A 261,400-nucleotide genomic window follows, 5' to 3' on the forward strand; every position below is an offset into this window, starting at 1 on the left:
CGGCAAAGAGAAGAGCTATAAAATGCAAGGTACCTTTGCCTGATTCTTCAGTGATGGCAGTGGGACCTGAAAACAAGAAATCTTATTTACTTTAATGTCAGATACAGAGTTTCTTTCTTTTATACACAGCTGTAAGTTTATAGTCAGATTCTGTATCAGATGTCTGCACAAGACAGAAAAAGTGTAATTGCTTGCAAGAAAACTATGATCTCACAATTTGCAACAAGAACAAACTTGTTTGTGCAAAAAGTAGCAGTTTTCTGTATGCACAGCTTACCACAACTTTTCCCAGTGGTCAAACCTTGAAAATATTTTCTGTGAAATCATTCTCCATACCTCTATTCCCTCCACTGGGCACCTTCAATGAACACAGCCCAAATCAGCCCTGCCACCCTACAATGTACATTATTTATATTATTTATATTATTTTATTCATATTATTTTATTTTGTGCCAATCCACAAACAGTAGCACATTTAAACACCAGCACCAATAAATAAAAACACAACTGCACAAGTATCCCCCAGTTAGACACTCTCCCTTCCAAGTTCTACAATGGCACAAATATACGCTCCTATAAGTCTCGCCCCTTCAAAAAGCCCCACCCCCAAAACTGTCAGATTTGATGTTGATATGTTATATGTCTCTGGACTACTAACAAAGATAAGGGGAGGTTGTTTCCAAGAGCTCAATGACTCACTCACACCGCTGGTTCTGGATTTTTTCAGGACTAGTGAGTCCACATGCTTCCAGTCAACCTGTCAAATTCAAGGTCCCCGAGAGTATGAAAAACATGCTCTGCAGCCAGTAAAATAGCCCTTATCAGCAATGTGTGGTATGGAAGCAATCAGAGGCTCAACCAGAGTGAAATGCCACTCCACTGGAAGACTCTCTCAGAATAACAGCTGATCTGTAGCATTTAGGGATCAGTTCTCCTGGAGAAAATGGCTACTTTGGATGATGGACTCTATAGCTAGCATCTCATCCTGCTGAGCTCCCACCCCTCCCCAAACCCTCCTAAAACTCCACTCCCAATTCTCCAGGAATGTTCCAAAGTTGGCAACCCTACTGGCTAGAGAGCTTCAGTAGCTAGCAGTCTATATCTGGGCCCAGGTGAAGGCAATTCGATATGATGAGCACCACAAGATGGAAGAGTCCACTGAAATAACTTCTTCTTGGCTGTTTCCACACCACTGCCAACTTTATTTTTTTCAAAGCCAAGCTCTGTTTTAAGAAGCTCATACAAATTGCATATGAATATCTTAGCACCTGTGAATTAGTCCAGACTTGACCACAATAACATTAAACAGCGCCATCTGTGTTGTCCTCCCTCTGAAGCAATCAGGCACCAAACTTAAAAAGAATAATGCCCAGATAAAGAGAGGGATGTTCTGAATGTGCCAAAAAAATATTAAATAAAACTTTTGTACCTAGTCTGCAGCATGTTTACACAGGAGTAGTCCCCACTGAATTTGGTGGACCTTAAGTGTGAGCAGGACTGTAGTCATAAAACCAGTATTTTACCCAGTCAGTGAATTTCTGTCACATGAGGGAAGTTTAGTTTAAAAATAGATTTATAATCCTCTACACAGCCATTTCTTCTTATCTCTAACTCATGCCAAGCTAATAAGAGGTGCTGGACAGTACAGATATTGTTATTAAAATGAATTTTAAATATTACATTTCTCTGAGAGTCAGCATGGTGAAGTGGTTGAGAGTGGCAGCCTCTAATCTGGGGATCTGGGTTTGATTCCCCACTACTCCACTGAGCAGCAGACTCTAATCTGGAGATCTGGGGTTCAATTCCCCAATCCTCATGAAGCCTGCTAGGTGACCTTGGGCTAGTCACAGTTCTATTTGAATTCTCTCAGCCCCACCTACCTTACAAGGTATCTGTTGTGGGGAGAAGAAGGAAAGGTAATTATAAACCACTTTTCTCTTTATAGGTAGAAAATTGTATAGTATAAACACAACTTTTCTTCTTTTTACCAGTTCTAGGTGGGTCTATGGACTTTGTCACAACAATTTTGTGAACGGTGCGAAATTGTTCCCACAGTGTCACAATTCTGTGCAAAGTAAAATCTATTTAAATTAATTGATTTAAATAGACTTAACTACATTAAAATCTGTGCTGGGTTATGGTCAGTGCTTAATGACATCCGTTTAGTTAATTAAAAACAATTTAATCATTGACCGATTGATCAATCATGTGTGAATTTGCATATTTCCAGTTTGAGAGGTAAACAAGTACCCAACTTGCTGTGGGTAAAGTGTGAACAACTGTGGAAGGCAATGACAAACCACTCTGCAAACATAGTCTGCCTAGTAAATGTCAGGTTGGGACTTCACCCCAGGGCCAGTAATGATCCGGTGCTTGCACAGCATCTTCACCGTAAATATATGCGCACATGCCTTTTTTAAATATCGAAGGAAGTATTCATTCATTCACTTGATTCATGGCCCCACCTTTTCATTAGTATGCACACAATGCTAACAAAACAAAGCAATAAATACTTTTAAAACTGCTAGATTAAGATAGTTCACAAAGTAAAATAATTATGTTATTGTCTCAGTGATATAATGTACTGTTGAAAATGACTGAGTGGGGAAGATGACTTCAAGGCTTATATACATTAGTTTGTTTGTTTACTGCACTTATCACCTGCCTCTCTAACTGAAGCCCAAGGCAAATTACAAAATATAAAAGACAAAATGAACAATGTGCTGGGATGAGGAATACTGAATGAAAGAAGAGTGCAAACAAAAAGACACAACATGCAAGAAGCAATGCAGAAAGTAGAATTACACAGGTATGGGACAAGATAATAGAATAAGATAATAGAATAATCAATGCTGTAGACTACAGTCCTATTCCAAAGGCATCCTCCAGAACTGTTCCGTTGTGCTATAGTTCAAATCCCCTGAGAAACATTATTGTTTGCACGTTCTGAGGCATGACAGAAGTGTGGGAGCCTTCCTGACCTCTTCAGACAGGCTGTTCCACAGGATGGGGACCACCACAGAGAAATGTGTGATAATAGGCAGTTACAGCTCAGTCCTAAACCCTGGACTCCAACATACTGTGGAGGCTGGAGCATAGGCAGTCAGTATCCTAAGCAGAGAAAAAATGGTGAAAAGAGATCCAATTTCAAAAAGCTGACAGAACAACACTTGTTGTACCGGAATCTACAGAGACACCCAAGTAGCCAACCTGCCACTAGATTCATGAGCTTCATTACCACTGCCATATGTTTTTGTTGCCAGCAACCCTTCATGTTGTCTTCTTATCATGCAGACTTTGTGGGTTTTTCACACATCAATAGTAATAAGATCTTGCCCCTTGCTGGAGCACAACTGTGCAGATGTTTCAGATTCCTCCCATAGTGAGTCTTACAGAGTAATACATAATCCCTGCAGGCAGATGTAAGACCCTAGATCTCTGCTGCTCACTGTTTTCTCAGTACTGCGCTGCTGCTAGTCCGATATAAGAAATTTTGCCTTTCCCTAACTCTCCTCCACCACCACTATCCAACTCACTACTATTATTGCTATAGACTTGCCAATTGTCACATAGGAGTTCTTATAGCCTCCAGATTTCCCGTTCTAAATTAATTTTCACATTGTAAGGAAGTGTAAATGAAAGTGTTACAACAGAAACAAGCTTTCTGTTATTCACTACTGTTTGGAATGTTTAAAAATCCCAATAAAGAACATGCTGAAGAAGTTTTTACATGTGATTATTCAAGTGTGCGCACCCCCTCCACACTTTCCTCTCCAATGGGGGCTCAAAGCAGTTGGACTTCCACATCCTAGTCTGACACACTAGCCATTACATCATGCTGGCTCTTAATACAAGACTGTCTCCTGCTGCAATATAAATTTTAAACATAATCCACAAGTAATCCCAAATATTTATTATACAATATGATTTGGTGGGGGGGAGGGCTTGGAGTACAACTGGGAAGTATTTAATTTGTGCAGAACTCTTCATGAATCAACCCAATGAAGAAGTCTGTGAAAATATTAACTTTGCACAGACCTTTTAACCAACCTAAATGGATTCAGTGGCAGATGTTATTTTGCAGATTTGTATATCCTATAATTTGGGACCATCAGTCAATAATTTTCAAGTAGGCAGTGGTAGATGCAGGGATTTACACTCCAAGTTAGCCGCTTCACAACCAAGAGCAGCCAGTATGAGGAGACTTTAATGTGGGCAATCAAGTTTCTCTGCCCCCTAGTCATATCGAACTTTTTGGACAGTGTGGGTTGGAGCCCTCCAAATATGTCCCAATTTCCCTCCTTTTTAGGACCACAATCTCATAAGGCACAGGTGTCAAACTCACAGCCCTCCAGATGTTATGGACTACAGTTCCCATCATCCCCTGCCAGCATCATGCTGGGAACTGTAGTCCATAACATTTGGAGGGCTGCGAGTTTGACACCTGTGCCATAAGGCATTTCTCTAGGTATATGCTCTGATACCCCAGCATAATCTTTTTGGTAACACCCTCCCCCCCCACACACTGGAAAAACTGATTGGATTCAACCATGTGCACTTGCAGCATCAGAAATTCAGTGTGATCCAGGGAAAGAACTGCCAGATTGCCTTTAATGGACATCTAACTTAGCTGATATTCAACAAAGAATAGGAATTTACTCCAGGAAAATAAACATGAAGCAATAGAAAATGGATATGATATTTATTAGCAAAATGTTTGTGGTTTAGAAGTATAGATTCTTTTGAGTAATACAGAATTTATGAATTAACTCTCCATTCTTTGCATTTTGACTTAATGTTTGCACAGAGATGGAAGTGAGAAAGCAGATGCCTCATTTCCAGTTTCCTCAAGTCACAGTATACTTTTCTATGCTTGCTGAAGTGTGCACAGGGACTATAAATAAGATAATATTGTTGGTACTGTCTATACCACCCAGGGAACAGGATTACAGCACATTAAATCCTCTCTCCTTGTTCAAGGTAGTTTCTCTTTGCTTCTCGCTGTGCACTAATGTGGTGTTTGAAATCACAGAAAATTTCTCTGAAGATGCAACTTAAACACGTCTGTCAGTATTCTTATGCTATGGTCATGCTGGCACAGAGACTTGTGTGTGCATATGTGTGCTTATATTTTGCAACGCCATCCATCCTGCTTCTTCCCAGCAACCTGGCATTTTTTTGGTATTGTCAAATGCTTCCTCAGCTGGAATCAATGATGGCAGCCAAAGATTCAGGCGAAACGTTAGGAGTGAAAACCATCAGACCACAGCCACACAGCCTGGACTACCCACAACAGCCTCTTGACTGTGGTAGAGCAGGATATAAGCCCAAATAAAGTAAAGTAAATCTCTGCTCTGGTAGTAATATGACCATTTTATAGCCCTCTTCCCTGGGAAATAGTGTTGTTCCTTGAGCTTTGGAGACCCTGAGCAAGCATCAGATCATTTTGCAGTCAAGAAATTGGTCTTCTCTAGTCAATTCTCGGTCTTTCAAATTTTGGTTCAGACCTTTGATGCCTGGGAGGTTGGGTGGGATGCCTGGGAGGTTGGGAGGGATCCCTGGGAGGATTGGCCTGACACCTGGGTAATTGGGTGGGATGCCTGGGAGGATTAGCCGGACACCTTTGGGCCTAGTCAAGTTATTGAAGACTCCTCTCAGGGAATTTACAGTCCAATTCAAAAGTGGAGGGGGTGGGCAGTAGAGTGGTGGCACAGGCACCAGGACAGGAGGAGAAAATCCCTTTCTCTGCAAGGGAAGCCCATTTTCAGGCATACCACTTTTCTGAGCATGCGCTACAAAGTATGCACCACAAAAAGGGAGCATTTGTGGGCCAAATCTACACTGAGAGTTAACTAAAATCATCTCTACTGCCTAGAATGCCCCCCCTCTACACCAGCACAGTCTCCAGTGGTACAGAAGCAACAGCGTGGGGGCAAACATCTGGATTCGGGCACCATAGAGCTGTGTGACGCCCTGCTGCAGGGGTAAGTGCCTTGGCACCAGCATCCATGCCTCTTTCCACAGGTTGCAATAGCAGCTACATAATGTGACTTTGCCCCCCTCCTCCCCCGGAGTACACAGAAAATGTCATGATGACTTGCAGTTTCCAGAGGGATAAGAGATTAAATGGATTCAGGCACGGGTGCAAATGAGATAATGGGCCTGGAAGATTCAAGGCCAGAGATATAGAGGGAGTTTTGCTCTTACATTCCATCTAATTAGTACAAGGAACCCTGAACGTGGGTAAGCTGCTTGATTGTGACAACATGCCAGCTGTAGAGGTCATGTGTCAGTGTAACCTCAGCTTGTGGGTTCTGTGGGGCAGTACTTGGAAGGAGTTGCAAAGAACCAAATTTAAACAAAACAGTTTACTTCTCTTTACAAATAACATTAAACATCAACATTTAACATTACAATTCAAGGTCCTGTTCAGGTTGCATTTTAAGTCCTTCTAGTTACAGTCTACTGATACTGCCAAGTCCAATTCTTCTTTGCAAGTGGGTTGGCTCCTGAAGACTCCAAGGGCTTGATGAACAGGATGCAACATGATGAAGGTTTCCAGGAGAACTCTCACCCATTACAACCACAAAAAGAAACCCTGAAACAATAAACTCCAACATTTACAACATAGCAAAAACAAACAACTACCTTCCCAGTAGTTCCCAGTAATATTGCAGTTTACCTTAAGAAGGTGTTAAGGGCTTATAGAAATCAAGGTCCGAGTCTGGTAGCCTTGTCTTCTCCAAAGAGCTCTGCAGCCTTTCTGCTGTTCTGAGTCTCCACCCCCTTACTGGTTCAACCCATTCTGGGCATGGTGTTACATCAGCAACACAGCTTACTGGCCAAACAGGATCAGGCCAGCTGCGAAAAGTCCGGCATGAAGCGAGACCATTCATTTTAGTTGAACCTTCCTTCTTGCCAGTCTTTTGACTGTAGGTTGGGTCTTGTGCAGCTGGAACACCAGCTTCTTGGAATTTGAACTTGGAATTCTGTCTGGACCCTGTACTTTCAGTCTTACCAAATAACATCTGCATAAGCCTGAATAAGTATTTTAGAATAGTTATTTCATTTTATTATTTTCTTCCCTAATTTGCACTGCTTCTATATTTGTATACCGTTGCACATTTCTTTTAATAAAAGTTATTAATCATATTTCTGTGGTGTTTGCATTTGGGGTTTAAACTAAACCCAGGATCTTGGTCCATTTTGGCTACAACTACCCCAGTAAATGTTTGTGGAACTCAACTTGAAAGTATCTTAACTCTCAGGGTTGCCTTCTTGATCAACACCCAGTAGCGCTAGAGACTTTCAGCTGAGGGTCATCTTAGAGGGGCTGGTGGCAGATCGCTACTTGGGGAAGTGAGGATTCACTCCCCAATATTGTACATTTTACTCTGGATCTTCACCCAAAGCCTTCCTGTGGGACAACGTGGCTTTGACACATCTTCCAGATATGACACATATAACAGATGTTACTTTTATATATTGATGTGACGTTATACATGAGCTCTCCCCAAGAAGTTGTAACAAAAAGTGCTTAGTGATATAAGTGCTTCGTGTACATTATCTCTGCAGTCCATATGTAAACTCTTTAAGATAAGCCAATATTATATAAACCATATTGCAAGTGTACTCAAGTGGAGACTAATCTAAGGTTACCTGTTGATTTCTTCTTTACTTTGATTCAGAACATCATGCATACTCTATAGTGTATACAATGGTCTCATGCTGGCAAGCTATTTCTTATACCTCAGTGGAGCCAGGAGAACTGTTTCATAGGCCCCTTCAGCACCTGCAGAATAATCCACTTTCAATCCACTTTCAATGCACTTTGAAGCTGGATTTTACTGTGCGGAATCGTAAAATCTACTTTGAAACAATTGTGAAAGTGGATTGAAAGGACATTATTCTGCATGTGCAAAAGGGGCCATACACACGCTTTTGATAATGTAAAACTGGGCTCTCCACAGGACAGAAGATATACTTGAGTCCTCACACTTGTAATGGGTCAAATCCCTGCAAAAGGCATGGCACAATCAAATGGATGGCTGCAGAGACTCAAATGCTATTGTCAGGTTGTCTGAAAATTGTTTTGTACAGAACCATGAACTTGTCATGCCCCTAAAAATATTGGATTTTCTTGGAAGCTTCTCAGGGGTCCTTTAATGAGAAGAGTGCTAGAAACATGCTGCTTGAAAGAGATCAAGTCCACCTTACCGGCGATCATAATATGCAGCTGAAGGTGAGCATAGGTGTCCTATGAGACGTGCTTTACTTTGAACTGGACATTACCTGCAACATGGGAGCAGTAGTATAACCCCTTTGCTGTGTTTTTGTCTCCTTTGTGCCGCAGGTGTAAGGGCTGGGTGTTGCCAGGAAGTTAACTTTGGGGCATGAACTAAATGGCAAGAGCTAAAGGATAATGCTTTGATTCAAAACATTGTGTATACTCCATAGTGTATACAATGTGCATCCTATGCCTATGCCTATTGCATCCCAATAAATATACATATATCAGGATGTGGATTGCCCCAGTGATGCTGGTCTCCTATTACACATGCATTGTACATGGGTAAAAATGTGAAAAGGCTAAAATGTGGAAAGATTTCCCTGAGGACAGGAATTCTGAAATCCAGAAACAGTCCAATACAGTTTTGTGCCTGAGACAGAAAATCTAAATGGTATCATTTTGATGATAAAAAATTGCAAAATATATTAAATAATGGGTAATTTACTCCTGAACGTTTCAGTGGCGTAGGAGGTTAAGAGCTTGTGTATCTAATCTGGAGGAACAGGGTTTGATTCCCAGCTCTGCCGCCTGAGCTGTGGAGGCTTATCTAGGGAATTCAGATTAGCCTCTGCACTCCCATACACGCCAGCTGGGTGACCTTGGGCTAGTCACAGCTTCTTGGAGCTCTCTCAGCCCCACCTACCTCACAGGGTGTTTGTTGTGAGGGGGGAAGGGCAAGGAGATTGTCCGCCTCTTTGAGTCTCCTGCAGGAGAGAAAGGGGGGATATAAATCCAAACTCCTCCTCCTCCTCCTCCTCCTCCTCCTTCTCCTCCTCCTCCTCCTCCTCTTCTTCTTCTTCTTCTTCTTCTTCTTCTTCTTCTTCTTCTTCTTCTTCTTCTTCTTCTTCTTCTTCTTCTTCTTCTTCTTCTTCTTCTTCCTAGGGCAGTCCATCTTCCCCTGCCTAACAGAAGAAACAGTTCTTTTAACACCTTCAACAAAGGGCATTATTGCTGTCCATTTTTGCTGTTTTACTTTCTCACAAAGAATTATAAAATCTGACTGGTCTCTCTGGAGTTGGTGCCAAAGAAGGGATTTTCCTCCCTCATCATTTTATCATGTGAAAAATGTAATCCTTTTTAAGCGGCAGATAAGCTGAAATGGCAAGATACCTGACCTTTTAAAAAAAAGATGAACCAAAATCAGTAGGCTTTTAAGTACAGTGAATTCATATAGGTATGCACTATTTTTTAAAAAAAATATGACACAAGATGCTTCATAATTGGGTACAAGAGATCCAGCTCCTTTCAAACTTCAGTATAAGGATTAATAGTAAGTAAATATATACAATAAATTACAGAGTGATAGCAATCCAGACTGCAGCAAACAGAGTGGGGTGTAGAGGAGAGAGGAGAGGATTATGCTCAGAGCTACACATTTCGCTTCATGTGACTTCCAATCACATTCTAAATACTGGGGTGGGGAGTGGGGGGTTAACACCCAAGTTGTCAGTCAATAGCAGTGCACTTGCATTTTCACAGCACTGAGTGTTGGGGAAATGGTGCTTAAAAGGCCCCTCCCCTCACACCACAAATGTAATCTGAATCAAACTCCCCCATATGCCTGGTGAGTTTAAAAAGAAAAGAAAAGAAAAGAAAAGAGACGAGTGCTTTGAATAGGGAACTCTCAGAATATTTAGTACGGGTGGCCTCTCTGTGTATGTGCTGGAACTAAAATGCAAAATTACACACGGAATAAGTGTTTCAGAATTGTGACTAGTATTTATAGATTTGGGTAACATACATATGAAAAAGTCAGGGATACTCCTCTTTCCAATCTTCCATTATAGTAGTTTGTTGACATTGCCTGAATACAGAACAAAAGTAGCGGGGGTGGTAGGCAACAGGCATCTATCTTCCATTAGAGGACCTTTTTGTTTCTACCCTTTGCCCTCTCTGTATCTGGGCTGATTTGGGAGGCTGCATGGTTTTCCTTTGCTGCCTCAATGTTTCTCTTAAAAAACAAACAAACCCATTTCACTTTCAAATTTCCTTTATGGAAATCAAACCCCTGAGGGTTTTTTAAAATTCATTTTCACACCACTTTCTGCTTCTTCATGCCAGTTTTGTGTATGTGTGAAATTTACATGGTTTGTAGTGTAATTTTTTACATCAATCACATATAAATAAGGTAAAAGGGACATCAGAGAAGCAAAAGAACTAGGAACATCAGCAAGTAAACTGGCAAAACAAAATGGCTCAGCATGACAACATATGAAAAAGAGAGCATTTATACACCCTGAATGTATACAGAGATTTAAAATCATCGATTCAGAGATAATACAGTTTTCTCTGCAGTAAAAGGCTATGGGTACACTTCCCAGAAGTTACAAAGAATTGCAGATATATCTAATCCGATGAATTAGAAATATCTGTAGAAATGAATAAACAAACTCACTTGCTAATCTGTAAGAGTAGTTAGAGTAAATCTACTTTCTGAGCTGTTACAAATTGCAGTTGAAGGACTACTATGTCCAAGGAGGAATCTGGCGCATAAGGGGGATATTATTATTTCCCATTCTCTTACTGGATCTCCCAGAAAAGCAACTGGTGATGGTGGTGGTGGTGGTGGTGGTGGTGTGTGTGTGTGTGTGTGTGTGTGTGTGTTAGCAAACACCTGACAAGGAAAGGTCAAATAGCACTTCTTTCTCTTGCCCCCACATTGATCTGAAGACACCTCATCATTACAATGAAGAAAGGGGGGAGGAATTGGGGCACCATGGTTGGGGCTGAGGATCCCAGTACTAATGGGACGGGGTAAGTATAGCGGTAGGCGGCGGCCATATGATAGACAGCGGACGAGAAGTAGATGTGCTCGTTTGCTTTCTGACCTCCGACCTATCCCTAGGAACGAGGATGGCTGGGTTCAGGGATACTCTGCTTCGTCTCTGGTGCTGATTAATGCCAGGTCCATAAACAATAAGACCGCAGTACTCCGGGATTTTCTCGGAGATCTGCAAATGGACCTGGCTTGTGTCACCAAAACCTGGGTACGTGAGGGCGAGACCTTAGCCTTAGGCGGGGTCGCGCCCCCAGGTTTCGCGTGCCTCCACCAGTCTCGAACCCAGGGCCGGGGTGGTGGTGTAGCAATGTTCATCCGCAATTCCATTCCCTTCAGGGCAGTCCCCGTCCCGGAGATCACCGGCATGGAGTGTAATAGGCCTGGAGTCGTTGGCCATTGAGAGGTTGGTGGGGCTTCTGGTGTACCGGTTGCCCTAGCCTTGCACCGGGGGGCGGCCTTCTACGGCTGCATAGAGGTGGTGTGTTAGGCCGAGGCTGGGCGTTGAGGTTTCCCAGGCTTATTGTCCTGGGTGAGCTTCAAAGAAATGTCATCCCGTAATAGTCGGCCACCTGCACCGCCTCATCTTGCTATAACTTCTCCGGACCTAGTGCTCCATCCACTTGGCGACTCTAGGCCTCTCCTTAATAAATTCTGGCCCCACCCATGAGAATGTCGGGCACAGCTGAGATTTAGGGTCTTTGGAGTGGGGGGGGTTAATCTGGTCATTATCCCTCTATTGATAGGAGTGCCATGGGTCCGAACCACACACACTATGCCCTGAAGCTAGCGGCTTGAGCATGCTGTGCAGCCCCTGTCTAGGCGACGGGCTGATTTATGCCCGCCCACAGAGACTTATGGATCCAATTGGTTTCCTGAATTATCTGCGGGACCCTGAACCCGCCGGCACACTCGATGAGCAAGTGGAGAGTTGGAATTCCCGCCTCTCTGATGCCATGAGACTGTTGCCCCCCAGCGTCCTCCCGTTCCAGGCAGGCTCCATGGTATACAGAGGAGCTTCGCCAGATGAAGCAGGTGCTCAGGCGTCTAGGCGAGTGTGGAGGAAAGCTCGTGGCGAAGCTGCGCGAACATCCTATAGGGCGTTTATGAAAGCCTATGAGATGGCGACGAAGGAAGCGAAGAGGGCTTTCTTCTCTTCCTCTCTACATCTGCTAGCTCTCGCCCAGCTCAATTGTTTGGGATAATTCGATCTTTGACCTCTTTATCAGAGGGTTCTACAAATGCGTGAATTGGCTATTAGCTGTGAGGCATTTATGAGCTTTGCAGACAAAGTCGCGTCGCTCCGCCAGGACCTTCCTGCCACCTTAACTACAATTAGTGAACTGGAGGCTCCCTTGCCGTCTTCTGGCCCTTGTTTGGCCCGGTTTTCCCTGCTCTCCGAAGCTGCTGTTGACAGGATCTTGGCTGCTGTTAGACCTACTACCTGTCCTCTGGATCGGTGCCCTTCCTGGCTAATTAAAGAGCTTGCGGGAGGAGTTCACGACCCCACCTGTTGAAAATCATCAATGACTCTCTTGAGCAAGGAGTCTTTCCAGATGGAGTTGAAGGAGGCAGTGGTCCGCCCACTCTTGAAAAGACCATCGTTAGATCCTGGAGATCTGGCCAATTACCGCCCCGTCTCGAATCTTTCGGTTCTGGGGAAGGTAATTGAGAGAATGGTGTTAGAACAGCTTCAGGGTTTCCTGGATGAAACATCAGCTTTCGACCCCTTCCAGTCCGGCTTCCGTGCTGGGCATGGGAAGACGGTTCTCGTCGCTGTCACAGATACGCTCCGTGTATGCAACTTGACCGAGGCGGATCGGCGCTGCTGGTGTTGTTAGATCTCACGCGGCGTTTGATATGGTCGACCACGACCTTTTGGCCCACCGCCTGGCCGCCTCGAGTCGGGGCACTGTCCTTCAATGGATTGTCTTGTTCCTCCGGGGGCGGAGTCAGCAAGTGTGGTGTGGGGACAAAGCTTCCCAGAGGTGCCTGATTCATTGCGGTGTACCTCAGGGGCCCCTGTTGTCCCCGCTGCTATTTAACATCTATATGTGACCCCTTGCTCAGTTGATGCAGAGTTTTGGGCTGATCTGTCATCAGTATGCTGATGACACTCAGCTCATTCTGTCGATGGAAGCGGGAGCCGTCACCGCCCCTGCAGCTCTACAGCATTGTTTGGGCGGTCGCTGGTTGGTTACAACAAGAGCAGGTTAAAACTTAATCCATCGAAGGCGGAGATCCTCTGAAAGCGGCGGAGATTGGGGAATTCCAGCCGCCCGGTGTGGGAGGGTCACGGTAAGCGACCTCCTCCGATCCGCAGCCTGGGGGGCCCACCTGGATTCGTCTCTTTCAATGGAGACCCAGGTGGCCCTTACAGCCAGGTTGCGTTTTCCATCTTCGACAGGCCCGACGGCTGGCTCCCTTCCTCTCCAAGCGCTGACCTAGCCACTGTAGTCCATGCAGCGGTCACCTCCAGGCTAGACTATTGTAACTTCGCTCTGGCGGGCCTTCCCTTCGTCTGATTCGGAAGCTAAAACTGGTCAAAATGCGGCTGCACGTCTGCTCACAGGCAGTGCCATCTGGGATCATATCCAGCCTGTGTTGCACCAGCTGCATTGGCTCCCAGTGGAGTTCCGAATCATCTTCAAGGTGTTGGTGTTGACCTTTAAGGCCTTACGCGGCCTGGGACCCTCGTACCTTCGGGACTGCATTACCCCATATGTCCCGAGTCGACCTCTGCGCTCAGCAGAGGCCAATTTACTGGAGATCCCTGGCCCCTCATTGATGCGGCTGGCCTCCACTCGGGCCAGGGCCTTTACGGCTCTGGCCCCTGCCTGGTGGAATACTCTACCACCAGCTGTCCGGGCCCTGCGGGACCTTGGAGAGTTCCGTAGGGCCTGCAAGACCGAATTGTTCCACCGGGCCTTCGGAGAGACCAGCCGCTGAGGGTGCCCTGCTTTCATCCTCCCCCTGCTGTATAGGGTCCCTAACATCATCGGGACCCATCATTCTTCTTGGGAGGGTTGCATATGGGTTTGTGGGATACTGTTTTAGAATGAAAATTTTAAACTTTTATATATTTATGTTTATATATGCTTTTATATTGTTCACCGCCCTGAGCCCTTTGGGGATAGGGCGGTATACGAAATCAAATAATAAAATAAAATAAAATAAAATAAAGCCCTCAAAGAAAAAAAATCATGGACCAACACTTAGGATATGGTTCTGTCATTAAGAGTTTTCTACAGGTGGAGGTAAATGTGCTTCACTGTACTAAAAAAATCTGTGTAATTTCAATTTCCCTAAAAATCATGATTGCAAATAGATAATTTCTGGGCATCATATACAAAGACAAATGTGGTGTAACAACCTATATATGGAGAGAGAGAATTTTGGAGTGCATTTTTATTTGTTGTTTAAGTAACTTCTACTGATCTCCAAGTATTAGAAAGGCACATATGCCAGAAGAGGAGAGAATTCTTACCATGTTTTAATGTCCTAAATGCACAGGGATGCCTTAGCAGTTGTATCACAGTTGACAGATGCTGCAACCGTCAAATGGCCAGAATATGACCTCATAGTCCTGATTTCCCTAACTCCCTTTCATGAAAGAGTACAGATCTAAGGACAGCTGAGTAGAAGGCACAAGCACAAGAAGTTTGCAAACAAGAGGAAGCACAAGGTTGGAAGGCTCAGGCCTGATTCGCAAACTACAGATAATGGGGACAACAGCATTTACTCATTGCTTTTATATATAATGGGGAGCAGAGAGTCTAATTCCTTCCCCCGCCCCCCCAACAGAACTAAAGCTTCCTTGCTCCCCCACCTTATGTTCCCTCCCTCATTCTTTTTTTGCCATGGAATTTCACCATTTCACACACACACACCCCAGCTTACTTCAGAGTATCAGAGTTGGACTAAGAAAAAAGTGTCCCAAGTAACAGGGGGCCGGGACATTTCTTCAAAACAGCAACATTAGATAGTGTTTTGCACGAGTAAATGCCATGAAATTGTTCTAATTCCAAATCACAGGAGCTTGTAACACGAATGAAAATGTTATTGCAGAGATGGCACAGGAAAATCTGCAAATGGAAGGTTCAGACACCTCATTCACACCCCAGCTAAATGACGATGAGCTTGTCAACAACAACACACAGGAGAGTTTCAACCTCCCTTTTTATGTCACTGAATCATGAAAAAGGTGCTAGTTATTCAGCAATGGTAGCACTAATGTAATGCTTGTTATCAGACAGTTTTGTTTCCTGATGCTTGTTAGATCATGCAAGTGCCTAAATGAAAGATGGTAGAGAGCTCTAAACGAGAAACAGGTGCCAGGGCACAAGCCCTCATGGAACTTACAAAGGACATAGCTGTAATGTCAGAGGGGTGCTGCTGACAGTGCAATCAGAGAGAGTCACACCTGTCTAAATCCATACTCTGATCACATCCAGGTTATCTTGATGAGCTTTATGTGGGGCTGCTTTTGAAAACTCCTCAGAAACTTCAGCTAATCCAAAATGCAGCGGTCAAGTAACCATTAGGAGCAGGGCACTGAGATAGTATCGTCCCTTTGCTGAAAAGCCTACACTGGCTGTCTATTTGTTTCCAAGCACAATTTAAAGTGTTGGTTATTACCTTTCTTTCAGGCCCTAAATGACCTGATGCCAGGGTACATAAAGGGCTTTCTCCTCCTGTGCTGACCAGCCTGTAGTTAAGATCTTCCTCCCAACCTCTGTTCGCTGTGCATCTGCCTGCAGAGGTGAGGCAGGTGGTCACTTGAGACAGGGCATTTTCAGTGGTGGCACCTTGCTTGCAAAACATTCTCTCTCTTGAGGCTCACCTGGTGTCGCATATAGTCTCCTTTAAGCAACAGGATACAACATTCCTTTTAACCGAACTTTTAACTAGAGGTTGATCTTTCAATATATTTTACAGACTGCTGTAATTTGTTTTGTGAACTTCCCCCTCTAAATGTTTATATAACAGCAAGCAATATTCTCAGCTCTTGGCCAGTGAAAAGACAACAGTGACAACATTTAGGTTAGAGGCACTTGCGATGCCAAATGCTAACATAACTGGTGAAAATGGACTGGTGAAAATACATCAATATAAAAGAGCTGTCTAGGCTCAAAGGGAATACAACATTAAATATAAGTAAATTTGATGCTGGGTTTCAGATACTTGAAACTATTCTGCATTGAAGAAGAAGAAGAGCTGGATTAATATCCCCCTTTCTCTACTATAAGAGACTCAAAGGGGCTTACAAACTCCTTTCCCTTCCCCCTCACAACAAACACCCTGTGAAGGGGCTGAGAGCTCAGAAGAACTGTGACTAGCCCAACGTCACTCAGCTGCCGTGTGTTGGAGTGTACAGGCTAATCTGAATTCTGCAGATAAGCCTCCACATCTTAGGTGGCAGAATGGGGAATCAAACCCGGTTCCTTCAGATTAGAGTACACCTGCTGTTAACCACTACGCCACTGCTGACATTGGTCAGACCTCACCTGAAATCCTGTGTCCAGTTCTGGACATCACAATTCAAGAATGATATTGACAAGCTGGAACTGGTCCAGAGCAGGGGGTCCAAAATGGTAAAAGGTATGGAATCCATACCCTATGAGGAGAGATTTAGGGAGCTGGGTAGATTTAGTCTGGAGAAGAGAAGCTTAATGGGTGACATGATAGCCATGTCGACATATTTGAAGGGATGTTGTGTGGAAGATGAAGCAAGTGTGTTTTCTGTTGCTCCAGAGATTAGGGTAAGGAGCAATGCATTCAAGGCACAGGATAAGAGGTTTCACCTGAACATTAGGAAGAACTTAGTAAGGGCTGTTTGATAGTGGAATACATTGCCTCGGAGTGTGGTGGTGTTTTTTTTATATTTAACTTTGGAGGTTTTAAAACTGAGGCTGGATGGCCATCTGTCAGGAGTGCTTTGATTGTGTGTTCCTACATCCAGGGGTTCGACTGGATGACTCTTGTGGTCTCTTCCAATTCTATGATGCTGATTCTATCCCTTGAACTATTTCTCTTCCTCTAGCAAATGACCAATCATATTTGAAAAAAAAAATCATAATACATCTCTTAACATGGTTTTCAGATGGGATGTTATATAGAGCCATGACAGGCATGCTATGATGCCATATCCTTGGTGCCTTGTGTCTTCTTAGCAGCTAGTGTTTTGCAAGTCAGGGGTTTAGAGAGATATAATGCTGCTTAGGACTGGAAGGACTCAGTTAGCTGTTTATTTTGTGAAACGTTTATATCCCACTTTTCAAAAAAGTATTATTTTCCAAAGCAAAATGCAATAATGAAATCAATACAAAAAGAAGTAAAAAAAAATGAGATGGCTGCAAATGATAAGGCAATAGCATAAAGAATTTAGAACAGGGCACAATCAAATCAAAGCTACTTTAACCAAGCATAGTGGGCAGGTTTAAAAGTTGCACTGATAACCCTAAAGCTGTTTTGAAACAATGTTTTCAGCTGGTACCTAAATATTCTTTCCCCAACCACACACCAGGCAAATCTCTTGTGAAAGGATCACCCAGAGTTGTTGTGTTTCCTTCCTGTGGTCGCTATCTACCACAATTCTGTTGCCAGGATCAGGGTGGATAACCTTAAGGATATTATCTGAGTTACTCTGAGCACTGCCTGTGCATTTTTGAAGTGGGAATCCATCCTTGATTCTCTCCCAGATGGAGCTATATGCTGTAATTTATCCATCAAGGATGTCATTTGCTGAAAGATTGCTGTATTTATTGTATGAATGGGAAGGTGGGATGAGGACATTAGACTTTCTATCTGTACGTTCCGACTTTCTTCAAGTAATGTATTTCATCCTAGATAAAATTATATCAGGGTTCATAGTGTACATTTCTTTCTGCATATGACATGTTTCCACATCTGGATAGATGCTATTCTGAGAAGGGATTAAACAGTGCTGTTGTTGGCAGTTTGTCAGGGGGGCTTTGCAGTCTTATAGTGTTCAGGCTTGGCCTAGGAATTAAATTAAACTGTTATGCTCCTTGAAATCAGCCTAATCAGAGCAGAATATCCCATTCCTAGCTGGTAGGAATATTCCTGTTAGATTTGACTTGTAAATTTGGTGGAAACTGTAACAGAAACTCTTACGTAACCTGATTATGGTACTTGCAAGATTAGCTGGATAAAGATATTCAGGTCATCCCTTTCCATATCACTAAATCAGGGTATTAAACTCATGATCAAAAAGGTCATGAGATTAAAATGAGTAAATAAATTAGTAACCAAAGAAGTGGGAGGCCATAATGGCTCACTATCGGGGGGAGGGGTATTTTCAGTGGTTTTCTTCTCCTATTGGTTATAAGCATTCTTGATCCTACAGTTTTCTCCGAAGTTTGTCAATACAATCGCTACCTCTTAAAACGCACTGCAAATCTTTTCCCCCCCATCTACTCAAAATGTTTGTGTTTGTCCTCACACCAAACAATTTGTTAGTTCTTGGGTAGAGACATCAATTGTGACAATGGTCTAATTTTTTTTGCATGCATAGAAATGTTGCTTCATTGAGTCACTGACATGAGGATGTTCTGTTGGACAGCACAATGTTGGTGCCTTTCCCCCACATATTTTGCTACCAGGTGCCATTTTCACAGTGGATCTCTGCATTGCTTTGAGCATAGTTGTTCCTTCAGTCTCCCATTGGTGGCCATCTTTCTAACCATACTTGATTAGCCTATCAGGGGTCACAAGTGGATTATTTGCACTTAATGAAAAAGAGGAAAAAGAAAATGATCCTCACCCCATTTTTTACTAGCTCACTGTTAGCATAAATAAATATCAAATACCCCCTCACTACTTTTGAAAGAATGGCATTAAAAATCATTTGTCTCCCCTCCACCATCAGAAATCAGTTCTCATGAAACGCTCAGTATACCAATGATCACTATCCCCTCCCCCCACTGGTGCTGCATTGAAGCTGCAGTTAATAAAACCAACAAATCATCAATCACACTACCAAACTGAACGGGCGGGGGGTGGGGGGGGAGAGAAAATGGTGAAAGAGTAAATGGAGCGTGGTTGGAGTGGGCGGAAATGGCAGACAGACAAGGAGTCATTGGCAGGGGTGAATCAGGGCAGGGTTTTTCGGTGGGAGAAATGAAACGTTTCCGTATGATCATACCAGAAAGGGAAACCATCTTGGAGATGTTTTTTAAAAATACACCACTGTAAAAGTGTCTTCAGAATCAATGGAGAAAAAGTTCTTTGGAAACATGTCCAAAACCGAAAGGGGCCAGCAGGAATAATATAGAACTCCACGGCAGAAACATTTTTTTCCTCAGGCTGGAAATGTTGTAAATGGTATGTGCGGAAAAGGGCTCAGGATTATGCAAAACTAATACTTTTTGTATGTAGAATGAAGTATAAAATGGATACTCGTAATGTAGAAGCTTAATTTAAGATACAGGGATTGTTTAATGGGTAAGGAGATTAGGAGCAAGATTTACAAACCAATAAAAGAGAATATTAAAGTCCTCCAGAGAGCCTATTATTAAAAAAGCTCACAGCTGCTGCACAGTTTGCAAAAATAAAAATAAAAATATTGGACGAAGGGTTTTCCCTTAGAGAATCCTCTCACTGAAGCCAAGTTCTTCTTCAGAACAGACTTGGTGAATATTTTGAGTCCTACTCAGTACCTCTAAAAGTGTTAAATAACCCTTTGAAACACACCTCTTAATATGTGTACAAGGCAGTCCCTAGTATCTTTTAAAAGCATCTAGTACTCTGTCAAGAGCCAATCCTGGCTCTCTTCCATGTCACCGGAGGCATTGCTTTCAGGCACATAGGGAATGCCCACTCCAAAACAGCAATCTCTATCACAAGAGAATGGTTGGTTCCCATCTTTTTGTGATTGCTTCCTGTGACAGCCATTCTATTCTATTTTATCTTATTTTTATCCCACCTGTGTCCCCAGTGGATGCCCAAAGTGGCTTACATAATTCTTTGCTCCTCCATTTTATCCTCACAACAACCCTGTGAGGTGGTTAGGCTGAAATATGTGACTGGCCCAAGATCACTCAGCAAGCTTTCATGGCAGATTTTATTATTGGTCCTGCCTCTCATAGCAGTTGTTTTGCGTACTCCCCACTTCCCCTTCTCACAATTTTAAAAGTACTCAGAGCCTCAACAGTGTTGGGTACTCCTGTTTTAACCTACTGTAAGTAGGGTTGCCAACTTCGGGCACTGAAATACCAGGAGGTAGTGGTGGTGGAGCCTGAGTTGGGTGGGGTTTGGGTAGGGGAGGGACTTCAATGTGCTATAATGCCATAGAATCAACCTTCCTAAGTGGTTATTTTCTCCAGGTGAACTGATTGTTACCTGAAGGTCAGTTATAATCCCAGATTCTCCATCTACTACCTGGAGGTTGGCAACCTTAATTATAAACCATTTAAGGGTCCAATGAATTGAAAACTTAAACATCTTAAAAACAAATAATAATAGAACCAACCACTTTTCATTGCCCAGCTATTAAGGCAGAACAATTCCACAAAATCAGAGCAAACAGTGTCAGCTAAATCAAAATTACAAACAGTGAATGTTCTGGTAAAACAAGAAACATGAGATCTACCTTGGCAGTCAAATTTTAGAAAAGTAATCTAAAATTACTGCAGTTCTGAGACAGCTCAACCTTTTATGTAATAAGTTGTTACTGAAGTATTTTACGTTGTTGTTTTTTTTAAAAAGCAGCTGCCATAAATAAGGAATGTAGCAGTGCTTCTAATTTTCCTATCCTGGAACTTAGAAAATGATCTCATGAATTTAATTGTGTCTCATGAGTATATGTTATAGGGAAAACATTCAACAATACTGCTTTAGCCTCTAAAGAAGCAAACAAAAAAGCAGAAAACTTAGTAAAACTAGATATTTTGAAATGGGTGTTTTTGGAGTAAATACTTTATTTTTAAACACAGAATAACTGCCCTGAGATCTTCAAGCATATTGTGGTTCAATTCCCTTTAGTAGAGGCTTAATGGCATTTTATTTACCAGGTGATGTTATTTACCTGCATGTCATGAAAAGCTTCAGCTGCCATTTCCACATATAAAGTCTCCATATAAATTATCCAGGCCTGTTGACAAGCTTCCAGCATGGAAGTTTGTGCCCATTCAGAGGTTCCATATATCCAGCTTCAAAGGAAGTCTTTCAGAAGGTTTCAGAGGAATGCATATGCCTTACCCAGATTTCTCCTTACTATACTCCATGAACAGTAGTCATACTGGAATGGGAAATGTTCTGGGTAAGAAATGTTTTCCCTGCATATAAAAGAGAAAGGGAAGCTCCTGTACACCACTACTGCTGGGTTACAGGGAACTGGAAAAAACCATGAAAGGGTCTTGAAAGCTATTCCTATAATTTAAAAAAAATATTTATTAAAAATATTTATATCTTTCTGCAATGTCCAAGGCAGCTTAAAAATATAAACCTACACGTGGGGGACATGCACGGACTTGCAAGAGAGCATCTCCTCCCCTCCACTATTTCCTCTCTCTTTGACTTAACCAGGGGTAGGGAACCTGCGGCTCGAGAGCCGCATGCGGCTCTTCTGCCCTTGCACTGTGGCTCCACGAGCCGAGCTGCCAGCCCCATCCTTGCCCGCCCTGCAGGCAGCAGGGCGGGCGCACCAACTGCCCACGGTTGGCTGGGCCACGCCGCAGGCTTCCCCTCTCGCCCACCCCGTTGGAGCAGGGCGGGCAATTTCCGGCGGCCGGCAAGGCTGAGCCGCTGGCTTCATCCTTGCCCGCCCTGCAGGCAGCAGGGCGGGCGCATCCATGAGCTTCTCAGAATGAGCGGAGTAAAAAGGTTAAAAAACCCCCTATATATATAGTGCTATCTTTATTTTAAATGTCAAAAATTATTTGCAGCTCCAAGTGTTTTCTTTTCCCATGGAAAACGGGTCCAAATGGCTCTTTGAGTGTTAAAGGTTCCCTACCCCTGGACTTAACAAAAGGTCAGGCAAGCTCGAGATCTTTGTTGCCTATGTATAACAAGATCAGCTTTTGCAAGAAATCTGCAGGAGAGCAAAATAAAGTTTAACAAATTTATTTAGGGTTTAGCAGCAAAGCCCATTGTGGGGAAGATGCAATGAGCCCTAGCAAGGGGAAGATTTGGCTTGGGGTGTGGGGAGGGTTGGACAGTGTTGCTTGGGGTGGGGGGGAATTGAAAGGTGAGTATTGGGGTGGGGGGAGGAAGAAAGGTGAGACATGGGTGAGGGGAAGGTGGGAGGGCTTCTGAGACCCATGGAACAGTTGCTCTGGGGAGAGGATAGAATGTTGCCCACCAATGGGGGGCAGGACTCACAAAGTGAGTTCCCCATTGGTGGATGGTTTGTCATCGCAACATTCCATTCCCTCAGCCTTTTATTGTTTAGGATAACGGGGTACACAAGTACACAATAATCAAACGAGCAGATCACCCATGCAGTCCTAGAATAGAATCAGTGTTGAGTTGAGATCAGTGGAGAAATTGAAGAAATTCTTAGGGGTAATACTATACCAGATGCTGGCTTTGGGTCTGTGAAGCAGAGTCCAGTGACCTGCACTAGGCTCCAAAGAAGCAGGGTAGAAAGTAAATGGCACACAGCACTACTGAACCCAGTGGCAGGCTCAGATATACTGTGCGGAACAGTGTGGCCAGACCAGCAGTCCAGACACACTAAACACTGAGTGTTGGGCAAGGGCCTATTTTATAGAAGCGATTGGGCCCTCTAGTCATGCTAAGAGAGCTTAATCTCCTAGGACAAAGGAGGTTTCCTGTTCTGCAGAGGGGAGAAAAGAAGGGTGCTAGGATTCAAGTACTGGGTACTTAGAGTTGGGTGTTGGGTGCTTGGTCTGCATAACTTGAGCACCGGAGATATTTGGGCCTAATTATATTTTATATTTTATTGTTTTTAACCTTTGTGAGCCACCTAGAGACTTTAGGATGAGGTGGGATATAAATATTCATAAATAAATAAGAACATAAGAACATAAGAACAAGCCAGCTGGATCAGACCAGAGTCCATCTAGTCCAGCTCTCTGCTACTCGCAGTGGCCCACCAGGTGCCTTTGGGAGCTCACGTCCAGAACGCAATGGCCTTCTGCGGCTGTTGCTCCCGATCACCTGGTCTGTTAAGGCATTTGCAATCTCAGATCAAAGAGGATCAAGATTGGTAGCCATATATCAACTTCTCCTCCATAACTCTGTCCAAGCCCCTTTTAAAGCTATCCAGGTTAGTGGCCATCACCACCTCCTGTGGCAGCATATTCCAAACACCAATCATACGTTGTATGAAGAAGTGTTTCCTTTTATTAGTCCTAATTCTTCCCCCCAGCATTTTCAATGAATGCCCCCTGGTTCTAGTATTGTGAGAAAGAGAGAAAAATTTCTCTCTGTCAACATTTTCTACCCCCTGCATAATTTTGTAGACTTCAATCATATCCCCCCTCAGCTGCCTCCTCTCCAAACTAAAGAGTCCCAAACGCTGCAGCCTCTCCTCATAGGGAAGGTGCTCCAGTCCCTCAATCATCCTTGTTGCCCTTCTCTGCACTTTTTCTATCTCCTCAATATCCTTTTTGAGATGCGGCGACCAGAACTGGACACAGTACTCCAAGTGCGGTCACACCACTGCTTTATATAAGGGCATGACAATCTTTGCAGTTTTATTATCAATTCCTTTTCTAATGATCCCCAGCATAGAGTTTGCCTTTTTCACAGCTGCCATGCATTGAGTTGACATTCCCATGGAACTATCAACTAAGACGCCTAAATCCCTTTCCTGGTCTGTGACTGATAGCACTGACCCCTGTAGCGTGTATGTGAAGTTTGGATTTTTTGCCCCTATGTGAATCACTTTACATTTTGCTACATTGAACTGCATTTGCCATTTCTGAGCCCACTCACCTAATTTATCAAGGTCCGCTTGGAGCTCTTCGCAATCCTTTGTGGTTCTCACCACCCTACATAATTTGGTATCATCTGCAAACTTGGCCACCACGCTACCCACCCCTACTTCCAGGTCATTTATGAATAGGTTAAAGAGCACTGGTCCCAAAACGGATCCTTGGGGGACACCACTCCCGACATCTCTCCATTGTGAGAACTTCCCATTTACACCCACCCTTTGCTTTCTGTTCCTCAACCAGTTTTTAATCCATAGGAGGACTTCCCCTCTTATTCCTTCATTGCTGAGTTTTCTCAACAGTCTCTGGTGAGGAACTTTGTCAAAAGCCTTTTGGAAATCCAAGTAGACAATGTCCACTGGTTCCCCCTTATCCACATGTCTGTTTACACCCTCAAAGAACTCTAGTAAGTTTGTAAGACAGGATTTGCCTCTGCAAAAGCCATGCTGACTCTTCCTCAGCAGGTCTTGCTTTTCTACATGTTTTATAATTTTATCTTTAATGATAGATTCTACTAATTTACCAGGAACAGATGTCAAACTGACTGGCCTGTAATTTCCCGGGTCCCCCCTAGATCCTTTCTTAAAGATTGGTGTGACATTGGCCATCTTCCAGTCTTCAGGGATGGAGCCTGATTTCAGGGATAAGTTGCATATTAAAGTGAGAAGATCAGCAATTTCATGCTGGAGCTCTTTAAGAACTCTTGGGTGAATGCAATCTGGGCCAGGGGATTTGGTAACATTTAGTTTACCAATGGCTGCCAGAACTTCTTCCTTGTCTACCACTATCTTCACTAGTTCCTCGGATTCACCTCCTAAGAAGCTTGGTTCAGGTGCAGGAATGTTCCTCACCTCCTCTTGGGTGAAGACAGATGCAAATAATTCATTCAGCTTCTCTGCAATAAATATATACCCAACTTTCTTCAAAATTGGGAGCATTGTCTTCTCTTCCACTGTATCCTCACAACAAACCTGTGAGATAGGTTAGGCTGAGAATATGTAACTGGCCCAAGGTCACCCAATGATCTTCCTGGACAGAATAAGTATTTGAACCCAGGCTTCCCAGATCCTAGTCAAAAATTCAGACCACTACACTACACTGGCTTTTGCAGAATGGCAGTAGCATGGTGTTGGTCTGAATATGTCATGTATGTCAGGTGGTAGCAAGTCGGTCAGTGATTGCTACTAGCTTGGCCTCATCAATCCTTCTTCAAAGGCCCAACAGCCCTAGAAAGGGTCTCCCCCTGCCTTTTACTGACAGAAACCAAAGCTCCAAGACTAGTCAATACAGTTGTGGCTGCCTAGCAATTCTTTTCTTAAAACCAAAAGTGAGGCCCCTGGTGAGTTTACTGGACACATCAGTTCATATGGGGAAGGTCCACTAGTATGTGGCCTCTGGGCTGTAAATTATTGTTTTATATTTGCAGACCAGACTTTATTGCTGTTTTTAAGACACTAGCTACATTAAGAACAAAAGTAATATTTCATTGCAAGGGAGAAGAAAATTTAAAGCCTGCTCTTGGATACTCAAAATAAAATTTCAAAAATTTTTTTAGAATGTGTGTAATGTTTACTTTAAAAAAATAATTTTTAATTAAGACTTTAAAGATTCATAGTCATTCAGAAAGAACAAAAAAAGAGAAGAAACAACCAAACACAAAGAAAAAAAGACATAAAAAGCACACAAAAAACCAAAAGAACATGAAAGGCAGTCAGGTTACTGAACATTATTTCTTTCTGGCCTTTATACCTTACCTGTTTTTAACATCAGACAAGGAAAACAAGGTACAGTCCCCATTGAATAATTTAAAATTCAACAGTTTTGTAAAACTGCATGCTAAACCCAGTGTTAGAACCCAGTAAATCTGAGATATTTCCAGTTAACTGCAACAGCTATAGGGAATACTGCTGTCAACCAATGTTTTTGAAAAATCCAATTCAGCTACTATTTATGAAACTGTTCAAATGCTAGAAATAAAAATGACCTTTAGTAAAGGAAATGCTATGTGTGGACTCCAGAGGGCGCCAGAACTGCCCTTCATGGATGGATGTTAATTCCATGGGCATGGAATGCTAAAACTTGTTTCCTCTCTGGAGTACAATAAAGAATGACATCACAGTGTATACACTGGTGTAATTTTGTTTTAGTGCTACTTTTGTTAATTATTTCATTGTTACTACTTTCTTTAAGAATAAATAGTTAACAAAAACATCCGGAAAAGTCTTGCTTTTCAGTCCTCCCCTGCAATTGAATTGGAGAGAATACAGAGTAGTAGGGCTTCCTCTGCTGCGGCACAAACCTACTTTATGGAATGCTCTCCCTTGGGAGACATCCCTCCTTTGAGGTACTACTTCTGCCGGCAACTGAAAATGATCTCACTTGCAAAGGGAGTTTTTTTTCCCTTTGGTAGTAAATGTATCTGAGCAAATTGGTTTGTTTCCTGCAACAGTATTTAGTTTCAGGAGTGTTACAGATTATATCTTGTTGTTTTAGGGGTTGTATGTCACCTTGAGTTCTAGATTGCAGCAGTGGCATAGTGGTTAAGAGCAGGTGCATTCTAATCTAGAGGAACTGGGTTTGATTCCCTGCTCTGCCGCTTGAGCTGTGGAGGCTAATCTGGGGAATTCAGATTAGCCTGTGCACTCCAACACATGCCAGCTGGGTGACCTTGGGCTAGTCACAGTTCTTCTGAGCTCTCTCAGCCCCACCCACCTCACAAGGTATTTGTTGTGCCGGGGGGGGGGGGGGGAAGGAAATGAAATTGTCAGCCCCTTTGAATCTCCTTACAGGAGAGAAAGGGGGAATATAAATCCAACTCTTCTTCTTAGATTGCTGGAAAACAGAACTGAGAAATTTTTATATTTGAGAAAGCCCTGCTTTTCCCCTAAAGTTAGTTTGGCAAGAGCTGAAGAGGGTGATGGGATGTCATCAGGCATTCTGTGGTGTCACTTCTGGAGAAAATCCAGACATAAAACCATTGTTTCTGGAGATTCCTAGAATGGACTACCATCGCTTCTGGTTGTTGTTGTATTTTTCTCCTACTGGCTACAGGAGCAGTGGCTGCAAACAGGAGCTGGGGGCAAAGTATGCTCCTTTCCTGGAATGAAAATGGCAGCCCTAGGTTAGTTACGTTCTTCTAGGCATTATGATCTTTATCTGCTTCATGTTCACATACCATCCCTGCTAAATAAGTCACCCTATACATAATGCATAAGTCTACTGTGCACTCTCTGTGTTTGTCATGGTAAATATTGTAAAGTGAGATGGGAAAATAAATGTCTAAAAGTACCCATTGGATATAGTGGCTCTGTTGTAAATATCCCCATCTATTTAGAAATATATATTTTATTCAGAATTCAAGTGTTTACAGAAGACTGCAAGACAGAGGTGAAGAGGGGCACAATGGTGCCCCATTCCCCCTCCCCCCTTACCTTAGTTCCTCTCTCCTGCAGACTGGTGGGAACTACGCTTCCCAGGAGACTTCCCAGGAGAGGCATTTCCTGGTGGGGAGAGAAACTAAGGGGCAGGAAAGATGAACTAAGGCAAATGGGGTGTATGGGGGGCGTGGAGGGGGTGGGGGTGGGGACATGGGGTGATTTTTTGCCCCCACCAGCATGCGCCCAGTGCAGGGTGCCCCCTTCCATCCCCTTCTAGCTCTGCCACTGCTGCAGGGAATACAGCTGATATGTAATGAGAAACTGGCCTTTATGTTTCTATGTTACACCTAGGAAAATGAAGCTTGGTATTGACTTTCTCAAGGTCTCCCAAAGAGTTGGTACTAATAACTCCTTGACCACACAGCTATTTGACCATCGGTATTATTTAAAAGGTGGCTATTTTTTGTGCCATGTATGCGTGTCAAATCAGGCATCTTTAACAAATGCTTTGTCGTTTTCCATATGGCTGCATAGCTGTGTGTATTAATAACCCATGCTGCTGTAGCTGCTAAGTGGGCAAATCCCTCCTCCCTCCTCTACCCTGACTGGTAATTGTATGATTACAAATGAAATTCTAGTCTCCAGGGATGGCCCAAGGGTTTCTGGCACACTAGGCAAATGCCTGGGCTGCCACCTCACACCATGGAGGAATCACTGTCCTCCTACCTCCATACCTGACACCACTGCCATCCTTTTCCTTGAACATGCTGGATAGCTGCCCAACTCAGGCTATCCTCACTGTGGCCAGGGCTGTGGCTTACCATGGTGGATGGAGGAACAAAATAGCCCTGAAAAAACCCTGCCCTTGGCTCCATCCCACAACCGAGGGAGGGAGAGAAGGAGCAGTTTTACTTCTGGTCAGCTGCAGGGATTGGGGGGGGGGCACCCAGTGCTGTTGCTTGCCACAGCAGACCCTGACATGGGTAGATGGGTAGGGCAGTGGCAGGAATGGTTTCGGCACCCCTCCACCATTGGTGCCCTAGACGATTGCCTAGGTGAGCCTAAAGGACAGGTTGGCCTTGCTAGTATTTTCTGCTTTTCACAATGCTAACGGTTGTTTACAAATGGCAAAACATAAATAGCAGTTTTTGTGAGGTATTCTTTAATTTTAATATACATATTGGTATCAGTTTTTCTTCCCTTTATCAATCAACCATATTGTGATGTTTCCTGATTCCTGTTTGTGTATTGTCTGATGAGGGGACTGAATGTGTGTGCCTGTGGGGAGGTGGGGAAGTAAAATACATTAAAGGTTGATTTTCATTTGTAAAGTTAACTGTTTGAGGGATGTTTTTCCCTCAGTATGTTTCCCTTTCACAAAATATATTTGCATGATAGAGGCACACTTATTTTTAAAACCAACATCCAACACCATTTTAAGAAGTTTGTGTAAAGATGCAGGTAGAGCTTATATGTGGAAAATTGAAACTTCATGCAGTATAATTTTAACCTCTCATTTAACTACCTGTTGATAAATAAAGAACCAAAACATAGTGACAGAACAGCATAAAGCCTTTACTTCATAGCAACAGAATGGGCCACCATTTAGGGTGGAATCAACAACAATCACAGAATATTACAAAAACAGTCAAAATCATCTGTACTGCAGCACTTCAGCACACACTTAAGTAAACTTGCCTATATTTGCAAGGGATAAACTGTCTGTCTGTATTCATCCTATATACAGGACTGAATCCAGTCAACAATTGATTAGTTCACCATATGGAAGTTCGTGCTTTCATTCACAGCACTGTCAGGGCTGAAATCTTTTCTGTGGTCTGAGTTATTAATGTATATAGTATATTAAGAGCATATTTATCATTTCATTTATATCCATCTCTTCTGCTCAGTGGAGCTCCAAAGTGGTTTACATCATTCTCCTCTTCTCCATTTTATCCTGACAATAACCCTGTGAAGTAGGTTAGGTTGAGAGCACATGACCTGTCCAAGGTCATCCAGCAAGTCTCCATGGCAGAGTGGGGATTTCCAAAGTACTTCTTATACAACAATGGATCTTTGTGCTTTCTATTTACACAAAATCTCTTTTTCATCATTTTGTCACGTCTGCCAGAGAAATGGTGCATTATCGAAGGTTCTGGTACAACAGTTGTTGAAGCAATAGCTGCTAGCATATGTCTCTCTCTTTTTGGTCCAGGAATGTGCTCTGAGGGAAAAACATCTTAATTCTGCAGGTCTTCAAGTATGGTGCAGTTTGTTTATTTATGGTTCAGATCCTGCAGTAGAGAAAAGCAAAAAGTGATGGTTGTCAATTGGTCAGCACTGGTGTTATCCTTAACATACCTTCCCTTCCCACCTCTGGAGTGGGATTGGTGTTTTTTTGTTTGTTTTATACTTAGATGAATTACCATACCCATACACATATGCTTCTTTAAACTTTTAAAAGGAAAAGCAGACAAGCCTGATGAATGTAGGTAAAGCAAGACTGAGGGATGGCACGGGAAGCAATTTGTCTAAATAATGTTCATACTTCCTCATACTCCTGTCTATAATACAAGCAGCAGAGAAGAAATTCCTGCTATTGCTCTAAATATGCAACATCCGTCTTTATCCAACTACAACCTGAATAGAGTTCCAGAATAAAAACGCACATTTCTCTCATTTCCATACAAAACAGACCAAGAGCTGAACACTGATTCAGCCACCAAGCATGGGTGATTCTTTCTCATTAATCTGTTTTACAATGACACATACAAGATTCCCCTGTGCCTTTCTCCACTGCTGTCTCAGCAGCCCAAGTACTGCAGCATCTCTCTGCGGCCCTACTTTTTTCTTCTTGTTTTGCATCACTGAAACCACAGTTTTTGCTAGTCGTAATTAGAAATTATTTCAGAATGCAAAGCCACGTGCAGGAACAATCGTGGCTGGGGGAAGCCAGCTCCCAAAGGGTTCTCTGTAGCAGCACCATTAAGCAGCATCCACTTATATAAATCAGTTTCCAACATAGCATTATAATGCACTTTGACCAAGAAACAGGACTAGGATAAGTCTATGGCCCATTATGCATACAGTACTTACTGTGCAGCTGTTTGATCCATTTTCCTGTGTTTTTCTGTTCAACACTGTTCTGTTTCATGGGGTTTTCCTGTGTTTCTCTGTTCAGTCTGTGAAGTGTAAGGACAGATGAACTGAGTGCAGTTGCCATTTTGCCTCCCCCCTTCCTTGTTGTTTCCACTTTCCACAAAATGCGGAGGTTGCATGCTGCCCCCTTTCTTAAGTGGGATTTTGTCTGTGGTCTATCCCTTCTCTGTTAGACCTACAGCATTAATTTTAAAAAGTCCCTTTGATGTTCCTGGCCCAAAGACTGGGCAGAACGGCTGATGAGTGAGCAGGGGAAGGTGGGGAGGAATAGGAAAACCCAAAGAAAACTGGATGCACATTGCTGTCCTTCATTCTCTCTGCAAAGGGAGGCAAAAAGTTGCACTGTAACTGGTTTCCGAAACCACGAGAAGAATCTGATGTAACAGTGCAGTGAGTTCTGAACGGGGGGGGGGGGGGGGTGTGTGTAACTGAGAATCAAACCCAAAAGGAATGTACGCTCCATGCAAAGGAGACCACAAGTGCATAAAATGGCCTATGTAGCTACAGTTCCAAACTTTTTTTTAACCAGGTTCTATAGTTGTCCCTGTAATAGCCACTTGATTCACAAGACCTGTGTTTGTTTTTTTGTGAAAGAACTACTGTGCTACAGATCTTTAATAAATACATAGGCAGAGGAAGACAGGAGTGTGATGAACTCCTGCATTTGCTTTTGAAGCTGTGCTGTCAAGAGACAGAGGCATCCTAGACAACCTTCCTGTGTTCCCCTTTACTTTCTCTTTGTGTCAGTTTCCCCGCATCATTTCCACACAGCTTAATTAGCAATCCCTTGCTGTCTCCCACTCTTTCAGAAACCTGTTTTCCCCCTCCCTTGATCTTTTTTTCCTTTTGTGGATTGATTCCATTTTTTTCAACTGTCTGAAATGCTTATGCTGTTTCCCAGTGCTCAGCTCTCCTCTATCTTTTTTGGATAGGGTGGGCAGTGGTTCCATTCTTTACAAAAAAAATGCATGCCAACATTACACCAATCAAGTATTAGATTGTACATGTGCTAAACCATCGTATCCAATCAGGAGGGTGAAACAAGCAGCCAATCACTGCCTTGCTGTCTCATTGTACATTCGCAGAGCACATTTGAGCACTATGCCCTGGTGTCATTTTTAAAAATTCTGTAGGCAATATGTGGTGAACCTAATGAAATAAATAACACAGTGTCTGAAAAGCAGGAGAGATGTTAAAGAGTTACAACGTTAAAGATGTTAAAGCATTACACAGCTACATCCAAGATTTAAAACCCCAATTGCTGATCCTATAATTATCAACAATGGGGGAAGGGGGGGGGTAGGCTGTTGCATTCTTAATAGATCCAAGGCAGACTTTCAGGAGATGAAGCTTTTGTTAGCATACAGATGGAATTATGCTCATTTCACAGATGTTATATACACAGAGGTCCTGCCAGGAAAAAAAAGTAGGTAACCTGAGGACATTTTACCTTGTTTGTACCACCACACAGATTGCTTTTGCAGCCTGACTCTGCACATGTTTACTCAGAAGTAAGTCTAACTTAATCGAAACGGCCATACAGGACAGCCATCCCACTTTGCATCTAGAAGTGAAGCTGTTGTTGAGGGGTGCACCCAAGGCTACCCAAAGGGCTTCAGAGCTGAGCTCTCAACAAAAGTCTCCCAGTTCCAGTAAAACACTTTATCCGAGCCATCAATCTTCAACATTCTTTCTAATAGATGAAATGGAGGACATAATACAGATTCAATGAGAAGCATGGAGATTTCTAATTTCCTCATAATATTCAGACTATCAGAGTATAAACCTTTTAAAAGTAATAATGGATTATGTATTGTTTTGTCTAAAGTTGGTTCAATTACCCCATTGAAATCACCTAAACAGATAACATTATCATAGTGATAGGAGAGAAGCACATCCATGAAGTCTCCATAAAATTCCTTTTTTTTCTTATAGGGTGCATATATTCCCACAACTAGAGTTGTAATACCCAACAATCACATATATTTTCTAATGTGAAGCTCTGCACTAGGCCTTGGCTTATTTATACCCTGCTTTTGTCATCAGTGAGGATCTAAAGTGGCTTACATCATTCTCCCCTCCAGCATCTTTCCCTGTGAGGTTGGTTAGGCTGAGAGGAACTGTCCCGAGCATCCATGACAAACTGGGAATTCAAACCAGGGTTTCCTTGTGTGCGTGTGTTTTGCCGCCAAGTCACAGCTGAGCTGACTTATGACAACCCAGAAGGGTTTTCAAGGCAAGATACGTTCAGAGGTTGTTGGCCATGGCCTGCCTCTGTGTGGGCTGAGAGTTTTGCGAGAACTGTGGTCAAAAATTACCTAGTAGGCTTCATATGGAAGAGCGGAGAATCAAACCCAGTTCTCCAGATTAGAGTCTGCTACCCTTAACCACTACACCCTCCCCTCAGAGCTCCAGGAATTTTCCATTCTAAAGTTACTAACCTTACTTAGTGGGGTCGTCAACTGGCCCAGAACTTAGCATAGCCAGGAAAGGACAAGGCATAAATAAAATAAAAAGAGAGTCCCCCCCGCTCCATTTCAATAGCAATTTAATGTGTGGCAGTGAATAGCTGATGCTTTTCATGGCATGCAAGTACATAACATCCCATTAAACCTCTATTAAAGGGTCTGAACTCCCCCCCCCCCCAGGTAATTGGCAACCCTAATTTTTCACCTAACCAGACCCAAAGATTTCAAAATCTGACTAGCAGAGAGAAATTAAAAATATGAGAGCTTCCCCTAATCACTAAGTACCTGTGTATCTGTGCACTCGAGAGAAAGCAATACCGCCTGGTTTTCCACCTGTCACACAAGAGGGGGTCTTTCCCCACTCCCTTCCATCCCCCCTATGCCGCGCGCTGCCCTCAGTGCGTGGCATCCCAGGCGCGCGCCCAGGCGTCCCCACGACCCCGCGCTCTGTGCGGGGTCGTCAAAAGGCACCGTTCGGAAGAGCGCCTGGGATGCTGCGCGCTAAGGGGGCGCAACAGCGGCAGCGTTGGGGCGGCTGCGCTGTGGCCGCCCCTGCCGTGGGGAGGGAGGAGGAACCCTGCGCTACTCTCCTCAAGTAGCGCGGGGCATACGGTAAGTGGGGAAAGGCCCAGGAACACAGTAAGAGTCAAACTTTGGCAGTGAAAAGAAAAAGCTGTTGGGATTTTGCAAGTGTCTGTCACAGCCCAGTCATAAAAGGGTTAACTGCTTGTATGAAAACAAGTTGTTGAAGTCTCTCTTTATGATCTGATCTATAGATTAGCTAGTGGTCAGTCACATAGCCATTGCTTACATGTTAGTGAACACGGACATCAGAACTTATAAAGTTAACTCTGTTTCTTTGCGAGAGCACAAGACAGACACAGGAGGACATGTAGGGCAGCACATAGTTAGCAAGATGTAACGAAAAGTACTATAATGTAGATATGTAACAGGAAAGAAAGGATTTCTCATTTTATCTCCAAATAACCCTTCTTTATAGTTAGTAAACTTATATATAAAAAGCGACTGAGAATCTGTCTCTTCAGTTTAAACTCTGCCAATGTATCCTAAAAAAGCGCCTTCAGGTTTCCTTCGCGTTTTTTCCTCTGTGCGGAAAACCCCAGGGCAGCGAGTCAGCTGTGTGTCCCTGGCGCCTGCGTGCGCTGAGACGGCAGTTTGGTGCCACAGGAGCGAAGTGCAGCAATCTCGCATTCACGCTTAGCAGCTCAAGGAGGAAGGAAATGCTTTCAGGCGATGAAAAACCAATGGAGCCGAGTCGGTGATGTGAAGAATGCGAAAAGAAAGCAGGTCGGGGTGGGAACCTACCACCTCGTGGTCTGAACCCATTAGGCCCGTGAAAAAATCGTCTGCAGCTGCTTTTGTTCACGTACGAGCCAGCCCCAGGAAGCGGAAAAGGGAGGAAGCACGTACAGGCGGGAGACGCCGGAGGAGAAGTTGCAGCGCGTGTCACGTCCGCACGGGGCCCCTGCAGACCTTGGCCAGATGTGGGGGAGGCCGGCTACACGCATAGCGCGAGGGACGCTGCTCGTTCGCCGCTGCTTGCTTTTTTCTTGGAACGCTTTGATAAAGGGGCAGGATATCAATGGGCATGCAGGTGCTGGACTTTCAAGGGGTGTAACGTTCAGAAATTCAACAGGTGAAATTCTCAGAGCTACCTTTTTGTGGAGAAAAAAGTGGTACCCGTTGCATTTCTGCCTGTCAAAATCCTGCAGCAAAAAAATAAAAATGGACCGCTTTAAACCAGTTTAAGAATAACTGCAGCTGTAGTTGTCAAATCCCAACACTGAGGCTTCCAATATTAAGTCGGCTTAAAGGAGAATTAAGTGGAGCTGACTTCCAGTGAACATGCACTTTTATACAATGCTGGATTGAGAACAGGCACAAAGATGTCCTATACCAGAGTTCTGCAACCTGTGGCTCTCCAGATGTTCATGGACTACAATTCCCCAATTGGCATGTCTAATTCAGTGTCGCATACTCATGCTGGCAGTGGTTTTCTAGAGTCTCTGACAAAAGTCTGCTAAATGTCTGCTTCCTGAGATACCGAGGAGCATCTGTGCTTATCACTGCAAAGTACCCCCCCCCCCCCTTTAAGTGTCGGTTGACTGATCTAGTTTTTCTCATCGCTGCAGAAAATTGACTGGGAAATGTCAAGTGGGGGGAGGGGGAAGAACCCCTTTGCTGCTTCTGTTACTTGATGAGTGTGGGTTATCTCCTGCAGCTCTTGGCCAGAAACTTCAAAGTGAATGGAACATTCCAGCAGACTAGTCCTCTGCATGTTGACATGCAGGTTTTACTACCAAAGAAGTCTTGGGCATCTTACTCATTGAACTCAATTGCTTACTTCTGAGTGAACAAGTATATTTTTAACATTTCCCTATTCAGAAAACTGTCACATATGCAACTGTGAGTATGATTTTTTAAAATGATATATCACTGATTTTGCACATTTGGGAAAGGAAAATGAATATTGACAAAAAAAATCTTGCACTATGCCCAAGACCTGCTTAATTAATGAAACCCACTCCTACATATTGTAATATCCAGTAGACGGCTTTAAAAATAGTTCCAGTAAATTCATGGACTGTAGTGCAATATTTGCTATTAGGAAGGATGGTTTCCATGTGCAGATGTGTGCCATACTTTGGAAACAAAATGGTGGACAAAATGGAATTTGATTTATCCAGCAAGTCTGTTGTGTGAGAAGAGCAAGAAGTAGACACAGAATATTGGTAAACCATCTGTAATGGACAGAAATTAAGGAAGAGCAAAAGCTAAGAGAAGAACATGACTCACTGAGGAAAGACTAATGAAGCAAAAAACTCTTTACTCACTGGTGGAAGACAGCAACAGATGGGGACAGACAAATCTCCATGGGGAAAGAGTTCCTGTTTTAGTGCCATGACCAAGAAGGCCCTCTCCTAGGTTTCCACCTGCCTAATCTCAGAAGCCAGAAGCACCCAAAACTGGGCCTCTGAATATGAGTGTAGTGGTTGGGTTGGTTTCCTCTTAGAACTCTACAGACAGGAAACCACATTTCCCACTCCCACGCTAATTCCTCTTTCCTTTTCCCGAAAGTCCCCTAGCCTCAGGCCTGGCTCCTTGAATCCTCCATCAAAGGCTAAAACAGCCCTTCTTCCTGCCTTTTTCTCACAGAAAAATTAAGAAATTAATGTTGTAGTTGCCCAATGGCCACTGAAGGAATCTGTTTCTTGAAGATACAGACTTGTTTTATCATTTTGGGGATTTGGACCCCCCCCCCCATATTATATTTTTTGTTTCACATTTTTTTCTGCAAATCTGGGGCATTTTCCAGGTCTGTAGAAAATCTGTCATGTCATTCAAAGCTTCAGTCACCAGATTTAAGTATCCTCAGATTTGATTGACATGGCTATTTGTATATAGATCACCTTATTACCACTGCAGTGCACTGCATATGTATTTATGGTGCCATAAACTTTCATATGAGAACATAGTGTTATGTTATTAAATGGAAGCATCTTTTAATGATTATATATGTAGGGCTTCTTCATACATATTTTTTCATGTGTATCTGCAGTTTTTGTGTATCTGAAAATGTAGTCTTCTATCCTATGGCATGATTCCAGCAATGGAAGAGGACATTTATATGTTCAGGGCAAAACAGGGAGGAGTTCTGCCAATTTCCCCCTTTGAAACAGACCCTGACTTTGTCTTCTATACTATTCATGGGGCTTCTCTGACCTCTGTGGGTTGCAGTGGCTAATCTGCTTTGCTAATGGGTCTCATGGAACACAAGCTCTAAAGAGTGTCTACTACCAAAAAGGATTCACACAAGTACCCATAGCATTCGAAAAGTAGAGTAGACTGTAAGTACTTTTTAAGGATATACTGAATATTAGCTATGTAATACCATATGTATTTGCATATAAATCGAATTTTTCAGCACATTTTTTTGTGCTGTAAAAGCCCCCTTCGACTTATACACGAGTCAGGTGTATTTAAAAATATTTTAGGGTTTTTACTGTGTCGGCCACCAGGGGGCGCAGTTTTTAAGCTAGCAGCACCATAATTTAAGGGATTTTTCAAGAGACTCTCCTGATGATACCACCCAAGTTTGGTAAAGTTTGGTTCAAAATTATGGACTCCCCAAAGGGGGTGCCCCATCCTCCATTGTTTCCAATGGGAGCTAATAGTAGATGTGGCTACATTTTGAGGGTCCATAACTTTGGATCCCTTGAACCAAACTTCACCAAACCTGGGTGGTATCATCAGGATAATCTCTTGCTGAAACCAGACAGATTTGGTGATGTTTGGTTTAGGGGGTCCAAATTTATGGATCCCCAAAGGGGGTGCCCCATCCCCCGTTGTTTCCAATGGGAGCTAATAGTAGATGGTGCTACATTTTGAGGATCCATAATTTTGGATCCCCTGAACCAAACTTCACCAAACCTGGGTGGTATCATCAGGAGGGGCTCCTAAAGATAGTCTGAAATGTTGGTACTGCTAACATGAACATTCCTCCCCTGACCAAAAATCCAGTTTTGAAGGATTTTCACGCTTGTGTTTTAGCTTGGTTGCTGGTTGAGCTAAAGTTTTTGTACTTTTAAAGTTATTGTTGAGACTATATTGTTTCTGTTGACCCTCTTTTCCACTCACAGAGCTAGTTTACTGTTTTTCTTTGAAATAAATATTCAAAATCATTTAACCTATTGATGCCTCAATTAATGTAATTTTATTGGTATCTATTTTTATTTTTGAAATTTACCAGTAGCTGCTGTATTTCCCATTCTCGACTTATACGCAAGTCAATAAGTTTTCCCAGTTTTTTGTGGTAAAATTAGGTGCCTCAACTTATATGCAGGTTGACTTCTTCTTCTTCTTCTTCTTCTTCTTCTTCTTCTTCTTCTTCTTCTTCTTCTTCTTCTTCTTCTTCTTCTTCTTCTTCTTCTTCTTCTTCTTCTTCTTCTTCTTCTTCTTCTTATTCTTATTCTTATTCTTATTCTTATTCTTATTCTTATTCTTATTATTCTGTTAACCTTGTATACTGCCTTCCCCCGAGTATATACAGGTCTGTATGTAAAATGGTATAGAAAATAAGGTCTGAAGGGCAAGAAGGAAACTGTTTTTTCCATTTCAGTACTGCTGGAACGTGAAAGAAGCAGCATGAGCCAGCAGTAAAAAATGCATTGGCTTCATAATGGATTTTTTGGCACCTGAACTATAAATTGGATGCTTTGGCTGCATATCAGGGGAAAACAATAATAACACAGTTATTGCATGTTGAGCATTTTTCTCTCTTTGGCTGTGATTCAGTATGGAAGTCAAAAGTGTGTTGCCCAGTTTTTCCTCACTGCATTCATTGCAATTAGTATCTCCCACATTGGCGGCTTTCATTGGTCCTTTGTGGATTCTCTGTGTAAGTTACTAGTCTTTTTTGTGCTCACGTTCTCTAGCCTGCCCATCTGTACTGCTGGCTCATCCATGACAAAGGGGTAGGGTATCTAGTTTTCAGTCACAATAAATGAGAAGAAATCTTTTCCTCAGAGACTTGGTGAGAAGGGACCTCTCCATATTTCCCTTTGCTTATTTGCTTGAGGAACCTAATGTACATTAAAATCATACTCCTGGGTATTTGACATGTGTAAAGGACAAAATCCAGCTGCATTTACTAAAGCTGCATCTAACCAGATTTTCTCATACTACTAATAACATTGTCTCTTGGGCAGAGCTCACTACAAACATATATTAGTGTTCTACAATTGAAACGGTTATGGTTTCCCCCTGCAGAATAACTTGTTGAGATGCTAAAAATTATTTGCTCGAGATTCATGTAACTTGTCTCCTTCCCATACCCACTACAATTCCCAAGGTTTTCTGGGAAGAGATGAGTATCACACCAGTTTAAGTCTCTTCTGTGTATATGTCTTTTAGTGTGACACCTTCCAATTCTAAGGTAGAACAAAATGTCATCTGCTAGAAGCTATTTTAGAGCTTACTGCATGGCAGAAATCTTCCTTTCCCACCACAGTTGTGTGTGCTCAGTGCTCTCCAATAACGGTGTTCCAAGTAGTGTGGGATCTGTTACACGCTAGAGATCTTGGAGAGCGCGTGCACAATGAATCATATCTGATCCAGTGTTCACGCCACATTAATTTCAGTGAGTAAAATTTTGGAACTCTCCCCAGAAATATGAATCTGTCTTCCTCTGCTGGTGTCTTCAACCAGCGAGTGAAGACTTCTTTATTTTATTTGGCATACTCCCAATATCAGTTGTTGGCCTTCCTCTCTGGTCCTGGTGTTGTTTGTTTAGGTGTTTTTATTAAATTATAATTTTATACATTTTTAATTGGTGAAATAATTTTTTAGGTGAGTTACCTTGGGGAGCCATCTGATTAAATGTTCCTAAGCCTTCCTTTTTTGCTTGTTGCAAGTGACTACTGATTTATGAGGGTTTGGGGTTTTTTGGTGCTCCTTTCATTGATGTTTTGATTTTTTAAATTGACTTTGAATTTTATTTAGTAAGCTGTCTCGATCAGAATGGCCCAGGCTAGCCTGATCTCATCTGGTATCAGATAATAACAGTTGGCTTTTCCAAGGAACAGTTCAAGCAGGGTCTCTTTTGGGCTCCACCACACCCCCCCCCCCCCAACTTCAGCTCACCCTGATAAACTTTATTTCAATCACATCTTTATTTTAAAACAAGTCCCACTTCTCTCTTCTCCTGCGGCAGCAACAATGGTTGGAAGTGTGTGCGCGTGTGTATGTGTACTTCTGCATGCGTGGAAGGGAAGATCGGGAGGGGAGAGGAGAGGAGAGAATATCAGGTCTAGGACATGGTCCCCTTGTTCAGCAGCATGTGGTCCAGGGAGTTGTTTCACCTTTTTTATTTGGAGGGGATTATTTTTGAGAAGGGCTACAATATCCATATAACAGCAATAACAAAAATATATCGATATAACAGTGAAACACTTCCTGTCACTTTATCTCTAAGCTAGGAAAAAAAGTTTCCTCTGCTGTTAACAGATGCCGGGGCAAGGCCAGGCTTAAAGAACAGGTGTTGATCCTATGTGGGTTATGGTATAGCTTCATGGGGTATATGGGGGCACTGTCCCCTAGAAATAGGGTAGGGATACCCTCAACAAGAATTTCAGTGGCTCAGTTGAGAAGATGAATTATATGTATTTAATTCATCAACAAGGCTACAAATACCATTTCTTTCAACTTCTAGGGACAAGCCAGCTCTAACTAGCTGGGTCACTGGTAGTCAGGGGCCTTTGAGATGCTTGGTGTTTCTACTTCACTGAGCCTGTAAGGGGAATGAACACTTCAGGATTGACATGGAAAATGTGGCACACTATTGTTTTGTAAAACCAGTGTTATGATTCTGTTTTCCCCACTTCATCCTCACAACAAACTTCTGATGTAAGTCAGAGTTCTTACTTTTTCATGGGGGGGGGGGAAGAAGAAGAAGAAGAAGAAGAAGAAGAAGAAGAAGAAGAAGAAGAAGAAGAAGAAGAAGAAGAAGAAGAAGAAGAAGAAGAAGAAGAAGAAGAAGAAGAAGAAGAAGAAGAAGAAGAAGAAGAGGAGGAGGAGGAGGAGGAGGAGGAGGAGGAGGAGTTGGATTGATATCCCCCTTTCTCCCCTATAGGAGACTCAAAGGGGCTTACAAATTCCTTTCCCTTCCCCCCTCACAACAAACACCCATTGAGGTAGGTGGGGCTGAGAGAGCTCAGAAGAATTGTGACTAGGCCAAGGTCAACCAACTGGTGTGCGTTGGAGTGTACAGGCTAATCTGAATTCCCCAGATAAGCCTCTACAGCTCAGGTGGCAGAGCCGGGAATCAAACTCGGTTCCTCCAGATCAGAGTACACCTGCTCTTAACCACTACGCCACAGCTGCTCCTAGAAGAGCAAAGGAAGAGATTGGTAAAGCCCATGATGTACTTAGATACCAGTTTCTGATGCTGGCTTTAACTATTGTATGGCCCTGTTAAAAGGAAGTCTCACATACCAAAGCCCTTACTTCCAGAACATTTTAATTGCACACATGATGAGGATACTAATGGCAATCATGTCATGCTTCTTAATGAGAAAAAACATCAGCTCTCTTGCTATGCAGATGATGTGCATGAAGATGAAGCAGTATAGTATCAAGGTATACTGGTCCTGAGGTAAGAGGTGGTGGTGGCCTCCTCTTGAAGGCTGCAGAAAAAAGGAAAATAAATGACATGAAAGGGCAAGGTACTTCACACACTTCTAGTTACAGATGGTTCATAGGATGAATTCTCATGCATTTTTCCAACAGTAATCTACTTCCTCATTAAACACTGATAGTAAAAGATTTCTTCATGTTGCTAGTTATATCTAATTTGTATTATTGATTCCAATGGTAGGATTTATGTGTTTTCTTTAAAAATTTTCTGGCCTGCTCCCGATACACTATGAGCAAGCTTGAGAGATAGCAGTTGTCTCAAGGATATCCAGTGAACTTCAAGGAAAAGCAAGGATTTGAACCCAAGGCTTCCCACTGATAAGTCTAACCACTTCTACACACTGGCCATGCAGACTGGGGACAAATGACATTTCTAAAGACAACTGAAGGGCTCTATTTGCCTGTGGTGTACGTGCTCTTTGGTTCTGTGTGGGTGTGGAAATAATCTCCACTCACACTGGCTGCAAATACTTGCAAAAGTGAAGACTGAAATGTCACATATACCTGTGTGTCATGTTATTTCAATTTAAAAAATGAAAAGCAGCTCAGGTGGCTTTGATTTGGAGTGCTAGACTGTTCGATGGGAAGTGCTTTTTTATGCTTTCTTGCCAGCTACTGTGCTTGTGTATTTTTTTCTCATAGTAGAAGCAGCATCTTGTCTGTGTGCGGGTGTGTGTTATATGTCTAATTTTGATCAGGAGCAACTAATTGAGAAAAGGAGCAGCATCTCCTGCTTCTGTTTGTAGCCTCCCAAGGCTGCTTTCCATCTTAGGAAAAGAAGCCCCAGGAATGTTACTTGTATCTTCATGCAAAATCCAGTTTGGCCCAGAGTCTGGAATGTAATGCATGTGCACATTATGGCAACCAGATTTCTATTATGCCACCTTCAGTTTTCGAGGGGTGGGGAGAAGACAAGTATTGGGTGTCTCTGGCTTCAGAGAAGTCTTATGTAGTAATTTTACTGCAAGCATTCCAGTCCAAGGACGTTTCCATATATTTAAGTTCAAAACACTTCTCCATTTGATTATTTCCAACAATGATTCTCTCCAGCAACTGAGTCATTTTTATTAGGCATATTTGTGAAGTTTTAATTATGCTAAACCGCTGGCAGCAGCCTTGTGAGCTGAATTATATCAGCCTCTGCAGTTTTCTTTAAGTTTTTTTGGGAGTGTGGGGGGAGGATTATTTATTGAAGGGGAGTGGACAAAATTATGCTTGTCATATTTGTTGGCTTTGTCATTCATGTGGCATTTTTCTTTTCTGTTGGTTTTTTTGGGCATCCAATTTGCCACTGTGTGAAACCCTGTCCTCAACTAGACAAACCACTTGTCTGATCCAGCAGGGCTCCTTTTATGTCCTTCTAGGTTCTCAAACTCTGAGTCAAGATCACATGGTGAGTGGATGGCAGGGGAGTGGATAGCAGATGGATCTCTGCTATACTCCCTTCTTTTTTTCCTGAACATGGATTCTACGAGCAGTATCTAGGAAAAAGAAAGGCTAAGCTTTTATTCTTTAGGTCAGTGTCTGGAGCCATAAACAGTTTTGGTGAGGGGGTGACACAGAGGGAAAGATGGTAAATAGCATTCCTGCTGAAATCTGTAACATCCATTCCTCTCAATCTGCAGCTCCTTCCATGTAGGGTACATGTTGATTGACACAGAAAACTTCACATGTGTTGCAGCCAAAAATGGTTGGTGTGGGGGTCCAAGTTGTAGAAAATTCTTGGGGAGAGTCAAATTCAAGAAACTTTTTAGTTTTGAAAGGAGAGTCAGAGCAGTTCAATGGCTAGAATACTGGGCTTGAGGCCAAGGGATAGGCTGGCCCTTTAATTTACCAAGAAGGATCCTAGTGGACTATTGTTCCTGGATGCCAGTGGAGCCAAGTGGCCCTTTTTTGCATTGTAAGGGTCCCCTGTCTCAGCTTCCTCCAGAGCTGTTTTAATGTCCCACTCCTCTGCTGCTCAAGATGACAGCAGAGTCTACATAATAAACATACAGTAGTTATATATGTTAACTTGGGGGGAGAGGTATCTTGGGTTTTATTCAGTTGGTTTTAAACTGTAATGTTTTAACTGTGATGTGTCAACTGCCTTGAGCCACAATCAGACCGACCGACCGACCGACCGACCGACCGACCGACCGACCGACCGACCGACCGACCGACCGACCGACCGACCGACCGACCGACCGACCGACCGACCGACCGACCGACCGATCCCTCAGTGAGAACTGTATGTTAGAAAACCATCTCTGCTCCACTCACTATTCCTTAGAATCTATGAAACCAATTCAAGTCCATAGAGAATAACAGAAATGTCACTGATCTTTCTCCTCCCTTATTTTCCATCTCAACCCATCAACATTTACTGGCATTGCTGGTGCCTGCAGGCGCAACTCTTCCATCTTCTCTTCATGCTCCCTTTGTTTCTCCTTGTCTTCATATCTGTAGCGCATCATGGTGAGCTCCATGTCAAGGCGCATCTTCTCCAGTTGGGTTGCCAGAGCACAAGCCCGCTTGTTTCTTGGTTGCTCCATGTGAACCCAGTTGTCCATCTCACCCTCTGTGGCAGCAAAGCCAGGGTGCTGATTGTCTGCTTCTGCCTGTGGCTTTTCCCTCATGCGCACCTCTTCATCTCTGATGTCTAAAGTGTCTGTCATGTTGTTGGGGGTACAGGGTGGCTCGGTCAGATCGTCGAGTGCTGAGGTTGGATCTGTCAGATTGTCTGGAGCAGATGAAGCGTTTTCAGGATTGTCCTCCTATCACAAGATTGGGGGAATGTGAAAGAAAACTTTTCTGACTGGAGTTGGACAGCAACATTATACAAACTTGAATACAAATGCTGCACCCATATACTGAATCAGATCATGGATCTTTTTGATATTGTCTACTCTTGAAGCAGGTCTCTGAGATCTTAGGCAGAGGTTGTTCATACCACCTGCTGCCTGAAATCTTTCAACTGAGGATGGTACCTCAACCGTGACCTTCTGCATGCAAAGCAGATTCTTTACCACTGAATTATACCTCTGACCTCAAATTAAAAAAAACACTTTGTTGGGTTTTGAATGAAAATTAGGTTTTTGGCGATCTGACATATCACTGGAAATTCTTCAGCACAGTAAATCTAGCAGATGTCCCACTTTACAACATGAAATGTTGGTTATAGGAGTGGGTTACAGGAATCATATCAGTCCTTGTGCTGAATGAACACTGTTTACTCATCTGTTTCCAGACATAACTCAATGTGTTGGTTCTTATTCTTAAAGGCCCCAAATTGCTTGGGGCCAGACTGTCTCATCATGCATACAAATGTACCACTTTGAGAATAGTAGAGGCAGTGTTTCTGCTTTGTAAACATACTTCTGATCTGAGGTGAGTCCCTAAGAATGTAGCTCAAGTAAACCTAGTTTCCTTTCCAATACTCCTAGTACCTTTAAAAATGGTAGGCTGTATTGAATAAAAAACTGCCGTGCTTTAAAAATGAGGATAGGCATCCTTCTTTAAACACTGGAGGGAGTGGGGGGCAGTGGTGACAACAGAATTAGAATTCAGTTCACTGGTATGTACATCTCTCATGCAATGTCAAAGGTTGTGACATTTGTGACATTTTAAAAAATCTTCACTTTTTTGTCAGGTTTAAAATTAGGACTTTGTGCTCACCTGGAAATGATATCTCAGTTGGATGAAAGGCAGAGGCCACAAAACTATTTGGGTGCCTGGTGAAAAACCTTTCTGTCTTTTGCCACAATAAAACACACACATTAAAATGTCATCTGAAGGTATGTGATATACAAGTAAGTGCTAGACAGGTACCTGGCTAAAGAACAGCACCAATCAGAGCCGCACATAATCAGCTCCAAATCTTCTGACTGAACAGGAGGACATAACTATAATAAAATAATAATAATTCTTACCATAGAGAATTTAGGCTCGAGGTAACAGAATCGTGAACCGCCTGGCTTAACACCACAAAAGGCAGTCTTCAATTTCGCTAGCATCTCAGTTTTCCATTATGCACCTGTATATCTGTCCCATTCAGCACCAAAGAGAGGCACAGTGTTCATGAAAAAACAAGGCAGCCTTATAGTGCCAGCTTCTAACCTGATGTAATAATATTCTGTTCTGTGATGTCACAAACCTACCTGCTGTTGTCACAGGCTGGTAGTTTAGTGGTAGTGCCAAGTACCTTGACCTCATAGCCCAGGGCTGATCAGACCTCAGGGCAGAGCTCTGGGCCCATGACCTTGTATTCAACAATGAACAGATGGAGAGTCCCAAACAAGGGTCCCTTAAACAAAACAACAATTTTGGGGAAAGAGTTTTGCCTCCTACACTAACCCCACTCACATTTTCACTTACCAAAAGTTAGGTTGGCCAGACCTGATGATGAGGAATTTGGGACTGCTGTGCAGTCTGCTCAAGCAGAAGCCTCACATTAATGATGGAAAACAGAACTCTACCCTGGCCCCTTGTGTGCTTCATCCTTTGTAGAACTGATAACATCATGAACATTTTGGCCCTTCTCTGTTCTTTCTTTGCCTCTCCGCCCCCCCCACTTCCTACTGTCCATAATGTAGATATGCTCAGTGTCTTGCTCTGTATCAGATATTCCTTGTTGACATCTTTGTTAATCTTTTGCCATGCTCATTGGCTTTGTCTGTCTTTGTCTGTGTTGGGGTTGTTTCTCCTTATTTATTTTATTTATAGTCTGCCTTTCTCACTTGGATGCCAGGTGAAGCCAGAGGCATAACTGGGCCACAGTGTGCCAGGAACACACTCTGTGTTTTCCACCACCCCCTGGCGCCCTGCCCCTCTTCCCCCCCTTACCTTAGTTCAGTCTGGAAAAGTGGCCTGTTCCCTTCAGGCTGAAAATGGCCTGGTTGGAACTACACTTCCCATGAGACCCTGGTGCTCGCAAGGTCTCCTGGGAAGTGTAGTTCCCACCACGCCATTTTCAGCCTGAAGGGAACAGGCCGCTTCTCCGGCCTGCACTGTTTCACTAAGGTAAGTTGTATGGGGCGCCATGGGGGATGGGCAGGTGATTTTCCGCCCCCAGGTGCACACCTGGTATAACGCGCACCCCACCCGTCCCCTGGTAGCTCCGCCTCTGGGTAAAGCCAAAGGGCTCTTGTTCTTCAGAACGTCACCTAGAGCTGGGATACAAGAACAAGATGATGCCAAGCTCAGTTGCATTGGGGTGAACTCTGAAATTTTTAGGTTTTTGTTCTTTTACTGGAAATTAAAGTTAGAGAGAGGAGAGTTTGAACATGATATTTTCAAACTCTTTTAGTAATTTGGGCACTATTGGTCATACCTGGATAATATTAACACCAAGCTTGGCTCCAGCCGAGTTAAGAATGGATCTGAGCTGCCATGGCAGAGAACGAGGTGAGTGCAGAAGTCACGATGAATGGGAGACTCCAAGTACAGCAGTGATAATAGGTGGCTACCTGGAGTGGGCTGATGGCCCAGGCCATAGGTCAGGGCTTGTAGCTGCCTAGAGGAGCTGCCATAGGCCAGCATTTAAGCTCTATTGGAGCCGTGGCATCTTTGGAGCCCCAAAGTTTGAGTCCCTTGGAGCTTCAGTGTCCCTTGAAGCTTCGGTGGCCTCCACAGCTCTCGTAATGACAACAGCGAGTTTGGGGGCTTCTTCAGCTACAATGAGAGTTTGAACTGCTGGGATAGCATGGATATCAAGGCAGACTGCTGTGGTTTGAAGCTCCCCCAACAACAGGGATGAGACTGAGGCAAGGGGACAAGACTGAATGTGGGTCCCTCTCAGGAATGGAGGGGGTTGTTGTGGAGGATCAGACTGGTGCGTTGTCCTGTTTGCCCCTTTCCTCAAGTTGTTCTGCAAGAACCTGACTGTCAACAAGGAACTCTATGTTGCCATAATAAGGAATGCTAAGGAACCCATATATTTGACAGACTTTGGGAGGACCTTTATGGTTCCTGAAACACTTCATCAAATCTTGCTCAGCTTTGGATGACTGGGCATGCTCACAGAAAGTAGCAAGAGCCATCCAAAACATTGGGACTATCAGGGCTTGCACCTCTTTCTTGAAAGATCAGGAAGGCCCAGAGTTCGAGACCTAGTTGCCCAGAAACTGACACCTTAGGGCAGAATAACAGTTTCCTATGGGAACTTTGCCTAGAGATTTGTCTTTGCCCAGAGATTGTGAGCTGCAATGTGACTGAGGTTCTTCCTGCAGGGGGAGGGAGAATTTGTTCATCTCTAAGTGGAGTGCCAGTAAGGGTTCTTGTGATTCTCTGACTGCAATGAGAACAGGAAACCTCCATATAAGGAGTTAATTGTGGGAGGAGTAGGTTGGGTGTGTAGTATAAGAGGGAGGGATTGTGGTGTAGGGTGGGTGGATGGAACAGTGTATGATATTTGAGGGGGACACCCACGTGGAGTCAGGGATTACTGTTGTCAGGGACTGAGGGAGATATGATGGTGGGAGGAGAGTTTTTACAGGAAGAGCATGTTCAATGCCCTTCCAATCTACATCCCATGCTGAGGCACGTTGATGTGGAGGCTAGGGAAGTTAACCCTTCTCCGGCACTGATGCTGGCAATGCCAGAACTATCAATAATAAAACCAAGACTCTGCAAGATTGCTTTGCAGAGCATGAGGTAGATCTGGCTTGTGTGACTGAGACCTGGGTGAGAGATGGTGAAACAGTCACCTTGAAAGAGTTGGCTCCCCCAGGTTTCTCAGTCTTTCTGTCGGGGACTAAGGGGCAGGCAGGAGTAGCTATGCTGATTCAGGAGGCTTTCTCCTTCAAGGCTCTCCCCTCACCAGAAATTCAAGGTATTGAATGAATTGACCAGGTGTGGAATGCTGAGGGTAGTCTGGATATCTGGTGGGTGTTCCGCCCGCCTAATGCTACGACCAATATCCGGACTTTTGGAGCTAGTAGTCAACTGGGCCTTGGAGCTCCCCAGACTTTTAGACTTGAGAAACTTCAATGCCCAAGTAGATGCTGCTGCATTCAAACAAGCCATGGATCTGGTGTCACCCATGGCAATACTAGGACTCTCCCAATTTGTTTCAGGCTCCATACATAGAGCACAGTGGCGTACCACTAATTGGGACATGGGGTATCCCATGACCCTGGGCGCACTCTGTTTTGTTATGGCGCCCCCCCCTCCCATGTGACAAAACAGCATGCATCTGATTCACCTGCCCAGCCTCCCTGCAGGCCGGCTCCTGCCCTCTTAGGCCCTGGAGTCTGTATTTCATGTTTCATATTAGGGCCCCTGATGTTCACACATAGGCCTTAGGTTTGTTCCTGGCTTATTCAATTACAGCATTTTGAGCAGAAAGAGTGAAAATGTTTTCTGCTTGAGTCTGTGAGCTGCTAGATTGGGTTGATGTTAACCCTGCCCCTAAGCTTGAAACAACATCAAAACATTTTAATTAAAAGATGTTTCCAGTTGTCATTGTTATATGGATTGGTAAGTAAATATGGAAACTGCTTTTGCAAAAGGTTCTCATAGTCATAGTGTGAAAAAAGATTCTATGTGCTCTGCTTGTCTTTGCGGCCTTCAAGGATGAACAAGAATAGATCTCAAGATACCAGTGTTAAATTTTAACAATGGTCCTGGAGCACCACCAAAAGTATCATCTTTAGAACTGGCACAACTGAAGCTGATAAGAACTAGCCTGCTGGATCAGACCAGAGTCCATCTAGTCCAGCACTCTGCTACTCACAGTGGCCCACCAGGTGCCTTTGGGAGCTCACATAATACTTTTTGTTCTAGGAAAGGGTCTTTTCATATCCTTGCCCAATGGCTCTTGGAGTTTTGTATTATTACGTTCCTATGAAGAAACATGGCCTTAAATCCGTACATGGCTGGTGTTCAGTCCTTGACTTCATCAGAAGAGATATCCAACATAACTCCTTCTTTTGGAACAAAGATCACCTTTTTCTCTTTCTTATCTCACTCTTTGTCCTCATTGTTTTTGTGACTAGCTGTATGTCTGATGGGTAGAGTCTATTTTGAATGGGACTGCTGTCTTTCCCATTCAGTGCAGACGGACTATCATGAAGACAAAAGACCTCTTTGTTTGGAGATGTAGCCTAAGGCGTACTGTGTGTCTCAACTAGCATCATATTTATTTTGTCTTCCCTTCTGCTGTTCTGTGAGTTAACAAGGCATTGCTTTATTTCTGAGCAACATTTCTTCTTCCCTTGCAGAGCTTCTCTTTCTCCCCCTCTCTCTTTCTCTCCCCCCCTCTCTCTGCGTGTGTATGTATGTGTGCGCACATTCTAATAATTTTCTCTCCTATCTCTTCAAAGAAGAAGGTTTTTGAATAGTTGGAAAGATGCTGAAATGCAGTTTGTGGCTGTGATTTGCTTCATTTTTAAAAGGCTATGTCTGCAGATACATGGATAGGCATCCACCCTTTCCTGACCTTGATACAAGAACTTTAAAAAACCCAGTTCAGAGCATTTGGGAAGGGGGAGAAAAATATTACCTTCATGGCCTCCATTCAAGATTTCCCTGCAACATCAACATTCACAATGTTAGCCTGCTGGCCTGTGGATGTGTCAAGCAACAGGAGACTTTTAAAAATGTGAATCCTGTTAGGAGTGTTGCCAGTCTCCAGGTGGCATGTTGAGATCTCCTACTATTATGATTGATCTCCAGACCAAAATCAGTTTCCCCTGGAGAAAATGGTTGCAAAATACATATTGTCCTATAAAAAGAAAGGAATCATAGACCAATGTTTGCTGCATGGTGGGCGTGAATGTCTGTTGCAGCAAGAATGTTGCAACTTGTACGGATATATTTTTTCAAGCCCCACATTCACTTTTCATTCTCCCAGCAGCAAGCAAAATTACTTCTAGCACAAATTTAATTTTGCTTCACTGCCAGAGCAGGACAGATTTGCCAGTGAGCACAGCTTTACCCTGGTCCTCCCCTTCCCTCCGCTTATGGCCAGCCCTGCCACTCCTTCACGCTACTTTGTGCGCTTTCCCCCCTTGCCCCCTTCCATATTGTTGGCTCCTCCTGCTTCTCCAAATACCTCTGTCGATACATCAACATTATATTATAATAACATCTGGTGCACACTCCAGGTACACATCTGTCCTGCCAACAGCTGCTTCTCTCCCCTCCCTCTTTCCCTCTCTCTTCCCCTCTCCTCCTCAGCCTGGGAGCCTGGGCTCCAGTGACACTTCCCCACCATTGCATTGGAATCATGGTCACTTTGCTTGGATCTCCCCCCCTCCTTTCCTGCTGAACATCTCTTACTTTTCTTTCAAGCTCCCATCCCCCCTTTCACCTTCTTCCATCAACCCCTTCTGGAGAGAAGATCAACTAGATGAGCTGTGTTCTGCAGAGTGGCAAAGAAACCCGGGAAAAGGGGATGCTGGCCAGAGCACCTCCCATCAGGGCTTCTGCAAGAGGACAAGCCTTTATTTTTAAAAAAAGCCAGAGGTTGTGTGTGTGTGTGGGGGGGGGGGGAATACCAGCTCTAGTATCCTCTCTGAGTTCTGTGCCTTTAGGGCTGTTGAAGGGCAGAGTTTAGAGAACCCAGAGAAGCAGAGGCTGACAGACAAACTGTGACAAACCGCAATGCAGGCTGTGGGCTGCCTCCTTGTGTGTAAACAGAAAAACACAAGGAGAGCTCTCTGCAAGCCCAGCGCAGAGAACAGCCCCAGGTAAGAATTCTATGGGTAATGGACCATGCACAGTCTTCGCAGGAACTGGTGCATTTTGCAAAGAAGTGAAGTTGAACACTCCAGAAGCTGCTTACTATGAATTTCGTGATGAATGATGACATTGCAGTGATTTGCATAAGACTAGGGGAAGTGTCTGCAGGAATTACTGTGTTTCATCCCCTCATACCAAGTTGCACTTATTCAGCTGCAGATACTAGTGTCCAGATACCAGTGCCATGACAACATCTGGAGAGAAGGGGGTGGCTCATGCTGCTTCTCAGAAATGATGATCACTGTATCTAGCCAGAATCTGACTGGTTTGAGAATTACCCAGAAATGCAATAAAGACCACGACTTTCATCTGATCCCAGGCAAATGTGAAGTAAACCTGGGCAAAGCCACTTAGTCATCTGAATTTTTGTAATCATCACTGTGAATCAGCAGTAGTCATTAGTGGCAAGCTGTGATACATTTTTTACAGGAATGGCAATGTTGAGTTTATGAAATTAAAAAACAAAAACAAATAGCTTTAGAAATTAGATGATGTAGGAGGAAAATTATACATGATGTTGAATGGTCACACAGGTTCATATCCTTGAGGAGTTATTGGATTCATTGCCAAGCTTGGAGATCCAGGTTCTAGAAGCTCCATGTGGTGAGAAGAGCAGATGGTCTCATAGCTGCAGACCATCATTTGTGCTTCCAGCACTCCAGGGTATTTTTGTCAGGAAGCTGGGCATGATGGCCTCCAAGGCCTCCTCACTGAGCATGCCACTTACTCATACAAGAGGAGGGAATGGAGCACATTTCTTTAAGTTGGATTGGTGCTTTCAGCCTTAGGGCTCAAAAAGAGGTGGCAAGGTTTAAAAGAGGGTAAAAATGACATGCCCCATTTTTTCCTCCAAATCAATATAAAATGTTGAAACTAATAAAAAATATAGAAGGCACTTAATTAAAAATGTCATATATACTTTTTTGATTTGCAAAAAAATGAGTATTAGATAGCTGTCTTTTCGAGATACTCTTCCATGATGACTCTTCACTCCACCTTGACTGGTATACTGGACTTCTGTGATGTAATGTATTATATATCCTGTGTCCTTGAGAAAGATTTGGAAACCACATGTATATAGAATGCTGCAGCTCACCTTCTGATGGAGATTGTTGGAGCACATTACAACAGTTCCTTCTGGGCTCAATTCAGGCATCTGGTAGTATATAATCAAGTGCTAAATAACCTATGTTTAGCACATCTAAAAGTCCACACCAAACCCTATGTCTTTGATTACCTTTAAAATTAACTGGTAACACTCCCCTGAGCTATTGATTATGTATCAAATCAGGATCACATGGTGGCTACAATTATCTTCCCCTGAAGACATGCCCAAGATCAAGGCTAACAGCATAATCCAGAGCTGTCGAGCAGGTAGGGACAGCGTCACTCCGAAGCTACCCCATCCCTTCCAGAAGGCTTTCCTGTGGTGCAGGAAACCCTAAAAAGTTGAAAAAAGGGCAAAAATCCCCCATAGCAGGGAATAGAGATATGGCACAAAAATTGTGGCATATCTTTGCTGTCATCTGCACCAGCGCAAGGGGGCTGAATGGGCTCTAGAGGCCAACTAATGTTGGCCCCACTCCCTGGTTCACCCCTGGAAGGCCCCCAGCTATGCCAGTGCAGCATTTTGAGTTGATGAACATGGGCAACGGAGTCAACTTCTGAGTTGGGTGCACATTTCCCAGTCATCTGGAAATGTGAATGGGCAAGACAGATATTCCTACAAACTTGAAAAAGGCCCAGGTTTGCAGAAAAAAACTGAAATCTTAAAAAAAACACTTTGGAGAGTTTAAAAAAGCCAAAATGATAAAGGGAATGCCTGTAGCTTTCAGCAATGAATTTACCTCAGTCTGTTGCTAGGCAACCAGATTCCCAGCTTCTGACAGTAAAGGGCAGGGTGAGAGGCAAGGGTCCTTTCCAGACTTATTTTGGCCTTTGAGGATGGACTCACTGGGACCAGGCCTGACTAGGGTTGCAAGGTTCAGGTTGGGATATTCATGGAGATTTTGTGGTGAAGTCTGAGGTATGCAGGTTTTGTTATACTCTATACACTGGCTCTCTACCCATCTCATTAAGGAAAACTGGAGGCAAGAGATACTGGAGTGATTCAATAAAGTATAATATTGCTGGCAATACAGAGAAGAAGTTTATAGTCATTTGGTATCTTTTAGTGTGCATCCATTGATAACCCAATATGTTAAAGGAAGGCAGCCAATGATCAAGACATGTAATCTTCATTCAGACTGTGGGGGAAAAGAAAAGAGATGCATTTAATTGATAAAGTCTTCAAAAAGAGAATAAAATCTGACCCTTTTAGTTTTATTACTGAAAGACAAGACTCATAATTGCCCAGGCTTAGCAATGGAAAATGTTCAAAACATGAGCAAGAATGAATATGCTAGTGGAATACAAGCAATTTGTGCCTCCTGCAGTAGAAGCTTGCACTTATCTATATACAAAGCAAGGCGTTTTGGCAATGACTCACTTTTTAAAGAACTGTGCAGGTGTGCAAGCAGAGGGGATAGGCCGCACTGATGTGAGTCCGTTATATAACATAAAAGGGGAGGAGGCCACCAACTGCTACCATGAACAGTGACAGAAATGACAAGTAACAGTTTTCTAGAGCCTGTTGTATTTTTTTTCACACAACAGGCTTTCTTGCTAGTAATCATATATTTTATTTAATAATGTAAGAAAAAAGTCCACACAGAATCCATTTATTTAGTAGAAGATTCTAGAGAGTGGGTCAGCTCCCTGTGGACTTCTTATCTAAACAAAAGAAAAGGATGTCCTAACCACTCCTTCTTTAAATAGGCCCTGAACTGGAAGGGTGGAGACCTTGAGGGAACTTTGGGCTAAATGCCGCTATGGATGGAGGTGCTGGCTGTATTCCCAGACCTCTAGAAACTCTGCTTCCTGAAGCAGAAAACCATGATGCCCCTCGAGTCACAGAAGATTCACCCCAAAGAGAAATTCATCTTAACTGTAAAAACACTTGGATAATTCAATGTACTAAGTAACTAAAGTATGTTTTAACGTGGATAATTTAAAATCAGTGCAAAGATATGTAAGTATATGGCATTCTTATCCCCACATGCAGCCAACAGGTTATCTCAACAAAGAGGAAAGCAGACATGAGAAAGAATGGTGGGAGTGTTTTGAACACAATTGCTTCCCTGAAAACAGGTGCATGGAGGAAGCATGGAAAAAACCTCTGTATGGAGGCTCTATTGGCATGGTAAAATCCTTTCCATTTGCAGTGGTAATGAAGTCAAAATGGGGAATTGTCATGGTGTGGAAGGGACACAAAATAGGTGATAGCTGCATGGTGGGAAAAGTGATGCAGCTACCTATCTCCCCCTATTTATATTCTGGTTCCTGCTTTACCTCTCTAGAGAGTGCCTGCTGCCGCAACTGCTCCATCTTCTCCTCATGCTGGCGCTGCCGTTCATTGTCTTCATGTTCATATTTCAGTCTCGTCAGTTCAAATTCCATCCGCCTCTTCTCCAGCTCAGTCTCAATGGCTAAGTCCAACCTGCTGGTCGACCACACTGGTTCTGCCCCACTAACTACAATGCGGGGCACCTGCAGGCCCAGATGTTCTGTTACCCCATCAGTCTCCTGCTGTTCTGGTGATGTTTCTGACTTTCCATCTTCTGGGCTACTTTTCTTTTGTTGCTTGACGTTTGGGACTTCCTTACACCCACTCTGCTCACATTGTGACATCTTTTCATTCGTGTCTGGCAAGTTTACCTGTATGGCCAGCTGGACCTCTATTCTCACCTTTCCTACTTCAGCAAAGGCCACAGAAGAGGTCTCAGCAGTGGCTTCCACCTTGCAATCAGAAGAAGCCTTCTGGCTTGATGTTCGAAGCAAGCCTTGGCACAGGTGCATCTGTTCCATCTTCCCTTCATGCTGCCGCTGCTTTTCCTTCTCCTCAAACATTTTTCGCTCATGCTGTCTCTGCTTCTCATTCTCCCCAGAGACATGCTTCAGCTTGGTCAGTTCAAACTCCATGCGCATCTTCTCCAATTCAATCTCTGTTATTGGGTCCAGTCTGCTACCCAGTTGCTCCTCTTCCCCTCTAGATACTGTTCTAGATGGTGTCTGCTGCCGCATCAACTCCATCTTTTCCTCGTGTTGACGTTGCTTTTCGTTCTCCTCATGCTGGTGCTTCAGCACGGTCAGCTCAAAGTCTATCCGCAGCTTCTCAAATTCACTATCAACTCCATGGGTCTTCTGGATCTTCTGTTGCTCTTTTTCTTTAACATCATCATTCTTCTCCACTTTGGCAACCACTTCAGGTTGCAAAGGGTTATTTATGGCTTCCATTTGCCATCTGGTTTCTAATGGTGTCCGCTGGTCTCCATTAGCCAGAACATCAGATATAACAGAGGGGACGGCTGCAGACACTGAAGCATCTGCATTGGCATCCTGGTGCACATTGGGAGAAAGGCAGGAAAATTGTATTTCTGAGAGAGAGCAATCGTCAAAGTAAATTTTAATATACCAAGTGAACATGTTTGCATTACGCAAAACAAGTTATCTAATTATTAATAACAGTACTTAATGGCATTACTAAACGAAGATAAGAAGAAGGAGAATGTGAAAAAGGTAGCCAGGAAGGAAAGGGAGACCGTGTGATCAAGGTCAAAAGTGAACAAGAAGGGAGCAAGGAATCATTGCTAGGTTGTAATCTTGATCAGCATCTAGAAAAGAATAGGTGACAATTAAAACACAATCATATGCAGAATTGGTAAACTGGAGTAACTCTGCATAAGATCGAACTGTTACTCTAGATGGGATGAAGGAATGTATTGGAGAATAAACTTAGACAAATACATAGATTTTCAGCATGGCAGGATTGTAGCTTTCCTATGGCTGGACCCCATGGCCTATTAAGAGGAACTACATGGGTCTGACAAGCAATGCAATTCCTTCTCAAGCCAGCAACACTGTGCATTCATTTGTCAAACATCATAAATTCGCATAGTAGTCTTAAGCACATCAATAGTCTTCAGCCAACATTGGTAACATGGGCACATCACTGTTCTACCTCACAGGATTGTTACAAGAATTAAGAACCTAAGAATGTTCTTGCAACAGTGTAATGCAACAGCAGCCACCTGCCCATGCTCCCCAACAACTGATATAAAGAGGCATAGTACCTCTGTTACTGGAAGGAGTAGATATCTATCATGGCTTGTAGTCACTTGATAGCCCAATCTTCCATTAATTTGTCCACTCCGCCTTTAAAGCCTTCCAGATTGGTGGCCATACCATGTTATGTGGCAGCAAGTTCCAAAATTTAATAATATGCTATGTGAAGTACTTCCTGTCTGTCCTGAATCTCCCACCCTTCAGCTTCAGTAAGTCATCCTGGGTTCTAGTACTGTGGGAAAGAGAGATAAGCTTCTCACTGTCCATTTTCTCAACATCATGCAAAATTTATAGACCTCTATCATGTCTCCCCAACCACTTTTTTCTGAATTAAACGGCCCCTAAGAGTTTTAACCAATCCCCATATGGCAACTGCTCTATCCCCCTGACCATTTTGGCTGCTTTTTTCTGTACTTTTTCAAGCGCTACAATATCCTTATTCAGACTCAGTAACCTGAACTGTACACAATATTCCTAGTGTGGTCCCACCACAGATTTATATGACACAGTATGATGGTGGCAGTTTTATTCTTTATTCTTTTTCTAATTTCTAAAAGGCAGCACAGAATTTGCCTTTTCCACACCATGTGCATACTAGGCCAACATTGCATCAAGTTGTGCACTACTGCACCAAGATCCCTTTCTTGGTCTTTCACTGCCAGCTCAGATTCCATTAGTTTATATGTGAATCTGGGGTTATTTGCCCCAATATGCACCACTTCATACTTGCTCACATTGCCCATTCTCCCAGTTTGAAGAGATCCTTTTAGAGCTCTTTGTAATCTGTTTTCATCTTAACCATCCTAAATAATTCGGTGTCATCCACAAACTTGGCCACCACACTACACATCTCTAACTCTAGGTCATTTATGAACAAGTTGAAAAACACCAGCCCCAATACAGAACCCTGCTGCTCATATCCCTCCACTGTGAGAACTGACCATTTATTCTTACTTTCTGATTCCTGTGTTTTAGCCAGTTTGCAATCCTTAAGAGGATTTGTCTTCCTATCCCTTTACTCTGTTCAGTAGTATTTGATGAGGGACTTTGTCAAAAGCCTTTTGGAAACCCTAATAAACAATGTCAATGGGCTCATTCCTGTTCATATATTTATTAACTTTTCCAAACAGTGAGACAAAACATACCTTTGCAGAAGCTTTGGTGGTTTTTATTCGGAAGAGTGGTTGCTCTTCTATATGATTGACAATTCTCTCCTTAACACTGCTTTCCATCAATTTGCCCAGGAATAGACATTAAGCTGTATTGTTGAAGGCTTTCATGGCTGGATTCAGCTGGTTCTGGTGGGTTTTCCGGGCTGGGTGGCCATGGAAACCCACCAGAACCAGAGATTTTGAGTAACCCCCAAGGTTTGTCAGGAGATTTTACCCTCTTGACTGTTCCTTTTAACTTTAACTTTTACCAGGTTTCTCATTTCAGAGAAAGTCAAATATGACTTCAGACAGAAGAGTTTGTATTCCTTGGAACTTTCTTGTTTTTCATATAAATTAAATTTAATACCATTGTGGTCACTATTCCCAGTTCATTCAACCATATCTACATCTCGCACTAGGTCCAGGGCAGCACCATTGAATATTACAATCCAGGATCACCTCCTCTCTGGCTGATTCCATAAACAGTGGTTCTGTGGCACAGTCATTTAGGGAATCTAGAAATATTATCTCTTTGACATAACTGAAACAAGCATTTATCCAATCTATATGAGAGCAGTTAAAATTACCCATAATTAAAAGTGCTTTGGATGTCTTCCTGATTTTATTCTCCATCTCAAGATCACTCTAAACATTTTGGTTGGAGAAGCAGGAAGTAAACTTGTCTATTTAACAATCCCAGAACCTAGTTATATCTGCTTGAAGGTGTCCTGACTTTCCCAACAAGTTACATAAAATGGATTAACTTGTGTATGGGTACGATTTCACATTATCAGTATTTCTTAAGAAAATACTCACAATAAAAGTTCAAGCACACAGTTCTTGAAGATATGTAAGGAAGCACACAAAAATAGTACCGGGAATGAGCCAGAGAACTTTATGGTGAAATAGTGAGAAATTGGTTCCTCTTTTACCATACACAATGTTATGACAGGGCTGCTCCACATATACGGAGACCCAACTGCATGATTCTTTCTACTCAAGGAAGGGGGGGATTTGTATTGTCGAAGGCTTTCACGGCCGGAATCACTGGGGTGCTGTGTGGTTTCCCGTCTGTATGGCCGTGTTCTAGCAGCATTCTCTCCTGATGTTTCGCCTGCATCTGTGGCTGGCATCTTCAGAGATCCTCTGAAGGCAAAACGTCAGGAGAGAATGCTGCTAGAACACGGCCATACAGCCCGGAAACCACACAGCACCCCACCGAAGGGGGGATTATTTATTTATTTATATATTTATTTATGAATGCTGTTTATTTATGTACGTCTCATACAAGCATCTCTAGATGGCTTACATAGGTTTAAAAAAAACAATTAGTTTGGGAACACCTGCATCACACATTACATTCTATTATGAGAACAAACTCTTCTGGTAAATATCTGATCCAGATCATAGACTTTTCAGTATTCAAGACCTAGAAAGAGTTAAGTATAATAGGCTTAACACTTTGCCCTTGACCTGCAATCCTGATGAGTTATTTGGGGGAAAGGGGACTTCACTGAGTGCTGAATTAATGGTCAATATTATATCCTGGGATATCAGCAGCATCTACAAATGCCCAAAGGAGATGAGTGGATAAAAATTCCCATTTTCTACCAACAATAGAAGACAAAGACTAAGCCCTTACCATAGATATCTTTGGCGCAAAACCAGAGAGACAAGCTTGGCAAGTCAGAGGCACTGTTTGTCAGCCAACCCCCTTCTCCCTTGCTCAGACACTAGTGCTTCAGTGTCTGAAATCCAGACCATTCAAATCCAAATTCTAGGTCAACTGTCTCGATGAGGTCATGAGATTCTACACTCAGCAGCTTCACACTGTTCTAGCTCCTCTGACAAACACATTCTGTTGCTAAGGTGCCAGCCTCCTCTGCTCTCTAATGCTTCTTTAGCTGAGCTTGGCATGCTATGCTGCCTTTACTGAGAACTTTTTTGGAAAGCAAGGTGAAATTTTCATTAGTGAGAACATGAAACTTGACCCATGCTGGACCATGCTGGATCAGAACACAGTTCTACTTTTTCAAGCATACCAGTTCTAGGGTTTTACAGATCCTTGTTTCTACATATTTAATAGTTTCTTGAACTGAAGACATTAGGAAGTAACAATGCTTCTCTCTATATTGTAAAAGTTTCAGTGCAGATCAAACTGCAGTTAAGGGAACACCAGATGGCTACACAATCAGTTGACTCCCTTATCTTCAGCAGAGGATAACCAGAGGCCTTTGTGAATCTCAAGGCAGGGCATGATGGGACAGCCATTGCCTGTAGTTTGTGCCTGCTTCAGACAATGAAAAGGACACTTCCCCTCTGAGTGTGGAGATTTCATTCAAAGGCTGTTAACAACTATGGAAGACTTCCACCCCTTTTATTATGGTATAGCTATCACCTTGAAATAAAAGCTGCCATCATCTGTGATTCAAAACTTAGGCCGTTTCCGCACGGGCGGAATATGGCGGCCTGGGGACGGCAAAAACACCGTCCCCAGGCCGCCATTCGCAGCTGCGCCGCCCTCGCGCCGCCCGCCCGTCCCCACGCCGGCATTTTCCCAGAGCGCTGGGAAGCGCTCTTGTTGGGGAAATGCCGGCTGGAAGCCGCTGCTGTGCAAACGGCAGCGGCTTCCCGGCGCTTCCCCCCCTTCCCCTCGCTTCCCTTACCTGCTCTCCGACCCTCCGGCGCGTCGCCGGGCCTGAGAACCGCCGTGCAGGGCAGGGGAGGCGTGTCCCCAGGCCCCGGCGACGCGCCGGAGGGCCGGAGAGCAGGTAAGGCGACCGGGCGATGGCACCCAGCAGCGCCGTCTCCCCGGTTCTTTCTGTACGCCGACCCGGCCGCTTCCGCATTCGTGCGGAAACGGCCTTAGTTTCAGAAGCAAAATGGCCAGGGTCCAACAGAGTGTATCTGCAGAGTGAAGGATTTCTGCCCATGAAGCTCAACTTGCCTCTCCCTGCTGCAGCCCCCAAACGCCCCTGAAATGCAGCTTCTGAGGGACAACAGAGCTCTTGGAGCAATCGGGGGGGGGGGCATTTTATATTGCTATGGGAGGAGGAAAACAAGGAAGTTTCACCCACTGGGCAGAAATCCCTCCATCCATGGAAATACTCTTCAATGGACTCTGCTTAGGACCATACTGTAAATATCCTATCTAATTTAAAAGAAGGGATTTGGTGATGGTACTGTAGTGGCTATGTATTCTGTGGCAGGGATTGGTTGAACTATCCTACATCCTCCAGAATTTTTAAGATGTCTCAGGCACATGTCTCAGCTATTTTCTGGTATCTGACCATGGTGAAACCTGGACCCTATAGAAGACCAAAATTCAACAGTCATAACTCCCTTCGTCAGATACCAGGGAGCTTTGACTTTTGAAAGGTGATACCCTGGAAATATTGTTGATCTTTAAGTGGATATTGTACTCAAATCTTACTTTTTAACTACAACCAACACTGCTACTGACTGGAAATGGATCCCATAGTGTCTTTATTTTGCATTTGGTGGAAATTATGCAGATACATTACAAGCATACAAGAGTGGATCTATTTATGTATCCACTCTTGTATGCTTGTATGCTGGCAGGAGCTTATGAGAATCATAGTCCATGGCCAACTCTGAAGGGCCAGTTGGACACCCCTGCTCTAACATTGCAGAATGCATTACAAGCAACATTTCATAATATGTTACAAGCATAATGCTGGCAAGGGCTGATGGGAATCATGGTCCATGAACATTGGGAGGGCCAGAGTTGGACATGCCTGTGTTAGAGGATGTGGTCAGCTGGTGTGCTTTGGATAGAGTGATAGGAGCCTGGTGTAACAATAATCTGGTGAAGTCAATAGAGTGAGAACTCAATGGGAAGTCCTATGTTCAAATCCCCACTCAGCTGTGGAATGGCCTTATGAGTCAGTCACCCTCAGTCTAACTTGTTTCATAATGTTATTAGGATGGTAGAATGGGGGAACACGAGGCACTGTGTGCTGCTTGAGCTAAGGGCAGTATAAATATGTCCTAAGTAATAATAATAGGTTGGATCATGCAACTAGGCTCAGATTGCAGTGTCTTCCTCAGGCAGGTTCTATCAAGGCTCTATTAAGACTTGTTAATTCTTCAGCGCTCCTCTGGTTCTTGCCATGAAACTATGTGGTAGGCGGGGGGTGGGGGGGGGGAGAGCACTTAGCAACATGGGAACCTCTGGCTTGTTTTTCCTTGCTTTAGGTGCTCAGTAGCTTGATCATTCTTTGGCCAGCACCTGCCTTACCTCTGACTAATCTTGGAGACTCTACACTGCTTAGGGATGCTGTTAATGATTTCACCCACTTTGATCCTGAGGGTGGGAGCTGTAAGGAGGTATGGGAGAAAGATTTCAACCACAGAATGCTGTAGTTGAATTCAGTTTCAGCAAAGCCTGCTTGTATGCTGTTTGTGATATCCTGACAATAAACTGATTTCTGAACTAAAGAGTCTGATTATTACAGGGGTTGACAGATCCCTGTCATGTTCTTCCTCCATGTGAAAAGTTTCTTTCCCCGCTCTTCCTTCACTCTTCACTGAACCAAGTGCTAGGATATAATAAAATGTCTTTGATAGTAAAAGTACTCAATGAATGTTTAAACTATGATAGGAATTATCTGGGAGAAAATAAAAATGCAATCCCTTTAGTGGATGCTTAATGCTGTGTTATTTACTTACAAGCCATTAAAAGCTTCAGCTGCTGATTTCTACACATTTAACCTCTAGTAAAGGGACAAGACATTTTTCTCCAGGCTTGTTGGCAACCATAGCAGGAACTCATGACAGCAACAGCGTGTAAGCTAAGTAGTTGAAGTCAAGTTGTGAGGCATGGGTAGTTCTGTAGAAGCATACCAAACTGTGTCACTAGAAAGCATAGATGAAATTATGATTACACTGGGTAGAAAGGCATCTTTGAGAGACCAAGTTGTTTTAGATTTCTAGTCTTGCTTTTTAAAAATGGAAAATTACCCATAGATTAAATGTGAGATCAGGTATAATGATAGATACAAAGGGCTCTTAGCAACATGTATTGCAACTGCTGTGGTAACTGGAAAATTATGATGTCATTGCAGAATGGAATTTTTTAACATCACCATGGTACTTTGGGAGAGGAAGCCTGGGTTGTGTTTGTGCAGTGCGAGTTTGCTTCAAAGTAAGACAGCTGATTTCAGTTACTCTACTTGGGGCAGATGGGGAAGTAGAGGCTTCTACCTTGAAAATCAATATTGATGTCCATAGTCTTCCTGTAACTAAATCTGCTATGGTAAGAAATTCTAGCACATTCTTGTGTTTCAGGCTGAGCACAAAGTATAGCATTTTTGAGATTCTGAGGCGATCTTGAAGCATCTTCATTATTTGTAGCATTTGTATCCATTTCCACATGACCGATGAGCCAAAGGTAAAAGTTTAAAAAATCGTAGGGCATGAACACATGAAGCTGTCTAGTACTGTGACCAAACATTTGTCTATCAAGGTCAGTATCATCTTCTCTGACTGGCTCTCCAGGGTCTTTGGCAGAGAGGACTTCCACATCACCCTTCTCATGTCAGTTGGAAAAGCCGGGGATTGAATTTGGGACTTTCCACATGCAACACACACACACTCTATTCCAGAGCCTCAACATGTCTTCTTGATCAACCAAAGCCTAACATTTTTACACCCTGTCAAAATGAAGCATTCTCACTGGGGGCTTTTATGTCCAATTCTTATTTTTCAAGATTGTTTCCATAGCCCTTACTGTGTCCTTAGTAGTCACTTTCTACTGATTTTTATTATGAAATAAAAAAAAATTGGCTGATAAGTTGGACAAAGAAATTTTTTTAATACATTTGGAAAAAATAATTCATTTTACTTCAAACAAGGGCCCTTGCAACTCTCTGACAAAGATTCACCATATGCCTGGTTCCTGTCTCTAGAGACGTCTGTTGGTTGTTGCATCCAGTGACAAAGGGAGGGGAAACTGCGCCCGGGACATGAACTGCCCATGTGCCTCCCTCCCGCCCACTCCCTGACACGCCACACCACGCCCTGACATGCCCCGCCCCACCCCTGACATGCCCCAGTCCTCAACATGTAACTGCAATGGCACCACCCGGGGCAAGCCGCCCTGGATGTCCCCATTGCAGCTCTGCCTCTGGTTGCATCTGTTCTCAACTCTGGGGTTTTCTTCCTTCTGATCTTTTGCAGGAAACACCCAGAGATCCCCATTCATCATCTGATTTCTCTAACTTTGAGACAGAGTCTGTGCATCACACAGACAAGGAGATTCAAGCAGATCTAGATCACACCAGTAACTTGGAGGAGTCTGAATTCTCTTATCAAGGCGGAATTTCAGAGTTCAAGGAAATGCAGGCAGGGATTGAATTTGCTGTGCAGATCACTCCTCTCAAAAACACCAAAAAGCACAGGGAAAAGATGGTAAGCAGCAATGAAATGAAAGCAGCATGCAGGACAGAGGTTGCCATGTTTGCTTTGGGAGCAGAACACTGAAGTACCGTATCGGGTTTAACTGCACGGTTGGTCTGTGGAAACTTTCTCAGGAAAAAAAACCTATTATGTTCCATGTTCCACTAGCATAGTGAGTGAGGGCTCTAAACTGTGTCCACGTAAGCCACAAATGAATCCATAAATCTTTAAGGGACCACAACGCTCTATTTTTGTCTTTCCTGAAATAGACACACACCACCAATTGCTCTGGAACGGTTGAGCTAGATGACCTCACATGCGATCATGGGGCAGCATTATTTTGTCCCTGTACAGCTGCAGGTTACCTCCATTTTCGATGGAGTTTCCATTACTCCTAGTTCCAGAAGCTGACTAAAATATAAACACAAACAAATAACCATCTTATAATGTCTTTGATGGACATTTCCCCCCACAGTTCACATTAGTTTTATTTGTTCCAGCTGTGGGATAGGAAGGGCTCATTTTGGAGTTCCATTTTGATTTCAGTATGGCTAACAATATGAAAGAAATAAAATGGATAAGACATGCATTAACAATATCCAATGAAAAACAGCCAGCAACGTCAAATTTATTAAAAACTGCCAAGCGCCTCTTGGGGAGGATTCCAAAACAATGTAAAGAAGATTCTTGAAAACCACTTAAAATGAAGGTCCATAGAACAAGGCTAGATATGGTGGAATGAAGCTCAATTTTTGGTGGCCTTTTTGTTTCAGGATCCTGCAAGGGACACCCCAGCCTCTTCCTACATTCCAGATGATGTGATGGAAACTTTAAACAATAAGAATCCAGCAGACCGGCTAGCAGTCACCACCCAAAGAGGAACCAGCGGTTTGTTGCCTGAAACATCCTCTAGGATGGCTGAGATCAGCAGTTTGGAGGGAATGGGTCAACTGCCGATTAGACAGATCACAGCAGTTGACGTTGACTTAGAGAAGATAAAGTTGGATGGTGCCATGACCAGGATGAGGTACAGGCATGAAGAAAATGAAAAGAAGCGACGGCATGAGGAAAAAATGGAACGGATACGTCATCAGGCAATTTCTCAATCAGTAAGTAAGGGAAACCTAATGGACAACTACAGTTTAGTACAAACAGAAGCCAAAGTCAGCACTAAACACACAAAGCTGCCTCATACTGTGCCAGACCTTTTGATTATTAAGGTCTGTGCTGTTTCCTCCTCTTGGTAGCATCTCTCTAGGGTTTCAGGTCAAAGTGTTTCACATCACCCACCACTACCTGATCCTTCTAACTGGAGATGCCAAAGACTGAACCTAGGACCTTCGCAAATCAGACAATCTTGCACTGAGCCGTGACTTTTCCCCTAGCCAGACTAACCTGTAGCCTCTTTGATGACGATGGTTATAAAGCAGTTATTAGCTAGTTATGGGCACACCTAAATACAATATCCCTATAACCTAAGGCTGCTTATTTTTTTTTCTGCTTCAGCTGACATGGTTTCCTCTACATAATCCTAGGAATACCAGTTTTGATTTGATATTGAGAATCCTCCACTAGTCATGCTTAACAACTCCTTCACAGAACAACAGTTTCCAGGAGTATATGACTGCTAAACCATATACTGTGAAGCTGCTACATCTGAAATTACTTATGGGCCATTTGAAGCAGCCTTTTGATTTTTGAAAACTAGGAAACTGACAGCTTGAAACTGTCAGAGGTAGCTGATGCTGGAGAAGACCAAAAACTCTCAGTACCTATTGAGGCTGTAATTTGTGGTTATTGCTACTGCTTATTTGTCTATATATCTAATGCCCATGCATACCCCATCTGTGGATATTTAAATCTGCAGATAGCAGGCACACTTACCCCAAATTTGGGGTACTCCTCAAGTTTGCAGAAAAAAATTGAAAAGTTAATGAAAGGGGGATTACATTTTTCTGCATCACAGACAGCATACTTACTATGGTTCTGGTCTCTGTGGTGAAGACCTGGAGGCTGGAAGTAGCAGCAGTCATTGGGAGTAACTCCAGGCCTGACTGCAGACCCAGCACAGTCTGGAAGATACTCAGCCGCAGAAGTGGCAGCTGCTGGAGTTGCCTGGTGAGAGAGCAGAGCTGTTGAAGGAAGGCCTTTCTCACCCAGAGCAATCCAAGTGAACTGCTGACAGTGGGTCTGGGGAGGTGGGGAGGCGGGGAGGCGGGGGGCGGGGGAGGGGGAAAGAGACAGATACCTGGAGTTGGGGCAGGGAGAGCAGAAAGTTAGTGGTGGGGCAAGGAGGGCAGAAAGAGAGAGAGAGAGATGGGGTAGGTGGGCAGAAAAGAGAAGGAGATGAAGTAGGGTGGCAGAAAGAGAGAGAAAAGGAGTTGTAAAATCTCCTGTGATTAAACAAAAACTAAATTAGTGAAGTGCAGTGCTAAAGAAAACTGTCTGCACTGCCTCTTGAAGATCAAAAGTAATGCAAGGGACTTCCTTGGGGTAGTTGTTGCATAATTGTTAGGCTGCCACCGAAAAGGCCTTCTCTCATATGCCTAACAGAAGAGTTTCTTTAATTGGTGGGACAGTCAAGAGAGCTCCTTTCTGTGATCTTAACTCCCAGGCAGAGATATATGGGAGAAGATGGTTCCTTAGATACTCCAGTCCCAAGTCATGTTGGGCTTTAAAGGACAAAAACAATGCCTGAAATTGGGCTTGGAAGCAGACTGGGAGGCAGTGTGATTGCTGTAGTACTGGGATCACATGCTCCCAATAACTGGCCCTGACCAGCAGTCTAGCTGCAGCGTTTTGCCTTAGGTACAACTTCTGAACACTTTTCAGTTGTAGGCCCACGTACCCATGTCTTGTCAGGATTAAATATCAGCTTGTTCACTCTCATCCAGCCCATTACTGACCCCAAGTACCAGTTCAGCTAAAGCACTGGCATAATTCTCACTCCCAAGCAAGCATTTAGTATGCCCCTTAACTGCTTAGCCAGTCCCCTTCTGGCAGCTTTTTTCAGCCAATAAGAGCAAGAGTGGAGAACACAGGTGGTAGGTCTCACCTATTTAAGGATATTGTCGTCATCTTTGAGGTCCACAAGCAGAAAGTATCCATTTAAATCGGACAAATGGATGCCAAAGGTACATCATATCCACATTGGCATATAAACCAGAGCAGATGTGGGTGATTTTGTTTGCAGAGTGAGTAGCAAATTGATCACAGCGGGATGTTGAGTGGTCAGTTTCAGTTCCTTGGGATTGTTATGTAGAAGTCCCCTAACGACATGAAAGCTCGGCTGGTTGATTATGTACAGATGTAATGGTGCTTGTGATAACACACAAAGAATGCAGCTGGAGAAAAAAGAATGTTGTTGAAGAAATGTGAGCAGAGCGGGGGAGGGGGGGCTGTCCAGACCCAATTCTGATAATTTAATGTCAGCCTGCAGTGCTGAACCCAATTGCCTGACATGAAAAAATGCCACAGTCCAGTAACTGAACCTGTCAGGAAAGAAATATTCATTTGGTTTTTAGGGGATTTTGCATTTCATAAAATCATGAAGTTGGAAGAGAATGCAAGGGCCATCGAGTCCAACCCCCTGCCAAGCAGGAACTCACAATGAAAGCACATCCAGTCTTTTGTTTAAAAACCTCCAAAGAAGGAGACTCCATCACCCTTCCAGGCAATATATTCCACCGTCAGACAGCCCTTACCATGAGGAAGTTCTTACTAATGTCTAGGTGGAACCTCTTTTCCTATACCTTGAACCCACTACTTCTTGCCCTAGTCTCTGGAGCAGCAGAAAACAAGCTGCTCCCTCTTCAGCATGGCATCCCTTCAAATATTTAAACATGGCTATCATGTTATCCCATAACCTTCTCTTCTCCAGACGAAACATACACAGCTCCTTAAGTCACTGTTCATAGGGCATGGAATTCAGACCTTTTACCATTTTGGTCACCCTCCTCTGGACCTGTCCCACCTTGTCAATGTCCTTTTTGAATTGTGGTGCCCAGAATTGGCACAGAATTCCAAGTGAAGTCTGACCAATGCAGAATAGAGTGATGCTACAATAATTTCCCTTGATCTAGACATTATACTCTTTTTTGATGATGGTTAAAGGAGACGGTTTAGTGTGGGGTTTTTATGTTGGCTTTTAATATTTATACAATTGTGGACCCATGAGACTTATGGGGGGGAGGGGAAGGATCTCATCCTATCTGTTTGCATGCTGACCCCACGTGTGGCTGCTTGCCACATTTGCTATTAATGAGCCTAGTGCTTCTCCAGGCCTCCATAGCTTGCCTCCAAGGCCACCTATGGCAGAGGGGTCATCCAGGATCTGGTCCCTGGTTGGTCTCGTTGTGCAGTGACTCCCAGTTGTATGGTAGTCACAATTGCCAGGCTGGATTGAGTGGTGTGGATATGCCTTTGGTAGTTGCTGCCAGCCCTATTTCTCCTTCAAGCACATGGCAGTTTGACAGGATCCTTTCCAAGGTTGTTTTGGTATCTAAATCCCCCTTTGGTCCAGAGAACATCCAAGTAGTCCTGACAAAAGCATGGCAGTGGATTGATGCCTTTGGGGAGCCATCAGAGAGTCTCTTGCCCGCTCTCTGGCTATTGGCCATGCAGGCACACTCTGTTTAAAACTATATCAATGTTTGGTAATGTACAGTTTGCCTCTTGCAGAATAGTTTTTTTTGCTGCCCTCCTTCGGAATGGTTAGCGTCACAAGAATGCCAACAGTTCTCCCTGTATGTAGGAATCACACTTCATGTATGTTTCACTGAGGGACAAAGAGGTTAGGGTAGTTCTAATGCAAGGTGAAATATTGTGGGGGGAAGGGCAGGGGGAAAATACATGGGAGAACATATTGTGAGCTTACTTAACCTCCCTTCTAATCCCACCAAACACTTCTGTTTTGCGCAGATTGCCCAAATACCTTCTTGTTTCACTAGAATTTAGTCCCGCTTTGGTCATTCACTAGAATTTAGTCCCGCTTTGGTCAAAAGGTGCTGGATTTTCATAAGAAAATCCTGGATTGAAACAGAGGTTTGAATGTATTTGAATTTGTACGATACCTCCCAAAGTATTGTTCAAGTGTGCACCATATTGCAATCATGCTGCAGCTAAGCAAATATGTGTCTGGTCAGTGCCTGGCTGGGAGACTCACTGGGAACTGCAAATCCCCTGAGTACTATGATGAGAGAAACGGGGTTACAAAAGTCAATAAATAACTTTACCACGACCCAAAACCACAGAATTGAATGCGTCCTTAAGTTGATAGAAATGAACAAATGTTGAGCCCATTCAGCTTCCTCTGGACTCTGGATCAAACAGAGCAACCGCTTTCTTAACAAACACATCATTTCCTTTCCTTTCCCCCCTTTCCCCTGCAGATTGGACAAGAACTGCATGAACTACTCCAGCCCCAGAACCAGTATGCACTAATTTTTTTCTGCTTCATCTTTATCCATATCATTTATACAGTCAGGGAGCTGGCTTTCTATTTTATTACAAAGCACCACCTACTCTGCTGTGTCATTGTGCTGTATTTCATTTTCAAGAAGACTGTCCTGGGTTGCAGAAATAAGAAGAAATAGCCAAGAAATAACAACAGACAGCAAAGAAGAAAAAAACAGATAAAAATTAGCTTCCTGAAGTCTCCTATTTCCTAGACCTGTCTCCTTTTCTTCCCTCTTATCTATTTCTTTCTTACAATCTGCACAGTGAAAGCACAAGTTTAGATGTGGCTGTCTAAGGGTCTGGCTGATCCCTCTTTTGAATGCTGCTGTTAAATGACGATTGTCATTATTCTTTTGCAAGCTTCTCTGCTGCAGCTGGCCATGTGAGCCTGTCACGGTAATAAAATGACCAGAGATCTGGAAAAAAAAGATTATGTTTTTTTTTAAATGTATAAACATTTGAATTGGCATTCGTGTGAGTCAGAACACTGGGTCATATATGGGAACAGGAAAATAGGCTTGAATATTATATTTGATATAAAAGAATAAGGGATCTATATAAACTGAAAATCAAGGAGTCTCTCAGTAAAAGTAACTAGTCAGCAAGTTACAAAGCAGGGAAGATCTTATCATATCATTAAGGAATTTATAACATCCCAGTACAGGACTAAAGACATGAGACAGAGCATGTCTTACTGACCTAAAGGCATCCTCAGCTAGATAAGAGAGACTAAATTAATAAACACAGAAATGAAGATGTCAAAGGTTAGAGATAAATCTGATGAGATAATTAAAATATGTTTTTCAGTATTTTAATGAACTCTGAAATGATAGTGAAATATATGAAAGATACGCATAGGATGTATTCTAGGGAAACCACATATCATAAATAATTGTTGCAATCATTTTCACCTTTTTAGTAAATAAGATGTATGTAAAATCATGTTATCCTGGAGAAGTTTCTCTTTGGGCATAATCCTCTTCAGGAATGTTGGAAACTGGTTATATTGATTGAAGTCAGGAAGGCTGGAATCAAGGATGTAGGTAAGGGGGGTTCCCGGGTTCAACCCCAACCATTACATGTCTGAATCTCCTAAGCTCCACCCCACCATCCCTGCGTGCCCCCTGGCCCCCCTGCGACTGGGCTCCCAGTTGGCAGTCCCTCTTGCCCTCCCCTCAGGAGAGAAAAAACTGATGTCCCCGACCTCAGAGAGCTGAGGGGTGGAGCTCAGGGATGTGGCCACACCTCCCCAAGCCCCGCCCCTGGCCTCAGTGCTTATAAAAGCAGCTCTCCGAGGCTGGAGATGGCAGTCTCTTGTGGTCTCCCCAGAGGGGAGGACAGAAGGGACTGCTGGCTGGGTATAAGAGAGGTATTTGGTTGGGTGTGACTCTCTCAGAGAGAGAGAGCAAGAGAGCACCCTGTGATAGATTTTTTTCTCTTAAAACCTGAGTCTTGGGTATTCTTTTCTTCACCCATCTTTTAAATTGTAACTGAGCAGGACTAGATAGAAATTCTCACCCCTAGATCTACTCTGGTTGGCAACAGCTCAGAGATCCTACGCAGAGGAATGTCTTCCCAGCATCTCTCCCTGAGATCCTTTAGGTGAAGATGCCAGGGACTGAGTAAGGAGTCGTGTTCCATCCAGTGCTCCATCATAGGGTTGACAACCTCCAGGGGGCAGCAAAAACCCAGAATACTCTGCACCAAGTTAGCTTAAAGTACTGATCTACTATGTATTGTATATAAGTAGAAATATATAAATCCTCAAAGGCAAATTTACAAGGCAACTATGTTTACATATAAGGCAAAACAAATATAGGATGTATATTCTCTATAAAGCAATTTCTTATGAACAAACCACTAAGTCGCAGTTCTCTTACATTTCTATGAAAGTGGTAAGGGAGAGGTTGCGGAAAGGCTTTGGTAATCCTGTTTATATGTGTATTTCTAGTAGATAAGTTCATATCTCCGCAATACCTTTGGCTTTTTGGGATGTAAGTAGACATCACTAGAAGTGAAAGGGTTTTGTGTCTGCTAGAAGCAGAAAGAGTCTGCCATGGGGGAAAAGGTCAGGTTGCTACAGCGGGCCATATTCCCCCTCACTGCAATCTTCCACTTCATGAAGTATGCCATCCATTGGGGCTTCTCCTGAGAGAACCTTTCTGTGGCTGTGCTGGAGCAGTCAGTATTTTATTTGGAGGATGTGAGGCAGGCAAAAATGCACTATTACTTTGGGTTCCATTTATTTGTTTGTTTACTTAGTTTACAGTCCATCATTCTCACTGAGACAAGGCAGAAAACACAATTTTAATGAATGCAATAAAACAGAAAGTCAGCATGGTATGGTAATTAAGAGCAGGTGGACTGTAATCGTGAGAACTGGATTTGATTCCCCACTCCTCCAGTTGAGTGGTGAACTCTTACCTGGTGAACTGGATTTGTTTTCCCACTCCTGCCCATGAAGCCTGCTGAGGGACCTTGGGCTACTTACTGTTCTCTCTCTCAGCCCACCTACTTAGCAAGGTGTCTGTTGTCAGGAGAGGAAGGGAAAAGGAGTTTGTAAGCTGCTCTGAGACTACCTTACAGGAGAGAAAGGTGGGTTATAAATCCAAAGTCTTCTTCTCTTTTATGACAATACAGTTAACAATGAAATAAAACTGCCACAAATTGAAAGCACACCTCGATGACAGCGCAATCACCATCCCATTTTCATCTGTGATAAAATGATCATTGCAGTTTTTTGGTATTGATAAGAGAGAGATATTTGTATACAACAGAAAACAACAACCAGAAATATCAGATTTCCTGGGCTATATCATCCATGTGGGGCGCCTCAATTTCACATTCAGTTGCTTGCGGCTGAATGTAGGAACTGGCTGCATTGGAAAGCATTGTGTGAAAGGCCATATAAAAGTCCTTTCTTCACTGTCTGATCTGTTAAATGGTTGATGCATGCAAGGTTTCCATGGATCACTTGAGCCAACTACTGACTAACATATGGATGTGTAAGGCCTAATTAAGCAACATTGATCATAAAAGTATCTCTTTACATTTATTTAAGTGTATGAGAAATTAAGAATTCAAGGGGGAGAAACGTGCAGAAAAGAATGCATTGAGGATATTGAGGTCTAGAGATTTGATGCATAGATCTGTTTCAACTGTGGTTTCAGATCACTAATAATACCCACTGTAGTATCGGTTCTTTCTCCAACATAGATCAAAAGATAAGACTTCAGGACTGATATTTCTTTAAGCACTTTCATTTTCTTCTTGGTAAAATTGGGGAGGGGAGAGAATGCCTCACAGATCTACCCCCCCCCCCCCCGAAGCTGTGTTCCCTTTAAGCAGAATCAGGTAGTAAAACAGTTTCCCTGATCATCACCGGACAAGGTCTGCCTGCAAATGTATCAGTAGATGATGGACTGCATATCTGTCAAGAAACTCCACCCCTTAGAAGTCAGAGGCAGCAGCAGTCTTAAGGAAGACTGAGAGGAAAGGCAAATTGGGCTATGAGGAACAGAGCTGAAGCTGCTCCCCAAGAAGGTAGGCAAAAGAAAGAGTCTCTTTTTCAGGGTTGGTTAAGTTTCTTGGCACTTTATTTTGAATAAAGGGTAAAGAGAAAAGCATTGAAGAGCCAGAAGCATCTTGGCAATTTCTCTGTCTAGCATCTTCTGAGCTTGTGTGACATAGTAGATCAGAAGTGGAGCTGGAAAGTTCTCAGCTGAAATGTCATTTCTGCTATCAACTCATTAGGTGTTCTGAGACAAGCTGTTATTTTCTCAGCCTTAGTCACCCATCTGTGACACGGACTTGTTAACAATGGCTTACCTTACAGGGCTGTTGTAAGAATTACTAAAGACTGGGTATGTAAAGAATATATACTGTTTGAGTAGGAATACTAAAGTTGCTTGATGTTGGGTCAGCTTGAAATGTTTTACTTTTTTATGTGTGCTGTTATAGCTAGGCAGAAAACTGACAGGTGAAGCTTTTCCAGGCAAGGAAATGGGATTATCAGTAATGCTTTATCTTGTGAATATTTGCCTCTCATGTAGGCTCCGTTTGCAAAAGTGGTACATCTATACCGGGCAGCATAATGTTCTAACTAGGCCCCCTTGTGGCACTTATGACTCATTACATAAAATTTCTCACTTTTATCCCTGAGTGTGTAGATGAATATGGGGGTAGGGGGTATCAGGAGTATGTCTTTTGGTCCAATCCCAATCATCACCCATTCAAAGTCCCATTTGCACACACAGCTGCACACAAGATTCATCTGCGGAGTACCTATCCTCCATTTTTACCAATTCCGGATGGTGCATACAGTAGATACTGCAGCCTCTGAGCAAATAGGACCTTGCATGTGTTGAAATCAGAATGTTGTGCTCTGTTTAATGTTTAGAATACGTACCTCAAAATACCTTTGTGTATATGATTAAAAATAGGAGAATTTGCTGATGGAATAGGGTTGGTCAGATTCCTGTTCTGCCTCTATCAATCCATTTAATGACTCATTATTGACTTGGTATGGTAAAAATATTTACAGTCAGTTTCTTGTTTTGAAAATTCTAAAGTGTCTTGTCAATCAAGTGTTTTACATAATGGTTTTGTGCTCCTGGCTAAATTATTTGTAGGGGCACAGCTTTCAATAAAACAACCTGCGACATGTATTTTATTGATGTCAGAGTCACAAAGGAAGTGTGTGTGTGTTTTGGTTTGGTTTGACCCATTCATGACTCTGTTCCTGGTATATTAGAAAGGGAGCCAGAGAGGAGCAGGTTTTGGAAGGTCAGATAGGGCAGCCAAGTGGTTTGTTACCTACATATCATTAATTTTTTTTACCCCCCTGGTGAGTGTCTTCACCCGTACCAGATGCTTAGCATGAAAAAAAGTAGCATATGTCCTCCCAAAATCTTTCTGCTTGGGGAACAAACTGTATTAGGGGCAGAACCCTAGTTCTACCACATGTAGAACATGCCCCAATTGAAAAATTACTTCTTAATTATACCTTTTGCTGAGTGTAGCACTGCCACTCACCACTAGGTAAGACCTCTCTCCCTTTTTTTCCTTAAGCAAACTGAAAAGCTGGTGTGGCATAGAGGTCTGAGTACTAGATCAGTACTTAAAAGATCTGGGTTTACATCACTACTCTGGCATGGGTTTCAGAGAATAATTTTAAGGCAGTCATTATTTTGCAGCTGAATTGAGGGGTTGTGAGAATAAAACGGGCGTTTAAACCATGTGCGCTGTCAAGAACTCCTTTGGGAAAGAGTTGGACAAAAGTGTAATAAAAATTAATAAAGAGGCTGGTATCTTTGGCATGCATACATCAGTTTAATTGGACTCATAGCACTAATATTCAGTGTGGCAAGTGAACAATGATGACTGGAGTCATGTAGGTGCCATTGAGGTTCAACCCCAGCATGCCCACATGGACTCAATCAGTAGAAATGTTATATAAGAGCAAAGGAAAGAAGAGGGGACATACAGTGAAGAAGAAGAAAAAGAAGAGGAGGAGTTTGGATTTATATCCCCCCTTTCTCTCCTGCAGGAGACTCAAAGGGGCTTACAATCTCCTTGCCCTTCCCCCCTCACAACAAACACCCTGTGAGGTAGGTGGGGCTGAGAGAGCTCCGAGAAGCTGTGACGAGCCCAAGGTCACCCAGCTGGCGTGTGTGGGAGTGCCCAGGCTAATCTGAATTCCCCAGATAAGCTTCCACAGCTCAGGCGGCAGAGCTGGGAATCAAACCCGGTTCCTCCAGATTAGATACACGAGCTCTTAACCTCCTACACCACTGCTGCTCCAGTGAAAGCCTTTCCAACAATACTGGATGTACCTCCGGACATTGTTTCATGAGCTTCTAATTCAGTGTGATGGAATCCAACAAGGAGTTTAGAAAATATCTCTGGAAAAGGCAAGTATTTCCCTCAAAGGATGCCTGCAGAAAAGATCAACATCAAAACTTTTGGTTTTTAGTTCTTTTTCTGAGTACTCTTCGCAGAACAGTATTAGGGTTAGAGGCTGGGCCCTCGACATGGGAGAACGTCCGGGTTCATGAACCTACTTTTCATGATGATAGATAATCAGAAGAGTCATCTTGAAGTGGGTGCTGGGGTTTAAATAATGAAGCTGAAGGGCCAATCACTCTTTCTCAACCTCACAGGTTTGCTGTGAAAACAAAACTGAGGTTGTCGGGACTATGTTTGGTAACCTTGATCCCTAAGAGGAAGGATGTAATCATGGATGAATAGAAAAACTTGTAGCTTTGAAGAATGCTGACTAGTACCCACCACAAGATGGCAGTACTTCACTGCATAAATTCAGTGTCCCATTCATTAATTTTCATTTCCTTATCATCTTCATCTTTGCAATAACTTTCCCCCTTGTTTGTTAAATGTTAACTAGATCTCAAAACCTTTTGCCTTCAATTAATAGTATAAAAGTCTGTGACTATATGAGTAGGGATCATCTCTATATTTCTCTTTTAGTTGACTTACCTTGTGCTCATCATTTAACACTGATTCAAAGCCATAAGAGCCTAACACGTGCTTGAGGGAACCCTAAGCACGACTCTTTCATGCAACCTAGAATTGAGTCTTCATTGGTTCTTCTTAAGGATGGCTCTTCTTAAGCCTAAAGCTGCCATTATATATATATATTACACACACACACACACACACACACACACTAGCGGGGCCCAGCCACGCGTTGCTGTGGCAATTGTCCTTCTCATCACAGTCTGCAACCCACACAGATGTCCATGCAGGTCCTGCAGCATAGCCTTTTGGGGTGGTCAAATGGAATCCCTCTTTCCCTTTTCAATTCACATTGTTATATGGTGGTGTCTTGTTTTTTTAGTATAAGGTAACCCTTTCCATTCCACAACGGAACTGCCCAGAGTGCGAATACCACTGTCCATGAGGCTGGTTGACACGCACAGTCCTGGCTTGGGTAAGGCAGAACTGGGGCAAGGAGGCTATCCCAGTCAGGCAGCAGAGGCAGGGTGGTGAGGCGCTCAGATCGAGGCCAGCTCCCTGGGTTCTTAAAGGGCCATGTGCAAAAGAAGCGGAACCAGAAGTGTTGGTTCGCCCCTACCCCACCGATTTTCTTAGAAGAAAAAGGCAAACTCCAGCCCGCTTTTAGTAGAAGAGAGCTGTGGTGAATATGGGTGAGGAAGTGGGTAAGTGGTGGTTGGATGTGAGGGAGGGCAGAGTGAGGTGTGTGAGGATGAGCTGGATGTGTATGAAAGTATGTGTGTTATGTGGTAGCCATGGGTGAGGCACAAAGAGTGAAAGTTACCTGCGTGTGAGGGGGGAACCCCCCCTGGTGTCTCACATGGCAAAGTGTGTATGTGTTTGACTTCCGGTTGTATTACCTAGCAGTATTACCTATTTACTGGTTGCAGTGCTCATCTCTGGCCATCTGAGCAAACATTGTAAGGGCATACCAACCCCTCAGGCCACAGACAGGCTGCACGAACATTCTAAGGGTGACAGTTAAACACAGCCAGTTTCATGGCCTGGTGCGCCAGGAAAAAGATGTTTTACCTGGCTCAGGTGTGGACTTTCGGCGATTTGAAGGTCTGATTACCTGCCCGCAACAGGGAGGAACGTCATGTGAAAATTTGGGGGCGATCCGTCCAGCCGTTTCAGCGTTAGGGAGTGACTAACAAAGTCACTGTTAGCTTTTTATATATATAGATAAATTTAGTCAGTTTCTTCAAATCTTTATTTACTAAGAAAATGATTCTAAAACCATTCATTCCAACTAGGCAAATCTCTTGATTTAATAAGAGTGCAGTCTCCTTAAAAGAGCAATTTCTTGGAAACAGAGAGAGATCAAAAGCAATAGTACTATCTGTGTTCTGAAGGAGTTGTTAGGAGGAATGATAAAAGCTTGCTTAATTGGAGGAAAAGGAAGGAGTCATATATGATGAAAATATGTCTGATTACAGCTATAAATTGCAATGATACCTCAGCCTTTTGCTTCATTGTAAATTCTGCCAATAACGGTCATGTGAAAATCTCTGCCTGTATTTCAATGCTTATTTGGATAACTTATTTTAATAATTTTTCTCTTATTCTGCAAATAATAAACGTTTCTGAACTGTAGTAACCTCTGTCATTTTGCACACATGGTGGGTGTGTCCCCTGCTGAAATTAAGTCCATCACTAGTTGTCTAAATCAGGAAAAAGTGTCAGGTTTTGATTTAAGTCCAAATTAACTATTTAAAGTGAACCCTGATTGGTGGGCTGATACTTTTGCCCCTAATTTCACACAGAACAATGTTTCGGGAACCATTCCAAAATCATAGTGACATTCCATAATAGTTCCAATTTTAAAAAAGGGTCAGCATCCTGATACAAGTTTGCTATCACCCAATCAGCCTATTTTCCTTGGGCAAACTCTATTCTTCATACCTGCTAAATAAATTACTTGATTGGACTGAGCAAAATGATGTCCTTGGCTGGGAGCAGATTGGCTTTAGAGGAGGAAGGTTTGTTACAGACCTTTGTATCGTACTTTCACATTTAGATGAGAAATATTTTCCCCTCCCACTGATGTTCTATATGTTGGTTTCATCATGGATCTTAAATGAGCCTTTAATGCTATTTCTAGGGAAAGACTCTGGAAGAAATTGTCAAACTCTACCATGGATAGAAGATGTTTGGCTCATAAAGCAATTCCATATGAATCTCACAGCTCAAGTCTTTCTGCCTCCTTTATTTAAATTGAATGATTTAGCAGTGAATTTTCAAGAGGTTTGCTATCCACCAAAGCTAGCAAACCATAGTATTCCATTCTTGTTTTATGCTGATGTACAAGAGTTGGATTGCAAAGACCACAGCAAATTTTTCTGAGTGTTGGTTTAGGGAAGGTCTTCCAATAAATCACCACAAGTCAATGACTATGATATACTCTAAGAAAAGAAAACTGCCCTCTTTCTGTTGGGTACTGGATGGAATTGATGTTAATCAGGTTAAGAAGTTTGCTTATCTTGGTACTCTCTTTTATTATAATCTGATTATAAAATATAATTCTTATAATTTCTTATAATTTATTTATTAATTTTATTTATTAATTAAACGTATAGGCCGCCTCATCCCCGAAGGGCTCGAGGCGGCTCACAACATGGCTGTTCCAACGAACAGCAAAATCAGCAAATCAACAAATCAGCAACATAAAACTGAATCCCTTAAAACCTATGCAGCAATAAATTAAAACAGCAAAAGTATTGTAAAACAACATTGTTTAAAACAGGCACCCGAACCAAGGCCAAGGACGGGAGGAGATAGGTAGGGCCTGCGATGTTATCAGTGGATCAGGCCCAACCAGAATAAAAAGATGGAGACAGGTAGCCTCAGTTTTGGTGGGGGGCAGTAGGACCACGGCCGGCCTCTCCAAAAGCCCGGTGGAATAGCTCCGTCTTACAGGCCCTGCGGAACTCACCAAGGTCCCTCAGGGCCCGGACAGCTGGAGGTGGAGCATTCCACCAGGCAGGGGCCAGAGCCGTAAAGACTCTGGCCCGAGTCGAGGCCAGCCGTATCATCGCGGGGCCCAGGGGTCACCAGCAGTTCTGCCGTTGCCCAACGCAGTGGTCTATGTGGGACATAAGGGGTGATGCGGTCCCGTAGGTATGAGGGCCCCATGCCGCGTAAGGCCTTAAAGGTCAGTACCAACACCTTGAAAACAATCCGGAACTCCACTGGGAGCCAGCAAAAGTCTATGTCTAATAAAATCAAATCTGGTTCAGGGGTAATAGTGAATTATTTTATACCAAAGGTGGAAAATAGCTTTTTTAATCTGAAAACTATTCCAGTTTTTTTTGGTGCTGCTATTTGAATAAATACTGTTAATGAGTCAATAGATCATTCTTTGCTCCAGCTTTTATGGAGGCTGTTAAATGCCTGTTGGTGTGTTGCTGATGTTGTCCTCTGCTCTGGGTTTGGCAAAATGTCTCTTGAAGCTAGGGCATGGTTATTTACCTTTAAACTACAATTTAGACTAGTTTTTATTTTATTTTTTTTAGCACTGAGGTACATCTAGTTTCTTGAAACATGACTTGTATAGATCCCCCTGGCAAAAAAAAAATCAACGAGAAATTGTCATTGATGGACATATCATGGGATATGATTAGAGATTTTTGGAACTCAGAGGCTTTCTCTGAAATAAAAAGTGTATTATAGAGATTAGATTAGCATGTCATTTTGTTCTTGTCGCATTTGCTCGTCTCAGTTCTTTGGAATTCCTCCCCCACGTTGCTTGCTTATACCTATTTTTTTGGACAATTTCTCATTTCATAACAGTTTTCTTTCTCGATAGACTAAATGCTAACCATTCTATGTTTATGCAAGGTAGATCCATGAACTTATCATATTCAGGAAGGACCTGCCAGTGTTCTTCTGGTTCTGTTGATTCTCTAGCACATGTGTTCCCAGAATGTCATTTTTCTGAGTATCTAAGTGACAGTATTTTCCTTCTAACAGATTGGACAGGTATTATTTTGTCTGAGTTAATACGCTATTTATTGACAGCAGTCCTAAGGTTAGATTGGCAGTCTTATATCCCTTTAACAACAGATTTAGCATTATGCTGCGAGATTTATGTATCAAGGAGCTTCTAAGGATTGGGAAGGGATGGAATCACAACCTCTCCCACTGAAGGTGAGGCAAGGACTAAGGGTATTATCAAAGATGGCTTTTGTGGAGAGACTTTAAGGAACAGAAGAGGTGATAATGCAGACAAGCTCCTAGCAGAAAGGTTAGGCTGTGAATAAGCAGTACCTACGCAGGTGAGGGCTGGCATGATGGACTGCTCTCCCATACAAAAAAATACACATTTATTTAGGACCGCATGTGACTGATTTAGTTTTTATCAGTTTTAAAATTATAACCTTTTGTGTGGCTCATCATTGCTGTGTTATTGATATACTTTTATAATTCTTATAGTGTAAGCCATCTTGACTTCTGCAAGGGAAAAAGGTGGCTAATAAATATGTGGAATAATTAAACAATGCATACAGGAAATGGGCATGTCATGGAGAAAGGCCTTGGTTTGCTACCTTATTGTCACACTAGTTTTCTGTGTAGAAACAAATCTCATGCAAATTCTTTTTATTTTATTGTACTGGATTTAATATCCTTTTCTTTCCCCCACCTAATGGCCAGGCTTAGAATACAGTGCTCTACTGATATCCATACAGTCAATACAATTAATGAGTTTAAAATAACAATAAACAGTAAACTTTCCATTCCAGATGGCATTTAGTGAATTTTTAAACAATTTACAATGCTACTGGAAGGTGCCATCTGTAACTGGGCTACTGCCCTTATTTCCCATTCTATTTATATTGAATAGGGAGGGTCAAATTAGGTAGCTAGCAGAGTTGTGGGGGAAATGTGGCTGCCTCAGCCAAAAGCCCCGTGGAACATCTCTGTCTTGCAGGCCCTGTGAAACTGAGTTCTGCAGAGCCCTGGTCTCAGCTGATAGAGAGTTCTACTAGGCTGGGGCCAGGATTGAAAAATCCCCGGCCCTTGCTGAGGCCAGCTAGACATTCTTAGGGCAAGGACCACCAAGAGGTCACTTCTGGCAGAGTGTAATGCTTTCTGAGGGCAATAAAGGGAGAGGTAGTTCTGTAGATATGATGGTCCCCAACCATTCACAGCCTTAAAGATTAATACCAAATCCTTGAACATAACCCAGAATTCAACCAGTAACCAGTAAAGGTAGCAGAGCACAGGACAAATATGTGAGCTTACTGGGGTTGCTGTAAGGACCCTCGCCATTGTATTCTGGAGCATTTGTAGTTTCCAGAGCAGTCTCGAGGGCAGGCTAGCATAGAGCAAGTTACAGTAATCCAACCTGGAGGTGAGTGTTGCATGAGTCACTGTAGCTAAGTCTAACTGCAACAAGTAAGGGACCAGCTGCCTAGCCTTGTGAAAGTGGAAAAAGGCCACCCTGGTGTTATGTGTGACTGGGGCCTCCATGGACAAGGAGGACTCCAAGGTCACATCCAGGCTTTTGATGGATGTGGCAGTATCTAGACTGGACATATTTGCAAAAGAAAATGACTTCAAACTCAATTTGATTTTCCTTCACATTTTTTGTTATGGACAGAACTGTAAGTGACAATGGATTTGGGAGTCTTGGGCTTGGCTACATAACGCTATTCAATTTTGGAATGAATGAATGAGTGTATGTATGTTCCAGTGAAATCATCCAGTCCCATTAATCAAGTAAAAAATTTCTGGAAGACCACAGAATTGTCACTGGCATAATTAACGCCAAGATTGCACTCTCACATTGTTTTTAAACATTGAATTTCAGCAGGGAAATTTCAATAGGCTTGGGGGAAAGAATCCAAATCTGATTTTGGCATATTGTCAAATGTGACTTCTCTTGAAACCAAACTAGAGAAGAGATGCTGGGAAACCTGTGTTGGGGTTCCTCAAGACTTGTCACTGGTAAATAGTAGCCAGGGAGCCCACACGGAAGAAGAAATGGGGAGGTATCTCTTCCCTCTATGCCACTTCCCTGTCCTAAAATGCATACTTAAGCTTTTGCTGGTCCTGTTGGGAAAACCATGCATGGCAACCCCCCCCCCCCCCCCCCCTGCCATAGTTCTGAACAGTATCTCCTTCCCCATGACTGTGGCGTGTACCCTGGAACACACATTGGAGTTCTGCCTATGGCTCCCCCCATCATCTGGATTATCCGTCTCTAACACAGCAAGTCTCCCTGGGAAGGAATTTTCAAAGCCATGGAGGTAGTTTCTACTAATGGCTTAATCATATAGGCTTGATGCATTGAGAGATGGCTTTTGACAGGTCTGGAAAACTGGAAGAGGCTGCAGGGGGCAAAATATCCTATTGAAAAGAACTTGTCATCTCCCCATAGTTATTTAAGAATCTGATTTGGAAAGGTGTTAACAGCGAACACGATTAGTGTGTTTGCTGAGCCTTTGCAATTGCTTTTAGTGATTTTTATGCCAGGCTCTAAAAAAATCTCTGCTATGACCTCTAAGCTGTCTAAAACACCATGGAATACTGCATCCTTCTCTTTTGTTTCTGTAATGCCAACCTTCCAGTGTATCAAAGATGAAAAGAAGCATGTCCTTGTAAGCCCATTCTTCTCATCCAAAGGCTTGCAGTTTTGTGCTTTTGGTCTATCATTACGCACTACATTTCAGTATTTCTGCCTGGATTAAAATGGCACATGTAAGAACACATTTCAGTTTTAAAAAATTAAAGTGAAATGCAAATGTCAACACAAGCACACTTGACAAGCCCTACAAGCATCCAAAAGTCAACCCACTTTTGAACGACAGATTTTGAGCACTAGATGAGTGAAAATGATAAACGTCATTTGATGTGTTGAAGTTGAGCAGAAATCCTTTCCCACAATGGTGAGATGAAAGGTAACTGAAAGGCTGCCCAAAAGGCTGCTACATAATCAAGGCCAAAGGTTGCTTCCCTGATCTATTTCGCACAGCTGAAATAAGATGTCCTGAGGACACAAAAGAAGGCATTCCACACAGCCTTTTCCCCAAGAGGTCCTTAGGACACCCTATTTCTGCTCAAGACATCTCCTACCTGGCTGTGCAGAATATGTACTTGGGCTGAAAAGGCTCCCAGGATTGGAGCCTGCAGAGCAAACGTCCTGGGGCTACCTTTAGCAAATGATGGCATGGACAATCTCTTCAGTTGCACACAAAAGGTCAGGCACATGCTGAGGGCGAAACTGACCAGAGAGCAAAATGGTCAGGCAGGAAACAGCCACTTTCCCCCTCTGATGCCTTTGCTGTATGAAAAGCACCCAGCAGCCACCTCTTTTGAAGATGTTCCCTGGATAGGTCTTCTTTTGGGTGTGCGGCATGAAAAGAGGCAGTCACCTCTGAAGTCTTTTTTGTGCTGTACGGAATGGCCCCCTGTCTCTTGAATGTAACATGAAGACTTTCAATCAAAACTCAGGGAATGTGAGTTGCTTTCCATATGTACTTATGCGCATAACTCAATTAAATCAGTGGGACCTCTGAGTAAACATGCTTCAGATAATGTTGTGAAAGATTTGAACTTTGACTGGCTTAAACATCTCCCCCAGGCTGTTTCCTACCCGAGCAGTATACGGTGTTGCAGGCAAAGGCACACCATTCCCTCTCCCTGCTGCCAGAATAACTAGGGGGGTTTTTTGCCACAGGGACCCACCCATTTTACTGCCTGGGCAATGGGACTGAAGCGGCAGCCTGTTTTGCAACCCCTGCGAATTGTATTCCAAGACAGAAATGTCAGAGGTGTGCCTGTGACATGCTTGTTTAGTTTTGTTTTCCTTCCCGTATTTTATTTTGTATAACAAGCTCAGAGAAGACTTGTCTAATTACTGACTTGATCTGCAATCCAGATTAGTGCTGCAATGAATTTTAGGTTGAGAATCTGCGTCTAAACCCTGACCACAAATTCCTCTGTAAAAAAAATTAAAGGCTGGATATCTGTTGCTTAAAAATTAAAAGTCTCAAATCTCAAAGATATACTTGACCAGATGTACTGGGAACAAATTTTGCCCTAGCAATTGGGATGCCAGGGTCTTATGGACTCCTCTCAATCCTTTGGGCAGAGAAACAGCTCTAAATCTTAAACAAAACAGTCTGATGTGCTGCTGTTCAATATCTTTGCTGTGAGCTGCCTACCCCTCACTTGGAGCAGCTACAAGTTTATTCTTCCCTCAGATTTCAGTGTGGTTTGCTGCTCTTGTAATAGGGACAGTTGTGTGTCTGAGGCTAGGAGGAGGAGTAGTAGTTTGGATTTTTACCTCACCTTTCTCTCCTATATGGAGATGCAAGGCAGTTTACAAACTCCTTTCTCTTCCTCTCTCCACAACAGACACCTTGTGAGGTAGGCGGGGCTGAGAGAATTCTGACAGACCTGTGACTAGCCCAAGGTCACCCAGCAGGCTTTATGCATAGGAGTGGGGATTCCAACCTGGTTCTCCAGATTAGAGTCTGCCACTACATTACTCTGGCTCTCTTGAAGGAGCAGAGGATTGTCGAATACTGTACAGTAGGAGGCAGCTCTCTGTTTAGAGAAATGGGTTTTCCAAGGTGCAAGGTGATCAGCACTGCAGTGGAGTTATAGAAAATGTGGAGTGGTGGCCATACTGGCTCCTTATGATAGGCCACACTGCCTCTCCTGGGACTGCAACCTGAAGTATGTTTCAGCAGGAGACATCCATCCTACCAAGTGGCTTGCTGAAAAGCCCTGTTGCCACAGATGCTGCAGATATCATAGGGGTGACAACTGGGAGAATCTGGCAGTAGCCTTAAGCCGGGCTGGATTTGGCCTGAGGGCCTACAGTTGTTTTCTCAACCTTTCCACCTTCTAGTTCCATGTATTTCATTTAATCATGAGTCTGAGATTCTTTCCCTTTTCTCTGGTTCCCTTCCTCTGACAATGTGAAGTTAACAAATTTCACTGGGATCACTGAAAATGAAAGTCAGAGCTTGCTATTACTTTTCTCATGAGAATCTTTCACATTGAGGTTGCTTGAGGAAGTTGACTTCAGCAATCTAAGATGAAGTGGTCAGGGTTTTTTTCAGAAAAAAGGCTCAGCCATTGACACCAAAATATAGCTTACCCTGGCAGGTGTAAACTCTGTCTCACCTCTTGATGGCCAGCAGGAAACCCATGAACCATATTGTTCGGTTTAGAGATGTGTCACACAGATAACATATCCTTTTGAGGCAATGTATTATCAAAGATCTCTAGCTATATCTTCCACTAAGAAGGCTGGCTTAAGAACTGCCTTTGTGCTGTTCTGGATAAATGAGACCTTAATATACTGGTAGCAATTGCGCAACGACAAGGCAGTAAAACATCTGGCTTCATTTTTATCTTGATGTAGGATTATGGGCATGTCTGTACTAAAAGGCAATTTGTTCATAACATTAGCTGGTTCAGGGTCATACTTATGCTTTAATTAATTTTGAAAGCTGGAGAAGTATCTAAAGGGCTCCTGTGTGTGGTTTGTCTGAGTTTGGCATACATGAGGCAAGATGTGATGAAGACGAAAGAAATTTGTACATGATTATTTTGTGAGGCAACCTCTGTACTATAGTTAGGTTTGATAATTAATGATAAAGCACTACTTATCGTCATTTGTCATCTGAAGAGCCAGTTCACACTTCACATTATCTTTCAACAATGTCTGAGGAAGAATACTTTTCTGGAGGGATTTGATATCTACCCGCATGTAGAAAATTAATGCATGCCTTTTAATATACATTTGAATTGATTTCAACAACCAAAGGAGTTTTATCACAGAAATAGGGAATAAATAGGTACAAGTTGATTCTAAGGTATCTTATCCGCTGGCTCTAAACTGCAAGGAAGGTGAGGTCAGCATTTCTGATCTTACTACAGGTTGACGACATTGGCCTGTTTTGACTAGGAACTCTAAACGGAAGCCTTCGTGTGACTGTAGCAGCTATTGATCCTAACTGTGGCTACAGTCATTAGCTGAGAACCCTTTTCTACCCCTCTCTCAGCACTGCTATTGCCTACCCGCTTTCTTGGTTGTTTTTTCTCTGACGGCAGCTGGCTTCTTTGTTCTAAAAGCAATGCAGGGAGCAAGAATGAACAGCATTTGCAGCCACTTCCTTTTCTCCATCTGCTTCTGTTGGAAGATGCCAGGAGGGAGCCAGAGGATAAGCCGGATGGTGTGAGTGTATGTGCTGAGAGAAGGCTGGAAAAGGGCTCTCTGTGGGACTGTAGCAATTGTCCAAACCTCTAATTTGTCTCATAGCCCCATGATGTGGAGACTTTATCTACAGTACTAGCATGGACTGGGAATCTGTCTTTCATTGAATATCTAATCCTGAATGAAGACATTTAACAAATCAGAGGCTGAAATGATTTAAGAATTACTGGAGGATAATCAATAGCATTTAGATCATCTGTTAGCATCGACATTCCATCTTTAATAATTCTCATCTACCTTGCAGGGGTGGTGGAAGGATTACTGAACCAATGTTATGTGAAGCCCTAGAGGACTTAAGGTAAACTGCTATAAAGTGAATAATTAAGGGATAGTCAACTTGAGCTATTCTTAAGGATAGGATTACCAACTTTGGGTTGGGAAACTCCAGGAGATTTGGGGGTGAAGCCAGAGGGCAGTGTTTGAGAAGGGGGAGGGGACCTGAGAGGGATGAAATGCCATAGAACCCATCTTCCAAATAAGCCCCTTTCTCCAGGAAACCAGGTGTCTGTCACCTGGAGATCATGTGTAATTCTGGAAAATCTCCAGGCCCCATATTGAGGCTGGCAACTCTATTTAAGAATGAGATTGACCTTCAAACTATGGTAACTTGTTAAAAAAAAGTTCCCATTTTTCAAGTTTCACTTACCACAGAAGCACTACTGCTACTCTTCCCTGAGCCAGGATGCACACAGGTGTTCTGCATTTTATGTTCTGAAGAACAGCATAGCTAGATTTTCAACTTGCTCTTGTGTTTTTCCTGGCTCCAGAGAGAAAGTGACATACCAGGAAGGAGCAGCATACCCATACCTTCTTTTGACTCTTCTAATCAATTTACACTAATTATGGGAGTTATTCAACCAGCAAGTGTGTCATGAGTTTGCAGAACTTCAAATGATGGCCTGTTGTGAGGCAGTTTGTCAGGAAAAAAATGCAACTGAGTTAGGCTGAAACTCTTTGGACTACACTCCTAGGAACTGGTCTCTGGACACTCAAGAAATAACACATCCAAACATGAGCTCTGGTGCTATAGGCCTATCAAACCTTGAGGCTCAGCTATTGTATTGGGTTTCCCTTGAAGAATACTTGGGATATTTGGCTGGCACACAATATAGGACTTTCAGTCTTCTTGAAATCTTTGGCAATAATAAACACCCCAGGGGTGCTCTCCACTAATGCAGGGCAATGAAGAATCCAAACTGCGACTAATGTAGACTTTTAAGTGAGCCCTGAAGATCTAGTTTCTGTCTTCCCCTCAAGGACTGTACAGGAATTGCCTATTGGGTCTTATGTTTGAATGGTGGAATCTCTCAGTGAGTACTGATGCCTGTCATTAGTAAGGGTAAGGTGGAACCCAGATAGGGAAGCTCACCTCATACCTACCAAACCTCGTAGGTTACTATTTACAGTTCTGACTGTGTGAATCTGTTTCTGTCATAGAAATTCACGATGTGACAAAATCAATGTAAAAAAAATCCTACAAACGTTAATTAAAACAAAAAAACTAAAAGGCTACAAGAACTGTCAGTCAGATATAATACAGCAGATTAAAACAACAGACCTGTAATTCTAAGCATCATTATAACTAATCGGTTAAACAAACACTGCAATAATTAATCTGTCTCAGAATTCTCTACAACATATAAGCGTTCCTTGGAAAGATGCTTTGGGTTCATCCGTAATGGACCCATTGCTAGAAATTCTGTGGCAAAGGGAAGCCTCTGAGGTGATGAGGAATCATGGCACAACAGCTAAAACATATACTGTTCTATGATTTTCTTGTCTTCCTCCTCCCTCTGCTGCCATGCCTCTCCCGCAGTATTTCCATTAACCCTCTCGGAGTGAGTAATTACCCCAGCTGCAATTTTCTGGTCCCCAAGAAACAGAGGAAGAGGAGGAAAAATGCACTGCATATAGTGACACTCTAGATATTTCCCCTAATCTTTGTGGTAAAAACCACTGAGATCAGGCGAGACAGCCAGAGCATTGCCCAGACATTACATCCTCCCAAAACTCCACCCTCCCCAGGCATTGCTTTCCATCTCCTGGCATTTTTGAGGCAGTATTGGGAACCCTACCTCTTGATCGCCTGCACCCCATGCATCAGGAGGACCCTCAAGAGTACAATGGGCTCAAACTAGAACATTACAGTGAGAATATTACTGAAAACAACCCCCCCCCCCCGCATTTACACAAGCTTAAGATCAAAGCCATTTTAAAAAAATGAAACTGTATAGAACAGGCCAGGAGTCTGGAGAGACCAGGCTCGATTTGAAAACAACACTTCAGTGTCTGCAGTGGCTTTGTAAGATATTAGATGTACAAATATACACTGTGGTTTTAACAGATTGGCCACAATATAGATTCACTAAAGCATGCTGAATTTTGCTTGATTACGTTTGCAAGGTTGCCAGGTCTCCCACCATAGCAGAGACTCCCTGCCACCACTTGGTAAATAAACTGGTAGTGAGGGAATGCAGAGGAAATGGGGGGGTGGGGGGCCCCTGAGCAAAGCCCCCAGGTGTAGCGAGGGGGCACCTGGAGAACAGCTGTCTCTGGGTGCCATTTTCTCCCATACGCCTCTGCCATCAGGTCATACTGCCCCTTCCCTGCTTTCCTGTTAGCACTTCACCTCTTCTTAGGGGACACTAGCAGGGACATCTCTTAGGGGTTTTTTTAGTATCAGAGGCTTTCAAAGAGGAAGTCTGAATCAACATCCCTAAAGTCTCCTTTGTCTGGCTGGCTGCTCTGATTCTGGGCGGGAGTCCCTTTCTCAGAATTCCAAACCATAGAGGAAGACTTGTTTCTGTGTTTGCTAGGGAATGCCTACCATGTGCTTATTCTTAATATGAGGAAAACAAGGCCCCAGTGAACAGACTGGGTATTGACTGCCCCATCATGTTTCCCTTGAAAAGGGTGGTGTTGTCATCCAAGCTTCAACAAACAAAGAGGCATCTTGCCTGTGGGCAAATTGTATTTCTGTAAAAATGTGTTAGCTCACCATCTTTGAGGGTAAGACTGGAATATTGCATCAATTATGGACAGGAATAAATCTCCTCAGCCCCACCCATTCCTGTCAAATAAATCTGAAGGAAATAAAACCTTCACCCCCCTCCCCCTTCCACACTGACATTCAAGATTGTTTTGTGTCAACATCTTGATGAACCAAGCTTTCTTCTCATTTGCGGTTTAAAGAGTAAAGTGAAGGTCTGTTTATACCCGCTCTGTTTTGCTTCTTGTTCAGATCTGTGAGTTTCTCCCTTCAGTATTAGGGTGTGTTTATTTGCTTGTTGCATTATTATCCTGCTCTTTTTCCACAGAGCTCAAAGCTGTATTCATGAGTCTCTTATCCTTCCCTTCACCCTTGCAATAACCCTGTAAGGTACATTAGCCTGAGAGTTAGTGGCTGCCCCCAAGTCACCCGATGACGTTTCCTACACATGTGAGCCTTCTTACATCTGCTACAACATTCTTAACTTATATACCTCCCTGTTAACATATCCATGTTCATTTATGCATATGTGTGCAGTGTACTTGTTTACTAAAAACTGATTTAACTGTCATTTGGTGTGTTTTCTGCAGCAACGCACTAACGGGGCTACCCCTTGTGAATTATTCCCCAGTTTCAGCAAAGAGTTTGGTAATGTCCAGAGGCATAGATACCATGGGGACATGTGGGGACAAATGTCCCGGGTACCCACGTGGCTGTGGCGGAAAAATTTGGGTTCATTTGGTTTTTTGATATTTTTTAGTGTTTTTACTTCGTTGGCCAGTAGGGGGCACAGTTTTTAGACTAGCAGCACCACAATTTTAGGGTATCCTCAGGTGACACTCCTGATGATACCAGCCAGGTTTGGTGAAGTTTGGTTCAGGGGGTCTAAAGTTATGGACCCCCAAAGTGGGTGCCCCATCCCCCATTGTTTCCAATGGGAGCTAATGGTAGATGGGGCTACCCTTTTGAGGGTCCAAATCTTTGGACCCCCTGAACCAAACTTCACCCAAACTGGGTGGTATCATCAGAATAGTATCCTTCTGATATCACCCAGGTTTGCTAAATTTTGGTTCAGGGAGTCCAAAGTTATGGACCCTCAAAAGGGTAGCTCTATCTACTATTAGCTCCCATGGGAAACAATGGAGGATGGGGCACCCCCTTTGAGTGTCCATAACTTTGAACCCCCTGAACCAAACTTCACCAAACTTGGGTGGTATCATCAGGAGAGTCTGAAGAGCAGGACTAATACGTTGGACTGTTTTGAGTGTGCACTAAACTGAGAGTGAACTGTTTGAGCACGCGTGAGAAAATTCCTGCGCTCCTTCCAAGGAAGTCTACTTGGAATAGAAATACAAATAAGCATTGTTGCACTTGTATTTTATGTATGATTGGAAATATAAGAGGGTAATACATTGAATGCCACTTTTAGCAGCATACGTGTGTCTTGTATAATTTTTCCGGTCCGTTTTTTGACACGCTCTTTGAGACGCACGTTTCCATTCATAAATTTCACCCTCAATTTCCCCCCAGATTCTCCCTTTAAATCCACCCCCTTCTGAGTGGATTTAAAGGGAGAATCTGGGCTCCCTAGATAAAAAAAAAATTGAAAGTATTGTTGAAGGTTTTCATGGCCAGATTCAACTGGTTGTTGTGGGTTTTCCAGGCTTTGTGGCTGTTGTCTGGTAGATCTTGTTCCTAAAGTTTCGCCTGCATCTGTGGCTGGCATCTTCAGAGGTGTATCATAGAGAGAAGTGTGTTATAAGAGAAATCTGGACACAGTGTACAACAGACTTCTCTCTGTGATACATCTCTGAAGTTGCCAGCCACATGCAGGTGAAACATTAGGAACAAGATCTACCATGCAGCCCAGAAAACCCACAACCACCAACATTGAAAGTGATTCTGTTTGTGGGGTTGGTGGGGAATCTATCCTGAAACAGCATCATTTTCAATGTTGTTTAAACAAGGGCGCCCAGATTCTCCTTTTAAGGTGGATTTAAAAGGAGAATCTGGGCTCCTTTGTCTAAACAATATTGCAAGTGATGCTGTTTCAGGGTGGATTCCCCACCCCCCAAAACAGCATCCCTTTCAATGTTGTTAGAACTAGGTAGCCCTGGGTGTTCAGATTTGTGTGTTGGGGCGTGTTCTATAATGTGATGGTGACTTTGAGATGACCTGGTGCAAAAAATAATTCTTGAGTTGTGGGGGGGGGGGGGGCGCTGGTGGGCGGGGCGTGCGGAAAACTCAGATTTTGCCCTGGGCTCCATTTTCCTTAGCTACGCCTCTGGTACTGTCTCAATGGGTAAATTCACAAAGTAAATTTTCAATACTTTATAGTTGCAACAGTAAGTGACAGTCAGCAGATTTGAACTGGTTGTCCCAGATTTAACCATTCAGGCTTATCTTTAATCTCAAAAGAGCATAGGGATTTTCAGCTGAAAACTCTAAGTCATAGACATGCAGGTGCTGGAATAAGCCCTGAGACCTTCTTTTTTTCTCCCCAATTTGAAAAAACAACAACTTTGCTTCATGATTCTGTCAGTCCCTATGAGATTCAGATCTCAGAGGTATGATTTGGATATCTCAGAAATGGCTGTACCTAAAACATCCAAAATTCTGATTTACATGTTATCATGGTGTGGGAATTTCCAGCATGGAACATACCTGTACAACCTACCCAACCAGGAAAGCCAGGGCAAAAAAAAAAAAAAAGGCATGTTAGTGGACCAGCATGAGGTAACAACAATGAGGTTAGTGGACCATACTACGTGGGGTAACAACCATGATCCCATGCTAGTTGAGAAGAGCATATAATTCTGTGTGACAGCTAAATAAATATGTGAATCCTCAGGCTCATCAGAAATCATATCCAGACACTTCAGTGGATCTAAATGAATTGAACTGTATTGGGTAGCTCTTGCCTGCATTGAATTACATTGTGGGAGCAACAGAGATAGCCAGTATCTTCAAGGATGTGGCTGTGGCTCAGTAGTAGATCACCTGCTTTGCATGTAGAAGGCCATGTGTAGAATGAGCTCTGTTCTATGGTGGCTTTAAAGCTATTCCAATTGAGGGACTGGAGAGCCAGATTGAAAAGGAATCTGTGCTGAGTCCCTGGTATAACAAAACAGTCACATTAAAGAAACACATGGGTTGCTGCTTTGACTTCTCTGAAGGGAATCCACACACAGATACTAAGCAGTGAAGCTTATGAGAGCTGTGGGATTTCAATAGAGAAAAGAGAGGCATTTTACTTTCTGCGAGATAGAAGTAATTCATGCTCTGTGAAGCATTGTGTGTTAAAGACATATCTAGTGAAGGATTATCTTTAAAATCTGTGTGAGGAAAAACTGTTTTTGAAATACTTATCTGAGGGTAATCTGAAGGACTTTCTAACTAAGAGAAAGGTGAACTGAATAGTGAATATTATTTCACCAATATTTAAGTGTAAATATCTGTATATATCAGCCTGAATGTAACATCTGAAAGGAACTAAGCTAGGGACCTCAACTATATTGTAATCAAAGATGAAGAAAGTTACAGCAGCAACTTATAACAAGAACTTATATAATGACATCTCAATTTACATGCTTCGTATTTCTTGTTATTTAGTATTTTGACAAAACTATTTCTGTTCCTGTAAATAAAAACTTCATTTCCCCTCTTTTAATGTTATACAGCCTCTGGTGCCTAAGTCCATATTTGTGACAGAAGGGAAATAATTTCATGTTTTCTCCAAGCAGACCTCTGCCTGGCGGAGAGGTCCCTACACTGAGCAGAAGGACATTTTCACTTTTAATTTATTAAGAGAAATGTGGGAAAGCACACAGTGAAATATAACCTAAAATCAACACATTCACACTACCGCTTTATTAAAACAGTTGACAAAGGAACTGCTCAGAACAGCATAAACTGACAGTTTGAGTTTTGGGGGGAAATCTCTTCAGTGCACTTGTGGGCAGAGGGAACACTCCATAATTGTTTCAAAGGCCATGGGGAACAGTGAAGTATGGAACTCTATTGTGCAGAAGGTTATAATTTTGCCTATTTAGAAATTTTGTATGCCACTTTTTCAGAGACATACTTGAGATGGAGCACAAATAAAATGGCACAGTGAAATCAAATCACCACAACAGTAAGATTACATGGTTTCAGGGGCAATTCACATGTAATTCAACAGCAAGGCAGTGGAACAAACTCCCTTAAGTTTACAAGGTTATACCGTCAACCAGCAGGCTCAGTTGAGATATTCATGCTCTTCTTTTCTCCTTAATGGGAATCCAAAGCAACTTACAGCTAAATGTATTGTCGAAGGCTAATTAAAGCTAATTCTTCCCGCCTTCATTTTATCCTTAAAACAACAACCCTATGAGGTAGGCTAAGCTGAGAGAGAGATTTAGTGGTCCAATGTCACTCAGTGAACTTCCATAGCAGATTTGAACTTGAATCTCCCTGATCCTATTCTGATGTTCCAACCACTATACCGCACTTGCTCTCAGAAGAACACATATTCAAGAGCCTTGCACTCGGCAAATAATAACTTAACAGTGGTCCCTGGCCCCAAAATTGTCTGGCTGCCATTAACCAGGGCCAGGGCCTTCTGGCTTTCCTTCTCTTTTCCCTCTTTCCTTTTCCCATCCCTGATACAACTGTATAGTATTATGACGGATAGTGTGGAGTACTATCCCCCAAATTTTAAGGGGTGCCAGGATTTTGTTGGACTTTGATTTTATTGAATGTTTTATATTAATCACTGTAAGTACCCCTGAGCATCTGGGGGAAGGGTGGCCTAAAAAAATCCATCAAATAAATAAATAGTGTGGTGGCCTCAAAGCCATGATGTACGTTCCCTAAGTACTTCTGACAGCTTGGCAAAAAGGGGGCTTCACTGGGATTTGAACATGGCTGCCTCTAAGACATGCATTACTGGAAGTGGCAGTGAGTGATAAGACGTGTTGCACAGCTAATTCTGATGATGATGACTGTAGTGGTGGGTGCCCTGTGGAGTTGGATACTCATAACATAACACTTGGGCAAATCCCTCATTTCGCCCTTTGGTTGCCCTCGTCTTTCCTTGCCACATCATGCCAGCACTCTTCACTCTGCCTCTCCCATTCTGTAATCTCTTCAGTCAGTTAAGGGAATCTCCTGTTAGGGTTTCCAGAGTCCAAGAAGCACAGCTGTGTTGAGGTCAGAGTTGTCTGATGTGCATGGATGTAGCCACTGGGCCAGCTCTCTCCCAGCCCCTGTGATTGAGACTGGGATCTTCTTCTCACGGGTGGGTGAGAACTTTTTCCTGCCCAGCTGGCCATGTTGTCGAAAAGAATGGTGTGGCAATGTTCAGGGCCAGCTGCACAACACACCATGTAGGCCACTTCCCCCAGCTGCGCATGGGACGTGGTGTGCCCAATGAGGTATCTGTCATGTGAGGCTATCTGCCTGCAGCTGTACAGAAGAGGCCGTATAACCCTGCACTCCCTTCGTGACTTCAGGAGATGCTTTTGAATTTGAGGAACAATGTGAAAGAGGTCAAGGGAGGTTCGCAAAACACTGGAGCCATTCATGCAATCAAGCTAGAGATTGTCCAACAAGCAAGAGGGAAATAAACGAGTGAAAAGCTAGGGCCTGGACATGCAGATGTGGTGTCGTGGTACACCAAACACGTCAAATAAGATGCTTCTGGTGAAGACCTGAGTGAGCCTGAGTTAGCTTTCAAGGGCTGAATGATCAGAATTCATCAGGTGCAGCTTTTAACTGTGTAGAAAGTAACAGTGGTTAAAAGCCTAGGAAGGGAACTATTTCATGAAAACAACTGGCAACCTGGGCTAGGGTCAACATAAAAAAGGTTTGCACACATTTTTAATTTATGAGATCTTAGCTCTGCTGTGCATTTTGTGAAGTCAGGCCTGGTCCTTGAGTGGGCAGTGGGAAGGAGGGAGCTGGTCAGGGCTGTTCTCCTATCACTGAGCTGCCTCCTCACTGATGGGATTCTCCCTAACTGGGAAGTCATAAAGAGGCACCTTAAAACTTTGTTCAAGTCCATAATTTGTGAGCAGTTGAGGTTTGAGTGGATTCCCAAATGAGCATTTGGAGCATGCTGAATGTTGCCCTGGACTCCTAACTTGCCCTGGACTCCTAACTCCTAACTCCTAATGTGCTTCCTGGTTCTTACTTTGCATCGCTGGCTATTACTTTTGGAGGTGGCAAAATGGTCATAGGAATGGTGCTGGAACACAGGCTAAACTGGACCATGCCTTAAGGAAGGGACTTGACTCATCCAGAATTGTTCTGGATGGTAGCTTTAATGTACTGCATAGTTCTGTGCTTTCCTGGTTTAGTATCAATCAATCAATCAATCAATCAATCAATCAATCAATCAATCAATCAATCAATCAATCAATCAATCAATCAATCAATCAATCAATCAATCAATCAATCAATCAATCAATCAATCAATCAATATACTGCCCCTCCCCCGAAGGGCTCTGGGTGGTGCACAACAGCTAAACAACAAACAATAAAATGCACAAAATACAAAATAAATAGAATATTAACTATATAATAAATCCCTTTAAAACACAGCGTACAGTACATCGTTTTTGGCGTCCATTAAAATCCACATTAAAACCCTCCCAAGGAGGGGGAACAGTCTTGGGACCCAAGATGAAAACAAAATAAAAGCAGAAAGAGGGAGGGGGCACCTTTCTCACTCAGGTGCCATGTTTATGCTTGGCAGAATCTTCTCTTCCTAGTTCTATAGCCTGAAGATAATTTTAGTTTGAGATCTCTGAGACTGCATTTGGGATCTTGTGTATCAAAGTTGAGTTCGGCCACCATGCTCTGTAATGGGACTGGTTCTCAGCAGCAGTGGGGAAAAGCACAATAAAAGCAGCACAGGTTACCATGGCTTTTTCCATGCAGAACATTTTTTAAAAATTGCAAACATTTTAAAAAGAACTGTTTTGGCTTTTTTTGTCTGCATAATGCCGGAAAATATAGCATTTCCAACGATGAAAGTTCTTTCCTTTTTTTCATTTTCTGGGAGCTATTTTCAAAGCTATAGAGATACGGAGATTCAAAATCTGTGCATATTGCTGATTCTCCTGTCATGTCTCCATAGCTTCAAAGATAGCTCATCGAAAACAAAAACAAAAGGGAAAACAACATGTCCCCGTAATCAGCAGGCAACAATGAGTTTACTCATGAACTTAAATCACTGAAATGGTGGGCAGCTATGATGCCAGCTGAGGAAACATCCATGGGAAACATTCAGCAAATGTCGGACAGCACGAAGAATTCTGAAGCAACAGAAAATGGTGAGCACAACTCGTGGAGAAAACAAAATGTGACAGCTTTAAACTCAGATGGGAAAAATAAAATGTTTCCTGCTTTCCACACAACAAGCAGGAAACATTTTGAAAACATTTCATGAAAAAGATCACTAGTTTAGTTTTTTTAAAAAATGTGGGGCTAAAATAGACTATTTTCAAAACGTTTTTTGGGGATAGCTGTGTGGAAATCCTCTCTCAAACTAGTGTTCTGGTGAGCAAAGTCTGGGAGAAAGCTGACTGAATTTGGCTCCACCCCAGCCCACCCCTGGAATGTGCCCAGCCACACCAGCGCAGCTGGGAGGCCTGGGGACAAATGGCGCCTACAAAGTTGGGTGTTGCGGAGTTGCGCAGCACCCAACTGCCCTGGTAAATTGCCCTTCCATCAGCACATTTGCCCCTTGCACACTGGTGTGGGCACCCTCACCGGCACAGGGGTTCATCAGCTCCAGAGGGGAATTCACCCACCCCTCTGGATTGGGCAGGGGCGTACCACCTAGAAGTCAAATGTCCCTAGGTTGCGGCCATTTAGTCATGTGGGGGGCAGAAAATCACCCCCATACACCCTCCTTCCCCCCAAGTCCATACACTAACTTCAAGACCTGGAGCAAAAAAGTTGTTTGGTTGTGGTGAAGGAGGGCAGCTGCCCATACGGGGGGAAGAGGGGGACTCAGATTTTGCACTTGGCTGCATTTTCCCTAGATACACCTCTGGGATTGGACTGCCCAGCTGATGATGACTGCAAAATAATTCCAACTAAGTGACACCCTTGATATCAGCAGGATTGAGGATCTTAGCATTATTCACATCTACCCATGGCAATGAGATTAAATGCAACCTTACATATAGAGGAATTCAAATAGACAAAGTGTCACAAAAGAGAGATAATCTTAGTAGTTGAATCAGGAGAGGGAAGGCAGCATGATATCGTCCGATTGCATCAGATCTCAGAAGCAAAGCAGGGCTAGTACTTGGAAGGAAGACCACCAAGGAAGACTCTGCAGAGGAAGGCAATGGCAAACCACCTCTGCTTCTCACTTGCCTTGAAAGCCCCTTGCTGGGGTCACTGTAAATCAGCTGTGACTTGACCACACTTCACACACACACAGTTTAATGAGAAAGTTTCCAATCAATCCTATTCTTTAAGCTAGCCCATCTTTAAAAACTAGGGGATATTAAAGCTCCTAGCTTCCATGTATTTGAGTGGCATGTACTTAATGCTGCCATGCTGGCATCGGTGGGCTTTAGCCATGCTCAATTTATTCTGTGAATCAATCTGCTCAATCTAAACAACATGCTGCACGATAATATTGATTATTCCAGTTTGTTAACCTGTAGCCTTTGACAACTGCAAACACCACATTTATCATTAAGCACTGTAATGGATTCCAATGTCACCGAAGCATTGCTGAAGGAGTGGCTCACCACCATGTTTGCAAATGTAATCTAGTATGCGGATTAAATATAGTTTTCTTTGAAGTGTGGGAGGCAGAGCTTGGCAGTGCTGTTTTCTGTAACTAAAATTTCAGTGAAGCCCATTAGAGATCCAGAGCAGGGATAGTTTAGCGTGAAACAAAGGGATTTCTTTGCTCCAGGTCTCATTAGTGTGATTAAATAGCCAGGAAAGCAAAGCGTGAAAAATGCAACATGACAGCAAAATGGCTTGGATGCACTGGGATGTTTGAACCTCTGGGGTTGCTCCGTGCACCCTTGCTGGCTGTAGCATTTAGCCATAAACCTTATCATTAATTCTCAAGGATCTGAATGCGGAGTGCTCTCACATGCTAGGCTTGCCAGCTCCAGAGATAAAAGTGGCTGCGCTCGCGGAGGGGGAGGCAGGCAAATGAGGCACTCTGTTCCCAAACTCCACAACTTGGGTTTTCCAGGGAAATTGGCTGGAGTAGGTTCAGAGCAGAGCAAAAATTATACTTTTTGAATTGCATGTGGTGAACATATAGAATTCTTAGGGCATTATGATGGCCACTTAGCATAAGTATTTTTTAAAATCACATTAATCCATTGGGGGGGGGGGGGTCGAGGAATATAAACAGCTTAAGTTCTCCTCCTCTCCACTCTATCATCATAACAATTCCGTGAGGTAGATCAGCCAAGAATGATCGCTTGACCCAAGTTCACCCAGCAAGCTTCCACAGCAGTGTGGAGATTCAATATGGCTCTCTTGGTTCCTAGTTCATCACTCTTACCATTATACCACACTGGTTCTTCTGTCAGCTTTCCAGTTGCTTGTTAAGTAGGTTTGGTTAGAAGTATTGTGGGATAACTTGTTGAACATAAATTAGGCCTTCCAATCTGTGACTCACCAGTTCAAATACAGTCCAAATGACAAGCATGGTGGCCCACTAGGAGCTACGTATGCCTCCTGTTTTTGTTCTCCATAGATAATCTTAACAGACCACAATGCAGAGATGTATCAAGTGTGGGCCGGCCAGGGCACAAGCTTTGGATGCCACTTAAAAAGGGTACTCTCGGCTGCTCGGCCCCCTCTTGTCAAAAACTCCACTCTGCCCTGGATCCAATTTTAAATTGCAGGTTTCACCACCAAAGTCTACAACTTTGGAGGTGGACCCTGCAGTTTAAAGCTGGGCCTGGCCAAGCCCAGCATCAAATTCCAGGCTTGGACTGGCCAGGTCCAGCTTTATACTGCTGCCTCTGCAACTCTAAAATCACATGGACTTGGGAGGTGCACCCAGTAGTATAAAGCTGGTCCTGGACAGGCTAAGCCCACAGTTTGACAGTGGGCTCTGCCTGGTCGGGTCCCGCTTTAAACTGTAGGCTTTGAGCTTGCAGCTTTAAGCTGGATCAGACCGTGCCAACTCCAATGTCAAACGGTACGCTCAGCCTGATTGGGTCCAGCTTTATACTGCTGGCTCCGCCCCTGAAGCTCCATCTCTGAAGTCAGGTGGAGCTTTGGGGCAGAGCTAGCTGTATAAAATTGGACCCAGTCAGGCTGCGCCTGCAGTTTGATGCTGGGTTTGGCCTGGTCGGATTTAGCTTTAAACTGTGGCTCTAGCATGGACAAATCCAGCATTGAGCTGCAGGCTCCGCCTCTAAAGTCTGTGCAGACTTTGGAAGCGGCATGCACAGTTTAATGCTGGACCTGCCCAGGCTGCAGGGGAGGGAGAGTGGTTTTCAGTAGTTGACCTAGGTGCTATTTTCCATAGATACACCCCTGCCACAATGCTTGGCTGACAAACTAAATTTGTCATGGAGAACCATGCAAGCCAATTCCTATACACAAAGGCACAGTCTTATAGCTGTTAGGGTGGGACTGTTATGTATATGCTACATACAACCTGACACATTTTAGAAGTACATTTTTGGAACTTTTCATTTTGAATGCTTCTCAAATTGAAAAAAGTTTCCTATAAAAGATGTGATTTTAATAGGATTCCAATGCGATTGGATGTGTGCCAGTTGTAAGAATTTCCCACAGTCCTTTGTGACAGAAGGCTTCTAGCAGTAAACAGTCTGTTATATCAGAGAGGGGAAACAATGAACAGAGTGTGGGGTAATGATGATCTATTAGTCAGTTCCCCCCTAGAATTGGAACCCCCTGCTGACATGGATGATATCACAATGCTTGTAAACACAAACCCAGAAGGAAGGAGAAGACAGCTGTGGGACGGCAGAAGGAGGGGAAACGAGAATATGATCAGTTTTGGTATTTCACTGAAAAGATGGTTGCTCTATAGCATTGAAAATGTTTTTTATGGGGGTTTATTTTTTATGGGGGGAAGAAATGTGTTACATAAAGGAAATTTAGCAAATGTCTCATGAGATCATGAATGACTTCAACCAACAAAATGGGCCTACTCCTAGAGAAGAGAGCATTGATTAATGGAAGACAAAAAGCTTTGTTCCTTTCCCATTTCTATAGTTCACACATTTTGTGAATGCTTCCCCTAATGCAGAGGAAGTCATCCAAAGTATTTACAACCTAACTGGAGTTGCGCAGGGGCATGCATGGAAAGACAGTAATAATATTCAGCTCTTTCAGTTCCATCAAGGGGCAGAAAAGCAGGATAAAAATGTCTTTAAAATTAAACAACAAAAGAGCAGTTGGAACACTCAAAGTGGCTTACCTTAAATTTTAAAATAAATTGAAAACAAAGGCTTCCGCAGAAATACAACTAAAAGGAAACCCTCAGCACCTTCCATCAAAAGCATGTTTGAAGATCTGTGCTTCACACAGCCTTGTTCTCAGGAAGTTTATTCTCTGGTTCAATACTCATTAACTCACAGAAGTCATTCTTATAACTGCCCCTTAAGGTAGATCATTATTATTCTTACATTGATGGGGAAGGGCTTAGATAGAGGGACAAGAGTTGCATAAAGGCAACTTACAGAATTCAGGTGGTAAGGCAGGATCTTCAGGCTTGTTACTTAAATGGGATACATATAAATAAATTGCTGCTACCCAACTACTTGGTAAGCTGATTGTCTGTATTGCCCCACCAAGCAGAAAACAAGATGTTACTTCACTTCTTGGTCTACATCCAGGAAAGTCAAGAGATCCAACTACTTGGCAGAACAATTTGGGTCACAATGTTTATAATCTGACGTGAAGCTTCATGTTTTGTTTGTAAGTTTTCCTCTCAGGGTTGCCTATTAAATCTCAGGAGGAAAAATGAGGAGCAAGAGGGCAGTCTATCTTCTTGCCTTTTGTGCTGTTCTACGATTTAAACCAAATCCCTTTTCTGAGCATGTACTGCTAGGTTAAGTGTAAAGACAGAATCATAGTGTAATGGAAGTGTTTGAACATACTTTAAACTCATGGGAGGAAGGAGAGGAATCTCTGCTTCCTTTTCTACTGTATTCCAGCTAGAGGAGCATTAAGGACATTATGGGCGCCAAGTAGCTACAGGTACTCAGTGGAAAGCAAAGCCCCATAGAGAGGAAAAGCAATATGTGCCCTCAGACTCCTGATAGTTCAAGCAAATATATTTCACACACTTTCAAGCATGACTTTGCAATCACAAGGACTCGTGATGGGCAAAATCCAAGCAGCTTGAACCACAACTGACTTGATTTTTTTTAAAAAAATATTGCTTTTTAAAATCAAGAGTTGCTGTTTTTTTCTTTTCTTTCTTTTTTGGGGGTCTGTGCTGTTCTTGCACTGGCATGTGGGAATTGTAGTGCCTGAAATGTAAGGAAAACTTCAGGGAACTATGCAATACCCCTTTTTCATCTGTGCACATCATGCTTCATGTTAGCATAGATCCCTTTGTGGAGAAGTCACCCCTAGGGGCAGCAAATGGTGTTCACACTTACAGGAACCTTGTCAAATTCAGGTATCAAGACAGTTCATTAGTAAGAAGTTAACAGAACAGTGAACATCTGCCTTGGCTGCTTGCTCTGATGAATGTTAACTCAGCAGATGCAAAAATGGTAAATCAATTTGAAATCATCTAGACTTAAGTGATAATTTGACTGCTCTGGGGCTTGACTTGTAACATAAATTAGTATTTTGATCAGGGGGAATTAGTATGTCAAGCTTAATTTCAAACTTGATGCCATCAGTCATGGAAATTTACTCCCCCTGCACTTAAGTTAAACCTGAGATTCTTGAGCAGATGAATTCTAAGTCCAGACCAGTTAATCTTCTATACCAAGGATGAACCAATGTGACCATTGTTATTTCTTTTTTTATTTTGGCTGATTCACGTGTTGGGTGTGTTGAATCTTTGTAGGAAGTGAAATAAAGTTACCACCTTCTTTAACCCCAAATGTATATAGAAGTCAGGAGCTGGCCATCTTTGTATCTTTCATAAGGACAACTCAGTTGGACTGGCTCCTGGGGATGTCTTAAAAAGTCGCCTCCAAATTTTTTGTTTGGATGGCACAGACAAGAAAAGGCTGCAAAACAGAAATGGCTTTTCCCCCTGGCATGACCATTAAAGCCTCCTGTCCTCCACCACTGGTGCCCAAAATGTTTTGCTGCCGGGATTCTCTGTGTGCACAGCTATTTGGTAAAGGTTACCTCAGATGTTTGCTCTGCAGGCTATGATCCTGGGTGCCTTTTAACCCCAAAAGTACATGGTTGCACTCTGCTCATCAAGTGGATTCTTTCAATATATAGTTACCCCCTTTTTAAAAAAATGACTAACTGTCTTCAAAGGTACGCAGACAGTCTTAGGATCACAGCCAATTTTCATATTGTTCCTGCGTTGCTTCAAAAACAGCTCATCAAAAATAAAAAAAGGGGAAACTGTAAATTGCTTTTGGGCTGAAAAGGTGCTCAGGATTGGAACCTGCAGAGCAAATGTCCAGGCTAAGCTTCACCAAATAGCTGCGCACATAGAGAATCCCTGCAGGACAAAATGTTGGGTACCAGCAGCAGAGGAAACTGACAAGAAGGTTTAACTGTCGAGTGGGAAAAATAAGATGTCCACTCAGCTCCAGAGCTCCACAGAGCTAGAAGGAGACGACTTGCAGACAACTTCAGAAAAAAGATCCACATTTTAGCAATTTTTTTTAAAAAGAGGGCTCGAGCTAAATTAAGGCATCCTGGGGACATCTTGGGGGAAAAGCCTGACAACACCTTTTTTTCTGTCCTCAGGACATCTTATTTGTGCTGTGCAGAATGGATCATCGTTCTTCTTCAGGACTTAGATCCAGCACACTATTTCTATATCTGAAAGGATCTGAACTTGCAGAGTGTGATTTTCTAACCTCCCTCTCTCCCATTGCAGCCTGAAATGCTTCACAAAAAATTGCTGTTGGATGTCCCATGTCTCCGGGAACATAATTTCCTTTTGGTCATGGAAACTCTGCACTGAATCTAAGCTCAGGTTTAGTTTGGACTTCTGTGGACCTCTCACTTCTGTTACAGATGCTCATAACTGCTTTTCTCAAGTGACGTGTACAGGACCATTTTCAGGGACAAACAACGCTTCTTTATTGGCAGTTGCACAGGGGTTAATTTTAAGGAAGAAAGTAGCGTCATAAGGAAAAATGTGCATAGACCATCCCACCTGCGCCTCCAGTCTATCTGCTCACCCTGAACCCACTTATATTTTTTTGAATTAAAAAAAATTCCAGATAATCAATCCTGGAATGACACATAATACATACCTCAGTCCTTAGCAAACTGTGTATGCTCACAGGTGCCTGTTTTGGTAGATGCGAATGACTGAGAACAGGCGCTTAAAAATTTACTGCATGGCACCTACAACCACATGCTGCTGGTCCTTTATGACCTCAACCACTTATTGAGCTTAGCATAATCACTCCTGTGTGTTGGAATGCAGGGATGATAATGCTACTGCCAACCACCTCCCCATCATTGTCCAAGTCTTACTTTAACACTTCTGATCAAGCAATTGACTGGACAAATCTCATATCCCCCACTCTAAACCTGGTAGCAGTAGGCTGCAGGTTTCATGAGATGGGGACCTGTATGGATACAAAAATGTATTTATCAGCAGAGAAAAGCCCATCTAGGGAATAAATATTAAGTGAAAACCAGCCCTACTAAGTCTAGGTCAATATAATGAGGAGTTGGAAGAAACATTAAAAATAATGTGGCTCAGCAGTTTTATTTCTGTAACATTTTCCCATAAGAAAGGTTTGCTATTTCAAGAAGCTCTCCTTCCAATCTGTATCTCGTCTTGAGTCAAAAGTTCTGTGCAGGGACTGTGGAAAAAAACCAGGTCATAATTCACAGCACAATAGCTGCTAACAGGAGGCATTAGATCTGTCAGCGAGGGAGATAATTGCTATTGAATGCTATGCAAAGCAAAAGGTGAAAGCAGGTAACTCTGGCAGTTTGCTATTTAAAATCATTACTAAAAATTTCTCAACTCCAAAATATTGACAGCATGCCTTGGCACGCCACGCTAAGCTCCTTTGTCGAAGGGCAGCATATAAATATCACAAATACCTGTATGAAAACTCTATCTAGAGGGGGTCCATTTTGGGAACTCCACATTGGGATCAGGGAGATAAAATCCCTAATCAGACAAAGTACTATCCAGTCATTCTTTCTCAGCCTAACCTACTTCATAGGGTTGTTAGGAGGATGAATGATGAAAGGAAAATACCATATATGCTGTTTTAAGGTGGTTGAAAGAAGGGATCAAAACAGTTCCTGGTAACTGTCAGCCTATTGCTTGTTCAAATCTCTCCTCCATCATATATGGAGTATCCAGTGCTGAGTTGGAAAATACTTGGTGACTTTGGGTATGGAGGTGGCCTGGGGAAGGTGGAGTTTGGGGAGGGAAGGGGCTTCAATAGATATAATGCCACAGAGTCCACCCTGAAAACAGCCTTTTTCTCCAGGGGCACAACTCTTGATTGTCTAGAGATCAACTGTGATCGAGGGAGATCTCCAGGTACTGTCTGGAGGTTGGCAACTCTACTCACAGACGTATTTAATAGCCACCAGTCCCTCACAGCCACAGTTCTGTATCTGTAACATATGGATAATCTCACAAGTTAGAAGGGTGGTTATGCTATTTGGTGGTTAGACTATGGTTATACTATGGAAATCTGGCTTCAAAGCTGTGTTCAGCAATGGAGCATCAGGAGGAGCCCTGGTAAATCATTCTCTTTCAAAGGGTGCTGTGTGGTTTCCGGGCTGTATGGCCGTGTTCTGGCAGCATTCTCTCCTGACATTTCGCCTGCATCTGTGGCTGGCATCTTCAGATCCTCTGAAGATGCCAGCCTGGGCTCTAGCTAACGTCGAAGAGAATACTAGAAAATTGTTACAACTGCTTTCCAACCTAATATTCCGGCCCATTAGAAAGCCTTCGACAATACTCTTTCAAAGGCTTTCATGGCCGGATTCAACTGGTTGTGGTGGGTTTTCTGGGCTGTGTACACCTCTGAAAATGTCAGCCACAGATGCAGGCGAAACATTAGGAACAAGATCTACCAGACCACGGCCACACAGCCTGGAAACCCCACCAGAACCATTCTCTTTCAGCTTAACCTACCTCAAACTATTGTTATGCTTTTGTCTTGATCAATATCGTTTTAAAAAGTGTTTTCTTTTTGTTCTTTTAGTTTTTTTAAAAGAAAAAATCAAATAAACCTACCTCAAGGGGGTACTGTCACGCTCCCCAAATTGTTTGATATTCCTACCTTGTGATGCCTATTCAAGAATTAGTTCTCTAATGCAGGCCATTTGTCCATCCTTGTTTCATGCATTTAAAGATCAGTGCAAACCTTTTTATTTTCTATAAATAATTTAATAAATACTTTACAATGATACATCCAAGTGACATTTTTTTGTCCGAAACAAGAGTCACAAAGACATGTAGGATCAGTATACTTTAATAAGGTATCAGTGTCAAAATACATTTCCTTCTCAAGTTAAAAGTTCCCATACAGTTACAATATTATCAATAAGAAATCCAACAATATAGAGAGCATGAAATAATTATGACAATAGTTATAGTTAATATTTTAAGCATGGATTTTTATTGCCACCCCCTCTCCCTTCCTCCCCCCTCCCCACAGTGAGTTTAGTAAATAGTTAGGGTACAAATATTTTTAATGCTTAAAGTATACAGAAGCTAAAAGTAAAAAAAAAAGTATCACTAACCCTTCAAGCACACAAATCATTAAGTCATTACCACAATTGCTTTGTCAAAATCTTCTTGGGTACAGCCACAAGCTCCAAACAACTTACTCCAGTGTCACCACAGTAAACCAGTGGGATTATTTTAGAGTGAACTAGGTGAGGTGGCCTCACACCACCATTAATCAATGCTTCTTTCTGAAGCTTAGCTATATAACTTGACTTATCAATCATAATAACTCAAAGCATAATCCAGTTTTTAAGCAAAATAAAGGCCCAATTTCACTCATTTCTCTGCAGCAAATGTGGATTTGCCTCTGATTGGGTAATCAACAAAAATTCTGAGCCCAATCACAAACCCCACCCCCCCATAGGTAGTTGTATAAGGCACTATATAAGCCAACAGGACTTAAAAGTGCTTAGCACTGGAAGGAACATACGATTGAGTATTTTTGGTAACAAATTCTGACTTTATCATAGACCTTAAACCTTTATTTTGAAAGGTTTAGTAAAAGTAAACTCCCACCCTATCATTTTTTGAATTGCTGAAAGACAATACACTTGAAAGGGCTCAGTCCACATAGGGCTTCCTAATCTTAAAAGTGTTGTGATCCTCAGCATTCACAGACTAGTCTTGAACTTTGAATAATACTGGCACAGACAGACACTGAAATCAGCAGCACAAGCCCTAGCAGAGGTCCCTACAAAGTCTTGCATGAGTAGGGTTTCTGGGAGGGCCTGCCCTCAGCACCTGGGGAATTTCCCCTGTCGATGCAGATCTCCTGAGTAGTGGAAAAGGCCACAGGGAATGAATCCAAGAGATTTACTTGTGCAATTACTCTTGCAGAAAGGCTATTCACTGATGCAATTTCTGCGATCAGCAAGGAGGCTGCTAAAATCTAATGCAGGAACCATCAGCACCTTTTACATGCAAGCTTTGAGCACCTGGGAAATTCTGTATCAGGACAAGAGAGTAGGGCCAGTGGTGGGATTCAGCAGGTTCGCACCACTTTGGCAGAACTGGTTGTTAAAATGGTGCTTATAAACAACCAGTTGTTAAATTATTTGAATCCCACCACTGAGTAGGGCTGAAAACTGTTTCCAGAATGCAAACTTCATGTCAGTTCTGATGTACAGTTTTGCCTCCACTGAGGAATACTCATGCATTTTTAATTCCATCAGATTTCAAAAGGAAAGGCTTTAGCACTGTTCTGAATTGTGCACATTATGCCAACATTGGCCCTTCAAAGGAATTCTACTTCACAGAAAAGTGAACTGAAATAAAAGGATTAGCATATAAAATTATTGCCAGAAGCTCCTTGGAGTATAGCAACTCCAGTGCACTCATGGCGATTTACCACTTATAGGAATCTCACTTTCCATTTCAGTGCCAGGGATAGCTGTGTGTTTGTAAACAGCAAAGCTGCACTATGAAAGGGGAAGCCCATCTTTTCTGGAGCTACATACGTTCACTGAAGACCATACAGAGCTTCAGCTTTATAACGGACAAGGTTCTCTAATCTAGAGAAATTCCAGAGTAGAAACTATGTTAACTTGTATAGAAAAGGTTTTCATGGGTCGGAGCTCACTTAGAAAGTTAGTTGTGCTGTAAATTAATGGGACAGGTTATTTGAGACTCACGTGAAGTGTTCCGAGTCTGGATTGCAGCCAGGATCTCCAGCAGTTAATGAACACTGCTGTAGTATCTATGAGTCCATTGGCTTCTATATAGCGATGTTAATTTACATCTGACAATTATACTGGCAGATGGGCACAGTCTGATATCATCCTTGTTTTTAAAAATGGCCCTAAGTTTGTCCCTTGGCCCTCATAACCTTGATTCTATCACTTAAACTTTTGGCTTTAATAGATCGTTTTTTAAAAAGTCAGAACCTCTGTGTTTCTTGAGTGAATATTATTGCTGGATTGTGTATAGAGTGTGCCTTGTCTGCCCTGCCGAGGCAACAGGGATTACAGGGAACGAAACAGGGAATGAATCCTTCTATTTAATAAATTCCTGAGCACCAACATTGTTTTTATGGCATTTCTCAAAGTGCCAGGTCGGCTTTTTGAGGACCAACTGCAAGTTTATTTGCAACTGAAAGGCTATCAACAATGAAAGGCAAGCTATAAAGACAGCATACACCTTCCTACTCATCCACTCCAAAGCCCATAACATTTGATTCCCCCACAAGTAACATGGAAATACATAGGCCAGCAAATACATTTAAAGTTATATTTTTCAGCAAAATTAATTACTGTAGAGGAAGAGGCAAACTAGCTGGAAACAAATACCCTGCTTAACTAGAAATTAGCAGTGTGGACACACCTTGCAAAATCGGCAACAGCAGAACAAAAAACTCTAACAAGTCTAAGGCCCCTTCCGCACACGCAAAATAACGCATTTTCAAACCACGTTCACAATTGTTTGCAAGTGGATTTTGCCATTTCGCACAACTTCAAAGAGCATTGAAAGCAGTTTGAAAGTGCATTATTCTGCATGTGCGGTATGAGCCTAGGTAAAACAGCTCCTAAAAAAGGGTTCATGGTTTTAAATCCAGGTATGTCAAAGTACCAATATATGATAAAAATTTAGCCCAGAAAAAAGTATCAAAGACTCAGTTACATTTTGTATAAAATTGGAATATTAAAAATCAGAGACTGCAAATATCTCTCTAACAATCCAGAAGCCACTGTTAATCTCCTTTACCCCCAACTCTGATTCACTCAATAACTATTTAACTTACTCAAAGAGTTTACTCAATCCTGATCACAAAGAGGGTGGAAGCAGGAGTACTGCCATTTTGAATTCTTCTCACTACCATGCTCAGAAAAATCTAAGATGGCAGCACCCATCCCACCTGTTTAATTAAGATCCCACTTTATCCTGGGAGTTGCGTAGATTCTGGTGAGGAAGGCACCTTGGTTTTCTAAAACCCACGGCAGTTACTTGCCTAATAACTTCCATTCTTCTATACAGAAAAATCTCAGTCCTCAAATCAAAATAGCTGCACTTTATGATCCAAGGGGTATATATGTTTATGCTAGATTCCCAACACTCATTGTAAGATATTAAATTATGACTGAATCAAGCTACTGTTCAGACTACTTCCTGGAAAAGACAGAGAGTAGCAAATCTAAGGACAGGCAGTGAGTATTTTATTTGAATAAGCCTGTGCTGAGTGTGGTTAGGGAAAAATTTTTGCACTTTTCTTTGGCAATAAAAATAAAATCTTTGCAATAATGAAGCCAAAGTATTACATACAGGCATTAGCACATCACATCTGTTTTTTTTTAATTAGAATTAATATTGAGGAAGTTTTAGAACATATAAATTACACACAGTGAAGGGGAATTATATAATATAAACTTTCTAAGGAACATTTTATCGCAATAGAAGGAAAAAAATACAGTAGATGCATATTTCTTTTAATATAAACAAGGAAGTGACTAACTTCACAAAAAGGTCACTATTTGGTAATATGACAAGTTCAATAGGTAAGTAAAATCTTGTAACAGTGTAATCAATATTAGAAATTGTCTACTTGCAAAAATAGATTTAAAAACTGAAGCTGTTTGGAGCCAGGTAACCCTGCAGAGTGGACTCAAGTTGCCTGGTCGAGAGCTCGCAGCAACTCACTCCCCTGCAGAAGTGTTGAACTGCCCAGCACCGGGACGTTAACCTCACAGTCATACCTTGTCAATTCTGGCAACAAATAAGGTTCAAAAGATGGACCAAGTAGGCGGCTCGTTACTCCTGAAACAAGATGATTTTGAATGTTACATCAGGATATCATTTTCAGCTGTTTCTCACCCTTTTTTTTACTTCTTTGGGCCCCTTCTAACCTTCCCTCATTTTGGTCTTCTTTTTGAGCACCTGATCTGCAGGTGCTTGTCTAGAGAATGCAACAGAGAGATAGCTTTCTTTCTTTCTTTCTTTCTTTCTTTCTTTCTTTCTTTCTTTCTTTCTTTCTTTCTTTCTTTCTTTCTTTCTTTCTTTCTTTCTTTCTTTCTTAAGCAATCAATCAATCAATTAATCAATCAATCAATTAATCAATTAATTAATTAATTAATTAAACTTATAGGCCACCTCATCCCCGAAGGGCTCGAGGCGGCTCACAATATGGCTGTTCTAACGAACAGCAAATCAACAACATAAAACTTAAACCCCTTAAAACCTATGCAGCAATAAATTAAAACAACAGAAATATTTTAGAACAAAAGTTGTTTAAAACAGGCGCCCGACTAAGGCCAAAAGAAGGGAGGGAATAGGCCCAAGGATTACACGATGGCAACAGTAAATCAGGCCCAACCAGAATAGAAAAGATGGAAACAGGCAGCCTCAGATTCGGTGGGGGGCAGTAGAGCCACGGCTGGCCGCTCCAAAAGCCCGGTGGAATAGCTCCGTCTTACAGGCCCTGCAGAACTCACTAAGGTCCCGCAGGGCCCGGACAGCTGGAGGTAGAGCATTCCACCAGGCAGGGGCCAGAGCCTTTATGGCTCTGGCCCAGGTCAAGGCCAGCCGTATCATCGCGGGGCCAGGGGTCACCAGCAGTTCTGCTGCTGCCGAATGCAGCGGCCTATGTGGGACATAAGGGGTGATGCGGTCCCGTAGGTATGAGGGCCCCATGCCGCGTAAGGCCTTAAAGGTCAGTACCAGCACCTTGAAAACGATCCGGAACTCCACTGGGAGCCAGTGCAGACAGCATAGCACAGGGGTGATATGATCTGAATAATCACCACCTGTCAAAAGCCAAGCCGCTGCATTCTGGACCAGCTTCAACTTCCGGAAGGGGGCCAACTGCCAGGCCTGACGAAGATGGAAAAATGCGGTCCGGGTTGTAAGGGCCACCTGGGTCTCCATTGAAAGAGACGAATCCAGGTGGACCCCCAGACTGCGAACGAAGGAGGCCGGCACCAATGAGGCCCCCTCCCACACCAGCGGCTGGAAATCCTGAGCCTCTCCCCCACAGCCTAACCACAGGATCTCCGGCTTCGAATGGATTCAGTTTCAGCCTGCTCTGCTGTAACCAACCAGCTACCGCCTCCAAACAATACTGGAGAGCTGCAGGGACAGAGGCCGCCCCCCTCTCCATCAACAGAATGAGCTGGGTGTCATTCGCATATTGGTGACAGACCAGCCCAAAACTCCGCACCAGCTGAGCAAGGGGTCGCATGTAGATGTTAAGTAAGAGCGGGGAGAGCAAGGCTCCCTGAAGGATCCCACAACTAAGTGGAGCTCTATGGGAGGCCTCATCCCCACACCATACCTGCTGACCCCGACCCTGGAGAAACGAGGCAATCCATTGAAGGACAGTGCCCCGTACTCCAGAGGCAGCCAGACGGTGGATCGAAAGGTCGTGATTAACCATATCAAACGCTGCTGTGAGATCGAGCAACACCAGCAGCCCCGGTCCGCCTCGGTCTAGTTGCATGCGGAGATTATCTGTGATGGCGATGAGGACGGTCTCCGTCCCATGCCCAGCACGGAAGCCGGACTGGAAGGGATCGAGCACCAATGTGTCCTCCAGGAAGCCCTGAAGCTGCTCCAACACCACTCTCTGAAGCTGCTCCAACACCACTGGATTTGTACATAAAACAGCGCTTTAGGAGCAAATCCTGAACATCAGCCTTCTCTACCTGTCCATTTATTTTAGCTTCCCTCTACTTGGTTAAGTGGATTTGTGTATATAATGTTGTTATGCCAATAAAGGTTCTTTGTTTGTTGACACCACTCTCTCAATTACCTTCCCCAGGAACGACAGATTCGAAACGGGGCGGTAATTGGCCAGATCACCAGGATCTAAGGATGGTCTTTTCAAGAGTGGGCGGACCACTGCCTCCTTCAACCCACCCGGAAATACTCCTTGCTCAAGGGAGCAGTTGACTATATTCAACAGGTGGGGTCATAACTCCTCCTGGCAAGCTTTTATCAGTCAGGAGGGGCACGGATCCAGAGGACAAGTAGTAGGTCTAACAGCAGCTAGGACCCTGTCAGCATTGGACTCGCAGAGTAGGGAAAACCGGTCCAGACTTGGACCCAAAGACGGCGAAGGAGCCTCGAGTTCCCTCAAGTGTGGCTGGAAGGTCCCGGCGGAGGGACGCGACTTTATCTACAAAAAAGCTCTGAAATGCCTCACAGCCAATAGCCAATTCAGAATTTGTAGACCCCTCCACCAAAGAGGTGAGAACAATCCGAAATAGTTGTGCCAGGCGTGAGCTAGCAGATGCAAGGGAGGACGAAAAATGGACATTCTTTGCCCTCCGTATCGCCAACTCATAGGCCTTCATAAACGTCCTATAAGTTGGGTGCTGTGTGGTTTCCGGGCTGTATGGCCGTGTTCTAGCAGCATTCTCTCCTGACGTTTCGCCTGCATCTGTGGCTGGCATCTTCAGAGGATTCCTCGCCGCGGAAAAGCCTTCGACTAGTCCTATAGAGTGTTGTTTGTATCACTTCGTCAAGCGAGACTTCCTCCACACTCGCCGAAGTCTAGCCAGTCTGAGTTCCCTCGTTTCATATTGGTGCAGCTCCTCTAGTATACCACTCAAGGGAGCCCGGCCTAGAACGGAGGCGCAGAGGGTGCTTGGGAGCAATTCCCTTGATGGCATCGGACAGCCTGGAATTCCAGTCTGTCACCTACTCATTGAGGGTGCCAGGGGGCTCAGGGTCCCGCAGAGCATTCAGGAACCCATCTGGTTCCATAAGTCTCCATGGGCGGACATAAATAGGTCCGTTGCCTAGACAGGGTTGGCGCGGCGAATCCACCCGGATCCATCAAGTATCTTGAGACAAGCAGCATAAACAAACAAACAAACAAACGCAAACTTCCAGCATTCGGCAGACATTTTTTTTAGCTTGATCAGCATCAGACTTTACCTGACATCCTATGAGCTTGTGGTACACGGAAGTCCTGATAAGGAGAACTGTAGAAGTGGGGGGAGAATACGGCCTTAGGGTGATCAGCAGGGTTTCCGGTGGAGGGGGGCGACTGCTGCTGTTGTGCCATATTCAAGGGTTGGCCTGAACCTCTTTGTGGGTTACAAAGAAACTCATCTAAGATTGGAAGCAAGAATTAAAACAAACATCAGCTAGCTGTAGTTGAACATGAACTGTGGCCTGAAACCAGACAGAATTCATATTTTCGACACTGTGACATATACTATTTTGCTCAAGAAGGAATTTTCCTGATCTTTCCAGACATTCCTCGTAGGTTGCTCTTTTCTGTACTTTTTCTAGCTCTGCAATATCATTTTTGAGCAATTGGAACTGTACATTTTTTGCCTTTTTCATTACTGCCATAAACTGACTAATTTTTATCAAGTAATCCTCTACAACCCCAAGACCTTTCAATCTTGGTCCCAGCGACTTCAGACCCCATCAGAATATATAGCTTGAAGCTGAGGGAGAGCATGACAAGGAATGTAGATGTAGAAGAGCAAGTTTCATAACCTGCTTTTCTCTGCCTTAAGGAGTCTTAGAGTGGCTTACCATCACCTTCCCTTCCCCCACAACAGACACCTTATGAGGTAGGTGGGACTGAGAGAGTTCTGAGAGAACTGTGGTTATCCCAAGGTCACCAGCAGGCTTCATGTGGAGGAGTGGGGAATCAGATCTGGTTCACCAGATAAGAGTAGTAGACTCTAAACCACTACCCCATACTGGCTGTCAGTGGGGAGGGGTTGGGGGACAATAAAGCACGCAAGTGGATCACCAGTCCATCTGCAGGTTATCAGCAACTGTTGTGGAGTTGTGTTGTAGAGCATCATGGTGCTCTGATTCTGCTGGCTTTAATACTGCCATTTTCTTCTTACCATTAAGGACACTTGTGCTGAGCGACTTCCTCTCTGTGAGCAATGCACAGTTTTCACCTCTGAGAATTTTCATCCTTTTCCACATTAGGTGAGTTGGGTTAATGCCAGAGGCGTCTCCCTGTGACTGCTGGAAGAAAGGAGGATAAGCCTTAGTAGTTAAGAAAAGGCAACAATGTTTTGTTTAAAAAATAATTTTGCTTTAAGATTATGATGAGCATAAATAACAGTGATCAAGGACAGGTTACCCTGTTGGGATGCAGAAATGCTTGTTCCTCATAGTCCAGCTGCCGCTTCAGCTTCAAGCTGTTGGCAAGAGCCATCCGTGAAGTGTTTATGTCCCGCTGTCCAAAGCTCTCCATTGACCTAGAAAGGCAAGACCCATTTTCTTTTATTCTCTTCATACCAGAGCAATGAGATATGCTGAGCTGTGATTCCTAATACAGCTCTGATTCATTGGCCAAAAGACACTTGGAACACCGTTCTTGATAGACAACTGGCTACAGGAAACAGTGACAGGACACCAATAAATGATGAAGTACAGATTCTTGGGGGGGGGGGGTTTATAAGCCACACCATTCATTCATGAGCAAAAAAAATCTTCAAGCAGAAAAATCGAAGCAAAGAAGAGTATGTTGAAGTTTGAATGGACCACATGAATGGGTAAATAAATGCTGATCTGTCTATTTATTTTGCCATCAAGTCATATCTGATCTACGTGACCCCTGGTAGGGTTTTCAAGGCAAGAGACTTTCAGAGGTGGCTTGCCATTGCCTGCCTCCACACATGACCCTGGTCTTCCTTGGAGGTCTCCCATCCAAATATTTGTCAGGATCATCCGTCTTCTAGGTAGCTGTTGGATGGGACGTACCTGCAATACAGATCCTGGCCATGGCATTTTGGCTTGTCAATGATTATTGTACTGACTTAGGAAGGAGGCATGGAAGAACTGCTCCAAAAGACATATGGAAGCCCCCCGAGCCATTACAGTTATCAAGACATGCATGGTGTAAGCCTGCATATGTATACTCTATATACTCTTTAGCTACGTAGTAGCCAAGGAGTACAGATTAGGACCGGGAGACATGGGTTCAAATCTCCACACAGTTGTAAAGCTCCAAGGTGACTTCTGGCTAGACACAGGCTGTAATCTGAAGAACACTTCCTGGGAGTAAGCCCTTTGAATAGAATGGGACTTACTTCCAAGTAGATCTGTTTAGAATTGCTCCCACAGTTGTTCAGCCTAACCTTCAGGGTTGATGCGAAGATAAAAAGGAGGAACTCGTACTTGTCCCTGGGATTCTTGGAGGAAAGCTCGGCCAACAAGAGATATATGTCTACAACTTTTTAAAAACCCACATATCTGTGATATCTAATTTTAAACAGAAAAAAAATCCTATGAGAACTTCTCTAAGCAGACATGAAGCCAACACGGACCTCTTCTTGACTCCTAGCCCACTCTTCCTGATTTGATTAGTCTGCTGGCAACCTTCTAATTTTCATGAGATAACTTCCCCATGAGGTTTCCACTTCTGGGATTGTCAAGTTTATTATAGTCTCACTTCCAACTTTTCGTTTCAGCTGCTTATTTTGTTTAAATAAGTTGAACCCCTCCCCCTTTTTATAGAGATCTAAGGCAGAGTACAAAACTGAACGTCACTGGTGGATTCCACACAGCACACGTCTTTAGGATGGTATAAAAAGCGTTTTGGGGAAGAATTTCGCACAGCTCTCTTTCCCGAAACAACTTTATATTCCTCTCAACCCAGATTTTTCAAAAATCGCTAAACTAGCAATCATTCCCCACAAACCTGGGTTGAAGACATGTCCTGCCTGCTGAGCAAAACCAAGCAGGCAGGAAATACTTTCTCCAACCCAAACCCCTAATTTTTATTTCTGGTGCTTGCATCCACCATTCTGTATGCTGCAGCAGATTCTCCATAAAGATTCCTCACGGAGGTTTCCTCCACTTGCAGCTCATCCATTTGCTATTTCACTGTTAAAAGTAAATAAAAAAGATGAATACAGTTTGTTGTGCCTAGTGACCCCATGCATGTGCAGTTTTTCCTTTTTTTTTGTTTTGAAAGGGATATCTGTGAAGATACAGTGACGCAAATACGTGCCTATTGCAGCTTCTTCAATTGTGTTGCCGTATTTTTGCAGACATCCCCCTCAAAACGAAAAGGAAAAAGGACAAACAGCACATACGTGGGATCACTACGCAAAACAAACTTTATTCATCTGCTTTTTACAATCAAATAGCAAATGGATGAGCTGCAAGCAGAGGAAACCTCTGTGGGGATTCTCCATGGAGAATCTGCTGCAGCACATGAAATGGCCGGCACAACTGTGAAACTGACAAGAGCTCTGTGCAGCAGGCAGGAAAAAAGATCGGTTTTGGCTGGCCACACTTGTGTTCTCCAGTGCTATGGGAACACAGAATGCCCAAACAGATCTTTTTATAATAATCCAAAGACGTTATATTTATGCTGTGCGGAATCCACCACTGAAATATCTACTGAAAATATAAATAATTAAAATCTATGCCAATTTCAACCTAGACTCCTGTTCAAAGCACTCTTAAGACATTCAACCTTGCAAAGCTTCTGGATATGAACCAAAATGGAAGCCTTTCTCACATGCTTTGGAAGGCTATTCCAGAAGGAAAGGGCAACAACGGGAAAGATTGTTGTTGGTTTTCCGGGCTGGGTGGCTGTGGTATGGTAGTTTTTGCTCTTAATGGCCCCTTCCGCACACGCAAAATAATGCATTTTCAAACCACTTTCACAGCTGTTTGCAAGTGGATTTTGCCATTCCGCACAGCTTAAAAAAGCACTGAAAGCAGTTTGAAAGTGCATTATTCTGCATGTGCGGAATGAGCCAATGCTTTGCCCGCATCTATGGCTGGCAGCTATGCACATGAAACATTAGGAGCAAAAACTACCAAACCATGGCCACAGCCTGGAAAACACAAAATAGCCAGGTGATTCTGTCTGTGAAAGCTTTTGGCAATAGATCGACAGGAAAAGCCATTGAATGGGCAGAGGCTGATCTTAGCTTTCTATAAGGGACAATCATGCAGCCCCAACAGGAAGACCACAGTTGCCACACAGTTCCACATGCACATCCCAAGCCTAGAAGGGCTTCGGAGATAAGCAGTAGTACCTTGATAATACACTGAATAATACCAGAAATACACTGGCGATGAATGTGATGTTCCCAGCACAGGCATAATATACGCATTGTTGCTAGCACACTTGTCTCAGGACCAAGAATAGCTTTCCCATGCCTTTATCTTATCTAAACATGCTCACTTCTTACCCTTAATAATTTTTGTTGTCTGGGTAAGTCAATTATGACATACTTTTAAAGCGACATTGAAGTCAAGGGGAGGGAAGTCATAAGAACATAAGAACAAGCCAGCTGGATCAGACCAAAGTCCATCTAGTCCAGCTCTCTGCTACTCGCAGTGGCCCACCAGGTGCTTTGGGGAGCTCACATGTAGGATGTGAACGCAATGGCCTTCTGCGGCTGTAAGAATAAGACTGAACTTTCTCACTTTCAATTCTGCAGGAAAACATACATTTTCAAAGCAGGCAAACAGAAGTTTGTGGCTTTTGAGCTACTTCATTTATCACTTTGGGTTGGTTTTATTGTCTGTCAGTTCTCTGCCCGCTTGCAACACAAAACAGATGCAGACTCTTGCAGGCGAGACCCATGAGCTACTGACTTACATGTGTACAAGGCTGCTGTAACTCAAGATCATGCATGGCTCTATACCCTGCCCTCCAACAGGATTATTCCAATCATTTATGAATAGTCATGATTTATGCCTGGAGTTACCTTTTCTTATATAAGTTCACATTAGGTAAATGCAACGGTGGTCCTGACGGAGAGCTGGTTAGGGCTCCTGAGCATTTGTTGCCTGCTAGTCTCCATTTTGTAGGGATGTACTGTAATGGAGGGTCAGGTGGCCACTGAGTATTTGGTCTTCCACCCATTGAAGACAGTGGAGTGCTGGCTTGTGCATAGTAGGGCAGCAATAAGGCTGACTGGCTCCCATGATGGAAGAATGCTGACGGTCCAGTTTCCTGGCCTGTGTTCATGTTTTTGCTAGACATCTGCTGGCAGTATTTTTCTGGGAGGAACTGGTTTTGTGAGGGAGGAGCAAGGGGCTGAAAGAGGTTGCTCATGTTGCTTAAGCTCTGCTGTGTGAGCTGGGCACTTTCGGCAAGAGGACGTTCTTCTTGGCAGATAGGACTGAGCTGGAAATCTTCTCCATCCATGGGGATGTAAGGAGCTAAGGTTTCAAGGTCTAGCTCATTGAAGTCAGTCTGTCCAAAGAAAATGGGGCAGAGGAGGGAGAACAATTAGAACCATCATGCATGAAGTTTCCAGAAATGAGACTGCCCCCTACTATGTCCCAATATGATATCAAAGACAGTAGTCCTTTCCAGACAATAGAAAATAGTTTCCCTCCACGGCTTTTATGTTATTTCAAAACTTATATCTGTTTCTGTGTACACGCTATCAGCTGCTTTATGTACTGTTTGTAAATGGCAGAAAGCCAGGACATAAACCATTAATAAGTATGTGGGGGTAAGAGCAGTATCTTGCTGTTGTCCAGTCCAACTTCCACATGTTACTTAATGGCTCTTGTGTGCAAACGACCTAAGTGCATGTGGGCATCTGGCATTTTGCAGAGTTGTGAATGTGCATAAACTACTGTTATATTCACAACTTGTTGTATGTAGACCACATCAATGTGTACAGATTGTGGGCCACCAGTCTCCTAGGCCCACATGTTTAGGACCCAGGGTACCCTTCTTATTGCTCATGAGAACCATATCCCTATGCCGTCCAGAATTTCTGCAACACTGTATTGGGCAAGGTACTGTGTATCCCTTGCAACTGTAATGAGTTCATTCAGTCCTGAAAAGTTGTGTGTAGGTAAACCTTCAGTCTGAATGACTTAGTCTCATAAGCAGTGGTGGCTCTTCCCAGTTCAAGTCCATTTCCCACCACCTTTTTTGGACATTATTTTGAGCTCATTGAGCTACTTGGAATGGAAGAGTCATTTTGCATTATATTTTGCATGACAGATACTTTTCTGGAATGAAGAGCGACTGAATTATTTGGGAGCACATCTGTGTAGACCTGCTTATGATTGCTCCCAAACAGAAATTATATTTTAGCGCTTCAAAGCGATGAAACTCTACCTGAAACTAGCAGGCTCTCCAGACTGAACTGGCTTTCTGGGAAATTTCTATTTATCTTTCAAATATATTTTTTTGCCATCAATCAAAGCTGACATATTGGGAACTTGTGGAGTTTCCAAGGTAAGAGATATTCAGAGGTAGTTGCCATTGTCTGCCTCCGCATTGCGACCTTGGTAATTCTTCGAGATCTCCCATCCATATACTAGCCTGTTAGTTTCTGATAAGATCAGGCTAGCCAGGTCACCATTTTTTTGCATTCCACAACAAAGTTTTCAAAGGGAAGGAGCTATTTCCATAGACCTGCTGTTCTTGTATATTGTGGTCAGTAAGGATTAATGGCAGCAGAAGCTATTAGTCTTTGCTTAGACTTAACCTGTAATACCTTAGTTCAGTTCAGACAAAATGGGCAAACATGGTTTATCTTAAACTACATGAAACCAGAATTCAATTCACAGATAATTTCTCACACTTACAGAGGGTGTGAGAGATTTTCCTACACAAATATTGCTTTCATTTCTTTTGTTGTTGCCTGGGAGGCGGTGCCTGAGAACATGCCAGGATTGATCCAGGATTTCTGCAATCAGACCTGAAGTGAAACTGTATCTAAGACTAACGGTGGTAAATAAACCAACTTCAGATCAGACTAGACCAGGCTATCCAGGTCAGGGTTTTCAATTCATTCCTGACCTTATATGCTCAACAGGGGGTATGCTTACTGGCATAAAATAATCTAAACAAATAAAAAGCCATCATGGTTATAGCACTGAACTAGGGCTGGGAAGAGTTGGGTTCAAATACCTTCATGCCATGAAATCTATTTGGGAGAGTTAGCCTCTCTCTCCCTAACCTACCTTACAGGCCTGCTGTGAGGATACAATTGAGGGGAGGAAAAATATGTGTATCATCCTGAGCTCCTTGAAGGAAGGGTGAGATTTAAAAAGTCACTACATAAATGAATAAATAAATAAATATATTTTAAAAGTACTAAGACAGGAAAAAACAGTCAGGTATAACAGGACAGCAATCATTTATGTCTATCAGTATCAGCTGGCAATGGTTACATTGACCCCTCCCACAAAAGCCTCCTGAAATTAGGAAGCTAATTTCGCTAATCCTGAAATGCAAGTAATCAAAAAGCCAAGATCCCACTAAAATAGTAAAACTGTGCTAGAACTTCACCACTTCAGACTGCAAGTAGGGTCTCACTGGATTGAATGTTCCTCCATAGAAAAAAAATTCCTCTCCATAAAAAAAATAAAATGTCAGAGATAAGGGCTCTGGTGTTTCACTGCTGCTAAATAGAATGTAATAGATGAGAGAGAGAGAGAAGAAAGAAGTAAGAAAGAGAAGGAAAGAAAGAAAGAAAGAACGAACAAAAGAATGGAGGGAGGGAGGGCATCACTCACCAGTGAGTTGCACTGATTTTTAGCATCTGTGTCCATAGCAAAAAGTTTCTCAATCATCTCAATCTTCAGATCATCATCCAAGGAAGTGTAATAGTCTCCAGGACTACTGGGCTGCAATAAAATTAACAGACAAAATAAAACAAAGAATAATATTTTACAAGCACGCAAATAGTCTCTAACCTGCTTACCCATGGCAAATCTTCCAGATAGCCAGTGGGTAATTAAAGTTGGCTCTTTCTTTTTTGGCCATAAACGACTAGTATCAGTATGTGTGGACAGATGGGCTTGTAAAGATTTCTGTGGGCTATTCAGACATTGGCCTTTTCCACATACTCTTTTTGCATGTCTTGAGGTTCCTGTTTCTTACCTGTTTTCTCCATGTGTTTTACTCCCTCTAGTGTTTTACTCCCTCCCTGAATGTGTTCTACTGTAGGTTTGAAAACAATCTACAGTCACCTTTCTCCACAACCTCTATCTCAGATGCACCAACAATAGCCAAACTTCCTACAACTGAACCCATTTCATTGGGTTTACAACCCCTGGTGATCTCAGAAAAGGAAGTGCAAGATCTATTTCACAGACAGAAGCCTGGAAAAGCACCAGGCCCAGACAAGATAACACCTTCTTGCTTAAAAGTCTGTGCTGTCCAATTGGCCCCCATCTTCACCCAAATCTTCAACAAATCACTAGAGATGTGCTATGTTCCTTCCTGCTTCAAACACTCCACTATCAGTCCCAGTGCCAGAAGCCTTCCCATCAAAGGAACTGGAATGACTACAGACCAGTTGCTCTAACATCTGTAGTTATAGAAAAAACTTTTGAAAATGAGCTAGTGATGTACCATTTAGAAAACCATAATGGATCCAACTGTTGGACCCCTTGCAATTTGCATACCGGCAGAAAAAATAGATGGAAACCAGATGATGCTGTTAATATGGCTTTGCACTATATCCTACAGCATCTTGAATACGCCAAAGACCTAAGTGCAAGGGTCCCTCTTTGTTGATTTTAGTTCAGCATTCAATACCCTATCAGATCCGGACATTCTTCTAACCAAACTAAATCAGCTACAGCAGTACCTGAGCATGATATTTGTAAAAGTGGGATTACAAGCTTCCTAACAGATAGGAAGCAAGCAGGTGGAAGTTATAGGAAAAAAAATTACATCAGACACCTTGGTAAAAAATGAGCACAGGGGACCCCCCCCAAGGCTGTGTACTTTCACCACTTCTCTTCTCTCTGTATACCAATGACTGCATCCTCAAAGCTGATCCCATCTGTTAAAATACTCTGAAATTTGCAGATGATACAGCAGTGATTGGTCTCATTCGAGACAACTTGATGAGAACACATATACAGATGACGGGAGGTTGAACAACTAGCCTTTGCGTGGTGCCACTGGAACAATCTAGAACTGAACACACTTAAAACCGTAGAAATGGTGGGTAGATTTCAGGAGAAACCCTCCCCATCCTACCTCCTCTCACAATACTATTAGACAACACAGTATCCCAAGCAGTAGGAGACCTTTTAAATTTCTAAGGCTCCATCATATCTCACTTGACCTAAAATGGTCACCCAATATCAAAATGTCATCCAAAAAAGAAGCACAACAAAGAATGTTTTTTCTGCGCCAACTCAGGAAGCTCAAACTGCCCAAGGAGCTGCTGATACAGTTCCTACAGAGGAATCCACATTGAGTCTGTTATCTGCACTACTCTATAACTGTGTGGTTTGGTTCTGCAAACCCAACAAAAGATCGCACACACACAGACTTCAGAGAATAATCAGAACTGCAGAAAAAACAATTGCTGCTAACCTGCAGCTTCCATTGAGGGGACCTAGCTTATACTGCACGGGTCAAAAAAAAGGGCTGCGAAAATATTTACTGGACCCCCCTCGCATCCTGGACATAAACTGTTTCAACTCTCTTACCCTCTAAACATTAAGCTACAGAGCACTGCACACCAAGACAACTAGACATAAGAACAGTTTTTTCCTCGAGATGCCCATCACTCTGTTAAACAAATAATTCCCTAGATTCAATGTCAAACTATTTATTATATATTTATTATATAATTACTGCACGCTACTTTTTTCATCATTCCTATTGTCCATCTCCTCCCACTTATGACTGTATGACTATAGCCTGTGCTGACATTTCATTTTATTATATGATTTTACATTTTATGTTTTCATTACTACTGATTGTTTCCTGATTGCTTACTAGACCTATATGACAATCATTAAGTGTTGTACCTTATGATTCTTGACAAATGTATTTTTCTTTTATGTACACTGAGAGCATATGCACCGGAGACAAATTCCTTGTGTGTCCAATCACACTTGGCCAATAAAGATTCTATTCTATTCTATTCTATTCTATTCTATTCTATTCTATTCTATTCTATTCTATTCTATTCTAGTGGTCAATTTGATATAGCAGAAAATTAAATCTAGCTTATTTCCCTGCTGATTTAAGCAGCAGCTTTTTACTCTTGATAAAATCAGATGAAATATTGACGTTTAAAAAACGCAAACCAAACAGGAACTTGGTGATGACAAGAAAGAGAATGCAAAAAGCCCACTGCTTTATCAGAAGCAGCAATTGCAGCAGTGTACTGTTTCATTTTCAAGGAAGAAAATTCTAGTAATAGATTCAATAACATGGCTTCATTAAAAAAATAATACTTGCTTGCCTTTTGATTATTACTTCTAGAGACAATCTTTTATATCAAGTTTCCTCTTGAGAAACCTTTTAGACTTTAGTATATTCACATTTAAACCAAAGTTTTTAGTGATAGCATTTAATGGCTGATTCACACAATGGATAACAATCCACATATAAATTTCCCTAATGTGCACACTTACTTCTCTTGTCCTATTGTTATTTCTGATGAAACTGATCTAGGAATCACTACCTCCCTCCCCACACACACTCCTGTTTCCCAGGGGCAAAAAAATGAGATGGTCAGTTTACACATCCTTGAGCAATGACCCCTCTTTAAAACCATCTTCAGTGTTTTGAAAAAAGCCATTCATGTGTACCCACCCCAAACTAAGTCAACTATCTTTTGCAAGGTCATGGGCTCCTGACATGCATATCTTGAGTCCTAGAATAAGTGATGCTGGGGGCTGGATCTCAGCTGGTAAAGCAACAGCACAGCCATGTTAAATGACTGGCTTGGTTCATTTTTTCTTTTCTTGCGGCTGTATGGATATCGACTGCTTTGGAGTTGCACCAGTTAAATGCAGAGAATTATACTTTCAGTTGTTAGAAAAGAAGTCATGTTCATCTCTTGCTCCAAAAGAGACAAGGACTGTACTTGATGATACAGATATTGGGGTGAAATATGCCCGACAGTTGCAAACAAAGGGAATTTATTTGGTCACAAAGTGAAGGGATAGGAAGGTAGGGTAGGAAGGGCAACTCCTACCACTTCCCTCTTTCTGTTGCAGACCCCTGATTTGCTTTTCATGGTTTTCTGGTGGGTCCCTGTTCCCCAGAAAAAGAGTTTTGGGGAAAATTTTGAGCTGCAGTAGGAAAGGACAGAAGTGCTTTGCATGAGTGGAAAATTTACTCTGGGTCCAGCACACTAACCTGTATTAGGGATTATTTATTTTATTTATTAATTGGATTTCTCATACCACCCCGAAGGGTGTATAACTCTCCCTTCACTTTTTAACCAAAAATATAAAAATATAAAAATTCAATAGCATAAAACCCAATTACAAACATAAAACCAGTTAAAAACAATAAATAGAATACAAAAATAGATGGCAAAATGGTAATCCAGTTTGTATCACGAGGGTAGACATGGTGGCATAGCAGCATCAGATTATACACAAGTTTACCCACCAGTTGGAATACAGGGGATGGCAATTTATAGGGTACAACTATACATACAATGCAAGGATAATATCTAGAATGAAAGCCCCTCATTGTTAAAATGTATGTATGCCATGAGACAACTGATACTGTTCTCATGCACTTCCCCCTTCAACTAAAATTTTTCTGGTAATATTTTTTAAAAGCACCGTTCAGTTAACCCGCTTAATCTTCTATCAGCTTTGATGACACAATGGGAGTCCCTTTTGCGTGAACAGGGAAGGAAATCTCACCAGATACATTGCCATTAATATCTTAAATTAGCTTCACTGGCCTAACAAAGGGGTCTCCAACCTTTTTGAGCCTGTGGGCTCATTTGGAATTCTGATGTGGCTTGGTGGACACAGCAACAAAATGGCTGCTGTAAGGAGGCACAGACAGTCACAAAATGATTGCCACAGCTTACCTTCAGCAACACAGTGCAGATTCTTGTGCTGTGGTGGCAGCTGCTGTCAAAGCAACATTTTTTAGAAATGTGCACAACCAATCAAATCTCCAGTAATCAATGAGAAGCCTTGCCTGGCTCCACCCAATTCTTAAAAACACTTGGTGAGGACCAGAAAAGGTGCCAGCAGGTACCATGGCATCCATGGGCATCACACTGGGGAGCCCTGGTCTAATAGTATGCAGCTATGCCCTGGCAGGTTAATTAATGATCTCTTTGGCCCTCCAGTGACAATACTAGAAAGCCTTCAGATGCCCGGGTCAAAACACCATCCCAAATCAACACCATCAGTGTCAACTTCCTGCAGATGTCAAACGAATTCCAACCCTCCCAACTTCTTGTTTTTTGCTGGAGCCACTTGAAAAACACAAAAGGGCTTATTGTATCATGTAAGCACTCATGAAGGTGTACATGGCCTGACTCATAATGGCAGATTCCGCATGGACCCAAAACAGCAGTGTGAAAACGGTGTAAAAGGGTTTACACCGTTTTCCCACTTTTTTCACACTGCTGTTTTTGGCCCATGCAGAATCCACCACAGCAGGCATTTTCACTGCAGCCCAGAGTTGTAGAACTGAAAAGTTGAAATTAATCTCAAAGGGGGTTTCTTTCTTACAGTGGAACAGCTGCTGTTGCTGCTTGCGCTGGGAGTGCTGCTGCCGGGGGCCATCTGGGGCAGTGTAAATGATGGCACGTTCAGCTTTTCAGCTGGGGGAGCCTGGCTCTTGGCTTCTGGAGGCCACTGCTTGTTTGGAGTCATCACAGCTTTGTTGTAGGTAGAAATTTCCTCAAACTTTTGGGTCCCTGAAATTTACATAAACAAGGTCATCCCATCCTTATGAGTCTTTTGGTCCCATTGTCCCCATCAGGTCACAAGAAAGCACATACCCACAGAGAAAATTGGTAAGTGGAGGAGCCCTTGTGTCATATGGAAGACTACAGCTAATACTTTGTTTAGCACAAACAAGTGTTAAGCCATAACTCTGTCCCACTTGTCATATGCAGCTCTAAAGTGATAACTTTGCAAGCCCATTTTATGTTTATGATCCCTGGTAGATGTCTGCTGCCACTGGGAATGCTGCTACCACCACCCAGGGATACCTGGGGCAATGTAAGTGATGGCTTCCTTTCCTCTTTTTCAGTCAGGGGTGTTCCCTGCATCTTATCTGATTTGATTGGCTCCATGCTACAGTTGTGAACTTCAGCTCTTTAAATCTGATTGTGTAGTTCAATGATAACTTTATTGCATAAGAAATTTAGACATCACTTATTAGTGTGCAGATTGGGCGGGGGAGGTGTTCAATATGTTAGTTTTGAAAAACCACAATCTCTCATTAGCAATGAATATACAATTTATGTTCATGTGGTGCTAACCTGAATTAGTGCAAAACTTGTTCAAACTTTGGTACATATCTTGGATTCTGTTTGGATGTTCATAAATTGGTCACTGTGAGGCAAACTGAACGGCGAAGACAACAAATGACTCTGATTGCCAAGCCTCTCTCTGTATTAGTTAAGCAAGAACTATTTTGATGCAATAACATTGGCTGGAACGTCCTCTTTGTTTACCCATTTCTGGGATTTCTAACCAATAGCATTCTGGCAGACTATGCATTGAGCAAATTTTAAAAGATGTCTCACTTCTCCAACCCCACAGTGGGCTAAAACATGACTAACCAAAGTCAAGAGATATGATAGCATCGCCTGGTGTTGGTGCCAACTGGGCCAGTTCCTCTGGTTCTTCTTTCAGCTTGGTGAACAAGAAATCACTCTTATCCACTCCTGAGTCGCCACTGTCAAACATGCTTGGATTCATTGCCATCATGCGAGGCTTAAACAGTGATTCTGTCTGATCCATGGAGAACACGATATCATTGTCTTCAATTTCACTAACAAGACAAAAAAATTAGGCATTTTAGAAATTTTTGCACTTTGTAGGATAATGTTAACAAACATCTAAAAGGAGAGATATTCATATATATATAGACATTAAACAAACTACCACCTGACTTTGGATGTGACAGAAAGATTGGAATAAACAGTAAGCAGACTGTATCAGTGGCGTAGCTACCACAGGACAGGGGGGTGCGCGTTGCACCAAGTGCATGCCGGGGGGGGGCAGCAAAAATGTATTTTTGATATTTTTAATGGTTTTACTTTGTCGACTGGCAGGGGGTGCAGTTTTTAGTATAGTGGCACCAAAATTTCAGGATATCGTCCAGCGACGCTCCTGTTGATACCAGCCAAGTTTGGTGAAGTTTGGTTCAGGGGGTCTGAAGTTATGGACCCCCAAAGAAGGTGCCCCATCCCCCATGGTTTCCAATGGGAGCTAATAGTAGATGGGGCTACCCTTTTGAGGGTCCATAACTTTGGACCCCCTTAACCAAACTTTATCAAACCTGGGAGGTATCATCAGGAGAGTCTCCTAAAGATACCCTGAAATTTGATGCTGTGCCCCCTGCAGGCCAAACTACGTCCCCTGCAGGCCAAAAACGGAAAAAAACACAAAAAAATACAAAAAACACAAACGAACATGGGGGGGGGGGGGCGCAAAACTCCGATTTTGCACCAGGCTCCATTTCCCCTAGCTACGCCTCTGCACTGCAACCATCTCATTACAGACTGGATCAATGGAGTGAAAATGTAAAATCACAAGGAAAGAATCACACTGAACTAACAGGCTTATCTAGGGTAACAGAGAATGAGATCTCTAATTCTACCATACTGTTTTACTAGCTGGTGAATGGCCACATGGCCTGGAAGTCAGAGAAAGCGAAGTTTATTTCCTTCTGTGATGAGGAACTGACAAGCTCTAACAAATCCCCACGTGTGAAATTTCTGTTTTAGCTAGAGGTGGATTGTCTTCCAACCTTCTTCCTTCACTGGCCTGTTTGGAAATTCTAGGCAGCAATGCCAGGACAGCAATTTCTGCTGTGCTTCCACTTCTTCTCACAAGCACATTCTCTGAAAGACCCAAAGGAAAGGGATAAACATGAAGCGTACCTTATACTGAATCAGACCAGTGGTCCATCAAGACCAGAACTGCCTACTGAGACAAGCAGTAGCTCTCTAGTGTCTCAGATAGATGTCTTTCACATCACATACTACCAGATCCTTTTGACTGTAGTTGCCAGGGATTGAACCTGGGACCTTCTGCATGCCAAGCAGATGCTCTACCATTGAGCCACAATCCCTTCCCAAGGAGCTAATGGATCTATATAATGACATGCTATTAAAATACAGCAGTTCCCAGTTTTGCCATTGTTTAGACTCCACTAGAAAACCCTATGTAAGTAGCTTTGCGTTTCTGCACTGAGTTCCATAACCTTCATGTTTGTGTGCTCTCTGTACTACTTTCTCTCAACACCATAAATTGATGTATGTTTTTGGTTTCAAAATCAGCTTCCTAGGAAAGCACAAGTAGTAGGTAGGAAAGGCTTCGGGTCCTCTCTGACCTCTCCTAACATTATCTGAGCCTATATTCTGTGTATATGTGTATCTCATGTAGTACATGGATGACCTGTATGCCCACCCGTGGCAGCTGCTATTTTAAGAGCCTAAATGGAATATTCTCCTTTGGAAAAGCTGAACTTCACAATAACTGCTATTTAGAAAACCAGCCAAAGGGTCTCCTTTCCATTGGTTTGCCAGTGTACAACCCCGGTCTGAGATCAAGAACTAGCTGTCTCAGGGGCTTGCTCTTAGGTACATATGGAGGAAGATAAAGTACATGTCTTGTTTCCTTAAGGAGACCTGTCATTCAACATATTGAAGAAAAGACACTCCTCGCTTCCAAAGTAAACTGGATGGCAAGAAAATGGAATTCAGCAAGGTTGCTGAATTACCATCAGCAAGCACAACATGCAGCCCAAATTCTCTCCAGTTTTCCTACCTCAGAACATAGTTGACACAGATGATGCACTGAGGCTGCAAGTTGCGTGTGTTGTAGATGACTGTTCCTTGGGTCTCCAGCCACACATAGCCACCATGTTTGGCAAGCATGCGGTACTGTCCAGTGATCACTTGACCTTTGGCACACACTTTGGGGGAAAAGAACACACAGCAGTGATTTCAGAAAACCTTTCAGTAAAATACAGTATGTATGTATGATAATACAAGTAGCATCATTCCCTGGTGAAAGTGCCAGCATTTTCCAGAAAACAAAAGGTTCTGTTTGTGTCTTGTTGCATAGATTTGGGCTAAATTGCAACCCTGGCCTCCAAACCCTTTTGGGATCATTTGCACTCTGCAAGCCATGGACTGCATCATGATTTGCAGAGCTAGTGAAGTGTAGGGATTAAGAGCGGCAGACTCTAATTTGGAGAACTGAGTTTGATTCCTCACTCCTCCACGTGAAGCCTGCTGGATAACCTTGGGCCAGTCACAGTTCTCTCAGAACTCTCTCAGCCTACCTCACAAGGTGTCCGTTGTGGGGAAGGGAAGTTGATTGTAAACCACTTTAGGACTCCTTAAAGGTAGTGAAAAAAGGGTGTGAAAACCAACTCTTCTTCTACTATTACTATACAGGAAGCATCACATTTGGAATGGTACAACGATATGGAAACAGTGGCTCTGAAGAGGGACTCTATGACTGTGAGAAAAACAATAGGACTGAGTGGGAGTTTTAGGATGAAGAAACAATCTAAGTCTTGTATATGGGCGCTTGTTAAGTGTTTACCTTTGGCCCTTCACCTCTTTTTTATCAGTCGCTGAAGTTTTGCATTAAAAATCATCTTGTTCCTAATTTGCTTGGGAAGATTGCCTTTTCATTACCAGATTACTTGTGTGTGGGAGAAAAATCAAAAGGTTTTGTCTGAAGATCATTCTGGCAAATGGGTTTTGCTGCATCTGTGAAACATTATTAAATTGGCTTTCCAATAATCATCTTGTCAATAAATAGTCCTAATGAGAGTTGCCTGTTACATTACCAAAAACAGCTTTCCAATGCTTTCATCTTTTTTAAAAAACAGCAAATCACATTATGTTCTATTACAGCAGACAGTGGTTGTAACCCTTCCTTTAAAGTCTTATAGGTAGGAAGGGTTAATGGATGTCCAATGGGAAAAGGCTTCTGTTGTACAGACTGGAGGCACAACATGCTGCAGATAACCTATACCACCCTAGCCCATGACAGAAGAACTTAGGGTTACCCAATTCAGTCTACTGAAAATAGATTCAAGACTTTCAGAAGGATTTCTTTTATGCTACATAATTACCCCGTATATACTCGAGTATAAGCCAACCCGAATATAAGCTCAGGCACCTAATTTTGCCACAAAAAACTGGGAAAACTTATTGACTTGCATATAAGTCGAGGGTGGGAAATGCAGCAGCTACTGGTAAATTTCAAAAATAAAAATAGATACCAATAAAATTACATTAATTGAGGCATCAATAGGTTAAATGTTTTTGAATATTTATTTCAAAGAAAAACAGTAAACTAGCTCTGTAAGTGGAAAAGAGGGTCAACAAAAACAATATGGTCTCAACAATAACTTTAAAAGTACAAAAACCTTAGCTCAATCAGCAACCAAGCTAAAACACAAGAGTTAAAATCCTTCAAAACTGGATTCCTCCTCCTCATCTGTATGTTCAAATGGAACTTAGAGGGATATTATCAGAAATGGAAAAGGAGTTCAAGTCTTTGACAGTATGATCCCACCTTGTTACCCTTAACATTCACCACACTTACAACAAAATAAACTTTAAATCTGTTTTCTGTTTCATAAACAATAGTGTGCAGTATAACAATGAAATATGGCAAACCAATACAGAAACAATAATCAACATATAATAGTTCTGGTCTGCTATGCAAAACAGACTAGCAGAGTCTCAGTCCTTCACAGTTCTCTCTAGCTGTGTCCTGTGGCACTGTTGATGGACTTGCAGCTTTGCTGTTCTTTGCTGAGCCCTCTCTCCTTATTGTCAAGCCTTCAAGATTTCTTTTATGCTACATAAAAACATGCAAATACAGTTCACAACAACTGAACTCTGTGAAGTTGACTGGCTGTAGCTACAGGCCTCTTAACAATTTTGAGGAAATGGAGCCTTTTCTTCCTTATATGGAAAATCTGAGCTCTTTAGCTCCCCCAGTGGACCCTGGGTTACACAAACAGAGCTTCAGCTATAGCTGGTGTGAGGTTATCAGCACAGACTAGGGCACATACAGTTGTATATAAATACCGTATATACTCGAGTATAAGCCGACCCGAATATAAGCCGAGGGGGGCTTTTTCAGCATTAAAAATGTGCTGGAAAAGTCGGCTTATACATGAGTATATACGGTACCTAATGGAATTCCTCACCACAAAATGGGGTGATATTAGCTTAAACAGCTTTTAATACAAATCAGACAACTTCATGGAAGGCATGGCAATTGGCTATAACAGCTAAACACAGAACCTAACCCTTGTTACAGAGGCATCTCATTGAACACTATTGGGAACAAAAAGCTAGATAAGATGGGCTGCTACCCTTTTGACCATTTATAACCCAGTTTTTTTGCCCTAGATTGACTCTCCAGGTGACATACAGTGGTGTGTACAGTGGGACCATGTATTTATGGTACACATTGATGGAATGGGAGGTTTCCTGAGGTTTTATTTCCCTTATTGCCATCTTGTCAGATGGCTCATGAGCTTATAGGCAATTTCTGTTCTTTAACCTTTACTGGTCTGCAAATAGTAGACCTTCTTCTGCTGTGCTTCTCTGAAAGGCCATGCATGCACATGGGAAGAGGAACTCTGCTAGCTTCGATGTCATAATGTTCACCTTTTTAAAAAATTCCTAAGATGTGTGTGTAAAGTGCCATCCAGTAGCAGCTGACTTTTGGCAACTCAGTAGGATTCTTAAGGCAAGATACTAACAGATGTGGTTTGCCATTGCCTTCCTCTGCACAGCAACCCTGGTATTCCTTGATGGTTTCCTCTCCAAGTACTTACCAGGGCTGACCCAGCTTGGCTTCTGAGATCTGACGAGATCAGGCTAGCCTGGGCCATTCAGGTCAGGGCCTCCTAAAATGTATATCAAGCATTTAATTCCATTCTTTAGCTCTTAGTTCTCAGTGCCTCCCCTACAAATGCTAACAATTTAAACTGTCTGAAGCTGCAATACGGCGTACTGATAAAAGGTTACTAAGGATTTCCAATGGCCTGGAATGGCAAAATTCAGTGGGTACAGGAACAGATCCAAAATTATTACAGTATATTAATTATAGAATATAATTAAGTGCCTAGTATAATTTTGATGTACTTCATCAGGAAACATTATGTAATGACAAAGACTTCATCTCTCTCCTTCTCTATCACTCACCCTCCATAGGTTGTAAGGAACAGTGCATGCCAAGTCTGCATTAATTAAATCCTATTCTTGCATTTGATGACTACCAATTAAAGTCCCTCAGACTGTATATAATTTTATATGAAGCCAAGAACATAGACAATGCTGAGATTATTCCACCTTAACATGACGGGGTTGATGGCCCTTGCGGTCTCTTCCAACTCTATGCTTCTAACATGATTACTGCATCTGAAAATAATCTTGCAGTATTTAAAAAATAGCAGCAAGCTGCAGCTTGGTAGCAGGACCTTTTCTTTTTAAAGACATTTTAGGCATGTTCATTGTCATTCTTGACTTTCATTGTGGATTCTTCTTTAACTTACAAAAACCCAGCTGTAAGTGATTACCTTACATTTTTTTAGAGCTGATGGAAATGATGTCAAGAAATTATAATCTTAATGGGTTTTGTGTATTTAATTTAGTATTTGCATTTTGATTGTTTTATGGTTTGTATTTTTATGCTCCTTCATGGATGCATTGTACAAGCATTGGGGAAGCCCCTTTCTCTCGTGCTTGGTTTCCCAGGGATAGTGATCATAAACTTATTGGGGAAAATCTCGGCAGCTGACAAAAGAAAAATCCAATACAAGATGTTACCAAATCACAAGGAGATCACGACAGACAGAAGGAAGCAACATATCCTTGATTTCTAAAACAGCAAAGACTAATGAAAATCCACCAGACCACGGCCACACAGCCTGGAAAACGCACCAGAACCAACTAATGAAAATCCTCTGTAATGAAAATCATGGCTGGCCCCTTTGCAGAGGAATTTCTGTAGTTTAAGTGGTGCCACCACTGAAAAGTCACTGATTACATACAAGTGGTACCCATAGAAATGTCTTTCAAATTATCTTTCTGGGTGGATGGGCTCATAGGAGGAGGTTCCTCCTTCCCTAACGGGTAATTGCAGATACTTTCCTTCTACCATCTACTATGGCCTCTACATCCTCGCCTCCTCCATTCTGGCAAAAACAAATATGAAGTCATATCTTCTCCATTCCATTCTAGGTTTTATGCAACTTTGTAACTTTGTACATTGACTATATAGCAGTAATAAAACCTGAATCCTACAAACAGGATTATGTAAAGACAGGTGTATATCCACTTGTACAATTGCTTACTTTTATAAAAATTAATGATAATGTAAATACTGAATTCAATTTATTTTGGCACATACTTACATTTATTTTCCTAAGGCTCCATTCTCCCTACTATTGAGTGGTTTGATGCGCTGCTTCCTGTCAACCCTACTTACTTGCTGGGAATTACCCATTTAAAGCATCACAATAAAATTTATTCCCAGCAATATCGCATCATTTTTATTTTCTTAAAGCTGTAAATGATAAATATAACAACAGATTGCTTTTAATATATTAATGTTCTCGTCAGGGGAAAAAATGTGCTTATCCTTTCTATAGTGTTGAGGTTCTCTGAGGTTCTCTGAGGTTCTCTGACATCATGAATGGTAGGACAAAGGATATGAATGGTGGCGAAACAGTATGGTCTAGGTGGCTCTGGCTTACATCATTGAAGATCATAAACCTGTTTTTTAAGTTAGTGTATAACAAAGATTCTTGGATTTCATTGCCTTCAAAATAGTAAGTATATGTAGTAGGAGGGGTTTGGTGGGGAAAGAATGGATGTCTTCAGAGAGGATGTCTCCAAAGGCCCATTCAAATGCTTCCTCTATTAGTGAGTCATTCCTACCACAATTCTTAGGACAATGATAGGAATCAAAGACAGCTTCAAATCTGCCCATCAAATTTGCTGTAAATAATATCTGGCTTGAAAAATGCTTTTGGGAGCGCTAATAACTATTCCTGCATTGGGTTTTCCTGCCACGTGTTTTCCTGGGATTCTTTCAGAGGACTGATTTGATGGGGATCGGGGGGGGGGGGGGCAGTATGTGCTATTTGAACTTGAGACAAGCTTTACAAACATAAGCTCTCTCTTGCTTTCTCATATATCACAGACTGGAGAAGCTGGGGTGAGAAAGTGAAGAAGACCTCCTTCCTGCTCGAGGGTCAGTCATGAAGTCTGGCTTAAGAGATGTTGGGAGTTACTTGGAAAATGAGCTACCAAGAATACACACTGCAACAATTGTCAGAAGTAAAAGTGAATACTCACAAATGGCTATGCTAGTCCAATTGGGGAGGCTCAATAACTTGCTGTAGCAAAAAGTGCACAGTTTGTAAACAGTAAAGAAATCCTGCATTTCACAATAATCCCAAGAGGACTCCCTCACATTCTCTGCTTTTGCTCACGTGAATACAGCCAGACTTACACATGGATTTTTTTTACTATTTGACAAGAGATATATTAAAACAAATGAGCATTAGAAAATTAATTTAGAATCCCTTTCCCTCAAAATGCTGCCCAATTTTCTCAAATATACGCCAGATGGATATTTTTACTTCCAATTTAACACTTGGGTGTTATCCCCCCCCTCCACTTAGCTTAACTTCAGATGAAATAATTGCAGAAGAAATAATTGCACTGAATAGGAAGGAGCGCTCCCTTTCATCAAGGCATTCTACAGAGTGACAACACATAACCATAAAACAATTACACTATTTTTAGACAATGTGCACCATGTTACAGTGACAAACAATAGAAAAGGAACTGAAAGGGCAGGCAGAGGGAAGGGAGAAGCAGGAATAAAAATATCCCAGTGTCTGTTTGAAATTCTCCCATACTACTATGTTTGAGCTTGAAATCATTGTACGTGAACTTTAAAAATAATTTTAAACAGATTCACAGATCTGTTGTTGCACTAAATTAAATCACATTAATAATCCATATTTACTATTACTGAAACAAGACCAGCAGGGCAAATGGCTCCTAGCAGATTTATGCAAGCAAAAATAGACAGGTCTCATCCCCCAAGGCAACTTACTACCTAAAACAGACAATGAGAAAAATGGCAGAAAGAGGAAGGAAAGGAAGAATGTGGACACAATGAGCTGGCAATAAGAATTAAGGCTGCAAACCAAAACTACTGGGAAATATAGATATAGCCTTTTGGAATACCCAACAATGATAATTTCTTATTCACTGATGGTGACCAAAATAGGATTTTTTTTAAAAAAAGGGTTTTTAACAATTCCTTCAGTAAAAGAAGGAGGGTTGGTTTTTATACCCTACTTTTCTCTGCCTTTCAGGAGTCTCAAAGTGGCTTATAATCACTTTCCTTTCCCCTCCCCACAGCAGACACCTTGTGAAGTAGGTGGGGTTGAAAGAGTCCTGAGAGAACTGAGACTGGCCCAGGGTCACCCAGAAGGCTTCACGTGGAAGAGCGGGGAATCAAACCTGGTTCTCCAGATTAAAGTCCCCCACGCTTACACAATACTGGCTCTCAGCAACTAGATGAAAGTGTTTGGCTTCTTAAATCTCATTTCACATAAAGAGGTTATATGGAGACATTTGAAACTGCAGCTGCATGGTTGTGACTGTGGCTGACCCGTACATCGAGTTATGAATGTGCAGCACATTGATTGTCCTCTGCCATAAGTATCCCTCAGCACCACTAGGAAGGTATTGCAGTGGTTTAGGAGACAATCTTTGTGGCTGGGCCAGCCTATGTTACTTCCCATGACAACGCAGCTTACCTCCACACCTTCTTTGTGTAAAGTGGTCTTGATCAAGATCAATTATTCACACTGCCCTCTAGATAAGTGCTCAGGTCATGTTCCTGTCCAATAAATGCAGCTTTACCCTGTAACTTACAGTTCTGATGACTTTTGGTCATATGCTCAGAATCCAATGCATGATAGAACTCATAAGCAGAACGGCCCAGCAGCTCCTCGGGATGGTATCCAACCAATTCAGTTATCCTGGATGCAATAACAGATTGACATTACGTGTCTGAATGCCAACTTTCATTTTTCTTTCAACAGCAAACCACACTCAATTAAAAGAAAAAGCTTGATCTTACATGAAATAAAGAATAGTACTGGATATTCCTTGCTCCTTGTCCATTTCCACTTTCTTTTCAAACATTTGGCTAAATAAACTTTAGCATTCAGAAGTGAACATTCTCAGGACTACAACATGTACTAATGCATCAAATCTTGAGATCCAAACAGAAGAGAGGGTTTAAATCAGCCATAGCAGGATCAAAATCAGTTATCAGTTCGGCTTTCTCTTTGGTTTGATGCAAGTATAAGATTCCCTATCGATTAACCATGGTTAAGAGAATCAGGAAGTGAACAGGACTGACATGCTGGTGGGGCCATGAATCACAGGTAAAACATCTGTTTGGCATGCACAAAGTCCTGGGTTCAATCTCAGGTAGTAGGTGATGTGAAAAACTTCTCCCCAAGATCCTGGAGAGCTGCAGCCAGTCTGAGTAGCCAATGTTGACAGTGTATTGTTGAAGGCTTTCACGGCCAGATTCAACTGGTTCTGGTGGGTTTTTCGGGTTGTGTGACCGTGGTCTGGTGGATCACACAGCCCGAAAAACCCACCAGAACCAATATTGACAGTGATGAATCAATGAACTGATTCAATAGAAGACATTTTCATGTGTGTTCCCTCTCTTCTCCCATGAGCTCCTCTTTTCCAGATTTCTTATGGTCCAGTGAATTTCTCATGGTCCAGATTTCTCATGGTCCAGGCATTAATTTTATGCTGATCACAGTTAGTTTTAACCAGGTGTTTGGACACCTGGTTCAAACTGATTTGAAGCTCTCTACAGTTGGCATTAAAACTGATGTAGGTATAATTCTGCACCATGTTATGGGAAAGAAGGGGGACATTCAGGAACATGAAGTAAGAAGAGAGCATGTTCACAGCCTGGATGCAATATTAGATTTACATTACATGTCCCAGCCTCTTAACCCCAGTTAAATGTAAAATCTGACTAGATTTCATTTCTGCCAATTCACAGTTTGGGCTTGACATGCAAAACTATCAGACTATACCCATCAGACTATACCATAAAAGAAAACAGAAAAAGCCCTTGACAAACTGTTGACTGCCTCTTTCTTTGGTCTTTAATAATTTCCACAGTTTTAATGCTCTGAACTGCCATCTACAGATAGGAATTAGCTCACTGCTTTTGGTATTTCCATTACTAAAGCAAAATGATAAACACAAACATGCACGGCAAGATATTAAGATGGTTTGTTGGGCTTCACCTCCCCCCGCAGAGTCTGCTGCTTTAAGCATTCAATAATGTTTCTTAACATAAATTCCACAAAGATTTTCACACAGAAACTCAGTTTCTTGCATCATCAGCGAACAAACTACAGGGTTACAAACTAACAGACGTGCGAAGATTTAACCTCAAAAATCCTAATTGTTTACTGGATGGGACTCTATTAATTATCTTACATATACTACATCAAAATGATTGTCGTATTTAGTCTTTCCTTTCCTTGGACGCTTTGCAGAATAACCATTACATTTATATAGTTCTGATCATATCTAGTAGCAGTTTACGTCACATCATCTTTCTAATGTACTTAGACAGCATCTTTCAAACCCCCTGTGAAACGAAAAGTCAACACCCCCCCCCCCGCCACACACACAGATCTGAACTGCATCACTCCAAATTGACATAAACCTTACAAAGCCAGGAAATAAGATCTGAGAACAAACACACAACTACTCTGCCTGTAAGCACGTATTTGCTATTATCATTCATTACCATTAATGCTGTATTCTCAAAAGGATCCTGGCTCTTCATTTCATGCAATTTCATGCAACAACACTGACTAGATTTGTCAGTACCCCAACAAAAAGGGGGACATTTTCAAACCCCCTGTGAATAGTCAACAGGCTATTTACAGGTTGTATTTTCCATTGTGTGACTAATTCCTTAGTGCCACAATATCAGAATTTATTGGAATGCATATGAATGGTGAAATGATTTGTGGCAAATGCAGCATATTTTGATTCTTATGGGTAAACATTTTAAGAACTGAAGTTCCTGGGAACTGCCTTGACAAGATCTCTGAAGATGGAGCATATAAATGGTATGAACAAAATACACATATTGAATAATACAATGGTCCTGAGAAATAATCATTCATGTGACTCCTCCTCTATTCTACCAAATACTCCATTTCATTTCCACCACTGCATATGCAACACAGTCACTTCAGATGAACACACATGCACCCCTCAGGTCCCTTCCACACAGCAAATGTATAATGGGTTGCAGTTGGGATAAAGGAACTCATTTTCCTGTTTTCGCATTCACATGTGTCTGTGCGAGTAGCAATTGAAGCCCATGGGGAAAAAATGGGTTGCTGTTGCGTCTTTGCATGGAGATGTGTCTATTTTTTAAAATTACTTCCCATCCATGTGTAGCTACACAGGCGTGCACAAATGAACCCCCAAAGCCTTGCTGACGTCACACGATACGATCATCTGCACCTGTATGCCACAATTTTTTTAAAAAGGACAAAGGAGGCGAATAAAGCACCTCCTGCCTGGCCATTTGCTCACAAGTAGCTGCAACCCAGAATTTTGGAAAGACTTGCTAGTTATGAAATTTTCAAAAAACTCAGTTTGGGGGAAATAACATGGATCTATGTGAAGTTCCCCCCAAAACAGTTTTTAGCATCCTGCACCCGTGTTTATTGGCCCGTGTGGAAGGGGCCTCTGTCAAGGTGCACATGTGTGCAATGGAAACCAAGTTTTAAACATGTTTTTCTCAAGTTTCTGAAGCAATGAAACTTTTCCGCCTGGCCAGCCACCAAGCTTTCCTAGGGTTAGGGTTTTCCCCAAGCTTTGACAATGCATATATGACTTCAGTCTGGTCTTGTTTTAGGAAGTCAAGCCATGAGTATGCAAGGCTTCGGAAGCAATAGCCAACACATTCCTAAAGGTGCATGTTAAAAAGTTATGTCAACCTCTCCAACTGTGGTTATGGCATTTCCGATGATGGAGTTAGCTGCAATCCTGCAATGAACTGCTAGAGTGAATGGAAGCTAAATGCAGGATAAATGCGCTGATTTAAATTAAGGAACCTAAGGCTTTTCAGCAAGAAAATCCCAGACAAAATTTCCACTTGCCTAATGATGTCTGTTTCTCTCTGCAGTTGAAAAACAACATTATGTGCCAGCATCCATGTTAATCCAGGGCACTTTGCTTTCTTAAATATCTCAAAGCCAATGACTAATTTCCTCACCCCACTGTTAACATCTTAAAAGTTCATACTGTACAATTACTTCTCATAGTGCAAGTGCTCTGTAAAAAGGTCATGTTCAGCTGGATCAGATTTAATCTTGGATTTTAAATCCTCTTGTGCAGAGGAAGTGATGTCTCACTGCTTCTTTCACTGAAAACTAAGATCTGACCAGTACATTGCAAAATTCAGGTTCTAAACGCCAAAGAGTTGTTTTCATGCTTCTAAAGAACGTGGAATGCAAAAAATAAGGAAATTCTAGACCTGATGTATACAAGATTGAAATATTATCTAGAAATAAATTAACATTTTTAAAAGCTACTTTTGAAAACTGGATATACTGTTCATGTGCCTTTACTAGCTTATCAATTAATCTTTGAACAGAACTATTCAGCTTTCAATTTAAAGCACGATCCTTTTTAATTTTAAAATGAATGATACAATTTTTCCTCCAACTCTGAAGGTACTGAAAAAAGGTTCACTTTCAACGTTTTGAAATATGCTGCATAAGTGGCCTAATGGAGACACATCTTATTTGTCTCCGAACCTGTGGAGCGTTCTTTGTCAGAATCATAGTTTTCCAAAACCTTAATGCACACAGACGGCAGGCATGAAAATTGCATTAGCTAAGTCCATGTGGCTCTAAGCACCAGATGTGAAGCTAAGTGGCCCGCCAGTGTCATATCACACACTTTGTTCAACTCCCTTTCAAGTGGCATATGTTTTGAGAATAGATAAGGGATGCAGCAAAAACAACAGAAATTATGTATGTAATTCTGATGTTTGCATCACTGCGGGAGGCTGGACATCCAGGAGGAAGCTCTCTGTTTGGATTTGATTTTCTGGTTGTAGAAAAACATGGGACTGCTGCCAAAAATGGGAGCTTTGAAGAAAAGTTTTCCCATTCAACATATAGAAAAATGAATATGTCCCCCATATAATTATTGTGTACATTTCCCCACACCACATAATTGACTGTTGTTGCTGTGACTGGAGAAATGCACAGTGCAATTATATCAGGACACATGAGAGTTATTATAGCTTGTGGTTTTCAGCAGAAGCCTTTTTTTTATTGTAGCGTATAAAAGATTGGCCCAGGAAAAGGCACTGTGTTTCTTCTAACGTAATGCCATGGTCTGAATGGTTTAACATGTTACGTTTAATACTTATGCTTTGTTCATTCAAGAGTTCCATTTCAAATTTCAATGATTTCTAATTCTATTACATTGCTTAGTAGATTTTATCCACATACTGACTGCACTGATTTACACTATGTAATTTTCCACACAGCAGAAATATGTCTTGAGGATGTTATAAAAAGCATGTTGAGGAAGAAGGCCACACAGCTCTCTCTCCCAAAATGTGTTCAAGATGTTTTATTTCTCTCAACCCAGGCTTTTCGAAAATCACTAAACTAGTAATCTTTTTCCCCAGCCCAGGTTGAAGACATCTCCTGTTCGCTGAATGAACAAAAGCAGGCAGCTGACATTTTGGCCCACTGCATTGGCTGATCAATCTGGGTTGGAGGCAGTATAAACACTGTTTTGGGCGGGAACTTCACACTGTTCCCGCCCTGCAAACGACTCTAAACCGCCCCTAACCCACGCCAGTGGCCTCGGAGCGGGTTGTACGAGAATCGCTCAATGAGAATCACTGAATGAGCGATTCTTTTGTTTTGCAGCCGAGCGAACGGCCACGGCTGTCAGCTGCTGTAAACAGATAAATAGTTCATGGAGTGATTCTCGCACAACCCCCACCCTGGCTCCCATTCACAGAGCCACCAGGGGAAAGGGGGCTGTCCCATGGGGCCATCACAGCAGTACTGGCCATGCCACACTGGAGCAAGGTTCCATGAGAAAAAAACCTGCATGAAAAAAGTACACAGAAAAAACCTACTGTTAAGTTATGCTCATGGGGAAAATGTGCACATGGAAAAATCCCCACATGGAAAGTTACCCACACATAAAAATGCCCACAGAGAAAACTACTCGCTCAGAAAAATGCTCACGTAGAGAAATACCCACACAGAAATATATGCACTATAATACATTCAAATAAATTAAAACATATGCACTATAATAAATTGCCACCCTGAGCCCCTTGGGGGAAGGGTGGGGTACACATCTTAAAAAATAATAATAAAAAATAATAAAGTTTGATATTTTAGGTCCATGAGCAGATATCCTTTTAGGATGTCCGGTATCTCCCTTCAGCTATAACACCTGGCTATAGGATTATGCAATAAAAATGGCAGCTTTGACAAAGAGCCCAATATGTTTTACCAGCTGGCATGCCAAGGTGGGTAATTCATATCTGCCATGTCTATACATTTTACTGCAAAAAAAGGACATGGATGCCTATATTAGGTGGCCTCAAGGTGAAGAAGAGGGAACATGAGGCACTGCATGGCAGGGCCGTCGTCTATGTGCAGCAATATGAGTAGGTGGAAGATGCACTTAATTACTTAAGGAAATTGGCTAATTTACAATAAAGAATTATATCTCTTCATGTGTGGGATGGTGATTGTTGCAATTCGTTATCAGTTTTTGTTTGATGTAGTTTATTTGTCTCTGCTCTCTCTGTTCCCATTATGAGTAAAAATGTTCAGTATCAAATAATTGTTGTTTTAATTATTAGAGTCAGGTGGTGCTTTGTCATGGTCACAGAGTCTTTTATTTATGTTATGCTGCTTATTTTATTCTTTTTAATATTATTATGTTTAAAACATTTCTAATATTTAGACTATATTTTAATATTGACATCAAATATGAATTAAAATGTGGGCAACTCTCTATGGAGGGATTTTTCCTAGTGCACATTTTCCTGTGAGAATTCATGACAGTGGCTTTTTTCCTGTGCATATTTTTCCTGTGGGATTTTTTCTGGTCCTTGTGGAGCAGGTGACAGCTGGGCTGGGCAGAAGGCAAGAATCCTGGGCAGTACTAGCAAGCAGTCAGAGAGTGGTGGGTAGGGAGGAACTATCCCGACAGCATTGGGCACAGCATCCTGAAGAAGGAATTGAAAGGAAAGAAGAGACAGCAGCAGGAGGTAACAGACTGAAGCACGGCACACCCTGTACTGTGGATTGGAGCGAGCCATTCTCTCTTAAACAGCCTCTTGCTTTAGACATCCGAATGTCAAACATCTCTGGGTCCTCCTCTATTAATAGATTTCACCATTAACTACAGTTCCTTTTGACTGTTGTCCTTTTTTCCCCTCCTGACCACTTTCTGGTAGGACTGAACAATCAGATATAGATAGATCTTCCCATGCTAAGCAGCAAATCGGGCAACAAGTGCTCTTCAGCATTTCAGAACCAACTCAGAAATCTAGATCTGGGTACCTGGGTCTCTGCCAAAGTTAAATAGCAATTGGTTGGGGTGTGTGGATGGGGGGTGGAATGCAATTTGGAATGGGAAAGTAGTAAGAGGGGAACTTGACTCCTGATTTTCCTGTCCAATCTCCTCACTGTAACCATTTTTCTATCAGTTCCAGCAAGCATATTACTAGCTGGGGAAAAGAAATGTTGGGGCCGCAATAGAAAGGTAGCTGGTAGCAAAAGGATGAAGCACCGTCTTCTGCTCCTTCTCTTCCCTGAGTTGTGCCCTCTGCTTAGTATATGTTTGGTCCTCACTAGTTTGAAGCTAGGGAAAAAAAACTTTGCCCTTTACTGATTACCCAACCTTGGCACAGCACATTTTAAAAGCGGATTTCAATTCCCACTTCAGTTAAATGCCTAGTTAAAGCCACTTGTATAACCTCAGTCTAAATCTTTCTGCTATTACTCACGTCCATCCTTCTCATATCAGACATTTAGGAGCAGGATTATTTCGGCTTTCAGTGGGACATTTTATTAATCCAGAAAGTGGATTTTTAAAAATTTGCAGCACTAGTTTTGGTGCCATGAAAAGGAGGGAGGAGACAGGAATCCTAATGCCTCTATCCTTACCAGTCACACGCATGCACGCAAAAGAAAACAAAAAACTCAGCAACCTGAATTCCACAATCTCGTAGTGAGCAAAATAATGAAAGATGCACATTGCACAAGTTTTATTTATTGACTGGATACCACCTTGGTTCTCCAGCACTGTAATAAAACAATTTTGTTTTCTTTAGCTTAATTGCTCTGCCTGGCTGGCAAAACATGAGGACTGTCTCCATGTGGGTGGTAATAGCCAATAGACTGGGGCACTTATGTTGGGACTAGAGGCCCCTGGTAGGAACCAGGAAACATGCACCTTCTTACTTGGGACAGTCACACAGGCCGGACTGCTTAATGAGGTACCTGCAAATGAGGTACGCCCCACCCCACACCAGCACTATGTACAAGATTAGCTCCAACATTTGGTGAATTACCTGTCAACATACAGGCAGCTGACTACATTAAACACACAAATACTAGTCCACCCCACCCTGAAGTAACTTAGGAAATACTCACAGGGCCCAGCTTTCTCTTCCTATAAGGACCTGGTTCCCTACATTTGTTTGTCCCCAGAATCCTCTTCATCACACTCTGGCAGAATCATCTACTCTGATTCATTGCCCTATCTTCATTAAACCAGAATCTCCATCTCTATGTTTTTGCTTACTCAGTTTAGCTTTCATTTTCTTTATTTCCCCAGTAGTTGTATTTTTATCCATATCATGTATTTATTATTTAAAACATTTTAAAACTTTGTTACTTTACAAAACAAATATCACCAATATTAATATATTTTACCCAAATACGATTCACGACTCTCACCCAATTGTACTGCAATGACACAAAGTTCTTACCATTCACTAAAATGGTAAAAGTGGGTCTAACCTGTCATCCAGTTTATCCAGTCAGGCCTACATACTTGAAAACTCTTTCAATTTATAACATCATGCAAAATTTAACCTCACCGTTGTAACTGAATTTAACAATATGAATTGTGTGATGGCCGTAGATGAAGTTACATAATTAAGAAGTAGAGTTTCAGGTGTCTGGAATATTCCTGTTTAATCTACAGTTTAGGAAATTGACAACTTCAGCCTAACAGCGCAAGACGTCTACCAACATGGCTTGACAACACCAGCAATTGGCAGCACATGAATTATAAATTATAAATCAATTCTGGTGTGAGATGAAACTGATACAATCATTTAAAGATGTTTTCTTTGAAGTTCAAACAAACAGAATATGAAAAGCCTCTAGACAAAGCAAACATACAGATATCATCTTCAATTTCGTAGCATAGGCTCTGAGCCCACTTATGAGTAAGATTACTTGTAGCAGTAGAATATTATTAATCAGATTGTACATCTTTGAAAGAAAATGTTTAAGACACTGAAAAATTATGTTTTTTAATTCACACATTTGCCTTGAGCATATATCAGCGGTAAGTTGTTTTGCCGAAAAAGTTTTCAACTGCAGATACTTGAACCATGATACATGACAATCACTGCTTTTCGCTTTCATGTTCCCCTTCTTGTTTCTATTTCTTAATCTCTCTATTCCCTCTTTCCTTAATGCTCCTCCATATCCTTTCTCCTCCATTTGACTCGCATACATCCTTTCCCTCAAAACCCTTTCGACTTTGACTTGCTCCACATTACACCTACTGAAGTTGTTTAGTCTTAGTTGTTCTCTCTTTCTTAAAAAAACAAACAAAAACTGTTGCAAACTTTTGTATGCCTACTTATAAGAAAGTTCTACTTAACATCAGGGAAAATGTCCAAGAAAACATACTTTGAATAAGTTCATGTTGTGCAGCCCTAATGCAAGAAGCAAATCTTATTGAATTTAAGGTTGTTCAGCTCAGAATATATCAGTTAAGGTAAGGATTATTTTATCTTATTTTGTTTTTCACCTTCCTGACCTTCTCCTTCTCCCTGATGCTTAGGACAGCATACATGGGTGACTGTGTTTTATTTTCACCACACCCCAGTGAGATACAATAACCTGAGACATGAGCCCTTTTTGGAGGTTCATAGGACTTGGGCTTGGAAAAGGAATATGGAATGTGACTATTTCTAACTATTTCATAACCATTCCATGTTTAAGCATGAAAGGATGACATCATGAAGTTATTATTTATTTATTTAATCAATTTATATGCCGCTCTTCTTGGCTCAGACTGGTTCACCATCTCACATCCTTACATTTGTTTGTCTGGGTGTTGCTATTGGAAGAGGGGCATTATAAAAGTTTTTAGATTGCAAAGATCCCCTGAACTTGAATCATTCCATTTCCAAATTCTTGTCTTCTGGAAGAGCTGCAAAAAGTGTGGTGATTGTCAAGCACTGTACAGAGTTGCTGGTGTGCATTCTGGAGGGTGGGTTACATTGCGTGGAACTGACAGAGATTCTTTGATATCCCAGATGGTTACTTCTTACCAAAAAGATCGTAAAATCTTTAGGCCACTAGTTGGGCTTGTACATCTTGTGACCCACCATACCAAATGCACCCCACTAGCTGCACTATGTGGCCCGGACCAAGAACTCAACAAAGGCAGCAGTTTCCTTTCATGAATAACATGCATTTACATAGACATCTTCTGAGTCCATTGCTGTCAACAAGCTGTTGCTACTATACCTCAAACAAATATTGCAGAGCTGGAAAACAGACAGAGGAGGACAAGCAAGATGATTAATGCATCGAAGCACTTAGGCTGAATGGTCTGTGGCTTCCTACTTTAGAGAAAAGACAATAGCAGTGGGGACACGAGAGAGCATTATAAAATTAAAGATGGGGTGGAGAAAGTAGATAGAGAACATTTTCATCATGCTTCTGAGGTTACACAATGACCAATTACCTGTCATCACAGTAGGTGAACTTCATGTCCATGCTATGACGACTTAGGAATGTCTTACTGTCCAGTGGGATATCAGTGTTGGATGGGTGCTGAATAGGCTCACACATTAATATGAGGCAGGACAAGAGAGGCTCCTTATAGCCACACAAGGCATGAGGTGGGCATGTATTATAGACCTTGATTTGTCCGGTGCAGTGCAAAACCTGAAATGTAAAGAGTTTATTTGTATTATGTAGGAATTCTTCTATGGCAAACAGGTCAAACCTGTCAATTAACATAGGCAAACCCAGTTACCTTCCACGTGGCAGATTTGAGATTGACGGTTCTACCTCTGTTGGTGACAGTGCATTTCATTCTCATAAAAAAGTCACGTTCCATGGAGATCTCTTTACTTTTTTTCCCAAATCCTGGACCTAAAAATAATATGGAAAAGATAATATTTTTATTTGAAAATGCTACATTCTGCTCAAAACTCAATTCCTCTTACTCTTGTTTAGCTCATGAAAACATTTACACTCTCAGTTTTACTTCACTAGACAAAGGTGGTCCCACATTTATTTGGTCATAATCTCCCTGACCCTAAGGTAGATCCTGCTAGAAAACTGGTATCCATTTTCTGGTATATTTGTCATTGTCTCTGTGTGACAAAATGCACAGGAGAAGGAGAGGGGAAAAACTTCCCTAGATGTACAGTACTTGGCTCATGTAACAATTGAACAGACACTAACATACAATAGAGAGCAGACAGTATCCATGTTATGATAGGTTCCTTATCTCCTCTACATTAAAAAAAAATTACCATTTTTCAGACTTAGGTTTTCTCGAATTTCTTCATGATCACATGGATGGGTGAAGTCAAAAATGCTGTGTCCAGTCAATTCCACCTGTTTGATAGTAATATAGACAAAAGGGGGATTTAGAAATACAATTTAATACTGCAACATTACAAAACTGTTTCCCTAATTAGGCTGGGAAGGGAGAGGGATACCTCAGGCCTCAGAGGCAAGTTGCAGCCCTTGGAAAGGCAGAAGCTGTAGCTGTTAGTCAGGCAAGACTATGGCAAGTGAAGAGCAGGGAGAGCTAAATGCTCTTGAAGAGATATCTAAAAAAGTCAACTTCTGTGCAATAGAAGAAAGATTCCCAGGTAACCTTTCCTAGTCTCGCTAACCATTCTCCTTCCCCTGGTTGAGGCACCTCCTTCCCCTCTGAGGCACCTGTAGGACCTCCAATTCCTTGTCTTCCAACCCCGCCATTTCAAGGACTGCACATTGACAGTGGCAGTGGTAGGCTTTAGGAACAAGACTTCTGGGCAGGGCTTAGGAAGCCTTCTAAACACTCACAGGGCCAGAAAAGTTGTGGGGGACTGGTGATTGCCAACAATTTAGAATGTCTGATGTGCCCCTCTTTCCTGCTGCTCTGCCTTGTGCTCTGCTGTTGTGCTGCAAGCCCTGAAGCAGCCTGGGTCAAGTGGGGTAAAGGGAAAGAGGATGCGCTCTTCTCTTGCACCCCCTCCCACACTACTTTAAAACTAGGAGCTGTGTTATGCTTGGCTTTGCTAAAAGTCACGAGTAAACCTGGCCCCCTCATCTGATAGGACTGAACTTCTCCAAGCAGCCTGATTTTACATCCTAGTCATTTTAGCTTCAACCAGCGTAATTAACCAGGGTTCATTCCGCACATGCAGAATAATGCACTTTCAAACTGCTTTCAGTGCTCTTTGAAGCTGTGCGGAATAGCAAAATCCACTTGCAAACAGTTGTGAAAGTGGTTTGAAAACACATTATTTTGCGTGTGCGGAAGGGGCCCAGGTGAAGCTTTTCTAGGGCAGTACTTTATCTGGCTGTGAATAAGTGAGGGGTGTGTTTGGTATTTCCCATGTTAAAATTAAGTGTGCTATATTTTTTAAAATTTCCAGGAAAAGGCTAGGCTGAAAAACCTTCTCCTTGGGTTGGTTTTTTATATTTGCAGAGGGGGTTAAGGGAATATTCAAACATTATAGATAAATGAAATGATGTAAAAATGTAATTATTCATTAACAGTTCATGGAGCTTAACATAACTTTCTCTATTATTTAAAGAACAGTTGGATTATGTCAGTTTATAATATGGGGGTGAATATGATATAGGGAGGTGTCATTTGGTACTTTTGTGCCCCTCCCCTCAAAATAAATGCAGATCCTGCCCTGGCTAGCCTGATCTTGTCAGATCTTGGAAGCTGAGCAAAGTTAGCCATGATTAGAATTTGGATGAGAGACTACCAAGAACTCTCTTATTAACTAGGTCTCTACAAACAACAATCTAACAAACCAAAAAAGCAATCCACCAGCCACATATTTAGCCTGCTATATGCTTGACTACTGCTCTGTGTGAAGTTCGAAGCTAGTGAGGGAAAACAGGAGGTTTGAATTAAGGGCTGAATACAGCTCTACAAGTCACTGGACTAGTTCTTATTAATTGGTCCACACAGTAGACAATGGGTCGATAAATGAGTTGCAAGATAAACTGGCTTGAGTCTCAGGCAGAAGTCTACAACCAGGGAAGAGCTCCAAATTATGGAAGCAGTATTCATTCTTGAAGAGCCATTTGCACAAAAGGATGATGAAGCACATTTAGCACTCAAGGTGCATGACAGTGTGTTGCACTGCTGGCTTTGACAGTGCCAGTCTTATAGCATATCTAATCCAATAACAGCACCATCCGCTTCACTGGGATACAGCTTGGAATAATCACAACATGCCTCACTTCTGGGATCCTGAGGTTGACAGGAAGCTTCTTTTAATTTCTGCAAATCAACAACATAAAAAAACGGAAGAGAGAAGCAAAAGTTATATAATTCAGATTACTACATGAGAAAATGCTTCTACCTGTGTGAGACCCATGTATTTGCTGATATTCTCTGACAAAAAGATCATATCTCCATCCTGTGTGATCACAGTAACGAATCCCTCCAAAGCCTTCAGGTACAAGTTGTCCATTTGCTGATCTGTCTCAATTTCATTCTCGGCATCAGTGCAGACTGAAAAACAATGGGGGGTGGGGGGAGAGAAAAGCAGAGCAAAATCAGATCTGGTGCTTCCCAAATTCACACCAGATTGATTTTTGCTGTGGTTTGCTTTGTTGATCACACTTTCCCACAAGAATACAAGTTGTCATTACAGTACTCTTGCTGAACTCACACAAATGCAGAGCCAGGACCTGGCCACACCTTCCACTGAATAAAGTACATGCATGCAATGATGCTCTATGCACATTTCCTGGCCTGAGCTCAGATATGGAAATCCGTGAAAGAGAATCTCTGTCAGAAAAATCAGTAATCAAACTAATCAGTGTTTGCGAGAAGAACCAAGTCAATTGATCAGCAATAGCACTGAATACCTTGCCTGGGGATATGAATGCATGCACAACCTTGGTTGCAAATACATCTACATATTGGGCTTGAAGTACATGTGCAATAAATAATGCACTTAAAAAGAATTGTGATTTGACAAAATTGTTTCATGATCATATTTTTAAAGATTAGTAAATAAACCGTGTTCAGCGAACGGTTAAATGAAAAGCAACAAACTTTTTATTCTACATTTGGTAATTACTGTATTCAAAGAAGAACAAAAGTACATCATTATAACAATTTTCAGTAGTACACAGCCTCATTCTTTCTCCACTTCCTTGGAAAAGAAAATATGATTTTGGGTGCAACCCAAACTGATCTTGCCTAAAGGTCAGCACTATTTTATGTTTGTTTACAACATTTCTATCCCACCTTACCTCTTCAAATCTTACGGGGCTTGCTCCCAGGCAACTGTTTTTAGGATTGCACTCTTAAAGTAATACATGCATCCACCAAGACGTTGCTTTGTCTTGAACTGTCTGACTCCACAACCCCCACCCCCCCCCCACTGTAGTATCACGAATTGCACTGGAAATTCCTCCAAGGTTCCAAATCAAATCGGTGTACAGCAAAAGGGAGCTACTAATTGAAAAGGCACACATAAGCAAGCCCTGATGGGCACAGTTTCACATAGTTCTCTACATTATGGATGCAGTTATTTTAATCATTATTGAGAAGAAATCTCTTTTCGTCCATACCACTGTAAATGAGTCAGCTCTTAATATAACAGCAAATAGATACACAGGTAGTGCACAATTATTTCTTTTTAAATCACACACATCAAAACTTTTTTGTCATAGCTGAATCACTTTTGGAAGGAAACAATCTAGCTAGCATATCACAACATGAGATGACTCAGTGCAGTGAGGGAGAACAGGGGTCCTTATAATATTTAGCCTGAACTAAGGAAAGAATTACAAGTCACAATAAAAAAAGCATTGGTTATGAATACAATACACCCTGACGTCAATCTGCCATGCGTGTTTCATCATTCCCACAGCCCCGGCAATAGTGGGAAAACCCACAATGGGATATCAAGACATAAGCATTTTTTTTTACTATAAACTGACAGAATAGAATAAGAAGAACTCAACAGAAGACTTCAAGAGGGGCTTGCTGCTTCATATAGCAGCCCTGTGATTAACACACAGCAAACAAGTCAACCCTGGAAGAAATTGAGTGTTTTCAACCCAGGACCTGTTAGTCTCCCTCTGCTTGGCTCCAGTTAAGCCTCTGCCTGATGACTGTGCTCAGTGCTTCTGACTGATGAATGCTAGTCCCTGGCAGCAGCGTAGGAGGGGAAAACAGTGCCTAGGGTAAAATGGCACCCGTGCCTCCCGTGGCATCCCCCCCCCCCACGGCACCCCCACTTACCTTAGTTCAGCTAGCTGCAAAGAGCAGCGAGCTGAAAAAACAGACTGGTGGGAACTATAATTCCCAGGAGACCTTGCAATCCCCAATTCCTTGAAGAGGCTTCCCAGGGTGGGTGGGTGGCAAGGGGGCCTTTGTGGTTTTCACTCCTGCTGCACCAGCAGGCTTCTCCGGGCTGCCTGTTGGGACGGGGCAAGGGGGAAGGGTGTGGGGTGATTTTCCGCCCTCACATGACCCCAATGGCATGCACCCGTGGCGTGGTGCCCCCCCGCCCTGTTGCAGCTACGCGACTGGTCCCTGGTACACATGGCAAATGTGTATGAAAGTGCAGGATCAGTGTGAGTTGTGCAATTGCTTTAAACCAGGGTAAAAAGAAGAGCCATAAAGGAGAATGAGGAAATTAGAACAGGGAGGCTCAGGTTCAAATCTCTTTATTTGTGAAACTGATTTAATAGTGTTCTGTAGTGGTTAGCGTTTCAAACTAGGAGTTGAGAGATCCAGGTCTGAAACCCTGTGTTGTCATGGAATCTTTCTAGATGATCTTGGGCCAATCATACATTCCTTAGGCTAATCTACTTTATGGGGATAAAACAGGGGAGAAGAGAAGGATATAAGCTGCACTGAGGCTCCATTGGGGAGAAAATTGGGGTTTAAGAATAGTTTTATCTAGTACATTTTAATCCCACCTTTTCTCCAAAAAGCTCAGAACAGTACACATTTTATCTTCAAAATAACATTTTACCTATGAGCCAGGTTAGGCAGATGCAAAAGGGAGTGATTGGCCAAGATCACCTAGTGAGCTTCCATGACAAAATGAAGACTTAAACTTGGGATTCCAGTATACATTTTAATAATTTAATCACACTGTCTTTTTCTGGGTAGCCTTGGGCCAGGCACACACTCTCAGCATGGCTTATACTACAAGACAGTCATGAAGGTATAAGAGGGGAATTCACACACACTGCCATAGTATTGTAGAGGAAAGACACTATATACTGCAATAAATAGGGGGAAATCTGGTTGTCTCAGATTTGACAGGGTCAGAATCAGAAGTACTACCATGCCAAACGTTATGTTGTTGCATTGATGCCAGATGCCACAACCACAATTCTGCTTCCACAGTTCTCAGCAATCATCCCAGGAGGTGCTGTGAATTCCTAATCCCAGCTGCAACCACCCAGAGGCCTCTGAGTCCATGTACTGATTATCACTATCAGGAGAAATATGAAAAATAGTGGGGAGCAGAGGCATCTTTGCAAAGGCTTCTAGAGGCACAATCAGGTACGGCAATGGAAGCAAATGAGGTATGCATACTGCTGCATAGGCCACAACTGGCTGCCATTGCAGTTTTGAATACCAGCAACAAAAGAAGCTTAAAAGAATCCATGTACATGCTTTCTCTACTACATTGAGGGTAAGTTAGTGGCCCAAAAGACAAAATACCACAGAACACTGTGTGCTGTAACCTTTCTACCACTTCAGTTCCCACCCCTCTTTGGATCCTCAATTAAATTTTTAGTCAGAAAACAGTGCTGGTCAAATACAAGAAATTGTCACCCACATACTCCCTGGCACGGTGACAGACCAAAATGCTTTACCTGTAATTTCAACAGATTATATTTACTTTCTCAGACAGACTTAGGAAGGCTTTTAATCAGAGAGTATATGTAAGGACTACCAGTTATTGGGGACAGATCTGATGGCTAGAAATTCAGCAACACCTGCTGAAAAGAAATATTGCTAATAACAACCAGTTCAGTGCTACAGAAACGTAATACAGCATCAAAAAACATACTTACTTTTAAAAAAAGGTGTGACTAAATAAATGGGTGCAATCAATCAGTAACTGTTATTTACAGTAGATTTTTTAAATCTCTTCATATTCCGCGAGTGATATACAGATATTGGGAATAAGCAGGGTCTAGGATGGTGCATCCCCATCATGCCCCGCCTAGGGGTATTTTTCTGCCCGCTGTTAGAGCGAGCATACTGGATAAAATGAAACTTTGATTTAATCCTGCAGGATAGTTCTTATGATCTCACACATACAAGTATTCATAAAAACAGCACTGGCAATATGCAAGCATTTTCAGTGGGAGTCATACATAGAAGTACTACATGCACTTCTGTGGGAGGATATAAACCACTCAAAAGCCAGAGATATAATTATAAATGTCTCTTCAGACATAGGAGAGCAGGAAGGAAAACAGTGTGAAAAGCAGGAAAAGTGAGGGAATAGAATGTGAATTTCAATGTCATTTGAACTTCAGTTACCGCAAGCAAAGAAAGGAAACCGCTCACATGCTTACACAGCTTTTATTGTGGCTGGGTTCTTGCAGGGATTATTGTTTCCCCAAGCAGTACCCAAATCATTTTCTAATTACATTTTGTAACCAGTGTTATATACACGTTCCTCTTTAGACAAAGACATATTAGAAATGAAAGATTTTCTTAATTAAGGTCTCTTGTTTGCTGCTGAGATTCAGTGGTACAAAGAAGTAGTTATAATTAGGGGTGTGCAAAAAATACTGGTAAAATTCAGACTGAAAACAGCATCCTATCAAGAATGAAAACCTCAAATGTCATGACGATACAACCAAAGGAGATGTGAACAAAGGTAAAACCAAAGACAAACAGAAACATTATACAGAAACTATCCATCCTCAAATGCCCTCCAGAATGCCATGAAGGCTGTTCCACAAAACAGGGAGCACTGCTCCCTTCCCCCTGCATGACCTTGCTTGCCTGCATGAGAAGTCATACAGAGTTGTCACTGGGTGACTGGAGTTGTTGCATGTGCTCATACTTTGAAAGATGGTCCTTCAAGAATGTGGGAACGTGGGAACAATGCAGTCATCAATGCGTAAAATTTTAAGTAGGCAGTGATATATGCAAAAGTGGCCAGCTCCAGATAATAATTGAACTATCATATCCTGCACTGATTTAAGTTTGCAAGTTGTTTTTAAGGGCAGTTCTATATAGAATAAGTTGCAGTAATCTAACTTTGAAGTTACCATAGTGTGCATCAATGTTGCATACATTAATTAAAATGCAGAACACTAAAACACTGATATGTGAACTCTGGGTCGCATGGGGCTTTCAAAGCAACTGAATCCAGAAACAGCCAACCAGTGGAGTTGTTTCAGAAGAGATATAATACGTTAACAGTGGGTCACCCAGACTATAAAAAAAGTGGCTATATTTTGCACTAACTAAAGGGCAGCACCACATTAGTTATTATTCAGTCTAATATTACAGATGAGAGCAAAAGTTCAATACTGATAAAAATGCAGCAATAGCAATTCCATTTCAGGGTACTTGCTAGACAGGATTACTCTGAGGTGCTGAAACCTCAGAAGCAAGATTCCTTCCCAAACTGCTGGTTAATATGAGAAGTCTGGGGCCACAAGGGAAGAACCCACACTATGGTTCTCCTCCACACCAGCATCAGCATGTGGAGAAACTAAGCAAAATGCGTAAATGGGAGGTCCTCATATTACCCCAGTGGCACATGGAAAGAGTAATGTTGTCCAGAAAGCAGTGAAGTCCAACTCCCTTATGCATACCTGGGCCTTCTACTAAAATATTTAGCATCATTTTAGTAGTATAAAGTGTTGAGAAATGTGACTAAGCAGTATGAGATGCACTGTTAGGAGCACATGCAGACACATAACTGAAAACTGCCAATGGGATAGGGTACTTGTATGGAGGGAAGCTCCCCAAAACATCTCCTTAAGAGGCAAATTGGTTGTGCGCCATTAGAGTGCTATGTTAGAGTGTTATGTTAGCTCTGCGTGGAATCAGTGCAGTTACAGCTGATAGCATTAAGCTAGTACTGAGGAGACCTGACTTTAAATGCACAGCTTGCCACAAAGCATTCAGGGTACACTTGGACCAGTCACTCTGTCAGATAATGTATGATGCCACTCTCAGCTGCTTGGATGAAACACCAGGCTGAAATAGTCCTTTACAAGGTATGTTGTTTCCTAAAACTCTTTTGAACAGGTTTTTGGTAATATGTAAGGCATATTCTACCTTATCAATTATGCATACCCAGTAAAAAAAATACAAATAGTCAATGACTAATGTGAAATTGTCCCTTTTCAGCAAATGCCTGGTATAATATTTAAAGACATATTTCTCTTATGCTAAAAATAACCCTTGTAAACAAGCTTTGATTGATTCCCACTGTCAGGATGTGCACAGTTCCAAAGGGCTAGAACATGTTTCCACAGATGCTGGCTGACTTCCTTTACTCTAACTTCTTGGAATGCAGCTGAGAGCTCTCTTTGCAAGAGCTTGCAATTCAGGTAGGAGTATAACCCAGGACTCCAAAACCACACACAGAGAAGCATCAGTCTTAATTCGGGCACATTTTAATTTGTTCAGCAAGATGCTTTGCATTCTGCTACTCAGTGAGTGGTGGTAAAGGTATATGAATTATAAATCCTGACATACATAATTAATTCCAGTGAGGTCTGAAAAGACTGCCATGAAGTAGATCTAGGATAGGATTATTAAATAACCAAAATGTGAATTAAAACTCTTATTCTTTAACATCATTTTTATAAGTATTGAAAAATGAATGATAGTTGGTGACCATGAGAAAAATGGGATCTGGAAGATGCCTGCCTTCCTGCCTATAGTTTAATTATTATCTAGAGAAATTATACTTCCAGAAACATACTTGAAGATAAGAAGGTCAGATAGGAGGAAAAAGGAGTATAACTCAATAAATATGTAATGGACAGGGATAAGCAGCATCTACCATGACATCAGGTGTATGAACATGGCTCACTGGTAGACAGTAGAAGACTGATGGGGGGGATGGGCATCAGCAACAGAGTGTTCTCACTTTTGAGGAAAATCTGGAAGTGACACCATGTTTCTCTAGGAATCACTGGAAATGATTCCTAGAGAGACACGGCAACACTTCTGGGTTTTCCCAGCAGTGACCTCACACCACTAGCTTATGGCCTTTACATTTTTTCTGCCATCTCCATGCCAAAAGGCAGTGGGAAATGGGAGCTCGAAATCCCATGCTCCCACCAAGGGACTGGCAACCCAGGGGGTAAAACAATTTGTTTTGCATGCAGAAGATCCCAGGTCCAATCCCAAGTCAGAAAGGATCAGGAAGCATGGGAAGTAAACAGCCCTTGTGTGAGACACTGGAGAAAGTTGAGTTTGTTGTGATGGGTCTACTGTTAACAAAGCAGAAAGTGGCCAGATGTGGGGAGCAAAACCCTTCTTCCTTACATGGTTCACCAGTGTGTTCCTCCATTTCCCTCAGCATTTTCTCTCAGCCTGTCTCAAACTTATTATTTGAGCCTGTGTAGCAGAACAATGCTTAGCTGGGTGAGGTACGGTTCAGGAGGGAGAAGGGTTCAGCTCTCACTGCCCACATGCTTTGATGCTATTTAAGAAGAGTTTCCTTCTATGTACTATCCATTTTAGTATAATATACAATGATATACTTCCCCCTATTATATTCTGTTTGCATTCATATGCTTTCCTGGGTGGCCAAACATTGGCCTTAACAAATGAAAATTTTAATTTCTTATCAACTGGAGCACTCTTCCACACATCTGGTTGAAATCTGGCAGTGATGATTCTTGAAGATGTTATGCAAACTCAAATCTTTCATCCCAGTTTGATGCAGAGAAAGGTGACAGCCAGAAATACGTTTCTCACTGAGACCAACAGAAACCAAAGGACAAAAAAAGTAATAAGAAGAGAAAGGATAAAACATTTTTAAATAAAACAAACTAAAAATGGTTCCTTGAAGGCGGAGACTTGAACAGAATCTTCTACATATGAATACGTTAGTTCAAGTTCAGATCAATCCTACACATGTATTGTCGAAGGCTTTCACGGCCGGAATCACTGGGGTGCTGTGTGGTTTCCGGGCTGTATGGCCGTGTTCTAGCAGCATTCTCTCCTGACGTTTTGCCTGCATCTGTGGCTGGCATCTTCAGAGGATCAGATCCTCTGAAGATGCCAGCCACAGATAGCCCTTTGGAAACCATCTGACACCCCCTTCTTTCAAGCTCCTACACATGTTTCCTTCGAATGAGTTTCAGGGCTTCTTTCCAAGTGAACATGCATAGGACTGCAACCATAAGTGCACGTCAACCTGGACTAGCACTAAGGCAGAGTTTAAATTAAAAAAAAATACTCCTGAGAGGCAAACAAGAACAGGTTGCTCTTTTTAGAGCACACAAATTGATCTTTATATTTTATAAGATCTTGTAGCATGCATATGCACATTACCAATAGGCCCATTTTTTCCTGCAATGATATTCTTTAAAACCATAGAGAAATGTTATTCCCCTTGTGCTCACCATTCCTCACTGGCTTTCTGGTGCCGCTGATTATCTCCCTGGACACAAGTTTAGGGCAGATCCCATGTTGCCCCCCTTTTATGAAAGAACTTCCTGTCTGCTTCCCTATTCCTTCCCATTACTTTTACCATCCATTCCCCAGAAATAACTCTGCACTAGTTTCCTCCACCTGCTTAAGAAAATGTAAGGGAAAAAAGAAAGAAAAGGTGGGGGAAGGGGACTAAACTAAAAAAAGCCTCTCATGCATTATGTTTCCTAAGAATGGACTCCAGGAAAATAATCAAAATAGCTTTTGTTTGCTAAGCTTGAGCTCAAAGGGTGGGTACACTCTAGGCCTTGCTCATGGGGGAAGTAATGAGGCTTACCAAACAACAGTACCTATTTCACTGCTTCAGAATTTTACATGAAGTTATGACATTTTGTTGGACAAAACTTTCTAAAGCCTGCCCCATTTCACAAATGGGCAAGGTAGCATCTAGATTTTGGAGTCTATCAGAAACTCAGCTGTATTCCAGTTCCTTAAATCCAAGCAGTGTCATTTGAATAATTATGAGAATCAAGGATTTGTTCACACTTTTTTCTCAGACAATAGCAAAGCAGGAAGAGAAGTTGCAGGTATGTCAGTCCTAGATGCATCTTTCCATTTTGGCTAGACCAATGGAAGGCACCATGGCATGGTGGTTAAAGTATCAGACTAGGATCTGGGAAATCCAAGCCATTTATGCACTTGTGGTTTCCTTTTCACTGAGCATTCATTCCCTTTGGTTTGATTCTCAGTCAATTACAAGTTTTCCCCTCTCCTGAACTCACCATGCCCCAGATCAGCGAATCTCCACAGTTTCTGAAACCTCTGAAACTGCAACTTTCCCTGTCCCTGCACAGGGAGAGTGAAGGGAAACAACATGCTTCGCAGCTCCATTTAACCTATTGTGGATACCAAGAACTGGGAAAAACCTTACTCTGCATGGCAGGTTTAAGGTATTTTGTCAACCCAGTCAAGATACACTAGTGGCTGAGCACCTGTTTGGATGTAGTACAAGTCCAGAAGGCAGTCCCCATTACCACATTTACTGGAGGCTGGAGTACTAAACCCTACATTGTGTTGGTGCCCTTCTCATTGTTCTGCTCTAAGTGGCTGCTTGAGTAGAGAACTGGCCCTGTTTCTCTTCCAGAGACCTTAGAGAGCTGCTGCCAGAGTACACAATATGATCTGGACTCAGCTGAAAACAGATCCATACATGTGTACACACTCAAAGGAAGATTCATGTGCTGCTACATTTGACATATGCATCTTCCCATGGAGCTTGATAGTCAGATGTTCCAGACAACAATGGGGAGAAGATGCATTTCCTTTCATCCAGCTGATTCAGGCGGATTCCACATGGGCCAAAAACAGTGGTGTGAAAATGGTGTAAACCCTATTATACCATTTTCACACCGCTGTTTTTGGCCCATGTGGAATCCGCCTCAGAGTGTCAGAGGCTATTTTAATTCAATATTCAATAGACTGTTCATTCATTTAACAAGCTGCTAGAATTACTACCCGCCCCCAATCGTCAATACCCTGCAAAGAGAAATTGAGCAGATGAACCTTTTTCCACAATTGCACATATATATGTTGAAAAAGGCTACACTTTTAATTTCTAGCTGTTATTTCACTATTAATGTGTATAAGCCCTGCAAGCAGAAGGGCGGGGGGGGGGGGGTAGCAAACCTTCAAGTCTGCTATGAACAAAATGGAAACAATATTCTGCAGCTATTGTTTCAGTTAGCTTCCTGTGATAATAATCTCAGTCAGTCCACCAGACCAACATGTTGAAGGCTTCCTTCCCAGAATTCTCACCCATAGCTGCCTACTGTGAAAATCAAAGGGAAATGGGTTACTAAGTAAAGAAGGAACCATAATAAAGCAAAGTGTGGTATGTTGCACTCTTTTGAACTCGAAGGCATGGGACCAACCTTTCCGATTGCAGAATGACACAAAAGACCTAATCCAGACCTTTAGGTGACTTTTGTGGAATATGAACACATGGGATGTAGACTCCCTAAAAATAGTATAGAGGAATTTAAAATCTAGGGCCAGGAGTTGAATGTTAAAATGAGTGAATTAAACATCTGTGCATCAACTTTTTTTTCTGAGCCTTTTCTAAAAGTTTTTTTTTACTTCTCTAGTATAATAACCTCTAGTCTGAGATCTACTCACAGTTGGGGAAACCCCTTGGCAGACTCAAATGTGCTAGAATGGCAGTGCTGTCCAAATAATGAACGTTGCCTGTGCTGGAAAAAATCACCGCAGACGGTTCAAGCTTAGGAAAAGATAAACTTTGTGAGAGGATGCTCTCGAAAGAAAAGGAAATAATGCAAGCCTGATTTTGTTATTGTTGCAGTCCAAACTGTTTAATTTCCTCCCAGCTTAAACTCTTAGCCTAAAGGATGATGAAAATCCTTTTATTCAAAATGATTTAACATCTGTCTACTGATCCCATTTTAACTATGCACAAGTGGCATTCTTTCCAAATGGCAAAGGGGTTAATAGTTTACTAATTCACATCACTAATTCTTCCTGGAAGGGGGGAAATGGTGGATTGCCTCAGATCATGAGTGGCAGTGGCTATATACTTCTACGAGAGAGATGTGGCCCTATCCTTGAGGGTCATCTGCTGTACCTGCAAGCCAGAATGACCCACATGAATAAGTATTTATTTATTTTATATACTGCTTCCATTTCCATTTCTAATTCCTTTTTCTAATCTAGAGAACACACACAGCAAGGAGCAGTCTTGGCTATAACCTTTCTCCTTGATGTGCAGGAAAGGGCTGACGGATATTCTTCTTGATGGGACATTTTTTAAAAAAATGGCATCCGCCAGCCTGGAGTTGTGTAGCCCAACCTGCCACCTCAGCATTTTCACCAAAGCAAGGTTTAAATGAGATGCTGGCAATGTGAAAAAGAAAGAAAGAATACAGCGGTGTGACTTTGTGCTTGCCCTGTGTCTCATTTAAACTGGCTGCTCCAAGGGCAAGCAAGCATCACATGCTTAGTTAGTATGCTAAAGATACCAAGCATGGGAGGGTGACACACTGGCTAGCTAGGAATAAGTAGCCCCATTTAAATGAGATTAACAAAGCTGCATGGATTAGTTCTTTTTCTTACTAGCAACCTTAAACCAGGTGCCTTCTTGCTTCCTGTGTAGCGAAGCTTCAAGTTTTAGGTGGGCATATGCCTAACACCAGCTAACAAAACAGGGCCTGAGATGACATTTGTTGCTTCCAGAGAGATCAGCAGATAACCAGAAGCACAATCATGCACCCACAAAGAATGGAGCATGTCCCACAGGGCCTACTACAACACAGCTCCCTTTCTCAAAAACTGCCTACAAGTGTGACATGCGGTTGCATTTCAATTGTGACTTGCCAGGAACACTGAACTGCAGTCAAGGACCTCCCATGTCTTAACTGTTAGCACCTTCCATGGTGCACAAACTGCTCCCAGCAGATGCAAGTGCAGAGCCATGCATGCACAGCTTGGGGATGAGTCAGCATCAGAATGCTACAGAAGGGTGTGGAAAGCCTCACTGAATCACAGCAGATTCAAAGAGCAGTAACAGTGTGCCTTAGGGATTGTTATAATTTGTTGCACAAAGATACACAAACATTTCTGGCTCTCTTCCAGATGCTACTTCCCAACATTTCTGGTTTAGTGTTTTTTTAAAAAAATATATAAGACAGACATCACAATGAAGGAGCAATATGGACACACCTAAGAGTTTCTTAGAAAAATGGTGGCCCAAACCTAATAGAGACTTGATAGTCTCCAAGGGAAACAGTGTGTGTGCAGCATTCTTTCTGGCATCTAGGAGAATCAGCTCATTGCAATTAGAGAGCTTGTTGCTATGGTTTCAACAGCTTATCTGCCAAAAGTGTTATAATTTTGCAGAGGCAATTTAAGATCTGCTCATTTTGTAAACAAATTAATATACGTGTTAAGCAACTTATGGAGATTTTGTCACTTCTGGCTGAGCAACAACTACTGGTATAAAACCAAAAACCCACTAGCTATAGGAGATGTGGATGGTGGGATATCCCTGAATTACAGATCCATACTCAGTCTAGCTTTCCATTGCTCATAGACACTAAAAAGAAGAGAGGAAAGGAAGAAGTGGCTGCACTTACAGCACACTACCTACCCACAGCAATTACCTGATAAAAACCTGTAATTAAATACTTTAACATAAGGCTTGCATGCATAATCAAACTATCTTATCAAGTTCCATTCGGCTCCTCTATGCTGAGCAGTGTAGGTGGCCTGTTCTAAACCAGAATCTCTATTTCCTTTCTTTTATCAAGGAAGTGCATCTAGTAGACTAGATTTTATGGGTCAGCAGTGCCGGGGCCATATTGCACCATGACACTGCACACAATGTCTTTTGCTGTGTATAGAAATGTGCAAATCATGCAGAGGCAGGATGAAGCGGTAGCCCGTTTGCAAGAGTACATAAAGCAGCATGACAAGCAGAATTCTTCCTATAGTGGACCTACCCCAGATTTTTTCCCTTCACAACTCTCCCCTCATCCTCCTCCCAGAATATATTAACCAGCAGGGCTTACAGACTAGTCATGACCAGCAGTGAGGCCCATATTGTCAGAAAGGCAGATTGTCTATGCATAATCCAGTTTAAGCATGGCCTTTGGACTACCCAGCTGCCTTCTCAATGTAGTTGTGCAATCATGTTTGCCCTGTCAAACTGGGATTTGCTTGTTTCAGCATGGAAATCTTGTATGATTTACAAACTTTGGAATTTTAATTAGGGCTAACTCTTCAAGCTTGAAATCTTTTAATTGGTTTTAATTAAAATTATCCAGATTATTTTTAGATGTACCTTTGTGAAGCAGTACCAGGTTTTTGGCCTTTATTTTGTTGTTTGGCAATACATTTATTTACTTATCCCTTTTATAACCCTGCCCTTTCCTCAAAGGCATTCAGAATGCTGTACACAGGATTATCTAGCTTCATATAACCTTGTAGGTTGCAACTGGGACAGGAGACTTTTCAAAGGTCACTAATGGCAAAATAGAGATTTGAATCCAAGTCCCACAATAGCAAAGTTAATATTACATCATGATTTTGTGCACCACAGTGGATGTTTACAATGTTGAAATGCATACACATTATCATAATGCAAGGTTCTGAAACAGATAACTGATAGTGTTCTATAATCCTATTATAAAAAGGCTAGCTGTGGTGGTGACGACTCACTTCCAGCCAGTCGCCACACATACAGAGCTTGGAGGAGGGGCTTACACAGAACAGGTAAAAAACAACACAAATAAAACAGCAGAATCTGGTGGTGACTCACTCTCTTGCACACTTGCCCTTTTGCCCTATTGCTGAATATTTAAAGTCACTGTATTGTCTGCAGCTGTCTGAGGAGGAGCAGGGGCAGGCATCAGCCGCTCCCTGTGGGAGGGTTGTGACTGTTGGTGGCCACAACTGTTGCATGGTGATACAGGCATCTGGGAAGAAGATAAGGATGAGGAGGGAGCTGGTGACGTGGTGCCAAGGGCAGAGGAAATGTAGGAGGGGTTGGCCCCTCGGTGGATGCCAGTAACCCACCAACACTTTTCTACAGCCCATTGTATTTGTTCATACAGTGGGCTTTACTGCTAGTATATACTTAATTGCCCACTTTCCCTTTAACCTTCTCTGCTTAGGAAAATAGTGCTTCTACTGAAGCCATGGCTGGCAATTCATTTTTAATATGGAGCTATATTTTAAACTGAGAAAGGGCTGAATTGTCAATGTTGGCATCAACTCCCAACTCATGCCTGAGCCAAGGCAAAGGAAAAGGGCTTTTTCACCTCTTCCCATTATGTGAACAAAATTAGATGCTTTGGCTGAATCCTCTCTTTAAACATTTCAGGAGTGGCTTTGACAGAACACAACATAGGGAGGGAAAAAGATTAATGCGGCAGCCAGATTATTGATGGGAACATCGTGCCGGGATTGGATTACTCCGGTCCTATATCATCTACACGGGCTGCCCATCGAGTTCCAGGCCATCTTCAAAGTATTGGTCTTGACCTTTAAGGCCATTAGCGGCACTGGGCCTACATATCTGAGGGACCGCATCTCCCTGTACTGTCCCACTAGGGCGCTCCGTTCCTCGGAGGAGCGCCTGCTGGAAATCCCTGGCCCAAAAAAGATCCGGCTGGCCTCTACAAGGGCCAGGGCTTTTATAGTCCTGGCCCCTACCTGGTGGAACAGGCTCCCTAAGGAGACCTTCAAAGTTTCTGCAGGGCCAGCAAAACGGACCTGTTCCGCCAGGCTTTTGGCCAGCCGGGATAACCATCAGACCCTCATGTCATCTAGGCCTCCCGTGCGTGGAGTTGGGGTTCAGAGGGTAAAGTTGCCATACTGGGTGTTTTAACTGTGGAACTTAATTTATTGTTTTATGGGTTTTATTGTATTATATTTAATAATGCTGTACACTGCCCTGAGCCTTCTGGGGAGGGCGGTCTAAAATATAATTAATTAATTAATTAACTATTTGTAAGAGTTAGCAGTGAGGTCTTTGCCACAAGTATCATCTTGGAGTGCAGGGAGTTAAAAATTCCTTTGGCTGTGTCTCAGCTCATGTGGAAGAAACTGGTTGAGATATCTAACAATGGGAAGATCCTTGGAACCAAGTGGTTTGCTTCCAAAATGTGATACTCTTTCAGGCTGGATGAAGGATCTGGGCTTCTGAACCTTTTACTGTATCCATTGGATAATTCACCAATTTTTGCTTTTACAGCTTACCTGAAGACAGCAGCTTGTGTGTCCGCAAGAAACTGATTGCAAGGCGCATTATAGATGCTTTGTCCAGGTGTGAACTAATATTGTGTGGCAAAGGGAGTTCATGCGCCAGCTCATAGAATACTTCAGTCTCTTTGCTTCTTCTGCATCTTGCAGCATCTCTTGACTTCTCCTTCCTCCTTTCAGAACTGCTCCTATGTATGCAAAAGGGGAACAAATAATCTTGAGAAACAGACAATAATTTTGAAGGACAAATCTATTTTATCACAGATAAGTTAGAAGGGCCTGTTTTAGTTAGATGATGTGCCATAATTAAATAGATGCAACGCATCCCTGTTCACCACTCAGTTGCTGCCACACAATTAGATGCAGGAAATACAGCCACTACAGATCAGTCACAGTAGATGGAGCTTCCATGTGAAGCTTCATTATATGGAGCTAGACCAGTGGTCCCTTCAGCTGAGGGTCACAGCCTCTATTCTAAGATGGCTTTCCTGCTACTACTATTGCTACCAGACGTCCTTTTGGTGGGGAGGGGGTGTCAGAGACTGAGCCTGTACATAAAGCACATGCTCAGTTATTATGCTCCAGATCATCTTCTTAGGAGACAGGCAACATCTGACACCACCTAAGCACACAATGCATTTTAATACAGACAGGTAACATATTTAGCTACATGTCAACGGACACCAAATTTTGCATTTATATCACAAGAGAGATTAATCCTGGTAGTACATGGACATTCTTGAAAAAGAAGGTTGGTTTTACATTAGGCCAATGGGAATCAGAAACAGATACACAATAAATTGCCTGCCAAATATACCAGACCCACTATTTAAATATTTGAATTATATCCCACTCTGTTCCATGGTTTCAGAGTGGTTTACCACAGTTTTTCTAACATATCTGTTCCAAGACTACTCAGAAGTTTCATCTGGTTCTATCAACTTGCTTCCTACAAAATATGTTTGGAAATGCAGAGTTTATAGCAGATTGTGTTTCCTTTGATTACAAACTCTTTTATTTGTTCTTTGTGACACTTTCCCGTATCAACACGGAACAAACTGCTGCAATAGCATTCAAAGTTTTTTCTTTAAGAAAACAAAAGCAAATCAGTACAAATATGGTCTTTAAAACTACAAGAAAACAGAACGGTAAACCCTGTAAAGTAATTGTTTGGTTATGACATTGTTGGAATTGTATTGTTGAAGGCTTTCACAGCTGGAATCAACTGGCTCACTTTTCTTTGTTATGATCTTTGGCCAGCATTTTTTAAAAAAGACAAAAACACGCAAATATAAATGTACACAGTATAAAAAAGAAAGATACATGCAACATCATCCCAACATAAAACATCACATGTTACAGAACATCATACATCATCAAATACATAGCTATTAACCTGACCGTTATACAACAAAGTGCTCCTTTTTCTTTGAGGCTATAAAGCAGAATTTCGCTACATCATAAGAAATGGTGGGCCTTTTATTTTCCCACAAAAATTTAATAATTACGCTTTCATTGGCAACAAAATGATTTAAATAGCTGAAGTGATGTATCCAAGGATTTGAATAGCTGAAGTGATTTATCCAAGGATCTTCTAATCTCAGAATAGAGCTTGCAGTCCAGGAGGATGTGCAGCAGTGACTCCACCACTTCTGCTATCCATAAACATTTGTGCATCTCACTTGGTTGATGCTGAAATCAACCAGAGAGGACAGGAGAAGGCAGAGCATCATATTGGGCTCTGGGAAAAGCCCATCTAATGTGTGGTGAAGTAATATTAGATAAATGGGGAGCTGGGCCCCTTCTGACCCAAGATATTAAATCCCTATGCATTTTGGGAAGAAGTACAAACTTCTTCCCAAAATGGGGCAGGGCATCTTTGGGGGCCGGTTGAGTGAAATACCAGCCCTCAGACTTATGCCTGCCTTTTGGCAGCATACATCCATTCAGCCCTTTGGGCTTTTTGGCAGTGGGGAGGTCCAGGGTTTTTTCCTGCTCCCTGCACTGCATGGTGCCACAGCCCGCTACCTCTGGGTTTGGATGGGGCTTTTGGTGTTACAAGCTAAATAATACAGTGCAATTTGTATGGCTTCCCTCATCTGGAACACAGATATAGAAGGTCTGTTGGTCACCTCAAATTTCTACCATAACTTATTTCTTGATTTTTACCCCTTTTGTGGCATAAGGGCTCATAACAGAGTATGGAACATTTCAAACTACTCTCATTCCCCCCTCAGCCCCTGCCATACCCAACCAACATATTTCTGTTATTCGGCATTCCTCACCAAATTTTCTACTAAACACCGAAACGCAGATTGGCAAAACTTCCAGAATTTGGTATTATTGGTATGAATGCCTTATGTGTCTAGAACAGTGGTGGCGAACCTTTGGCACTCCAGATGTTATGGACTACAATTCCCATCAGTCCCTGCCAGCATGGCCAATTGGCCATGCTGGCAGGGGCTGATGGGAATTGTCGTCCTTAACATCTGGCGTGCCAAAGGTTCGCCACCACAGGTCTAGAAGAAGCAAAGGCCTCTTATATTTGACCTGTTCCTCTGAATTTAACCCACCTAGGCTAGAATTATAGACCAGGCCTCTTTATTGAAAGGAGCACAGATCATAGCACTGATCAACAAATGCAACTGCTCCTGTGGTGACCATGAATAGTCCTACCCACAGATAAGGTCAAGATACAACCCAGAAAGTAAAAAAAATGAATCCCAACATGTTGGTCATTGAACCCTGAGCCTTGCAGAAGATTCTGAGCATGAGGAACTGTTGTAGTCTGGACTCAATAGTGTATCTTCTTCACTTTTTCTTACATGTTTCTTGTCACTATTTCAGTGACAACTTTCAGGCCAAGGTTGAATTGGAAGAAAGCCTTTTTAGCAACTACATTAACTTGTTTCTCCATTAATAAAGTTGGATCTGGTATAATTCAAAGGTTCTTAAGTGAATCACTGTACTGTACTCAATATGATCTTTGGCAAGGAAACCCACTGGCAGGCACCATGGCAGCTACAATGGGGATCACTGCTTTAATAATATGAGCCCTTACTTGCTTTAGCCATCTAGCACTATTGATCTGGAGTCCTCTTACAGAATAAATTTGGCTGTAGTCTGCAGGTACAGTCTCTGCAAGTTAACTGGTGTGACAGCAAGTGGGCAGGGTAGAGTCACAATGTTGGATCCCACAGATTTTCAACAGCAACAGCCCTTGAACCTGTGGAAGTGCTCAAAGCATTCCTTGCTGGCAGCTTGCATTAAATGAGAGCAAGTGTATCTCTACTACTCTGTCCTGTGCATGCAAAGCATAAGGCAAGATATTTCTTCGGATACAATTTCAAAACGAATTAAATACAATTAGATGAACCTCGTGATATACATTTCATTGCTTCATGTGCACACGGTTACTTCACTAGACATCACGCTGAAGCACTAAGTGTTGCTGCAACCCGTGTGGAAGTGGAATCATAGCCAGTATACATCTGCTTCTGCTCTTACATCATTGGAGCCAAGCCTGAAGTTTGTCTCATGGCAAAAAACTCACTGGCGCCTTCCAATACTAAACCTCTTCATTATTAATAACTTTGAACCCAAAATGGTGTGGAGAACCACTACTATCTATTACCCACTGGCCATTTTATTTATTTATTTAACAAATAAATGGTGCTGCCTATGTTTTGATCTGGACAAAACAGTAGCCTGGCTGCAACACAAAGCAACAATGAAGACCACCATCTAAGTGGGACAAAATTCACCTGACTCTCTGAGGATAATGGAAGCCAAAACAAAAATTCATTGTCTGCAGAACCAGCCTAATTAGACCTCCAAAGCTTACCCTCCCAAATATATAGAGCACAAGTAACATCATATAATGCCCAACCAAATTTCAATAATCTTTGGCCTTGATCAACAGTATCAAAGAGAGATCAAAAGAGGCTTTCCATTCAGCATGACATTGGCCAACTGCGCATGGGCCAAAAACACCAGTGCGGGGCTGGTAAAAACATGGGTTGGGGGGAGAACTTTGCACGGCCATTACCTCTGAAATGAGGTAGCACCGTGCTTTCTCCCCCCATCCCCAACTGGTGGGAAAATGGGGTTTCTGTGACTCACTAAACTAGAAGTCTTTTCGGAAACAGCTTTTTGCACCTGGTGCTGAGCGAATGGTATCAGGTTGGAGGTGTCTCTTTTAGGCACCTCCATTTTGTTTTTAGACTTACCTTCCCTTCCCCTGTGGAGCTCTACAGCGATGAGGGGACATGCCTCCTGCCTTCTGACCCCAGAGGCATTGCCATGGTAAGTTTACAAACAAAACAGAGGCAACTCTGTGCAAAGGTGCCTCTGTGGGCCATGGACTCCAGGACTGCCTGCACGGAAGCGTGCAAATGGTCCTGGGGCTCCACTGGTATCATTTATATTGGTGGGCCGCCACTTCACAGGCCCATGTGGAACGGGCCACTGAAATGAAAATGCCTCTTCTAAAGGAGTGCATGTGAGTCAGTATGGTGTAGTGGTTAAGAGCAGCAGACTCAAATATGGGTTTGATTTCCCACCCCTTCACAAGAAGCCTGCTGAGTGATCTTGGGCCAATCAGAGTTCTCTGAGAACTCTCTCAGTTCACTCAGAGACAGGCAATGGCAAACCACCTCTGAACGTCTTTTGCCTTGAAAACCCTAAGAGCTCATCATAAGTTGACTTTGATTTGACAGCACTTTCCACCACTGCAAAAGAGTGCCTGCTATAATATACACATGAAACGTACAAAAAGTAAAGTATGAGATTTCTTCAAAAGTATTGTTTTTTCCAAATGCAATTGTACGTAGCTTTAACTAATAGAGATGAATAAACTATCAATTAAAAATGCTGACTGACACAGTCTCGGGGTGTCCTGGATTCCTTGTCTGTTTACTTTCTGTCACAGTTATGGTCCCACCCTTTCTCCAAGCAGCTTACGGCACCATGTTTTTATTTTCACAATAGCTCCATGAAGTAGGGGAGGTTGAGAGGTAGTGATCGGCCCCTGATCAGCAACTGAGCTTCATGCCTCAGCAGTTTATTTGAACCCAGATATTCTTAGCATCTTTAAGCACCTTTGGTTTAACATTCACTTCCTGCAGCAACTTTGCAGAAAAGAGTTTCCTGACATACACTCTGCATACCTGCATGTGCCTGTGTACACAGTTGTTGATACCTACACTGCAAAGGTCAGGAATCCAGTTAATTGAGCCATCAGGACTAAGAGCTACTGTCGAAGGACTTCCTATCACAGCATCAAATGCTATGTTGTTGAACAAGAACAGCATGTTCTAATGCTGCCAAAAAGATAAAAGAAAATATGCATGGCTTTCTCTACACTTGGAAATGGCTGACCAAACTGAACAGACAACATTTAGGACAGCAAATATTTTAAACTGTGTTAAAACACACATGCGCACACAGGCATTTTGTTGAAAATCAGCTCGTTTCTTATGTTCTGTATTCCATCCAAGGTAACGACTACATCATCAAAGGGCCAGCACATGAAAAGTTTTACAGACAGGTGGCTCAAAAGAGCTCCAAACTCTAACCCACACTTCTTGAGTATGCTTGCAATCACCTTCCTTTAGCAAGACAAGCCCAATGCCTGTATACTGTGGAGAATACCCGCAGCTGTTAACTGGTATGGTCCCAATTTTTTGCTTTGTGTTCCTGGTACATCATTTCTCCATCTTCTCCCTTGTGATATCTAACATGTTACTATTCTCTTTTCCACCAAAAGATAAGAACATAAGAACTAGCCTGCTGGATCAGACCAGAGTCCATCTAGTCCAGCACTCTGCTACTTGCAGTGGCCCACCAGGTGCCTTTGGGAGCTCACGTGCATGATGGGAAAGCAATGGCCTTCTGCTGCTGCTGCTCCTGAGCACCTGGTCTGCTAAGGCATTTGCAATCTGAGATCAAGGAAGATCAAGATTGGTAGCCATAGATCGACTTCTCCTCCATAAATCTGTCCAAGCCCCTTTTAAAGCTATCCAGGTTAGTGGCCATCACCACCTCCTGTGGCAGCATATTTCAAACACCAATCACACATTGTGTGAAGAAGTGTTTCCTTTTATTAGTCCTAATTCTTCCCCCCAGCATTTTCAATGAATGCCCCCTGGTTCTAGTATTGTGAGAAAGAGAGAAAAATTTCTCTGTCAACATTTTCTATCCCATGCATAATTTTATAGACTTCAATCATATCCCCCCTCAGCCGTCTCCTCTCCAAACTAAAGAGCCCCAAACACTGCAGCCTCTCCTCATAAGGAAAGTGCTTCAATCCTTCAATCATCCTCGTTGCCCTTCTCTGCACTTTTTCTATCTCTTCGATATCCTTTTTGAGATGTGGCGACCAGAACTGAACACAGAACTCCAAGTGCAGTCGCACCACAGCTTTATATAAGGGCATGACAATCCTTGAGGTTTTATTATCAACTCCTTTCCTAATTATCCCCAGCTAGAGTTTGCCTTTTTCACAGCTGCCATGCATTGAGTTGACATTCCCATGGAACTAAGACGCCCAAAGATCTAAGTAGAATGGTAACTTCATTCACCAAACGCTCGACCATCTCTATTTTAGAATGTTCTGCTTGCATTCTAAATGCAGAGCATTCTAAAACAAAGACGGTCCAGCATGTGGTGGATGAACTTAGATTTTTCGGTGGAAAAGAGAATAGTGTGAATGGCTAGAGATGAGGAGGAAGGGCTTTCATTGTGCAATGGAGGAAGGGAGACCAGGTACACACCCTGAACTACTCAGATAAAGAATGAAGTGACAATATATTGGCTTCCGGTTGAGTTCCGAATCATTCATAAGGTGTGGGTACTCACCTTTAAGGCCTTACGCGGTCTGGGACCTTCGTACCTTCGGGACCGTCTTACCCCATATGTCCCTTTGCGGCCTCTGCGTTCGGCAGAGGCCAACTTGCTGGCTGTTCCTGGCCCCTCGATGATGCGGTTGGCCTCTACCCGGGCCAGGGCCTTTACAGCCCTGCCCCCTGCCTGGTGGAACACTTTACCACCAGCTATTCGGGCCCTGCGGGATCTTGGAGAGTTCCGCAGGGCCTGTAAGACCGAATTGTTCCACCGGGCGTTTGGAGGGGCTGAAGTGCGCCCTCCCCCCCTCCTTTTTATGCTCTGGGCCCTTAATTGGGCCCTCAGCTTTTTGGGTCTGTTTCCAGGGTGGGTGTATTACGTTTTATGAAGTTTTGTTGGATGCCGCTGTAACTTATTTAATTCGCTGTTTTAATTGGGATTTTAATGTTATTGTTGTGATGATTGTGTTGTTTACCGCCCAGAGCCCTTCGGGGGAGGGGCGGTATATAAATTTGATTATAAATAAATAAATAAAAATAAATATGCAGATGAACATGAAGGCACCATGCAGACCCAGTTCACACACTGCAACTAATGAGGAGTACATAGGAGCAACAGTGGTGTAGTGGTTAAGAGCAGGTACATTCTAATTTGGAGGAACCGGGTTTGATTTTCCGCTCTGCCGTCTGAGCTGTGGAGGCTTATCTGGGGAATTCAGATTAGCCTGTGCGCTCCAACACACGCCAGCTGGGTGACCTTGGGCTTGCCACAGTTCTTCTGAGCTCTCTCAGCCCCACCTACCTCACAGGGTGTTTCTTGTGAGGGGGGAAGGGAAAGGAGTTTCAAAGCCCCTTTGAGTCTCCTATAGGAGAGAAAGAGGGGATATAAATCCACCTCTTCTTCTTCTGCAGTTTGGATGCTTCATAACATTCTGAGACATATTTTTCTAGCATATGATTGACCAAGGAAACAAACATTTTCTTGTGTTTTACTCAGTAAGGCTGTTACTGAGACAACAACAAACAGCAGGCTCAGGCAGCGATCCATACTGAGAGAACAGTGGACTTACATTGGCGTCTGTGAAATACTGGAGGGCATGCTAATACAGAACACCAATAGGGATTCCAAAGAAAAGCCAAACCAGACAAAATAGTTGCATTGATGAATTCTCCAAGATCCTCAGTTTCATGTTTTCCCTTTAATCCCACTCTGACAAGAAGAAGAGGAGGAGGAAGAGGAGGTGTTTGTATTTATACCTTCCCTTCCTCTCCTGTAAGGATTCTCACACTGGCTTATAAACTCCTTCCTGTTCTCCCCCCACAACAGACAATGTGTGAGGTAGGTGTGGTTGAAACTGTTCTGAGAGAAGTGTGACTGGTTCAAGGTCACCCAGCAGGCTTCATGTGTAGGAGTGGGGAAACAAATCCAGTTCACCAGATAAGTATCCACCACTCATGTGGAGGAATGCAGAATCACCCAGTTCTCCAGATTAGAGTCCACTGCTCTTAACCACTACAGGCAGCTGAGCCTGTGGATCTTAGGGTCATTTCTCACAAAGCACAAAAACTTACCTATGATTGCTGCACATTGTATATTCAGAGAGTCACAACCTATGCAGGCTCTTTGAAGAGAGGTACAGATGATTGTGCATTTTCAAACTATTTATCACACTGTATTTCTAGATGCACCCAAAATGTGATATGTATAAAGGCCCTTAGAGGAGAGAGGGACAGCTTTCAATGAAAGTTATTTATTTCCACCTTTCAAATTAAGCATTTAATCTAATTTAGTCAGTAACTGCATTTTTCTTTGAGTAGCGCCATCATGTGGTTGCCTAATTAAACCAACAAACAAGAAGGGTTGCTGCATGCTGTCCCTGGAGACATGATTCTACTTGATCACAATGTAACTAAAATGACTTCTGCTATTGCTTTTCTTTGCTTCCTATGCACTTATGATATTGATAATAAAATTTAGGACAAGATCACAACAGGAAGATAAGGACAATACCCACCAGTGGGTTTTTATCACCCATTTATATTTGAACAGCTTCAAGATTCTAATCTCAAAACATTCTTACATTGTAGCAATCAGTCATTTATTCTTGACAATTTATCTGAAGGTCTGAAAAAAACATCATTACCCAGAAGCTAAACCAGCATTGCTGAGATCTGCCTGCCGATAAGGCAACTATTTACATAATCTAGAAAGCACATACCAAAAGTTGAGCTTTATCTCTTCAGCAAAGGTTAAAGAAGTTATAGTCATAGCACAGTATACGGGCTCTGGAGCTGCAAGGTTTTGGTGTGCAACTCTCTGTCTTTATCAGAAGGAAGGGCATTTACAACTCATAAGTTTCCACTCCTGGTGGGTGAGTCCATTTTGGAAATCAAGATGGGAAAACACAAACGTGTTTCACATGTGACGTGTTAATATTGTCATATTTCAGTTGGTCCTAATAGAAATTACTATATAACCTTTGTTTCTGGATTTTTTTCTGAAGGCCAAAATGGTTATCAATTATCTCTGTCTATGGGATTCTTCAGTTGCAGAAAGATAACAGGATGGGTCTTTGCTTATGTGGGTTTCTGCTCCTAGGTAATATTACCTCATTTAGTTTCACTGTCTGTTTGCCTGATATTTTATTAGGTCATAATAAAAGGTATTATACAACTTTCATTGTGTAATGCCTTTATTATGGGCTGAAATGCCGACATGTCTGTTTATTTATTAAAATGTTTATCACCCACCTTTTTTTGTGGTTAAAGATGGATGAATTTCGTGGTCTTTGCTATGTGCTGCCAATTTGTGAGTGTTTTTGCTATGGCAAACTAAGTTTGAGTTTGCCTAGAAATCAGAACTGGAAACTAAGTTTGATTGTTTAGATTTTAAACCGCCCACCCCCGAAGGGCTCTGGGCGGTGTACAACAGGCCAAAAACAACATTACACACAACAGGCCAGAGCAACATTTCACACAATAAAAAATAAGTTAAAACAATTTACAAACGCTATAAAACATAGCAGCATTAATACAGTAGAATAAAGTACAACAACATTACAAAAAGTACGAAGCCCGATACCAAGGCTGGGAGGGGACAGCAGTGCTAAGTAGATGCTATATTGGGCGTTCCAATGATGGAATAGCATGCAACACAAGGGCATCCTGAAGGGGGAATCCGTGGCTGGCCTTACCATAGGCCTCACCAAAGGCCCGGTGGAACAAAACCGTTTTGCAGGCCCTGCAGAATTCACCAATTCACCACCCTGTGGGCAGGGCCCACACATCTGATGGAAGGGTGTTCCACCAGGCAGGGGCCAGGGCCGCAAAAGCCAGTAGAGGCCGCAGAAGCCAGTAGAGGCCAGCCGCATCATGGAGGGGCCAGGGACCACCAGTAAATTGGGGTCTCCAGTCCTGGTTTGCCCAATTCACATGTAATCACTGATTATATTTTACTGAAAAGCAGGCAGAGATTGGGGAAGGGAGAGTCCCAAAGGATATGGAGAGGAAGAATTGTGCATTGTATGAAATTATATCAGAAACAAGACAATAAGCTAGGAAATGGAATTAACTAATACAGGACATTTACAGTCTAACCCGGAAGGGGGGAATTCCCCTCTGGTGCTGGTGCACCACTGTGTCAGCAGAAAAGCACTGGCGGAGGGGCAACTTACCTGCGTGTCTGGGTGCCACACAGCTCTGCAGCACACAACTTGAAAGCTGGATCCGTCGTCCAGGCCCATAGCCCCAAACTTTGCACTACCGTGGCTGGGGGCATTCCAAGGGCAGGCTGGGAGGCAAGACTGATCTTAGTCAGCTGGCAGAGCCCAGTTGGCACCCTTATACCGGTGGAGACACTGGTATACACCACGATGACCCATTGTTATTCCTCACACAAGGTTCAGCCATGATTTAGATCGCTGCATGATGGCAGGTCCCCCTGCCATGTTTAACCCATATCAGAGGGCTACAAAATAGGAAGCAAAGTAGAACATGCCAAGTAGAACATGGGACAAGCAATTAGTTTAATGGACCATGTTCTTAAAAGGAAATCATACATGTATGGAAATGAGAATATCTTAAGATCTACCTGTCTAACAAGGGAACGAAGTACTTAATTCAAAGCCTGCAGTTTAAAACTGGACCCAGGCAAGGTGTGGCCAGCATCAAATGGGCCTGCAAGCTGCCGATCTCCATATCGAGTTTGGAGTTGGGACAAGCCCTGTTGGCCCTGCTCCTGAGCTCCTCGTAGAGTTCAGGGGTGGGGTAAGCTCTGCTGGCTGGCATTCAGCTGTGCCTGGACAGGGTGAGCCAAATTGGCACTGCTCCTGAGCTCCATGTGGAGTTCAGAGGCAGGGCAAGCCCCACTAGTCAGCATTCAACCATGCCCCTGCCCTATTTGGGGGCACAACACAGTTTGTGAGGGGAGTGGCCCTGTAGTGCTCCCCTCACATGATTGTAGCCCAGGACTCTAGCTCCTCAACGCTTCTTTGCTATGCCACTGGTTTGTAGCACATAGGTTCTTTGCTTTTTGGCAGCACTTTTAGCACCCACAGATTTTTGTTTATATTTTAAACATCTTAGGAATCTGACACAAGCAGAAACTCCAGTTTAGGTGGCCTTCTGAATGAGACTGGTGAATGATATCATGCAGAACTGCAAATTTTTTACTAATGATGATCAAGATCCACACACAAGGATCTTGTGAGCGAATAGACATTAAGAGCAAAATAAGAAAAGCCATTTCCAAAGCAGCAACAGTGGTGAACACCAGCCTTTATTGGGTCATATACCAACTGGGTCAGATTCAATCCTAACAAAACACTGTTCAAGGTTGTGGCAAATTTATATCAAATCCTTCAGCTCTTTAAGGGAACCACTGCTACTCCAACCTTGTTTTTAGGAATAATGCATTATTCTTCATGCCAGCAAAACACTGAGGAGCAATTAATCACATACCTTTGATCAACCGGGGCCTGCTGAGGTATGTTTTGAGTGCAATGGAAACAAATCCTTAAGAAAACAATTATGAGCCTCAACAATTTCTCAACTGAAACACTGTTTCAATGTTTCAAGCATTAGGGTGTGGAGTCCTGAATGTAGGGTAGCCGGTTCTGTTAAAAAGGGAAACTACTGGCTTTGCAAAAGACAAATATTGCTCAAACCCAATACTGATTAATCTCTCTGTTTTATTTTTCAATCCAGCAATGCTATTCAGATAGCAAGAGTGATCACAGGTGAGCAATGACAGGAAAAATATATATTTGTTTAAAGTCGGAGAAATGGCCAAGGTGGCCATTACAATTTTAACGAACAACTATGAATTTCCTCTTATACATTTATACATCTACAACAATGTACTGGGGAAGAGCTGAGGACAAGTACAAGTAGCATTATTCTTAATGACGCAACTGGACTAAAGCCAAACGGATTTTCAGTTCTTGATGTTAATGGATGCAATAGGAAAGTCCCAAGTGGTTTCACACATCTAATAGGAACATAGAATGTAAGTACTATGAATCAAGAAAAACATAAAAACATAGAATGAGAAATGGGACATGTAAACACTGCAATCCTAGTAATGAGTAAACTAATGTGGAGTGGATTAGGACATTTTCACTGAGAAAATATAGAAGAAACAGAGTTGCTGTAATAGTGAGGAAAAAATGTAGCACAAACAATCAGGGCTATAATGCAAAGTCTGACTGGATAAATCAATCAGTCTTCATGGAAAAGCCTATCAACATCATTAAAGTTTACACTCCAACAAGAGATATTGATGAGGAAGAATTTGAAAACTTTTACACAACAAGAATAATAGAATTAAAGAGTTAGAAGGGACCACAAGGGCCATCAAGTCCAACCCCCTATATGCAGGAACACATGTTCAAAGCGCCTCTGACAGATGGCCATCCAGCCTCTAAGAACCTTCAAAGAAGACACTCCACCACCCTCCACGGAAGCGTATTTCACTGTTGAGCAAGGCTTACTGTCAGGAAGTTCTTCCTAACATTTATGTGGAATCTCTTTTCCTGTACCTTGTCCTAGTCTCTGGAGCAGCAGAAAACAAGCTTGCTCACTCTTCAACATGACATCTTTTCAAATATTTAAACATGGCTATCATGCCACCCCTTAATCTTTTCCAGAATAAACACACATAGCTCCCTAAGCCACTTCTCATAGGACATGGTATCCAGACCTTTGACAATTTTGGTCACCCTCCTCTGGACATGCTTCAGCTTGTCAATATCCTTCTTGAATTGTGGTGTCCAGAACTGGAAACAGGATTCCAGGTGAGGTCTGACCAATGCAAAATAGAGTGGTACTTTTATGTCCCTCAATCTAGACACTATATTCCTATTGATGCAGCCAGGAATCACATTGGCTTTCTTGACTGCTGCCTCACGCTGCTGATTCATGATCAGTTTGTGGTCTACAAAGACTCCCAGATCACTTTCCCAAGTACTGCTATCAAGCCAGGCATCACCCATCTTATATCCGTGCATTTCATTTTTCTGCCTAAGTGAAGTTTAGGTTGAAATTCATTTTGTTAGTTTTGGCCCAACTTTTTAATCAGAACCAGAAGATGGAGAAGCTCTATTTTCTTTGCTAAAACAAGACCAAGAGATGACTGTGGCACAGTCCATGAATTATTAATATTGAAAAGCAGAATAAAGATGGAAAAAATAGAACATTATCAGTGCCAAAATACAATCCAAACAACATTCCTGAAGAGTTTATAGGCCATGTAAAAGCAGATCTGCATTACTAAGTTCAAGCAAATGTGAACCAAAAAAACTATGGCTTTAAAACAGAGGTATTATCAAGGGAAAATGTGCAAATACTATTCCTGTAGCCAAAAGAAATGAAAAGTCTTGATGGATGCCTGATGAAACTCTTAAAATTGCTAAAGACAGATGAGAAACAAAAGTAAAAGGTGACAGAAACAGAATCAGAAGCCTAAATGCCAGCAACTTGCATGTAAAGACAAAGTAAACTATTATAACAGCTAGTGTAAAGAAACAGAACAGAACAATAAAAAGGAATAAGAAGAAGAGAAGAAGAAGAGTTTGGATTTATATCCCCCCTTTCTCTCCTGTAGGAGACTCAAAGGGGCTTACAATCTCCTTGCCCTTCCCCCCTCACAACAAACACCCTGTGAGGTAGGTGGGGCTGAGAGAGCTCAGAGAAGCTGTGACTAGCCCAAGTTCACCCAACTGGTGTGTGTGGGAGTGCACAGGCTAATCTGAATTCCCCAGATAAGCCTCCACAGCTCAGGTGGCAGAGCAGGGAATCAAACCCGGTTCCTCCAGATTAGATACATGAGCTCTTAACCTCCTACGCCACTGCTGCTCCTGTTCCACAAGATCCAATAAATCAAAGGGAAATTTAAAGCACAATTACACAGACTAAAAACTCAACATGAAAACTCATCAACAACATTAACAAAATAAAGATGGGACCAACAAACTATACAGAAGAGATGAAAGAACTCTATACAGAAGAGATGACCGTTTCTTTCATAGAAGAATCCTTTGAAGAAGAACCTACAGTTTTAGAAAATGAACAGAAAGCAGCACTAAAATCAACAACAAATCACCAAGAGTAGGGAGATTAATAGAGCTATTTCAAGCCAAAGGAACAGAGTCCATCAAAATCTTAGTAAGAATATTCCAACAAATACAGAAAACATGGTCCACAGACTGGAGATGCTCAACATACCTTCCAATTATGAAAAAAGGAGATATCAAAGGCTGATTTTTCATGACTGAAATGCCCTATGGTAGACCAGAGAGCATGCCTGCCATGGCGCTTTTTGTCCTGCTTTTGACTCTTCACTGCTCCCCAGTTCTTCCTGGGGTTCAAGGCAGACCCGGCGTGTTATGACCAAACTGTTTCTTCACAAGCCTGGTGCTTCTCCATTTGCACTGCCAGCACTTCTGCAATGTCTTCCTCTGTTTCCCGCATTCTGATTGGCTGAATCTCCCCCCTTTCCCCCCACTCGCTTTCACTATTCACAAAACAGGTGCCAAGAATCGGTGCCCTCGGCCCCCCATCTAAAATCCTTGCATGTGCGAGGGAACCGCCGTCCTACACACCCCCTCTGTCTAAAATCGAAATCTAAAAACCTTGTATGTGCAAGAGAACCGCTGCCCTCCTGTTCGCAGCACCTGCACATGCTGCTTTTCTGTCTAAAAACCAAGGTTTCTCCCTCTGTGTTTTTTTTCCATTGCAAGGGGGGGAAGAGCTCCGATTCTCAGCGCCTGTCCATTGGTGGGGTGGGACAGAGGAGTGAGGTGGGAAAAATGGCCCTGGTTCTGCTGCCCAGGGCTTTTGCACAGCAGCAGAAGCCACCAGGGCACAAAGGGGCATTCCAAAAGAACCTCAACCATTGCGGTTCTGGAAATTCGCGGAGCAAAGCCAATGCCGCAGGGCAGCGCTGGGGCAACAATGTGGCAGACACACTGTAGCACTGGGAGCTGTGAAGAACTCCTAGCTGCCCCAGACTATTCTCTGTGCTAACAATGGGGCATTTTTACCGTAAAAAATCAGCCAAAGACTGCAGCAGCTATCAAACATCATTAATTTCCTACACAGGTAAAGTGATTCTCAAATGTAACAAGAAATGCCCACTCTGACCCTGACTCCGCACCCGACACAAGACTGCAGTGGCGGCGCCCGGGGCAAGCCGCCCCAGATGTCCCCATTGCAGCTGTGCCTCTGGCTGTGAAGCCTGGTGCAAAGGTGCCATGCAGGCCACCAAACCTGTTCCTTTCTAGGCAGAGCCAGTTTGAGTTCTTACAAATCTCCTGGAGAGTTCAAAATAAGATTCGCAAAGGCCTGAGGGCAGTTACAGACTAATTGGCTCATTGTGGAGAAGGCGGAAAGGCTGAGTCACAAGGTGGGATAAGTCAGATAAGCAAGACACCTCCAGTGTAATCTCAACAAATGCACCACCCATTAGAAGGCTGCAATCTAGAAAGGTCATGCCACAATTTAATGCTAAGATTTGTCATGCATTTTGCCATACAATGTGCATGCCTATATTGGCTGCTATAGACCAACAAAGTCTACTACTTGTTCATCTGAAATAATTATTAGTGTCCAAGCTCCAAAGGATTATAAAATAATGTGAAAGAAGTCCTGCTTAACACTGAAAATGCTAAATAAATGCTGAATGTATAGCTGTGTATATATCAATATAAATAACAGGAAATACTAAGATGATTCTTCAGCTCTTGTACGCAGTGAGCAACTAAAAGTGTACATCTTTGTATAATCTAAAGCCTGCTTCCTTCCAAGTGCCTAAAATGGGATTAATCATTCCTGTTTAGGCCAAAGTTGATACACCAATCATCAAGGCTTTTTCATTTTCCTTCTTCCTCCTTGGCGGATCCTCAAGCAATTGCATAAGGATTTGGTGGGCTACTACCTACTCAGGGATGGGAAACGGCAAGGATACTGAGAACCCAAAAACTGTTGGCTCTCATAGAACACAGATTTCTTTTTAAGTGGATATGCTCAGCTCCAGTTACCATCAACACCTCTCAAGGACTTGGCAGTGCCAATTATTTCATCAGTTTCTGGTAATGTCTTCAAGGGCCCTTCAGTAAGTTTAAGTTACTCTCATGCGTACTGTCTGTAGCACTGCATATTTTGCCCCCTTCAGTTGTTGACACAGTTGCAATATTTACTTTTCAAATAAGAGAGATCAGGAACACTTCTGTGGGGATATTAATGCATCTGTAACCAATGGTGCTGGCTTTGGTAGAACAATCAGCTTTGGCTCCCTCCAAATGTATCAGAATCTTTATGAGCCCTACTTCTTGCAAACACATCTACTGTGACATGCCTCTGAAGAGGCCAGCCATAGATATAGGTGAAATGTTAGGTAAAAAAAACTACCAGTCCATGGCCACACAACCTAGAAAACCCACAACAGCAAAACAGAAGACACTTTTGCTTTTACAGAGGACTAACAACTTCTCTCCCTTTCCGGTCAGCAGCTCCCATCTGAAAACTGGCTCCAGAGGGTCAGCGAAACCTCCTCAGTTGCTTGGGGAAGTAGCATAGGGATGGGTATGGAAATAATCTTGACTCCACTCCCAAGCATAAGTCTTGATCCAAACTAGGGATGCACATGATTATAAGAACTACCCTGCTAGGTCAGAGCTGTGGCCCATCAAGTCCACTATTCCATGTCACCAAGTAGCTAACCAATTGCTCTGGAGGGCCAAGGCCTCCCATTGCTGTTCCTTCTCAGTATTGAAGTTTGCGTTATGGGAGTTTAAGAACATAAGAACAAGCCAGCTGGATCAGACCAAAGTCCATCTAGTCCAGCTCTCTGCTACTTGCAGTGGCCCACCAGGTGCCTTTGGGAGCTCACATGTAGGATGTGAACGCAATGGCCTTCTGTGGCTGTTGCTCCCAATCACCTGGTCTGTTAAGGCATTTGCAATCTCAGATCAAAGAGGATCAAGATTGGTAGCCATAAATCGACTTCTCCTCCATAAATCTGTCCAAGCCCCTTTTAAAGCTATCCAGGTTAGTGGCCATCACCACCTCCTGTGGCAGCATATTCCAAACGCAATCACGTTGCGTGAAGAAGTGTTTCCTTTTGGTAATCCTAATTCTTCCCCAGCATTTTCAATGAATGCCCCTGGTTCTAGTATTTGTGTGAGAAGAGAAAAAATTTCTCTCTGTCAACATTTTCTACCCATGCGCCATTTTGTAGACTTCAATCATATCCCCTCAGCCTCCTCTTTCCAAACTAAAGAGTCCCAAACGGCTGCAGCCTCTCCTCATAGGGAAGGTGCTCCAGTCCCTCAATCATCCTTGTTGCCCTTCTCTGCCTGTCTCCTCAATATCCTTTTTGAGATGTGGCGACCAGAACTGGACACAGTACTCAAAGGTGCGGTCGCACCACTGCTTTATATAAGGGCATGACAATCTTTGCCAGTTTTATTATCAATTCCTTTCTAATGATCCCCAGCATAGAGTTTGCCTTTTTCACAGCTGCCATGCATTGAGTTGACATTCCCATGGAACTATCAACTAAGGACGCTAAATCCCTTTCCTGGTCTGTGACTGATAGCACTGACCCTGTGCGTGTATGTGAAGTTTGGATTTTTTGCCCCTATGTGCATCGCACATTTTTTGCTACATTGAACTGCATTTGCCATTTCTGTGAGCCCACTCACCTAATTTATCAAGGTCGCTTGGAGCTCTTCGCAATCCTTTGTGGTTCTCACCACCCTACATAATTTGGTATTATCTGCAAACTTAGCCGCCACGCTACCCACCCTACTTCCCAGGTCATTTATGAATAGGTTAAGAGCACTGGTCCCCAAAAGCCGGATCCTTGGGGACACCACTCCGACATCTCTCCATTGTGAGAACTTCCCATTTACACCCACTCTTTGTTTCCTGTTTCTCAACCATTTTTTTAATCCATAGGAGGACTTCCCCTCTTATTCCTTCATTGCTGAGTTTTCTCCAGCAGTCTCTGGTGAGGAACTTTGTCAAAAGCCTTTGGAAATCCAAGTAGACAATGTCCACTGGTTCACCCCCTGTCCACATGCCTGTTTACACCCTCAAAGAACTCTAGTAAGTTTGTAAGACAGGATTTGCCTCTGCAAAAGCCATGCTGACTCTTCCTCAGCAGGTCTTGCTTTTCTACATGTTTTATAATTTTATCTTTAATGATAGATTCTACTAATTTACCAGGAACAGATGTCAAACTGACTGGCCTGTAATTTCCCGGGTCCCCCCTAGATCCTTTCTTAAAGATTGGTGTGACATTGGCCATCTTCCAGTCTTCAGGGATGGAGCCTGATTTCAGGGATAAGTTGCATATTAAGTGAGAAGATCAGCAATTTCATGCTTGAGCTCTTTAAGAACTCTTGAATTGAATGCAATCTGGGCAGGGGATTTGGTAGCATTTAGTTTATCAATGGCTGCCAGAACTTCTTCCTTGTCTACCACTATCTTCGCTAGTTCCTGGATTAGCCTCTAAGCTTGGTTCAGGTGCAGGAATTTTCCCTCACCTCCTCTTGGTGAAGACAGATGCACAAGAATTCATTCAGCTTCTCTGCAATCTCCTGCCATCTTTAGCACACCCTTGTTCCTTTGTCATCCCTAACGGGCCTACAGCTTCCCTTGCTGGCTTCCTGCTTTTGATGTTACTTGAAGAACTGTTTGTTGCTGGTCTTGATGTTCGCAGCCATCGTTCCTCATAATCCTTTTTTTGCCTCCCTTACAGCTAACTTGCTTCTCTTTTGCCACCATTTTGTGTTCCCTCTCATATTCTTCATCCAGCCAAACTGGACTTCCATTTTCTAAAAGACATTTTCTTTTTTTTCGATAATTTTCCTCAACACTCTCTTGTTGTTAACCATGGTGGCTTTTCTTTTGGACTGGGTGCTGCCTTTTTTCCCTGTGGAACACATTCCAGCTGAGCTTTTATTACTGTGTTTTAAATAACCTCCAAGCATCCTGGACAGTTTGACTCTCTTGATTTTCCTTTCAGCTTCCTGCGCACTATCCCCTCATCTTTGAGAAATTTCCCTTTCTGAAGGCGAATGTAACTATATTAGTAGTTGCCACTTGTTAAGCATGCTGAGATAACTGAATCTGACAGAATTGTGGTCGCTGTTCCTATCGGCTCAACAACACTGACTTCCTGCACCAGATCCTGGGGCCCACATAGAATTAGATCTAGGATCACCTCTCCCCTGGTTGGTTCTACAACCATCTGCTCTAAGCCACAGTCATTTAGCATGTCCAGGAATGCTCTCTCCTTACTATGACCTGACCATGCATTTTTCCAGTTTATATGGGGATAGTTAAAATCACCCATTACCACTACATTTTTTTTTGTTTTGTTGGCCTCTCCTAATTGCTTTTCCATCTAAGAATCCTCTTGTGCGCTTTGGTCAGGGGCGATAATATATTCCTAATATTAAACTGTCCTTCACACCTGGTATGTATATCCACAGTGGTTCTGTAGGTGAACCAGCTCCCCTTGCATTGTCTATTTTATATGATACTATGCTCTCTTTGATGTAAGGAGCAACTCCACCCCTGTTTCGCCCTGTCCTATCCTTCCTATAGAGCCTGTAGCCTGGTATAACAGCATCCCACTGGTTCTCCTCATTCCACCATGTCTCTGTAATGCCCACTATATCAAAGTCCTCCTTCAAAACTCTGTACTCTAGATCCCCATTTTAGGTCGAATGTTCTACTATTAGCATAGGAACACCTGTATACTGTCTCTGTCCTTAACCTGGGATTTATGTGCTTTACCAAGTCTTTTAGACACTATCCCTTGTCACATGCACATTGCTATGTTTAGCTTGTATGTGGTTGGATTTAGAAAAACCTTCCTCTCTGTCTGCATCCCCATAGATACTGTATTCACGAGGACCAGTCACCTCAGCTCCTGTCGGCTTTCCCCGGTGATCAGTTTAAAAGCTGTTCTGCCACCTTTTTTTAATGTTGAGCGCCAGCAGCCTGGTTCCTCTTTTGGTTAAGATGAAGCCGTCCGTTTGTACAGGCCTACCTTGTCCCAAAAGGTTCCCCAGTTCCTGACAAATCTGAAACCCTCTGCCTTACACCACCTTCTCATCCGCAGCATTGAGATACTGTATGCAAGCACTTCTTCTAGCTCGCCTGGCGATGGAGCAATTAGCATTTCTGAGAATGCCACTTTGGAGGTCCTGGACTTCAACCTGTTTCCTAGCAGCCTAAATTTAGCTTCCAGAACCTCCCAGCTACATTTCCCAATGTCGTTGGTGCCAATGTGGACCACAACTGCTGACTCCACCCCAGCACTGTCTAAAAGCCTATCTAGACGATTTGCGTTATTAGTAATGGTGCCCTTCTAAGGTGCTCCTTGATCTGCCTGTGGTTGAGTGAGGGCAACTCTGAGCTTTGCTTGTACTTAGCATACAGCAGTGTTCTCTGCTCCCCCCCCCCCCAACATACTACTTGGAGCAACAAGATGGAGAACAGTGCTGGGGAGACACATAAGAATGGTTGCTGGGGTTTGGAGAAATGAGAAGGCAAGGCTAACCTACCAGGGGCTTAGCAGTGCAACCCGGTCTTAATTGTTGTTCTTAATGAAACAAGGAGGTTCCTCTGAAGCCCATGTTGCTGCTGCAAGAATTTGTCTGAGAGAAGTCATGCCAAGTCACGCCCACACCAACATTTGAAGACTTGAGTATGAATCTTGGGTGTGAATCTTCCCCAGACAATGATGATTATCATCTGGGTAGTGCAAAATCTGGTCAAAACCTGCCTTATGAAATAAAACATGAATTCCAAGGTTTGGGGCTTTTTCTGGTCTCCTTGAATAAATACATTTTATTTTTATTTTTTATTTTTGTGAGGGATTGTGATCTAACCATGAAATTTGCACTGGATGGTGCCGAAGCAAATAAATAAATAAAAAAAGCTGGTGCTGTATATTATTTTTTTAATCATGGCTATACTGTATGTGGGCTTGTGCTGTTGTAACCTCAGCTTGTGGGTTCTGTGGGGCAAAACTTGGAAGGAGTTTGCAACAATTAAATTTTAAACAAAATGGTTTACTTTCTTTAACATATGACACTTATCAAACGTTAACATTTAACACTCCAAGGTCCTGTCCAAGTTTCATTCCAAGACCTTCCAATTGTAGTCTGATAATGCCAAATCCATTCTTCCTGCTGGTGGTTGACTCATGAAGACTCCAGAGGCTTGGTGAACTGGATTCAATATGATGAAGGTCCCCAAAAGAACTCTCACCAATTACATACACAAAAACCCAGAAACAATAAATTCTAACATTTTCAATCTAGCAAAAATAAACAACTCCCTTCCCACTAGTTCCCAACAACATTGCAGTTACCTTAAACAAGGTGTTAAGGGCTTATAAAAATCAATCAAGGTCCTAGTCTCGTAGCCTTGTTTCCTCCAACCTCATGAATTCTGCAGCCTTCTGCTTCTTTTTAGACTCCACCCCTTTGTGGGTCATCTCATTTTTACATAGGGGTTACACTGTCACATGATGTGTTTAAAGTGAGGCTGATACATTGTTGGGCTGTATTTATATTGGGATCTAAACTTTTAAAAGAAATTCATATTCCCTGTACACCTCTGTCCAAAAATTGTGCAATAATTCTTAGTTGAAAAGCAAACTTGCTCACCATGACTCTGACAGTATTTTAAGAAACATTCTTTATTAGAACATCTAGCCAAGCTGCCTGCAACGCCAACTCAAGGCCAGTTTATTTTACACTTGATTACTGTAACTGCAAGATATCACAAAACAGACAACAAAAGGAAATATGTAATATAAATACTTGTACACAATCTACAGTCCAATGCAGAACTGAATCTACTGAAATAACACCCAAGTCTGTGTCATATAGTTATCAAAGCAATACGTCATCCAGCTGAAACTCCATTTTTTAATTCCTAGTTCTGAGAGTGGCTTTGCAATCTGACAGTGACCTTTGGTAGCTATTCAAGAGTTAAACTAAGAATTGAGAGATTTAGGTAAAATCAGCATTGATTTTTCATGTGTCCCTGGGACAATTGTCCTATTCAACTAATCTACATCACAAAGCTGTTGCAAGTATAAAATCGAACACAGGAACATCAAGCATGCTGTCTTAAACTCTTTTGGAGGAAGAGATAAATACCTTTGAAGATTGAGCTCTCCCCTGACTCTGATCCAAATTTCAACCTTTTATTTCAAGCCCTAGGCTATTCTCATAGTTCTGAGGAAAAAAATAATTAATTAAATAATCTCTGTCTATACCAGATAGAAACATGTCCTCATTTGTACATAGACTTATTTCCCATTACCTTATAATCAATCAGATGGGACCCTAGAATTCTTTCCCACTAAGTGAAGACTCTTCTGTTCACAGAAGACTCCTTCCATAAACAAAAGGACTCTTCCTTACTTTGCCTTGTTCTGGACACAGAGCAGAGGTCACTTGGGAGGTAGTGGGAGAGGTAGTTGTGAATTCCTTGCGTTGTACAGATGGTTGGACTAGATAACCCCATGAGGTACCTCTAGCTCTATGTTTCTATTTTTCCATTCACAGAACGAGTCCTCCTTTTCATGAGATAAATCTTGCATGGGCAATTCCTCACTTAGTGGAAAAGAACCCTAAGATCTCAAACTAATGGCTTTTCTTAAAATGAACATTCTAGGCTTTCACTTTCTCCTCTTTCAGTTTGTACAATAATCCTCTCTACAAAACTGTTGGCTATCTCTTCTGTCTCAGGGCCCCAGGAGTTATGCTCTCCTGTATGTTTGTTAGGTTAACTGTATGCTTGCCCTTTAATAATCAGATTACAAATAACTCTTGCCTGTTTATTCTTAGAAGCCAGAGTACAGTTGCTACTGTATGTTGACAACTAGCTTTCTCTCACCCTCTTCTGGGGTTGTTCTGACAGGCTCTTGTTATCTCTATTAATACAGTTGGGTTGCTCAAAAAACCACAACACAACACATACAAGAGACAGATGAAAGGGAAAAAATGCAGGGAGGACAAAGTTCAATCTGCTTTCTCTGATTTTTTTTTAAAAAATCAGATTTTGGATTACTCCACTACTTATGGTATATATTATTTTGTCTGCACTGCATTGTATTCAAGTATTCAGGAGGGAATTTTTTTTTACCAGGAAATAGGGTTGAAGTAACTGGAACTGGTCAGGCGGGTGCTTTTATAATGGGACCAGGGTTTATTTTATTTCACTGTTCATTGTTTTTGAAGTTCTGTAATACTGTAAAAATTGCAGCCAATGTGTATGTTATTGAACAGCCTGCCTGCTAAACAACCTGCACGAGGACCTGTGATTTCCCCCACCCCCCTTCACTTTATGTTTCTTTTAATAGCAGCTGGAAGGCAGGGATAGATTGGGATGGTGGTGCTTGGGGAAGAAATGGGATGAGACACCCCTCCAAACTAGGTCATCCAGACAATAGCAGTAAATCGATTTACACTAGAAAGTTCATGCTGCCATTCTGCTGGAATCTCTAAAAACCACTATAAAACATCACCTGAAAAAAATGCAGATATGGAGGAAAAATAAACAGGAATGTTATTTTCTAACAAAATAAGCTGAAAGCCTGCAAGTAAGAGCAGATGTACTTTGCAGCTAAGACTCAGGTGGCAGAATGGATCTTCTGCATATGTGTACTTGGGTAGTAGCATCTGATCTCAATGTACATTCTGCTGTGCATATTCCTTCTGGTTAGTGAGATGTCCTTGAAAGAGGACTCTTATTCCTGTAAGTAATTGCCAGATAAGAGCAATAGATGCAAAACCATGCCCAGTCGTAAGCTTACTGGGTACATCTCAACTTCTTTTCTTCCTCTGCCAAACTTCCATGACCTTCAATGAAAGATTATTGAATGTCACACTATTATTATAAACATCAGCCAATTGTAGTACCTGTAAAAGGGTCCTTTGTAATAAGTGGGGCAGAGACAGGATACAGATGTTGTATGAATACTTGAGACTGTATCCTACTATCCTGCTTAGCTAAGCGTGGAGCCTTCTTCCAAAGGAAAAACCTCCTTATATCAAAAATCCCATGCTTAGCTCAATGGAATGGCAGAGATACAGTCTGCAAGATGCACATGTGTATGAGAGCATGCACATTTACTCGAAAGGAAGATGATTCTGAATGCATGACAATGAGCCTTATACACAAAAAATTAAATTGTTACTGGACATAACTGTAACTTGCATGAGAATGTAAGACTCTCTCTTTTGTCAACAGCACACTTGGGAAAAAAACCAGTCTTGCACTTCGGTATTCACTGTGACACCCTAATGAGATTCTGTACAGGACACCATGTTGTCAGGAGAAGAGGACATGCTTTAGCTTCCACTGGAACAGAGCTCCCTAAATGATGCTTTTCTCCTAAAATGAATGGTTACCAGATACAAATAAGAAACAGTACACACCCCCTGAGCAGGTTTATATAGGAATACTAATCATTTCATTAATTTCATTTTCATTTATTAAATTTATAGGCTGCCTTTCCCTGTCAGACAGGCTCAGTGGGGCTTATAAAACTCAATACTACAGTGGTAAAATCCACAAATTACAATACAATCACAGTACCGTAATCCTAAAAATACACTCAGCCACACACCAGAGGGGGGAAAGCCTAAGGCTCATTCCGCACACGCAAAATAATGCACTTTCAAGCTGCTTTCACAACTGTTTTTGCCATTCCGCATAGCTTCAAAGACCCCTGAAAGCAGCTTGAAAGTGCATTATTCTGCGTGTGCGGAATGAGCTCAAGTTTCTATCAACATCAGTCCATTTGCTCCCAGTTAACTGCTCTGAGTGTTTCTGTATCATATCCTGATGGTCATGTTTGGGTAATGACTGTAGGATACATGGAAACAGTAGCTGGGAAAAGTAGCAAAGGACAGCTATCCTCTAGCTTCTTCCTAGGCAGATCATAATGAAAATGCAACACTAACTGTCCTTGACATTTGGGAACTGGCAAGCAAAGGAGGTTAGTTGCCAGGCTCTGCAAACTCAGAGCTGTCCCATGGTGTACAAATAGAATGTTCATATTTCACACACAAGCTGCAACTTAACAGAGTGGTTTTTTTTCCTTAATGGAGCAGCTAAGCTTTCTTTTTAGTAAACAGTTCTACCCAATAATAATCAGCAGGGAAGGGGGAGAAATACACACCAAAACATTTCATAGAATAAATGTTTTACTTTCCTGACAAAACAGGGAAAGATGACACACAAGTCCTTTTGCATCTTTCCTCTCAAAGGCCCCAAGTTAAACTTAACAATGTTTCAAGACTATGGCCCCCTCCGCACATGTAGAATAGTGAACTTTCAATCCACTTTCACAATGGTTTACAGTTGTGGATTTTGCTATTTCGCGCAGTAAAATTTAGCTGTAAAGTGCATTGAAAGTGGATTGAAAGTGCATTATTTTGCATGTGTGGAAGAGGCCTATCCCTAACCTGGAGAACCCAGGCTAGCCCAGTCTCATCAAATCTCAGAAGCAAAGTAGAGTTGACCTTGGTCAATATTTGGATGGGAGTCCACCAAGGAATACCAGGGTTGTGAGTGGAGGCAAGCAATGGCAAACTACTTCCAAACATCTCTTGATTTGAAAACCTTACAGTTTCCATAAGTCAGTTACAACTTGATAGCCAAAAAGAACCCCCCTCCTCGCTAATTATGACTCACTAATGTCATTACCTCAAATTGCCCACAAACTTTGACAATATGAAGTTGTGTCATAAAAGATATGGTAACAAAAGGCTAAGAATAGTTCCAGAAAGCAGGAAGTTTGCTCTGGGATTTAGGGAAAATATATACAATGTCATATTGCAGCAAACTCACGCAGCAAAATGGCTTTGATTAAAAAACACAAAACCCAGAGGACAGAAATGAGTTACAAGCACTTGAAGGACAGAGTCTGTTTTACTTGCTAATGGCAAATGCTGCTGTTGCATTTTTACCTCTGCTTGCCTGTAAATTACTTTTAATTGGAGATAATTCTGCTTTTTATTTCATTATCTAGCACAACAGACAAAGGAGCAACAAATTCGTTTTACAGCATAAGAACATAAGAACATAAGAACAAGCCAGCTGGATCAGACCAAAGTCCATCTAGTCCAGCTCTCTGCTACTCGCAGTGGCCCACCAGGTGCCTTTGGGAGCTCACATGTAGGATGTGAACGCAATGGCCTTCTGCGGCTGTTGCTCCCAATCACCTGGTCTGTTAAGGCATTTGCAATCTCAGATCAAAGAGGATCAAGATTGGTAGCCATAAATCGACTTCTCCTCCATAAATCTGTCCAAGCCCCTTTTAAAGCTATCCAGGTTAGTGGCCATCACCACCTCCTGTGGCGGCATATATTCTCCAAACACCAATCACACGCTTAGCGTGAAGAAGTGTTTCCTTTATTAATCCTAATTCTTCCCCCCAGCATTTTCAATGAATGCCCCCTGGTTCTAGTATTGTGAGAAAGAGAGAAAAATTTCTCTCTGTCAACATTTTCTACCCCATGCATAATTTTGTAGACTTCAATCATATCCCCCTCAGCGCCTCCTCTCCAAACTAAAGAGTCCCAAACGCTGCAGCCTCTCCTCATAGGAAGGTGCTCCAGTCCCTCAATCATCCTTATTTCTCTGCACCTTTTTTCTATCTCCCTCAATATCCTTTTTGTGAGATGCGGCACTCAGAACTGGACACAGTACTCCAAGCGGTCAGCACCACTGCTGCTTTATATAAGGGCATGACAATCTTTGCAGTTTTTATTATCAATTCCTTTTCTAATGATCTCCAGCATAGAGTTTGCCTTTTTTCACAGCTGCCATGCATTGGAGTTGGACATTCCCATGGAACTATCAACTAAGACGCCTAAATCCCTTTCCTGGTCTGTGACTGATAGCACTGACCCCTGTAGCGTGTATGTGAAGTTTGGATTTTTTGCCCCTATGTGCATCACTTTACATTTTGCTACATTGAACTGCATTTGCCATTTCTGAGCCCACTCACCTAATTTATCCAGGTCCGCTTGGAGCTCTTCGCAATCCTTTGTGGTTCTCACCACCCTACATAATTTGGTATCATCTGCAAACTTGGCCACCACGCTACACACCCATACTTCCAGGTCATTTTTTGAATAAGTTAAAGAGCACTGGTCCCAAAACGGATCCTTGGGGACACCACTTTGACATCTCTCCATTGTGAGAACTTCCCATTTACACCCACTCTTTTGTTTCCTGTTTTTCAACCAGTTTTTAATCCATAGGAGGACTTCCCCTCTTATTCCTTCATTGCTGAGTTTTCTCAACAGTCTCTGGTGAGGAACTTTGTCAAAAGCCTTTTGGAAATCCAAGTAGACAATGTCCACCGGTTCACCCCTGTCCACATGCCTGTTTACACCCTCAAAGAACTCTAGTAAGTTTGTAAGACAGGATTTGCCTCTGCAAAAGCCATGCTGACTCTTCCTCAGCAGGTCTTGCTTTTCTACATGTTTTATAATTTTATCTTTAATGATAGATTCTACTAATTTACCAGGAACAGATGTCAAACTGACTGGCCTGTAATTTCCCGGGTCCCCCCTAGATCCTTTCTTAAAGATTGGTGTGACATTGGCCATCTTCCAGTCTTCAGGGATGGAGCCTGATTTCAGGGATAAGTTGCATATTAAAGTGAGAAGATCAGCAACTCCAGCACTTGCTCTGCCCATTAACACAGACAAATGAAGGCTAATTAAAACTCTTTAAGTCACATTGGCAGAATATATTGTCCCTAGATTCTTTGTTTAAGCAGTACAGAGATTAAGTTCAGCTAGTGAAGGCAGAGCAATATCTGCCAATCCCATTCTTCTACTGCAGATGCCAATTCAGTCCTTGCCCCACTCTTGGGAGTTCTTCCAGAGCCGAATTCTGAGAAGCTCAGTGGATTGCAACAAACAAATGAGATGATCCACTCAGAATATTTTAACCTATTTCTTTTCTGAAGAGAGAAGTCACCACAAATAATCAGTTTTCATTTACAGAATACAAATCACATGGCTAAGGGACAATTCTATTATATAATTTAATCTACTTTTTTAAAGCTACAAGATTTCAACAGCTTGGCACCTGAAAGTCAAGCATTGTTGCTCAGTGTGATGTTCCTGTTGTCCCACATCTATACTGACTGGGAAAATAGGGGGCATGCAGCATAATTTTCATTATGGCTGACTGGGGTGTGTCAGACAGAGGTTCCTTCGCACACGCAAGTCAAGTTTGGTAAAAAGAACAGTTTCTACTATGAGACAATCAACGGATAAGAAATAGTGAACTCACTCAGTCTGCAAGCATGAGTACATCTTGTGGATCACTTAGAGGCGCTTACCAAATTCTTACCACCCAAATTTCTTCTCAGGTTTTAAAAATACTTTTTATAGAGAAGAACCAATCAGTGAACAATCTACCATTCTGTTCAGATTGCTGCACATGTGAAGTTTTCCACAATTTTCAGTTCATTTCTTTGTTTACCATATAGATTACTTTAACACTGTGGAAGAAAAGTCTCTCAGCAGGTTTCCACACCATTTATGGGGTTCCTAACAGAGGTGTAATGCCAACGGGACAGGAGGGGTGCGACGCCCTGGCAGAGCCACGGTGGAGGTGTGGCCAGGCCGTGGAGGGGGTGTGGTGGGGGCATTCTAGGGCAGGGGCAGGTGCTGCAGTGGCAGGGGCACAGCACGCACGCCCCGGGCAGAGTTTTCCCTTGCTCTGCCTCTGGTTCCTACTTGCCCAGAAGACTTCCTGCGAGCTGTAAGCCTTGCCTTCCAATGCTCAGCTAGGCAGATGAAAACTGGGGCCAATGTGGAGGGGGGGGAGTAATGATCATCATCAGAAGAAAAATGAAAAAGAAAAATAAGGTCTTATTTATTCACAAGAAATTCTGACCATAGAGTTCCTGATGATTTCTAGAGCTACCTGGAAGTGACAAGAGTAGCCACTGGGCCTAAATGGCACCTGAGGGGATGACTGGCTCCCTGCACCCCCCCCCCCCACCCAGTGCCCTACTTACAGGAGCCAGCAGGGAGGCCGTGGCTCGGGAGAAGGGTTCACTGCCAGGGCCCGTCCCCCCTGCACACTGGCTTCTGCCCTCCCCAGAGCCTGTGAGCGAAAGAGCTGGCCTGCAGAAAGGCCGGGGGAGGGGCTCAGTGGCCTAGGTGGGTGCTGCGGTGACAGGCCGGCTCCCGCCCTCCCTGGCCTCTCTGGGGGGCGGAGCCAGCCAGCAGCTGTGGCAAAAAGCTCAGACGGCAAGCAGCACCCCAGCACAGAGAGGGGGGCCACTGGGCACTGGCTGAGTCGCTGCGCTGCAGGAGAGGCTGGGATACAGCCAGTGCCCAGCGCCCCCCTCCCCATGACGAAACAACGGGCAGCCAGGGGCATGGGTTACCCCAATCCCCCATGGGCAGTATCCCCCTAAGAGTAGCTCTAGTGACTGTAAGAAACTCTACAGTCTTAACATAGAGTTTCTAGTGATTTCTAGAGCCAGATAGCTCTAGGAATTGCCAAGAACTCTACAGTGAGAACTTCCAAAATGTAATCAAGGCCTTATTTTTCTTTTCAAATTTTCCTCTTGGGACTCTATCCCTTGCCACAACCCTCCCACAGGTTGGGAACCCAAACAATTTATTGGCAACCATTTACTATGGTATCCTTTGAGATTCCTCATCAGGGTGGGGGACAGGAACACTATACGGTAATGGTGCTGCTCCTGCCTTAAAGGTAGGTTTCAGAAGGTGGCACCTTGGATATTTTAAATTGGTGTCAAGGCACTTGAGTTGTGGTGTTCCACAGACCTGTACTCTGTTACTTTATGCTGTTTAACATCTTCATGGAACTGATAAGCAAAGTAATTCAGAGAAGTGAAGTTAATCTGCTGATTACCCTCAGCTCTAGTCTTCTCCCATCTGAGCCAGCATTGGTGGTAAATGTACTGAACAGGAGCCTACAGTCCTGTGTTTCATTGCAAATCTGTAAAGGTGATTTTAATTTAAGAAAGTTATAGGTCTGGGAAGGCGCCTGGAAATGAATTTATACCAGCTGAATTGTTGAAAGCAAATCTACATTTGCTGCTCTGTTCACCATAATCAATGCTTCACGTAGAATTGCGACCTGCTAGAAGTAGGCAATAGTGGTTCCCATTTTCAAGAAGGACTCCCTTACTAACCCTGGAAACTATAGACCAATAAGCTTGCTTTCCTTTTTAGGGAAGTTATATGCCTGCCTCTATTACAAAACTTATCTTCCAATTGAATGAGAATTCTATATATCTGAAGCTGCGTTCAGAGCTAATCATTCAACATTAGATCATTGTTTGATCCTGGGTCATCTTGCTGAAAAATACTCTAGGCAGCAGGAGGAAAAGTTATTTGTGGCCTTTATAGACCTAAAGGTAGAACTAGGCTTTGGGAAGAATTAGATGCTATTCTAAGTGACAAAAGATTATTTGGGTTGATTAAAGTGCCGTATAATGAAAGTCAGTTGCAGGTAAGATATGATACCTGAGGAATATTTGCTGTCATATAGAGTATGGCTCACAATCATAAAGGTATGGCTTAAGGCCATTTCATTTGCAAAGGAATCTGGTTTACTTACATATTTAGACCGAGATGTTTATTCTAGCTGTTGGTCCAGAGCAAGTGTATGTAAAGTACCCTCATTTGGTCTTTTCCCTTTTTTTTCTGTTAGGTCCAGATATGGCTCTCGAATAGATGACTCAAAGACTTAAGGATGCCACTTTGGCAGAGTTAGACTCATTTCATCTCCCCTATTCTCCAATTTCCCTTGGCTTAAGTTATAATAATTCCTTTTGTTTAGTAAATTATCTTAAAATAATTTCTTCACTATCTTAAGTTAAGAAATTCTTTCCTCACTATCGAAAGATTAGAAAAAAAGATTCCCCACTATTGAAACATTTTCATTAAGGCCAGATTTAACATGTTTCCCTCAAAGGTGCTCTGTGGTAGACTTGTTGGAGTCCCCTATTCTGCAAGAGTCTGTTCATGTAATAGTATGGAGTTGGAATCACTGACATACATTTTGCTTTTTGGTAAATTCTATCTTGGAATACATCAGTCAAGGATAATGCCATTGCTGGTTAGGTAGGAAAGCCAACCACCCTCAGTACTAATAAGATCCTCTTAGAGGATAACAGCAACAGAACTACCTTGGCTGTAGGTAAGTTTCTTGCAGAGGTGTTAAGGATCAATCATCTTATGTCTGACTTGGATAAATTATGCTGATTAGAAAGTATGAATTCTGACATTGTTCTGTATGTTTTTATCTTATCAGTATTGTTTGTTTAATGTTGGTTTTCATAGAATCATAGAGTTGGAAGAGACCACAAGGGCCATCAAGTCCAAATCCCTGCCATGTGGAAACACATAATCAAAGCACTCCTGACAGATGGCCATCCAGCCTCTGCTTAAAAACCTCAAAGAAGGAGACTTCACCACACTCAGAGGCAGTGTATTTCACTGTCAAACAGCCCTTACTATCAGGAAGTTCTTCTTAATGTTTAGGTGGTTTTATGTGTAACTGGGTCAGTAGACTGCAATAAATTTATTGCATTGTATTGTAAAAACAGTCATATTTGTCTTTGCAAGATCAGTATGTAACATCCAGCCAGATGGAACTGTTTTGGTGAGCTTGAATTCTGTTTTTAGAATTCTGACTGGTTTTACAACACTAATGCTATTGCATTGTTTATTAAATTTCCTATCCATCAATAGTATTGACTCACTCTGTGTAACCCGCCTTAGTCCAAGTGAGAAAGATGGGCTGTAAATTATACGTATATAGACAAATAAACTGGCACAATCTGCTAGACCATAGATGTATTGGCCACTCTAGTTTAGTTTAGATCTGATGCAGTTATTCCTAAAAAAAAAAAAGAACATTCTTTCCAGCATTAATGAAAACACATTGTTGCTCCTGCCCATTTGCTTTACGTACAGTTTGTTTTTAATTGCACAAGATAAGGCATAACCTGTGGATTTTTCTCCTCTCTCATAACACTGGAAGTATATTACGATCACGGCCACTGGAAGTATATTGACTGCTTTAAAATCCAGAATTTGTTGATTAGGATTAGGATTGCTTGATTAGGATAAAAAATTAGATTCTATTCCCCAGCCAGAAGCCCCAAAAGCCTTACATGAATTTTAATAGCCTGGAGATTAATGTCAATGGCAAAGAGACTTTTGGAAGTATCACAGCCTGATCCAGAGCTGATAGGCAGGTGGGGACAGGTGGGGACAGCTCCACTTCAGTGCCACTCCACCTACTTAAAACTCCTTCATAGGAGAGAATAGAGATACGTCACAAAAATCAGGGCATATCTCTGCTGGCAACTCCACCAGCACGTGGGGGCCAATCGGGCTCTGGAGGCTGGCTAAAGTAGGCTCCACCCCCGGAACACCCCTGGAATGTCCCCACTATGCTGACATAGCTGGGAGCAGTGTGGAAGCACCTCCGAAAAGCTGGGCACCACAGCTAGCCATCGCAGTGGTTGGGCACCAGTGGATTTGCTCCTACACAGTGGATTTGCTCCTACACTGGGGTAAGTGCCCCAGGTAGGGCATTTCTGCCAACTGTCTCCAGAGGGGGACTTGTTGTCATCCCCTCTGGATTGAACTGTAACTGTTAGTGGACTGGCAATATTTAAATAAATCCACACAAACAAATAAATCCACACAAAAGCCAAAATGTTGGTTTTCATAGAATCATGTTAAAGTTATGTCTTTGCAGAGGTCACCCCAATCTTATCCTGCAACTGTACTACAATAGAGATGCAATAAACAAACCAAGGGAAAATATTTCAGCATTGACCTTCAGGAAGAGAAAATCTTGCAGGCAAGGGAAACTAACAACTGTGGTTATTGTTTCTTTAAACAAATAATCAACATTATATCACAATTCAGCAAATGCTAAAGTCCCATTGATCTCAATGGGAAAAATATATCCACTTCCTTATCTCTCCCATTGAAATGAGTGGGGTTTGAATTATTTAAACTATATATTAAGCTGCTGGAGAATATCATTGTTAGAGCTTATCACTTTGCAAATGTACAATTTGGGAGACTGTTGTGTTTTAGATTCACATAAACTAAAATGTTGTTTTAGTCTGATGAAAGTAGACACTCACAGTCTTTCTTTAGAACTGTTTACAGCAAATCAGTTTCCAGTCATGAGGGAATGATGGGAAATGCTGACTACCTGTTGATCCTACAATGGACAGAAGGGACACACCCATAAACCAGGGAATAAAAAAAATAGAAGTTTTGCGTATGTAATATACGCAGGAAAGCCAAATCCTGTTTACATACATTTAAATATAAAATGAATGATCCTCACAGACTGCACAGCACTCATAAACAGAATCTCTAGAGGCAATACATCACAATGGGATGAATAGAGGCTGGAAAACATAAGATATTTTCAGAACATGTTCTTACTGCAAAGGAAAAATAATGAAACATCCCTGCTGTTAACCAGTGGTGTAGTGATGGACTCTTATCTGATAGTGGGTATGATCCCCCACTCCACATAAGCAGTGAGTTGTAATCTGATGAACTGGGTTTGTTTCCCCACTTCTACACATGAAGCCTGCTAGGTAACCTTGGACTAGGCACATTTCTCTCTGAACTCTCTAAGCCCTACCTACCTCACAAGGTGCCTGTTGTAGAGAGGAAAGGGGAAGGCAATTGTAAATCATTTGAGACTCCTTAAGGGTAGAGAAAAAGCAGGGTATAAAAGCCAACTCTCCTTCTTCGGAACAGTAATGTCTAAAATTGTAAGAATCTCCCTCCCCCTTTCATAATCTAGCAAGGAGTTCAAAGGTTAAAACTTTCCCAAAGACTTGCAATGCCTTACATGCATGTCCGTTTAAAGCTCCCAAAGTTTAGTTATATAAAACAGACTGGACTCTGTTCCTGTCCACTGTCCCAAGGGAGTCCACTAAGTTCACTGCAACTGAAGAGGAGCTATAAAAGGAGAGCAGGATAACTTTGAAGTTCATATACTTAAATTACAAATAGTTCTTTGAATCTGACGCATGACAAAAAGGAAAGTCTCTTTTTCCTTCTTTACCCCCTCCACAGATGTTTGATGCAGGATATTCATTGGGTAAATTTTTCTTGCATTTAGAAGCATAAGCAAGGACTTGCCACAAAAATTGAAGCTACATACCATAAGGGTCTGTATTCAGCATGGTGCATTTCCCACAACTCTACAGAAGTACAAAGGAGCCATGGGAATGGCATCAGTTACAGAAAAGAGCTTCATGAGGAGTTCCATTTTAAGAATTTTGAAACATACTGCATGAGTACATAATAAAGGTCATGGCTGAGCAGACCAATGGCCCATCTAATCCAGCATCCTGTTTTACACATGCACATCCAGAAGTTTCACTAGTACAGCATGGTAGCTAAAGCTTCGCCTTATTGCTATCCTGGTGTTCAAAGGGTTACCACCTGTGAATGTGGAGGTGTAGTTTAATAATCTTTTCACACAACCATTTCCATTAAGACCACACCATGCTAATGAAGGCATGCCCATTAAGACCTACGGGAGGCACATTCTATGGTTCCATCTGGAGACAAGCACATGATGCTGCCTTATACTACTGGTCTATCACAGTCAGTATTGTCTACTCCAGTTGACAGTGGCTATCCAGGATCTCAAGTTTCATATCAGCTACAACCTGGTCTTTAAAGTGGAGATACTATGGATCAAACCAGGGATTTTCTGCTTGCAAAGCAGATTGCCTTTCCGTGAGTCCCATCCCTTCCACAGATGCTTGAAAGAAAAGTGCAGGGCAAAGTATGTCAAACTGGGGAACACCAGGCTACCAAAAGACAACAGCAAGATCAAAACATTATTTTGGTACATAAGCATAACCTGAAGAAAAACAGAAAATGTATTCTTTAGATGACATAATTAGCCAAAAAAAATCCAAAATTATCTGAGGCCCCATACACTGCTAGCTCTAAGCCTCAATGCTGCATCAGTGACACCTCATTCCAAGAACTCTCTGTAATGTAAGACTCTGGCCTTTTGCATACAAATTGTTTGGAACATCTCCAGAATGCTTTTGATCTTTTCTTTAGCACAATGTTTGGTCCACACTCACCTCCTCCAAACATTTCAATTTTTTTTGGCTGAGTTGTTGCTTCGATACCTTGTCAATCTGTTGAATCATCGCTTCATGTAATTGTGAGTTTACTCATGAGTAAATTTACCTGCATGTAAGAAAAACTGTAGGAAAACACCTGCTGAATTGCTGCTTTGTGTAATAGTGGAGTTACTTGTGAGTAAATTTACCCTCACGGAGGAGAAAATGTATGGGGAAGAGAAGTGAGAAAAGCAGCCAAAAAAAATATAAAATGCATGAAATGATTACAACCAAGAGGCAAGGGGGAAAGGAGTGAGGTGAGGGGCACAAAAAAATGGCAGGCCAGGCTCCAAGGGAAAAAGTTGAGTGAGTGCACAGGGGCTTGAGAAACAGGCAAGCTTTTCGACAGGAAATTTAAAATGTTTCAAGAATACCACACTGCAAGGGAAGGCGTCTTAGAAATGTTTCGGCCAAAAGAACTATTGTAAAGGGGTTTTCATATATGACAGATTAAAAGAAAAATGAAACATTTCCAGGGTGAATGATGAATTTCCACAGAGGAAATGATTTATTAAAATCCAATAAATGTTTTAAATCTTGTGTGGAAAAGGCCTGTATCAACCAACTGCTTCCTGCACATGAGTTCCCAAACAGTTTCATGAATTTTATAAAATTCAGAGGTTAATCTCTGGGCTTTGAGCTATAAATTTTTAATTGTGATTCCAGTATTCCTTTGTCCATTCAATGCACATTTCAAAGACAGTTATATACCATGGGAATAGATCACACACTGAATTTTTCAACTATCATTTGATTGAGACAATTCTGACTCACAGCTGAGATGATTCAACATAAACATGCAACTAAATTATATAGCAATTCATTTTAAGTGTGTGTTTATTTGAAGATTTTGTAGATCGCTTTGATCACTCATAAACCATACTCAACACTAGGAAAAGCAACACAAACATTTAAATCTTAGTACTTCTATTGCAATACTCCAATGCTGATGCCTCCAATGCACCTGGACAGAATAAATTTTATTCAGTGGCAGACCAGCAAAGTAGTTTATGGTGCCCAGGGAAAATCAGTGATGAACAGAACTAATTCTTCATGCAATCACTCATACTTTACTAGTTCTGTGTATCAATAGACCAGAAATGAAAAATGGTCATACATATAAACATGACTATAGATACAGAAGTTGCAGTGAGAAGTTCAAGTACTCTGACAGGCTCTGTAGGCTGCCAGCCCCTTCCCCTCCTGTACTGTTATATATGTTACTCAATCAGCCACCCACTGACAAAAACAATCTTGCTTAGCTCACTGAAAAACTCTGGAATAAACTAGCTGCAATATGCCCCACCACCTTAAGCTCTGTTTCTGAAATGTTGCTACAAACTACCAGATGATAACTGAAACAACAGGTCCATTTCTTGGGAAGCCCTCGTTTCTCCCAGCATAGCATTCAAGACACAGAACAGGAGAGAAAAATCTCAAGGAAATGCTTCTGTTCAGAGTTGCAGGTAACATGAAAATGACAGCAATTCATAAAATGTCATGTGTTTGAAGAAATGATACATCTAAGCCAGTAAGAAGACATTTTGATCCAGCAGTCTCAGCGTATGAGGGGCTTGAAGCGGAATTAAGTACATTTTTGTCATACCCTTTCCTCAAGGAACTGAGGGAACAAGAACATCCAAGGAACTCAAGTAACATAGTAGAAAGAAGCAGACGGGTTTTCTGAAGAAAACCGCCATCTGTATTTGTATGACAGAGCAGAAGGGAGTGTGATTCAGTGGTATCTCCAAACTGTGGCGTTTCATGGCCTGGGATACCATCAGCTTTGGGGGGGATTGTAAGCAAAGAAGTGATTTTGCTAAAACAGGCTCTCTGAAACTCTCAGTTGAAGTCATAGAAAGATAACCAAGTCAGAAATGGTCTGAAGTGAAGTGGTCTCACCCCTAGCAGCATCTCCTAAAAGAATCACAAAATGTATACACTGCTTTCTTTTCCACATTAACCAAGACAGTTTGTCAGAAAAGATTCCCCTCCCGGCATCATAGCCATACAACTGCAGAGGCCTTTGAGTCTGGATTTTTTCTCTCTTCAAAGCACTTGGCACACCATTAATACTAAAAAGCTAGTATATCAATTACCATAGTCCTCATAGTAGCAAGAGCAATCAAGTTCTTACACTGTATAGAAGAAACAGAAATTGTGTGATTATCCCCAGAGTGAGAAAGAACCATCAAACAGGTGGCCTAAGAAGGAATGCTTCCAGGAGTTCTAATCCTTGCACAAGAAGTTAATCTTCCTGGCTCAGTTAAGAAAGGAACAATGTCTTTATTTTTATGTCCAATTTGCCCTTAACCCAAGGATTCTGTTCAGGTTCAGGATATGGAATGAAGAAATATGATACAGCTGTCTTGCTGCAGCTAAGCAGCTATGTACCTGATCAATGGCCAGATAGGAAACCTATATATACTGGAAGCCACCCTGAGTCTGACTGACTGACTGACTGACTGACAATATAGAAAAAGTGGCATATGCATATATTAATATCCTGATCTTTTATAAGCAGCTACTAGTAGCCTTGATTTGCATGTCAGCAGCTGGCTCCTGTCTTGAAGTTAATTCAGAATTGTTTGCATGTCATCTAATTTGCATGTCATCTAATTCAGCTGCCGGTTCTGGAAGGGGTTATATTGGCCCCAACCTCCCTGGCCTGTGCCTGGGGGTCCGCCTGGATTCCTCCCTTTCTATGGAGAGCCAGGTGGCCCATGTTACCCAGGTAGGTTTCTTCCATCTTCGCCAGGCCCAGCAGCTGGCCCCCTACCTCTCCCAAGCTGACCTGGCCACTGTGATCCATGTGACAGTCACCTCGCGGTTGGATTACTGTAACTCGCTCTACGCGGGCCTTCCCTTGAGACTGATCCGGAAGTTGAAACTGGTCCAGAATGCAGTGGCTCGGCTTCTTACGGGGGGTACTTATCAAGATCATATTACCCCCGTGCTGCGCCATCTGCACTGGCTCCCAGTGGAATTCCGGATGGTCTTCAAGGTGTTGGTATTAACCTTTAAGGCCCTTCACGACTTGGGGCCCTCATACCTGCGGGACCGGCTTACCCCATATGTCCCTAACAGACCACTATGCTCTGCATCGGCAGAGTTGCTGGAAGTCCCCGGCCCTTCAATGGTGTGGCTGGGCCAGGGCCTTTACAGCACTGGCCCCTGACTGCTGGAACCCTCTTCCGCCAGCAGTCCGGGCCCTGTGAGATTTTGGTGAGTTCCGCAGGGCCTGTAAGACTAAGCTGTTCCACCGGACTTTTGGTGAGGCCAGCCGTGGATTGGCTGCCCTCTTGTGAGACCCTCCACAGTGTCATCTCTGGCACCCGTCTGCTCCTTTCTACTATTAGTTCCATCTGGGGTGCTGCCAGTCCCTCCCAGCCTTAATACTGGGTGCCGCTAAGATGGGTTGTTATGCTGCATATTGATCTTAATGTTTTTAGGATTTTATTGGTTGTTATATTGTCTATGTTGTGAACCGCTTAGAGCCCTCCAGGGATGAGGCAGTCTATGAAGTCTAATGAGAGAGAGAGACAGAGACAGAGAGAGAGAGAGAGAGAGAGAGAGAGAGAGGGAGGGAGGGAGGGAGGGAGGGAGGGATAGTATTTCTTTTTCAAAAAAGCACAGGAGCAGAAAGGTTTCTCTGTTCTTCAAACTGATTCAGCTGTTAAAAAACCCATCATAGAGCCACATTCTTGAAACGGCTAACAAGAAGCTTGGGCAGAGAGGCAAGGCACATCTCATGCATGCAAAATGATAGACAGTCTGTCTTCTCTGTGGGAAGAACTTTTTTTCAACAATGGACATTTCTGCACAGAACAAGCAAAATGTCTTGAGGACGTTAAAAGAAGCATTTTGGGGGAGAACACTGCACAACTTTTTCTCCAAGAAATCCTCAAGATATTTGATTATGTATTTTGAAAATTCTAAACTAGTGATCCTTCCCCCAAAAAAAGAATTAAAGACATTTCTTGCTTCTTGTGCAGAAAACAGGAAATGTTTTGTTTTTCCTGTCTGAGTTTAAAGCTATCACTTTCAGTTTCTCCACAACTTGTGCCCGCCATTTTCTGCTGCTCCAGGCATTGTCCATGCTACCTGACTCCTTAACTCTGTTGGCTCACCAAGCGATATAGCAACAGTACCATTTTAAATGTTTTGGTTTTTTCACTCAAATGGAAAAAAAATCCAGTGGCTCAGAGTCTATTTTGAAAGTGACCAGATATCCATAGAAAATCTACTATCCATAGTTCTGCTCCCAAGTTAGAGTTGTTGATGAGGATGTGAGGACTCCAAGATGGGGGTGTGTGTGTGTGTGTGTGTGTGTGTGTGTGTGATCAAGTCAAAACTAGAAAGCTAAAAAACCACCATTGGAATCTACTGTATAATATGCATGATATTGTTCCTGCCCTACAAATGAATATCCAAGACAGAGAGTGCCAAATGACTCCCAATAAAGCTATAACTGAGAATGCAGTTAATAGATTTTAGCTCATGCACAGATAGGGCTGGGAAGGAAGTGGCATGGTTTAGCCCGATCTTGTCAGATCTTGGAAGCTAAGGAAGGGAATCCACCAAGGAAGCCTCTGCAGAGGAAGGTAATGGCAAGCCACCATTGCTTCTCACTTGCCTTGAAAGCCCTTGCTAGGGTGGCTTTCAAGGCTATTGCTTTCACCTCCTGCATGTGAGCTCCCAAAGGCACCTGGTGGGCCACTGCGAGTAGCAGAGAGCTGGACTAGATGGACTCTGGTCTGATCCAGCTGGCTTGTTCTTATGTTCTTATGGCTATAAGTCTGCTGTGACTTGATGACACATTACAACACAGATAAATACTGGCTACTAAAAGCTGGCTTTAAGAAGCACGGAAAGCTCTTCTCCAGTATGATTCTGAATGCAATTTTGCAGGCAACTGTCTTTATGGTACAGTAGATTTATTCAGATTAAACAGTGTTTTCAAGTCACCAAGAAAGATATGGACAGTTGATTTATAAAAAGCTACATCCCGTTTCCCAGTCTGGAAATTCACATATTTCCTTAATAAACTTTTATCCTAACTGGCTGCTGTAAAGCATTAGTCGACAACAGCAAAAGAGAATGTTTTATATAATCTATGGCATGATCCAAATCTTCTGGTCATGCAGCCCACATACATTGCAGAATGACAGTTGTTTAGTGACAAGAAAAGCCCAGTGGTCCAGAGTGGTAAGCTGAGTATTTTGGTCAAAGCTCTGCTCACAAGCTGAATTAAAACCTGACAGAAGTTGGTTTCAGGTAGCCAACTCAGGGTTGTTTCACCCTTCCATCCTTCCAAAGTTGGTAAAATGAGAATCCAGCTCGCTAGGGGTAAAGTGTAGATGACTGGGGAAGGCAACGGCAAATCATCCCATAAACATAACCTGCCTAATGAATGTTATGATGTGAGCCACCTTATGGATCAATAATGACTACAGGGGACTACTTTTACCTTTAGTTACAAGAAACAAACTTTCCAGATGTCAGAGGGAAAAGCTAATAGTTACAGTGGTTCTACACGATGTTCACAATGTTTAGTTAGTAAAGATATAATTATTTATATTTGGGACACTGAACATGTTAGAAAGTTCAGGAAAGAGGAAGCATTTAGGATTTAATAAGACCAATCAGGTTCTCTTTTAAAAATGAACATTATCTTTGCTTGCACTTTTTAAAAAATAATCAATGCTGCTTAGGCTTTTTTAAGGCCTTTTATACAGGTCCCTAAAACTGCCCCCTTCTTATCAAGGAATGATGCTAGCTATATCTTATCTCTGTCATTCTTTGTGTGGGAGATGGAACCAAAATTATGGCAGCAATTGTTTTCACTGAGAGTAGAAGAATTGTTTTTCTTGTTAGCAGAGGAGAAAGAACCCTCAAGCTTACTCCCAGTAAAAAAGTTTGTTTTCCTTTGAAACAGTAAAAACCAAAGATGAACCACTTTGGCTTCAGACTTCAAGCTAATCATTGACCATAATTTTATTTTACACACATGTGTATGATAAAAAAGGAGAAAGGTGAAATCACTCTCCAAATTTGCTGTTGATTTCACCTGGGACAAGGCCTGACAACTAAGATGTAATTAATCTCACCTCCTGCCCTGTACATGGAACCAGAAAATGCATAGGTACAATATTAATACTAATACAGCAAACTCATTGGATCATAGCCTTCAAATAAAATTTTGGAGCCAGAACAAAGGAGACCATGCAACTCAAAGTCTTTATTATTTTGAACAGGTACGTATCCCGTCTCTCTATAAACTCTGTTCCAGATAGTTTTAAAGTTGTTAAAATTAATAATTTCAAAATGTATTCATATTGTTCAGTTAATAATAATAATAGAAACAGCTTAATCCACCTGGATTTATCCAATGAGAACTGAAGGGAACAGCTGTCTAAAGGGGCCAGTAAAATCTAGCCTGGAAATATAAAGTTCTTGCCTCCATCTGAGCCCTTCAGTCTGGACAAGTTGTGTGAAGACTCTGTTCACTGAATTTATCCTGTTTCTGGACTCTTGCCTATTTTGAACTCATGCCTTATGCCTTGACCCTGACTTTAATTTTCCTGTGCCCCACAAACTTGTTTTCGGACTCATGCTTCCTTGGCTACCTGACTGCCAGCTTTAGCCTTTTCCCTGCTGGGTGACCAGTCATGTGCCTCAGCAGCTGATACACATACAGTTTGCTATGTTCTTTTTGGTAAAATGTATCAATACCAAGCCATCAAAAACAGCCACTGTGTTCTGCAGCGAAGTACTATGTGCACATATTAATGGTCATGTATGGTGGGAGCATACTTGCACAGCAATAACCACGGGAGGTATATGGGCAAATCCCGTGAGCAAATATTTCTTTAGCCACTATTCAATGGTATGATTGCCAGTCTCAGTGGGCATAGGATTCTCCCAGAATTAAAACTGATCCTCAGAATTCAGTCATTAGCTCCCCTGGAGAAAACAGTAGCTTCAAAGGGTGGATTCTATGGCATCACATTCTTGCTCAACTCCCTTTCTCACAAGGCTCTATCCTCAAATTTCCAGGCAATTCTCTACCCAGAACTGCATACCCACCTTGATGGACAGGAACGATTTTTACAGCACTTGCTAAGAATGTAGTGTGATGATTAAGGAGCATTCTACATACTCCCCAGAAATGGGGTTCTTTTCAATAGATGGGCCTGACCTCTCTCTGAAGCCTGTAAAACCTTGTGACATGCCACTGTAAGGGCCTTTGGGGCACAAGTTGCTTAAAATGTTTCAAGAATATCTTTGAAAAACCCCTTTGCCACAATGTTTGTCCGCATTCACCTCCTCCAAATGTTTCACAGTTGGTGTTTTTTCGTCTTTGGTTTTTTTTTTTTTGGCTTTTTCATTAATTCGTTGTTTTGTTGATGTGTCCAAAAACAAACAAAAAAAGAGGAAATTAGGCAAGGGGGAAACTTCAGCACACGAGCTTAGGAAATGGGCCAACTTTTTGGTGGGAAATTTACAACATTTCAAGTTTAAATGCACTGCAAGGGAAGCTGGTTTAGATACATTTCAGGAAAAGATATAGTTGTAAAAGGGTTTTCAGAAATGATAGTTTAAAAGAAAAATGAAATGTTTCCAAAACCAAAGGGGGAAAACAGTGCAGAACTCCACAAAAGAAACATTTTGTTTGCTGCCTGAAAATGTAAATTGTGTGTGTAGAAAAGGCCAGTGTTGTACATTTTACCACCCAAATCACTGGCTGTTCCAGAGAATTGAGAAAATGAATGGCACAATATCATGCCATGATTTTCATCACTAAACATTACAAGGCAAAGGAAGGGTGCCTTGACATTCAGACGGTGATTCCGTTTCCAATATTTTGGAGTAACATTTAGGCTTAGTTCTCACAGGCCGGACAAAAGGGGGGTAAATCTATGTCACTTCAGACTGCACATGACTCATTTATTTTAAAAAAGGTTTCTAGCCTTACCTTCTCCAGCTTTATAAGTATAGAGAGCTTTCATCCTGGAAGAAATTTGAACTGGCAGGCAATATCCTAGGGCTTCCTGCTGCTTCCCAGAGTCACTCAGCTGTTTGGCAGCTGGAACAAGGCCTACCAAAGGGGAGGGGAGTGATCTGCATCCCTGCACAATAACGTCACTTCTGGCGCAATGCAGAAGCACTAGCATTGCACTAGGGAGCACACTTTATGGCTGACATTGCAATATTGCTGTCTTGCCTGGGGGGGGGGGGGCAAGACAGCTGTTCTACTTGGGAAGGAGATCTCTCCCCTGCTCTACCCACCCCTGATGCTTAGCTGGACAGATGGAGAAAACTGCAAAGGAAAATGGGTGGGGGGAATCAGCATTGCCAGTGATGCCATAACATAACTTCCAAGTCATACCAGAAATGACATCACTGGGTCACCAATATTATCAGTGTTACAAGCAAGAATGCCCTCTAGCTATATTTTACTGGCTCATTTGCAGTTTGTAAGAATTTGGCCACATTTCAACCTTAACATCATAAGTAAGTTACTCAAACGTCTTCTCATCAATTCACTGGGTCATTCAGTAGGCAAGCACCCCATCTGCAATAAAGGTATGACTGTATTGGCCTACCTACACTGTAGAATTATTGTTAAGCTTATTGAAAATACACCTATGCGGCCTATAGTACGTAAGATATACATGCACTGACACCAGCCTTCACATCATCCTCTCCTTGTTGGTGACCCTTCTTGCATATCACAGATGGACACTGGTTGAGCATAACTTTTAAGACAGAGGTTAACCAGCCCATCTGCAAAAAAGCTTAGTTTTCTCTAGGGCTGCTTCACATACCTCAGCCTTTGGAATACCCACTGGTTCTGGAGTTCAGACCCAAAAAAACCATGGCTCAAATAAAGTAAAAATCAAAGTTTTCTGCTAGTTTTGCCACTCAGAGAAACCAAGCAAGAATATTTAAGTCAAGACATTAATATATGGGACAAAAAACTTGCAGTGCTTAGCGACCTACTTCCATTTATCTTTGAGCACAGGCACCTTGAGACAGACGCAGACAGATCTGCCTCAAGATGCATTTGGTGGAGAGCAGTATCTCCCTGGCACAATATGCCAAGTGACAGATGCAGGGAGCTGCAATAAAGATATCACTCTGATGCCTCTTCTGCTGCTAGATGTGGGTTTGTTAGCCATCACAGACAAGTTCATTTACTGAAACTGGCATAAAGTGCAATGCTATTGTTACATAAGCAAAAAAAGGGTGTTTCCCCATGTTTGAAAGCAGATTACTTTGTATAACCACATGCTAGTCTAAATATGGCTCACAGGCAAGCAAGGAGGAAAAAAATTGTTGGAAGCCTCTCTTACTACAGTAGTAAAGGCACTTCACAGGATTCAGAAGAACCTACGACTGAATAACTAATGGCTATTCTAATGGTGGGGACATTCCGGAGGCACGGTTGGGGGTGGAACTGATCTTAGCATCCACCTCAGCTTTGCCTCCAGAAATGTAGCAGCCCAGGGCATGGGCTTACACCACTCTTTTGGGTGGTATAAGCACGTTAAGTCGAATGGAGGGCTTTTTAGCAGTGGGGAGGGTTTTTTTTCTATTTTGCCTCCCCGTGCCACCAAGGGCTCTGGATTGGGCTGCCTACCCCTACATATCACTAGAATTTATTGGATAGATTTCTTTTGGAAACACTACTGAACAGAAGATTAGATTAGATTAGATATTTAATTTATATACCACCCTCCCCCGGAGGGCTCAGGGCGATGCACAACATAATAAATAAACAATAACATAATAATACAATAGGACTAATAATACAGTAGGACTAAGCAAAATAACAGAACCAATGTTACACTAGCCCCACAATGGGCCAACAATTCAACAAATACTTATCAATTCTACATCAGGTTAACAGACTAATAACGGATTAATGAGCTATAACCACAAGAAAAACAAACCAAAACAGACGAAAGACTGAACAGAAGAAAACAAACCAAACACCCCCTTTCCCCAATACCCAGATTATTACACAAATTAATTATTAATAATCATTAGACCTGGTACAAAAAGATACAATACTATACCAGGTATATAAAATTATACATAAACTCTACACAGTAGTTCAATAGAAAGATTACAAGTGACTTGCCAAAGGTCATGTATGGAGTAAGCCAACTGTTCATTAAGACTGAAGGTAGGTCTCAAAAATCAAAATGTAACTTCTAGTCCAGATATTCTGTGCCTCACAATATTACAAGCATTACATGGACCAACTACCTTCTAAGAGCAAGATCAAGCCCCTTTCCCAGAGTATAATATTTTTGTAATCTTAACTTTCCCATTTTGCTGGAATATTTGAAGCGTTGTTCAGTGCTGTAAGAAAAAAACATCCACAGAAACTCAAGGATTGTGGTAAAAGCTAAGCCTAGCAGCTGTAGTGATGGATTTTGCAAGAAAATCCATAATGTGAAAGTTCTTGTGTACCTAGAATTCTTTCGATTCCTGATCATATGTGCACACACATCATATTTAACAACACACTTGCTTGTAATTTTTATAAATATTACTTCCATAGAACTTTGCTGGAGATGTATGCATGTAAAGTGCTGTTAAATTGCAGCCAACTTGCAATTATTTAGTAGAATTTTTAAAGAAAGAGATTAACTGGTTTCCCACTGCCTTTCCCTGCATAATAAACCTGGTATTTCTTGGTGGTCTTCCATCTAAGTACTAACCAGGGCTAGCCCTGCTTAGCTCGTGAGATTAGCACCATCCAGGTCAGAGCTTGCTGTAAATAGCTTCTGCTATATTCAATAGGGTCATTTCATGTTAGAACTGCAGAGATTGGCTGCACCAGCAAAGCTGTAAATGGAGGGTGCACAAAGAATCTTCAAATATGTAAGCATTTTCAAATAAGTTCACAGAAATTACATGATGATCCCAACGTATTTCACATCAAAACACTTATTTGAGGGATCACAACTCACTTTCAACAACTGTTCAAAAACAGCTCAAAAAAATCTGTTAAACAGCAACCCAAACTGCTGTTGAAAGCAAAGTTTGATTCCCCAAGGAAGTGTTTTGAAAAGAAACACATCAGAATCATCAAATAAAAAACTGTTTACTTATTTGAAAATACCGTTTACTGCGGAAGGTTATACCTTTTTAGTAAATAGGCTGTGAATAAGGAATTTTATATTAGGCCTTCTTGATTCTGTCAAAGAAACAGCATGTCCTTTGTTATCATAAAAATAAATGTTATTTTGAATTTATTCTCCCCATCAGGAGTTTCATCGGCCACTTTCCATGTCTTATGTAATTCTGAAAACTAGAAGGGCATAAGCACACTTTAAGAGATACAGAGTAAAATTACAAATTCTGTTCCACAAGGATGATGATAAATTTTACAATAGAAAATGGAGACGAGGGAGCCCCATGTTGCAGAGTGGAAAGCAGTCCAAGCTCTACTCATGACTTGAGTTCGATTCTGCTGGAAGTCAGTTTGAGGTAGCCAGTTCAAGGTTGACTCAGCCTTCCAGCCTCCTAAGGTCAGCAAAATGAGTACCCAGCTTGTTGGAGGTACAGTGTAGACGACTGGGGAAGGCAATGGCAAACCACTCTGTAAATAAAGTCTATCTAGTAAAGGTCATGATGTGAAATTACCTCATGGGTCAGTAATGACTTGATGCTTGCACAGGGGACTACTTTTACCTTTAATATGGGAACAATTTGCTGAATTTATGAAATATTCCTTACAATATGGAGCAAAGAGTGTTTAGCATTATGTCCTTTCAAAGAGTTAACCATACAATATGTATGTTCAGGAATGGATTCATAGTAATTGATTTCTTGTATTTTTTTTCTTTTGCAACTTTTCATTTTATATTAAAATGTTTTTAGAATATATGCTTTCACTCTATCTATACAAAATACAAAGGTTCAAAAGATTCATAGCCTGAATCAACACATTGTTAGGTACGCCCATAGTCCACTGAAGTCAATTCTGAAAACTAGAAGGGCATCAGCACACTTTAAGAGATACAAATTACAAATTCTGTTCCACAAGGATGATGATAATTTTTAAAATAGAAAATGGAGACGAGGGAGCCCCATGTCGCAGAGTGGAAAGCAGTCCAAGATTTAGAAAGGTGTTAACTGTCTTTAAGATGGCATGGTTGATCCAACTGAAATCTAGGTTTAGATCTGCACAGGATGAGGTAGAAATCCTATGTATGTTTACCCAACTGAACTCCATGTGCAGAGGCTACAATTAAACTACTCAAACTTAATTAAAATCAATGGGATTCGAGTAGTTAAAAAGCTATAAGCATACACTGCAACCATGGCCAGTTAGGAACTGACGGTTTTATTTTGCTACTTTTCATAAGTTTTGTTTTTAATTTAACATATCCTATGTATATATTTGCTTAAAACAGTATGATGGTAAAATGGACTATAACATCTCGGAACAGAAGTCCACGTTTTCTTTTTGGGTGGACTTCTACATTAACAAGCTGATTACCAGCAGCTTTGTACTATACCAAGCTGCATGCCAAGAAATATGCCCTGTACTATTCCCATTATGGCTTAGAGACTCACACTGCAGACATCTGCATGAGCAACATCACTTGGCAGAACCGTTCTGTTGAACAATCTTCAGGTGAGAGTCTGCAACACAGAGCCTCTGAAATGTACCATGCAACAATAGAACAGCTGGACCAATTGCACACAGTTGTACAAGCAAGGAAATATTACGCAAGACTGCAGGAAGTCAGAGGAGACAGCATTCTGGGCAGACCAGGCAAGAAGTCTGTGTGAACTTCAGCTAACTAGCCGACTTCGGTCACTGGCGCCAAATTCAGCAGAGAACATTCCTAGTGCTGCTGAGGATAATGCTCCACAAGTTTTTTGCCAGTGGGCTTTGCTCCAGAACGCTGTGTACCTGATGGAAATCAGATAAACACAGGTCTTTCTCTCTGTCTATCATTGCCAGTTTGGTAGTAGGGAAGGGAGAGTGTCATTCAATATTTTTTTAGCAGTGGCGTTGGTCCAATCACAGCTTTGCTGACCAACCATTACTTTTGCAGCTCCTAGCTGTCTTAGATTTGACTAGTAACTTGCAAAATAAAAACCTTTGGGCAGTTAATTCCAACTTTCTCTGTGCCTTTACCCATGGCTTTACTTGATTTTCATCCAAAAAAAAAGCAGGGAATGGAGCTTATTGGTTTTCTTCTACCTTTGGGAATGTGGGAGGCTGCCTAAAAGTGTGATTCACTTGCGCAAATGCTCTATTTTCAGAGTTGATGGAATACTGTCCAGGTTAGCAACAAGTTTTTCTGGACAGCCTCACTATCAAAAGGACAGGGGAACACTAAACATCTGTCTCAGTCTCTGAAATGGATGGCCGTCAAGATCCTTTGCATAAATGCTGCTCATCCACACCACTCCTTTGCCTCTGGAACTGACTTGAGGAGCCAGAAGGCACTCAGAGGGGTTGCCCAGTTGTTGATTCTCTAATATCAACCCATTAAAACTCATCATACAATGTCCTTTACCTGAGAAGGTTAACTAAGTCCTGACAATTCACTGTTGTGTAGCTTGGTGCAAATAAGGTGATAATATGAGGCCGTATTCTTAGCACAAAGATTCATTCCTCGGTCCTCCTTACCGCTCCTACTCTACTTTTCCCTCCATCTTTCTTATTCTTCTACGGTGCCTTTTCTTTTTAGTTTTGAGGGGTATGGTCTGCATAGCAACAGGCTACAGTCTCCTCATTGGGACAAATTTTAAGCATCAACAATGAAACAAACTACCGCTATTTAAATACAATATTCTGATTGATTTTTTAAATTTCAGAGGATGTGTAACAGTTGAATCAGGATGACTCAATCTTATGTACTCCTACTGGGAAGCAAGCTGCATTCAAATCCACAGAGCTTACGTAATTCCAAGCAAATATGTACCATTGTACATATAGTTACAACTTGCAGCCCAATTTGTTATGTGCATGTACTATAAAAACTGTTTCATTAGTTTCAAAAATCTTTGGTACATTTCAGGCATAGTCTACACAAGCAGAAGAATGGATTGTACGACTTCAGACTGCAAGCAGGGCATGTCATTTGAATCACTCCTCTTAAAAACAAATTCTCTGCAAATAAAAAATACAAAAAACTAAAGTTATTTGATCTAACCTGACCCTCTCCTTGCTGTGCTGTTCCACTTCTAGAAAGTTTTCTCCAATATAAATTCAAATATGGAATTCTCCATATGCAGGCAAGTGCTACAGGAAATCCCCCCCCCCCCCATGACATTTTATTACAAATCCAGTTACCAGATAAGAGTCTGTCGCTCATGATGGAGTTTGATTCCCCACTCTTCCACATGTGCAGTGGATTCCTATCCGGTGAACTCGATTTGTTTCACTGCTCCTACCAATGAATTCGCAGAACTCTCTCAGCCCCATCTACCTTACAAGGTGTCTTTTGTGGGGAGAGGAAGGAACAGAGTTTGTAAGCTGCTTTGAGACGCCTTACAGGAGAAAAAGGCGGGTTATAGATCCAAGCTCTCCTACTCGTCTACTTTTTTCTGATGTAGTGAAGACACAGCCATAATTAAACTACACCAGGGTCTAGGATTATTTGATAACTGTCTGCCTGAGAATATTGTCACAATAATTGTTAAGGCGTATCCCAAATTTTCAGAACTCTTTTTGAGGTTAGTTTCATGACCTACAAAACATGGCAGATTATCATCCCACATTGTTTGCACATGCGTGTGCCATTTCCTTTTGCCTAACCACACAAAAAAGGTCCAATTTTAATACTCTAAAAATGAATCAAGAATTCACAATTGAACCTGATTTTGTATTGGTGCTGCAGTTATATATCTACAAGCACATACTTTTTATGAAAGAGGGTGGCTTCTTGTATCCAAAGGCAATAATGAGAGCAACTTCTTTCAAGATCCCTTTGAAGTACTCCTCTTCTGGGGAAAATGATTCCAATAAAGCAGGAACAAAGATTGTGCAATCCATCTGAAAGATTTCCGTACAAGCCAAGAAAACTATAGCTTAGAACCTCAGAAGATGAGGGGCCTCGAAATGCCAAAAAAAGGTTACTATATTTTATTAATACACTTTTTAATAATGCTATGGATCCTCTTAAATTATATCAAATTACAAGGTCTCGGCTTCTCTTAATCTGATCCTGAAAGAAACAATCTTTCTTCAACATGGATGCCTAGTGTAATGTCAATATCATACCATTAGCAGTACTTCCTCACCTGCACTGTTTAAAGTGGAGTCAAATGGCTTCCACAATAATTCACATTTGAATATCAAGATATACTGACATCCTGACAATAGCATGTCATCTCCCCTATGAACATCATAAGAAATTCCTATGGACAACTATTTATCAATACTCAAGTGAGTTAGAAAAAACACACAAGAATAAAAGACAGAATAATTTCATCATTAGTTCTAGCTAGCAACAAGGTTGCTCGAGTTGCCAGGTCCCCCCTGGCTACTGAAAGGGGATTGGAGGGGGGTAGGGTTGCCAGCTTCAGGTTAGGAAACTTCTAGTGATTTGGGATGAAGCCTGGGGGTGACAGGGATTTCAGTGGAGTACAATTCCATAGAATCCCCCCTCCAAATCATCCTTTTTCCCCCTAGGGGGATTCATCTCTGCTGTCCGGGGATGAGCTGTATTTCCAGGGAATCCCCTGGTCCCACTGGAGGTTGGCATCCTTACAACCTCCAGGTAGGGCTTGGAGATTTCTCAGAATTACAACGAACCTCCAGACTATAGAAATCAGTTCTTTTGTAGAAAATTTCTGCTTTGGAAGATGGACTCCCTCTCCTCCTCAAACCCCATCTTCACCAGGCTCTACCCCCAAATCCTCACGAATTTTCCAACCCAGAGTTAGCTCCCCTAGCTAGCAATAATCAGTGCTGCCATTAACGTATCAGGAGACTCTCCATCTGGATGGGGATCTCGCATTTGCTTTAACTGGCCTACATCCTTAACTGGTATCCAAATCTCGCTGTCAATTAATAACATTCACTCTCCAAGTAATTTCTTATACTCTGGTTCCAACAAGCAATTCATACATAATGTTACCTAAAGTCCTGTGTTTCCACAGCAGCATCTGTTAACCAGAAGAACAACCCCACATGACTGAAGAAAGAAAGATGAAAATGTGTTGTTATTTTTTGCTATAGTCAAATATAGTGGTGGAAATATAGAAATAAAATCAAATATGGTGCTGGTGACGGCAACCCTCTCCCCTCTCTCAATAGGCCTGATTGGGCAGGCCTGAAATTGCCAGACCCCATCTCCTCTTCAGTCTGGAGCAACTACCTCTGGACCAGTGGCAATTGGAGACAGCCCAAGGTAAGCATGTTTTCTGTATATGTGAAGAGAATTTATTTGGTTTTAGGGGGATTTAAACCTTTCCCCCCCCCCTCTATTCCCACCCCCCATTTATTTTTTAAAACTTCAGATTTTTCTGCAGTCCCAAGAGGTCTCCTGAATATGCAGAAAAAAATGTTGGGTGGGGGGAGTGTTTCCCTACTTGCAGATTTATGTATCCACAGGGAGAGGGCAAACTGGTGAATTAAATGCATAGATAGATGAAAACACTATCAGATGTTTCATTCTATACAATGGATTCTTCAGTAGGTCATGAAGTATGCCATGCCCACCAGCTTTCAGCCCCGGGCAAGTGCCCAGGTAACACTCTTGTTATCTGACATAGTACTGTAACTATCTTCAGAACTGGATATAATCAAGTGCTAAATATTAAATTGATGTACAGTCATTTTTTTCAGTTTATAGGGAAGTTGTTAAAATCTTCACAGTGAGCCAAGATATCTGGAAAAGCAGAATATAAAGGTTCTAAATAAATGTCTAAATTTTAAAAAATTCTATCCTCTTTCCTAGTGTTCAAACACTTTTACTTAGAAGCACAGTAGTACCTCCGAATAATGTTTTCAGTATCAGAGTGAATAGTATAATTGCACATATCAATGCTAAACAGAGTTAAGTGGCACACCTAGGTGAGATATCAATATGCAAGCAGATAAATGATCCAGTTGTCATATATGTCAATGAACGATCACCTGTTTTGGGAAAATGGTCCCACATTAGGACACTTTCTCAGTGGGCAAAGCTCATATCAGGGATAGGGATAGAACATAATTCTTTCCTACCAGGTGTTAGCTTTTCAAATGCACAGTGCTGTTAGCATATGAGGGGGAATGTATTCAATCATGCAAATGAACAGCAACATAATGGGGCAGCGTTTTGTAAGGGCCACACCAATATGAAGACAAGTGCTAGAAAAGAGCTCTATAGAGATAGGGGAGAACTTTTCTCTTTTTAAATCTTTCCTGGAATATCCTTAGAATGAGATTAAGCAATAATATGTCAGAAGTAGAAGGACTGTACAGAACATTATTGCTTTTGAACTTTTTACCGTAAGATGCTTAAAGAGATCCTACATTAATAAATTGCCTCCTAGGTACTACTTAAAAATTTTAAACTCTTCATGAAACCTTGTATGAATGCCATGCTTTTCTTTGATCTAAGCTGCAGCAAAGAACAAAGATTTGGGTTTTAGTCCAATGGGATGCTCCATTTTTACAAAGCCAATAGCAAAGTACATTGGGGAAAAAAAACCATGGTAATGCCAAGGCAGACTATTACAAATCTGCCATTATCTTTACAGCTTGATACTGATTACATGACATTTGTCACAGTTACTCCCCCGTCCCCCCAACAGGCCTGCTGACATTCCCCACTGCGAATCTATACCAAGATTACAACATTCAGCCCAGATTTTATTTGTTTTACGTATACACACATCGTTTTTCTGTCACTTGGAAAGCAGCTGACATTAGTAAAATCAATTAAAGTACATCTCACAAATAAAAACAAAAATGTTCCAAAATAATTGAATCATACAGCACGATCACAAATGTGTGCAGAAGCAGCAATACAAACAGCATTTAACAGACAATAAAACTAATAGAGCTGTTGAGATCTCAGCCAGTTTATGTCAACATTTAAGCAGATTAAAAACTCAATTAAACATAATAGTTTTAAATTAATGTTTGAGAAGTTATCAAGTGCCAAACAAGTGTCACCTGGGAAGGAGTTCTCACGCCTTTGTATCACCGTCAAGAAGACCATCCACAGAAATTCTGAAAGCAAGAGACCACAGAGAACTTCTCCAGAACACTTGAATCCACATCAGCCCACCTAGGTACAACTATTCATGAGATAAATTCAGCATCTGCAGCCATTTTCAGATTAATTCCTTTGTTATTTTGTAGATGAACAGCACTGCAAATGGTTCTGGTGGGTTTTCCGGGCTGTGTTGCCGTGGTCTGGTGGATCTTGTTCCTAACGATTCGCCTGCATCTGTAGCTGGCATCTTCAGAGGTGTATCACAGAGGGAAGTCTGTTACACACTGTGTAACGTTAGGAACGAGATCCACCAGACCATGGCCACACAGCCTGGAAAACCCACCAGAACCAGTTGAAACCAGCCGTGAAAGCCTTCTACAAAGTGCTGTGAATGGCTCCAACAGATCAACCATTTCCTATTTAATGACTTATTCAGAGGAACTAGCTTCCATTTGAGGCGCTTTATGCACTTAGGAAGCAGGATGAAAACTTTTCAACTCACTAGTGAAGCTATCTAGCAACAACTTTAAGAAATATACACTGTCAAGATTCAATCCCTTCAAAACAACAAAAGCAAATCAACTAAATTTCCTCCCTGGAATTTATTATTTTGTTCGCAGTCTTTATGTCTTGTTCTGATCTCTAATGACAATCCATAGTTCGTGCTTGCTCTGCAAAGCAGGCTTCCAAATAGAACAAACTAGGCACCTGGAATTAAAATGTACAGGTGGGGCTGCTATCCTCCATGTGAGGCCTGGAGATCTCCTGGAATTTAGAACTGATCTCCACACAACAGATTCAGCTCCCTGGGGAAAATGGCTCCTTTGGAATTTCATTAAAGCACACTGCAAGCATCTGGGCCAATCAACAATCACAACAACAGAATCATCTCTTACATACAGTCAGGGTGCTTGAGTTCATTGGGGTTTGCTGAGCCAATGGTTTCCACCTCTACATAGATATTACATTCAGAAGTTATGTAAAAAAGCACAGAAAATTACATGTTGATTAGTAGAGGAGTTACAAGGAGGTGGCAATGGAAGAAAAAGTAACATCATAGATTGTAAGATAGTATAAGTCTCATACTTCAACCACACCTTCTTGGTTATTATGAGTCATTACCATGATTAATAACTGGTAGTAGTAAACATAAATGGAAAATTGGATTATGCAAACAGACTATATAAAAGAGAGGCATACCTAAAAAGTGGTTTTTGAATTTAAGCCAAGGCAATGTGGTAAGACTGAAAGCTGAGTCCGAACACACTTGTTCCTTCAAGAACACTGAAAACCCCCTCCCCCGCATTAAGATGTCATGGTTTCTGAGAACTTAATACTGATCCTTCTGAACTATCTTGTAGGACAAAGATGAAACAAATGGTCTCGGTATCTAATACAACATCACAAACTTCCACAATTACCACTGGGAATTGAATCACACAGAACAGTGGCTCTTAACTTTTATTCTACTACCATGAACCAGTTTTGCAACACTATCATTGAATGCCCCTAAATGCAATCTTATTTATATAGGTATATTTATGATATCTGGGCATGAAATGAAGATCTCAGGCAAACATTCAATGAGACCCAAGGGTCTCATTAACTGAATGCTACATTTTATGTGCTGGGAGGAGAAGGCAGGAGAGACTCTTACTCTCAAGGATGAGTTGGCAGTATAAAACTGGCATCTGAACGCTGCCCTTATTACTGTCAATGAGTAAATGCAAGTTTCAAAATAATAAGATTTTTAATCCCATTGTAGTTATTTCAATAAGACTCCACAAAGGTTAACATTTTTTCCTCACCAGAAAACAAAGACTAACATTTAAGACACTAATATTAAATTTCCCAACAAAAATTTACCAGTTCTTATTTCCAACCTTCAGGTTAATACATGCTCACACAAACAGGAACCATACAATTGACCTTAATGTTTTCATTGTGACACAGTCTGTGGTAATATGAAGCAACCAACAACAAGAGAACTCATAGAAGAAGAAACCTTTCGAACCATGATTGCTCCCTTGTTTGTCTGTGATTTGTCACCTCTCCCCTTGGTCTTGCTGCCTAGTTGCCTGGCTTTCTGCCCTTCCAAAACTTCCTGCCCTCACTATCAATATCTGCCACAGAATCAGCATTGCTATCAGATGGCCATCTAGCCTCTGCTTAAAAACCTCGAAAGAAGGAGAATCAACCACTTCTTGAGGAAACCTGTTCCACTGAGGAACTGCTCTGTCAGGAAGTTCTTCCTAAGATTAACCAAACACACTTTTGATTAAATTTCAACCTGTTGGTTCTGGTCCAACTTTCTGGAGCAACAGAAAACAATTCTGCACCATCCTCTATATGACAGTTCAAGTACTTGATGATGGTTATCTTATCACCTCTCAGTCATCTCCTCTCCAGTTTAAACATACTGAGCTCCTTCAATATTTCTTCATGGGACCCCTCATCATCTTTGTTGCCCTCCTCTGGACATGTTCCAGCTTGTCTACGGCCGTTTCCGCACGGCCCCCAAGGCGCCCCCACGCCGGCTAGAATTCTGCCGGTGTGGGGGCGGAGGCCATTCGCACGCAAGGGTGCGTGCGGCCTCAGGGGAGGCCGGCGGAGGACAGGCGGCTCCGCATGGAGCCGCCTCTGCCCCCTTCCCCGTCCCACTCACCTTGTCCCCGTCGTCGGCCTGCTGGCCTCTGAAGCCCCGCCCACGCTGCCATCCAACCTCCAGGGGACGGGGAAGGGAAACAGCGTGTTCGCACCGTGCCGCTGGGAACACGCTGTTGGGGCAAAAACAACCCTTTAAAAGGTTGTTGTTTAGGGCGGCCTGACGCCACCCTGGGGGAGGGGGAGCGCAGCAGCGCCGCCTGTGTGAATGGCTCCCTGGGGACGGCGTTTATCCCGTCCCCAGGGCGCCATAAAAAGGCCGTGCGGAAACGGCCTACATCTTTCTTGAACTCTGGTGACCAGACTGAATGGAATACTCTAGGTGATGTCTAACCAGAGCAGTGTATCCAGAGCTGGACCCCATCCTAGATGACTAAGAGGTCAAGACAGCATTGGCTGAATCACCAGTCATTCCTCATCATAGAAAAAAAACCAGAATTTGACCACTGAGATGCAAACATAAGGAACCTTCAGCTGAGTCACATCACTGGTCCATCCTGTCTACTCTGACTGGCAGCAGTTCTCCAGCGTCTCAGGCAGCTGTCATTAAAGTTACTGACTGTCTGATCCTTTTAGCTAGAGATGCCTGGGACAGAAACTGAGGCATTCTGTGTGCAAAGCAGATGCTCTCCTATTGAGCCACAGCCCCTTCCAACCTCTTGATAGAACTATTTAAAGCATACTTTGTGTAACTGCCCTCAAATGATGCTCTCTTTAAAAAGCAACTGGTGCAGATCTCAGCAGCCGTATTGATCTCTGATATGAGGCATGGGGAACATATGACATTGATTGCACAGAAGCTTCACTGACAAACTTTAACCCATCACCACCCACCAATGTCATAAAGTAAAAGTTTGATGTGATTTGGGAAAAGACATTTGTAGACCATACCATGGTAATGGACTTGCTCCTGTGGACAAACACAGACCATCTTGGTAATTATGCTCCCTTTTTTCCTGCCACCTATGTGTAGACCCTGATATTAAGGGTCCGCCCCTCCTGATGCCCTGCGTACCATCTGGACATACCATCTGCGGTGATCTGCCGGTCCCCTCCCAAGCGGGTTTGCAGTAGTGAAGTTGAGGTTTGGACGCCATTTTTTGAAATGTGAGATTTTGTGAGTTATGAGGTTGCTACTGTTTTAATGGATTTTAATGTAATGTAAATGTATTTAATGTAATGTATTTTTTATTTTATTGTCATCTTATGTTGTATTGTTGTGTTGGTTTTACTGTACACCGCCCTGAGCCCTTTGGGGATAGGGTTTATTATTATTATTATTATTATTATTATTATTATTATTATTATTATTATTACTACTACTACTACTACTACTACTACTACTACTACTAATAATAATAATAATAATAATAATAATAATAATAATAATAATCTTATGACAATGCACCATGCCTTACACCCATGCAGTGCTACTGATAGATTATACCTTCCCCGGAGATCTGGTGGCAGGGGCTTACTGCAAGTACAGCAAACAGCAGAAGAGGAGAAGCATGCACTGGCCGATTATGTGAAGGAAAGTCAAGAACAGGCATTGATTGAAGTGAAGAACAGACATTTGCTGCAGACCCAGAAACCCAAACAAGAATACAGAAAAAATGTGATTAAAATGCGGGTTGGAAGCGGGCACAACAAAGCTCCACACGGCCAATTTCTGGAGAAGATCAAGGACAAGGTGGACAATGAAAAGACCTGACTGTGGTTAACAACTGGAAGTCTGAAAAAAAAAGAAACCGAATCCCTGATTTTAGCCGCTCAAGAGCAAGCCATCAGAACAAATTCGACCAAGGCCAGAATCGAAAAATCCTTGGATGATGCAAAATGCAGATTGTGCAAAGAAGCTGGCAAAACTGTAGATCATGTCTTCAGCTGCTGCAAAAAGATTTCCCAGACTGAGTACAGAGGCACAACTCAGTGGCCAAGATGATCCACTGGAATTTATGGAAGAATTACAACATAAGAACAGCTAAAAACTGGTGGGAACGTTGTCCAGAGAAAGTAATGGAAAATGAGGTCAAAATCCTGTGGGACTTTTGAATCCAAATGGACAAAGTGTTGAAACACAATACACCAGACATCACCATGATCAAGGACAAGAAAGTGACCATCATCAACATAGCAGTCCCTGGTGACAGCAGGGTCACTGAAAAAGAACACGAGAAGGTCACTAGATACCGCGATTTGAAAATCAAGCTTCAGTGTCTATGGCACAAACCAGCTGAGGTCGTCCCAGTGGTAATTGGCACGCTGGGCGCCATCCTGAAAACACTAGGGCAGCACTTGAAACATCTTCAAATTGACAAAATTAACATTGGTCAAATTCTGAAGCAGCCCTGCTGGGATCCACACAAATACTACGCCGATACATTACAACTTCCTAGGTCTCTGGGTGAGGCTCGAATTGTAATGAAGGCCAGCAACCAGCTAAAGACCTGGCAGCTGTGAAATCTACAATAATAATAATAATAACAATTTTTATTTTAATAATAATAATATAATAATTATAAAATTTTCAAGAAATATAATATTTATATCAGATATTCAGTCTATTGACTGATAATGTCTAGGTAGTACATGCTTTCATACACTATTTTAAATGTGTTCGGCACATTTTATATCATGAGTTTATTTGGCGGTGGTGGAATGTGCTGTCAAGTCACAGCTGACTTATGGTGACCCTGTCGTGTTTCCAAGACAAGAGACAATTGGAGAGGGTTTGCCATTGCCTTCCTCCATATGGGCTGAGTGTTCTCAGAGAACAATGGCGGGCCCAAGGTCACCCAGAAAGCTTCATGTGGAGGAGTAGGGAATCGAACCTAGTTCTCCAGACTAGTCCACTGTTCTTAACTACTACACCACACTAGGTCTCAAGATCCTGTTTGCTATCCTTGATTCTTGTATATTCTTGTATACTTTTACTTGTATTCTTGTATACTCTTGTATACTCTTACTGAATGTAACTTCCATTGTGTGCCAGTCAGGTTTTCACCTCTCTTTTTGAAGACTTCACTTAAATTTTCAGTTGCATTTTGGTTCACCCTACCCCTCTTTCATTTTTAACTTATTCACAGCACTATCGTGTTCTTCAACTGCATACAGGCATTTTTCATACTACCAAGAGTGCCATGAAAATTATGACATTTGTGTAAGCAGAAGACTACAAATTAGTTGTATTGCTAATTATAGCACTGTGGAAAAGACCTGTAACGTAAGCAAAGACTACATATTGTGTTGGTCTTAAAAGCGTTTTTTATAATTTAGTGCAAATAAAAATCCACACTTTGAATGTACCACCAAGGTCTTCAAAATATTGAAAAAAAAATGGGATTGATGGGCTTGCTTACTTGGAGCATAATCTAATTGTCAATACACATGGCTGTGAGATCTTATTGATAACAAATAATATTATCTGAAGGCTGAATATTTTGAGAATTGCCCTGGGACTTTCCATACAGGATGAGAGTGAGAATAAGCAGTGCATTATTTAAAATTAAAAGTGCACTGAACATGCACCCTTTATCGCTGCCAGTATGCTTGACTAACCTAATCAAAACAAGTCATGTTCGTTAACTGGGACACAATTACATTTACAGCCACTACTTCAGAACCTCTTGAATATATGACCTTCAGACTTCCTTTATGTCAGACAACAAATGTTTGCCTAGACATTAAGTGAACAATTGTGCATTTTAAAACACTAACAACCTAAACACCATTGAGCTCGTTATTATTGAATAGCATTTCCTTTTGGGCACACACAGTTACTAATTGTGAACATTTGTTGCAGAAGAAAAAAAAAGACCAGGAAGACATGTCATGCTGTGAGCAGGTATAGCCCGAGCCTACATTAACCATTATGTTATCAAACTCCAGAGAAGACCTCAGGTTCTGGCTATGGCACAAATAAGATGCTGCTCTTTGCACAGACAGATGCTGTTCTTTGCAGCTAAGAATATTGTGGCCAGTCTCTCATCCCAAATCAGTGGAGCACAGACCCAGTCCCTAGTGCCAGAAGAATCCAGCATAAATGGCCCAAATAGCATTGACTGCATGGAATTCTGAGATAGGACATGGCCGTATGGATAGGGAGTGGTGTGTGCATGGTTTGAGTTGGGCATCTCTGCCTCAGAATGCAAATTATGACAGATGAACAAGTATAGTATAAAGGTCATAAAACTCCCCCATTTCACTACTGCAAAAACCTTTCCAGCCCTCCAAAAGCTGAGATTTAACAGTGCAGTATTAAAAGGAAGTATATATTTCTATGTCCACCTACTTCAACGAGTTTAGAAGTGTTTATAACTTGGTGTAGGATTACACTAAATTTATTTAATCCAGTGCTTCTGCACTGCAGATCCTCAGCTATGAAGACTGGTTCCTCAAAACACCAACGTGGAGTTGGAGAAGTAAAAGCACTCAAATGCTCCAATAGTTTCACTATTGCACTTTGTTCCACTGGATGTAAATCACGTTCACAAGGGGTTTTTCTGCATTGGGTTTTGCTCCAGGTTTGCTTCTATACCGTATTGGTGTCTCTCCTCCATTACAAACAATACCATTTGCCAGTCCTGGTTTTTCTTTGACTTCTTCCTGCACCCCAGACCAACTAGAGCACTAAAAAAAGAGGTGGATGATGCTGATCAAACTGAATTAACCATGACCAGACCTTCCCTCTCAAGGAAGGTAGGCCAGCTGGCACACCAACTGAAACTGACTAAACATACAGCTCACAGCAGTCATGATTTGAGCCTGCATCTGCAGAGACAGATCTAACAGACTTCCATACATGGCAAACCAACACTTTCAAAGCAGGTTGACTTCACAGTCTGCACTCCACCCCCGGGTTTCTCCCAGAAAAGGTCATTAAAAATCAGGCCTGAAACCTGACTGAAATGGATGCAGATAATGTGCCTCACCCAAGAATGCCTGGAGTTTCTCAGCCACCATGCACTCAATTCCTCTGCCCCCAAAGAAAAAATTTGCCACTATGCAGTGGTTATTAAATTAATGTTTGTCCTTTAGTGTTCCCTTTCACTTGTAAATCAGGATTAAAGTATTCACTCAGGTTCCTGCTTGTAGGCCAATACAGCAGAGACTGTGTTCTCAAAGCAGCATCCATTTATTAACAAAAAGATACAGGGGAAGCAACAAACTGCTTTCAGAACAAGGGAGCTCATTCAGTTCACCACTCTTCTAGCTAGCAAACAGAACGAAGAGAAGACTTCACCCCTTAAGACTAAACCAACTGCTACAAATATAAAGGAGGAAGCAGATTGTTCCACTGTAATGTATACAGTAAATATACCCAGGGACAACTTCTTCAGGGAGGATTTGATAATTCAACATGTCCAGCATTCACGACCGCCAGCATTCACCCAGGCAATCCTATCCAGCTATAGGTGGCAATTCCACAGTGTATAAAGGATGAGTACTGAAGGAGAAGGCTGGATTTCTTCAAGCAGCTTGCCTAAATCCATGGGCTGCAATAACTGGAATCCACCTGAGCAAGTGTGACTGGACATTATGCTATTCTGAATCTGTACAGTCTAGGTTACTGCAATTTTTCTGTAAAATGTCTAGTAAAAGTGTCCTAGTGAGTTTCCGAATGTTCTAAGTTGACATCATTAGGGATGAGATGGAACAGCTCCCTCGAACTTGAAGACAGCTCAGCAGGATGGCTTTGTAGATACAATCATGGCAGAGAAGGCAACACATCTGGCTGCTATTAGTCTGTGTTCCATTGTATTCATCCAGAGATTTTCTCCACTTGTGACCTATCTCCTAGATTACTTCATTACCTCTAGCTCCTTGGTAAACCAAGAAAACCAGAGCTCAGAGGGATAGTACAGAATGCTTGGGGTAACTGTTTCAAGTACCCAGATCATCTCCAGATTTCACAAACTTTGACAGGAGTGTCAGCAAATTTAGATTTAGTGAGAAAAAAATGAACCATCGGGGATATGTATGCATGTGGGATGCAGCCTGGCCACTAGCAACTCAAACAGGCAAATACTCTATTATATACAGTGAGTATGAACCCAAGGATATGTGAAGATGTGGTTCTGTCCTGGTTGGAGGAAACAATGGACTGGGTGGAAGAAATTATATGAACAGTCACTTTCAGTCCCCAATCAGTTAGAAAAGCAAAATAGAAATACATAAACATAATGCATAATTTCACCAGGCTCCCACTTCTTAATGCAGCCCCACAGGTCTTACAGCCCCCAGCATCAGCTTCTCAGAGGTCTTTGGGGTTACTAGGAGAAGGGAAATGTGGAGGGAAATCCACATTGGTATGTGTCCCCTGCTGATTCTTTTTTAGATCCAATCCATTAAAGAAAAGCTAGAATGGACTGAAGATGTGAAAGAACACATGGTGTTCTTTGTCTTGATCTGTTTGATGAATTCAACACCTATGTTTGCTCTGTCATTATTTTCTCTTCTCTGTTTTAGAGTGATTCACTGAAAGCATTATAAAAGGGACACAGATACTTAAGTTATTTGTTCCACCCATTTTCAGCAGAATGCCCTTCCCATGTTACTGATAGGGGGATGAATAACGACACAGCCTCTTACAATTCAGGCACATCTTATATGGAGACGTGGTATGGCTGTGATGCAGCACAGTCTGGGAAGTGGCTTGTGCTGATAATATGAATGCAGTCAAGGCTGCAGAACAAGGCACTTACACACACAGTGCAGGCCTGGAATATTGGCCACAATATTACTGAAATGAAAAGCTTCCATGGTTAAGTGAAATAACTGGAATGAATGGAGAAATTAGCACTTGAGTTTGGTCTTGTAAATAATTACTCATATACTCCTCTGTAGAAAGTAAAAATTGCCTCCAGGTAACCAGGTGAGGGTTTTGTTTGTTTGCTTTGCAAACTAAAAAGAGCTTAGTATGTCTCTCAGGATGTTGATGCAGCAAAAATGGCATGCAGCAAAAATGGCTAATTTGTTTTTGATTTTTTTTTAACCAACTGGTTACTTTGCAAAGTTGCTTGGATTTTTAAAAAAATCAAACAAATAATTGTTTATGAATTTTGCCTCAGACAAAAAAAAAATAATACACAACGAATCATTCACTTTGGCCAGCAGCAACACTGTTCCACAATTTCTAACTCAGCTATACTTTTGCAGAGACTAGTCCAAGACATTTCCAACCCCAAGCAAACCTCTGATTGTACAGAAAAGTTCAAGAGCACCTTTCTGACAGGTCAGCCATCCACATTCAATCAAAGCAATCTTAACTCTATGTTAACTCTATAGAACATGGGACAGACTGAAAGCAGCAGTGAAGATTTTCGAAGACTGCTAATGAAATATGATAATCACTTTCAGCCCACTCTAGGTTCTGAATACTAAAGCGAATCAAACTGCACACCTCACTGCTTTAGCCCATTTTGCCAGTCACAAGGTAGTATTCAAGCCCAGTTAATCCTGCTCAACTGAGATTAGAGGAAAATGAGGCAACAACAAAGGTTTCATTTTTAATAAGAACAATGATTCCCACAAGATCTTTTGTGTTTTTACCAGCATAAGTGACTTTACTGCCATGTTGCAGTACTCAAGAGTTTATGATCTTAACATGGATGAGACCACTGATCCATCTAACCCAGGACTATCTACTGTGACAGGATGAGTCTCTGTCAGCTACACTTGCTGCCCTAACCAGTCTGCAATTATCTGACTGGTTCAGCCAACAGCAGCTAAAGACTATTCTCCATGTACCCAGCTACGGTATTAGAGTGAATCTGACAATTAATGCCAGGAGCTTCACTACCACCATTACAACATTCCTTTGTGCAAACCTGCATGCAAGAGACTTTAGTCAAGTTTAATTCAGTCTCTTAAAGTGACAGTTCTTCTGTGAAGAGCAATGCCAAACTCTTAAATAAACATTATATGCAACTGCATATGCATGTATTCTGTTCAAGACGTAATCCCTTTCTCTTCTCTCCTTCTTCCTGCCATTTTGACAAAATTTGGATTGTGACTTACAGGGGTTGGGGCAATTAAAGGTCTGTTTGTGCTCAAATCCATCCATATTGCATCATCCTCATTTTTTCCTGTGGCCACTCTTCCAGAAACATGCATGACTGCTCAGATATTGGCTTACAGAAAATACAGTGAACAAAATAAAGAGCAGCTGAGTATCAGTCTCACTAAATTCTAACAAGGCAACGGTCATGATTGCCAGCTTCTGACTCAGTATTATCAGACTATTCCTTTTACTTACACAAGCTTTTTATTCATAGTAATTTGTGTTCCCAGTTAAGGTAACATAAGCACTAAAAACCTTCATCCACTTTAATCAGAGAGACGTTCCCCTTCCCAGATAATAGCACTAATAATGCAAAGAGTTACTGAATGCAAGTCTTTTCGCTCCATCTAACATTCATGACACTGAATATTTAACCAACCAAAATTAATGCTTTGTTCCTAATAGACAAAACAACAATCTACTTGGCCTTGTAAATGCCTTTGATAACATCAACTTCAAAATGCTTAATTACTTTTTAAGAGCACACTGGGACTAAGTGAAAAAGCAAGACTTTTCAACAATTCATCTGTGATATTCTCAGAACACTGGAAGAGAATATATAAAAGGAAAACAGGAAATCCGCCCCAAGACGTCCTAGACATCTGGTAATTTTAGTTAGGGTCTAGACAATAGCCAACATTACATAACTAAACATGTTCAGTGTACTTTCATGACTTTGCCTTTCTGTTCTAGCTAGATGGCCCCTCCACACCATCAAAGGTTCACTTAACACAAAGAACCCAAAAGTAAACTTTCTTGCCCTCTGTGAATTAAGAAACACAACACAGCCACCCATAGACAAGGTCAGGATCTCTACATTTCCCAGTGGTGCAGAAAAATATGATAAATTAACCAAAAGGAAAAAAAACCAAGCCTAAGGAGGGATGAAAATTCTTCAGAAGGGGCAGAATGTTGTGAGCATTATGCATGCACGTAAGTAAGGGGGGGGGGGTTCTCGGGTTTGAAACCCCCCCCCATTCATGTCTGAAGCTCTGCCCACCCGTTTGTGGGTTTTAAAAACATTTTAGTGCTTTTTAGGTTTTTGGCCTGCAGGGGGCGCATTGTTTGGGCTAGCTGCACCAAACTTTCAGGGATTGTTTGGGGGACTCTCCTGATGATACTACCCAGGTTTGGTGAGGTTTGGTTCAGGGGGTCCAAAGTTATGGACTCCCAAAGGGGGTGCCCCCATCCTCCATTGTTTCCAATGGGAGCTAATAGAAGATGGGGGCTACACCTTTGAGGGTCCATAACTTTGGACCCCCTGGACCAAACTTCACCAAACCTGGGATGTATTATCAGGAGAGTCTCTTACTGATACCACCCAGGTTTTGTGAAGTTTGGTCCAGGGGGTCCAAAGCTATGGACTCCCAAAGGGAGTGCCCCATCCTCCATTGTTTTCAATGGGAGCTAATAGTAGATGGGGGCTACACCTTTGCGGGTCCATAACTTTGGACCCCCGAACCAAACTTCACCATACCTGGGATGTATTATCAGGAGAGTCTCTTACTGATACCACCCAGGTTTTGCGAAGTTTGGTCCAGGGGGTCCAAAGCTATGGACTCCCAAAGGGAGTGCCCCATCCTCCATTGTTTTCAATGGGAGCTAATAGAAGATGGGGGCTACACCTTTGCGGGTCCATAACTTTGGACCCCCTGAACTAAACTTCACCAAACCTGGGTGGTATCATTAGGAGAGACTCCTAAAGATACCCTGAAAGTTTGGTGCTTCTAGCTTAACAATTGCACCCCTGACAGGAGGCACCCCCCAAATTTTTCCAGATTCTCGTTTCAAATCCACCCTCTTCGGCATGGATTTAAAGGGAGAATCTGAGGTCCTCAGTTTAGAAGAAGAAGAAGAGTTTGGATTTATATCCTCCCTTTCTCTCCTGTAGGAGACTCAAAGGGGCTCACAATCTCCTTGCCCTTGCTCCCTCACAACAAACACCCTGTGAGGTGGGTGGGGCTGAGAGAGCTCCGAAAAGCTGTGACTAGCCCAAGGTCACCCAGCTGGCATGTGTGGGAGTGCACAGGCTAATCTGAATTCCCCAGATAAATCTTCACAGTTCAAGTGGCAGAGCAGGGAAACCTGGTTCCTCCAGATTAGAATGCACCTGCTCTTAACCACTACGCCACATTGAAATGATGCTGTTTCAGGGTGGGGGATAATCCACCCCAAAACAGCATCACTTTCAATGTTGTTTAACTAGGGGCCCCAGATTCTCCCTTTAAGGTGGATTTAAAAGGAGAATTTGGGCTCTCTAGTTTAAATGCCATTGAAAGTGATGCTGTTTGGGGGTGGATTCCAGCATCACAGCAGCTGCCTGGGGCGGGAGGGGGGACGTAAAACTCAGATTTTGCACCAGGCTCCATTTTCCCTCTATGCCTCTGCCCAGAGGGGAGGGGGGGGCAGGGCAGGGGAGTCTGCCATCCCCGGCCTCGGAGAGCTGCTTTTATAAGTGCTAGGCCAGGGGCGGGGCTTGGGGAGGCGTGGCCATGTGCTAGGGGTGGGTGGGGGTGTGGCCCCACCCCTGAACCCCCCCCCATAAAAAATCTTTACCTACGTCCCTGGCATTATGAGTCAGTCATAGGAAAGAAGGAGCATGGAAGGAAAATTAATCCAATCAAGGCTCTGAGTGGTTATATATATAAGTACTAAATGGGGAGATTTTGGAGGGTGAATATTCTAATTTCCCACTCTTAAGATTCTTCACTGGGCCACAACAGGAATCTTTTATTTCAGAACATTCTAGGGCTCTAACCAGACACATCATATCATGAGAAGACAAGAATCACTAGAAAAGACAATACCTCTAGGAAAAGTTGATGACAGCAGAAAAAGGAAAAGCACTAATATTAGATGGATTGACTCAATCATGGAAGTCATGGCATTCAGATTTCAAGTCCAGAGCAAGGCCGTCAATAATAGAACATTTTGGAGGCCATTCATTCATAGGGTTGCCGTAAGTTAGAAGTGACTTGATGGCCCTTCATATCATCTACCCAGTGATGGGATTCAGCAGGTTTGCACCACTTCAGCAGAACCAGTTGTTAAATTATTTGAATCCCACCACCGAAACCGGTTGTTAAATTATTTGAATCCCACCACCGAAACCGGTTGTTAAATTATTTGAATCCCACCACCGAAACCGGCTGTTAAATTATTTGAATCCCACCACCGAAACCGGCTGTTAAATTATTTGAATCCCACCACCGAAACCGGTTGTTAAATTATTTGAATCCCACCACCGAAACCGGTTGTTAAATTATTTGAATCCCACCACCGAAACCGGCTGTTAAATTATTTGAATCCCACTACCGGAACCGTTGTTAAATTATTTGAAACCGGTTGTTAAATTATTTGAATCCCACCACCGGAACAGGTTGTTAAATTATTTGAATCCCACCACTGCATCTATCCCAGCCTTACTTACTTTTATTCCCCATATTTTGTCCTGCCCTGGGTACCCTCTATTTCCCTTCCTCTTTCTGTCCCTCCTTTTTGTCCTATCTAACTGGTCTCCTGTTACTGTTATAAGATTTAAGGGCAATATTAGAATTTTAATAGAAATTAATGGGTTTAACTATAATTTGTACATGGTATATGATTTTGAAATTGTTGAAATTTGTTGCTAGCAACCCTGAAACTGAGCTTGGTCAGGAAAAGATAGAAATTGAAAAAACAAACTAATAACAATACATACAACCAGACATATTAAAGCTACAAGAGCCCCACAGAATATGGGGTTATGGAAGATGCCCTGTAGTGTGCTATACCAACCTCCCCTGTTATATACCAGCAGCTACTTAATGACTGATCATCTTACAATTGAAGAAGAAACTTTATCAAACACACCACATAATGTATTTATTCTATTATTAATGTTTTATTTACTGTATTTACATCCCACTTTTCACCCCAACGGGGACCCAAAGTGGCTTACATTGTTCTCCTGTTAAGCACAAGACTTACACCCTTCTATGCCCATTGATGTTTATGGACTTTGAAGGGTGCAACTCAGCTTATGATAACACTGCAGAAGATACACGTGCCCTTTTATTCATGTATTTTTTGCTCTTCACTGAAACAAAATCACCACTGTGGCAATGTGATTTGTTTAAAAAAAGATATTGAAGAACTAACATTTAGTTGTTACTTGTAAATGAGAATTTTAAAATGGTGGGGCAAAGTATAGTTCTATCCTACACAGGTCCACTTGGAACTGTACTCAAAGGGTTTAGTCCCAAGAAAATGTTCTTAGAATTACCCTGGCAGACCCCAGGGCCAACGGTGTTCAGTGTTTTATTTTCTTCTTCCCTTTACTTTAATTAGGGTCTGATCACATCATCACAATACCCATTTAGTGATGTTATCAAAGGATTACCCAGAATGGGCAAGAGAGTTTTAATCATTCAGTGTGTGAACAAATATCAAATGCTAAAGCATGAAGGGACATGCCTATATCCTACCCCACCCATCAGTATTTGCAGTGATCAGCTGTATCACAAAATCAGGGACAAAACTGCACCAATAATTCCAGTGCCCCAAGTGACCATGGTAATATTTTATAAATGGGGCTCTACTTTACACTTCTGCTATCCTTGAAAACCATCAAGATCAAAAAAGCTGTTCTTACACTGGCTGCCATGCGTATTGTGAAAACAAGAATTTGCCTGATTAAAAACCTTCATATAATAAATGCATTTGGTGTAGAACCTTGACTCTAATCGCATTTCATTTATTCTAAAAGAAAAATAGTTCTTTTTCAGTATTCCTTTAAATTACCCAATTTCGCCTCCTAAACAAATTTGGGAAAAAAATCCTCAGAACTTTTCATGCTATCTATTTGGAACAAGAAAAAGTGTACCTTGAGAAGCATTTCAGTTTAACTAAAAATAGTTCACAGGAGTTATCCTGTGATTGAAAATATTTTGTATGTATTCACAGTATACACAGAAATTATCCTTATCTAATGCTGTTGATTGTCTTATATAAAAATTCCTCAATTAAAAACTTTTCAGTAAGAAAAAATATTTAACAGAAGCAGTTCACGCATTCAAAAAGATAAAATAATTCAAAAAATTTTTTTCAGTACTTCCAAGTTCCAAATTTCTCAGTTTTTCCATTGAAAACTTTGGATACAAATCTGTAAAAACATTTTTCCCTTGGGCCTTCAGAGTTCTTCTACTGCCTGATTATCTTCCATGCATGTATGGACAATTCCCCAACAATTAAAGAACTGAGTGGTTCTTGCTTGTCCTTCTCTGTGTGTGCGTATCTCAAGCAATTATTCATGTTACAAATTCTCTTATACAGCTGATCATTAGCTCTCTATCTTTTATTAGCAATTAAGGTTTCAATACATCATTGTTATTCAAAAGTTTCTACCAACAAAAGCCGGCCCAGTAAAGATATATGACCTTCACCTAGTTTGTTTGCCGTTGATAACAGACTATGCTAAATAAATCAGTGCCCTCCCTGGTCGTGGAATCTGATGGTGGCTTTCAGGGCCTAATCCTGTCATTTCACTAGCAGGGCACAATCTAACAAAATTAGACTTTAATAGTCCAACCCCATGCATAGATATAGCCATCTAACATTGAAATCAGTGTGCTTAAACTCGGAGTTGCCAGGTCTGGGTTGGGAAGTATCTGGAGATTTGACGGACGAAGCCTGGGGAGGGTCCTCAGTGGGGTATTTCGGAGGACTGATCTCTGTCTTCTGGAGATCAGTTGTAATACTGTGAGATCTCCAGGCTCCACCTGGAGGTTGGCAATTCTGTATTTGATTGACAAGCAAATCCTTTTCATGTTAATGGAAGTTTCCAAAGTGCTGAATTTTGGCCTGTGCTCCAGGAGTAAATGAATGTAAACAACTTGAAAAGCTGCATCAACTCAAAGATCTATAGAAAATTAGACTACATTGATGAGGATCAGTTCTCTTTTAGAAAAACTAAAAATGAAACACACACTTATTTAAATTTTGATAATGTTAAGGCTAGTGTATTGCTATGATTATGAAGTCATTTTTTTTTAAAAAAATGGCTTCTTTCTTACCACCAGTGAATGATAGCTTTTTATTGAATTGTAAATTTAACGTATCTTTTGGTGGATATTAAAGAAGACAGCAACATGTTTTGGAACTATCCAGATTTGATTAAATTTTATTTATCTGCTTTGAAGTCTGACTAGTCAACCAAAAATATCCACAACTTGTTAGGAAATTGCGACAGATTGATGTGCACATGGAGCTTTCCCCTTATAATTTTTATTTATACATCAATTTTTTAAGAGCTCAGAGTGTTCTGCATACATTCCATCAGCAATCCTTTGAAAATCTTTGTGGGATGGAGCAGCTATTCTCCCTCCATATTACAGGAAAGGAACAGAGGTTGAACAATTATGACTTATCTATGGCCACCTGATATTTTACAGGTTATCTGAGAGAACTGGGACCTTAATATTAATCTATGTTCCATCATGTTATACCAGTTTATTAAATGACTATTCATCTTCATCAGCAGACCACACCAAACATGCACATGGACAGATACCCAAAGAGGTTTGACTTGATTGTACCAAGTTATGCACTTCAGTGAGGGAAAAGAATGATGTATACGCCTCCAGAATCACTGTGGCTCAATAATAAGGCAATGACTCCAACTGGGTCTCCATTCTAAGTTGATGTGGCCCTTTTGTGTTGTGTGTTTGACACTTTGCAAAGGCATTTACCCAGTCCTTATAACAGATACAGGTTTCACAGTGCCATCCTAAGGAGGTCTACTCAGAATCCTCCTCAGGTATATTCAGTGGTCTTATTCTCAGGAACATGTTCTTAGAAGTGCATTGTTATACATTTAGCTCACACCACGAGATGGATGACATAATATGACTACTGCACAACAGTTCATTCTCTGGACAGAATACCAGAAGCACTGCAAAACAAAACGAGTAATATGGTAGAACCAATAGCATACAATGTAATAATTCATACACTGGTAAAGTACAGTGGGGTTTTTTTGGGGGGGGGGGGAGTTACATATTACAGAAGTTTACATAAAGGTGTCAAAATATAGAATAGTTTAAGGCCCAGTACACTGTGTTCAAGAAACATTTCCATCGCCACCCCATCTAAAATTAATTCAGATAGCAACTGGAGCCCTGGGGAGGGGCTGAGGAAAGCTGGGGCAGTAATTGATGGTTAATTCTAGTTAAACTGGAATTGATGGCTCTGATTATTGCTGAATCGATTTACTGGCAGATCAACAACAGACTCATTTGTGCTTAAGTACAATGAAGAATGTATTATTGACTACCTTTTCTAAAACAACAACACTATATTGGCTACAATATTTAAAAACCTGCAGTTCTGGATCTTTCTATGTTATGGTTTAACTCGTAGTAGACTCTAAAAGAACACACAGAGAATCATAATAATCTCTGGGAAATGCTTGTAAACTGTATAGGAACAAGACAATCATTGCAAATGGAACTGTTAAAAAAAAGATGAACCTTACAGACATCTTTATCCAGCCTTGATTTTGCAATATTAACACTGCCTAAAATGACGTTACCAAAAAAATTCTCAATTACATGATTTCTCACTCATCCTGAGATACAGCACAGTATACTTTGTGCCAAACCTGTAACCAGAATAAATATTTATGTAACAATCACCTACACATGTACGTAATCCATGTAATCTGCTTTGTTACAGTCTTTCCTTCTTAAACCAGCCTTTTACAAGTGGATGAGATGGAGGATTCCCACTGGGTATGATTCAGTTAGTGTTAAGAACTCCCACTGATTTCAGCAAGTGAAACTGCACTGAAGACCTTCTTTAGTAGCATGGTTAGGATTCAGGTGAATATGTTAGATATCATAGTAATTTATATTTATAACACACACACACACCCACACACACATGCCCAATCAAACACTCCCAAGTCCTGGCTTCTGTGGATAAAGAGAACCCCTGCATTCAGAGACAGTAAACCTTTCATAAAGGGCAGGATACCAGTCAAAATGGACCACTGGTCTGATCCAGGTTGGCCTTTCCTTTGTTCTCCTCATCCTAAGCAGATCTACAAGGAGCAGAGTGCGAAAGGATGAATGAAAAGTTAAAACTAAGATGCACTAAGTGATTTTTGTGTGACTGTGCCTAAGGAGGTCTTAGTACATGGAAAACGAGAATCATTTTCCTCGGCTTCATTAGCGGATGGACCGTAAACTTCTGTTTGTACAGTTTTAGGGGAGAGAAGAAATCACAACGGAAGGCTGGGAGCTTCTCAGATGATGCAAGAAAGGGAGGGGGGTTAAAGGAAGATTGAGAAGGTGGGTTGTGCAATCCGGACAAACCCTCTAACCTCCTGCGGCCTGACCCCTCCCAAGGCCATCAATCCGAGCCCACTCGCCCCCTCCTTGCACTCGATCAGCAGCACCCAGGATGGACTCCCAGCCCCTGAAAAGCCTCCCCCAAAGCGATCTGGTCGCCCAGCAGCCGGAGGGAGCCCAGCTGGCAAACGGAGCGCCCACTCCGGGCCCGAGTCTCTCCGCCCGCCCTGCTTGCAGGACGGCCACTTTCACGGCCAGCGCTCTGCCCACGGCGCCCATTCAAGGCGCGGCAGCAGACCCCCCCCCCCCGCCCCCCAAGTGGAATCCTCCCCAAGTCGAAAGGCAGAAGCAGCACTCGGGAGGTGAGGTGTGAGGATCGGGGCCGAGGAGCATGTTTCGGCCTCCCTCCAATCCTCGATCTACGGGATTAACCCAAGGAAACCCAGGGGACGTTCTCGAAGCGGGTCGGATTATGCGGCGTTGCACCCGGAGTAGTAGTCGTTTCTTTTGCCTCTAGAACTCTGTCAGGGGACAGAGCCTGCGGTTGGCACCCAGAGGATTGTCCTGCTGGGAGAGAAGGCAGGAAGGGCGGGCGGGCGGGCGGCTTTTCTCCTATACCGTGCAGAGACCGCTGTGTCCGAAAGACCCCCATCTATCCACAATTCCTTTCTCTGTCTCCAGAGAAGAACATGAACAGAAGAGCCCTGCTGGAACCCGGCAAGGACTACCCAGTGATGGTTTGTACAAGTGTACAAGATGACATGCCACCACGTTTTGGGTGACACACCAGTATTCACCAACACCAGGCAACAACTATTCTCCCTTTCTGAGTCTGAGTCATTTCTGTAATTATTGGACATTACTTTCTATAACACACGGAACCCCACATGCACTGTATTTTTTTAAAAATAAATAAATGAATATGTAAGGAATTGTTTCTCTTTTGGTGGGGGTGGGGTGACGGGCCTGCAGAGTCCAGTTAGGCATTACACGCAGAGCTCAAAAGGTTCACCATCTCTGGTCTACCGAGTCCAACACCCTGTTTCCCACACTGGCTAATAAGATGGCCTCCCCCTAAGCCAACAAGCAGGGGGCATGAAGACAAGCCCCCCATGTCTGCTGCTGCTTCCCCCGACAGCTGCTTTTGGACATGGATATTTCATTCAGCTGTCATGATATGTAGCGCTGAACAGGTCTTGAATTTGTCCCATTTAAAGCCAGTGACTATCAGTGCATCTTGTATGTGCACATTTCATAGGTTAATTATGCACAGCGTGCAAAAAGTATTTCTTTCTGTCTGGCTTGAATCTATTAATAATCAGTGAACCCCCCCCCCCCAAAAGATTCTGATCTTATAAGAAGAGGAGGAAATTTATCTTCCTCCCACCTACAAGATTTAGGGGTGACTCCATGGAGCTGACTGGCAGCAGGTTCAGGGCATTTTCTGCACATCAGGCTAATAATTCTTGATGGGTGGCAGTCAGTTGTGGCAAAGTTACAGGATCCAGCAGTACTTTGATGGGAAAAGTTTTATTAGTGTCTAAAGTGCTGCTTGTTCAATTTTTCCACAGCATGCATTATTTGATAGCCTCCCTTTGCATCCAATCTGATAGATTTTCAAGTAGTCTTTATTCTATGACTGCAACCTTAGTCTCCTTTTTTTCCAAACCAAAAAGGCTCAGAGGACGCTTTCAGGAAATGTGGAAAAGTCCAATTTGCACAAAGGACCCCCAGATTAAAACTGAGGAGACTCAGAGGAGTTAGACAGACTTTATTTAGGCTGGATCCAGTGGCCATCCAAGGGGAGATGGGCTGGGGCTGATGCAAAATCGTCATGAAAATTGCTCTTCCATCTCTGCAGAAAAGCTTTCTCTCTGCAGTTCTGTACTCCCACAAACATCTCCCAAAAGATGCAGCTGTCCAGTCCTTATAAGTATCACTCTCTGACGTCCACCAAATCCATATCAGGAATTTCCCCCTCAATATACTAGCTTTGGAATCAGCAAGGGCTTTCTCCTCCAAGTTTGGGAGCATCCCTTGAGTGCCAATCAAACGAGCCCAGAAGCTGGAAATGAACAAATCCAGGCATCCGGGAAAGCACAACAGACGCACATTCCGAAAAGAATTAACGAACTGGCATTCCCCTCAGCTTCCACTGATCCGTTAACATGGAGGGGAAATTAAGTTTAAACCCCAAGGATTTCAGCTATGAGACAACCATTGGATTATTTTTTTTCATAATATATTTATATTTAAGAGATCCAAGCATATATATATATTTAAGAGATCCGAGCAATTTAACAGCTACCTCTGGTTGATTTGACTATAGCAGCATGTGCTTAACTAATGCAGGATCACACCCACCTTAAAAAAAAACCTATAAAACTTTAATGAGTGAATTCTGCATTTTCCACTAAGCAACAACCGGTTCTCCTTTCCAACCAGCCTTGACAGTTTGCTATCAAAACAAAAGGGTTTAGGGGCTGGCCCCAGCGGCTACATCAGATGGCGGTTCTACCCAGATCCTCGCCGGGGCCTCCCCGTCCAACCAACTCCCGTCCAAAGTCGTTACACGCATACTCAGAAACAAACTTTCAGATCCTGCTGACTTGAGCAAGAGATCCTCAGCCAGACGCGGAGGACTTTTTCTTCATGACACCCAGAGGGGAAAAGGTTGGGGCCAGCAGCAGCAGCTCTTCGTTCCGGGGCATCCCTGCCTCGCCTGGTCCCTCTTACCTCTTCTTTTCTTTCTCAGCTGTCATCGTGGAAGTGGCGGCGGCTGGGTAAGCCAGGTGCAAGGCTAGGCAGCAGCAGGAGGGCTCGTGTGGGCAAACGAAGCCCAGGCGCCTAAGGTCCCAGGCAAGGGGGCCTGGCTACGGAGGCAGGGAGGGCGGGCAGGTCCCGGGAGGCCTTTGATAGGTGCAGGCTGGGCTGGGCTGGGCTGGGCCGGTTCTCCTCTGCGCGCGTCTCTGTGTCTCTGCTGCGCTCCCGCGCCGGCCGGACAGGTTGCTCGATCGCGCGTCCTCCCCGGCGCGAAGTTGTTGCCAGGCTGCTGCACTCCCGGCCGCGCCGCCCCCGAGCGGACTATACAGTCTCAGGACACTGCCGAGGATTGTACAGCCGGCTCAGGGGAGAGAGGGGCGGGGAGGGGGCAGTGAGCGGGCGGGCGGCTCCTGCTGCTGGTGCGCCAGCGACTGAGGCAGAGGCGCGCCAAGGGCTCCCTCTTAAACGTCCAGCTCTGGCCGGCCACCGCGAGGGGCAGTCCCGGGCTCGGCCTCCGGCTGCTCAAGCCGACAGCTCGGCCTCCAATGGGCAAGCTGGGCGCCCGGCTCCGGGCCCGCCCCCGCCCCGCCCGCCCAGCAAGTTTCCAGGACTTGCGGAGAGAGAGGAGGTCAACGGAGTGAACTGCGGGCGGGCCAAAGGGAGGCGGGGAGGGGGCCACGGACGGCAAAACCGAGGGGCAGCAGCAGCCCCGGCGGGATCCGTTTGCTTCCTGACTGGGCAACCTCAGCCCTGCACAGGCACGACAACAGCCAGCGTTTTTCATGCACTTCCCTAGGCTCCTCTTCGCAACCGCCCCGAAAGGGAGCTCGGTTTATTGTGGCGACTGTGGGGCTGCGCACCTAACTCTTACACGCAGTGAACTATCATGTCAGGGGTGACGTTCACCAAGCGCAGGGAGATCGCCATACAGAAAATCCGAAGGCCGGTCTTTCTTGCAACTCCTCTCGGGTACCGCAAAGGCACCGACAGAAGCCACAACATAAATGGGCGGAGCCAGTGCTGCCACGCCTCCTCAAACTAGCCTGGCACTCACCGGGAGTGAAATTGGATGGGTGTGGTTGTAGGAAGGGAGTCCCAGAGGATACGACATACAGTTCTAGGCATTGGTAAGATTCAGGGTGTTGTGCTGCAAACGTTCACATACCATGGAAGTACACCAGACTGAGCATCAGTAGCTGGCCCAAGGCTCCTTCCAGGGTTCCTGACTAAAGAAAGGAACCTCTGGCTTTTCAGTTCCTAGTCTAGCTACTTAACCACAAGTAACACAGCCACTTTGCACAGTGCCTTTGCCTTTTACCACTGGAATAAGACTTACTCCACTTTCAAGCAAACTTCATGCAAGGTTTAACATCATGATCGCTTCCAGAATCATCTCTGCTCTCCCTCAGCGCACCACACACTTTTAACATCCAGCCTAAAGAAGGTTCTGCACAATTCATACACTCAGTTACAAAGGTGTAGTTGTTCCAGCTGACACAGAAAAGAGTCCAGTTGTTTGTATTTTGAATATTGCCAAGGATCACAAGATTTAACAAGAGGAAGTACAGGCTATCTATCCATTCAGTGAGAAGCTGAACATATTACCGCAGCATTTGACATAGTAGACCATGAACATCTGGTCCACTGCCACACTGACACCGGAGTTAGAGGGACACCCTTTTCCTCCAGGCCTGGGGACTGCAGATTATATTGGTGTGTGTGTGTGTGTGTATCCAAGCGACACCCCATCAGGTGTGGGGTGCTGCAGGAAGCCATCCTTTCCCCAATGTTATTTAACATCTTCATGGGACCCCTGGCCCAGTTGGTACAGAACTACGGTATATAGTGCCACCAGTATGCTGATGACACCCAACACATCCTTACAATGGAGGGTCAGCCAGGCTCTGCCCCCGATGCTCACCAGCATTGTTTAGAAGCTGTGGCTGGCTGGCTGAAAACAAGCAGACTGAAACTTAATCTAGTGAAGATGGAGATCCTGTGGCTGGGTTGGGGGGTCGGGGAGGTCAGGGAACTTCCAACTGCCAGCCTTTGATGGTGAAGGTCTACATCTGGCCTCATCAGTGAAGAGCCTTGGTGTGACCTTGGACTCTACCTTTTTATTGGAGGATCAGATCACAAGAACAGCCCCGACTGCATTTTTCATCCTTCGCCAGGCAGTTGGCCCCCAACCTCTCCCAGTCCAACCTTGCCGCAGTCAACCATGCAACAGTCACCTCCAAGCAAAATTACTGCAACTTGCTCTACGTTGGCCTACCTTTGTCCAAAATGCAGTCATGAGACTGCTTACAGGAGCAGCCAGCAGAGACCATATAACACAGGTCCTAGAATATCTACACTGGCTGCCTGTCGAGTACCAGATCATCTTCAAAGTTCTGGTGTCAACCTTTAAGGCCTTGGACCCACATACTCGCAGGACTGCATCTTCAATATCACTGTCAGAGACAGCGGAGAGGAATCTACTGGTGGTTCCAAGCTCAAGGGATATCCAGTTGGCTATAACAATGACCAGGACCTTTATGGCCCTTGCCCAGGCCTGGTGGAACATGCTGCCAAGTAACATACAGGCCCAATTCTGCAGGACCTGTATACCGGAGCTGTTCCGCCAGGCCTTTCCATCAAACCAGCTAGATGTTTCCCGATTACGATATCTCCCCTGAGCCTCCTGTGGGAGAAACAATATGTCTTGCCATCTGGGTTTTTTAGCTGGATTGTTTATATGGCTTCATGATTTGTTTTTATTGATTGTTATTTATAGATTTTGTGTGAATTTTTATGTATGATTTTAGGCTTTATGCCATTGTAAGCCACTCTGAGCCCTTTGGGGGTAAGGTGGGGTATAAAAATAAAAATAAATAAATAAGTCAAAACTTAATTGTTTAACTAACCACAATACTTGAGGCAAGGTCTGACCAAAACAAAGTATTACCAGAGGTGTACCGGCATAAAACCGTGCCCAGTGACAAGGCCTTGTTTTTGCCCCCCCCCGCCCAGCTTGGCCTCCAATAGAGGTGGGAGGGGCAAAGATAAGGCCTTGTTCATGACAGGCTCCTGGCTTGGCGCTGGCTGTGGCCGCCCCCACACACCTCTATTGGAGGCATGCACCTGCTCTTGACCTCCAATATAGGTGGGGGTGGGGTGGCAGCAGCTGGTTTGGGCCAGGAGCCTATCAGGACTCCTGGGCCACCTCCTCACTTCTATTGGAGGTGTGTGCCTGCTCAGGGCCTCCGATAGAGGTGAGAGGCGGGGCAGCAGCAACTGAGCTGGGCTGGGAGCCTGCCATGGGCAAGCCCAGACCAGCAACACCCCCCCCCCACGATAGAATGGTATGCATCCAGGGATATGGGATACCCCATGTCCCCATAGACGGTACACCACTGAGTATTATTAATTGTTTGCATAAGGATTCTCCTCCTGCAAAGTGTCAATGTGATTAGCCATTTTGCCCACCCATCACTTGTTGTTTTCATGCAACCTCCATTTAGGGAAGCCACCTGGCCAGAGGTGTACCAGGGGTAAATGGCACCTGGAGACAAATTGTCTCCAGGATGCCCCCAGGATGCCCCCAGGCTCTGCCCCCCCATGGCTCCCCCACTGCCCTCGACCCTGCCCATGTCACCATGAACATGGCCAAGGTCTAGGGTGCCCACTCCCCACCCACTCCCCCTGATGGCTGGGCTCCCAGCTGGCAGCCTGCCAGAAGAGACTGCAGTCCCAGCCTCGGAGACCTGCTTTTATAAGCACTGAGGCGGGGGGTGGGGCTTGGGGAGCAGGAAGGGGTGGGACTTCCTGCTCCTCAAGCCCCACCTTCGGTCTCAGTGCTTATAAAAGCAGGTCTCCAAGGCCAAGACTGCAGTCTCTTCTGGCCTGCCCAGAGGTAAGAAGAGACTGCAGGCTGCCGGCTGGGAGCCCAGCCAGAAGAGGGGGGGAGGGAGGAGTCCAGGGTGGGGTTGAGGGCGCTTGGATGCAGCAGGAAGCCCTGTTGCCTCATCGTTTTTGTGTGCCTCGACTGACACAGATGGGGTCGAGGCACATGAAACAATGAGGCAGCAGGACTTCCTGGTCACGTGGGGGGCTGATTTTGGATCCCCTGCGAGACCAGAAGAGTGATGCCCAGGGACAAGGGGTACCACTTGTCCCTGGGTAGATACCCCACTGCACTTGGCACTCCCACCATCCCCGCTGTCTTTGTCTAGTGTTAGTTTACTAGACCATATCAATTTCTTGTCAATTTCAGCATGAAAAGAAACAAGAAAGCCTTTCTGATCTTTCTGAAATCCTGGCCCAAAGAGTGGGAGGAACCATGTGGTTTGGGCAGGGGAAGGCAAGGAGGATCCAGAAAACTTGACGAAAGCTAAGTGCACACTGATCTCCTTTGCTTCCCCTGTGGAGGAAAAGTCACACTTTCAGAGCTTTCAGGGATTCTCTGATCTGAAGGTGTGGTGGCTGCAAAGGGAATGTGTGTGTACTTGAGAATCAAATCCAAAGGGAATGTACACTCAATGTGAATGAAATCACAAGTGCATAAATGGCCATTGTAAATGGCCATAATTTACAATATATAGACAATGTTTTGGCCTGTCACAAATATACTTATTTTGGCAAAATATCATGTGATTTATTAATGATAAGAAGTAACATAGCACACTAACCTAAGGAAACTCTGTTAGAATATAGTTAAGAATTTTTAGTTTCATCAGATATTGAGTTAGTCTCAACTTGCTTACAGCTGCTAAGATGGTTACTGAGATATACTGGAAAAAATTGTAATATCCTTCCCCCCAAGATTAGTTTAATTGTGTTTGGAATGCAGCTTTTCCCGTAATTTTAGTTTCATTAACTTTCATTCTCTATTGCATTTTTCAAATAATGCTGGGTATTGTCTTTATTCAATTAAAACATCAGTAATTGTGTATAAAACTTCAGTCATTAACTACCTGCTGAGGAATAACAGCACTCAAAGATCATCTTTAATAAGGTGCACACATTATTGCTTTCACTACTCAGTATACATGAAATGTTTTGTTTTAGCCTGAAAATTGCACTTCAGAAAACGTTACTCAGAGATTTATTTCTATCTTAGTAGAAGTTATCTAATTATTTTATTGCATTAATTTCAGGAAGATTTGATTCACAGTGATGCCTGTTGTGATGGACCTAAACAAAATGGTGGATAAAAACTCCTTTCTGTATAATGCTACTTCAAAGGTAGGAGTATGCAGAGGCAGAAAACCCTGACTGTGAGGTGTTAGTTCCTTCAGAGCCTGTGTGTATGAATGACATGCTGGGATATTGGGACTGTGTAGAATTTAGAACTCAGAGCTGCTGCCAGTTAGTTCATGGGAACTCTTGGAACCAGAGGGTTCAAATATGTTTTGTGTATGGTGTTGACAGGGAAAGAGTTTTTGAGGGAAGGACCTTACTCAAGCCAAAGAAGGGAACATCTAGGTCTAGGAAAAGAAGAATTTCTAACCCAGGTTCTAAAAACTGGGCTAATCCATCTGCTGAACTATGCATAGAACAGAGGGAGCTGGCTGAGTGAGAGAGATGGTGTCAGAACGGAATCAGTCTCTAGCCAGGAGGGGATTTTAATCTTTAAAAGAAAATTGTTAAGAGAAGCGTTAAGGTAGTCACAAATTCACTCATACTCCAAAATCCATGGATGTAAAATGTTAAATATTCCACTTTAACCTCCAAATTATGTGAACACTACAGATTTTGGACAGTCTGACATTTCATGCTCACTTACAATATATTTATATTTAATTTTTTCTTTATACCCTGCTTTTCTCTCAATGGGAACCTATGGCAGTTTACAATATAGTTCTCTCCTCCATTTTACACTCACAACAACCACCCTGTAAGGTAGATTAGACTGAGAATATGCTACAGGCCCAAGGTCACTCAACGAGTGACCAAGGCAGAATAGGGATTCAAACCCAGTCCTAGTTTTTTTTCAAGATCCTAGTTTTATATTCTAATAACTATGCCATGCTGGCTTCAAGCAGCCACCCTTTCCTTTGCTCTTTTATTTATTTATAATATTTGTACCTTGTCTCATACTAGCATCTATAGGCACCTTACAAAAGTTAAAATAAAAGTTAAAATAAAAAACATCATGGATAAAATATTACCATTAAAACAACGATAAAATAATAATGATAATATTACAATTAAAACAATGATAAAAGATAAAAATCACATTAAAATAACCCCACTTCCCCTCATTGCTCCCAAACCAGCAGCTGTAGAAGGGGTTTCCAGGAAAGGTTAACCAAATGTCTGGGTGAAAAGGAAGGTCTTTACCATAAACCTAAACCCATAAAGGGTAGGCATATGGCAAATCTCTGAGAGGACACTTCCAGAACCTGGGGGCAATCACAGTGAAAGCCCTCCCTGTGCCCCCACCTCCTGATTCAATGGGGGGAGGTACCATCAGAAGTACCTCTCTCTGTGACCTCAGTGTCCAAGCAGGTATATACAGGTGCAGGTACTCCTCCAGGTAGACAAGACCCAAGTCATTTATGGCTTTGCACATCAATGTCAACACCTTGAATTGGCCCAGGAGCAAATCAGAAGCCAGTGCAATTTCTTAAGGACCGGTGAGATGTGCATCCAGCCAGATGTACTGGCTAACAGCCTAGCTACCACATGCTGCCCCAATTCCAGCTTCCAGACCATCTTCAAGGGCAGTCCCACATAGAAAACATTACAGTTGTCTAATCGAAAGGTTATCAGAGCATGGAACACTGTGGCCAGGTCCCCTTTGTCCCAAACCAGGCAGAACTGGTGAACCAGATGGAGCTGCTGGAAGACTTTCATGATCATCCCCATCACCTGAAGCTCAAAGGACACCAATGAATCCAGTAGCACTCTCAGATCTCACTCCAGATCACTTCCTTCACAGACTGGAGGTATAATACTGAATATGGAGTTAATGCTAGAGTTTGATTAAAGATCAAGAATAAATACAATGGAAAAAATTAATTGGGGAAAATGCTAAAAGAGCAATCAAACAAATACAACTGAACTGCTTTTCTATAGCTGCAATTGCCTGTCCAATTTCTCTTATTAACCTATCTAGGTTTGCTCTTAATATGCCTCATGTTGCCATTTCTGAATACCGAATGCTGAAAAATTAATTTATTTTAGAATAGCTTGTTACAAATTAACATGAGCCAACAGGGCGGTGGTTATTCTTTTGGTTATACTAAAAAAATAAAATTATCCTCTGTTGTCCACAGGTCAAAAGTAATCCCTCAGTGGCAGCATATGAAACATCAGACCCTGTAGTGAATGGTCCCTAGATGTGCATGTGTTTATATCTGTGTGCATTAGAACTGAGCTGCACCTTCCGTCAGATGTTTAACTTCCAGAAACTCCAGAAATGGGTTAGAAACTTGAACTATTTGTTATTTATTTTATCACATTTATAAACCACTTTTCAGCTTGTTTCCAGAGCAACGCATAAAAAATTAAAAATGTTTAGGCTTGAATCCTGAGGTACTGTTCCAGCAGCAGCAGCAGTTTCTATGGATTTCACCCCACATACACACTGCAGATTTCCTGTTTGCTGCCCATGCTGTTAGGAACAACAGGGGACACAGAAAACTACAGGGAAAGGGGAAGATGGGGAAGTTGCCTTCCTCTAGAGTGGCTCTCTTTGCATTGGCTTCCAATGTAGAATGTAAACCCTAGCAGTTTCCCTTGGCAACATCTTCAAAAGGCATATCCCAAAATGTCCTCCTAAGGTTAGAATCAGGATCAGCCCTGGCAAACAGAGCAGCTGAAGTAAAATACAGTCTGCTCTCTGATCTGAAGAGAGTCAGGATTTCTTGCAAAGCAGTCATCTGATTGTAAAGGAACAGAATTGAAACAAAGCTAATCTGTAAATATTTGAAACTTAGATAGGTTAACCAGAACATGTATGTGGGGAACTCTAAATTTTGCTTTCAAGTGATGAAAGAATGTAGGGAGATCAAAGACCCCATTCCCCAGCTTAAGTGGACTTGAGGTTCTTTACTGATAGCTGCTGAAGTGAGAGCTCTTTTCCGAGTCTGATTCTAGGGAGTACATAGCCAAATTCACATAGATTTACAGTGCTTTCTTAAACAGAATTAACATGGTGACAAGTCCATTGCTTTCAGTGGACTTTTAGAAAGGTGTGACTCTGCTTAGAATGGTGTTGTCATCCAGTCCAGATGAAGCATTGCAGCCAGGTCTTGCTTTGCATGCTAGGATTTGAATTATGGCTTCCGGGCCAACCAGTTATTTGGGAAATGCAAAACTGGTGGTTTTCAAATAGCAGCTCCCTTCTGCTTAGTGTTTCCATCTTCGAACCAGCCTCTAAATTGGTTGTGGTAGGTTTTCCTGGCTGTGTGACTGTGGTCTCTAAATTCTAAATTCATTATTTTCTTTTCATAAGGGGTTTTGGTGCTGCTTCTGACCAACCTTTTCTGAAGCAGCTGACATTCAAATATAGAACAATTTTTTTGTTTTGTTTTCAATGAGATATCTTCGAGGCTATGACGACATGATATGAAAATTGGCTGCAATTCTCATATCGTGTATTTGTAGCTTCAAAAATATTTAATTGAAACAAAAAAAGAGGAACATGTGTGTAGAGTTTGCAGTCAAAACTAACTGTACTTTATACACTGAAATGGCAGGTAGGTATGCTGCAAGCAGAGAAAATCTCTGTTGGAACATTCTGCTGCTCAGAAACCAAATGTGAGAGCTGTAACAAGTTGGACAGGAAAAATAAAACATTTCCTGCTCTCCACACAGCAAGCAGGAAACATTCTCAAAGCACTTTCAGAACAAAAGTTGCTAGTTTAGCATTTTTTAAAAAGTCCATTTTGAGCAAAAATAAAATGCCCTCCAAATGTTTTATGGGAAGAACTGCAGAATTCCACCCCAAAAAAACTTTTTAAAAACATCCTGAAGACATTTTTTTAGAGAGTGGCTAGAATTATCCACAAGGGTTGTGACCAACCCACCACTTTTCTTCTTGAAATTGTCCACACTTGTCTTTCATGTTTGAACCTGTGTTCACTGTAGATGTTTTTGCTTTCATCTTCAGCTATCAACCACATTACAGTCCCATATTACGTTTCTACAAGTTGCATCTGAAATTTTAAAATCCCATTGAACATTGGGCTACTGGAGTAAAAGCTAAATTTGCTTTGCATTCTCATCTTTCTTACATGATTTTCTCAAAGAAGCTATGCTCAGGTGGAAATGAATGTGCATTGAAAGTAGCTCCTTCAGCCAAAGATCCATTTGACAAAAGTATCTTGCCTCTTTGGTTGTCACACTTTCTATCTGAAGGGGAAAAAACCTACAAAGTCACTGGAGTAGGTCTTAGAGACGACCTACATGGGAACTAACATTTTATAAGGATAGACCAGTGGAGGTAAAACAGCTGTGAAGAAGAAATCCTCAGAGAGATAATTGTGTAAAAAGTAGTGTTGTCAATCTCCAGGTGATGGCTGGAGATCTTCTGGTATCCCTTTTCACAAAATCGCAGGCTCCACCTCCAAATCTCCAGGGATTTCCAAAACTGATGTGAAAACCTAGAAGAAAAAGTAAAATAACCTTTCTTCTCCTACATTGGTTTACTCCTTTAAATCATAGCCCCAGGGCAACATTCTGTTTTTTAACCCCCAGGAAAAATAATAACAAAACTACATGGAATGCTATAATTGAGGTAATAAATCTGTAGTCAGTGATGAATCTTTGGTGCAATTTTACTCCAAATGGAAAATTCCCTCCACATAGAAAACTACATGTTGGGGAGAAAGTTACATAGCCTATTCCTCAGAGTTCTCGTTTTCTATGTGCAGATTTATTGGAGGTGTATACAGCCACTGAGTCCCCAGTACTAATTTTAAGTGGCACAACCTAGACCCACTTTTACCATCTTAATGAGAGTACTCGCCCTCAGGTAGAATTTGCATCAGTTCAGTTGCTCTGGGTTGTGGAACAATTTGCCTTCATAACTGCTCTGTGTGTGGGAGTCAGTGTAGAGTTCTACATCATGGTGGTGGAGTATACAGCACTATGTGATGTATTAGTGGTCTAAGAGCTGAAGATGATTAACTAAGGCTCATTCCGCACATGCAGAATAATGCACTTTCAAACTGCTTTCAGTGCTCTTTGAAGCTGTGCGGAATGGCAAAATCCACTTGCAAACAGTAGTGAAAGTGGTTTGAAAATGCATTATTTTGCATGTGCGGAAGGGGCCTAAGGTATCGTGGTGTGGTGGTTCGAGTGTCAGACTCAGAGACCTAGGTTTCCCCGTTCTGCCATGGAAGCTTGCTGGGTTTTGCTGGGCCAGTCACATACACTCAGCCTATCTGACCTCACAGGATTGTGGTGAAGGTAAAATGGCAAAGAGGAGAATGTGAGGGAGAACTGACCTGAATGGGATTCTGAGCAGACTAGCTTAATATGGCACTGTAACAGTTTAATCAAGCCAGCACTACATAAAGTGTTGCAGAGTATCAGTAGCTTGCCTCAGATTTCTATGGTTTTCACTTCACAACGTCTTTATTATTTCAGTTTTGCAATTGTCAAGCTAGGTGCCAACCTCCAGGTGGTGGGAGATCTCCTAGGATTACAACTTAGTTTAGCTGGAGAAAATGGCTGTGTTAGAATGTAGACTCTGTGACATGATAGCCCATTGAAACCCCTCCCCTCTCCAAACCCCACCATCTCAAGGCTCCAGTTCCAAAATATCCAGGTATTTTCCAACTCAGAGCTGTCAACTCTATGGCACACTGGGTCTGAAAGATAACAAGTTGCTAAAGATCTCCCAGTGAATCTATAGCACAGAGAGAGACCTTGAATTCACAGATTTCAAGCCCAGTTGTCTCTATTACAAATTGCAAAATCACATCCTTCCAAAGGCCAGAACTAGCTTTTGCCTGTTGCATGTCTTTTGGCTGGCCTGGGCTAGAATGCACAAGAACAATGGGTGGAGAGCTAACAGATAAAAAAAAAGAAATAATAATAAAAAACAAGAAGTCAAGCATAGTGGGATAGTATCTCTGGCCTGTAGTCTAGAAATCAGTGCAGTGCAGCTTGGCCTCTAGTGGGGTAGGTGGTATTTATTCTGTGGAATGAAAGCCAGAGAGACCAAATAGGCTACCTGAACTTTGTAATATTCCTGAGCAGTGCAAAGATAGTTAGGCCAAGCTACTGCAATGAAAACAGACTCCAGGGTAAGCATGGCATTACAGTTTGCACCATATTCTATCAGCATTGCAAACTCACCTCTTTTTACCTATCAGCTTCTCTTCTAAATGATCGTAAACAACCCAATCAATGGCTGCACTCTAGTAGATGGCGGCCACAATGGGGCCTCTTTGCAAGGATTTCCCTTGCAAGGATTTCCACTGCCCCTTTTGCATAGAGATTTCTGCTTCACTATTTCCAGCCTCAGGAACCCATTGCATTCCATTCTCTTCTGGATAACAGTCAGTAGGACAACAATCATGTTTATCAGCTGCAGCCAAACAAGCACAGTTGGATTTATGCACAATATGCACAAACTAAGTAAACTACAGTGTAGAGCCTCAGATTGGGTAGAGCCTTTAAATGAATATTTTTAAACTAAAATTACCATTTTTGGTAATGCTACAGCATCTCTTAAACTTGACATAGTTTATCTCCTGTAACTGCAGTAGCACAACAGGTAGTTTACCTTTGCACTAGTAAAAAAAACTATTCCCCATGCAATGAAAAAAATACTACCTTTGCTGCTGTAGGATCATTGAAGACAAATTCTGGAGATGTACGCTAAATGAATGCTCAGACTTCAGGAACAACAAATACCATCAGGACTGATGTCATCTTTCCCCTCTGAAAATACCCCTTGAATAGAACTATTACTAAAACACCTTTGCAGCACCTGTCCTGTAATGGAGAAGTCCATCAATACTTTACAGTCCCTTGAAACAATTTCCTAGGCAATTGAATTCATACGCAGCTGCTTAATTTGTATGATGTAGTAGTTAACAGCAGGTGAACTGTAATCTGGAGAACTGGGTTTGATTCCCCGCTCCTCCTCATGAGCCACTCCTCACTCCTCCCCACTCCTCTTATCTGGTGAACTGGATTTTTTCACCTGCTACTACATATGAAGCCTGCTGGGTGATCTTGGGCTAGTTACAGTTCTCACAGAACTCTCTCAGCCCCACTTACCTCACAAGGTCAGTAGCAGGCACCACTTCTGGAGGGCACATTTTGTGGCCCAATCGCCACATGGTGATTGTGAATGGGGCTAGTTGAGCTCACCCCACCCCCATCTCCATGTGGTGGTCAGGTGTGCCACATCTAATTTCCATGTGGAGATGGGAGCAGCAGGGGCCTATTTGAGACCAGCTAAGGTCAGGTTTGGACCCAACAGTACAAAGCTAAAAGCTCCAGAGCATCTGGCTTCAGTCCGAGTGCGGCTGACCCTGCAGCTTAGAACGGGATCCAAGCCTGGCCCCACACAAACTGCCCCCCCTGCTGCTCCCCCTGCCAGCGCCACACCCAACCTCCACATTGAGTCTGTTGTAGGGAGAGGAAGGGAAGGAGTTCGTAAGCCATCTAGAGATTTTTTACGGTTGAGAAAAGTGGGGTATAAATCCAAACTCTTATTCTCTTCTTTGTTCAGCCTGGAGACTACCATTCAGAAGACTCTGGGAACACACATCAGAATCTGATAATCTTGTCAAAATGATGTTCTCATGAAGCCCACTCATCATCCTTGCCTCAAGATACATTTCACCTTATAAATTAGGAAGTAGAACTGCACTCACTTATTTCCTCAAGTCAATTCTCTTTTCTTTCTTCGGCTTCGCATGTTTGCAACACTCTTGTTTGTTGGTAATATCTTTTCCCTCCCATTGAAAACCCTTTTTCTTATGCTCTTCACCATGGGAAGTTGCACTGGCACTGACTCAACTCATATAAAACATCCATGATTGGATCAGAAAGTTTTGGATCTAAAGCGATATAGTCTACCCCCAGGGCTTTAATACTTGTTCCTGCCTCACCTGTGGAGTGAAGAAGCTACAGGCATGACATGAGGTATTATGCTCCTCTCCTAAGCACAGAAGGTAATCAGAATATTAGTCATTGGTCCTTTCTGCACAACACAAATAAGACATCATTTGCTCATTTTTTGTCCGGACCACACAGACAAATAAAGTACGTGAGGAGAAACTGAGTTTTTTCTCCTGCCTGATCTGCAAGTTGTCATTTTCAGTTTCTCCACAGCTCAGGCCCCCCCATTTTCTGCTGCTCTGAGGATTCACTGTATCGTCCGCCATTAACTGAGTTGTGATTCTCATATCATGTCTTTGTAGCTTCGAAAATACTTCTTTGAAACCAACAAAAAATGGGAAAAAATAACATGTGCATCATCACCAGGGAAAACTAAGTTTATTTGTGTTCTTTACAAGCTGAAATAGCGGCCTTTGTGATACAAGCAGAGGAAATAGCCCTGAGAACAGCTGTGGAGAAACCGAAAGTGAAAGCTTGAAACTCAGGCAGGAAGAATAAGATGTTCCCTGCTTTCTGCACAGCAAGCAGGAAACATCTTCAGCCCATCTTGGGGGCAAAGATCGCTAGCTTAGTGTTTAGTTTCAAAATATGTCAGGTTGAGCAGAAATAAAGCGTCCTGAGTACACTCCCCCCCCCCACGCTTCTTTTCATATCCTCAAGACATTTTATTTGTGCTTTACAGAAAAGACCATTCTGAGCCATTTTGGCCCTACATTGCTGGCACTTTAGAACAATGCCATCTATCCTCTGGATAAAGATAAATTTCTTTTTTCACCACACTGATGAATAACCCAGTAAGAACTGAATACCTCAGAAGATCAAGAGTTTGAAGCTCTCTCCATACCACGCCATCTTGTGTCCCTGTGGGCAGGAAGAGTAATTGACTCTGGTGTGAGACTTTGGGGAGAGGGAGAGTGCTCTTTGGAGCTGGAGCTTTCTAGAAGCTTTAAAGTCCATTCTCTGTGCCTGGCCTGAGCAAGTGTCATCGCTAAGTGGGACTGTGGAGAAGCCATGAAGATGAACAAGTGAGCAGCCTTACCAACTGCCCATGCTCAGTTACCTTTTGCTCTCTAGGCCCTAAAGTCCAAACCTTCCAATTAAAATAAAATGCAAACATGAAAACAGCATGGGTTACATTATATCCCGTGAGAAAACTTTCAGAGAAGTGAAACTTCATCTGCAAGTCCATCAGTCTATCAGCTATTTATGCCTCCCTTACACCAAGGAACCCTAGGACAGCCTGCCTACTGTTCCATCCCCTCATTTTAGTCTTATAACAATCCTGTGATGTAGATCAGGCTGATAAGTAGTGACTGCCCCAAGGTTATCCATAAGTTATTGGATTTGAACCCAGCCTAGCTACATCATGTTTTTCCTGAATCTTCTGACTCAGGGTTGCATGGTCAGACAAGCACCTGGAGTTCTATGTTAGGAACTCATTTCCCAGGTGTGCACGAAACCCTTAAAGCTGGGATTATAGTGGTCAAGCTTCATCCTTCCCCTAACTGTGCCATTTTTTCCAGGGGACATATATTATTTTCCAAATGGGTGAAACCTAAGTGTACCCCATTAATACACTTTTGAGCCCCACAAAATGTAAACATTAGTCCTCGGAGCCATTTCAGATTGGAAAAATTGCAATGGGGCAGGGTGTGTGTGTGAAGGCTAAAGCTCCTTTTCCACACACACTATCATCCAAACTGGGCTTATGTATTTTTGGGATCTTCACACCCTTCTGATCATGTGGAGGACCTTAAATCCCAGGTCTCACCATTTGGTCCAATAACCTAGGTACTATATACGAATCATAGTTTCAACTTTTGGAACCTGATCCTTTGAATATCTGTAGAGACAGACTCAAGAAAGGAGCTGGTCTAAAAGCAAAACTGTTTGCCATTCCTTTTAGAATATTATCGAGATAGTAAGTGCACACCTTAAAGAAAATATCCCAGATCAGCTCAAACAGTGCATGGGATTACTTACAGGCACATGCCTAACATTTCAGCGTCCCACCATCAAATGCTCCCGAGAAAGGTCTGACGCCCAAAATATTGGGAATGTACCTGTTACAAACAGGAAAGTCTGAATATTGCTAATTTATTTTTTGAGCTTTGTATACTCAAGCACTGTGTAGAAAGGATAAACACAGTACATTGAATGTGTACAGAAAAGGGTGCATCTTTATCATGCTGGAGAAAATGGAATAATCTTGACACAATACAGAAAATTTTATTATTACTATGCGTTCCACTTTCTTAATGAAGTTCCACTCCCCCCCCTTCCGTTTATGGGTAGGTGTAGAAGATATTGGTGATCTATTTAAAATGCAATTCTGTGCTGAACTCCAAACTAAGCCCCCTGAAATCAGCAGGTTTAGATTGGAGAAACTCTGCATAGTATTTACACTGTTAATCATGTAGCCTGCCTTCAATGTTTGACCTATGATGGTTTTTTTTATCAAATGCAGCAATAACTAATTAAGGGATTGATCTGTGAATCAGCATGTCTTCCTTGTCATATGTGCCACACACTCTAGCAGGCCTTAGGCATGTCATTATTCTCTCAGAGTCAGGCCTAGAGTTGAAACTGCTGAGGGGGATTCTTGCCCCTAATGGCATCTGTTAATGCCATGGCATCACTTCAGGCTATGTAACCAGAAGTGACATCAGTACATTGGAGGAGTTTCTAGGATGCACTCAAAACTCAGTGGTAAAAAGTTTCAAGAACATCCTGCACAGTGGTGATACCACTTCCAGTTATGTGGCCAGAAATGATGTGATCGATGCAGTGGCCACAGGTGACTAATGGGAAGTTGTCCCTGTGTTCAATATGGGGATAGCCTCAACTGGGCTGTTGTAAGATAATATATGTGAAGTGTTCTATGTATTTCACAAGCGCTATGGTAATGCTAATTATTATCATTATCATATACAAATTTGTTACTGTTGTGCCTACTATATTTTGATGTCATAGGTAAGATTTTAAAATAGCATCCAACCTTGTATTGTTGAAGGCTTTCACAGCTGGATTCAACTGGTTCTGGTGGGTTTTCTGGGCTGTGTGACTGTGGTCTGGTGGATCTTGTTCCTAACGTTTCGCCTGCATCTGTGGCTGGCATCTTCAGAGGTGTATCACGGAGGAAAGTCTGTTACACACTAACATCCAACCTGTTCCAGAACCTCAAGACTTTGTGGTTCCATGTCATCCATTCTTCCTGGGGCTCTTGTGAAGCACTAAGAGATATATTAGCCTACCCCCCCCCCCTTTCTTACTGCCACTACTGGTTCTCACCCATTCCAGCTCTAGTTTACTTTCCTGGGAATAAGCCCCACTGAGTAGATACAAGTAGGATTCTGAGTAGAACTGCTTAGGATTGCTCTCCAAAGTTCTTCAGGTGGGTTCCTGTGTACACATTGATTTGTGGCACCCAACTCCCCCATGAATATTTCAAAAAGTAAGCTTCAAAGTACTTTTTAACCCCTCTTGAAAGTACCCTAGAAATTTTGTCATTGGAGCAGTCAAAGGGGAAATACCAAACCTGCCAACGCTCTTTTTAAGGAGGTATTTGGCCTACTCTTCATTGCATTTCAACAGTGATAGACAAAAAAATGGTGATCGACTTTTCACCTCAATATGGCCCTTCTCTATCACAGGTTGCAACTGATATGATGCCCTGTCAGGTGTAACAGCTTCCTTATAACTGTGCTGTTAAAACTTATTCACTTAAAGCAAACAGTTCTCTCCCCTTCTGTGAAGCATTGAACAAAATGTCTTATAAATTTAAAAAGATGTCGTTAAGGCTACTTAACTAGAGTTGCCAGTCAGCAGGTAGAACCTGCTCTCTGAATTACAAATGATCTCTAGACCCCAGAGATAGTTCCTCTGGAGCAAAAGGCTGCTTTGCAGTGAGTGGACCCTATAAAAATCACATCTTCTGAGCTCCCTCCCCTCCTGAAACCCTGCCTTCCTCAGGCACCAACCTCAAATATCCAGGAATTTCCCATCCCAGAGTTGGCAACCCAGTCCACATATTTCTTGACATCCTTTACACTTCTGTTATCAGTAGCCAGCAGAAATAGCTTTGGGCCCCAGGTTTAACTTCCAGCTAAAAAAAAATCTGCTCTGTGAAACTGCTCTACTGGTCACCCTGCTGCTGGGATAAAAGAAACAAAGGACTGATGAAGTATGACGCAACTTTATATGTTGTGAAAGAGTGTTGTCTTCCCACTCTTTCCATTCGTGTCCTATTCCTTTAATAGAACTTAGTAGGCTGTTGTTGGCCAGATGATGTTATTTACATCCATGCTTCTACTGCCTATTAATCCTCTATTAAAGGGGATAGGATTTTTCCCCTCCAGGCCAGTTGGTAACCCTAATTTAGAACAGGGGTGCCAACTTCTTAACGAACTCTTGCAGCTGTGGCCTGCAGCAATTAGCAGGTGATAATGCTTATCTCCATGCTGTGGAAAATCCCCAATAGCACAAAAGCAGGTCTGCTGGTAGATGTAATTTTGATTGTGATTTTTGAACTGGAGAAGGTGTTTGATCATTTTAACAGATTAATTTGTACAGAATGTCTCAGTGTTCACCTGTTAATAACCAATGCCATGTTAAACCAGATATCTAAGCAATCAGTCATCACATCTGTTCCTATTAACAGGCTTCATAGTACGACCATAGCAAAATTACTACTGATTTTGTTCACAGAGGCAATTCACCCTAGGATGCGGCTGAAGTAACTGCAGGAATACAGATCTCCCTTTGTTATTTTGCGAATTTTAGGTGTAGGCCTTCATTTTTCTTACAGCAATGACACCTTTTAAAGAAAGAACCTTTGATGAATACAAGACAAATTGGGAACTTGTTTAAAATGAATGAAATAATAATAAATGAAATCATATCAAAAGGATAAAAAAACAGGAAACAAAGCTGGCACAGACAAGATGTCATCTCATGTGAAGTAACGCCAATGCCCAAACACGGGCTGTCTTTGTTTTAGTTTCACTGGAGAATGACAAATCCCTCCACTTTGCTGCCTGAGCTGGTACTCCTGACCCATGATTTCGTATTCATGGTAAATCGTTCAGCTAATTGGGGGAGAAACCCTTATGTGTCTGAGCAGTTCTAGGAATCTGCACCCTGTAAAATAGAACTTTGTAAAGGTATGCAACAATCTCAACAATATTATCACCTCTCAAACAAATCCTTGATAAACTCAGTTCCTTTCATTTTGAACATTGCTCCTATTATTGACATTAGCCAGTTATTAAAATTAAACTACACATGACCATAGAGGCCTGTCATTGGGAATCCTAAAACTTCTTTTTGTCTTGAAAAGTGTGTGTGTGTGTGTGTGTGTGTGTGTGTGTGTGCTTCTGTTATAGCCCCCCCCCCCCCCCCGGTTTAGTGCTGGGAAAGAGAAATTAATTATTTTTCCCCATGGTGTTTCCCAGATTGAAAATGGTCCCACTGACCCAAGCTTACCTAGGGAAGAGATTTGAATGTCCTCTTCTAAACTCTATCCAATCCACTACCTTTAAGCCACATAGACTCTGTGGCCAGCATCTTTACTGTAGTGCTCTGAACCATAATATTAAATGGAGTAGAAATAGGGTTGCCAGCAAATGGCTGAACCTAGTAGGAGATGGGGAGGGCAGAAAAAAGGGGGCATGCTGGCAACCTTTGAAGAGAGCTGGAAGTGATGTCACATCACTTTAGGAATCATCATAAACCCTATGGTAGAAATCATAGAGTTTCTGCCAATTGCTAGAGCAACGTGACATCACTGTTGGATTTCCCCTGGAAGCGATGTTACACTGTGTGTGACAGTAGTAGTTTTTAAAATATTTTCTCCCACCATCCAAAGAAATAGCAGAAGGAGAAGAGAGTTGCCTTCCACCAGCACCTATAAGCACAAATATTGGTATTTGTGACTTAGGATTGTCAACAGTCCTGGGAAAAATATCCTGTTCCTTAACAGAGTCATAGTGGGATGTATTTACTAAGTAATTTGTCATGAAAAGCTGCAACTTCCCATTTCCACACATTAAGTGTCTGTTAAAGAGACAGGCTTTTTTCCCTCCAGGCCTGTTGGCAAGAGTGGTTTGACCTGTTATAGCAAATAGAAAAGGCAGCCTTAGGGATCTGGGTATGTTTAGTCTGGAGAAGAGAAGGTTGAGAAGTGACATGATAGCCATATTTGAAAAGGTGTAATGTTGAAGATGGAGTAAGCTTGTTTTCAGCTCCGGAGACTAGGACAAGAAGCGATGGACTCAAGGTACAGGAAAAGAGATTCAACCTAAACATAAAGAATTTCCTGATAGTAAAGGCTGTTCGACAGTGGAAACCACTGCCTTGGAGTGTGATGCAGTCTCTTTCTTTGGAGGTTTTTAAACAGAGGCTAGATGGCCATCTGCCAGAGGTGCATTGGTTGTGTATTCCTGCATGGCAGGGGGTTGGACTTGATGGCCCTTGTGGTCTCTTCCAACTCTGTGATCCTATTATTGTATTAAAGGGACATAATTTTTCCCCCTCCAGTTATTTTGCAAACCTAATTGTGGGCTAAATCTCTTAGATTTAGGGTTACCAACTCAGGATTGGAAAATATCTGGAGATTTTGGAGATGGAGCCTGGGGAAGATGGTGTTTCAGGAGGGGAGGGACCACAGCTTAATATACTTCCACAGAGTCTACCCCCTAAAGCTGCCATTTTCCACAGGAGAATTGATCTCTGTAGTTTGGAAATGAATTGTAATACTGGGAGCTCTCCAGGCCCCACCCAGGGGTTGGCAACTCTACTTCAATTTCAAGGTTACACAAGGGAATTAAACAGAGGATAGGTTATCAATGGCCACTAGCCATAGTGAGTAAAGGTAATCTCAATATACAGAGGCAGCAAATCATCGAATACCTGTGCTAGGAATCAGTATCAGAAGAAGGCCTTGGCCTCCGTGCCCTGTTTGTTGGCCTTCCAAGGTAATTAGTGAGCCAATTGTGAAACAAGCTGCTTGACCTAACAGACCACTGCTCTGATCCTGCGGGGTTGTTATGTTCTTATGACTCCATTTTGTTAGTGCTGTAAAATGATTCTCTGTTGCTACTAATACAGGTTTTTGATGTGTTGTTTTGAAAGCACCCATAAAGTAGGGCTATATTACCCGACGTTGAAGCAAAAGTCTCTTCATAGTTTCAGCAGGTAAGTGACTCACTTCTGTGTTAGAAAGCATAAAACTGAAACTGGAAGTTGCAAAGTCCAAAGGTGAAGAATAGCACTGGTGTGTAACAAGGAATCACCGAGGCAACCCTCTAATGATAACTTTTGTACACATTTCTTAAAAGTGGGAGGGAACCAGCAAAGCTTGCTGGATTGCTGTCACAGGGGCGTTTTTCAGTCACCAAATCTTCTGAGAGGGAAATGATTCATTTCAACTCTTCAGTTATGGCTGTGTAATTTCATATAACGTTGGATACAATAAATCACAACTGGTATCTTTACTGTCATTTTAAATTTCAGGAATTAAGGGGGGGTTTTTTGGATGTGTGTGTGGAAAAGATAGTTTTCATTCATAATTCACTCAAGAAGCCTAGGAGAATAAAGCAAAAATTGGAGCTCTGTTAAGAACCCCCCCCCCCCAGAAAGTATTGAATGGAATGTCGGTCTAGGACAGGGGTAGGGAACCTGCGGCTCTCCAGATGTTCAGGAACTACAATTCCCATCAGCCCCTACCAGCATGGCCAATTGGCCATGCTGACAGAGGCTGATGGGAATTGTAGTTCCTGAACATCTGGAGAGCCGCAGGTTCCCTACCCCTGGTCTAGGATCTGCCATGGAAGCTGCTGGGTTACCCTGATTAATTCATACAAACTCAGCCTAACCTACTCATAAGTTTCTTGTGAGGATAAAGTGGAGGAGAAAAGAAAGGTATAACATTATTCAGATCCACATTGGAAGAAAGGTGGAGTATAAATGGAATAAGGAAGAAAATAAACAAATAATTTAATCCCTTGTTAAAACAGCAAAATATCACATAGTAGTGTACGAACATCTGGGTTAGCCAAAATACTTCTTTAGGATGGATGCTGAAGCTGGAAACCTGCTGCAAGGTTTTGGGGACAGTGACAGACAGACTTGATGTCATGATTTCAGGCTTCCATCTAAGCATTCTGCACTGGATATAAGCAATTGAATGAACCTTGTACAGATTCTTGTACTCTCTGGAAGGATACAGAAAACAACCTTCATGCTAGTTTGCAAGAACTGGCTGGCAACCCTAGCAAAAAGACAACTGCCATCTTCTCTCGGAGAAGCAACGTTGCAACTCTGCATGAGTCACTGCTCTGGGCTTGCCTTATTAGTTAGACTCTATGGAAAGCTTGTAATTCTGCTGCTCTGTGACCATCAGTCGATCACTTGAGCTACAAAGATGCAGCAAAAGCACCAGTTTTGGAGAAGGCTGTCCATTGCACCTCTGCCCAAGTCACTGCCACCTTGCTGCTCTAAGTGTGATTCAGGCGTTTAGTTTTCACTCAGGAGACAAAAAAGCACACAGCTGCTATTGGAATTTTGGGAAACTCTGACAGCATGTTGTCATGGAACCGACTGGTCTTTTCTGCACAGCACAAATATAACATCTTGAGGACATTATAAAAAGTGTTTTGTGGAGAAACTCTGCACAGCTTTCTCCCCCAAGACATCTCCAGGTCAGATTTTTTTCCCCTCCCAACCTGATTTTTTTTTTTTAAAAAAAAAAAGCTAAACTAGAGATCTTTTTTCCCCTGGATGGGTTCAAGATGCTTTCTCCAATGCTGTGTGGAGAGCAGGCCAGTTTATTTTTCCCACCTGACATAAATCTTTTTACTTTCATTCTACTACTCTGTTGCACCCGCCATTTTGTGAAGATCTCCTGGGACGTTTGCTGGGCAGGCATCGCAGCCACCTGCCTTTTTACCGAATAAGGAACATGATTGAACTCTGCTTTTCTTACCGATTTTGCAAATATATAGTTTTGCCATTTTAAAAAAATTAGATGACATGTCTTCAAAGCTTTACAGACTCGACATGAGAATCCATGC

The 261,400-nt window shown here is 42.4% G+C and overlaps 2 protein-coding genes, 1 long non-coding RNA gene and 1 other non-coding gene across 5 annotated transcripts; 1 reads left to right on the forward strand and 3 right to left on the reverse strand.

Annotated features, from left to right (window-relative positions):
- Window positions 1–28,920: 28,920 nt before the first annotated feature.
- Window positions 28,921–34,398, reverse strand: LOC125439094. The gene is made up of 4 exons (XR_007245478.1): window positions 34,320–34,398; window positions 31,976–32,218; window positions 30,463–30,548; window positions 28,921–29,660 (listed from the first exon to the last, which is right to left on the reverse strand). It is a non-coding gene; the product is annotated as an uncharacterized LOC125439094 (long non-coding RNA).
- A 28,241-nt stretch (window positions 34,399–62,639) lies between these two features.
- Window positions 62,640–69,419, forward strand: TMEM247 (transmembrane protein 247). Its single transcript, XM_048504820.1, has 4 exons — window positions 62,640–62,657; window positions 63,446–63,676; window positions 64,438–64,773; window positions 69,055–69,419. The coding sequence occupies exons 1-4, from the start codon at window positions 62,640–62,642 to the stop codon at window positions 69,256–69,258; spliced, it is 789 nt and encodes a 262-aa protein (XP_048360777.1). The 3' UTR covers window positions 69,259–69,419.
- Window positions 69,420–105,466: 36,047 nt separating this feature from the next.
- On the reverse strand, window positions 105,467–239,694 carry EPAS1 (endothelial PAS domain protein 1). Of its 2 annotated transcripts, none has more exons than XM_048482720.1 (16): window positions 239,229–239,694; window positions 163,651–163,841; window positions 148,616–148,767; window positions 146,552–146,636; window positions 146,047–146,165; window positions 145,753–145,955; window positions 135,565–135,671; window positions 128,390–128,537; window positions 126,175–126,386; window positions 125,114–125,301; window positions 120,164–120,274; window positions 117,382–117,872; window positions 113,787–113,904; window positions 113,542–113,665; window positions 112,607–112,783; window positions 105,467–109,486 (listed from the first exon to the last, which is right to left on the reverse strand). In XM_048482720.1, the coding sequence occupies exons 1-16, from the start codon at window positions 239,252–239,254 to the stop codon at window positions 109,335–109,337; spliced, it is 2,604 nt and encodes an 867-aa protein (XP_048338677.1). In that variant the 5' UTR covers window positions 239,255–239,694; the 3' UTR covers window positions 105,467–109,334. The 2 variants fall into 2 exon arrangements, with proteins under 2 accessions (XP_048338677.1, XP_048338670.1); XM_048482713.1 differs by having other exon boundaries at window positions 113,542–113,668.
- Window positions 127,620–127,691, reverse strand: TRNAA-GGC. Its single transcript has one exon. It is a non-coding gene; the product is annotated as a tRNA-Ala (tRNA).
- Window positions 239,695–261,400: the final 21,706 nt, after the last annotated feature.

This window comes from Sphaerodactylus townsendi, linkage group LG01, assembly GCF_021028975.2.
Source record: "Sphaerodactylus townsendi isolate TG3544 linkage group LG01, MPM_Stown_v2.3, whole genome shotgun sequence".
Classification (NCBI taxonomy): domain Eukaryota; kingdom Metazoa; phylum Chordata; class Lepidosauria; order Squamata; family Sphaerodactylidae; genus Sphaerodactylus; species Sphaerodactylus townsendi.

Bases quoted from the DNA above. Each gene is read 5' to 3' on its own strand.
- TMEM247 (XM_048504820.1), top strand. The intron at 63,677-64,437 runs GTAAGCAGCAAT...TTTTTGTTTCAG, and splicing joins AAAAGCACAGGGAAAAGATG to GATCCTGCAAGGGACACCCC. The intron at 64,774-69,054 runs GTAAGTAAGGGA...TTTCCCCTGCAG, and splicing joins ATCAGGCAATTTCTCAATCA to ATTGGACAAGAACTGCATGA.
- EPAS1 (XM_048482713.1), bottom strand. From the start codon at position 239,254: ATGACAGCTGAGAAAGAAAAGAAGAG. The intron at 125,302-126,174 runs GTTAGTCATGTT...TGTAAATTTCAG, and splicing joins TATCATATCTCTTGACTTTG to GGACCCAAAAGTTTGAGGAA. The intron at 120,275-125,113 runs GTAAGAAAGAAA...ATTTTATTGCAG, and splicing joins GCAACAGCAGCTGTTCCACT to CCCAGTAGTCCTGGAGACTA.